Source organism: Lichenostomus cassidix, chromosome 10, assembly GCF_008360975.1.
Source record: "Lichenostomus cassidix isolate B80296 chromosome 10, HeHo_3.0, whole genome shotgun sequence".
NCBI lineage: Eukaryota > Metazoa > Chordata > Aves > Passeriformes > Meliphagidae > Lichenostomus > Lichenostomus cassidix.
In genome coordinates, this window is record NC_139491.1 from 5,264,731 (window position 1) to 5,553,088 (window position 288,358).

Genomic DNA, 288,358 nt, shown 5'->3' on the forward strand with positions numbered 1-288,358 from the left:
CTGCAGTCTGTTCCTACACATTCCCCCTTGTGCAGCTCTAGGAAATGGGGGATGAACTCAGCGACTCAAATCAGCTTCCACCTGCAGCCCCTCCTGAGTGGGGATCTCCTCAGATCCCCACCCCAGTCTGAATTTCTTCTTCTGTGCAATGCCTCTCCTCCCCAGAGAATTGCTCTTTTATTGAGCTGATTTTCAGACTCCAAAGGTGCTGTCAGGAAAGGCAGAGAGGAGAGCTCTCTTTGATGCAAACTGGGTAATCCAACTGCACTTGCTGGCGTGTTGTACCGACAGGAGTGTGGGGAATGCATCTGAGGGGATGTTTGATCTTCCATGGTATCTCTGACAAACCCCTTTTTTATATGGTTTATACACACACCACGTGTGTCCAAGCACTGCAGCACCAAGGACTGATCTCAAACACAGCATGGCTGTGTTTAAACTGGTCAGCATTATCCTTCAGCCCTCAAAAAATGCACGGGGCCACACCTTACAGGGCCTAAAGGAAAGAAACAAGGGAAAACAAAACAAAAAGCCCAGCGACTATGAATGGGCAGAAACTTCAGCTCCATTATCACTCCCCTTCATCTGCTCAAAAACCCTCGCTGCAGGGGTTGTCATGGTGATGCAGGTTTGACCTCTCACTTTTTACTCTTCCAGGAGCTAAAAAGGTAAAAATGAGCCATTCTGTCTCGAATGAAAATCAACCTTCCTCAGTCAAAGGACGCCGAATTGCTTTTTCCCTTTGTCAAAGCCGAATGTTTCCATAGGCGACATGGAAATATATAAATAACCAGCAGCAGCATCGAGGAGTAGCCATAGGCTAGTGGGATCTGTCTGTGGCCACAGAGGATGGGGCTCAGCAGGAATGGTCCATCCCCAAGTTTCCTAGAAGTCACAAGATGCCACATCCTGCATTCCCTCTTCGCTGTCTTGTTCCGTCTCTGCAGCCAACTCCTTACTCAGCCACTTCAGCGTGGGGTTCATGCTTGTGGCAGCTCTAGGGCAGAAAAATCAAACTATTGATTGAACTGTGTGGCAGCCTCATAAGGCATTATTAGCAGCCTGCTATAAGCAGGACCAGAAAGGGTAAAATCATTTATTTTTATTAATATTCTTGAGAGTTGGGCTTTAGCTAACCTGCCGTTTCTCTGGGTTGGCAGAAAAGTCACTGCACCATCTCCTTGTCCCTGGATGAGGCTGGTAATGCCCTGGAGGTCCTGTTTGTGTGAGGGGGTGGCCTGATGTGTTGGGATAGAGCCCTTGTCTGAACTAGGAGCCAAAATAATCTCCTTCTGTCGATTACTATTGAATCTAAGTCCTCTGCTTTGATAACCAAATCCTTCCCTACTTGCTCATTCCCCCCATCCAGCCTCTCCTCCCACCACTTTCACACAGTGCCAGGGTAGCTTGACATGTGAAACCAGCATGACTTCAAATCAAAAATTCAGGTTAACGACAAGCTGGCCTTGAATGAAACATTTGAAGAACCTCTGATGCAAATTCCCTGATGCTTAACACGGCTCCATCAAATAGCTTCCTGCACGAGAGATTCTACCAGTTCTACCTTAAACAAGAGCTACTGAATTTATTTGACAAAATCAAAACAACCTAAGGTATATATATAAATACACACACACACATATATATATATTTTGCATGTGTGTGTGTATTTATATATGTCATATATATATATAAAGCGCCAGCCTTAAAATCCTACTAAACTGCAACTGAAGTCTGGAGTCACCCAAAGTTCAAATATTTCCCACGATTTTGGTATGGAAGTTTCTGAGAACAAGAGTTTCTGGATGGTGCATCAATGTAAAAGGTCCTGACAGCACCAGACAACAGGAGTTCAGCTCCACTCCAAACACCATTTTCCTCAAACCAGGGACAATCCTTCTGGAGATCCTTCACTCGTACATCCTTGCTTCCACTTACAGAGAAGTCTTTAGTGAAACAGGTTCAAGTTTCTGGTGGTCCTTCCTGCCACCCCATGTGCACTCACCAACCCCCAGACAAACTCCAGTTCCTGGGCCATCGCCCTCAAAGGTTTTGTGCATGAACTCCTGAGGTGTTTCAGCAGAGTGAAGGCATTTCTGCCTCCCCTCTGCTCCAGAAGCAGAGCTGTGCTGAACACCAAGTTCCTCCAGACCCAAGACTATCACTCAGACCCAGCCATGGGACACTCTTAGACCTTCCCTTTTGCTCCTTTGCAAATCAGCAAAATTCATTGAGGCACTAGGGCCTCCTCCTTGCCCACCGCTGTCTCAATTAGTAACTTCAAGTATTTTGAGGGCTGAAACATACGGGCAGCCCCTGCCAGAGCCACCTTTCTCCTTGGCCAGCCTCCCTGGAGAGTGCAGCTCTTCCTCTCCTCATCACCCACAGCAGCAGCTTGGGCTGTCCTTGTCACAGGGATGATGCTGCACCTCTTGCTCATTTCTGGAAATTTCCCTTCAAAGCCACAACCTCCCCCAACTCCAGCAGTGACCATGATCACTACCAGAGTCAGCATGACCTCCTGATTCATTCAGAGGAGACACGTCACGAAGGGACACCGGATTGCTTCTTGTTCTCCCCCACATGACCATGATGCCCTGAGTTATGAAGACAGACAGTGTTAGTGAAAATACGTCGGGAATATCTCATGGAAGGTCATTCCATGTGTTAATTTCATCTGTGAAACTTTTCCTTTACAGCAGAACAGCCCAGTGAGTCTGATTTGACTCTATAAAAGGTGGTTGTCATATTCCACACGAGCCATTTCTCTAACACAAAAAGGTGTTTTCTGAGGTTAAGCTTTACAGGGGAAAAAGAAATATTTTCTCAGACATACCTTTTGTCTTAATTTCACTTATACCAAAAGCAAACCCACCTGTATTTATACTTACATTGGGGTGAGAGGAATTGAAGTAAATATGTCCTAATCCCATTGTTTTCATATTGTAACACTCTGGAAATAAGTTAATGAGGGAGGTGCTAACTTCTGTATATTTATCCTCTAAAGTTCAGCCCTGAAATGCAAATGAAAAAGAACTTACCACCAATTTTCCTTTCTCTCTTTTATCCTGCATTTTCCACAGCCTAAAAGATATAAGTCATTAGATAAATGACTGCGTGTGGAATGCTATAGCTGCAATGTAAACTATGAAGACAAAATCCATAAAAACAAAAAAACACCTCCCTCAGAGAAAAAAGTTCTGCTTTTCACATTTAAATGTACTAGTTATCAGTTATTCCTGTTCACAGGGCATTAAAATACATGCTGTTTCCTAAGCACTGGTGCAGTTCTAACTAGACTCGAGCTTGGAGCTAAAATAGAACATTTTTTACCAAGCACTATAATGTAAAACTGTTGTCTAAACATCTCTGTTCCTTACTAGGTCTCTCTACAGTTTTCTCCAGAGAACTCTGCTTTTTCTTTATAGCATCATCATTTCTGTCTTTGTTTATTAGTGGAATGAACTTGTCAGTAATTCTCTTCCCACCAGCCAACCTTTGTCCCAGCTCCCTACGTGCTCATCTCTCCAGCTTGGATCAGACACAATGGGAAGTGCTCCTGCCAAAGTCATTTCAACATCAGCTGCTCAGCCTGCTGCAGGGCCAGGAGGTCACCCCTGGATCCTCGCCGGTGGCCTCTGCAGCCCAGAGGTCACTGTGGGACCAGAGAACACTGACCAGGGCTGCAGTGGTCACACTCAGTGGCTCTGGTGTCCAGAAGTGGTTCTCAAATTCCAGGGCTCATCTTCTGATTCCACCACTCTAAGTCACCAGTTTAACCCACACACTGCCTGGGCACATCCTGCAGATGTTCCATCCTTCAAAAGGACAAAGTTTATCTCCTCCCCATATTTTGCTTTTAACTCACAGATTCTGCTTTCACTGCTGCAAGGATACTCCAGACTGACTTCGAGTCCTGCCAGAGATTTCCTTTTATGATTTTTAGGTAAATCAGCTGGGGAAATTAGTGACTAATGAACTCTTTCCTAAAGTTGGTGCAGATTAGCTTCTCAGCACAGCCCCATGAACAGCTCTTCTCCAACAGATGATTCTCAGTGCAAGTGGCTCACTGCGGGTTGAGAAGTTGCTGCGTGTCAGCTGATCCATGGTAACTGTCTGTCCATGGCAAATGTGAGATAATTTAAGGCAGTTTAATCCTTTTTCTTTGCCAGTCCACATGATGAGTTCGTGCAAGGTGGTTGGTACACAGTAAATTCACACCGTAATTTACTGTGTACTAATTTCCCCAAGCTTTTAATTTCACAGTGTCTCAGTTTCCTCATCTGTAAAAGAGAGATAATAAATACTTTCCTTTCTGGCAGGAGTGCTCGAGATCCTTCAGCAGCAAACATAAAAGCAAACATTTTAAAATAGTTACTTACAGAAACTTAATTTTTGGTGTAAACAGTTATTTGTGTCTGATCTTATACTACAACAGCATGAGACTAGAGGTAGAAGTAAATAAAATTTGAAAAGTAAATAACTGCTAATGTTAAAAACAACTAGGATGCTGACCACAATATTGTTTATACACAACCGGAGTTGCAAATATTTTTTTTAAGCTTTCTGTTTCAATCCATCTGTGATTCCTCATAAAGGGAATAAAACTAAAATGATGTATTTTCCATAAAGATGCACTAAACTGTTTTCTTTAAAAAGAAGCAACATGTGTCAGGAAGGCCTAAACCTTGTATTTCTCAGGAGGCCCTAAACTTCTTTTTGAGCGAGTGATGCATGATCAGACCCAGAAAAGAGTGTGGTTTTATTTCAGATTTTTCTAGACTGTAATAGCCCAAGGGTATGTGCTATAAACTGGAGGAGTTGGAGGAGACCCGTTTTTAAGAGGAACATGGTTAGGTTTCTGTTTCTGATTGGAATGTTTGTTTTAAACTTTTCTTTTAGGGGAACAGTTCAAAACTAGTCACAGTTTCAACGATGACTAAATTCACATCGCAATCCCAGTCCCTGGGAATTGTCCTACTCTTTCTGGTACAGCTGAGACTTCAAGAAAAGAAAATTTGCCTTTAAAAATTATTCTTCGTGCTGAAATTATGAGTATAGTATTAAAACCTAAAGACTGCAGAGGTCAGGAAGCAAAATGAAAATCAGGAACTTTTCTTCATTAGCATCCATATACTGAAAATTCAGATTAACATATAAAAAGGAAACACTTGAAACTTGTGTATATGGATTTAAGGCTCTCTTTTCCCCCCTCAGCTGCTGAAGCAAAACTTTTAGATCTGCTCCTGCTCTACTAACAAAGCCGTTTAAATTGAAAAGCTTTCCATTTCTTCCTTTTCTAATTCTTCAGGTATTTTCTGAGTGATATTTCACACAGGCAAAGAGCAGCTAATTCCAATCAGCGGTTGCCTCCTTGAGAGAGTTACAACGAGGTGCAAGTCAGCTCTGCTCTGTTCCGTGGAACTCAACTGCCATCCACTGGAGGAGAGAGGCAGAGGCAGGGGCTCTTCTCAGCTATTAAAGTCACAGCAAAAATAAAAAAGAAAGAAAGAAGTTGGGTCGTACTTTAACTATTTATCTGTTCCCTTGCGTCTCCCTAACACGAAGCACAATTGAAGTTAATAACTCTGAGAAAATCCAACTGAAGAGAAAATCCTTTCACTTTCTTGACCAAGCAACTGCAATAGTGACTGTACTTAACCACTGTGTATAAATTCAGTGATTCTTAACAGCCATAAGAGGAGAAAGAAAAGGAAAGGAAAGAAGGAAAACTACGGTTTTAAGATAACACTGTTTAATCCAGTTTAGGGCAAGTTAGAATTCTTAGAGCACAGTCTTTTACACCAGAAAGCACACAGGAATTGCCTTTAGACTGCTTATGTAAAGGTTAAATTCTCAAAATTTCCCTGATCAAATAAAAAGCAATTATAATAAAAGTCTCCAAGTTTTGGCTGCAGTAAGAGTAACAGCAGAAAACAGGCTGGCTGCAGCCAGAGATCTTGTCCATCTGCCCGACATTTTGATGCCTCAGCTGACTTGAATTAGGAGAGAATAACTTGGAAGATTTTTGAGTGCATCCAGCCCCGAGTTAAGAGAGTCCTCTGAAGCAGTGACTTATATTGCTCAAATCCATGCAGGGAGCTCCCGGTTTTGCTCTTGATGGCTTTATTAGAAACACAGTGGTGGATCTGTGCGATATAAAAACAAACCTTCAACACCTGACCCTCCATCTTCGCAAGGAACAGAAATATTTGGGTGCAAGTAGGGGAAAAACAAATCTGTGAGTGCTTCAGCATTGCTGGTACCTCCTGTCAGCGTGGCCTTTCCCCCCAGAGATGCACCTCCCATGCAACACAAGTTAGAGTGAACTTTTGCTCCTCAGAAAATGGGATGCCACACTTCCCCGTGCAGGAGGGTGAGGATATTTCCCTGGGATTGCTGCAGCTCCGTGCTGAAGGAAGCTGTGTTCCTCAAGGCTGAGATCTCCGGTACCCTGAAATCGAGATTTTCGTTTGGGGTGAGGCCCTCGGCAGCAGAGATGTGCAGCTCTCATTTGATTGTCGCTCTCCATCACACTCAGGGAAAGCAGGGCTGGAAAGTTCAGCAGAAATATCCTTCCATGCCTTGCCTTCTGCGGGAGTCTGACTTGTGCTTGACTCGTGTTCTGCAAACGCCGCAGTCCTCGCGTAGACAAAATCCTACCAACTCAGAGGTTTAGTTTGCCTGGCTAAAGACTGCAGGATTTGACCTCTGCAAGCTCATGCTAAGTCCTCGCAGCTCTGATTTTGAGTTTAAGCTTTGGCCTGGAATAACAATGACTGTGAGGGAAGCGATAGGTTATGAGCTGGGTTAAATGATACCTGCTTCTTGCCAGAAAGACTGACTGCATTCAAGCAACTTCTGTCCTCATTTTCCTTTAAATAAATATATAAAGATGCTCAAACTTCCTATCTGAGCTGCAATAATGAAAATCATGTGCGCATTAATTTGTACAGGGGTCACTGAGTCTCCCCAGCTCAACGGTTTTCAAACAGAGTGCGTAGTAAGCCCATAAAACATTTATTTTTCATAATTTATGAAGCATTACATATTGTGAGTCCACAATGCCAGCTGACGTAATACGTGATAAATTTGAAATAACAAAACATTTCTCATGTATTTTCCTCCTGATGTGACAATGTGGGACATAAATTTAAAAGAAAGTTCCCCTAGAAGACAAAAGCAAGGCAAAAGAAAAGACTGCTCTTAAATCAATAAATACTTATATTCCACCAATTTATTGAGCCATTCCCCACTCCGAGGCTGTGGCTCCCAGCTTTTTGAAGCCTCTTGCTACCCCTGCTTCAAAGCTGGAATGAAAGGCTGCTGGGGTGGGTCACTGGTGCCCCCCACGAGTCGCAGGGGTGGCAGTGATGCCACAGCTGCCAGCACTGCCCTGTCCCTCCATGGCCACCAGCGAGGGCTCTCGGCACAGCTGCTCCCTGTCCTGAGCCTGGAAAAACCTCCCCAGCAACGATGACAGGCAGCAGGGCACAAAATCAATACCGTGTAAAGGTAATTTTCCTCCGTAACAATTATCATCCCTGTATTCCCAGGAAGAGCAGCAGCGAAAGGCTTTGCACTTTTGAAGATAACTTTCTAGTGCTAATTCAGTAGGCATGCAAATATGTAATTGCAGGATTATAATACAGAGCACAGAGCACTGCAGAAAACACTTAAAACTCACCTATGTGGCTCTGAAAGCCAGCTGATAAATTCTCATATTACAGGAAACACCTTACAGGCTGAAGGTTGAGACTCTCAGCATCTGTAAAATTGCCAAGTGACTCCTACCAAGCAGTGAGTACCTGGTGCTCAGCACTATTTGGTTTCATTTTGTCTTGTTTTGTTCAATTCAGTGCACCGAAGCAATATCTGCTTCAAGAAAATGCTGCAGTGCAAGGAAGGGAAAAAATGTGGAAGTTATTTGAAGGCATGATGCAGAGCAGGAGTGAAGGACAGAGCAGGGTAAAGCGGTTCAGGGACTTTGTCTGATGTCAGTGCTGTTTATAAATAAACACCATAATATTTAAAGGTTGTGAAAAGGCTGCTTTGCAATAGAATAACAATCTTTCCTTTTAATTTCAGCTTTTGTATTTGAGGAGATTGATTAAACTTTACACCAGAAGCCCAAATGAGAGGAAGAAAAATTAAAATCCATATGAACAATACCCAGCAGGAATGATGTGAAGTTCAGTGTGTTGGAAGTCAGTTTTCCCAGGAAAAGACACAGCACATCCACGGCAGCCAGGTGAGCAGGGACATCTACTGGCAGAGCAGGCAGAGCTGGCCTTGATGAGTACAAAAAGTCTCGTTTTACACAAAAAACCCATCAGTTTTAGTGACAGCAGAAGGTTTTGGCTGATCTAGTAAGAGGAATGTGTACAGAAGAGGGAGAAAAAGACACTGGCTCATCCCAAGGGTGAAATGAAGCTTTTGCACAACACATCTCAGGGTGGAGTGTCCTTAGCTCAGCAGCCCTGGCTGCAAACCATGCCCATGGTGGGGATGCTGGGCACACAGTCAGTCTCACCCTTCCCAACATTAATCCTGCACCCCTCTCCTGCAGATTTGGCCCCAGGGGAGGCAAGGCTCAGGTCTCACACAGAGTGCACAGGGGAGGAAAGGCTCAGCTTTCACACAGATTTCTCCTGCGTTAGCCTCAGGGACAGCAGCGAGGTTTGGCTGCTCTTCCCTCCCTCTCCCAGATACCCCAGGCAGCCTTCTAGGAAGTAAAAGGCTCCTTGCCTCCTCTCTGCCCTTTAATATAACCGCAGGAGACAAGACACATTTAATCCCTCCCGGAAAGATATGTACACCAGACTGATGAGCTAGAGCAGGAACCATTCTGACCCCAGCATTTGAAACGCTGCCCACCCTTCTCGAGACAGGGTGAGGATCACAAGCCAGGCAGCCTCACTGTAAAAAGATAAGAAGTGTTTGTTTTTCTCATCTCCAGATCAAGACAAATTTCTCAACTCCTTGTAGGAGTCCTGATTCTATAACTCATAAATGGAAATAAGTGTCTTTCTCCCCACCCCCACCCATGGCGTCTTCTCCACATACTGTTTTCTGCCCTCAGGGTATCTGTTCTATACTTCCAAAAAAAGTCCATCTGGTTATTTTACTGTAACACACTTACCAGAACTGTAAGATCACGGAAAAAAAACATTTGAAAAGGACCTCTGGAGGTTTCTAGGCCAGCCTCCTGCTTCTTGGAGCTTCGTTAATATCACCACCAGATCAGACTGGGGATGCTTATGTGTAGGTGATCCCTGAAAGTCACCAAGGAGAGAAATCCCACCACTGCCCTGAAAGACATGCCCTAGTGTGGTACTGCACTCCAGGCAAAGAAGTTTAATTCTAGTTTTAGACATGAGACATTAAAGCAGTCTTGAAGTGAAGCACTCGTCCAAACATGGTTCAGCAATATTGAAATTCCAGTTTGGACCTGGGTTTCAAAACCACCCATTGGACCACTTACATTTCAGTTTTAGTTCAAACCATCTTTCTCTCCAGCACTGGCCCTGGGAAAGGCCATGACTGGGCTAAGTCCAGACTTCTAACACACCTCCACCAAGCAATGGGGAGTAAAAAGTTTGGGAGGGGCTGGCAGGTCAGGCAGAAGCGATGGGAAGCAAGGGACCATGGTGATGTTCAGTGACAATGACACAGAAACCTAGGATGGGATTCCTGTAAATAACATGGACATGTGCTGCCTTCAAGTCCTATTTCATCCTTTACTCACCTTTACTTTGATTACACAGGGCTTTCAGCATTTCTAGGGTCTCCCCAAAAGCAGCTGCTAAAATCCAGCTGTTTCTTTAGAAGTAAAGCACCTCCAAAATCTTCCATTTAGCTGACATCATGAAAATCAGAAAATGATACATACAATTGTATTCCTTACAGTTATATACTTCATTTGATACACTTCACCTGCTTTTATATTTTTTCTTTCTTTTTTTCCCAGTCATTACACAACATCTGAAAGATAAGAGAGGGAAATCATTTTGTTACTTTAAATACTTATCCCAAGCTCTCATTTTGAGTACATCGAATACATGCACTGTGCTAAAAAATGCACAAGGGGAAAAAATTCCAAGGATACAGCTAAGAGATTGTGAGAAGAAAAAAAACAGAAAACAACAGCAGATCATAGAAGAAGAAGTGTCTGAAAAATGAGAAACAACAAAAAAAGGGACAGAGCTATAGCATGGTAGAAGAAAAAAATAAATATACCACATAATTTATTGCAGGGAGAGTTCTGAAGAAAATGTCTTGTGAAATAAATATAATGCTCATGAGGACAAGAGATCTCATTCATATCCAATCTGTCTTGTGTAAAGAACTAGGCAATAATGTTCAAGTAAGTGAGTCACTGCGAGATCTCCCAGTTCGGCTGAAGATTGCTCAATAGAAATAATAACAAGCCTCAGAAAAAAGACAGTGTAAGTACAGGTGGGAAAGGGAGACAAACTCAGAGCAATAAGTACACACAAAATATCGAGATTGCTGCACAAAGTAAAGGCATGAAATGTGTCTTTCTCTGTCTTCCAGACTATTCCTTCTGTGCCAGTGCAGATCTGTGCCCAGGCTGACAGCTTCCCTCTGCCCATGCTTGAGACAGCACAGATGTGATCTATTTTAAAAGGTGATTTATTTATGGATCCAGAGCCAGGGCTTTATCAGTGAAGGATCTTCAACTCCATACTCTGCTCCTCACAGTGAGCCATGGATGTCCAAGTCCCAAAAAATGTCAATTGCCCGTTTTGATGCCACCACTGTCCTGTTGGCAGAGGATCTAGGGAGGATCAGGAAGATGGTAGCTCAGGATGAAGGTGCTTTGGTGAATGAGGAAGATATACATTTACCATGAATTAGCTACATTTAACCTTTGTAAAGGTTAAATGTATGGGCACCTTGTGCAGGCAGAGGAGAAGAAACAGGCATCCTCAGCGAGTGATTCATCGTGCTCTAAAAATCTGAGCCTTGTGCGAAAGCTTCAAAACACACAAGTTCATTTCCTCCCAAAATGCAGCAAAACTGGATTTTATTTTGGTTTTTTCCTCTTAACTGCTTCTCTCCTCACAGGTCTCTCAGAAACGCTTATGAAAAAAAAAAGGATAGGATTGGATACTTCTGATGCAAACCTGCTTTGGCAGGTGTGAGATGGGAAGGGAGAGGGGATTAACAGGATGGCAGAAAGATCCACTGATGACTGCATCTGAATAGGGCTTTCTCCAGCCCAGGATTACAGGTCCAGAGGAGGAATCTCCTTGTGACTGCTGTTTTTAGCTGCTACAAATGTTTGTATAGCCAGGCTAAAATGCAGCAGGAAAATTGTTTTGTCTGTTGTTGCTTCCACTTCTTCCTCAGTTATGGTATGTGAGGCAGCAAGGAGAGAGAACCAAGTGAAAACCTGCTGTGGGGAGAAGCAGGGAGGATGCAGGGGATGTGACAGGACCAAGAGGGAAAGGCCATCAGTGTCCAGATATTAGACATCTGCAGTGAAACCATCCTCACCCTTGGCAAAGCAAAAACACCACTGAAATACAACTCTGCCTGCTGGGTGGTCCAGCATGTCCAAGGAGCTCCCAGCAGGAGCCTGAGTTGCAAATTTAAATACTAAAAAAATTTCTGATAGCCCAAACTATCTAGAGAGAAAAAGGCTATCTACTCACATTTGGAAAAAATGTCCTCTTGTCTGCACAGCTCTACATTTTTCAATCTAAATTTGGAGTTTTGGCTACTGTGATTTTTCAGGGTATGAGACGTGGGTGGGTATTTTTGTACGAGATAATGTATATCTAAAATGATACAGACTGTTGCTAGAGCCAGAAAGATGTTACAATGTCAGAATTGTGAGGAGAACAAAATATGCATTTTAAAGACTAAGAAACAGAGAAAACAACACCATCTAAGTGACCTGACCAAGGTTAGAGCATGAGTCACCGACGGAGGCAGGCAGGGAACTTGCTGCTGTGATCCAAGTCAGAAGCACTTGGAATTCTGTAAAAAAACTCAGCAAAAAGGGTCCTGGGGGTTAAAAAAAAGCAGAATGGAAAAAGTTTGCCATGGTTTATAGGTGCAAACAGTGGCATAAATGGACACCCTGATGTCTCTGAAGCACTTGTTAGCACGACAATGCATTTACAGCAAACAGAGCTACAGAAGCACGAGATTTTAAAATACAATTAATGCATCATTTTTCCTTCTATAACTGTGTAAGATATCTCATCCTGATCTCCAGTCATTGCAAATGTTTTCCTGGCAGGAGATACATTGCTGTGCTCTGCACACACACTTTGGCTGGTCTTATTCTTACAAATTCCAGCTATTAGGGGAACCACAGAGAGTAACATCTCAGTCGAAGTCAATGGAACTACGAAACTACACAATAGTTAAGGAATTACCTGAAGACATTAAAATTATCAGCCTGACTCTTGATATCATGGAATTAAATGAAAGAGAGAATGAGTATTTGTGAGGTCTAGTTATAAAAGTATATCCCAACCCCACCTTACACCAGTGACGTGAATGCAGACTGAAGAACCAAAAAACACAGCAGAAAAGGAAAAAATAGCATTCATTTTAAACATTCTGATTCTTTCAGCCCGACTTCATGCTTTTAGAGAGCTCTGTGATGACAATACAAACAGTAGCTCATTTCTCAATCAAATTCCACCCACATCAGTGTGTCACACTTGTGCCTGATGAGCAGGAAAGGGGTAGTGGTTGGGTGCCATATACCCAGGGGCACGTAGATACACAGAAATACAGACACTGCAAGTCTGTTTTTAAGCTTTTTGGTGCCTGCTCTAGCCCTAGATACAGGGCTGGGCTGGCAGCAAAGCAGGTTACCAACATTCTTCATACCAACACCACAACCTTTTGAAACTTCAGAGGCAAATGTTTACAACTCACACAGTTAATTATGCTTCCTGATTCATCTCTGAAACAAATCCAGTGACTGTGATGACTTCTGTCCTGACAGCAAGGCAAACTGAGGCTGACTGACCCGATGTGCCCCCAGCCACCCCTGTGGGACTGTGGGACTGAGCTCCAAGTCCTCCTCCCCTCACACAGCCACATCACTGCTCTTTTTGGGGAGTAATTGCCACATCAGTAACGATGAGATGATTTTATTTGACTGAAAGGCTGCTCTAAGTGCCCAGCTTGCAGGTTGCATCTCACCTGCAGGAACTTAGGGGCTATACAGACACTCGATTTCATGATTCATTTAAAGCGATATGAAATGTTGCTTTGAAGCTTCCCCCCCCCTTCTTCTCCCTCTTCACATCCGGTGACTGCACAGTGAGTGGAATTATACTCAGCATGTCACACTCCAGTGGACAGAGATGGTTTGTAAAAGCTGATAAGCCTCGTTAGGGTTTGCAACTTTGTGTGAACTTCGGTGATAAATACTGTGCTCGTGAAATGCCAAATAGTGCTGGAATGTTGGCGTGAGCACGACAGAGATTACAGCTAATGTGGGAGCGCGTAGGTACACTGTGCAGCAAATTACAGGCATGATATGCAGCCACTTTCTGTGAAAAGTGGTGTGGATTGAGCCAGGGGTGTTTCCTACAGCACGGTGCGCAGGGATCTGATAGAGCTAACAGCTCGGAGTGGAATTAATGAAGTGGGAATGATATGATGAGGATCCTGCATGGATGTGGAGGGAAGTGACAATATTTGTTCAATATTTGTTCATTGCTCTTAGTCATGGGTTACCTGCTGGAGTGAGGATGTGAGTTTATGAACACACCCAGCCCATGGCTAATGACTAGAGAGACTCCTTTTCCCTTGATTTTAACAAAGAAATTACAACTCCCGTCAAGAGCAAACTTTCAAATTGTCTTCCTTTCTTTTTTTTTTCCTACATGATCAAAAGGAATTTCAGAATGATGTCCCGCACTCAGATGAAAGCAAAGTTTGATGTTCTGAAGTGCTAAACTTTTCCGCTTTGACCTGCACGATTGAGATGAAGGAGAAATTTGTCTGTAGTAATTAACATGACAAATAACTGTGAATGGGAACTTGCTGTTCTGAATGACAGCGTTGTCTTCTGCTTCAGGGTGAGAAACCCAGGGCCAGGATCCTGGGGATCTATCCCTTGCTTCCATCTGACTCTTAACAGGTTTGAAAATCTGTCTCTCACCTGATGGAGACAAGGATGGAGGGTGGTCTCCCGCAAGAGCACAGCACCTTAGGATGCATCCTGCTACATCCTGCAAGATATTGCAGGGGAGGGGAAGAGCTGATTGCCCAGAAAAAGAATAATCACCAGGGATTAAAGGTATTTCATGAGCCCTGCCTTTCATGCTGACAGTTCTGCTATAATCATTCCCAGCGTATTCATCTGTTGCCAATTGCCTTGTAGTTACTTTGTGAGCGTGTTAGTTGGGGACTCTTCTCTTGTTCTTTGTTTTTACAGCCCTCAAACACAAGGCATCCTATGACCAGGATCCTGGATGCTTTGAGGCACCTAATAAATAATTGTTAGCTTTCCAATAGCCAAGCTATGCTTTGCAGTATCAGGAAGCCTGTACAGCAAGAAGATAACTGGTATTAGCTAATTGCTATTGAGTGGCTTTCAGGCAATAGATCACGGAGGTTTTTCTTTGTTTTCTGGTGAGTTGATTTTTGCTGGTTTTTTTTTTTTAATTACAGTATGGAAATGCAATGCATTTTATCACCAACTTGATAGTAGATGGCTCCAGCAGAGAATCCTAAAACTTTCCAAGTCACAGAAAGAGACTGAATTGTGTTAAGCTGTATTATCAGTGCAGAGGGGGACTGGTGCTGCTGTCTATGCTACATCCATTCTGCACAAGGCATTTGTATCGTCAGACATATCATTTTGGCTTTGCTCATCAGATCAGCATTATCTACAGGAGACACTCCTCACGAGTGCAGCAATCCCCACCTCATTCATTTCTCCTTTCTGCTGCCTCGTGCCTCGTGGGGAGCGAGCAGCTCCTGAAATCCTGCCCCAAGCTGCTGGTAGGAGCAGCATCTGTAGAGCCGTGTGGGAGGAGAGCAGAATCATCCTCACCCTTCCCAATTAAAACTTCATCACCAGCACCAAGATAACAATGCAACAGAAAAACACTGAATGCTGCTCTCGCTGGTAACCGACATGACCTCCGAGCTCAAAAAAACCCAGTGGGCTGTTCTTCTCTCGCCATTCCCCTCCAGCCTCACCCACGGCGCCCATCAAACAATCACTCACAGACCCCATCTGTCAGCACGGGGTCTGCAGTTCATGGAATCTGCCCGACCGTGGTGTTCTATTACTGAGGCTCTCTGTAAACAGAGGTGCTTTGAATGACTTGTCGTCTCTTACAAATTGCACGGGGAGAATGAAGGCTACAGGACTGAGTGACATAATTGTAAGACAAAAATTACAAAGGCTCTTCTTTCACTTACCCTGGCAGTCTTAGAACTGAGCTAGACTTTCACACACAGTGCCAGGGCCGATCAAAGCTGCCTTGTAAAGTTTTTTTCTTGCTTTTATTTTTTTCTTTTTTTTCTTCTTCTTTTTTTTTTTTTGCTAAGGATCCTGGATGCTAAGTAAATTTGCATCAGGGTTGCTTTGTGCATCACAGTCCTGTGTATTGTGATGGCCAAGTGCTCCCCCTCCAATGGCAGTTACTGATCTTGATATTTAGTGTGAAGCTTGACGAAACATAGACTCTTAACATTATATTCTGTGGTTTGTTTTTGTTTTGTGTTTATATCTTCTCACTTACATGTTTTCCACCCCTTTCTTCATCTCATCCTCTAAACAAAATTCACAGTACCTTGAGGCTCACATGTCTGAAGATCCTGGGGAAATCTCTGCTCTCATATTCAGTCAAACCAGTCACATCCTCTTGAAGAAGCTCTTCTGTATCCCAGTCCTGTCCCTGGGAAGCAAAGGTCATGGTTAGACTAAGTGTCCAGATGTCAGAACAAAGGGACCACATTTGTTTAATGGATTATGGAGTCTGGAGAGATATTTGGGATCTAGTGATACTTCCAATGGGTCATGTGTTCCATGTATTTATCATGTTTTCCATCTAAATAACACAGAGTCTAGCTAGATGTCATTGTGATGGGTGGCTGATAGCTGTGTGTAATAAATAATAAAAAAATCCAAGCAGAAATCAGTTACATTGCCAAAATATTAGTCTGGTTTCAAGGATGCTTTTTGTGTCCTTATGTCTAATACCATAAAAACTTTTTTTGCACACATGGAAAAGATATGAGACTTTTGTAAAGTAGAAATCAGCACCACCAAAGGCTTAATTATATAATGAAACATTCTCGAAGCCCTCACATTAGCTCACTGATGCTTAGTGGAAAAGGCATTACCTAGCAACAGTCACTTACAAATCACAGGAAAAGTAATGGAGATTATATGCTACACCACTCTGTAGAGTCAAAATTGGTAGCAGGATGTGCTTGCCCTCTCATTTCATGTGGAAAAATCCATTGTTTACAGGTGTGAGGGTGTAAGGGATGCTCTTCAGGGGGAAAACAGGCCTGTTTATCCTTCATTAAAGAGCAGTCTTTAAAAGAAGCCCAAAGACAGAGTGAGACATATTAACATGGCCAGAGAGAGCAAACTACAACACAGATATTAGAAAAATTACCTCTACTTTTTTCCCCTCAAAGAAATTGTTTTTCATATGTCATTCATTCTCACATGCTTAACTAAAAGGATTAACCCATTTTTAAGTGCTGACAGGCTTGAGCTCCCCAGCACCAATGTCCTGTGTGTGACTCAGACAAGTTACTCACGTCAAGGTGTTCAGCAGTACCTTGACCACCAAGATCTGGTGAACATTGCCTCTGTGTTTTGTTTCCATCCCAGTTCTGTGCACCACAGTGGCAAAAACTCTTAGAAACTGCAGGAGAAATACATTGGTATTTAAGAGACAGAGTTATTAGAACCAGCTCCATATTGCAAATGCAGCTAGCAAAGAGAGAGCTGGGTTTTATTCCGAATTATGCTTTGTTAACAAGTTGTTAACTAAGTTCTCACTCCAGAATATTTAGAGCCAGCTAAATAATATGTGTCAAATCATTGATCTGACAAGTTTCACAACTTTTTTTTTTCCACTTTAAATTTCAAATATCTATTCAAAAAATAGCATGTTCAGTCTTTTCGCTCAGTTTTAATTACTGGCGACAGCAGGGGAGGGAGAAAGAACAAAGCTGAATGCACAGATCCCAGAGGGAGTTTGCCATCTCTGACCATTAGGGGAAAAGAGAAAAAACAGGATCTTTTCACTTGGAAACTGAGCCCACTTAGCGTGGAGGTCCTGGGAAGAGAGGAAATGCAGAGTCCTCCCAGTGGAAGAATTCTCTTTTGCTGTTGCTTTGCTGATCATTCCTGTAGGCGGCTGCTCTGGCAGAAAACCTGGTACAACAGCACTGTTGGACTGAGGCAGAAGTTCTGCAAGGGTGCAATGTTTGTTGGGTTGGGAATTATACAGCTGGCACTGGGGACAAAGGGAAAAGTTACAGCACAGAGCTCTGCTCATTATACAGAAAACTGTTCAGAGACAGGTGGCTTCAAAGGATTGAGATTCTGAGGGATGAATCTTTGCCTTTTGCGTGTGTGTGAGTGTGTGTGTGTGTCAGGCACACGTGCACACATCGATAAAGATTTGTCTCAAAAAGCAATGGAAGTGTTTCTGGTTTCCCTGGGCAGTGCTCAGGCAGTCAGCTGTGGCTCGGGGCAGGCATGTGTGAAGAGAGTCCCCCATCTCCCCTCATCTCACTCATCAGTGCAGGACTTTGATGATGATGTTAAAAGCAATGTCCGTGAGACTGCACTCGAGATTCTGCCTTGGGACTCCCCCATATCACAGAGCAGGATTTCTGTGTGGACCTGAGAAATAAAGATGTATTTTCTAAGTGAAATTCCTCAATCCAGCTTGCTTAATACAACTGAAAGCCCCTCGGCGGGCACAGACCATTAGCAGATCCAGCTGGAGTGAAGTTTTGGGAAGGCCATAACTTGCTCATCAGTGAAGATTTGTGCTCTGTGACAATCTTCTCTCCACTTTTGGAGATCTCAGCCCAAGCAGGGCTGCTGTGGATACGATGCTGTGTTCAAGCAGCACAACTGGATTCCTACCAGCCCCAGTAATTATCAGGTACACACGAAAGAGCCAATCAAGCACCCAAAAGGACAGGCTGCCCTCTGCTCCCCCCGGGTGCAGCTGGCTCCTTATTTCAAGCGCAATCTTAAATTACAAGGAAAAAGGATTTGCTGCAGAAGCAATGTTGTTTGGTATCAAAAAAGATTCCTCCTTCCTTCTGCCACCTCCCCCCATCTGCTTTTCATGTTTTATACAAAACTTGCTGCTCTGAACACTCCTGGATTTTCTCCCCTTCTAATAATAAAGAAGCGAATCTGATGTCTCCCACTGATGGCTTTCTAACCTTCAAAAGCATGTGTTTATCATGAGTTTCAGCTATCCAAAATAGTTTTGACCCGAGGTTACCATGCAGGCTCAGCCTGCTCCGAAGCAGGTTAAATGGATGATAAGCAAACATTTCATTACAGACCTTTAGTTGTTGTAAGGATGTGCAAATCCCTGAGAAAGATTTTCAGCATATCCTCCTGAGCAGAGTGGGGCTTTGGACCTGGGAGGTTCACTCAATCAGAGCCCTGCTGTCACTTTGCAAATATCTCCGCTGACTGTGCCCTGCATCATCACTTTGTGGGGCCCTGGGTGAGCTGCTGGGCTGGGGAGAGATTCCTCCCACCTGATGCACTGTGAGGGATGAGATTTTTAAGTCTTAATTGAAAACACTCTTTTTGTGCTATCCTGTCCCTTCTCTGGTTTCTGTCTGAGCAGAGCAGTGCAGAGAGGAGCTGATGGAGTGCTGGGTGGCCCTGGGGGAGAGCAGTCCTCCTCCCAGCCCCTGCCTGCTGGTCCATGTCTCAGAGCCACATGCATCCAGCTTGCTCCAAACCTCCTGCCAAAACCAATTTTGAGCACCACTAAGCCAAGTCCACTGATCTGTTGCTGGGCTACCCATGTCCAGTGGAAATGGTCCAGTGTGGACATCACACAGCCTCACCCCACCTAAAGGCAAACAGGCACTGCCCAGAAAGCACTGTTAATTCTGCGTCTTCCTCACAATAAAAAAAGCAAAGAGATGACAACCCCAGTGGCTAAACACACCCCAGTCCCAGAAAGGCACATCTGTGCAGTACCAGGTACTTTGTCTCTCAGTGTCTCCTTCCTAATTTAATCCACACAACAGCAGCATTTTATGGGTCACCACTTGCATTAATCCTGAGCAGGATTCCCAGCCCCAGCTGTCCAGCCAAGGACCATGTCCCATTTTCTTTATTCCTACCTCTCTTCAATACCCATCCAGCTGAAATGTTCTCGGTGCAAGAGCTTGAGCTAATTAAGGACAGAAAAATGTGAAGCCTGAGAGAGAATTCACAGTGTACAGCCAAGATGGGCACCTCTTGTGTCTCTGGCTGCAGCAGCACAGGGGATGGATAGATGGATGCAGGGCACCCTGTGCTTGCTCCATGTGCTCCAGGTTCAGTATCCAGCCAGTGGATTGTTGTTCTCAGTCAAGTTTTGGATAAAAACATGAAGAATATTGTACTGCTGGGAATGAAGCTTCCCAAATCCCTAATTCCAGCTGCACCAAGGAAATCAGTACTTCTGCTCTGAAACTGCCTGACTGACACACTGACATAGCTGTGCTATCCTGCTTAGTTTCATCTGTCCTCAACAACTACTGGTCTCCAGAATTATTTTTCTTTGGTCCACATCATTCCTGGTGTTGGCCTGTACATAGTAGTGTTCACTACAGCCCCTTATTCCCATGGTATCACTGGGATTAGCATGGATTTACCTATTTTTTTATAGAAAAGTGTGCAGGAATACATCTAATTATGCTTTGCTAAGTATGAAATGTCCTTCTATTTAGCAGATGCTTGGGCCCTACTTTGACCTAACACTGAGTGTTTCAAGTAAACTGCCAGCAGCCCCGTCAAACTGTTGTGGGTAATTTGGAGTATGAAATGTGTTAAATTATTCAAAGAGCTGAATAAGCATAAACAGGCAGTACAACAGGAGAGATATGCATACCCAGCGATGCTGGTGTGACATTTAATACATCATATTAGCACTCCTGTTAGTACAAAGAGCTGGATGCCTAGCACAGCAGCCTGCAAATTCACAGGCAGAGCACAGCCTAGCTGCATTTTGTCCCCCATAAAGCCTTCCTCCAGCTGCTTTCCTTTGAAAAACTAAATACTGCTTGCCTATCACCAAAGGTGAAAGTTGGGAAGCAAAATTTGTTTCCTTCCTGAAATGCAAGTGCATGAGGTTCACCTAACCCACCTCTGCTTCATGCTGATATCAATCATCCTGCTGAGAGCAACTGTCTGATTTAGAAGAGAGGTGTAAAAAAAAAATCAGAATCAGGCTCAAAATTCTCTGGTGCTGTAAAGTGGACCCCAAGACAGGCAGACTCTGCTTAGTGACAGAGCTGAAGCAGCAGAGAACACACACAGGATCATAACACATGTCTAGCTCAGAATTACATATAAAACCCCATGTCCTAGTAAAAGCTGACACTAATTCAAGACAAACCCCTGCCTTTTACCTACTGTGGAAGCAGTCCATTATTTCTTATCCTTCAAAACAAAGAGTGTTTTCAGGTTATGGAGTATTTCTGAGTTCTCAAGAGATTACACTTCAGGGGATGAATGAGATGCTTCTGTAGTCAGGGTTTCGTGATGGTGAGCAGCAAGGGGGAGGTGATTCCACTTTGAAAGCTTTTTCCCATTCTCAGAAAAGAAAAAAAAAATCCAACCTGTACTGTGGAGAAGTTTGGGCTTGGCAACCCAATCTTTACTGCTTGGTTTGTCAATGAAAATAAAAATAAAACTTAAAAAAAAAAAATCCATACAGTCAACTCATAACAAATAAATGGAATGATCTCTCCTGAGAACAGATGGAAGCCCTGGTGATGGAGGTAAAGTAGCCTGGACAAAGCACTCATGGATGTGAAAATGCTGTCAGCAGCATGCCTGGATCAGCAAGGGATGGTCTTGCTGACCTCAAAGGCTTTTCCTTTTCTTTTAATTTCCCCCCTTTTTCTTTTTTTCATTTTCCTCCCTACAGTTTTGAATTATGGGCTGTGGGGCAGCAGAATTCCTTTGTGCCGGGGGGAAGTCTGATTTTAAGTGGTTCTGGAGCTAGTTTGCTGGCTAGCATAGAGCCACTAGTTTTGTCCCATTCGGTTTTTGTTAAAATTTGATTTTTACATTGTCTTAGTAGGTGAGAAGAGACATTGCTACATTTTTTTCACACTCCTTTGGGACAAATACATTGCAGGGCATTTGTCCCTCTTGGCTCTCCTTTTCCTTGCTTCTAAACTCCATTTAGTGATAACATGGGATTGATGAGTCTAACTTCATGAAAAATGTTTACTAGCTTTGTTATCACGAGAGTTTAGCTACACTAAAAGGAGCACAGCTCAATTTTCAGATGTTGAAGGGGAACTTGTAATATAGGCGCACTTGGAAAAACTCCACTTGAATTCATAATCTGAGCCAATTTTTGTTCCTTTTGGAGTGAACTACAGAAAAAATATTAAATGTCAGCTTGCCAAAAGCAGAACCTCTGCCTATGAACACAATGGAGATGGACAAACATTGTGTGGGGAAATGTCGATTCACATTCAAATCTTAATATAAATTTGGGGGTTGCAAATACTTTGAGACATACAAGTTGGCTGTTTCCCTAGGAAAACGTATCAATTATTTAGGAGTGTTTGTGAGGAGCCAGCTTAAATTCATAGCAAGACTATCAGTTCAAGAAATACAAATCTAAACATCAGGTTCATTTAGCGAGGGAACAAAATCAAATCATCCAATCTCTCCATCCAAACTGAACCAAGTAGCCAACATCCAGAACCACCTACTGAAATTATGTGAAAACTATTTGGAATTATGAGTTGAAACAAAGAGCTTTTTGCCATCTCATAAATATCTCGAAGACAGAAAGGAGGAAAAAATCCTCCTATTCTCCATTTCCCCTGTTGCTTACACCAGTCTTTCTGATTTAGGGAGGATCTCTTCTCTGAGCCAGCTCCTCTTCCTCATAAGGCAGCTGGGAAGAGGGAAACGTAGGCTGAGTCTATATTTGTATATCTGTTTGGATTAGAAATGTGCTTTTATCTCCCAGTCACCCCCACAGTCTGCACTGTGGTGAGTGTTACGCAAGGTCAGATAAAAATAACAAAACTTGAGCCCAAACTGTTGAAGGAAATTCATTTTATGGGACCACAGAGGAGGAAGCAAAAAACAAATCATCCCCCAAATATGTACAGCACAGAAATGAGGCCCAGAGCATCAGCTATTCCCTCCTTGGAGCTCCCACAAGGTGATGGACGACTTATTGATATCAGTGTGTCACACTGGAGGTAAAACCATCTAGAGAAAAACTGGGAAAGGCAGTGAGCCCATCGAGGGCTATTTGACATAGCTTGGGAGCCAACGTGAACTCCAAGGTTCATCCACTTCCCAGCACCTCAGCAACAAAAATAAATCCTATTAACTTCCATCACAATTGAATTCTCGTTCAACTCTGCCACAGTAGCCAGCTCTAATAAGAGAGAGGGCATGTCAAGAGCCTTAATCCCTGCTCCCAACTCTGCATGGCACCAGCCGGCATCCTCTGGTAGTGAGAGACTCAACAGGGTTCTGAGATCCTGGAAATTCATTCAAGGAGGGTGGAAAACACTTCTAGGAATCTAGCTAGCTGCACACAGGAGCTGAGTCCCTTTTCCTCACTGACTTTACATGCGACAAATACACTGCATGAAGCACAAAGCGTTTATTAAGAAATAAGTAAGTGCGGGTTAGTTCCTTTTAAGCATTTTTAAGCTGCCTGCTGAAACAGAGCAGGTAATAAAAGCTAAAGCCAAAAGTCTTGCAAAATTTCATTAAAAGAGAAAAATAATTTTAATGGTCATTGCTATGGTTTTAATTAGAGGAATTGGGAGGGTGAGGAGGGATTGCTTTGAAGTGCATTCATCCTCCAAGGAATATGACCATTGCTAGAGTTTTTTGCTGATGTTCATTCTCACAAGCCCAACTATTTTGTGAGTCACCTGGAACTGGTTTCAAATGTTAAGTGTTACAATCTAGAAGTCTTATTCCATCTAACCTCAGTGGACCTTTCTTAGTTCTTCTAAGTGACTTCTACAACTCTGCAGGGTTTTGTTTTGGATGTGAGTGTTATTTCTTAAACAAGTTCTTCCTGCAAAGCAGCCCTTCAAAGCAAAAGCCCTCACCCTTCCTTTTTTTCTCTCATAGAAATCAAACTATTTGTGGCATTCTTGTGCTTGCTACATGAAATATGATCAAAGAGAAGTCACAGAGCTAAAAAAAAATCATTAACTTTCTCTTTTCTTCCTGCTTTACTTATAGAGTAGATGTTTGCGCAGTTTCTCTGCAATAACCAAGCTGCACTTACTGTTTTCTTTACTTTCCAATAGCTGATGTCAGTGATGCCTTCATACACACTTCATCTAGCCTAGAAGAGTGCAAGAGGAGCCAAAGCTGAAAAAAGAAATTGAAAGCTTTCATAACAGCTTTTATCCAGCAAGTTTCAAAGAGGGCTCATTTTGCACTTTCCCTATATTTAACAAAAACAATTTCAAAGTTGAATTGTCCTCAAGCACTTTCAGTTTTGTTTTCTTCTTCTCATTCTCCTTTCTTGTTCCCCATCAGTGAATGGACTCAATAGCAGTAGAAAGCCAAAATACTCAATCATTGTGCCCTTTCAATGGAACATAATGATACTAAGGCTGCATGGAGTATTAGGCAATACAGTATGAATAAACCTCTCCTTTTACACAATAATCTGGATTTCACAGTCCATTCCTGGGAAAACTGTACCCACATCTGTGCATGTATTCCATAGGAGAAGGCAGAGCTGTTATCATTTGCCAGAACTTTCTCATTTTAACCCTAGAACTGTCATAGTCAAACCAATCCTGTGTTTCTTATTGACTGAGAGGTATTATGAATCCATACTGAAAGCTCTCCAGGGCCTTTAAAAGGTTTTTGTGTCTGTAACAGCACATCTATCTAATCTGCAATGCTCTGTTCACTTAAGAACACTAACTGGTAGAGGTAAGCACAGGTTTGCAGTTTCTTACCTGCAGGGCAGTGGTTAGGTGGTTTATAGGCAAGATGACCTGGGGTTGTCACCAACTTTATCCTGTTATTCTGGGTGCTCAAATAAATGTCTGAAGCGGTACTTGTCATATTCACAGCCACCTGAAGGCTGGATGTGCTATCCATGCTCCTCCTTCACAGGAATGGGGGAGAAGGCAATGGGAATGCATCCAGTGATTTCAGCAGGAACTGAAGGGGAATGAAGAGAACAAAGTGAGCAGCACAGTGACTTCATTAATAGGTTTTCATGCACTAAATCAGTTTGCCCTCAAGAATCAAGAATAGAAAATCTGAATCCATGACCATCATAGAGAAAAAGACAGTGACCAGGTAATTTGAAGGGTTTCCTGGTAATTTTAAATATATTTCACACAGTCTATTTTGATTATTTAGGAATTTTCACCAAAGCAAATCATCTGCTTTACCTGATGTGTGACGTTTCCAGATTCTTCACTGTTCCTCTGTCCATGCATCCCATCTTTCATGGCAGTGTGGCTGTCTCAGATCACTTTTTAATCCAAAGGAAAGTTTCTGAATACAGAAAAAAAATACACAATCAGGATGATCAGGGTACACTGGGATCCCTGAATCCAGCAGCTGGGGGATTTTGAGTTGCTTTCAAGCCTGGGGCAGAGTTTTGTTGGGTTGTTTTTTTTTTTTCTGTTAAAATCTGGCCTGGGTCACATCAGGCTCTGGTGGCATTCAGCAGCATCACAGCACAAATGGGTGACCCTGAGGTGACACAGCCTCATGCCTGGGTGCAAGGAAAAGAGTGGATATGATTTTGGGGTTCTGCAGCTTTGACACTTTGATCAACCCCTACTCCATTAATAAATGGAAGTTCACCTACAAGAAGACACATCCGACACTTAGCATACCCAGCTCTCTGCTTTGCTAATCAAAATAAATAAAGTACTTGCAATTAATTTGGAAAAGTAGCATCAGGCAGGTGAATATGGACTCTGCTTGACATCTTTCCCATTCCTTTTCCATCACATGATGAAGACTCTCTGTACTAGTAAAGCAAGGTATTATAAATTCAATATCCAAATTTTCCCCCACGCCAGCAATTGTTTTAAGCCTGCTTCTTGTGCCTTTTATCTCTCTTACAAATCTTGAAGGGAATCGGATTCATCATTACATGGCCTTTATTTCTGGCTGTTAAAAACCTGATGATGAGCAACATTTCCAAGGAAGAAAAAGCAGTCAATTTCCGAAGCATGTGCAGAGTTAATGTCTGCAGTAATTGCGACTAAGTACGGTAGAGCAGAGATGCTCTGCCAGCTGGAGCCAGAGATTAAAAAGGAAACATCTGTGCTGAGATTATAGGAACAGAGGAAGCTGTGGGAAGGAAGGAAGCAAGAATGCCCATGTAGGTCCACCTACCTCATTTGAACTTCTCCTTTTCCCCATGGTTTTGTTTTCCCCTTGTTAAATTCTACGTATTTACCACCACGAGTGCAAAGAAGAGCCTGTCTGATTTCTGTGCTGTTTGACCTTTTCCCTCAGACCATCCTCATGGCCACACGTCCTCCAAATGAGTCCTAAGAGCAGGACTTGGGCACATGCTTAAAACTGAGCGTGTTTTATAGTTATTTGCTGAGCAAGGACACCTTTGAGCATAGTGACTTGAGATAAAACTTTGGGCCTCAACCAACAAACTACTTACAAGGAAACTAACTTTAGACAGACAAGAAACTCCCTTATTCTCAGTGGGACTATACCCAAATTTACATGAGTTTAATTATTCAGCTAGACTAGGAGCTAAACAAGCAGGAAGACTACAATCCAATAGCACATTAGTATTGCACATTATATCAGAACCGGAATGCATCATTGTAGATGTTCAATTCTGACTGTATTCTTAATTCTGCATTCAATAAAACATCCTGAATGTAATGACAATTACGTTTTTCTCAGGTATCAAAATTTTAAAACCTGTCTTTGCTTTAGGATATTTTTTTCCCTTCCTTTTCACTTAAATAGGGAATGAAAGCTACAGGAGATGCATTCCAATAAAATAATAAAAATCTCTGGTGGTTAGGTAACCTCTTTAGAAAGATAAGACATACTTAAAACAATTTTAAAAACATAGCAAGGAGAAATTTCTATACATGCACAAACACACATTTAGCTATTCAGCTCAAATTCTAATGACATAGAGGACATATTAATGAAATATACGTTGCTTTTATCTCTCCCAGTACTGAAGATTTACAAGTTTGCAGTAGATTTGCAGAAATTGCCCTTTGTGCAGGAAGGTCAAAAAGAGATCAGAGAACTCTTCGCATTTGCAATATTTTGTTTTTATTTTTATTTCTACTCCAATTGCCTTTGAACTCGTGTTCCTCTGGTGAGGTGAAAACTCAGGGGTGAAGCAATTGAAGGTGGGGAGAAGGAGGGAGGAGAGGAGGAAGAAAAGCTAGAAGGGAATTACTCCTTTCAAAAATAAATCAATCAATAGAAAAAAGCACAGAAATATTACCTTAAAAAAAAAAAAAAATTCCCAGAGCCAGCACACACACTCCATTTCTACTAATTGGATTGTGATGTGTTTGCCTTTAATATGTGCAGCCAGCCCCTATGCCCTGCCTTGTGCACATGTCATGTCCTTTTAACATCAGCAGCCACTGGCCTGATTCTCAGTCCTTGCTAACATGTTCCCAAGTAGGATCGTGTGACGAGGGGGAACGGAGAGGGAGAGGTGGGGGAGAGCAGCCAACGCTGGCACCAGCAATTGGTGGCTTTGTGGAAATGCTGCAGACAATTCTCTCCTAATCGCTGACCCTTGTGTTTGATTTCAATTCTTTGTTTCTTGTTGATGTGTCGAGGAAAGGCTGCGTTGGCCATAAAACAAAAGAGCAGGGTTTTTCCTTAATCCTCTCTTCTCCTCTCGCTCTCACCCTGCTTTCAGCAGATTTTTAATATCGTTGGTTTCTCAGAGTGTCTGCGTTTTTCTGTTCTTGTTTAGAAAGGGAGGAGCTGTCAGACACCACAAAAACTGTGATGGGTTCAAACCACAGAAGGTTGAAATGCTGCAATAGCATCCATGAAATCCTAAAAGAAGATGGGGAAGCCAGGGAAGAACACAGTGAGCAAGAAGAGGACACCCTCTTGCTCCATCCTCTCTCAGACCAAGTTTCCTTTTTCTACTACACCTTTAGACTCGATATTTTATCTATTTATTTTAAGCAATTTGCTGAAATAACTTGCAAAGGTCCCCTTAGCCTACCTGGTGGGACAACACATTCTCCATTGAGGTGCCCTCTGGCTTACATGGCTGCCAGAAAAATCAGAAGAAATTTATGAGCTGCACGTCCATAATATTTTCCTTTCTTTTCAGTCAATAACTGAGTAAAAAACATCATATAAAGCTTTAGATGCAAGTATTTTACTAGTTCCTTGAGGAGAGAAACAGGTCAGCCATTTAACTGTACTAGTCTTTTGGTGAGATTGCCCAGACAGGACATTTAAAATAAAGGATTTTGAAAATAATTCACTTCTGCCACCACTAAGAGTGAAATACACTTGAATAACATTGACTTTCTTTTAAAGTGTCTAGATGCTTCTGCACAGGTTAAATGTCAGATTAAAACCTACATGGACTTTTTGAGTGGCATGTGAGCAGAAATCAGACAAGACCCAGACACCACAAAACAGGCTTTGCTCTCATTCTGGGACCACATCTGAGTGCTTGATCATTTTGCCTGATTTTTTCCATCTGATTTATAAAAAGAGAGCGGTGAAGTTGGGCTGGGATACATCAGACCACAAATTACACTGGACTTTGAGGTCTCCCTGGTTGACTCTCCAGGGCTTAGCTGAACTAAGTGCACGTTGGGTTTGCTCAGTGGAACCTCCTCCTAAATGTAGTTTCTTCCCAGGTTCCTGGTGTGTCCATAGTGGTGTGAATAAGAGATACCTTCTGGTTCAGTGAAGATGCAAGTTTGCCTGCAAAGTTACTCAGTCAACATCTCCAATGTTTATTTTCCTGCTTTAAAGTGAACTAAAGGACTTTTTGGGCTTTGTTATGTCAGAACCACCAAACTCACCTACAGTGGCTTTTCTAGGAATCTGAGACCCCAAGTGGTGTCTGCTTAGAGATCTGCCCTTGAATATTCTGAAAAAGAGTTAATAGAAGTAAAATTTCATCCAGCAGGGACCAAAAGTGAAATCAGATTCCCAAATCCAAACTGGAAAAGTGAGCCTACTGCCTTCGTTATTTAAGTAATAACAAATACCAAACTCTGTATATTCCATCTCCTTATAAAAGGATTTATAGCACTGTTCTTGGTCACTCAGGTGGTGAGGTGCAGTGGGTAACAGAGATCAGCCTGTCTTTCCAATTTTTGATCATCAGCCACCCCAGATCACCAGCTAGGTGTCTTTAGCATTTCTCACTGTGTTACCTGTAAAAAACAAAGGTGCAGAAGCAGCAGCTTTAAAATTTCATGAAAAGACATCTTATGGCTCTATGTATCAAAACAGACCTAGAATTTTAACCTGCACAGCTTTTATCACTTTACACAGCTGAGCCATTTGTTTTCTTAAACTGCTCTGACCATCTCTTGGCGCAAGACAAGGTAATCTAAAGCTTGCAACTAAGGACAGACACTACAGAGAATAAAAGAGCACCAGCATGGACCATTTCAAAGAAAACCCATTAATGCAAACTTAGAATATCCTTGGAAAGGGGGAAACAAGCTAGCACATGCAACTCAGCACTTAATTCACTTTCCTCAAGGAAATACTAATATTGATAAAAAAAGCCAAATCATTGAGAGCTCCAGAAAAAAAAATAATTAAAAGACCCACCAAAATCCTTAAAACAGTAAGGATCACAGCAGATGCAGCTTGAAACATCAATTAGATCCCCTTTTTGACCTGTTTGATTAGCAGATTTGCACATCCTGAACTCTGAGACCTCTCCTCCACCCTGACTGTGTAGTACTCCATGCTCCATCCCAGTCCTGCTGCACTGGTTTGGTGGCACTGATTTGGTGGCACTGGTTTGGTGGCACCGATTTGGTGGCACTGGCACAAGCTGCTGGCAGTCCCTGTACCTGCAAGCTGAGCCTGTGCAGTGCCATGCACTAGTCAGATGTGCAGCTTACCAGTGTGTTACTGTGAGCAAAACCCTGTAATGTAGCAGCTTGGCAAGGGAATAGTTTTCCTTTTATCTCTTATTAAAGGGGATCAGGTGTTTGCCCATGAGAACTGCACTCTAAGCTACATGAGTCTTTTTTTTTTTTTCCTGGAATATGCCCATAAACTAGATATGTGTCTGTTTAAATAAGCATAAAATTATGAGTATCCTGCAGCAAAAATGAGACAGCAGCGTTCAGGAGTGATGTGGATAAAAAAGCTCGTTCTTTTCTCCTTCCATGACTTTGGTGGTGAACTTTGAGCCGATGGAGAATTTTCAAGGACACAGAAGAAGGGTCCCTACAGCTGACAAAGCCTTTTTAGAATAAGCCTTTCAATGCATTTGATTGAGAAGTAGCAGTATAAAAGCTGTGATGTGTATTTATGTGCACATTTAATCCTCACTACGCTGGCAGCTCGTTGTGTTAAGGAGCAGCTTCTCCCTCAGGTTTGCCACACACCCTCCACTTTTCCAGACAACAGAGAGGACTTTACTGTTCTCTGAGTTGAGGCCAGAGAGCTTTATTAGCTGCACTGACTGCAGGATTCTCACGTTCTCAAGGCTTCTTATTTTAAACCTTTCCTTTCCCAAGACAGCTGCAAGGTGTCCCTTCAAGGATTTTGCTATTTTTGATTTATACTTTTACACACTCGAATCTCAGTCCAGACATCCCAGCCTCATTCCATCCCTGACCTTCCCCTATCAAGCTGGACTGACCCTCCATCTCTCAGGACTGGGCTGGATTCCAGCCCAGGTTGTGGAAGCACTGGGGCAAAGCTGCCAAGCAACCCATCAGGCAAATCCCAGGGAGATGCTTCACCCAGAGCTGCTGTGGCCATGCAAGCCTGCTCACCTCTCCACCCTCTGAACTTCTGACTCCAGCCTTGTTTTTAACCAAGGGTTCGTTCTGGGTTCACGTTGTTTTTCTGAGAAAATCCTGAGCACAGCGATCCTGCAGGTGGGAGTGGATGACATGGGGCTGAGAACTGCAGACAATACTGAGAATTGTCATATTTTTCTTTTTTAAAAAAAAAACAAACCAGCAATTTCAGCTTGGAGTGAGCTTGTTGGCAGTGAGTTGGAGTTCCTGAGAGCCCTGGCACCTGCTTCTGGTCATTGTTCTCCATCTACCACACCTGTAGGCGTGAGGATATCCAGGTATTTGATGAGCTCCAACCTCAGCCAGGAAGATCCAGCCCTCAGCAAGGCAACACCCAGGGGTTGACACTTTTGTGTCACAAATCTGCAAGGGAAACACACCCAGATGAAATAAATACCTTCTCATTATATCATCACGCTTTTTTTAGCTTTAAAAGAAAGGGTGAAAAAAAGAGGTGCTTTACTGGAATAGCCTTACTGTCAGAATCAGACAGTATTTGGAAAAATGCAGCTGCTGCATAAACCTCTTGCTGAAAATCCTTTCACTGTCAAAAAGCCCCTGTTCTGCACAATATATTTCTCTTAAATTAATACCTTTGAAAAAAATCGGTAGAAGTAAGAGAAAAGCAGCTCTTATTCAGGAGAAACTGAGGCAATTTGAGCCAGTATAGGCTGGATTAGCTTCCAGCATGGAAGCCATTTAAATAAACCTCTAAACAGTCCTTAGTACTTGCTTAAATAATAAAGAGGGGAAAAATAGAGGTTTTAAAGCTGGAGGTCTATAAAATCTCTATTCCTGCCCTATTCAAGAGCCACCCTTAGCTGCTGCTGATGAGAGCAAAATTGGGAGCAAATAATACTACCATCCTGCTTCCTCAATAATGCCTTTAAAACATATAAGTGCCAGTTGAATTAGCCTATTTATAAGACTTCTTTTCTCCCCCTGACTGTAAACTCCTAATGACTCTCCGTTACACAATGCAATTCAATATGACTCAAGCTTCCAGGGGTCTTGATCCCCTCTAGATAGTGTACCACAAAAGTGATTTATAAACTACAGTCTGAGAAAGTCACAGAGACTGAAGTGATTTGAGAAAATAGTTCAGGCTTGTAAGTGAATACAAGTGCTATGAATTCCAATGACAGAATAATACCCCCTCCCCAAATCTTTTTTTAGCTCATTTCATACAACAGAGAGGAAGGTAGTGTTGAAGGAAAGAGAGGAAAGGAATAAAAAGCCCAAAGGGGATAAGAAAATTGAGAGCTGTGTGGTGTGGGCTAATCAGGCGCACACGAAAGTGAGATTTTTTTTCTTTTTTTTTTTTTTTTTTTTTTAGTATGAAAAAGTGTAATGAGAGCCTGTTTGCATTGCAGATCATATCTCTGAAACCAAGCAATTTTGAATGGAGCACTCTGGCTGGAGGAGGCAGGGAAAGAGCTAATAAAAGCAGAGACCACTGATAAGCTGAACTTGGATATCAGGTGTATCATTGGAGGAGAAAAACACATATTTGTCATCCTTCCTTCCCCCCAAACAAGTGGGCAGCAAAGCTAGCTTCTTGTATTTTCTTTCCTTGAGAAGGACTCTATATCTCAGAAGTTATTTTGGATTGAACAGGGGGGAAAAAACAGAAAGAATCCCAAAGCAAGCCGTTCCTTCTCACAACACAGATTTTCCTATCCGAATTTCAAAAGGGGCTGTTATTTTGGAGTCTGTTCCCTTCCCCCTCCCCTTATCGCCTCTCCCTGTCTTTCATATTGAGGCGTTTGGTCTAAAGACAACCAGGGAGCTAAATATATATTAATTAGAACTCTTGAGGCTGCCATCAATGAGATACAATTATCCCAAACTGTTGCTATTACAGGCTCTGATAGCTTCATTTAAATTCCTGAATAAAACATGAAATATCTTTAATGAGAAATGAATATAGTTGTCAGGAGGGAGTAGTTGTGATATTGTTACTAGTTGAGATATAGAAGATGAAGACATAAGATGAATACCTCCGACTTTATATAAAAATGATGGCTGTTAGCAAAAGACAGATACTCCTTCAGAGACTTCATTTGGGCTGCATATCAAAAAACATAGAAAATAGCAACACATCTCTTGCAAGGAAACTCTGCTATCCAAGAGGCAGCTGGGACTGCTGTTGTGCTGCAAACCATATCTGCTACAAGGTGTAGCAGTGGTCTAAAAAATTCTCTGCCATTAAGGGGAATGTAAACAAATCATGTGAAGCCCAGTGAAATATTCCTTTTGTCTTGTTGCTCAGCTGCTGACCAGGGGGTTCAGTGTGGAAAACCCACACACAACCACACAGTCCCTTGTTTTTCTTTCTTTTATTTTTTTTATTTTATTATTTTTAAGACAAATGCCAACGAGGAAGCAGAGACACAGTTCTCTCCCTTTCAAGGCAACCAAAAGGCACAAGGCCAGGCTAGCAAAGAGCAGTTCTTTAAATCACACTGTCAGGGAGAGAGGAGCTGCAGCACCTCTTCATTCCTCCACAGCTGCTTGATGGGCTGCACCAGTGGCACTAAAAATTCACCCCTGAGCTGCAGCAGAGGTTTCCTCACCTGCTGTTATCCGACTGCATGTAATTATTCTCTCCTGCTTTCCACACTCACGTATTTGTCCCTTTTTTCCCTTTAAAGTGAGATCTCCCATGCATTTTAGACTTTTCATCCAGGCTAATTTATGAAATAGCTTACAGAAAAGGGGCAGCTCTGACTCCACCACAGCCCTGGAATTCTTCACTTTCCTGGTTCCACCACACAACAAAGCTCTCCCACTCTGGCATCACTCCTGGAAAACAGTGGATTTTGGGGTGGAGCACAGCAGCTATTTAACAGCATGTACCATCACTAACACTTCAGTGTAGGTCACAAAGTGGAGATGATTACCATACTAATTGAAAGAGCATGGGAAACATTAAGGAAGCAGAACATAATTATCCAAACTGGAAATTGCCAGGTCGTTCCCATCCTTGAAGGATCCTCTAGTGACCACAGAGAATGGTCAGGACCTCAATTTAAAGTCTCAGCACAAGTTTGCATCAAGCTTTTTTACATTAAATCAATTAATATGTATGTCCTGACTATTATTTTTGAGAGACTTGTAGTGTAGTGTCTCTATTTCTTCTCCAAGCATTGGTGTTGCCCATATTCTCCAGACACAGAGACAGAAAATTATCTCAGGGATACAATTCAATTTCTCTTAATCAACACCTCTTTGCTTCACCGACTAAAGCATGTTTAATCCATTTAGAGTTAGTTGTCAAGGAATACACACTAATTAATATTTTCCTGAAGATGTTTATACATGACAGTGTAATAAATTAAACAAAGAAAGTGAAGGATTGAAGAGGTCCTAAGTCTCTCTGTCAGACTGGACCAGAAGGGAGACCTGCATGAATTCTGTTTCTCTTCCATACAAGATAACACCTTAAAAGAGGTAAAGGAAATTAATATATCTAATATGTCTTCTATTCTTGGAAGGCTCTCAAGCTGAAATATATGTATTTATATCCCACAATATCAAAATGGTCATGATTCAACCCTCCAAAACTGGCCACAAAATACCTTGGAAGTAGAGATATGCAGTCACAGGACCAAGAGTACAATGCAACCTCAACTGCAATACAACCAAAAGTAAAATACAAATACCTGAATGTCAACCTGAATATTTATGCCACATTCACATGCGTTAGATTTATACGAATAATAACCATTCCTGGGATCAAAAGCCAGCTTTGAGGTGAAATATTACAACCCAAAAGCAAATAGGTTGTATTAACAAGCGAGTCCTTTTCCTTTACAGCAATTTTGGGATCCCCTTGAGATAGTCAAACTTGCTGAAACAAACACTCACCCCTGACTGCATAAGTCATCCTTAAGGAACAGAATTAAGGACCTCAGAGCTTGACACTGTGAACATCAAGTGCAATTTACAGCCCCAGAATCAATGGAACCAGAGCGATATCCAATTATACTCATTTTATTTATGTAGTTTATTTCCTCCAAAAATTAATTTTATGTTCCAAAAAATTGCTGGATTAATAGCCCCAGTAACTGAGCCCATCCATCAACACAAAATACACAGGGCAAGCAGTGACTCTGCAGATTTTACCATTTGTTTTAAAGCAGGACTCAGCAATAGCACATTTGGAGAGTGACATGAACCTCCAGAGACCCATTCAATATTTTTACCCTTTTCTGAGATGACATCTGTGGTGTCAGCCAGCTATGGCCAGCTGCAGTGGTGTTATTTCTGATGGGAACAGGCGTTTTTTCCAGGTGGCAGCTGACAGAAATGACTTTTTGACTGGCCCCTTCCAGTTGCTCAAATCTTAAACTGTGGTGAAATGACAAAAAAAGGAAGAAAAAGAATTAGTGCTACCCAAAAGATGGATGTTTACTTCAAAATCTCAAGTTGTTTTCTCCCTTCTCTAGATTTAACACGAACTCCTTTTTTTTCCCCTCATCCCAGCACTGCTGTATTTTAGCCTCCGGTAGTTTTTGATTCTATTCCTGCTATACCCTGGGCAAGGCAGGGATGTTTTCCAGGAGAAAACTTCAACTGTGAACATGAGGAAGAAGAGGAGCCAGAGAAGCCAGGCTGTGGCACTGTGACCTCAAGGGTGGTGACAGATAAAAAATCAAAGATACATGAGCTGTATGCACAGCAGCAAATCTGAGAGTTTACCATTGGGTGTGGTGACAGTAATTAGAGTGTGCTATTTGTACCAAAACCTTGGCTTCAGATATCCTCCAAATTCCAATTTCCCCTTCTCCTTGGGCTCACTGGCACCCATGGGAGGGGGCAGAGCAGCCAGCAGGGCTCAGATAATAGACCAACCTTTGGCCTCATCTCAGCAAGGTGTTGCTTTTCTCTTTTCTTCCATTGTTCTCCTAATTCTGAAAATAAAATCCCTTCTGAGTGATGGTACCTGTTTGTTCCTATATCCTGAGAAGCCTAACAACAAAGCACTTGGAATTACTTATTGTTATGGCTTGGGGACAAGATTACATCTCTAAGTTTATAAAGCAGCGGCTACATTTGCCACTAAATACAAATGATTTTAATAATCAGCATTATATTTGCTTCCTTCAGCAGGGTGCCTTGTCATTACTTTAACGATAATAATACTCGCTTTTCATTTGCTAAGTGTTATTATGATTATTATTCAGAAGCTTTACTATAATTAACTAACTGAGCCTCACAACACCCCTGTGAGTCAGGTAAAGAATTAGACCTCCTTGCTTTTTTACCTGGAATTGCTGCAACAGGGAAGCTGAGGATTGGAGCACAGAGGAGGCTTGGATTAAAACCAGCACTTCTTACCTCAAAATCCCATAAAAAAACCCCACACCTTGAATTCCCTGCCTGCAGTTCACCATCTAGCGCTGCTGTCAATTCAAATTCTCCGAGATGACATTTTGAAGAGGCAAGAAAAGGAAAAGAAGAAGGAAGAAGAGACGTGGCAATCCCTAACAATGCTGAGACACTTTGCTCTCTGCAGCTTAACAACCTCCTCTGGCAGCTCCCGGCTGGTGTCAGTTCCCAAATCCTGAGCACTCATGTTCAGTGCGTGCGTTACACACATCTGTATCTATACTGGCGACAGCTTCTGTCTATAATAGCCACCTGTGAGACCAGGGGAGGGGCATTAAAAATTAAAGAACTGCAGAGTAGATTGGAAGCCAATCTTGGGTTTTATAGACGGGGAAGTGTTTGACAGGTGGTCTCTGCAAAAGAAGTGGCCTTAGAGACACATTTCTCTTGATTTTATTTTTTAATTAACTTTTATTCTCGGTATTATCGTGTCCTCCTCACACACACACACTTCCTTCCCTCCTCTTTTTCAGCCTGGAATGCTGATTAACTCACCAGACTCTCACCACAGAGCAATTACAGGTACCTTCAGTGTTGAAACCCAGCAGGAATGTTTTAAATATCTTTTCCTCCATCTACACCCTAACGCTATCCATCCACCCAACAAGCCCAAAGACCCTGACAACCACACATAGTCAAACTGCTGTGCTTATCATCAAATTAAGGCAAGTGGCTCATCCTGTAACTCGCTACAGTGACTGTCCAGCAAAGCCTGTAATTACAGGGCTGCTTGGTGATGAGCAATCCAAACCCTGGGTCAAGCATGTGCCTGTTAAGCTCTTCCACATGTGCCATTCAGACCCTTCCTGTTTGGGTTTCATGCACTGGCTTTGCACCTCTTGCCCCACATAAAACCAGATGACCTCAGAGGGACCAGCAGGGCCATCTCCATCACTGTCTGCAGCTTTGGCTTCACCTCCTGCCATAAAAACGCTTCCTCACCTTCCCTCCTGCTCACCCCTCACATTCCCGCTTTCAAGTTAATTGGAATAACACATCTGCAGCCAAACAACAGAACCCAGTGCATCCCCTCCAGGCCCCCCCTGCCCTCCCCAGTCCTGCTGTGCTTCATTGACTCCTCCAAACCCACCGCATTTAGACAGGAGCACTTAACCTTCTGCAGAATATCTTTATGCTCCATTTTCCTTTCCATTAGGAAGGAGATGAAAGCAAGCAGAGGGTGCTTTTGTACAGCTGCTGCTGCTGCCACCAGATGTGCTCTTCCAAGCTTATATGTGTTTTAAGCATATTTTGGAGTGTGAGGGGTTTTGGTGGGATGTTTGGAGGAAGCTTAAGCAATGCTGAGTTTAAGCCAAATGTAATGATTTACACTCAAGTCAGAGTAATTTGTATTTGTGCCATCCTCCATGTTCTTACCAGAGACTCTGCTCACCAAAACTGCTGCACTTGCAGTATTTTGAGTTTGATTTTCCAATTTCTCTCTAAGTCTGTAAAGTCAAGACTCAAACTGAGCCTAACCATAGGCCGTTACCACCTAAGGAAAAGATCTTTTATGAACCTGCTAAGCTGTACTGTGGTACTTCTTTACCTCAAAATTGAAAATCGCTTCTGGGATTTCTTCATAAAAATTAATTCATGGCAATAGTGGGAAAATATATAAATATACAAATTTTGAAAACCACGTCCTAAATAATTTTTAGAAAGATAAAAACAAGTATTAGGAGCTTCTACACTGACAGCAAAATATCCTGCCCAAGTGACTGATGAGCACCAGCAACTTTCTGTTCATATGTGTTCCTCAAAGACCACATTGCATCCCACTGGGAGCCAGCTCTGAGTCAAAGCTTGGGAAGCTCCAAGTGCAGGAAAACTAGCTCTAATAAAACTGTCTCGATTGTGTCCTCCCAGGAGGCATTTCACTCACCAAAGATTCAAACACCTCTGGGGTAGGCAACAGCTGAGTATAAATATAATATAGAGGGAAGTGATGAGTCTTTTCTGCACCTGAACTGCCGGATGTATTTTAGGTAGGAAGATCCTGTTTGGAAGTTGTTCAGTCCCATGTCTACTCTTGATTATTTGCCATGCTTTAAAGCATGCCTGCTCGTGACCTCTCTTTTCCATCTCAGGTTGGAGGAAGGAGGATGGAGTGGGAATGGGCAGGGGTTAGCTCAGGATCTAAGTTTCCCCAGTTCAGTCCTTTGGATGTCTTGGGGCAAGTCAAACTCAATTTCCCACCTCTAAACTCACAGGATTATCCCAAATGCAAGCACTGCTGGGGCAGGGAGGAACTGGAAGGAGCCAAGTCAGAGAAGCAGCAAACACCACTGTGATAATGGACTGCAGGAAAGTGTCCCCCATTCCCTGATACCCAACCCAAGCCAGCCTGAGGTGGTGTTAATGAAGCTGTAGCACACCCAGGCTTTGGGAAGGACATGTTCTGGATGTATATTTCAGGCAGAAGCTGTCTTGCAGTTGGGCATGGGGGGACTGCTGCTAGCAGGGCAGTCAGAGACCCCTCAAAAACCACTTTGGTGGCTTGCCCAGCTCCAACAGCAACAATCACTCTTCCCTCCTTAGTGCCATCAGGACCAAATCAAAGCCACATGAATCTCTGTCATTCTGTCCCTTCCCTTATTGCACCAGAGGCTCAGAGAGCCTGCCTCTGCCTTACCAGTCTCATTGTATTAGCTTGATAAACCATCCGTTTACCTATAATTCAACAGACTGTAAAAATCCTCGTGGCTATTGCACAATAAGGAGAATAAATAATAATATGCCTTAACAAGCACCAGTCGAAATAACCAGGATTTGATGGGCCCGGCGATAAACAGCAGATTTACTTTCCTGGGAATGCAGACAAACTAATCAGATTTAGTTGGCAGCTATGAAAACACAACTGATGGGAGGCTCAGCTCAGCTCACACAATCCCCTCCGTCCCTGCGAACGCAGAGGGGCATGAAAGGAATGGACATTAAAAAGATATCGTATCGTCATGTCCCCGTGCTGCATGCAATGCCCTGGCATGCTGACAGCTGGCTGGCAGCTTTCCATCCCTGGGAAGGGGGATAGTGGTCTGCACAGCCCAGACAGCAGTTTAACCCCAGGGTCAGAGGGCAGTCAGGCGTTATCTACCGACTGGGCGCATTTCCTCCGCATCTGTGGCTTCAATATTCCCGAAAAAGACACTGACAGGAGGATGAAAGCTAATGGGAGCTCCTCTGGTATTTAGAAATTTAAAGGCCTACATTCATTTTTAATGACCTTGGAAACTCACTTTAAAAAAAAATAAATACCTAAACAAAAGCAAACAGTCAAAAGCAATTTATGTTCTGTGAGAGGAAGGAAATTACTCCCAGCCTGCCTTCTCTACCTGGTTTTTTAGGATTTCTAGCTGTTGGACAAGAGGAGAATCACTGTGTGCTTTGTTAACTAAAACATAATTTTCTGGATAACATTCTGACTATGAGATGAACTGTACAGTTGTGCCTTGCATGTACACAATTAAGCTTTTATTGCACAGAATGAAAATAATTCCTACCTTAGCAAGGTAAAAACCATCATTATCTGCTCCCCATTCTTCTGCACAGGTAGAGTTTGAGGGACTCTTGTCAGTCTGCATGAGGCACAGGGCTAGATTTTGACCTAAGCACTGATTTGATGCATCCTTGTGATGCTTTAAAGCCACTCTTGTTTTCCAGCTGTCTTGGAGGTGCCAATGTTGTACAGATCAGAGCAGCCCCTAAATCTGATCACATTTATGGTGCCCGCAGAAGCAACAGGGAGCTTCTCCAACATCCTCACTGCCAGGCAGGCAGATGGGGTCTGATTGTGTCCCATCTGCTGGACACCAGGATGGAGAGGGCAGAGATGTCCTTAGGGCCTCTTGCTCTGCCAGACACCTTCTGCTGGTGGTGTCCCACCCAGCTTGGTGACAGCAAGGGCTACCAAGATGCTATACAAACCACAGGGCCCAGGTCTGCCACAAGAGATAAAATAAAACCCTTTGCCATTACCCAGTTAGAGAGGAGCTCCTTTTATTGATTATGCTATAACATTAGTTCCAGAGGAATGCAGCTGTGGATGGAGCCAAGATGACTGTCTCCAGTGGACCACACTCCAATGTTTTTAGGTGTACTTCAATTTAATCTTTTTTTCTTTTGTTATCTTCTGAGATGGTGAAATCCAAACACTACCTGACTGGGCACTGTTAATGCACCAAATAGCTTTTCCCATGTGCTCAGCTGATTGTTATACAGAGCTCACCACAAAAATAGTGAGCAGAAGACACGTCAGAAGGACCTTTTTCCATATGAGTCACTGATATTTACTGTCTCCTTCCCACCCATATCACAAAACCATCTCTACGATTAATATCTTTACTGGCATCCTCTGTGGAGTGGTAGCCAACACCAACATAGCCTCTGCATTTTAAAGGTGACAGAGATGGATGAGGTCATTTTCCCATCCCTCATGTCATTTCCCTCCTTGTCTACAAGGGTGCTCCTTAGGAGAATATCCTAATGGAGAGTTTGTCTAGACTAGCCTTTAATTGACTCTAGCCACAGGACTTCCTCCATTTCTCCAGGGACATCATTGCACTGCCCGACAGACCTCACTGCCAGGAAATGCTTCCTGATATTCACCCTACCAGCTCCTTCCTCAGTGTTATCCCTGGAGCTGTGCTCAGAAAATATTATATACAACCAGAGCTATAGATCCTTCCCCTCTCACCAGGGTACTCAGACATGGACCACTTTTCCAACAGGCCTAATAACTTCTGCTTGTGAACTTTTTTTCCTTTCAAAGCCCTAGATCAACATAATAATTTTAATTCTCTCCCTTGGCTGCACATTAATTTGGTTAGTTTATGGAAAGGGGTTTTGATAGCGGTGGCAGAGGAAATACCACCTTTTGGGTAGCCATTAAAAATAATCATATGTTTCTAATTTACTACAGGGAAAAAAGGTGTTTACATGTTTTCTTAAAAAAATTCCAAATTCAGAATGAAGAATGACTTTTCAAAATGATTGTTGAAAAAGAAATCAGCTTAGATTAATTTACTGCCAGAGCAATCACATAAATAGTGAACAACACATTAATAAGGTAGTAATAGATATATTAATAATGAGTAAATTGATTGCTATGGGTTGTTCAATACTGTGCTTATTAGCTAGGTTTATATTCATCTGCACTACTAGAACTGATGAGCTTTAAATAATCTATAACATGTTATTCATGTCTTGAGTATTCTTCTCTATTAATAATTTACTCACAGTTTATAAACTATTCATAATTGCATTCTTCATATCAAAATATGATCTTTGATCTAAAAGTGAATTATAACTTAGGACAGTCTCCACTGGTCTGACCTGATCACACACAGGGAACCACCATGGGGTTGCTGAAGCACCACCTCAGCAATTCCCACAGTCCCCACAATTTGCTTCCACTCATGTTGTGGCTCTTAGGAAACCTGGTAGGCAACACAAATTTGATTTGTAATTTTGCAAAACTCGGCACCAAAAGACACTCAGAGCATGGCTAATGCTCTTACTGTGTTTGAAAATCCCTTTTCATCTGCTGATTTGGAAACACATGAGGAAGACAGGCTAAGAGTGGTTCACCTAGACTATCATGCAGGTATTATTACAATTATTATTATCATCATAGAATTGCAATTTGTATTCGTCTTACCAGTTCTGTTGAAGCACAAAATCAAACCCTGCTCTACTTTGAGCAGAAAATGGCTGAAGAGATGCCAAGAAGAAATGGAGTATTAAGATTTCATCAAGCAACAAGTAAAGGTCAACAACCAAAGCTGTGGCTTCCTCAAACTGGAATTGTCACATCTGTACTCTTCCAAAGATTCACCAAGTCCTGGAAAGAGAAATGTCAAAGCCTTGGGAAAAGGTAATCCAGTGAGTGCCACAAAGAAAAGAAAGAATCTGTTCTATTGGTCAGTCTGGAAATGGCTAGACTGTGTTAGGGGAGGTGGTTTTGATATAAACCTATCAATGCTCAAAGCTCTGATAAAAACTCGTGGAAATATTTTATCTGGTAACTGCATTTAAGAACAGACACCTTCCTGGAACAAGTGCAGAGGGGATAGAAATATTTGACAGAAATGTGTTGGCTTCCTCATGAAGAGGTTAAAGGACTCTGTCTTATTTAAACACCTAAAGATTGAAAAGAGGTTATGATGACACTTCTTAAATGCATTCAGGGTCCAGGATGATGAGACAAGGGGAACAGTAAAGAAATATTTTGTAACTTGAAGGACACTATTGGAACTAGATCAGATAATTATAGATCAACCATGAATAATCTCACTATGAAAATAAAATGAGTATTTATTATTTGAGTATTGAAACTCTGTTATCATTTTCTAAAATTAAACAGAAGGGAATCTGAACTGAAATTTGATAAGCCTTTGAAAGGGACTATATTGCCAAGGAGACATGAATCCTGCATGTCAGTATAACCCCAAAGGGCTGAAAGGAGACTGGATTCCCCTTCATTTGCATTGTAGTTATCTTATGCATCAGGTTTCTGTGGTTACTTCTGGAGAGCAAAAAGGATTTATCCCCTCCTCACCCTTTTTTTCTTCTGACAGGCCCGTGGGGTTTGTCTAGGTCCAGTTTGTGCATTTCTTTGAGCACAAATTGCTCATCAGCCATCATAAGAACAGGATGTAGAAAGATGCAGTGATATACTTACATATCCTCATGTCCCCAGCCTTGAACTGATGGATGAACTCTTGAGAGAGGAATAAAGTTTGCTGAATATACCTAGATGACATAAACATGCTTTATTTCTTTAGATAACTCAATAGTACAATATATGAGTGATGGGGCAAAATAGAAAATGGAAAGAAAATTCTTCAGGGTGTTTGTAGTACCTAGATTTGATTTCGAACTCAATCCCCGCATGCTTGCTAGATGGTCTGTCTTAGTTTGTGTCTGAATGACCTTTGAAGGCTTGAATATCCTGGACCCTTCAGAATCAAGTTTGGAGCTGCAATCCTCTCCCTCTGGAGGAAAAATAATTTCAGAAGGAGCTGGAACAGAAGAAAGATTTGTTATGGCTTGTAGATTGGGTGATTTATCCAGTTTGGAAACAGCGACAAAAGCGCTATCTCCTGTTTCCCCAGAATAAGTCTGAATGGTGGAGAAAATTAGCCAACTTTTTTCAATCTTTTTTCCCCCTTAATTATTATTATTGCCAGCTCAGCCCCATCATTCGACTGCACTTAGGAGATTAATTTTTTTTTCCCCCTGCAAAGTACTTTCTAACAATACTTATTAATTTTGCTGGAGGAGTGGCCCAAGGAACTGGAGTATTCTCCTGTTCTGTCCTCCCACACACAACTCAATCTTCCCCCATGCTCGTGGAGGAGCAGCAGCCTCCTCTTTCATGCGTCTGTGCTATAAGTGGAAAGAGGATTTGACTTAAAGGCACACTGACAACTGGTTTAAAACCGTGAGTTAATTTGGTGTCAAAGTAATTTTTTTTTTATATAATTTGGAGGTTTCTTTAGAGAGTGAGAGATCTGTTAAATTAAAAGAGAATTAATTATTCCCAGCCATTACTAAAAATACAAACACAACCAGGTTGGGTTAGAGCAAATGGGATTGATTTTAAACAAAAGTGCACCTGGCTATTTGTGTTTCATCACCGACAGCAACCCTTCTCCAAGGTAGGCTGGCTTCTCCAAACTTCACTTCTTGCTCGACAGAATTAAGGATTAGTCTGGCCACTTTTGGAGAAAGCTGCAGGATAACCCTGTTTGCTCAGGCTGTCTCAGCTGATTAAGTCTTGTTTCCCAGCTGATTGGGAAGACATATGAGGGTGACAAGCTTTTGTCTTGCAGGGATCTTCACATCTGAAGTCTGTGAATTCTCATCTCTTACCACTCGTGTTTCTCCATTTAAGCAGACACAAACCTAAACAACCAACCTGAAATTTAGGAACTGAACAGAAAGATCTAACTTTCTTCTTCCCCAAAGCCTTTCTAAATATTTCCGGCATGTTTCTCTTAATCTGCCACTTGACGTTATTCCTTTCCTGCTAAAAGATGTTAGAACACAGGTTTTGTTGCTGTTTGTTTTTCATGAAAAACACACTATTAGCTCCATTTGCATAGTAAACCAACACAGCAGTAAAGACAGGGTAGGGGGTTGCTAAATGCTGATGAGAGCTGAGGCATATTAACCAGGTATAAATATGCTGCTCTACTCTGTGGCTCTGAAATCATTGCTAACAGGCTTCAAACCTGTTCTCTCACGGCCTGTAACACAGACAGAGAGGTGCAGAGGAAGGTAATTAACTCTTCCTTGGCTCTTGCTTGCCTCTGTAGCTGCAATAAGGAAGGATGGCATGAGACTGATTCAGTTATAATGTTAACAACAAAAAAAGACAGCAAAATAAAACCTCTCCTGGCACATGTTTCCAGTGCTTCTTCAGACCACACAGGGACAGGAGTTCTGCTCAGGGGATGCTGTGAGGTGGCCAAGGCAGCAGTGAGGGAAGTGGAGTGGCACAAGCCAGCAGCAAAGTGGGGCACAGGGGACATGCAGGACAAACCCAGCAGCACATCATCCATCTCTGCTCAGTCTCCTCCTGCATAAAAAGAGATGGTCAAGAGATGCTATCCAAAGCCACAGAAAGAGCAGTCAGAGCTCTTCAGAGGAACTCTGAGGATGGCTTGGTTTGAGCTCACGGCACACTGCTGGCATAACCCCAAATTCAGTGGCCATCACATCAAAAGGGCTTCAAGACATCTCAGAACCTGCACCAAGGCCAGGTTTGTCCCTGACAGGAATGAGAGCTACATTCCCCACCTGTGACACCTCTCACAAGCAGATATAATCACTCCTGATAGGCTATTTCACAAAACATCTTCCATCGGGTGCCAACACCTTTTTAAATATTAACCAGTGAGATCTGCTGGCTTCCTCTCTGGAATTGCTGTCTCTGACTCTGGTGATCCCAGCGTGGCAGCAGAACTCAGCAGCCAAACCCTGGCTCTCAGCAAGCGGCTTGCAGATGTGGATTTTAATTAAAAATGTTTCATTTTCAGCTCTGAGCTCCATTTGCTCTACCTGGCATTACAGTTTGGTGCTCATCACACAGACCACTGCAGTGCTGCTCTGTGCAAAGCTCAAGCCTATGGCTGCTCCACCAAATGGCCCTGCTGAGCCCTGTTTTGTGCTCAGCAATAACAACCAAAACAGAACTGAAAGAAATGAAAATCATTTGTGGCTTAGAACCTACCTTAGACTAGAGCAATTACCCCAGAGATCAGCAATATGGAAAAAGCACCTTTCTAGTCCCACCAAGACACATCCCTGTAGAACCTCTTTATTGTTTTTCATCTGCAGAAGACTGAAAACTCCAGGCATTGCTCACTTCTCGGGGAAAAAAGTTAAATTTAAATTGGCATCTCAGGCTTGTATCACATCTACAACTATCTCCAAAGCCCACCTCATCCTGTGGCCATTTTTCCTTGAGATGAGATGCTGCATTCCCAGAGCTCCTGCAGCTTTCCGGGATGGACCTGGCATGGTCCAGTGGGACTTTACATTGTTCCTTCATTGTCCTATTTTCCTTGTTAAAAAAATGTTAGGACAGTTGTTCCGTGAAATTTGCTGTTTCACTTTTTATTAATCACCACTTAATTTATCTTTTTCAAGTCATTCAGTGAGCAGCTTTAACATAATATAAATTTTGACTAGTAGGTTTCTATATTTGCAGACTGAGTGCATCACTGAATCCTTAATCAAACGTTGTGAAACAGGCTTTAGTGCAGGTCCTACACGTAAAAAAGGTTCTACCTTTGTCCTCTGACTGCCTCCTGCAAACAACACACAGAGCATTCTTCCGTAGACAAACACTTCTTCAGAATTCAGCAGGGAATTTTCAGCATTTTGAAAGTTCCACATTACGGTTGATAAATATCTGAAAACCTATTTTTAGATGATCATTTAGGTCCCAGGTTTTCAGGGAATGTGAAAGATGTATGTGGAAAAAAAGGGCAAAAAGCAAGAAAACAAGTCCAGGGCAAGTAAGCTTCCCTATATTAAATATCCAAATCACTGGATTTTGAGGTGTTGCTAATTATTATGAATCCTGATTATGGAAAATATTTTGAAATGTTTTTCTGCTTTTTATGCCCCATTTTACCTCCAGTTAGGAGGTTCATAAGTGAAATAAGGAGTCCTACACCCTCTAAAGAAACTCCTGTTAAAGGGCATGTACCAGTCAGTGCCTGCAGTGCCAGTGAGAGCTCAACCCCAGAGAAAGACTTTGAGAACTGTTTGGGGGAAGGACAGGACAGGGTTGTGTGGCACCTGATGCAAGGGAGGCACGACATATGACCCTTGCTGCAAAGGGAAAAATAAACATCAACAAGACAGATTGAAGAACACATCAGAAACAGTAAAAACAAAGTTAAAAATAATCGCTGATAACATTTAGCCCGGAGTGCTTTTCGCTTTGTTATTCTATATTGACAATCCCACCTACAAACGGGTCTCTAAGACTTTTTGACTTGCAGACAGCCTGGTTTGCTCTACAGACCCCAATGTATCCATTGTCACCCATGGGAGAGCCCCAGGGCCTCTCCTCTGCTGCATTTTTGGGGACGGATCAAATGGCTCCCAGACGAGAACAGAACCAGACATTTTCCAACCAAATACCTCTCAGGTCACTGAGCAATGCTCTGGTGGCTCTGCCTCGCCAGCAAATGCCCACGCTGAGGCACGTCAGTGAGGAGCTTTGCCTGGGGAACCTTGCTGCCTCCTCCAGGGTTTTTGTGCTGATGGCAGGAGGGATGTGTGTCCCTGCTCCATCCCTGCTCCATCCCTGCTCCATCCCTGCTCCATCCCTGCTCCATCCAGCACCAGCGTGGGACAGAGAGCTGGCACCAACCACTGCTGAGATCCCAGTCTGGGAACTGGGGCACTGGCAGCATGCACAGAGGTTTGGATCAACCAGAACCACTGCTGAGGGTGCAGCTGGCTGAGGGAGAGCAGAGGAGGAGGACAAAAGCTCCCCTAATTGCCACAGCTCCACAGTCACTGCTGATGAGCTCTACCAGCCATGGCAGGGCATGAACACAGGACTGAAGGAGTTTCAAACCAGGCTCAGGGGTGAATTGCACCAGCCTGCTGCTGCTCTGAAGTCCCAGACACCAGAGCCCCCTTGCCAAATGTTGTAAAGCCAAAACAAAGCCCAGCCCCTGATTACAACAACTTACAGCCTTGGGACATGCAATTATTCATTCAGATGAAGCTTTATGTCAAGAGCTACTGCTTTACAAGACAATTGGGTACTGCTGCAGATGACTGCCACAGCAAGGACATTCAGGAAATCTCTCAAAATCACCCTGTGAGCGCTGCCATAGGATCCAGAGCACAGCTGCTTCATCACTCTGTTCCAGGCTGTCATGTCGAAGGATAGCAAAATAATGTCAGGTAGTTGTTTCTGCTCTGTGGAAATGAGCTTTGCTACCTCTGCAGGGGGACAAATCTTTTGTATAGCTAAACCAGGCAGGTTTTACAGGACACCAAACCCTCATCCCCAGCCATCTCATGTGACAGGCTGGACACTGGGAATCATGCCATGCCCTGTGCTCCACACTTCAGGATCCCAGGGAGACCCTCTGACAACCACTGCTGGCTTTTCTTTCTTCATGACTCAAAGAGTCCCCCAAGAGTGATGGATTGGGTGGGCAAAGCTGTTCAAAGGACACTTTGGATGTTTCCTATCCCTTCTAAGTATCTCCAGGACATGAGCAGAGATGAACTGCCCAAGTCCCTCTACATTAAATTCCCCAGGCTGATTTTCAAAGCCCCTTGAAGCAGTGAAAGAGAAGTGCACCAAGGTGTCAGACACAGAAAAACATCTCAGCACAAGAACTTTCCCTTGCCCCTTCATCTTCTGCTTGCCTTATCACAGCCAGTGGTTCCAACATTTGTTTCCTTCCTCCCCACCATGGCACGAGGAACAGAGCCTGTACCCAGGAAACCCAGAAAAGGGCAGCTCCTGTCCAAATCCAAGCACTTTCTCCTTCCCCAGTCAGAAATGCCATGAGTTTATGGTAATGATGCTCTGCATGAACTTGTTCTCCAAACAAGGACCATCTTGTCATCTGACAGAAATGGAAAAGGGTCAACCTTTCCTGCCCTTTCTGCACATAACAATTCCTCCTTTCAGGGGGGAATGGCTTGAAAGCTCCAGTTATCGAAGTCTGTTTTCCACCAAGAGTGACACCTCCAGACCCAGACTCCTCCTCTCCCTTTTTTAGGCTATGAACAAGTCCTTGGTTTTTGGCCAGGCCACTTCTCCAATACAGCTTCTGTCTTTAGGAAAAGAAAAGCAAAAAAAAAAAAAAAAAAAAAGGCTGATGGGGGAATTAAAAAAGAAAAATCTGTGCTTTTTCCTTTGGAAAGTTCTGCAAATATTTTATGCCTCCTCTTTCTTTTTTTGCTTCTATTTTTTATATTTTTTCCCCTTCTTACATTCACACAAGCAAAACAACAAGGGGGTCCTCTGATGAATGTGGCGGATCGCCATGGTTACGGTTCAGAGATGCAGCAAAAAGCAATTATGGTGGGACAGAGTAGAGGAAAAAAGAAACAAAAAAAAAAAAGAAGAGAGAAATGCACCTCTTTGTCAGAATTTCAGAACAGCTGTAATAACACTTCTGCACCCCAACCAGTGCAAAGTAACTGAAATATTGTGGCATGCTAAATGCCAACGCATTAAATACCAGGATTTCAATGTCACATTATTTAAAAAGACAGGAAGCATTAATTTCCAGCTGCACTTTCAGCTTGTTAAGTCATCTAGGGGGAATAGGGAAAAAGGAGCAAGTCCATGGCACAGGGCCTCACATTTTGAGGTGTGAAATAAAACACTGTTCAGCGAGGCAGTGGAATGCACTTGTAACAGATTTAATCTGACAGCAGCTGCGGTTTCCTATTTAAGCTTTGTGTGATTTATTTTTCCCCTTGGTGTTGGAGCTCCTGAAAGAGACAGTGATGCTCTCCTGACCTTTCTCAGTCGGAGGCTCTCAGAACTCTTTACCCCCATGCACCCAGTGCTCTCCCTGTCCTCACACAGAGGGTGAGACCTGCTCAGGTCTGATCTACCAAGGGTCACAGGTGGTTTGTCTTGGTTTGGGCTTCTGCAGTGACTGCAAGAAGCAGGAAATTCTCCTTTTGCATGTCATTGTTTTAGGGTTATATTGAAAATCAAAGCTGCATGTCACAGGTTGGGATTACCTGTGAAGAACATGTATGTCCCCAGCATTTATTTCCCTGCACTTAACAAAAGATTAAGATTCACCTCTGCTCTCTCTTATTTGTGTTTAATCTTGATTATTTCCATCATTGGTCTTACATATCTATTTTGGGTGATAGCAGCAACATAAAATATCTCCTTTCTTTTTCATACCTGTTGCACACTGCAGCCTCCAGCTGTGTTCTTCTCTTCCTGGCTATGAATCCCACCAGACATGAGATCCTGCTGGATTTTAGACCATGGAAAGAGGCATAAGGTGAGAAATTACTCAAATGGATCTGTCTCTCATCCTGTTCACCATGAGGTTCTGCAAACTGTGGTGACAAAGAGTAGAGGGAATCATGAAAGGGACAAATGGTGCTGTGTTTGGTACACTTTGGGTGCAACAAAAACAAAGGATGGACAGAATGATACAACAATGAATAGATAAAACAGCCCAAACAGACAAAGACTGAGCACTTCACAGGTTATTTACCTCTTTTCTGAATATTTCCTTCCAGTTATGTTTCTTGTCTCTTCACAGCAAAACCTCTCAGGTTACACATCCCAATTACAGCTTTCCTCCATCTGATCACAAGAGCAAGCTTCTCCATCCAGACAGCATTGATTCATCGAAAAACTGAGATAAAAATTAGGTTTTCCCATCACAGCAGAAGTCCACTGTTCTTCTCTTCTTCTTTCTATATTATGCCTAGCAAAATTGAAGCTCCAGACTTGCTGCCTCACAAAAGAAATCTGAGAAAACCTGTGCATGAGAAGAAGACACTAAATTTGAAGGAAAATGAAGTATTGCCAAGTCTTGTGGTTATATATCACAAGTCTATTGATATTTTGACTTTTTTTTAATTGCTTTTTTTAGCACTGTCTTCTAAAATCAAAAATCATCATGAACCTCTTATGAGAACAGCGGAGAAATCATGAATAATAGAGAGAAGGGACTGCTAAAGGTTTAGCAGTGAGAGGGAGCCTAAAAAAACCCACAGCTTGAAAGTCTTTCGCTTTTTAAAAGCAATTCATGATTTAAACAAACCTGTTGCAACTTCTGAACACTGGGATACATATGTTAGATAATGTACTTAGGAAGGACTTAGTACTGGGGTTTCAGAAAAAATTTGTCATAGGAGAGAAGCTCTGTGGGGTGAATCTGAGACCTAATATTGCAGGTCATGTCTTTACTGGCATCTGCAACAGCAGAAGTCTCAGGAGTTAAACCAAACCCCAAAATGAATGCTCCTCTAAATCCAATATTTGGATGCATGGGGAAGCTGTTTTGTCTCAGAGCACTCTTCTGCCAATGCATCTTCAAGGTTTTTGTTCTCTTAGCCCTGGAAATGTAAATCTGAAAATAAACATTACAATTTATGTCCAGTCTATTTTGTATTGAGAAAAAATTGACAGGCAGCCTCAGTTTCCCATAGCAACTCAAAAATAATGTGGTGTTTAAACCCTTTAAAGCATTGTCCTATACTATAAATTGAAAAGAAAAACTAAAGGCCATTGGAAACTCTTTTCCAATTAAAATCAATTTTGGTCCAGAACTACTCATTTTGTTAAACTCTCAGAGGAATTATCAGCAACCCACAGTCCAGGAAGGTGGGATTAATCTTTCCCTTGATAATTCACACCTTTGGAGATTTGGCTTCCACTTCTCCTTTCTCAGAGCAGTTCCCAAATCAGAGGTAACCAGCCTGAGCAATGGGGCAGGCTGGATGTTTTTCACCCTCCTTGGGACTTCAATAGTATGGGTTTTTTGACAAGAGCAAAAAATGGCAAAGACATGAGCAGCAAGTATCAGAGCCAAAGTGATGAGATACCAAGCAGGAAGGGTGGCAAGGCAGGTGAAAGAAGGTTGGTTTCTATGTGAGAATTAAGGTGAAAGCAGAGACTATTTGGAAAAATATGTCAAGTGATGAGGAAAAAAAAAGGCTAGGGGAAGGAAAAAAGACTGGAAGTGTAAAATGTTTTTAGGAGTTTCAAACTCTACTTCTCTTTCAAAGAGAGGTAAGAGAGCAAAGACTGGAAACCTGAAAAGTGAGCAATTTAGGAAGCTCTTGTTTTGAACATGGTGATGCTTCTGCTCAGCCCCTGAACCAACCATGGAGAGCTCCAAGAGGGAAGGATTCATCACTGAGGTGAATGAATACCAAGCTGCTGCAGACAGAGCCCTGCAAGGGGCTGAAATCCCCCAAACCAGCAGGATCTACAAACACACAGAGTCATTTCCATCAAACACCCTGTGTCCAAACAGGAAAACCCCTAGAGATGGAACCTCCCTAGAGGTCAGAACAAGCAGCAGTGCCCCAACCCTCTGCAGCAGTGAGTGCCATTGCCAAGGGAACCCTTGTGCTATCTGCACTTGACATTTATAGGAGAGAGAGATAAAAGAAGGAAATTTCAAACAAAGGTTTCATTGCGGATTGCTACTTTCTCATTGCTTTATTATTTGTTCTGTGCACATGTCAGATAAGTGGACTTGCAAATAGACTAAATTAGAAATGCAGATTACACTGGGCCAGAACACAGTGGACACTTTCACTCCAGGAATCCTGCTGGGAAAACACATGACTGGCTTGCTAAGAACCAAACTGAAAGTCAAAGTTAGCTTCATTTTTAGACTCTGTCCAGTTCAGCAGCTGTGAATAATTCTTCATTCTTAAAGAATTTAAAGGAAGAACTGTGTTTCTCATAGAAACTCCCTCTAAAATAGATCTGCAGCTCCTTGTAGGGGTTTTATGTGTTGAGGTAGAATCAGATAGGATCAATCCTGAACTGGAGAGCTGCTACCAGGAAACCAGCATGTTGTCTCAGACCTGACAACAGGCTTCAATACTTGGAAGCTTGTCTCCCTGCCCACAGCTGAGATTAGTGTGTCAAATAAAAGATATTAGCTTTCCTCACATCCCTTGGCTTCCTTGGTTTACTAACACTCCTCCTACGAGTGGGACTTCTCCCTCTGAACATGATGATATATCTAAGTATGGTTACACAAAAGCAGGGCTACCAGTTCTTGGAATAAATAGCCATTAAAAATCCTACTGGCCATTTGTTGTTTTGAGGGTGATTCTTTTTGAGATTGGCCCTTTGCTGCTTTTGATTTTGGCAATGCTTAAAATCCTCCATCCATTACTCATGTTAAGTGTTGTGACTTTGTTGTGTTCACTGAAAAAAATGCAAATATTTCACTAAAGAGAAAGATAAAAAGTATACAACTGGTTTCAAATAAACCATTAAATGTGCACCTGAAGGGAGATATGGATGTTCGTCAAAAAAAATCTGGTGTGAAGATCAAGTCCTTTTGGACAGACTCACATTTATACAGGAATCCTCATCTCCACTGGTAATGTTTTATGGGTTTGTGAGTGCCAAAAAAAAGTCAGCAACTGGTCAGAAAGATGCTATCATGTCTACAGAAGGCCACAACTTGATCCCTAGACATGCTACAGCTGTTTTGTGTGACCTGGGCAATCTGGTCAGATCCATTTCAGGAGGAGTTACCAGCTCCAGCTCCTCAGACAGATATTGCAGCCCACACTGAGTTCTCACAGCAGAAGTGTAGGTAATGATTTGATGCTCTCAAGTAGGGCTGAAATTCAGGTGAGAACTGGTATCCTGAGTTTATCTAATTTGCACTTCAGTTGATATAATTTTGCAGTCATAAATCAGAGTTTTAAGTGTAATGGACTGAATTTCAGACCTGAGCCTGGTCAATCACACCTTGTAAATGTGTCATTTAATGCAGCAGCTGTGGGAAGAATTGGCAGGTGGACAGAGGATGAGAAGAGTGTTAGCAAATATTTCAGAAAAAGAAAAGGTACAAGCCTTTCAGCATGGAAAAGAGAGCTGTGACAGAGAGCTCAAGGATCCAGAGTGGCCTTCACACTCCAAAATATACCTCCTCCCACAAGGCTTTGAAGGTGATTTCTGACTTTGAAACTTTCCTAGTTTATTAATTTTCTACATTTGTTTGTCCAGGAAGGTCTGTTGAGAGGATGTGCTTGCTCCAGAGGGGTTTGGAAAGGGGAGAACAGAGTGGGAGAAGGGAATGCAATGAGCACTGGAAATGCAGACACATCATGGAAATCCTGACCTTTCTGACAGCTCCTGGATTCCCATCAGCATCGTGTCAGAGCAGGACTGTCACATTTCAGCCTCTGCATTGCCTGCAGCAGAGCAGCAACTCCTTTACAATCAGTGGATTATTATTTCTCATTGCATCACAATGGCACCTGAGCAGATATTTTCAGATTGGGGTGCAAGCAGAGGATGAGAACCTCAGCTGAGGGGAACTGGGAGCTGCTCAATTCCACTTAAATGGATCTGGGCTTATTTATTGTAACTACATTTCAATCCTAAATCCACCAACAACTTAACTACTCCTCTCTGCTAATGCAAAAATTAAGGGGTTAAATATTTCTTCCCTTCAAGTCAATGAAAAAAATCTTTTTGCCAACAGTGGGAGTAAAATGCCATTAAAGTTTTCTAATACTGCTTCTAAGAAAAGGTTTGGGTGGGAAGGATAATTGTTGAGAATTTTTTTTCTGTGATATCTTACATTGACTTACTGTCAGAACTATTGCACTGTTACAAAATATTTTCCAAAGTCTTGCAATAAAATATAGCTGGAGATGTAAATAAAACATATAACAAAGTTTGTGACTTTCCAATTTAGAAATGGCAAGAAGGTCTCAGCATTTCAAAGCAATTTATAAATTTGTATCACACTACTTACTATCAGGTTATGAACTGATTTTCTCCTTATAAGTATCTCAAATGCATCTTCTCCACTACATTTCACAAAGTATTAGGTCTAGGTGAGGGTTTTAAAGAATGTTTTTCAGATATTTGGATTCACTTAAATTGCTTCAGTGGTGCTGATGCATCTTGGGTGTTTTATAGGGTCAATTTGACAGGAAGAGAATTTTATGTGAAGTAAGGAAATTTTAGACACTTGGAAAATGTGAGCAGCCCCAATTTATCATCAGTATCAGAAACATGACTTCAAAAATGTACTCAAGAAGCCAAAAATCTCCACAAGGGTCCAATGGAAATTACACAAAATGCAAGTGGAACTGGCTATGGACTGTGGAAGAACTCCTTTACCTCAGAGCCCAGGACCAGGACATTTCAGGCTGGTCATGAAAATCCACCAGGACGAGGTCTCCATGTGACATCAGTTTGCATTTCCAAACGTGCACTTGAAAAATTCCTGAAAAATACTTTCCAAGCTTAATCAACAGAATCTGTAGAAGAAAAATCTCAATTATACTCCAAAAACTATTCATGTCGATGGACTGTGCCAGCAAACCTGCACAGTTCTCTCTCTCTGGACAGGACCACAACCTCTGCCCTGCCTGATGCTCAGTAATTCTCTTGTCCCTCTATCTGTGAGCTTCCAGACCCATTTCTTTTCAAGGAGCTGCTCAGATCCCTGAAGTCTCCCTCTGCCACCACCACCCTGCAAATGAGCCTCGGCAAGAGCTCAAGTACACAACTCACACAGGCAGACAACACCCACCTGGGGAGAAACTCTCTAATTCCAAGGGATTGTTGAATTTCTCACAGCAGGAGATGCAAAATTTCTTCTCTCAGCTACCAGAAACATTAATCCTGTCTCACTAGAAAATCATCCATTAGGTTCTATAAATAAGAGTTAGCCAACACTAAACTATCATATCCCTACCTGTTGATAATTTCTTTAAAATTCACAAATTTTTTTATATCTTCCTGTCTCTAACCTTTTATTTACTTCTAATCTGTGATTGCAGTGTTTTAATATTTCATGAGGAAAGCTATAGTAAATCTGAGGTTTCAAACAAACTGTATTATTGCATTAATGACCTCAGTAAAAGCTTGTTTTGAGCAAGACAAAAAAACCAAACATTTTTTCCCCAAGTCTCCTGTACAAAATAGGAAAGAAACTGAGTTTACAATAATGAAGCATTTCTACTTCAGTGTGGCTTTTGTCACTTTTCCAAAACTCCAACACCTGATATAAGGCACCTGGCCCTGGATTGCCCAAGGCATCCAAGTTCTACTTCTAAAAATGAACATTAAACTTCAAAGTCATTTGATCAGGCAGCTTTCTCGAATTTCCACTTTATTCTAAAACTCTGTGATTAAGGTGGCACACTTGCACAAATTTGGTCCCTAAATATTAGAACCATAGCAGGTATGCAGTACTTTTTTCAGAAAATTGACCTCACTTGGATGAATGTTCAAAGTGTACATTCAAGCTTGTAATTCAGATATTCATGGACTTGGTCTAGTGGTTGAAGTGGGCAGAATAACTCTTAAACAGTAAAGGCCAGTGGAAAAAAAAACCAAAATAAACCAAAACCCAAAGACACAAGATTCAAACAACCAGTTCTGTTATCAAGCAGAAAATATTTTTTTCTAACCATTTCACACAAGGCCAGATGTGAACATATTATGGATTTTGAGCAAGGGGTACTGGGTGAAAACCATCCTTAACTACCTTGGACTTGAAAAACCGCAGCAGAAAAATGGACTGAATCTATTTTTGGCAGCCCTTTGGGACTGTGTCTCCCCAAGATTTTCTGTCCCTAGCTCTGTCTGTCTCAGATGTTTCCATCCCTTTGGAAAGCACAGATAAAGCAAGTTCTCAGCGCTGAATTTGCAGCACAGAACGTTGGTGATGTTTTAGCTCACCAGGCTGCACTTTGGTGGCTGTGATGGTTGGGGAGGGAACTGCTGGAGCTCTCCAAAGGTGAGTCAATCTCAGCTCCAAAGGACGCAAATTCATCTATCAGCAGCAATGATAGAAAAGACAGAAAAACTTTGCCCCATGAGGTCACTCAGCCATTGGATTTTCGGACAACAGGCTCCCACCCGGGAGGGCAGCTGCTCTCAGCACTGGTATTTCAACTTGGGGAGGATGGAAAACACGCTAGCAGAGAGTTTGTTTTGGCCCCACAATACAGGGATGGCTGAGATCTGCATCCAGCAGAAGATTGTTGTTCCAACAATGGAAAACGGAAGGGGGGAAGAGATGAACTCAGAGCAGGCAGAGCACCAAAGCCAAAACACACATTGCAGGCATTTCTGCTGTGGTGGGACACACAGGTTAAGCCAAGTCAAGGCTAAAAACTCACACTCCAGCAAGCACCAGCCCTCGGCATACCTGGACAGAGCAAAGGCTTTGACTCTGGCAAAGCAACCAGTTGAGGGGAAGTGTGAGGTTTTTACCAGGTTGCTCCTGAGAAGATTTAATATCCTATCTCCTCCTCTGCTGCATTCCCCTCTCACAGCCTTCCCCTCGCAGGAGGCTGTGCAGAATTAAGTCATTTGGCTGCGAGACAAAGGAAGAGGAGGGTAAAGAGCAACTGAGGGAGCAAAAGATGAGAGAGGTGGGAAGGCAAGAGAGAGGCGAAGGGAAATGCCTTCGCAGGGATTAGAGGGAGCTGCTGAGGGCAAAATGGGAGAGACATCACACAAGAGAAGCCACTGGATAAGCAGGTTGTCCTCCCCAGCTCCACACATCAGTCACAACACGAGGATGTCGGGAGCAAGTCCCTCTGGAAAACACAGGCAGCCAAATTCCTCCTCTGGCAAAAGCAGAGGAGCTGCTGGGCTGTGGCTCAGCCAGCCCTGTCAGGGGCAGCAGACACGGGTGTGTGCAGCCCTGCCTCATGGCAGGGGCTGTGAATGGCCAGGGGCTGTGTCCCGCTCAGCAGCAGGCAGGGAGGTTTGTCAGAGCATCCCCACGGAGCAGGGCAGCACACCTGAGCATCTGCCTGCCCTGCTCCCCCAGCACAGAGCCAGCAGTGCCCTTGGACCACAGCATCCCAACCTCTCCCTTGCCCAGGTGAAGCTGGAGAGAGATAATTAAAGCAGAACACTGTTTTTCCCTTCTTCGTCCTCTAAACAAAGGATGTGAGTTAAGCCTTAGAAATATAAATCTCTTCGCCCCAAGCACAGAGGACAGGTCTGTGTGCTTTAGCACTGCACATACCCTGGATTTTATACCACACTTCCTTCTTTGCCTTTGCTCCCTCTCTCTTCTTTCATCCTTTCCACTGGCACAGGCTGAAATCAGCTCTCCTTCTCCCCCATCCTCTCCCAAAATTTTTTTCTCCTCCGTTCTCCTTTACTCCTTTACTTTGTCCTCCATTCTCTTCCCAAACCTGATGCAACACCCCAGCATCAGCTGAGCTCAAGCTAAAGCACTCAGATATACTACTGTGAATTGGATGCAAACTCAAGCCTGGGAATTCTGCATATCCTCCATGTATTTAGCTTGTATAAACAGCAGTAGATATTTCTGTCCCTTCTACACAGGCACACACATGCTCCTGCTGCTCCCAACCCTACAGGCATTCCCCAAAAGCCATCTAAAATTGTTGCAAATGCAACACCATGTTATGCCTTCTAAAATTTTTTTTTTAAAAAAGGAGTAAATAGAATACTAATAAAAATAAAATAATAACATATATAAAATAAAATAAAAAATAAAATAAAACCATAAAATAAACAAAATAAAATAAATAAAATAAAATAGCCCTGGCCTACATCCAGAGAGGAAAGCATCAGATCTCAGCTGGTAAATAAGATGTTACTGTGAAGCTTGTAAAGCCAACGTTATTTCTCCTTTGTAAAGGCTCTACCTGCATAACATGAAGGGGGCTCAGTGACAGACACATTAAAACACCATTAAACTGTGAAATAGAACACAGTGTGAAAATAGATTTAACCTTCACAGCATATTGATCTCTACCCCGCGCCGTGCCTAAGTTCTTGGACAACTGTTTTATAATAGGTTTTACTTATTTTCCTGTTGCTATTCTGACTTCCTCAGAGGAGGGTGTTATTTCTAAAAGCTCCTGACAGCTAAGGGAAAAGTGGGCTTGTTTCTTAGTCATCGCTCAGTGCTCAAGCCTTGCTGCTGCCAGCTGCTCCATAAACAGAAATCAGTTTTGTGCAAGTGAAGGATGGGTCTGGGCAGCAGTGATTGCAGTGGGATGGGAGGAGGAGGAAGGGGAAGCGGAAAGGGAAGAGGAGATGGGCTGTTTGCAAGGACTCTGCTGAACAAAACTCTGCAGGATGCAGGCAACCAGGCTGAACCCCAAATGCCTCCCGGAAAGGACAGTGCCAAGATTTATTTAAGCGTGCAGAGCCACGGGCTCTGTTTGTGAAGCTAGGTAAAATAATTGTGCACACATCTGCATATTCAGACGGGAAATCCTTCTGATGAATTGGCTGCCACAGGTCACGCTGCTGCCAGCCAGCTCTTAGACTTTCACTGGGAGATAGGGATTTCTCACAGTGATGAGTTATGCCACAGGACCTCTGACCCGCCCGTCACCTCCCTCTGACCATTCATCCATCTCCCAGAGCCTTTTGCTAAGAGTTCAAACCCTTTCCAATGGCCAGGTATTTTTCTTTTTCACATCAGTTCAACAAAAATGTTCCACCCGCCTCTCCACTAGGATTTCCTTTCTGACCACCCCAAAATAAATCCAGCCGGAACAGGGGACAGATAAATGTCCAGCCACGTCCTGTAGCCCTGAACGAGGGTTTTGTAACATCCATGAACAAACTAGATAAATTTTCAGGGGTGTGGAGGGGTTATATTTACGGAAATACTTCTGATGCCTTCCTCACCATGGTCATCTGGCAAATTCTGGCCTGGCTGGAGATCTCTGAACACACGTGAAAGAGAGGCTGAGCCCATCCATCAGATATCCCTGACGTGCTGCATAGAAATCAAACCTCTACAGTGGCTGCTGGGCATGGCTGAAGCTCCCCTGGAGCAGAGAGCTGGATCTGTGCACCCAGACCTTGCCAGTAAATTAGCACCATACCAGACATGCTTGCACACATGGTTCATCGGCAATTTGCAAATTATCTATGAGGTGACCATGCAATGCCTCAGAGGTCACCACCCAGCAAGGCTGTCCAGGACTAATTTCAGAACAATGACAGAGTTGCTCTGATTTCAGCAGGACTGGGATGATGCTCACTGGATTTATGGCAACTGACCACTGGAAATCTCAATATTCTTCCCCCTCTGGTTAAGCAATCCAGTTTTCTATAACTTTATGCATTTCAGTGTGGCATGGATTCCAACCATTCCCCAAAAATTTGCAGTCAACCAAAATGTATGGCAATGTCAAATTTATCTTATACATCTGAACTCTAATAATAATAGTAAAAAAATGTTCAAACTGACCTTACAGTCTGGCAATAGGAAGAATTATTTCTTGTAAAAATTTCTGAGGCTTTTGCAGGAGTCTCCTGTTCTGAATTACCTTAATCCAAGTCACACTGTGATGATGGAAATGACTGAACACATGAGAAAACAGAAAATACCTTTGGAAAGAGATTCCCTGTAAAGAATCCTAACACTCTGCATGTGCAATAGAAAAGTTGCCAAATTCTGAGCACATTCATACTTTGCACCTCTGGGCACTGCCTCTGGTGAGCAGCAGCCCTGCAGAGCTTCAGGGGACAAACAAAGTCCCCCAGAGCCCCTTTCCTCTGGGGAAGGAGGGAGTTGTCAAGTGGAAAAGAGGTAAGACTGAATTTTCTGTTGCATGGGGTAAGGCAGTGCTGAGTTGATCAAGGCTCTGCTGGCACAAGCAGGAATGATGGTGCTTTCTACTCTTAGTGCTCAGGGCTGAAATGGAGAACAAGCCTCTGCTGCAGAGTGTGACCTGTGCAGGAGCTTTCTCCTGACTGATCCTATGGAAAGAGGTTCATTCTCAGCAAGCTTTTAGGATGTTCAGAGGCTGCCAGATCTTCTGTGCTGCCCCATGCCAACCCCAGGCAGATGGGTTTTGGCTGCCTGACAGGAGCTGCATCACACCATGCTCTGGGCACAGGCAACTTCTGCTGGTTTGTGATGCAGTAAACTCACATAGCTTGGGTCTTAATGGGTCGAAATTAAAGTATTTCATCTCTCCTGCAGTGGATCTGGGCATGGGGTCTCCTAATCCTAACACCAGGAGGAGACTAATTTCCACAGAACACTGTGTTACCGTGAGGAATCCTCTTTCAGGGCATCACCATCCTCTCAGCATTAAGTGCACCTAGTTTCTCAGCAGCAAATTTGGCCGCTGTTTATCCCTGTCACAGAGTTTTGAAGACTGATCCAAAACCTTTGAGCTCCACAGGCATTTGATTTCGGTGTATTTCAGGTGCAGCCCATGAAGAACACCACTTTAGTACAGCAATGCAAGTGCAAAACACCCAACTGTTCATTGCTTTTTCATGTAGAGAAGTGGTTCTATTTCCCTACAGGTATCCTAACATTGCTTCTGTTCCCTGAAAGGAATTTTCTTTTTCCCTGTGCTTTAGAGAGGGCAAACACACTCTCAGCAGCACAGCTGAAGAAGTCATTTCCATTTTTGATGATGCTGGATCAGGAGGACAAGGCACTCAGCTGTTTGGCTGAAGGGCAGTGGAGAAGAAGACTTTCACATTCCCTACGCCTCATCCATTCATGGACATTCCCACTCTGTTTATAGAAACTCTCCGGAAGCTTCTGTCTCACCACAGTGCTGTACATAGACATCTCCCATGGATCCTGGTCCAGGAAGGGTGGGACAACCAGTTTGCAGCACAAGCAGGACAAAATATAAAAACAATGCAAAGGAGAGTGGTGAGCTGAGACTAGGAAAGCCTAAATCAAAATAATCCAAGGTGCTTTTTCTGTCACATACTCTGTGACCATGGACAAATGCCTCCTCAGGAAATGGCTGAAGTTTCTCCACTCTCCCTCTGGCCTTCTGATCAAATTACCAAAATCTTCAGGGTGGAACCTGAAGGTTACTCATTGTGTTTGGATCTCAAAGTTCAATCGTTTAATAAACCCATTTAACTGTAATCTCAAGTGCAAAGCCTGAGATGCAAATACCTCATTCAAAAACATATTTTGAAGAAAAAGCCACACCTGGCTATGGGAACATGATGATAATTGTGACTGCTTACATCAAATGGTGTTGCCCAAATTGGTATCATATCCTACTCAAAAGGTCTGAACAGCAGCATCTGGGCCATCGTGGCAGAGTTAAAAAACAAGCCCATCGAAAATGGATAAACAATTAAAAATGTATTGAAAGAAAAAAGAAAAAGAGAAATCATTCCTAATTAATTCTAGTGCCCTGTACAACCCCAGACTATTTGTAATCCTACAGGGAACATCTTTATTGATCTGGGGGACGCTGCAGCAGACTTCTGATGCTTATCTCAGCATAAAAATAGGCTCTTGTGATGAGCAGTGATTTAATTACATGACAATCACTGCTAACAATGCATGGCGAATACCAAAAATATGCAGAGCAAGAGTGGCAGTGATAAATGCAAGGGAATGGCATTGACTTTCAGTAAAGTCGTCTATTGCTGGAGATGGAGGGAGACTTCTCCCCCCTCCCAGCCTTTCTGCTAAGGTTGTAGCTGCTGTGTGGTTTGAGATACTCACTCTGACCACAGGCAGGCAGAAGATGGAGGGAGAAAGCAGACAGCCATGATCAAAGCAAAATTTAGCACACAAGTCACTGCATCTAGCAGGCTTTTTTTGTCTGTAGGAACATATGCTCTTTCCACTGTGCATCTCCTCTTGAAAATGAGGATGAGAGATTTTCTTTACTTTGGGAGGTGGCAGTACTGAGCAAGTGAAAAATACGTGGTTTTGCTGTGCATAGATTCAGGCCTGTAGAAACAGTTGCCCTATGTGATAGTGAGAGATCAAAGACCAATCAGATCCCAAATTCCACATACAGTGTCTAGAAGTGGCAGCATTTGCTCAAGAAATCAAAATAATTAGTTTTGGTTTTTTTCATGTGATCTTGTAAAAAATACCCAGGGTAGGAATAAAGAGTAGTGTCACTAAGACACTCCCCCTTATATTCACTTACCAGTATTGAGTGTGAAATTGCAGTATCCACCAGCATCTTTGAAGGCACTGAATCATTACTGGTGAGCAGATTTTGCACTATCCTGAAGGCATTTGGATCCTTTGGCACTGAAGGAGAATCTAGGCTGTCCCTGCATCTGGAAGTGTCAGACTCAAATCCTTAGGTTTTATCACTTTGTAAATCACAGTTCAACATTTTAATGTTTTATCCCACTGTAAACGTAACTTACCAAAAGGCAGAGATCAAGAGCAAAAAATTTATTCTTTCATCTGCTAGAAGTCTGACCACAACAAATCCAGTGTAGAGGAGAGATCCCCAGCTCAGCCATCCCTAGGTTCCCTGGGGAACATTCCCTAGCACAGGTTCCCTACCCATTCCCATCTACCTATCCCCCAAACCACTGAAGGCCAGTGCCTTATGCTTCCTCCTTGGGCTGAAAGCCACTCTCTAAATGTGCTGCCTGAGCCATTCTAGCAGGCAATAATTAAGAGTGAGAGGCAAAATCTGCTGACCATCCAAACCTGGCCCTGTATGACTCAGAACCAGATGCATGTGCCCACTCCATGAGCCTGTCCTACCTTTCTTCTGCAAGAACATCCTCAAAGATGGATCCTCAAAGATGGTTTAGAAGGCTAATTCCAGTAGGACATCACAAATTTTACACCAGAAAGTCTTCCAGCTCTTACTTTCTTCCCCTGCAAGAGGCACATCATCTTGTTCAGCCAAGAGGGAGTTTGCAGGTGTTCAATCCAATGCACAGGAACTGACTGGCAGAGCTTGTTCACGTAAAATTTAACAAGAATCACCAGCCCTGGGGTTAAAGCCACACTGAGAATTTGAACTCATGCCTGCCCAGGTGCTGCTGCTGCTGCTGCAAACACTGAGACCTGAATGCCACCTTCTGCTTCCCCGTGCTCAGTTTCATGATTTATGTCAGAAGAACACATCTTTTATGCAAAACAAAATGACCCCCTAAATTCTCTTGAAATGCTGCATTGTTTTCAGTCAAAGCATCACAGAGAAAAGTAGATTAAAAATGCTATACTCTCAAGAGGCTTTTTTTTTTTCGCTCCAACACTATTTCTAGATGCTTGTGAATATTTACACTAAACATAAATATATCCTTTGCTCACGTCTTCCTTGAATTACACAATTATTGCTGAGGGTCTTTCCCCGATAAACTCTCACTCAGATACTTTGTCCCAAAATCACATTTCACCTGGCTTAACTTACCCAAATTTGAGAATGATTAAACCACTCCATCTTCAACAAACCAACAACCACGTGGAGTATCTCAGCTTCTCAGTTGGAAATTTTTAGGATATTATATTTCAATATTCTCATCAAGCCTGATTTTCAGGGGTAGAGGCACCAAGGTCCTGACACGTGGAGTTTTACAGATAAACCACCACACAATATTAAATCAGAACAGGGTTCACTACTAACATATGCCATAGTCTCTAAAGCCAAAGCTAACATTTCCAAAAACAGTCTATCAGCTTAGTTAAAGGATGGAAAATCCAAAGGTTAAGGTTTGGTAAGAATGTATTTTGTCAATTTTTTAATTAAGGTATCAGAGAAGCCAAATTCCTTCCTGGTGTGAACCTACTGGTCTGGTGGGAAAATAACTCGAGTTCCACTTGTGGTAACGCCTGGAGAATCAGGTCCTCAAATTAAAAATATAAAATAAAGCATAGCCCCATATAGAGCACAGGAAATTAAATGGCAAGTCTCTGTTTTCTAGGACAGCCCAATCCAGGGAGCTCTTGTACTCTTACCCCAGGCAGGGAATTAGCAGCAGCCAATAATTTAATTTCTAGGGGACAAGCAGTTTCCCTTTCCATGCACAGGGGTGCTGGGCAGAGCTCTCCAGTGGGGTCCCTGGGCAGCAGGACAAACCCTGGACTCTCCTCTGCTCTGTGGCTGCTCAGGAGGTAACTGAAAGGGAAGCAGAGGTGTGGCTGAAGGTTAAAATCAGAGATTTTTCAAGCAGACAGAAAGGAAAGGTGTGTGGCATTTCCAGCTGTGCTTTACTCCGTTGTTTGCTCGCTTCCCACAAGGTGTGTTTCAGTGACTGACTTATTACTGACAATGATTCATAGGGAAGCCAAGTCCTCAGTCCTATTCATGAATATTTAAAAAAACCAACCTTCAGCAGCACCTTATGTTTGGGCAAATGTGAGTACATATTGCATTTGCCCATATATGAATAACCCAAATTAGAGGACATCCTTCATATTTCAATATCTCCACAATTCTACAATCCAAAAGACCCAAATCTAGACTGAAATTTCTGAATTGCTTCTGGTCTTAGAGACTTTAGACTGCAAACGCCCTGAAATGACTACCTTAAATCAAAAATATAAGTTTTCAATTTCTGTGCTATGCATTGAATAGATTAAAAATGTAAGAACTGATAATTTGCACAGGGAAATGGATGCACAGAGATATTCTCACTTTAAGAATCACATGACAAATGTGAATAGAGAGTTTGACAAGTGGACTGTGCAGTAAGTGCACATAACCCTCCTTTCCCTTAAGCAGAGCATAGGAAATCCCACTAAAGAGTTGTAGGCAGGTGGGACAAAGAATTGAGAACATATCTCCTAATCCAGATAAATTAAAAGCATCGTCTTAACCTCAAATGTTTATTGCATTTCAAACAGCATTTATCAAAACAAAGAGCTCGTTACAACATATATAGGTACTGGACCATCCAAACCCCTTCATTTGGTATGTCTCCAGCATAACAATTAACACAAATTACTCTGAAATCCAACATATCTACACAAAATTTAAAAAAAGGAAAAAAAAAAAGGAAAAAGAAAAAAGAAAAAAATAAAATCACCGTCTCCTGTACAGAAGTCAGTTCCATGAGGAAAAATCTATAGGAAAAAAACCCCAAGCTACTAAAGTATCAATCCGAATTTCTGAATAAATAAACAGTTTTTCCTGCAGTTGAATGTTTTCACTCAAATCAACGATCAGATCCCACACGCCTGCTTAAATATGTCTGACTTTGGTCCTTACAAAATGACAAGATTACAGTATGATAAACCAGATGATAGTTTTAAGCGAGACAATGAGGCATTGTTTACAGAGAAGATTGAGAAACTGGTTTAACAAAAGGGTTCCGTGGACATCTATTGTATGTACAAGAAGGAGATTTACTGGAGATTTTGTAATTTCTACAAGGCTCTTTCCAACCAGCTTCATTAAGTTGAAGTAAATCAAATCATGCAGAGATCTGGCTCAGCCAGAGAGACATGCCGGGAAAGATACAAAATGAAGAAGAACAGACGCAAGATGATAAGCTTTAGAATCTTTGGCATTTTTCATAAACATTTTCAAGGCTTTTAGATCTGTATATTCACCCATTTTCCCCCACACACTCGCCTATAAATACATTATACATGCACTCTTTATACACAACTCTGTATATGCATGGTACACAAGCACACGTGCAAACAAAGAGGCATTTTTGTGGCTTTTTAAACCAGGATAATCTTTCCCCCAATCCTTCCATTTGCAGCTACACACAGCTTTGCATGAGCAAAAGACATTCTTTAGCCAATCAAGTAGATGAAAATGTGCCTGTCCTTATTCAAGAGCACAGTGGGACTTCGAAAAATAAACTTATGAAAAATTACTGAATCTGGCTAATAACCCAGTGGAAGATAGTCTGCTGTTAGTTTTCCTTCTTCAGATTCCTGCAACAGGCCAACAGGACTGTGCTGTGGGACCACACACAACTCCATCTGGATCACCAATCCATAAGCAAGGTTTTAACTGTTTTACCTTTTATTAGATGACTTTCAAAGCCTTTTTTTTGTTTTTTTGGGTTTTTTTTTTCAAAAAGAATCCTATCTCTCAGGTTTCTTTATTTTTTTGCACTGTGAACTACCCCAGGGGATGCTGCTGGTAATCCCTGCCTGGGAATCACAAGGAACACCTCCAGCTCTTGTGCTCCCAATGATTTGTGGTGACAATCACAATGTCCCACAGCACCTAAAGGACCGAGGGCTACAGCATCATCAAAATTAAGCAGGTTTCATAGATGATTATGTGTTTTAGTTTCCCCAGTCAAACAACCTGGATAATGCTGTTTTTCTGAAATATATAAAGCACATGCACAACTGCTAGAAGATCGGCAAGCAAGCAAGAGATCACATTCTCCTCAGAACACAAAACGGGGTCCTTTCTTCTGCCTTTGCATTGCTCACTTTCCACATGACTTCACTTTCGGATCCTCTCCTTGTGAACCACCAGGAAAGGCTGCAAGACATCAGTGGTGGACCAAAGCCTGCACACTATTGCACAACCACTTCTTTGGGCACGTGCTCTCTTTCTGCACAAGCACTTGTTTCTTTAAGGCTGTAAAGTGTTTTTCTCCTCTTGGATCTGTAGTGTTGACCCCTTTGGATTTAGACAGGAAAACAACAGCTATGCTGAAAATATCTGATGAGATGGAATTATAAAAGGCAAGGCAACAGAGTCTTTTCAGGTCACTGAGTTAGCCTTTTCTCTTAATCCTTTCATGGCATAAGGTTTTCATGCATCCATTGCCAGCAATGGATCTCCAATGATTCCGGTATACAAAGAGTTAACCACAGGCTGGGCTTTAAAAAAAAAAAAAAAAAGAAGAAAAAAAAAGGAAGAAAAAAAAAGGAAAAAGAAAAACCCACAAGTGCTGGATGAAATATTGAGATACTGTTGGAGCTCCTAGCTCTTTCTGCTAATTATGATAAAAAACTTTTTAAAATGTACACTGCTTGAACAGAAGATGGGTATCAAAGACTCGTTAATTCAGAGCTTAAACCTTTCTAGGCACAGTGATTTAACTCAGAAAAGAATAGCTTTCATATCTTAATGTAAATCTGTTGGATATGTTAAAAACTGGTTCAGAGCATCTCCTCACATCAGCTCAGCTGATCTGCTACACTAAGCAGAATTATCTCTTCCTACATAACACAGGGAGTGCTGCCACATCCAGCCTTGTCTCTGCAATCAAAGGGGAGGAAAAAAAAAAGAAAAATAAAAGGTGCAGTTGCACCATCCTCTCCCATTCTCCTCCCCGCCCCACAAGCTAGTTCACATGTTTCACCTTGCTCTTTTTTGGGATTCCGTGCCAAAAAGACAACCCAGAAAAGAAACCCAAGATAGGTGTTTATCAAAAACCACGTCTTCCAAGACAGAGAAAGTCTGTGGTGGTGATTCTAGTGTTGTTCTGAAGCAAGAGGGAGGGGAGGGGTGCTGTGTGTGCACGGAGGGAGATGCTGCATTCCCAAATCCTGCGGCGTCCTAGAGAGCACTCCGCTTCCTCCTGATGGGGCTGGAGCTGCTGGATGGTTTCAATTCAGCGTGCTGCACCTGTAAAAACAAACACACATGACGTTTGCACTTAGGTAACTCTAGCTCACTGCAGTGTGTGCTAATGGCTCCCCCAGGACAAAGCCAGGGAAACCAAGGAAGGTTCAAAAGTAATGAATCATTTTCTAAACACAGGAACATGGGGGATTAATTGCAGGAAGGATTTGAGGAGTCATGCATCATTTCTTGAAACAAAAAATATTAAAAGCAGATTTTTCTAATGAGATACATGGGGTTCTACCTGATTTCAGCAATGTAGGGTAGATCTTTTGGGTTTGTTTTGGTTTGGGAGTTGTTTTTCTTATCTTTCTGGCATTAACCTGTAAGTTTAATAAACTTCTCTCAGGAGTCTCAATTCAAGTGGATCCCAATAGACAGTAGGATGACAGTTGTCAAAACCATACACAGACCTTGGGATGCTGACATACTTAATCATTTCAAAAAAGGAAAACTGTTCTCCCAAATAGAACCTGGACAAAGCTACCTCCACTTTTCAAAACAAATTCATATACAATATAATGGTTAAAACATGAGTGGTAAACTGTCAAGGATGGTGTAATCTCCAAATTGTCTGTTGTGCTAGACAAAAGTATTCCCACTGAAATCATGGGGGAAATTTGGCTGAACACACCATCTTCTTCACTCCTCCCCTCTCTTTTGTCCAACATGTGGTTGTAAATGGGTAATGTACAGACAGGAGTGATTCCTAACTCACTTGCAGCACCCCAGTGAAATGCTGATGCATTGATAGCACGTAAAACAAAGCAGACAGAGGGGCTTTGGAGCTGCCATAGATGACTTGTCCCTGAAGTGAGTGGCTGTAAGTGTTTTCAGCACTAGTGGAAAACCCCAAGGTTTGTCCCATCTGAGGAACTTTCATCATTCCTCCCATAGAAAATGGTTATCATTTTCCCTGGAGAGCTCAAAGGATCCCAATATGACAGAAACCACTCAAGGAAATGTTGTAAGTGTAAATGTTAAATAAAGCATAAATAGAAAAGCAGCTTATCTTTAAACATAAACACTTAAAGGGCATATGCAAACCATCACTGCAAATCCAGTGGCCTCCACAAGAGCAATGACAACAAATAAAAATACACTGAAGTTTAATGGCTCTATGACTGTTCCTGCTTAGCATTTTTCCTCCCACCAGTCCATGGTGAGATTTCTTTCCAGTTATTAGTGCTACCACCAACCAGTCTGGTGGTATCTGGAGATAAATGCCACCAGAAGCTTTTTCCAGCCCTGTTTCTACCAGATGCCTCAACACTGTGTGTGAGGAATTCAATTTCTGTCTCCAACAGCATAAAGTCACTACAGGTGAGGCTGTGATTCCCTTATTCCCAGGGAGCAGCACCTCACAGGGAAAGTGCCACAATTCACAGAGAAAAGTACAATGTCAGAGGGATCCTGGGCATCAGGATCAGAGCCCGAGGACACAGATTCCAGTCGATTAAAACAAAAGAAAGAATCCTTTATGTGGTGTGGCTTCATCACCCAGCAAGACAGTTTTCCCTCCTCCAAGAGAAATAAACAGATCTTGACATTCTAAAGGACTTATTGTTCAAATAATTTCCAGGAAGATAGGCGAGATTGCTGAAAACAGTGTTGTTGTTTCAAAGAAATGGGAGAAGAGACAAGACTTGACTGAAACTGAGGGAGGATACATTCTGGTTAGATTAAAACTTATAATTCCATAATGGTGGAAGATTGATCTGATCAACTGTAGAGTATTTTATACACATTTCAAGGTTTTCTTTAAAGAAAAAGATGAGCGGGGCATTGTCCAAAGGAGGCCTGGAGCTCAAGCACAATGTCACAGAAATAATTCCCCCCATTCCTCCCCCTACCATGAGAGAAAGGAGAATTCAGCAAATCCTTTTGGATGGTTATCTCTATCAAAGAGACTATTTTTCTCCTCCCTCTGTACAAATACCGGAGCAGAAAGGTGACGAAAACCATAGCTCAGTAACCACGCTGAGTGATTTTCCAGATCATTTTTAAGTAGGTCTTTTCAGGATAATTTTTCTGCAATCATTTTATCCTTCTGACAAAGGATTTTGGCTCCCCTCTCTTCTAACACTCTCTCCCCCTCCCTTTGTGGATTTTCCCCCTATTCCTTATCTCGGTTATTCAAAAGTCATTGGCATTGTATTCCCAAACGGAGCACCCAGCAGCTCTCAGTGTCACTCCTTGCCTCTGTTGGCTCTGGCCATTCATTACTTACCTTTTGAACATCAGATGGTACCCTGGAGAGGAAATCTAGTAGCTCATTATTGTCGATGGCATAGGGATTTCTAAGCTTCTTAGTAAATTTATTTATGCCTAGGATGAAAAAAATAAAAAAAAATAAAAATAAAGGCAAACAAAATAACACAACCCTTTTCTACTCCCTCCCTCTAAATTTGTTCAGGCAAGGTGAAAAAGGGAAGGGGAATTCACAAGTTAAAATTAGTGTGAAAACAGTGCCTCAGACTTAAAGCCACACACATGTTCCCTGCCACGTGGAATCACTCACAAGTGCCTCCTGGAGGAAGCAGAGGACATTATTGATAAAGGGATTTCTCTGCTTTTGGGATCATGTGTTGCCAACAACGTGGCAAAAAGAGATTGCAGCATGAATTCATTCTGGGGGATACTCTGGGGAGAAAATACACATTGAAAACCAAGACTGCTGTTACATCTGCTAACCTAATGACCAAAGACATCCCCTCTCCTCTTGCCCAGGCAACTGGAAGGCTGCAAAAATAATTGGGGAAAAGGCTTTTTTCCCTTCCATTTCTTCTGAAAATGAAAGCTTTACCTCCCCATCCTGTCTCATAGCTTATCCCCTCTCTGCAGAGCTACATTTGCCAAACTGCCCACATTATGATGCTTTGGAACACTGCAAAACTTTATCACAAGGTTTACTTTATTTTGATCTTTGCGTGAAATATTTGGTTTATTAACTGCAGCAACAGCAGTCCACCTCCACAGACTTATTTAAGCTTCAGCTGACAGAGGTTGTCCCTAGTCTGGAGAGAAGATCCATGGGAGTATAATTTTCATATTATTGTGGAGTTCTTAAGGTCTTCTCTTGCCTCGCATGAGGTCATCTAGGTGAAGAGAATCAGCTAACCCATTTTAAAGAATAGCAAAAAATTCAAATGTTGGTTGCCTCTGAGGATCATAATACAGCATTCAATTCCATCATGCCCCTGTCCAAAATCTCATAGTGGTTTCCCTGGAAGTGATTTCAAACGTGATGGCTGCTCCAGCTTTCTCCTCTCCCTGAAATGTACCTGCCTCACATCTGAGATTCAGCTTTTAAGCCATATACTTGTAGCAAAATGACAACACAATTTTCTGTGTACCTGATTTTTAAAAAACAGAAAATACCATAAGGTCTTTTGAGGCCTTGCCACAGGGTAGTTGTTTAACATGTATCATATTTGAAGGCCCTGTCACTCTAGATGATGTTGAATGGATGTATAGTTTTCATGTACTCACCATGTCTTCCACACGAGAACAACAATATTTTGTTACTGAACTTTTTACTCCCAGCAGTTTCTCCCCTTTCCTTTTGCCCTTTCTTTTGTTGGATTTAATCCTTTATTTCTTTGTTGCTGTTTCCCAAGAATGGCCTTTTTTTTACTGCCACTTTCTCATTCCCTCCCTTTTCTACATCCAGGAGAGCCAAGAGAGCAGCTGATGGCTCAGCCCAGGGGTTATAGGGATTCCTACAACCCAGAGCCACACCAGGACTGAGCTCCTGCAGGTCAGAGAGGATTTACCTGCACTGTGCTCTCCACACCTTCCTACCTCAAGGCTGAGATAGACATTAACACCCTAAAAAAGACAGGAGGCCGTTTGGAAACGCAGAAAGTCTTCAGCAGCTGGAATCACAGAGTGGTTTGGATTGGAAGGGGTCTTGAAGACCATCTCAATCCAAGCCCCTGTCATGGCCAGGAACACCTTCCACTCTCCCAGGTTGCTCCAAACCCCATCCAACCTGGCCTTGGACACTTCCAGGGATGGAGCACCCACAGCTTCTCCAGAAAAACTGTGCCAGGATCTCACCACCCTCCCAGGGAAGAATTTCTCCCTAATATCTAATCTAAACCTGCCCTTTTTCCATTTAAAGCCATTCCCTTTTGTCCTATGCCCTTGAATGCCATCTCCTTTCATGAAAGATGATCCTACATTTCTTCATAACACCACCAGAAAAGTTTTAATTTTTAAAAGCTCCTCTTTTAGTTCGTGATGTATCTTCACACAAATACTTTCTAGCCCATGATAAAAGCAGAGGCTCAGTGTGTCCTGCTGGGCACTGGGCACAGCCTCTCCTGACTGCCAGGATATTCAGATCCAAGAGGCTCCCAGGGTCCAAATCTACATGGTCCAGCTCTGCAAACACAACTTGTCCACTTCCTACCATTTCCCAGCTGGAGGGCTCCAGCACCAGGAAGCTAATTACTTTCCTGCAGAAGAATAATAACACTGAAAGTAGCTTATCTAGGCTAATGCTCTTCTTGTGGTGCTGTTGGAAACATACAAAGAACCCTAGGAAAAGCAAATTATCGGATAACCCAGGGGGGAGAAATGGTAATTTTAAGAAGTTCATAACATCTTTATTCACCTCTAAGCAACAGCACTTGTTTGTCTGTGTAACAGGTCGTTTAAAGCTTGTTTGATTTCATTCTGTAGACATATATTGCATTTATCTCATACAAACGAGACACAGCGGAGTACTTACCCCAGATTAAAACAATGTACCTCAGTGGTATAAAATACAAAATAACTGTTGCTGCTACCAGGACCAAGCAGGCCAGGACAGAGAGGAAAGGCACCGTCCAGTTGAATGTGCTGTAAGGAAAAAACACAATTCTTCTCAACATTCCTGTTCTTGGGCACTGTTTGTGCTTTGCTACCCAATAATAATTTAATGACCTCTTTGCAGCGCTCAGTGCAGTCAGAAACGCTGTAAATTGCAGACCCTTTGGAAGGTGGATAAGCAGATTCCTACATCTGGATGCTATAATGGATTGAGGGAGAGGCAGATATCACGATAAGGAAAGAGAAAAGGAGCCCTGGGGAGCTCAGTGAAGTTGTTAGGCATGTAAGTGAGTTGTTTTTGTTTCTTCTCCTGCGTGTCGCACTTGTTACACATCCCTGCTCGCCAGCCAGCTCTCCATTATTCATGAGCAGATTATCTGATCTGGAGATGGGGCTGAGCTGTCAGATCAGCTCTGCTGGGCCACGCTGGAGATGACACCAGATGTGTGTCAGTGCAGGGCTCAGGGGTGGCAGGTAGCCAGAGTCACCCCCAGAAAAGAACTGGCATTGGGTTAATTATGATGCCAAACTGTGAAAGAGCAGCTCGAGGAATTTCTCTGTGCAACATTAGGGCCACAATATTCTATATAATCTCTCTACATTTATATAGCTGCTTCTGTTTCTTTACATTTCCTACAATTCTTTACTACACTCTACACAGGAGATTGGCTTGGATAAGCTGTAGTAAGGTAGCAGAAGTCCAAGCTTCTCCATTCCAACAATCTCCATTAGATTTTTCCCAAGAGAAGCTCTCTTGAGAAGCTCAGTTACTACAGCATTTCACCCTTTGGCCACACTGTAGTGAAAAGCAGGATTTTATTTCACTCAGACCTCTCATCTGCAAGTCAATGATGGACTTAAGGTGAGAAGCCATTGCTTACAGATCTTTGAAATTACTTTGTTTCCCTGTGCCCTTGTAGGACATAACCCTATGGCCTGCACCAAATGTTGAGATGCCTGGCCTACAAGGATGCCAGTTAGTCCATAGGTGGATTTATGGATCTGGGCATCTCTGTTTCATGCAATCTGCCTGCTAACTTCACCATATCACGATGATGGGGAGTAGGAAGAAGAGAGAATGAATCCAGACCACTTATCAGGCTATAAAATAAGACAAACTTCCCTTGACAGATAAAATTAATAGGACGCTTCAAGAATTACATTTAAGCTTCAATAGACGTATTAAATATTAAGTAAAAATAGGTGGGAGAGGACCCATCATTATCAATCAATGTAGCTTAAGTTAAAGTAAAAAAAAAATAGCAAAACAGCTCAATTCAGTTAAACTATGAAAACTCCCTATGATTGTGTAACTGGAGTGACAGACGGAAACTGTAGCACAATTCAGTCTGTCACTTACAAAAAAAAACTTTGATAGCAATTTTTTAATGGCACATCACTGCCGAGCTACAACAGAATTCTTCTGAAATTACATCGGGCGTCCACATTAGTACCCAATGTGTTCTTTAAGGCCATTGTTACCAAAATGAATACAAGAAATTAATAGTGTTTAAGTGCTTTGAGTCTTCCTGCCGTGCAGCTGGGCAGAACAGTGCCCTGTTCATAGCCTGGAATACATCTTTGGGCCACTTCCACCCCAGCTGGGGTGTCCAGTGTGGAGCCACAGCACATGTGGTTGCTGTATTTTTAGCTTGAACCCAGCTCCTCATTAAAGTGGGGCTCGGTCACAAACCATCACTTTGTGTTCAAAACAGACAACAATATGGATCAATTAAGCTCCAATAAAGATTGAGTTATAAAAGGTTTGTGTGTGTTTGTGTGTGGGATTTTTTTTTTTGCTTTTTTTTAGGCTCTTCATCTCCCTCCTTTGCAAGGTCAGGAATACCCTCTGTGCCTCCCCCCTTGCCATGAGACCCTGAAAATCCCCTTCAGGCTTCCTTGTGGCACAAGCAGGAAGCAGACAGCTCAAAATGGTAAAGACAGAGGAAGATCAATGTGCTGGCCAGGGACACAAGGGACTGGTAACCCCTGCAGCCAGGTCAGGATGGGAGGGCGTGGGAAAGGCAACACTGACCAGCATTTCCTGCTTTCTGTGATGGAAAGATGAAAAGAAATGCCTGATACTTCTGTACCCACGTCTTTAAGCAAGATCTGTGCCATCCATGACTCTCCACTCCATCACAAACAAGCAAGACCAGAAATTTAGGCAAACATGAAAGCCACATCAGTAAAGCATGTGGCTTCTCCTCTTCCCTACACTTTGCAAAGGTTATTTTTGGAATAAAAGACTGTAAGAGAAGAAGCAGTGGTGGGACTAGCCAGGTTATTCTGCTGCACCTTGCTGCCATTTTTTGGAACATTTACTCCATTTTAATCCCCCAGGCTCTGCTTCACTGCAAATCAAGGCTTAGCAAGAAAAATGTATTACTTACTTTTTAATCCTCTCTCCAAACGATGCTATTTCTTCTAGGATGCTTTGAACAGCTATGATGATCTCTTGGACCATGTGGATTCTTTCAATTAGCCCCTTTTTCTCAGATTCCTAATCAAAAGAAACCAGAAAATAAAAATTTTTAACATACAGTATTTGCTAGGGTGTTCTCAGATATGTGGTGAAAGTAACATTTCCAGCACTGCTGATCCATCCATGAATTCAAGTATTTCACTGAAGGAAGGAGAGAATAAACACCCTGGGTTTATGACACAGAACTCACATTATTTGTACAAATCCCTATATTTTCTTCTTTTTCCTCAAGACATGGGCAGAGGTTTCTCCATCTCCTAACCCGACTGCAGGATCTCAACAGGGATTTCACTGAAGAACCCAAAGGGATGACAAAAGCTCAAGAGAGGCTGAGCACCCCTGATGTGGAGTGCTGGCTGCTCAGGGCTCCTCAAGAACAAAAATATTCTTTTGCAGAACTTCTAAATATCACTTTTCTGAGCTTTGTAGGCTCCCCACAGCCATGCTGTTTTCTGTATATAAATTAGCAGCAAGATAGCAAATGCAATATTTTTTGAATATTCTGTATACAGAGACTTATTCTTTTGCTGGGAAAAAAAATCAAAGGGAAAAATGTCATTTTCCCTTTACAGAGGCCATCTCAACTTCATTTCTTACTGTTTATTTTAGGCAACAACATTACAGGACATTACTACACATGTGCAGAAATAAAAAGGAAGCAGAGAATGAATTAAAAATCAAAATTACTTAAATCAGGCTTGAAAACTAGTATACAATTATCAGCATTCAGCATTTCTTTGCCAGCAATCTAACACACATACAGGCATGCAAATTGGTGTGGTTGCAGATATTCTAGCAAGAAATCAGCAAAACATTCACTTATTACAAAATGCAGAGCCCTGGACACTGATTTTACATCACATTTAGACACTTAAAAATCAGTCCAATTTAGCAAAAGAAAAAAAAAAGGAAAAAAAAGGGGGAAAAAAAGGGAAAAAAACCAAACCAACAAACAAAACATTTTAAGCTGTGTTTTAACCAATCTGTTCCCACAGAGGGGAGATGATGATAAAGAGCATTTTGTATCCCTGCTCCCCATGGCCCACACCATTCAAGGTATAGGAAAGGGAGGGTGGGAATGAGCCAGGGCCACAGAAATGTGCATCAGCACTGCTGCAGTTCTGCCTCTGTGTTGTCATCCACATCATTTCTCCATGCAGGACAGGGTCAGAGGTTCTTTAAAGTAACCCAGAGCCACAGAGGTGAGGACTCTTGCCCCAGTCCTTTGGCACTACCATGCTGGGAAGGGTCTGTGTGTTCCTAAGACAGAGCAGCACTCTGGAGAGTGTGCTGGAATAACCTGTGACCCATCCTTGCATGCCAAGAGGCAAGCATGGGAATACAGCCCTGAGACCACTTTGAATTACTTACTGCCCATTTCTCTTCCCAGCAACTTTTGAGTTTGAAAAGCCAGCCAAAACCACCACGGAGTTATCAAGCTCCAGACATTTGAATATTTGCCTTTAGGTTGCAAGTCAGTGCACAATGAATAGAAGCAGCATTTTAAATAATCACACATTTGGGTGTGAAAATGAGTATTTTTACATTAATAAAACAACCAACAAAAATGAAACCCTTGGGGTGTGAAATAACCCCGGAACAAAATAAATAAATAAATAGTCAGTTTATGTGAAAATAGCACCAAAAAGTCATTTTCACACAGCTCCAGTTATAATCTCGTTAGGCTCAAATGTAAATGACACATTGAAATTATATTTAACTATTTGCTCACTGGAATGGTACACCAGTCCTTTAGCCACAGTTGGCTTTTTTCCCACCAAACTTAGAAGTCGGGGAGCAGCTCATGGAAAACGAGACAGTGGGAATTTCATTCTGTCCAAATTCAGGCAGAGGGGTAAAGAATAAATAATATTAAATAAAGTGCTATTGCAGGGCAAGCCTACTCTTGCTGCCCAGAGCTGCAAGGCAGATCATCTGCCAGCTCTATCTGCATCATGCTGACTTCATTTGCACGTCCTCGATGGAGCTCAGAGATGTGGTGATAACGCAGTTTAACCAACACAACACAACACAACACAACTTCTGCTATCATGAAGCAGAGCCAGGAAATAAACCAGAAACTAACAGTCCCTAAGTCAGGACAACTGCATGCCCATGCTCACCTGGCTGCATGCTAAAATCACCCCTGGACAACTGTGCTTTTAATTTGTGATACAAAAATATGGTGAGAAAATATGGCCAACCAATGTAAAGGCAGAGACAAACTGGGATTAGAAAGCCTTGTAAATAAAATCAGTTATTTGAGAGCAAAATAAGCTGCAACTCTCCTTGCAGTATGCATAGTGTGCATAGTTGTTTGAAAATCCTGGGAATTTGTCAACGTTGTTTCTTTGCTATTGTTGTTTTGTTCTGGAAACCTGCAGTCTAAACACATTGACAGGATTGTTAGGGCACTGGTTAAGCAAGAGAGAAGGAGACAAGTGAAGTACAACAAATGGGATTTTTCAAATTACTTAGGTTTTGGAGTGCTGTTTATGCTTTGTGAACCAGCACCTCACAAAACACTGTTGGAAGCAGTCAGAGTCCGTCAGGATGAAAGTCACTGGATGCTGTTGACTAGTAAATGGGCAACTGTCATAGGAAAAGCTATATTTGAACACTACCATGCTCGTGGAAAATGCAAAAAGTAATCCAAAAATACATCTTCCACTAAGCTTCACCATCAGAGCAAGGTCCCACCACCCAGAAAATTTTCCTCCATCCTCTTCAGGTATCATTCCTTTCTGATTTCCTTTGGACCCAATATATAACACTGCTTGAAAAACAGACTTGGATACCTGTGCTTCAAAAATCACAGCTCAGAATCTTTTGCATGAATTGAAAATGAAATATCCTGCCTGTTTCAGGCATTATTTCCCTAAAACCAGTCATGAAGCTTCCATTCCTTCAAGGCCTTTTTCTTCTTTATTTCTTAGCTGATTACAGCACTGTGGGTGGACCAAAACCAGTCTTGAGCCTTTGGGAAAGAATTAACTCCATCAGAATGAATTTACAACTGAGAATTAATTATATAATCAGTGTGTTACTTCAAATCTTCCTTGCATATCCTGATTTAAGAAACCTTCATTTCTACATTAATTGCCTGAACAAAACCACAAAAGGGGGTTTACAAAAGATTAAGCATGTCAGGGGAGGGGAAAAAAACAACACCAACCAAGGCCCAGCAATTTCAGAAATTAAGTCTTTTGTCTCCAGCTAACAAATGTCAACTTGAGCTCGGAAATGAAGACACCAAATCTCTGCCGTACTGGAAGATGCTCCTGGATTTTTCTATTTCTGAAATATGTAACAGTCAAACAGGAGACATAAACACACTTTAAGGGTTACCACAGCTCTCTGAGCTCCCTTCCCTTATGCTGCTCTGAGATATTCAGGGTCAGCTGCAAAAGAAATCTTCACACAACCACAACATTGAGGGGCTTCCAACGCCAAAGACTTTAAAAGAGTGGGAATGTGGGTCAGGCCAGGAAAGGACATCCCCAGCATCAACACAGCAATTCACAACGGGGGAGCTACAGCAGTCAGAGCTGGTCTTGAGGGGGAAAATCCTAAGAGTTATGGGGGGAAGACACTGAAGGCAAAATTCTTCAATCGTCTGCTCTGGAACAAAGACGAAATGCCACCCATTAGTGCTTCTTCTCTAGCCAAGCATCCATTACTGAATTCAAAGCTTGGATGGTGGAGATCCCCTAACTTCTTTTGATCATTTGTTTCAATGATTAATAGCTTTCATCTTTACAGAAAGCTGTTTCCTATTTTTTAAAATCTATCCTTCAAATATTTTTCCTCTGGATACATCCAAACCAGCGAGCAACGCTCCAAATGCACAGACAATTTTTGCTGTTGTTCCCCGAGTGTATTTCTGATGTATACTGCAAATATCATATGCACACAACGAAAAGTTAGGCTTGAAGCCACGGGTAAGTTCTACATAATGGTTGCTCACTTGGATTTCATGGAAAACACTTGCAGGGAGAAATCTTGCATGCAACTCTCAAACAAGTGGTATTCATCAGCAGATTTCTGGCGTGCCAAGGGAAACTCAATATATAAAGCTGAGGAACACTTGGGGCCAAAGATGAGGAAAAGGGGAGGAGGAAACATAAATAGGGATTAATGCAAAAGGAGGAAGAAAACGGGACACGGGCAACCCAGTCAGGAATGAAAATCCTGAATATCTTCAGGGATTGGAAGAATTAGTCTGCCTAGCCCTGGGCTGGCCTAACTTTCAGGATTAGCTTTCTTACAGTAGCTGTCTCATTATGCTACTGCTGCTACAAGCACATTAGGGCAATGTTTTACCAGGATTTATCTAACGTACCAGTTATTAATTCTTCAGCGTATTAGCAACAAACAAGATTGATGGAAAGAGAAAAGAAAGGAAAATAGCTCAGGCATGCATTCTTTTTTGCTCCACTATTATTCTGCTTTAAAAAAAAAAACAAAAAAAACCAACAAAACATGCTGTAGTTATTTAGAGAAAAGCAGAGTTAGCCAAAGTTGGATTTAATTTGCGACTTGCTCTTTGCTAGACTACAAAACTCTGACCTTACCGGTGTCCAGCAAAACCTGTGCCAAACAACATCTTAGGGCCAAAATACTCGTCCATGAAGAACTTCTGAAACCAAAAGGATTTTATTGGGTATAAACAGCAGACCACTGGCCTCTATTGTCTGCAGGCAACACTTCACTAGCAGCTCCAGTCTAGCAGCAGAATGAAGCTCTTGTGGGAGGTGGTAGCCATGGAGTGACAGACAGTCTCTTGGTAGCTAAAATGAATTCCAGGCAGAGCTTTGAAAACAGTCACCACAGCAACCTTGAACTGGATCCTGCCTTCGGTGGGAGCCAAAGGAGGCTGAGAGAAGCCCAACAATCTGCCTTGCTGAGTCACTGCCCTGCCCTGCAAAGTCTGCTGAGTGTCAGGAGAGCTCCTCAGCACTTCCAGGAGGATGGGCACCCGCAGAGGACGGCTGCCAAGCTCTGAGCAATTGCCTCGTGCAGCCCTGAAACTGTGCATCACAGGATCTTTTTGTTTATTAACACCATGCTGCAAATGTGCCTGCCTGTGGAAATTTAGCGAATCTGAGTGTACTTGAAATAATTACCAAATAGAGGAAATGCAACACATACAGGTCAATTTATGCTCTCAGTTAAAAAGGTGTGAAATCTGGAATAATTCCACCAGAGCCAATAGAATCACTTCAGACTGGTATGAAGGAGAGCAGCATCGGTCTTAAAAGGACACATTTGGAAAGCAATAGCACATCATCCTACCGCATTTGAGAGTTTGGGAACACTGCCTGAGGAGCAGAAGATGACCACTCCATGCCTTGTTCAGCCATGCCAACACTTTCTCTGCCTACATTAGATGAATTTCATCCGTGCACAGGGGACCAGCAGAAGTCTCCTAAGCCAAACCCAAGAAAAGTCCTATGTGAAAAACCCCAGGTCATAATTCTGTTTCTTTCTCTATGCACAGGCATGAAATTCAGGAGGTTTAAGAAGCATTTTCTGTACTTGCTCACGTTTTCACAGACACATAAAGTAGCCCAAAATCCACTGGCATTGCCACAAGTTTTCAAGCAATAGCTGCAGTCACACGGACTAAAACATAATTTAGGTGAGGAACATGTGCGTAAGAAGCAACAAGAATCAATCCTGAATGGACATAAGTCATCTCTGATTTAAAAAAGGGAAAGGGAAGGAAAACAGGTTTTGTCAAAATAAGTGCTTTCTCCTGGAAATACATGAGAGTTAAGAACAATCACATGGTGATTAGACTCAAACTACTGGTTCATCATCTATAATCTAGGTAATGATCTTTAGCAATTTGGGGTATGGGAAAAAGAGAGATCTATTCATATATCTGCCCAATTCAAAATAAAATTTAACAACATTTTAAACCATCGCAATTTTTAAGGGGTGAGAACTCCCTGAGGTTCATGTGCTGGGTCCTGTGACCTGCCTGGTGCCACCTAATATTTCTCCAGAGATTCAGAGCAGTAACAGTGTTGGCTTCACTACTTCTAGGCAGGTAATTCTCTCTAAGAGGGAGAATTTGGGAGTGCCGTGTGGCTGCTAAGGTTTCTTTGAGAGAAGAGTCATACCACAGTGCCCAGGATATCTCTGAGTCCTCTGCAAGTCCCTCCTTTCAACTCCTCTCCCCATCAGCCCCAAACCCATGAATGGGTGGCTTATGTCACTGATATAAGGAACGTGCCAGTTTATGGGATGCATATGGGTAAAACCAGTCCTGGACAATGCTGCAGTGCAAGACATAAAAAGAGAATATTTAACTTCCAGTTTCTTGTACACAGGAGGCTCCCAGCAAAAGAGCAAAGCACAACCACAACAAGCCCTGCATTGAGTCTTTTTATGAAACAATCTTGTCCATAATTTTATAGAGGACATGGATGCTCCTCCTCAGTCAGGACATGTGTATCATGGGGCATTTTCAAGTCCTTACCATCATTTGTCTTCAGTAATCTTAATGGGGGATGTTGAAATATTATATTGCAATTGTTGTATTGAAGAGAAAAAGAAAAACTAATGAAATTATTTATACTTCCAGGGAAGAAAACAATGAGATGATATTGTCTTGAATGACCTTTCCTAAGTATGGGGATATAGCATCTTACACAATAGACTCTTGGTTCATGTTTCAATTACTGACCTTTACTGCGGAGAAAATTAATGCAATTTTCATCGTAATCCACCCGTACAAATAAGATCCATACGGAAGGTTTCCACATGCTGAATCTAACTCAAATGGAAAATGTCAGCTGTTTGCTACTGGATGAATTTGACTTTAATTTGTTCGGCTGGAGTCCTTTTGAATTGTGTTCAGAAAACTTTGGATATCTTTGGTACCTATTTTTGACAGAGAATTTCCTACATCAGAGACACTGAATTTTTATTCTTTGGTGATTTCATTCCACTTCTGGTTTTTTCCAATACATAAGATACTAAACATTTCTTGGAAGTTGCCAAATAACTTGGCTTAAAGCCACAGTATCATTTGACCCTTCCCTGTTACATTACATTTAGCCAAGCAGGGCTATATTGGCTCACCACAGGATAGAAATTCCCAAAAATCCCCAAAAAACCAACAAAAGCCTCACACAGGAATTGTTGTTGATTTAATTTTGCCTCTGATTTTCTTTTGAATCAGTTACCAGACCTGAAAATAGTAGCAACTTAAGTTTGATCTGTTGTGGAGGAGATGTAAGCCTTTATTCAGACAACTGAGAAGACTCAAGACTCCTTCCAGTCAGGTGCTATGAAACAATCATTCACAGGCTGTCTGCTCTTGAAACTCTACAGTCATTATCAGAAACAAGAAAAAAAATAAATAAAATAAATAGAACTGTTTAACAATCAGACAGCTTAAACTAAATTGCATGTAACATGTCTACACCTTCTTAGCAGCAGCCAAAAGATGCTTCAGTGATGTCACTTTAAAACAATCCTTACTCTGCCTGACAGAGCCCAGAGTTGAAAGGACACAGCCTGAACTCAGTGTCCAAGGTGGCACAAATCCCAGAAGGCATTTATCCCTGGAACAGCTTGTGCCAAAGGGACAGAGCACTGCTGTCTTTTCCAGCCCTCCACACTGCTCTGTGGGGAGGGCAGAGGGGGAAAGGATGGGGGAGTTGGCAATTAAGCCCTGTCATTTAAGACAGATAGTCTAGGTGGAGGGAGTTAATCTGCTCTTGGGTTTTTGAACTAAGTGTCTGTGTATTTATAATTTGTAAACAGTTCATCTCTTGGAGGGTGTGTTACAATTCCCAGAAGCACGGTCTGTTATGTCTAACAGGCAGCAGAACCCAGAAGGGCTCTGTGTGTGAGTATTTTGATACAGCAGGATGACAGGAAACAGAAACAGTGACCTCGTACACCACAGCCCAACTAGCAGATTTCAACTTTGGGAGCTCTTGTATTAGGGAGGAAAAAAAAATACACAGACCTCTTTTTAAAGTAGAGTTGTCTGTTTAAATGTTGACATTGCCATGAGATAGTGTCATAAAATTACATTTTTCTTACACTCCCCAGAGAGCATTGGCCACCCTCAGACTTGGAAAAGCGACTTAGAATAACCTAATGTACTTAAGGATGCAAGTCATGGGGGTGTCAGTGTGGTCCATGGCTGCTGCATGTACACACAGGGCACAAAAAAGACATTAATGCAATTCTGCACAGCACTGGATATGGAACAAATGCAGGGGCTGGCTATTGTCTCTCCTGGCAAACCTGTGCAAGAATTCCGTAACAATCAAAATGAATTATGAATTATTACTGGAATGTCGGGATGTAAAGCTCTATCTTCAGGAGAAAGCCTGCTGGAGGTGTCTGCTGAGAGAGACTCTGCCCAGTGCCACCAGCTCTCTGTGTCACAGAGTCATGCAGTGTGTGTGGAATGGGGACAGAAGCAGCTCCCACCACAAAATGGTAGAGCCAAATCATCAGCAGCTCAACACTGACTCCCAGGAGTTTTCCCAAACCTGCACATTTAGTTAAAATAAACCAAGGAACAGAATGACAGTGAAGCTGTTTGGGGGGAGGCAAAAACCCTAAGTCATTAAATCCGTATTTAAGTGACATGGTGGTATTTATAGAGAGAACCAAAGTCACTGGAGTTAAGTGTAGGGTAAATGTAACCTAGAGTATTTTAACATTGCTGCAATGAATTGCACAGCACAGGAAACAGAGGATTTGATACCTATTGAATACATTCTTCCTTCTCTTCTCCCACCTCAGCACTTGCAAAGGGGAAAAGAGGAATATTAATATAGAAAAAAGTAAACGGGATTGTTCCAGTGAATAAGTTACACCTTCAGGCATCACAAAAATAACATGCAGAGGGTCAATATTTATGGGTGTCTAGAACCAGGAACTCACTAAACAGAAATTATTGCCTTTTAGAGATAGACACTATTCCTTTGAAAAAGATGCAACTTTCATTTAGCAACTTCTGATGAGTTTCAGATATTGGTGCATTCACTTGACAAATTTTACGATGCAAAGAGCAAATTATAAATGAGAACATTTAAACAACCATTGTGTGTTGCAAGAAACCTGTAATTCAGCTGGATTGCCTAAACTTCACTTTATAACTTTGACGGATTTCTGGTTGCTCATTAAAATATAACCACCAAAGAAGAGCAAGTTAAATTTAAATAACTATTCCCACCAATTAGTCTGCTGAGCTTCAATCCCAGGGTCTGTGACTGAGAAGAGTTAAGGTGCACTTGCTAGCTGTGGTATTGATTTACTTCTTAATGATCAACAATTTCACTGTAGCACTTTTAAAACATAGAATATTCAAGAAGAGTCTTATTAACTTAGTATGCAATTTGAAAGTTTCACATCCCCTCGTGAACATTTTCTTCCTAACAGCTAATGTTCCTTTGCATGCTGTTGCTCGTTAAATAATTCCTCACCTTTTAGCTTTAAAGTATTTATAGATTATCAGATCCTCCTTCACTTACTTATGTTTTCTCAAGCTGTATACATTAAGTTCTCTTAATCTTTCTTCATATGTCATGCCCTCTAATCCTTTTATCATTTGTCACTGTGGTTTGATAAACTTGGAAAAAAATCCAATGAATTTTTCACAGTGAGAAGAATGAGTAAGTATGTTCCAGTAAAATAAAAAACAGGCCTTGCCAATTCCAATTCTTTCCACATTTCAGCCGCTGAACTAAAACTGGTTTTTTTCCCAGGCTCTGAAAGAAATGTTGAGAAAATTCTAACCAGCCCTCCACAAATCACACCAATTCTGGCCTACTGAAGTGGAAATGCCAAACTATGTGGGGAAAGCCATTAGTACAGAATGTCACCCAGCATTTGGAAAGGCAGTGAGGGGGAATTGTCCATCCTTGGGTAGTTTTTGCACTTCCTCCACCCCCACACACCCCTGTAGGTGCACATTTAGGAATGTGTGCCCTCTGCGAGGTCAGGCACAGTTTTTTGGGGCTGCTCAGACTCAGCTGATGTTCAGGTCTCACACAGGTTCCTCCACTGGGGAAAGTCACACAAACCAAACCCTTCCTGCTTGCAAATCTGCTGAGCAGCAAACTGCTGACAACAGTTTCTCGGATAACACAGATAATAGCTGAAGATTTATGGAGAGAAGGTTTGTTTGTGTTCTCCCACCTTCCCTCTGATTCTAGCCAACACACTGGTGAGATATGCTTACCTTATCATCTTCATCCTCATCTTCATCCAAGCCCATAAGCTCCTGCAGAAGCAGATGTCCATATTACAAAACATAACACTTATTTTTTAGTGACAGGCAATGTTCAAAAAGCTTATGATACTCCCACAACATTTCACTACACAATTTTCTCCCACTTCTATTGAAAGTCATTAAAAAACCCCACCACTTTCTCCTTGCCAAAACAGTGTTTTGTATTCAAGGACCTTTTTTTTTTTTTTTGATGGTATTCTGAACAAAGCATGCAATACCCTATACAAATTTTAAGTCTAAATAAAGCATTAGTGGCCATGTCCAGTAATCTGAAGGCAACAGGCTTTCAAATCCATTGCCAGCTTTTACTATCTGTAAACAGCTTTGTTCTCAGTCTTGCAAATGAACCAACTGCTATGTCAAGGCTGAGGACTCTATACTCAACTTGTTCCATCCCCACTGCCACAATGACTGCTCCCTCCCTTTAGGGCCATTACTGAAACATTAGACTTTAGAAAACACATTAGTATGAACATAATCAATCTCACATAGAATCCCAGTCAGATTTCTATGCAGCATTATTTCCTCCCTTTAAGTTCTGTGCTGACAGGTAGGACAGAAAACAAAAGACTTGGCTAAGGCTTGGAATTAGGAGCACTTGGCTTTCAATTCAGGTATTTAATAAACTGAGCTTTTAACAGGGTCCTCCGGTTTTTTTTCTTGGTTATTTAATAGCTACATTTGAATCTGTGTACTACAAGTTTAAATACAGCAAACATGCAAAGAATGTGAAGAATCACAATAAAAAGATGGTTTGGATTTAGGGTTTCTTGGGGGGGTTGGGTGTTTCTGTTTTGGGGTTTTTTAATTTCTTTCTTTTTTTCTCTGAAAAGCAGTTGCATCTAGGATGTACAAGGTACTGGGAGTTCAGATACCCAGATTTATTCTTTGGCTCCCTGGAATACCCTGAGCAGCTGAATTAACACTGATCATGGTTTAAATTTCTATAGAAGCTCCCCATCTGTAAATCATAAAACATTTTACCAATATTCACAAATTTAGCCTCCTGGCAAGTGGATCAGGAGTACAAGGTTAATACTGTTATTCACATTTTATAGCACAGAAATCAGAGAGAATTTGAGGTTCACTTTTGCAAAGACTCTTGCTTGCATTCCTCTGTATACACAAAATGTGTGTGCTGGCACACAAAAACCAAAGGCAGTGAATATCCAGCCAAGGCCTGAAGAAGCAAAAAATAAATAAATGACTGTGTAAAAAGCACTGGTATTTTGAAGAAAACCTTTTCTCATCTGCAGGACAGATGTGACTGGGGCTAGCACCTGATTGTCTATTTTTGACCTACAGATGGTTAGAATCATAGCCACACATAAAAAAGGAATCAGGTAATATTAAAGGCACTTTGACTACTTGTTCCATATGATCCCAATCCTGCAAAGCACTTTGGCAGATGTGTGATTCTGCTTATGCAAAATGCACCCCTGAATTTCATGGCACGGCATTGCTGACAGAATGTGTGACAGGAGAAGAGCCAAATTCCTGATGGACCTTTCTTTAGTATTGCCACAATTAGCTGTATTTTTAGAAATAGCCTTTTTGCAGTGTCCACCCAAATGATCCTCTGCTCAGTTTTTCTGTCTCATGTGACACTGTCCTCACCTGAACATGCAACAAACTCACCACAGGAGGAGGGAAGGGGCTGGAAGGCATTCTCTGTGTATTTTTTTTTTCTGGGTAAGTTATTATTGTTATTTTTTACTGCCTTTTGTATTAAAAACAAAAACATCTGTTTGCCTGGGATTCTCCTACATGGGAAGTTCTGCTTTTCTTGATGAAATCAAGTAGTCACTGAAGACAACACAGTCTCTTTCTGCATTATTCTGGACTTGGCTGAAACTGGAGAAAAGCATTTCTTTTACCATGTTTTCAAATTAAGCCTCCCCTGGTCTGGATAATGCAATTTCCCGTTTTCTAAGAATCTTTCCACTTGGATGAAAACTGAACTAGGAGCAACTTTTCACACTAAAACTAATAAACCAGCTATTGACTATTTTAATTCTAGGATATTAAGCTTCTGTATAAAATCCACTTGACTCATTTAGGTAAAAATATTCTTTCTTCATGGCTACCAACATCAATCATCTTTTTATCAAAAGTAAGAAGGAAGCTATCCTTTGGCTTACACTTCATTACTGCATTTGTTTCACTTCTAAGAAGAGAATATTATGGACATTCATGAATTTACTGTCCTTTTTAGCTGTAATTACCATTGTTATGGGAGTAAGGACAGTGGTCAACATCAAACAGCATTTCACACCCTAACATTAGCACTTTGTCACACTTGGTGATTATTTCTCCATTTAAATCTTTCTGTCTCCCAAGTTAAAAACTAAAGGCTACATTTCTGGGAGGGGGAGGGAAACATTTGTCTTTCAAGAGTTGGGGATGGGAAGGAGGAATAAAAGCTTCTTGAAACCTCAGATCACAGGACAAGGTTTAAAAGAACCACATTCTCTTTTGGATTCTATTGACTTTCCTCTTCTGTGAAACATGAATCATTAGTGTGTTGCAAAGTGCAATGGCAGGAGGGCAATGGCTTTTAGGAACTTGTTGCTTCGCAAGCCTTTCTTATTTCAACTTTAAAACCTTTGTAGTTATTTAGTAAGTTAAATCCTCCTCCTACACACTCTCATCATCTTCTCCTACTGCTCTGAATGGTTTATTGCTCTAATTGAATAATGAAAATTGAGAGGGTTGAGGTTTCTTTTCAGTAACTTTGAAACAGAAGTGCTGTTTAACTACACCACCAGCTTAATGCCATTAATATCCATGATGCTTTGCTCGGGGGAAAACTGGGGCTGCCAGAAATGCTCCTGCCACTCTACTTGCCTGGGCATCCTGGGTGTTATTGACCTTCCCTGTCTTGACGAGGGAGAAATTGTAGGCAAAGAGCACCAGCAAAGCCAGGGGCACCATGTACAGCTCCACAGTCCAGACAGTGACCACGAATACCTGGGAGAAACAGAACAGCAGAAGGGAATACATTACTAGAGTTTCAAGAGAAAGACATGTAAGGAAGGCTGTCAGTCATTATCACTCTGCACATTCATCCCTGAATCTCTGCTAACCTCATTCAGGTTATTATTTTGGCAACACAATCTGCTCTCTGTTCTGTGTGAGTTCATTAGGCTGCTGCTTGTTGGCTTTTCTGCTCCTCTGTACCTGGGGAAGGAGAAGGCCATGAACATAAGGTCATTCCAAAAGCTTGATTCACTCCTTCTTGGGATCCCCTCGAGCATGAAAGCCTTTTGTCCTCAGTGCTAGTGTACAACAGCTGCACTCAGAAAGGTAAACCTGCTCCACTTCATCAAACCCTAATTGCCAGGGGGTCTTTCCCAGACTAGAGAAGAGCATTTTCCTCTTGTGCAACAGGAACCACGGAGCTCCCTTGTTCCTCCACAGGGGATGATCAGCAAATGCATCTTCACCATTAATCCACCCATATTCTTGGCACAGCAGCACAGAGAAAGGTCTGTCAGCTTGCAGGAGGCAAGGCTTTAGGTTGCACATGATGCACTATTTTGGAAAGGGATCCAGTCAGCCTAGTCTCCATCCTTACACTCTTGCCATTTTTCAGCACAATACATTCTGATTTCACTGCTTGCTTAGAGTATCTTTGATTAAAAGCAGTATGGGTTTGTGTGTTTGGATTGGTATCTCACAAACCCCACTAATAGCAAGCCCAGAAGCCAAATTCTGAAGTTCTGTCCTGCAAATTGGAGCAGCAAAACACACAAATTACATGATGAGGATTTTAAAAGCATTGGATTTTTTTTTTAAAAACTCTATCACGCCAAACTGCAATCCTGTCTTACAACTAGCAACAGTACCTGAACAGACTGCAAACTTGGAGGGGTTGGCAATGCAAAGTTAATAAACTAAATCCAGAACTGCCATAAAATGTATGTTGTGATCCCATTTCCTTTTCTACTCATACATAGTGTTTCCAGAAGAACTGCCTAATGCTGGTAGCAACTTGCAGCTATTTTAAGCAATCTCCTTCAAAGACAAGGCACAAACACATTTTTCTGATTTTTCTTCCCCCAAAAGAAGCTGGTTTGCTCAGAAACAACAACTGCCTTTTTAGAATAATACAGGTAAGTGAAAACTAGTCAGATCCAGTAAAAGTATCTCAAACAACAAAGGGAAAACTCTATGGGTGATGAGGAAGCTAAAGCTCTACCTCCCCTCATCCTTGGCCTGCCAGATACTACACACAAAGACAATGCTGGCAGTTGTAGAATGGGATATTTATGGCAATGTATTTTGTGTTATAGACCTGAAAGTGCAACCACACTGTACCAAAGAAACACTTCCCTTTGCATTCAGCAGGGTGAGAATTTATACCCCTAAAAAACAGCAGCTGCTGTTTCATTTCAAACAAAAAGACTTGTCTGACATCAGACAAATGGCCAGTTAATACCCACCATGGGCCAAAAACAAACCAAGAAACAATACCTGTATCCATAACCTCGCCCAAACAGCACTTGCATTTTCTAGAGTGCACCTGATTTCATGTTAGCTGTTGCTATGCAAGGAATTAGACTGTCATCCTGTTCTTGGCATTTGTCGGCCAGTAAAGCAATCTTTGAGATATATTCATTTACAAAATGGGCTGACATCCAGGCAATATATCCCCATGCTATTGATTTGCAGCACAGGAATGTGGAAGACAATTTGGTTTTGATTTTTTTTTTGCCTTTTTGATCCTGTTTTTCAACATACTAAAAAATTAGAAGTGATAATGATTCACACAGCCACATTTCATATGTAAGCAAGGCAACAGAAACACATGAATCCAGGCCAAGAATTGGTACTTGATTTGTCTTACAGGAGTCTTGCATAACTTTAGCTAATAAAAATCTCCAAAAATTGTGATATTCCCAGCTAAAGCCTGTCCCATAAATGAAAAGTTCTAACCTAAACAAGTTCCTCTGAAGATATTCCAACTCCCTTGGATGAATATATATAATTTAAGACAAAGTAAGATGACACCAGCTTCTGTCCTACCCTAAATGTCACTCCAAAGAACAAGCATCTGTTATTGTACATCTCTCCACAGGTATCTTTCTCAGGTACACACAGACATATAAAAACAGACACATACATATAAATCTACATCTGATCCTTCTGTAAATTCCCTTCATGGAAATTCCTAATTACAAACCTTTGCTTCAGCCTGCAGGAGGGGTTGCATCAACACCACCTCCCTGGGCTATGAGCAAACTCATCCTTCTCTTGATGCAGCAAAAAGACCCCACAAGCAGCCAGCCAGGCAAAGTCCTACAAGGACTCAATGAAACTCTTGAAGAACCTCTCTTCATTCACTCAATTGCAGGACTTGACCCAATTTTAGTGCATCTGTCACCATCCTATGTGAACATCACCCTGCTCGGCTGCAAGTGCAAGACAACCTCGCAATCACAGGTCATTTCGGCAAGATAGGAAATCAAGACCTTGGTGATTTTAGATCTTGCAGTACATTCTGTGTATTATTAAGTTTCAGACCTCAAATAAAACTTCAAACTTAATTACAGAATCGCACTGTGGGCTCAATGGGTAGCTGAGGCATGCTGTCTCTTCCTTCTAATGCTGACTGGTTAATCAGCTGCTGAGTTATAACTCAGACAGTGAAGCTTTGATGGAGTTCCCACATCTCCTTAACAAGAGCTGCTTTGCTGCCACTGCCACAGTACAGGGAACTTTCATTACTGTGACACGACACAGACATGAGATAAATTGATTTAGCTATTCAGAAATTATTTAGCCTCGGAGGTATGGGAAATGATTGCTGTGAACATACAGTGCATAATAAAAGTTCAGAGTGTGTTTACAGAGCGAATAGAAATATTTCTGTGTTCTAACAGCCTTTTGAGCAGTTCTGCAGCATCAGTTTTGAAAGCAGATCCCAAGCAGGCCCATGTCCTGTTTAATCAGCTTTCAGGCTGATGCTGAGCACAGCACAGCAGCCCTGTGACACATATCCTCACTCCCCAGATTACAAGGTCCTCAACCATGCATGTTTTTAATCTCTCCTCAGTGATACTTTATGCCTGGGAGAAGGTCCTGAATTATGCACCTTAAAGTACTGTCTTATCAATAATTTTTTGGCAAAACTCAAGAATGCTTCAGCTGCTGATGTAAATAATGGTTGATGCAAGGAACAGTATCTTTATTTCTTGTCATCCCCAGTCTGCCTCTTGCCTAACACATAAACTAGTAAGGGAATGCATTAACTGGTTCAGAACACTTTCCCAATACCACAGAAGTCAGGGAAACAAACCAAGACTCTGTTTCAAACAACCCAGTCTCAACAAACCATTTCTTCTTTCGATGTTTCACATTGTTGTTAGACCAAGATCTGTCAGACATAATCCATTACATCACTGATAGTTTTTTTCTGCTGGGCTTCACACTGTGCACGAGAGAAGTTAAAAGCACAGCAGCCAATTTCTAAACTAAGAAGTTAAAAAGTGGAAGCGAGTTTTCTGCAGCACTCCTTTTTAATGCAATCTGAGAGTATAAAAGCCTATTATAGAAGTGAGCACTTTAATTCACAGCGTTCTAAAACAATGATCAAAATAGCAACAGAAATGGGATAGACCTATCTAAAGGGAAAGGGGAAAAAAAAGAGCTCTTGAAACTAATATTTAGACTAGAGCTCTACCTAAAATACAACAGCAATATCACAGCCTTGGAGAAAGCACCACTTGATTTCAGCTGATTAATGTGTTGCTATTTCAAAGGGCCTAATAACTACAAGTTAAAGCTCTGGAGGTTTGGAAGCTGTTTCATCTGAAAATCATTGAAGAGGGGTCCAACTGTTCCTGTCAAGAAGCATGGAGTTTGAACAACCATGAGAGTGGCCCTTTTGACAGCAGTACAAAAGATGAGAGAAGGCAGCCTCAACTGAAAGTAAAAACAAACCCTTAGAAAACACGTTTCAAATCTGGTTTTTCTGCCGCTCTGGTTCCAATTTAGCATCTGACTATTAAGACCAGATTTTAGACGGGTGTCTACTAAAATATGCCCATAAAACATTTGTCACCAGCAAACCCACAGTCAGGGGATAGAACAGTTTTAAGAGGTTTAGAAACTTAGCATAAGATAGGATTTTTTGTGTGATTTTTCTACACAGCAATTACGATTTTTCTAAGTGCAAAATAAACAGGCTCTTTCTGAGCTGGTAAGCCTTTGTGGAGAAGTGAAAGATGCTGTGCTAGGTGACAGGATAACTCTTGGACAACAACAGCAATGGGAGGAGAGTGATACATTCCATCAGATGGAAGAAATAAAAGTGAAAGGAGATTAAATGCATGCGAGGAACCTATGGTAAAAAGTTATTTTCTCAGCCAGTGCAGGCTCCAATGCTAATGAAATGCCTCATCAGCAGGGCTGTGAAAAATATTATTTGAAACCCCAAGTTTCAAAACCCACAATTTAACTGAACTCTAAACTTCTAACAGCTTCATCAAAAGTTTCCTTGCTATTTGTAAACATGCTCTATTCACTTCTTGAAGGCAGGAGAAAAACTTGAGCTGATACTGCTGTGAATGTCCAAGTTTGGTTTTGACCTAAACCAAATCACCAATTTTGAGACAGAAAGATGTGCTCCCTTGTATTTACAGGGAAGAGGAGTTCTATATTTTTAATTTATCCCTGGGCTACACAGTTTCAAGTTGCCACATATGCACAAATGACCTCTATAAATAAGGAGAAATTTCTGAGAATAAATATTCAGGGATAAATTCTTTAATTTTTGGGGGGTTTTAAGCTTTCAGTCCCTCTGCTCCAAACAATATACAGGGTATTAGCCAATGACATAGGATACTGGCTCCCCAAAAGGGCACTCGAATCCCTTGGAGGCAATAAGCCTGTCAACAACAAATTATTTCTGACAGTTACTTATTCCTGCCCTTAGAAAGGGAGAGTACAAGAGGAGAGGAGAGAAGGAACACACAGAGCAGTACATTTGTGCATATATAGCTGTGCATATGGAGGCATCTCTTCCAGATATGGGCAATATGGATGCAGGAGCACAGCAGGGCTGAGTCCTCTCTGACAAAAATCAGGGTGCCTGATGGGAGTGCAGCAATGAGGCTTGTGCTCCTGGGCTGTCTTGTGCATTAAAAAAAGAAGCCCCTAAAAAGAATGGAAATTGGATTAATACAGCCCCATCTCAAAAAGGGCAAAAAAAGGTTGAGGAAACCATGTAGGATGTATTTCCCACTAAAGATCCTCTTGCAAAGATGCATTCCAGAGTTGTTCTGGCTGATACTCTCCTTCCCACATCCACCTGATGCTCCCTCACCTCAGAGTGTGTGCTTATTGCACTTCATTCACAGCTGCCAAACTGGAGCTCAAGGAGGGTCGGTTCTGAGCAGAGTCACTCCCTCATTGCAATGCAACAACGGAGAACGTGGCAGGAAGAGAAATTATACTTAAATAAACCAGCACTGGCAGAAGAAACCTATTTACTTTAGATTCAATTTGTTTTTTGTGTCCCTGGAAGAAGAACGTGGAGCATCTCAACGGCGGCGTGAAACGTGCTCTGTATCGAACGGCAACGACCAAAATCAAAAATGCCTGAAGGAATAGAGGGCTTTAAATATTAATGCCACATCTCAAATTATCTCTGCATTGCTCCACACACCAGCGTACAACTTACTAATTTTTTCAGGGCGTGCCACAAGGCAAAAAGCTCTTTGAAGCAAGTGTAAGCACAACCGGAATCTAAAAACCAAGACACAAAAAAATCCATTTCAATGCCCCAAAAGCCAAACCAAAGAATCCAACTGCACCCCGAAAAATTTCAGTCTGCCCAACGTGTGACTGCACAGAAGCAGGAAGCACAAATAAAGGATATGTTTTTATAATTTGTTACCATGTACATCTGCCAAATGTTGGTTTGGGTTTTTTTTAGGCAATGCTCTGGTAACAAACAACATGGACATATTTGCCCAGCTCAGTTGTCTGCATAGACTGAATGACATAACTGCAAAGCCATGTCCTGCTGCCATATCCACATCCCATCTCTTCTTTTTCCTCACTGAGGAAATGGCCCAGGATGAGCTCAAGGTGTAAAGGTGTTCCCCAGCTTGTTGGGAGATACCCAACTTGTGCTTGACAATTTCCACCACACTTCAGGATGCAACAAGAAAAAGGAGTAATAGAATAAAGCCTGGGGAGAGTGGGAGCTCTGGTCAGCATGGTCACAATTTTACCAAACATTCAAAAGCAAAAGGAAAAAAGAAAAACCGATGTTCCCCACTCCCAACAAAAATAAAGAGATGCAAACCCAACAAAAATAGTCCCAAAAACAAGTGAAAAAAACTCCTACTGTTTAAGGCAATATGTGTTAGGGCCTTTTTTGTCACTGCCTGATTTAGACTCTTCAGGGGGATCTCATTTTCTTTGCTGCTGGTAGGAAGTAGAGACTCATTTGTGTTTTAAATGAAAGCTGTGATTCATGTGCAATCACAGGACTCTTAAGAAACGGTGCTTTAAGAAGAAGCATGTTCTGCAAAAGTCGCAGAGGAATCAGAAGAGCTGACAATATTGCAATCTGTTCTCCACCATCCTCTTGGGACACTGCCGTCGGAAACTCCATCAGGGAAGGTTGGGATGCTGCACTCAAGACTGCAAACACTTACAAAATGTCCCCACTCAGAGCCTGAATTACTGTTGTCATTAACATGTTCAATGGATTTATCTTTGTTCGTAACAATGCCTGGAATCAGAAAGTGATAACAACAAAACAGAAAGGAAACTAATTAAAAAGTGACGGCTTTCTTTTATTCTGAATATTTTTGTTATGTTAATGAGATTACCCTGCCTAGAAAAGTAGAAACAAGCCTTAGATGTGTATCTGCAATGAGGAGGTGGGTGAAGAGGCACTCAGTCCATGTTTACTTCTGAACTTATCACCCATTAATTCTATGTGTAAGTTAAGATTTCTGCATTGTATTCCAGCTCCTTTTCAACTGCCTGGCACATTGGTCAGCGTGGATGGTAATTTCCAGCACCAAGGGCTGCATGTCTGGGGGTGTCACCTCTGCCCTCCAAAATATGTGCATTTAGCCCCCAAAGCCAATGCCCACGAGTCTAGTGGGTGCCTCTGTTCAATTTCCTTGTGGCTGCTACTTTATCCCTAACCTCAAAAGAGGTTAAAACCAAATCAGCTACACAACACGAGTTTTGGGTTCTATATTTATGTACGTACAACAGTTTTAGAGTAAAAGATTTCAAATCCTTTTAGGCGGCAGACACTGAAGAAATAGCTGTTTGCCAACATGCTGACTGGTCTAATTTTTCCCTCATGCTTTTATCTAACGTATTTTACATTTCCTGTGCCAAGTAAAATACAGTCAAGACCCTCAAGCAATAAAGCTTAAAATTAGAATTTAAAAAAAAAGAGGAAAAAAAAATTACAACAGTTTTCTATGTTTTGGGGTAATACTCTGGGAACAGGCCAGGGGAATAAATCTGCATGCTATTTCTAAAGGGGTAGCTATCACATACCAAGGTAACTCCCAAAACAAAGAGGAGGTGACATGGAAGAAAAAAAATTCTGATTTTTCATATAGTACATAAAGTAAATGGTCATTCTTAACTCTAGTGTTTTGGTTTGTTTATCAGCAGGGTCATAGCTTTGGAATTATTCTCATACACAGTTATAATCTATTTGCAGGGAAGACAGGCATTATGCAAGTTAAAAGCCTGAGCTTATAGCAAATAACTCTTCCAAAAAGCATCAGAAAAAAAAGTATTTGTGCTATTTAAAAGAAGGCAAAAATGTGGGAAAATTTTATTTATTCTGGATAAGGTGAACACCTTAAAAGGGTCATGAAAAAAAATTATCATTAGCTGAGCTGATCAATGTCCATTTATTTGGAGATGTATTTGTTATTTTGAGAAACGTTAGCAGCCAGGGAGAGATGGTGACGTAATTGTACAGCAGTGGAAGGAGTGTTGGTGGAAATGCTCTTAAATTTGGGCTCTCAATTGGGTTCCAAGTGGTAACAAATGGGAGTTTTAAATGATATGTTTAAGCTACTTTAATGACTCCTCCTTCACATTCACAGTGTAAATTAGAGCTGAATGAGTAAAGGAAAAAGGGTTCTCTAATAAAGGAAATACATTAAATTAGACTTAGTTCAGTGTTTGGTGAGAATCACACATAAGGATACTTCCCTGGCATCTCCAGCTATGGCACAGGGGGAAAAGAAAAGTCAACAATCAGGTTTGTAGAACCTAGCAATAAAACCCAGTTAAATGAGAAATAGATGACTGTAACACTCTAGGTGCAAAACTGTCTGGTACCCTATTTTCCAAAACCTCCAGTCCTAAAAAATATTTCCATTTTGCTCTGTTTCCAATATTTGGAAACAGAGCAAAGGAACAAAAAAAAAAAAAAATTTTAAAAACCCCAAACCGGCAAAGAAGAATCACAAACACAGAAATCGACAAACACTTCTAAAGCACATACAAAGCAGCAAGATTATATCCTTTCAGGCAAAGAATTTTGGATTATTCTCTGTCCTTAAACTGCACCTGGGATTCCCCAGCACAACCCAGAAGGTCTGTTCATCTGCCTGGGAGAGATTTCCAAAGTGAAGAGGAAAAATGCAGTTCCTAACTGAACCCCAGCCCTCCCCACACCTGACACACACCCAGGACACCAGGAGCAGTGTGATTACACAACACTTAAACAATTTCAGCAGGTTCATAATCTGCAGTGTGAGAAAATCGGTGCATTACAGAACAAATGCACGAAGCTGACTGAGGCTCACTGTAATTATACCCTGGATATGTTACCATTGTAAGCTAAAAGCAGTGACAAGCCAAAAAAAAAAAAAAATCCAAACTATGTATTGAAAACATGACTATGTAATAGAGATTTTCCACCAGCAGACCTGTAGCATCTTGTTTCCCAAAACACAGAATAATCTCAAAAGAAAAGGGAAAAAAAAAAAAGAATTGCAAGACTCCTGCAATTTCAGGCAGCTGTTCAGGTAAAACTAAAGCCAGAAGATTGTTTATTTTAATAAAGCTATTATATGTGCAACTCCAAATTAGGAATGGCAGGAGACTGGGGGATGCCTAAACCATCACCACCTGTTTGCCCTGAAAATCAATTAAAGTCACACTATCACAGCAATCCCTTCCTAGCTAATAAAAGTTATACAGCTTCAACATGCAGCTTTAGGTGCTTTGTGGGAATGTGCCTGAAATCTAAATCCTGAGTCTCACATTACTTCGATACTAAACACAACTCTGAACCACTGTAAAACTTGCTTTTTTGGGGTTAGGGAAGGTGTTAAGAGAAAAGAGATCCCGAAACGCTGTTTTGATGCAGTGGATTGAACTAATAATCAGTAAATTCTAACTATTCAGCCAAGAACATTATATAGAGTTTGAAGCAGGAGAAAACTGAAGTCCTTTATGACACATGCCTGTTCAACATATTCTGTGCTGCAGAACAGATCCAACTTTACAAGTTGAAAGCAAGGGCAGTAGAGACATCCCAAGTGTTTTAGTAATTAAACGAATATGCATAATGAACCATATGCCCAAAGGGCCTGTTCTTCATGTGGGCCAGATTTTTGTTTGAATTTTTAATTTTTATATACAGATGAAACATTTCATGTAATATAGCAACAGTGCAAAGGAACATGCTATGCAGGAAGGGAAGGAGGAACTACCCATGTGAGAACGATCAGAATACACTTGATGAATTCTGCTCCTCAATTTCCGATTCAGAGCCAAGAGGGCTTTAAAAAAAAAAAAGAAAAAGAAAGAAAGAAAAAATCCTTTTCTCCTTTGAACAGCTGTATTAGTCATCTGCTCAGAGTCTAGAAAGGAGGCATTGAATACATGTATATTTATATAGGTCATATTTATACATTTATGTGTGAAATGGATTCGATACACCAACACATTTAGATGCTGCAAGACTAGCAAAAACACAGACACTATCAAATTGAAAAGCTCCTGATCCACCAGGAAAAATAACTACAGGATGGCTCTGTGGCTGGCAGGACCTGTCATGTCGTGTGAGCTGCAGTGAAACAGGACACACTCACGTCTGTCTGTGAAACAGGAACGGGCAGTTTTAAAAAGATGGGTCAAATTCCACTCTTGTTACAGTAACGTTAGCCTGCTGTGAATGTGAGGATACCACGGCCTTGTTACAGAAATATTAAATCTCCTAAGTTCTCCTGGGGAGGAGCCGAGCTTCTCCTTCCTCAGTAACATTTACCTTTTTTACATCCTTTTCCCTTAAAGTACTGTCCGAGCAAAAGTAGCATCCTTTGCAAACATAAGCTATTTCATTAATATAAGCAATTTCAAATAGCTAGACTGCCAAATAATAAACTGCTTCTTTTAAGTGGTTCTGATCCACTGGGCAAATTTCTATTTGGCTTCAAAAAAACAGTGGCAGGGGTCAGGTACTTGTCAGTGTGGACATTCTGGTTCAGAAGCAGAAAAAAATCTCCTGCCTTGAGCTTTACCAGCTTTCGGATTAAATTTTTGCATATATGTTTCAGGCTTTATGAACCAAGAGAACTCAAATCCTAATCAGATTTACTGAGGGAGAGGAAAATTGGGGAGTGAGGTGTGGCACTGCTCTGGGATAAACAAGCTGTGGCTGTGTGTGATTTGACTCAGTTCTACAGAGATGGAAGAACCAGCCCAGCAATGAGCGATGGAGACCACAACGTGGTCACTTCTGAATTAAAAGGGTGACTTTTCATCCCATTCAGGAGTTAAACTTTCCATGGGACTTCAGGAACTGCTGTCACCAAAAGTGAGTGGCATGGCATGCAGGAGCAACTCTGGCCGCAGGACTTAGAGCATTTAAAAGCTGAAATGAGTTGTAAATAGCAGCATTCCTTGCTCTCAGCCCTAATTCAGGGTCTGTGCTTTTGCCACTGCTCGCTTTGCATGATCTAGTGGTCTCCGTGGAAAGACAGATAAACTTCAACAGCTGTCAGAAGACAAAAATTGACAAGGAGCATCACCTTTCCTGACTGTTTAAATCCTTTAAGGAAGTGTTGGAGCAATTAGAGAGGGAGCCTAATCTTTGCAGAGTGCATTAACACTCTCCGACCTCCCAGACAATAGATCAGACCTCAGACACATAATGCTTCCCTAAGGCTTTTTAAGCAGAGCATTTGATCTCATCGTGGCTCGGTGTGTCTTACTGCAGGTATTGGTGTGAGGCAGGATTCACTGGGCACCAAAGGACCACTGGCTCTGCCAATATTCATACAACTTTCCAAAAAAAAATCAGAGATTGCTTTCCTTGCAATGCACGCTGCTGCAGAAGTACTACTTCCCAGAAGAAGGAAAAAAAAAAAAAGAAAGAAAAAGAAACAAAACAAGATTAAAACCATCCAGGGTAGCTCTGCAAAATGTCTTCATTTTTATTAATCTCATATTTCCTTTCCACTGCCACTGTTTATTTCCCAGCTTTGGAATATAAATCTATTTTTCTTAAAAAAAAAAAAAAAAAGCTTAGATTAGTTTTTTTATTCATAGAAACAGTTATCTGATAATAATTTCAAAATACTTCATTTCTTAACCCCTGCAGAGGGACTTAAGGGAAAGGGAATTAGGAAGACAGGTCTAGTTTATTAAGGAAATTGAAATATATCATTGCAAATAATTTTCCCAAATGTGTACATGGAAGTATCTGGGGAAGTTTTCTTAACTGCTAGAACAAGTCATCATCTCATTCCTGATGGGCATGTTCAGTTAAAAAAAAAAAAAAAGCTAATATCCCTGTATCAATTATGCATTTCCCATTTAATATTCTAAACATTTTAAGAAAATTTGCTTAGTGCAATTTTTTAATGGAATTAGACTGTCTTGCCGTCATGTTCTGACAGAGGCCACATCTCATATGGCCAACACATAATGGGAGGAAAAAAGCAGCTGACTGGATTCCCACCCCCTGCTAAAAAATGGGTGCTGCAGCCTCCCTGAGCACTGGGAGTTCTCCCCCCATGAAATGCATTTGAGGCACAGTTATGGCTAAAAACATTTAGATGAGCCTATTCATGCTTTTCATTAGCAGCAGGATTTTGTTTTACTGTTTGTTTTACTTTTCCAGACCTACAAAAAGTGCCTTTTGTGAAGTACCTGTGCTACAAAAAGGTTTGGCTGCTGTTTAAATGGGTACCTCAAATTTGCCAAGCCAAGTGCTCCACGAATGACAAAAAGGTCACATATACCCAGTATATTTAAAAACAAGCAAGCCTTCAAAGTCAAAGTGTAATGCAGTTATTTCCAATCTGAACAAACAATAGAATGCATCTAATGAAAGCTGACAATTGGCTTTGATACAGAGATGTGCTGCTCTTCTCTTCCATTAAAAGATGAAAGCTGAAGGAGAGTACAGAAGACAGCGACTTCTCCCAAAAAAAAAAAAAAAAAGTTGAAAGTTCTGAACCTGAGCTAGCAGAGTAGTTAAAGGCCATTTTAGTGAGGACTTTTGCTCACCTTTGGCACTCATCTCTCAGTAAACATGCTGACTTTACATGGGTGATGCTAAAGGTAAAATAAATCAGCATGTTAGACTGGTACAAAACACTACATGTTTTACATATTTATTACACTTCTCAAAATCGCAGCAATACCTTAAAAAAAAACAAACCAAAAATAATAACAAAAACACAGAAAAACACCAAAAGAAACCAGCTAAGCTTGACTACAATGTGGATGCCACAATTAAGAATAACAACTTAATTTTCATGAAGTTGTGGGAGAAGAGATCAAAACTCTATTGATGTTATTGGTAGCAGTGCAACCCTTTACTGTGGAAGCAGCCAAATTTATTCATAATTAAGAGTAAAGATTTTTTTTTATCTAATTTCTGGGATTTTGCAGTCATCCCATTGCTCCAGGTTTATTTCCAATTGAATATTAAAAAAACCATAATAAATAAAGTGACATATTCTGATTTAAGGTATTTTTACTATTACTGCTATCCTCAAACAACCCAAGAACTTTCTGGTTATTTAAGAATTACCTCCAAGTTAAAGCACATCTCAGCTGCTAATGAAGAAAAATAAAGTGAAATGAGAACAGGCTTTTTAAAAAGTGTGTTTGCTCTGCAGCTTCTCTACTTATCTCTTTTTATTTCAGAACTTGTAAAGGATCCAACTCTTTCTTATTTAAAACAAAAAAAAAAGAAAAAGAACCCCGACAAGCAGAACATCTTAAGAGAAATCCCTCAAGGTGTATCTGTCTCCATCATAAAACCAAAATGTTGCATTACCTTCAAATAGGAAATTTCTTCCAGTTGTCACGATTTCTGCAACTAGTGTTACATTAGCACTGAGGGAAAGGGTGAATTAAATTAAAAATAAAATAGTTCAAGCAAGAAAAGGAAAACCTGCCAGAAAAATCTGACAAAAGCCTGAATGCCAGAGCTGCCTCATTCCTGAGGGTCCATCGCCATCTACAGGCTTTTCCTCCTCCCAGAAAACCTGATACTTCTATTCACACAGGATTTTTGCCCAAAACGAGGATGCAGCTTTTTAACTGATGTTAAGTAACACAGGCTTGCTGAAGTTAATGGAGTTGCAGTGATTTAAACCACCTACAGACATGTCTCTACTGATTCCCTCCTTTTGGAAGAATAAAAACATCCTCTGGGTTTCAATGGAATGCAGTGCTGTTTCAAGCTCACATCTGTATTAAAAAAAAATGAATCTGCCTTTTTAAAATTAAAAGAAAAAATAAAAAAGAGAAAAAAAAAATAATACTGATAGGGCTGTTCCACCAATGACATGGGAGATCATAGTCAATGTCTACAATTTTCCTGTAAAACTGAGTGCTTTAAAATACTTTCTAAGAGGTGCCAGGTCAAAGGAATGTGAATAATGAGAGAAACCCAAGCAGATGCTGACTGAAAGAAAATCAATACACCTGTGGCTTTGGAGGGGGGAAAAGAACACACTAAGTAAAAGAACTTTTAATTTTAATGGCATTTTTGCCTCCTAATATGTACCTTTTTCATCCTACATGCCATGGGTTTCCTGCCTTTTCTGTTTGTTTGTTTGGGCTGAGCCGTATGTTTTTTCCATACAGCTTGCAGAGTCAAAATCCATGCCAACTTTGGGAATTTTACAAATAAGCTTCTCGAATTCTGGTATTTCCAATAGTGGTGGGTAAGTAGCTTCTGTCTCACACTCCTGTTTAATGAGTCTCACACAGATGCAACATTCATTCAACTTAGAATACTAATTTCATCTTTGTTTATGCGATTTCTAGCCTATGAATAAAGTGAACTCTCAGAAAAAGCAACAGACAACTTGGGAAAATGAAAATTACTGGATATCCTGATGTGGAAAATCATCTCTTTAGGATCAGATAAGATGCCAAATGGTCACAAATAAATTTCTCTTGGTTTTCAACCTACCATTCAATTCAGAAGAATTACAAGCCAGAATCCTGCAACAGGAATCAAAAATTCAGAAGATGCCCAAGAGTTTTAATCTGAAGTTCCTCTAAAGAATTCAAGACTGCAAAAAGAAATGCAGCACAAGAGAAAAGCCAGCTTTTCAGGCAGTGGGTACATCAGCCTTGTCCACATTTTTTTGTGGCAAATTCCTAAACTCAGACTGAACGTTTGTAAGATAACAGTAAAAATCATGAGCTAAATTCACCTTTTATATAATCCAAGTTTTGCAATTTTGTTGGGAGTAAAGGAACCAGTGCTGCCTTCCTGGATAGAGAATTTCACCTTTTCTAAATCAGTTAAATAATGGTCAAAGGTAAAAAAAAAATAATAATTAAATGCTAATGTGTGATTACTCTCACAGTTGGCAGAACAGAGTGTCTGCTAGCGAGGTGTTAGATACAGGAGTTCAGCAATGTTAAATACACAAATAAACCCAGCAACAGGCAGGAGTATTATTTTACTGTGCTGAGCAAAGCAAAATAAATACAACACATGCAAAAATAAATAGAAAAATGCACAAAATAGCATAAAATCAACAACAATCTTACATAAAACTTCAGGACGTTGAAAGACACAAGATGTTACATATTAATGGAAAATAAAAAAAAATAAAAAAAAAAAAAATTTAAACCGGGCTTCATAAATCAAACGGCTAAAGCACAACACAATATAGCAAACTCCAGCCAGACCACAAGGAGGGTTTGCTCTTCACAAACATCAGATCAGGCAGCTAAAATTATTACCAAAGCGCTCTTGTAACTGTCACCTGTGGTGGGTATAATTACAGGCTACTGCTGCAAGCACGCCCACGTCATATGGCAATAAAAGGACCTGCAGCTTGCCAAGACCAGGCAGACAATGGAGAACACACACCACCTGACGAGAGCCCAAAAAGATCAGCCAGGGAGACTAATAAAAATGACAGCTCCGAAACAAATGACAGAGCTTCAACCACCCAAAAAAAAAAAAAAAAAACAAATGAAATGAAATAAATAAAAGGCAGTATCAAATTAGCTGGGAATGCAAGCACTGAGCAGAGTTCTCCAACAGGTTGCAACTCGAGCACAAAGGCAGGCAGAAGGATTTGTGGATGCAGTTGGTTCAGGTTTTAGCTAGAAAAAACCCTTTTTCACTTGCTTTTTTTTTTTTTTAGATAAAATGTTTCCACATTTGATCTTGGCTTTGTGTGTTGTCATTAAATAGCCAAAGAGATGAAAACTGTATTTCCAGTCTGGTTCAGGAGACTGACAGATACACATATCTATTTAGTTATCTCAGCACCAACACCTTCTAGGGCTAAATCCACTTACTATAACAAAGCTGAATTTCTTTCTCCTCGCCTTAATTCTCGACTGGATGCCTGCACACACATTCCTGCTGACCAGCTGCACAGAGGCTTATCCTACAACAGGACTGTTCTTTTACCCAAACACACGGACCACGGAGTTTAACACGCACAGCCAAGGTATTAAAAGGCTTTATCATCAATTAAAACCAACAAAATGCAATGAAGGAGTGAGAGGCAGTGATTTAGGTCTCTCTCATTACCAGGGCTGAGGGAATCATTCCGATGTGATGCATTCCAGTTTGGAGTGCATGACACAGAAAGCCTCGAAAATATCAGCACAGCATAATTTAAGAGGAGGATCCCCAACCCCAAAATCAAGGGAATTGCTATATAGGGTAAATGCCTTGTCGAGCACACCCAGAGGAAATGACTCCTCAGATGCAAAACACAGTTTTGCTTTTATTTTTATTTTGGAACATCTCACTGTTAAAAAGCAAATCCCCAAAACTCGTGAGCTGGAAACACGAGGCCATCCATCTTTTGCAAAGTTAAAAGGGATATTTGTACTGGTCTCTGCTCAGCCCCATCTCACCCTGACTCCAAGAGCTCCAAACTTTGCTTTTTAAATCTTGTTTATCGTGTTGTCAAGGCTCTAAGTGGTTATTTCCCTATTAACTTTGTCCTTGTTTGTTCTTGCATTTTTGAAAGAGCTGGAAATAACATGTGTTTACTTTGCTGCGTGTCTCTCAGCATCATCAATATCACTGTTGCCATTCCAGGAATTTTAACTGCTGCAGCAAAGCAAAGTCTGGGATCTCGAGCTTAAACTGAGAAACCACGGGAAAAATAATAGTGGAAACGTAAAAATTGCTGGGGAAAGGGTGAAACCATCTCCTTTAATTGTCTGGAGGAGCCTGTTTCTCATCTGAGCAGCCACTTGTGTCAGGTAACGTGCTCCTGACAGCTTTGCAGGCAGACCTGGTGCGTTTGCAGAGGCACTGCCACGAGCAGCCAGGAGGAAGCAGGATGTAAACGTTTCCTCCATCATTAGGAAAATACTTTTACCGGGATGTAACAGCTCGAAATAAAAACACACCTTCAGCCCAGCCTGTTCACTGGAGCTCGGGACAACGATTTTTAAGATGTGCCTTTGCTAGAGGTTTGCAGAGGGAAAGAAGGGAGGAAATGTTGGGGGCTCTGAAGAATTACTTACTAGGTTCAATTCCTGAAACCTGCCTCTCGCTGCTCCTCCAGCACCAGCTCTAGCCTTAGCATGAACGAATTTCTCTAGCAGAGTGTTATTTTACAGCTCCCCTATTTAAATAGAAACTGCCTTCGTTCCTTTGCCGACTGCTTCTTTAAAACTGTAGCAAAACACAAGCTGCAAATGGGCTGAGAACAGCCCTTAGCAAAAGCTCTACAGTAAAGCGGATGTAAAGACCATCTCTTTTGCATTAATACTTTTTTCTTCTCTTTTTTTTAAAGTTTTTTCTTCTTCCAAGTCCCCCATTCAGTGTTTGAAGAATGCTCATTCTTCTCTCTTTAGGATTACATCTATTCATTTTATTTAGCTTTTTAATGTGGAGACATTTTAATCTACCATTACTTTAATGCTGTTCCCGAATAGTTTGGGAACAATGATTTAAATTTCGTCTTCAGCTGTGAGGATGAAAAGAAAAAAAGGGAGAAAAAAGACTATACCCTTCTCATCAGTTGCACATGTAGTCATGGCAGGGTGGTTTGTGCTTTGTATCAGGGAACTACTGGCTCAAAATTAGCAGAAAATCCATGGGGAAAAGAAGAAATATTTTAGGGGAGCTCATGTGAGAGCAGATCTTCCTTCCCCACCCTATAGAAGAGTGATTCCCATCTACTGGTAAATAGTTAAATTAAAAATCTGTGCTGTGCTTGGCTAGCCAGAGGTACAGAGATGTTTGGTGACTTAGTCTCTGTCTTAAGCTGGTTGGATTTCATAGCTGCTACTAGTCTCCCTTCTCCATAGATTTCTCATGTTTCCTGTGAAACTTTCATCCCAAGAATTTCCTCTTATTGATCTATAACTCCCCTTCCATCAAGGGAAAAATAATAAAATAAATCACTGCATTGCAAAACAAAGCAGGAGTTAAATTGGATGTTTTACCCGTATATTGTTGTCATGTCCAGGGTTGAATTATGCTCAGAACAAACAGGGCTGGAACATTTTGTTCTTTGCTAGTAAACCCACATCATAACATGCAGGAGACACTTGTCCACATACAGAATGAGAGATTTACCCCAAGTAAACTCCAGAAAGCTTAGACTTTGAGTTAACCAATATCCTTCCTGAGGGAATAAAGAACATTTCCCTCTTTCTGATAGGCAATTAGCAATTTTAGAGGATGCTGTTAACAAACAAATGGCCTTTTGCCCATAGTTCACCACTATAAATATAGCCCAGCTCAACAGGGATCAAAAATTGTCCATGTCTAATAAGATGATTGGTATCTTCTCTCTGAGATGAGTTGAGCTGGGCTCAGATCCAGCTGCAGCATCACGAGCTGAAGGGGCAGCATGTTTAATCACACTCAGGAGAGATCTCCAAAAGTTCATGCAGGCTCTGACCTCTCTCTCTGCTTCTACCCCAGGTGAGACATGAAGCAAACTGGCAGAGCAATGCACAAACCTGCAGCCTCACCCAGCCTGGGACTGCTCAGACTTCCCAGTTCCCACAGCCCAAGGGGCCTCTGCCAATAACCCCAGCTGCCTCGAGCTCTCTCCAGATTTAAAGAGCTTTGGAGATCTCAATGGAGAAGAGTGACAAAACCCCACCTCTGCAGCAAGGAGCACAAAAGCTTAACTTTGGGTTTGCTACTGCATCTAAAACCTCCAGAGCCTCCCTTCTCTTGTATCATCCAGCTTTTTGGGAAGCCCAAATGCTCCAAAATGATCCCACACCAGTCATTTTCCCAGCCACCCACCATTAAATAACTGCAGTGAGTTTGACCAGAAGCCCCACAATTCCAACACATTATGCTGCATCACCACATATTCCTCCCCTTCCTCCCAGTACTAAGCCATCATAAAACAATTAGTAGACACAGGGCAATGTCACTGCAAAATAAATAAATACTGCCTGTGCCTGCTGCATTCCTTGTCTGGCTGGACCTGGCTGCCAGAGAGGGCTGAGCAGGAAAAATCATTCCCACCTGTACCCACCCTGGCAGCAGCCTGGATCATCAAAAAACTAAACCTGAAATAGAGGGAAATGCTGCCAGTAAAAATGAACTGTTCTGGCATGGGTGATGTGCAGGGACCCTGAAGGAATTCAGCAGCAGCACTGCCAGTCACACCAGAGGTGCACTGGTGGCTGAATTCCCATCATTTGCCTGATCCTGTCAATGTCTTTTGCAACTATCATACCAACTTTAAAAAATATAGATATATATGATAGCAAAAATTCCAGTCAATATATCCTTTTAATTCTCACCAGATTATATTTTTTAAATGCAATTACTGTAATTTCATTAAATGGCATAATTACCATTAATGCAGAGAAAACTGTCAATAGAAGGTGTAATTATGTTGTATAAAAATCACAAGAACAATGTGCAATGATGCATAATTCCTCATGAAAATCATTGTGACTAAAATTAACTTTTAAAATATTTTTAAAATACATACAGTACAGTGAGAGTGATTTGGTTATTACAGACTTCACTTCCACAATCAGCAAAGGAGAAGCAGAGTGGGCAGGGAGTGCTTGCATACAGAAGGAAAGTTCAAAAATTTGGTTTCAGTGTACAACAGGAAGGTAAGAAAACAAGTTTTTGTATGCATGAGTGGGAAAAACAAACAGGTTATAATCAGACATAAGCTGAGTTGTGAGCAGACATTCCCCCAGGCACATTACACCACACAGCTCCAGCTTTTTGAATACCAGCAATGCTGTGTGGAAGTGATGTCTCAATGGAGAAAAGTGTGATGATGAAGGAGTGAAGAGGACCAGGCTAAAACTGGAACATTCAGACTGGAAACTGGTGGAGAATTGTCTGATTTGAAGCATGTCAGGCACACAAGAAGGACCATACAGGGATGTGCTGGACTATGTGTCTAGGTATCCTCAAAATGAAGACATTTCTGAGAGGTATGCTTCAATCAAAACACAACAAATTGTGTTGAATACAGAGATAGCGACACCAAAATTAAACAGAAAGGAATGTCTGAAGCTCTTTTTGGTCTTAGAAATCTACAAATCCCCCAAATCTTGAACTGATGGAGAAGAATACAGAAAATGCTTACAGGCATCTCTTGGTATGTGAACACTGTCAACTCTACAGGCAACATTTTTCACATGTGGGAATATTCCTGATATTCAGTATTCCTGATATTCCCAGGCACACACAACCATGTGTGTCCATTTTTCTCACCAGAGCAGCAATGGGAGGTACACTGTGAAGAACCCTGAAATCCTGTGTGTGATTATCTCCTCTGACCCAGGGTGTTTTCTCTAGAAGTTGTGCAACACAATTTACACCAAGCCCCTTATGCACAGGGCAAACACTGCCAAAACTGAAATTTTGCTCTTTGTCTCACTTCCCTTTCAGCCTTCTTTCCTAAACCTCTAAACTTGAAAAGATTCTGATTTTACCTATGCTTCAGCAGAGCCCAGTGTCCTCTGTGCCCATACAATTAACTCAGATGAAAAATCATCAGATTAAAAAGCACAAGAACGCTGATGAAAAATGTGATTACATTTTTACAGCACAAAAAAAAATTCATCTACTCCCAGGTTTTCTTGGATTGTCTCCTCTCACCACTACATCCTAATAAAGAAATTCAGCTTGGGATGACGTATCTTATAAATGAGGGAACAGGGTGAGAGCATTTTTCTCATTCACTTGTGCCCTGCCTGTGCTGTCCTCTGTTTCCTCCCTCTTCACCTGTCCCTCTTTTTCTCTTACACCCCCAAAAGCAGTTGATGTCCTTGTCACACACTAGAGCTGTCGCACTAATGGGGAGGAAGGACTAGAACAGGAAGGTGAAAGATGCCATGTCCTCAGCTATTTCTGTCCTCTGACAACCTCACAAATATTTTATCTGTCTGGCAATGGGTTTTGTCTGATTGCTTAAGAAAACAAGGCTGCCAAAGTTATGCTGTCTGCTTGTCTTCCTCCTCCTCCCTCACTTTATTCCCCCTTGGAGGAAGGGGCATGGGTTACCTGTAGAGGGAAACCAAGGGAAATGAGAGATCAAAATGGTTATTGCCAAGGGCCCAAGGGACATCATCTGTAAGGAAAAATAATTTTTTTTTTAATTATTTTCTGGTTTGAGGGTCTGGCTGGCATTGAAGCTACCAGTGAGGGTTTCATGAACTGAAAAATGGGTAGACAAGCTTTGTGCATCCTCCTGCCCTCACCTTTTCACCAGCAAGCTAGGAGTGGATTTTCCACACAGACTGGGCAGGGAGGGATGCTGCACCTACCCTGCTGTGTGCGTATTTTCAATACTATGAACACTCATGCTAGAAATAGTGAGAGAGAGATATATAATTAGCATTTCATTTTTAGTGCCAGAGCTGAATTATTTCCATGTGAGAAAAACCAGATAGACTTAAATTTTGGGTTGTAAAAGAAGCCTGTGGTAATTATTCTTAGAGTTGAGTATTTTTATTCCTTTCCCATTACCCACTTCCTTTCAGGAAACCAGGAGTATTATGGCATCCAGTAAGGATGTTATCAACCTGTAACTTGTAACCTGCTCATACTCCTTTTCAGTAGGAATAAATTCCTTTTCCTGTAGACCCATTTTCCCACCCTCTTATTTTTCCGCCTCTCCATCCCTTACAAACTTTTCCTAGGTTTGGAAAACTGAACTTGACAGCTGCAACTTCACAAGTATTTTGGTGCAAAAACAGCAACCCTTTTAAAAATGTGCTTAGAGCCTGCTGTAGAAGGATGGTTGGACAAGGACACTGGGATTTTACCCTCCCTTTCCAGCCCCAGCATGAATGGCCATCTGATTCCCTTGGACACAAGCACAGAGCTCTTTTGCACAGTCACACTTCAGTGAGGTAGCAACTACTCTGCTTTCCACCAGCTCTCCAGCCATTAATTACGTATGATGTATACAATATAATATGTTCTATAAGAACTTCAAGCAACAGGAAGACAAAATATTAGAGAGAAAAGACCCTCTCATCCTACCCACTCCTCTGTGTGAGCCATCCCTCTGACCTACAGGGTGAAGACAGCTCCTCTGTCTTTGCTCTGAAGCTTCTTTCACCCAGGAATGGTCTACTTCACTCATCTGTGGCAAATACACTGAAGTGTTTTCCTTAAAAAAGCCTTTAACCATCGTACTGCTCACAGACAGTAAACGTGGGAGAAAATCTTGGAGATGTGGATGTTGTACTGCTTAATAAACACTCAACTCAAAAACTTTCTTTCTGCATGCTGGACCACCACAAAATGATTTCTGCAACCTTTAATGGCATGCCAAACATTTCAAGCATGAAGAAAATGTCACACCGCAGAATAAAGAGCAGGCAAAATCTTTTTGTGCTTGAGTGGGTTATGAGAAAACTGCAAATGGGGATTTACTACCACGAGGAAAAAGGAGAGAGATGAAAAGTGGGATAGGCAGGTGGAGAACTTGGCTTTTTGTTTGCAGAGTGCTGTGCAACTCGCTGACCAGCCTTCTCCTTTTTTTTTTTTTCTTTTAAACAATGTATTATTACAGTCAGGAGAATAAATTTGCAACAGGCAATGTCAACACAGGCAGAGCAGGAATCGATAACCTGCAGTGAAACGATGCCTCATTGCCATGGAAGATGGAAGGGACAAAACCCACCAGCTCACACTGCATCACCCAGACCAAAAGCATCTCCCTGCATCACCTCCTTCCTTTCCTACCCCCAGCTGCCACGTTTCTAATTAAAAATAATTAAAATTTCCAGAGTCTCCACAGAATTACACCCTGCCCATGGGCACCCTCAGAGCTCGGTGCAGGTGGTGAATATCTCCACTCCAAGCGAGGAAAGACTATTCCTGAAGGTCTAATTTCCATCCCCATCAGGCCCAGTGTGGCCCAAGCTGCCTTGAAATCCACAGCCCTGCAGCCCCAGGGCCACAAAGCACCAATAACAAACGAAAACCAGCTTCGCACTCCTGGGGAGGAAGGCACAGGAACACTCCAGATCTTACATCACTTAGCCTCATGCAACAAAAGAAGAAATCCACTTACCACAAACGCTATCAGGCTCTTCACCGTGGACTCCCAGAGAAAGCAGCTCCAAAGGAATTGTATTGTATTCCATATTGCCATGGTGATTTTTTTCACGCGATCAACATTTCTTGATAAGATCTGATAAATATTGAGTGGGAGGAGGGGTGGAGAAGAGGAGTTTAATCAAACACTAATATCCTACTATTGCTTCAGAAACAGGGATAATTTAAGCTACAAATGCACGCCAGGGCACATATTGCAAATAAAGCCTCTATTTCAGATACATTCGCCAGCTCCTGTCTGCTTTCTGATCACACCCAAACCTTCCAGATTTTCCTCATTCCTTACAGAAAAAAAAAAAAAAAAGAAAACAGGCTCATCTCGATGCCAAAACTAAATAAAACTGTCACACAAACCTACCTTTATAGTCTTTCAATTCTTAAAATACATCAATGTCTCAGGGAAAGGGACAGACAGAATGTAGTCTGAACCTCTTTTCTATGTGTTTTGGACTAGTCCACAGAAATAAATAGGGATTTTTAGACTTATTGTAGGGCTTCTTGATTTTAAAAAGAATAATGGCCCCTGTTTTAAAATCCTATGGACTTTTTACATAAGGAATTTAGCCCTGGTTTCTTTCTTCCTGAAGAAGGGAATAAGGCTCTCGTTGAGCTTTAAGTGCTGCGAACTGTGCAAAATCCACAGCTATCATTTTCCCCTCTCTGAAGCAGAAAGCAGAACTACTGATGCAAGCTAGATCAGAAAGCAATTTCATGTTAACACAAACAAACCTTTTAATACATACAGAAATACACTAAATTTACATGTGTTCAGCATTTTATGCATAAATAGGTTTTGTTCTCACAACCATGCTACAGCAATACAAATCTTCCCCAAACAGATGCAGAAGCTTAGCCCAGACACAATTTTCACCTTTTTAGAAAATTTGCGGTTCTCCTCAGTAAAGCGCTTTTCTCGGGGCTTAAATGTTCTAATACTTGCTTTTATCTAGAAAAAAAAAAATAGAAATAACCATGTAGTTTTCAATTACTTATTTCAGTTTCGTATCACCAGCGCTGCTCAGGAAGATCAGGAATTTCAGCATCTCTCACTCTTTTCAGGCTCTGTGTGACTTAGGAGTTGCTTTTAATACATATTTCCTACAGTGAGGATGGTGAGGCACTGGCACAGTCCCACCCCTGGAAATGTTCAGGTGGACAGGATTCAAACCTGGCACAGGGGAAGGTGCCCCTGCCCATGGCAGGGTGGTTGGAATGAGATGAGCTTTAGGCTCCCTTGGAACCCAAACCATTCTATGGTTCTGGGCTAAGGAAAATGCAGACAAGTTAAATTGGGCAAGGCTGGACTCAGTTGAGCAGCAGCAGAGCTGTGGCCTTAATAAATAGGAGTTAAGCTCAGTAAAAGGCTGTAGGGCATAAAGGATTGAGACTGACTCGGCCACCTAAAAACCAAGCAGCACTGTGTCCATGCCTCATTAATTTTCCTGTCAACACCCTGGGAAGAGAACATGGTGGGTCAGCTTTTTGGGGAAGAAGTAGGTGTTAAAAGTAATGTGTAATAAGATGAACGTGAAGCCGTTTTTCACGTGTTACAATTGGAGCTTTGGCCACAGCAATCAGCACCTCCTTCCTCAGGCTCTTGTTGTTATTTGTCCCTCCAGAAATGCCCCTTCTCTGTCCCACCTGGAGGGGACACAGCTGTGATAGCCCAAATCTTCTTCACTCGCATCAAACATGCCTCCACCACCAGATGCAGTAGGGACAGGACTTTTCTGCCTTGGCTCCTGGTTTTAAAAGCATCACCCCCACCCTCATCCTTGCACATTTGGACTTTTCTTACACCAGCAATAAGCAAAAGGAAAATACTTCAACTTACAGGATTAAATAGGACATCCAGCTCCAAGTAAATTACTCCTTTTGAAGCACGTTCCAAGTCTTTATTCTTCAGTGTGTAACAACTTTGTTTACCGTTTCTAATCTATAGTTTGGGGTGGGGAGGGGAGAAAAAGCATCAATATTTTCCTGGCTGTAATCCTCGATATAATTTAAAGACACTGCAAACAAATAAATAAATATAACTCAAGCACAAAAAAAAAAATAAAATAAACTTCCCCCAAACCCTGATAATATACTTGGAGCCTGAAATACAAAACAACCATTGGATTAGAGACCTATAAAATTGCAGATTAAATCTCTCATGGTCCAACTTTAATTTTCAGACCTTGTACTTTATAGTAGAGCAGTGCATGCAATAACCAGCCTGAAAATTCTGCCCTGGAAGCCAGTCACTTGATGGGAAGTAATCAGCCTCCGTTATTACAAGTTTAAAATGGGATTTTTCTTCCAAAGTTTAGGAAAAGAGCCACAAACAACAACTTTACCTACCTATTCCACACTCCAGCACACGAAAACACTTCTTAATGCTTAGTTTATTGCAATGTTATCAAATTATTACCCAGCAAACAAATGCAATCCAAAGAAATGGATCAATCCAAAGAAATGAAGTGGAGTGAATGCTAATGTAACAAATGTTCAAAATTAACTAATTCATGTAAAAGACTTCTCCCCCCACTCGAACCCTGAATTTCAATACCATTTCTCTGCTCTGATCCACCGGTTGGCCCTATCTCATTAAGTATCTATTTAAAAAAAAACAAAAAAAACCCCAAAAAAACCAAAAAAACAACCAGCCCAACAATAAAAAAACCTTCCTTGCCATTTTGTAAACTATTTGGCTCAAAGCATAAGCATTCTCTCTTCAAAAGTGATGGCAGAAATGTATTTATTATACACAGTAGGATATGTATTGATTAAACATTTGGCTTTTTAGGAAGCAGACCAGTTAATTCTAAACAGCAGTAACATAAAAAACTGCAGCTTACCAAAAAGCTACATTGAGGGACTGTAATGATCAAAGATTAAAGATAACGGAGGAAATTTGGGGGCATGAAATTGCAACCATATTTAAAATGGCTATTGCTGTTCTGGCATTTAGAAGAGGCACTCACATAAACCATGGCAGAAATGAGTAAAGAAAAAACAAGGTATAAAGGGAACCAAGTGATTTCACAAGACAAGGGAAAGGTCACTTTCTTTCCCAATGTTGCTCCACCTTTTCTATACCAAAACAGTCAAAGGGTAGATGGTTTTTCTGCCTAAGGGTTGAAAGGGAAAAGGGTTCTCAAAAGGACCAACTCTGCATCCTCAGTGCTGTATGACCAGGAACCCCACCTATTATCTATTTTCTCATCCAAAGCTTTACCAGTTATGGATACCTGTATGGAACTCATTTAATACTGATAAATAATAACAATAATAGGCACTGAACTAAACTGATCACAAAGCACCTCTGCTTTCACCACGAGAGAGTACACACAGTGCTGGAGCTGGCAGCAAAGGATGCTGCAGCTCCCAGGAAAGGGGCAGGGAAAGAAACATTTTGCAGACCTCCAGCCTCAAAACAGAAGAGCTGCCAAAGTGATTAGACCCTTTTCTAGGGCCAAATGGACTGGCATCAGAAGGTCCTCAGGCCAACTGTCACAGCATTGTCAACCCATCATAAAGGTTTCTGCTATTTCACCAGTTTGCCTTTGCCCCTTCAAAAAAAGGCAAAAAAAATTTAAAATTTACTGAATGAAAGTAAAGTTTTATTTGGAAATGAAAGCTTTTGTTCAATTTCCCAAATTAAAATATAGACAGTTTGACTGATGGCAGGGACACTGAGACAGAAGGATTTGGTTTGAGGTTGTTGGTCCAAGAGGATGCCCCAGCAACAGGTTTAGCCTGAGCTTTGATTCATGGCTTCTTCTGCGACAGGATAGAATGAACTTTACTGCCAGTGTGTCTGCAGAGATGTAGATGTCCAGTATATATCACAATATCCTAATTCTGGATCCTCCATAGTTATTAATTTTGAAGCTGAATTTCCACGTATTGCAGGTACACATTTCTCATCACATTTCATCCAGTTACACCAGAAGCAACAGATAGTGGGAAGGCCTCTTCATGTTCCTTGGGATATATTTCTTTCTTACATCTTTCAAGAGCATAACACACAAGGAAAAAAAAAGTAACACAGAGCTAAATTGATAGAAAAAAGAAAAGAAATGTTTCTGAGTATTTGAGCCTGATATTGTGGGATTCTGCACTAAAAAAAATGCTTTGGGGAAAAGAGTCTTCATTTTAAGAGCTGGAGCTGAATCAAACATTCTGGGTGTGTCTGCAGGTTTTTCACACAGCATGTTTTAAATCAGCAACAAATAATTTCCACCTCTGCTTGTATTTGTAAATAGAGGTTGCTTGGGAAACTTCTTGAATAGTGTCATTATTATTGTTGCTGCTATTCTTAAATTGAGCAGGGCAGGAAGTAATGCAGTGCAAATAAAGTTTGAGAGTCAGATTTATTTGGCATATTTAATTCTAAGTGTTCAAACTGTCTGGAAAATGATGTGCAATTATAACTCAGCCCAAGACTAAACATTCATACAGATATTTTAGCTTTTGACTTTCTTCAGAGGGAAAAAAAACCACAAGAGGAGAAAGAGAGAGTATGAAATGGCCAGAATCCATTGCATTTTCATTTGGATAAAAAGAAAAAAAAATGAAAAAGAGGTCAAACAACAGACTCTCTTACAGTTTTGGCACCATGCTAAAGCAGTGTGGTTCAACAAAAGGTACAGGGTAGGTAACTCTAAGGCCCACGACTGCATGGAGATTACATTGGTGGCATATCTCAACTGTGCCCACAAGAGAACATGCAAAAGAGTCTGAAATACTCTACATTTTCCCTGCACCCTGCTCTTGGACCACAGTTCAGATTCTGTTCAGCTTCTCCCCCAAGCTCGAGAGACACACAGTCATATAAATTTCATTTTGCATCTATTTCTTTCTCCCCTCTGGGTACTTTGCCCCAGGCTCTGCTACTCCCAAAGTTTGCTTAAATGCTCCCTCCAGCTGTGGAAAAGTGAGCAGCCAAGGCTGGGGTTGTAGAAGGAACCTCAGTGCCAGAAAGATCAGGTTTCTTCTGTCACCCAAACACCTTTTGCTACAAACCTGATGATCTCACATGGGTTTGAATCCATGAAGAGTTCTGATAGTTGTGTCTAAAACAGGTTATCTTCCCTAAGAATGTTAACATCTACTTATGGAAAAAGGGAAGGAAAGAGATATTCAAATTAAATGTGAAAATATCTGCAGGTAAGCACCTTAAAGAGACATGATCAATATTATTCCTTTATTGATGATGCTTTATATCCTCGCTGAATACTAATGCCTGCATTCTCTGAAAGCTTCTTAATAGCTTACTGGGGCTCAACCACTGAGCAAGACTGCCCATAACCCTGGGATCAACAAGAAGACAGCAGTGGCTGCCACACCCACATTGCTGCAAGGTCACCATCAGAAAAATACTCTAGATTTTCATCCCATGGGCATTTCTGATATCTGGGGCATTTCCTTCTTCTGAGTCGACACAGAAAGTCAAAACCACATCCATATTTTCCCAGAATGAGCTGTACATTCTATATCACATCCCTTCCCCATGCAGGAACCACGCAAAGAAAATTATCAGCTGGAAGAAAACTGAAATTCTTTTCGCAATAAATATTTCAACCTACAGAGACACTTCAGGCAAAACACTCCCTGGAGTTACCTCATAACTGAAGGAAATGTTGAGGTACACAAGACCACCATCCAGTCAAGGTCCAAAGTGCACCAGGTTCCTCTCAAATGAATGAATATATTTGCTAAACTCTTTGCACAGATGTCCCCAGTAAAACAAATGTGACTAAACACAGTATTGATGTAGCCAGCCAATGCTAAATCTATTAAGCAACAACCTTCTGACCGCTTGGGAATTTTAATGAAATAGCAAAAGCCAAGATTGATATGACACAAAACACGGAGAAGACAGGACCCTTACGCAGCAAAGCGTGTTTTTTCATTGCTCTTGTCTCAAAGAAATATGGTTTAGTGGCTTTTTTTTTCCACATTGATTTTAAGAAAACTTCCCTGTGTATCCAGCTTTGATGCAGATTCAATGTCATATATTGATGACCTGACAGAAGAACGCTGGGTTAAACCTCTGTACATCAACACCCGTGACGTGTGGAGAGGGTAATGGCTACTCTCCAAGGGTAATTCATCTAAAGCATTTGGGACCTCTGATATTCCTGCTTGAGCTCATTGCTGATGCACAATGTCATCCCATTTGCCCTGCATAACATAAAGCTGTCTTGTAATAGACACACACCTCCCCTTATCAAAGGATGTATTTCCCCAGGAAAAGATGAAAGAAAGTCACATATTTGATCCACCTGTATGCGAATAAAGAGTGTTTTGTTTCTCCCCAGTCTTGCCATATGCACTGAACCAATTCTGTACAAAATGCCTGCTTCTTCGCTGTTCTTTCACCCCAAAACTCTTTACCCCAAACACTTCACTTTGAACAACCTTCTGTGGGATCCAAAGTGGAATGGAGATTTGGGTTCTTGGCAGAGGATTGCTACCCAAAGACCAAAGAGATACAGAGCTGGTGGAGTGAAATAAAGCAGGCAGGGCTTTCATACAAGGGCTTTGAGCCAGTCTGAGGAGGAGCTGAAAACCCTGGGAGTTCAAGGATCCTAGGTGATACTTGAGCCAACATCCCTGTTGGTACCTTTTCAGTGAGCAGTGCATGGCTGGGGGAAAATTTAATGTCAGAAACAAGACATTGTTTTTCCTGGAAGAGACATGGGGGATTTTTCCCCATTCCAAAAATCCTGGTTCACGATCAGGATAAATAGTCAGAACAGACAGCACACTTCACAGCTGCCTCCATTGCATAAACACAGCAATTTCACTTTTCTCAAACTCTAAAACTTTCTCCTGGAAAGGACCCCACACTTCTGGTCAAGTGCTAAGTAAGTGCAATCATCAGGTGTCTGCTCTCTGAATCCAGGCCATGCTTTAGACAACTCAGCTTGCCAAAGGCACACTCCTTGTTTTCAGTGTATCACTGGCTACTGACCTTGCTTGGCACTTGAAAATATTTCATAGACCTCTTCCTGTTTGCTGGGAAAAAAGGGTGCAGCTGAGGACTACTCTGAGCTGATAATCCAGCAGATAAAAAACATTCCATTCTGTGCTACAACTCTTCACTCAAAGGCCTTTCTACATGAGGATATTTGATATACTCTGCTTTCAAATTCATTGAAGCACACTATATGCTCCCATGTCTCTAATAACTTGCAGCCTTCCAGGAGATAGGAGTCTCTTGAAGCAGAAGAAAAAAGACAGACCCTCACAAAGAGACACACGGTTGCCTTTACTAAGATCTAGGACACAAAGGAACACAGAGATAGAAAGGACTTCTTTGATAATTAGTTCAAGTCCCCCAGAACCTACAAAACTTCTAAAAACCTATCAAACTTCTTTCTTGAAGTAATAAAGTTTTTGCCCTACTTCTCTGTTCCCCAGGTTCTTCTTCAGTTTCTGGCACAAAAGCCTGCTCTGTTCAGTGTCCATGGGCTTCTCTTTCACTCCCCAAGCTCCAAGATCTCCCTGCCAGCCCAAGGGTTGGCCAAGCCATACTCCATGGGTCACCTCTTGCAAGAGAGGAATCCATTTTGATAAATATCCTGGGAGCACTGATTTGTGTCCTTTCTAGTTTAAACCGTGCTTCTGTGAACGTGGCTGACCAGAGCAGTGCTTGAGATGAGGTCCCACACATGGTTTTTAGAAGGACAGTAATTTGACAAAAAGGACAGGAGGAAAAAAAGGAAAATAGGTTGATCAACATGGAAAAGTTAAAGCTAAACCACTGAGAAATTCTCTCCTTCCACACCCAAATTCAGTTTATTGCCACTATTTATCCGGTACTGCTTCATCACATCTACCAGAACATGAAGTTTGCAGCTCTATTCATTGTTTGACTCCTTAACACTCTACTCATGCTGTCCAGCTTTTTGCTTTTCTTATTTGGTTCCTGCAATAATCCTAGATCACAGTCAAGGATGAATGGAAAGAACACATAATTTCACTATCCCTGAATTTTTGTGCAGTAAGATTATTCCAGTGTTAATGTGATGATGAGGGTGTAGTCATGTTTGCAAAATGCCAGTGTGGGACCACTGAACACATTTAACCCAAAATTCATTGTCAAATTAATTAAACATTTTATATCCCTCCAACATATACTTTAGTCAAGGCAATTTTTCATTAAGAAAAGAATCTAGTCATCCATGAACAATTCCTGAAGTAAACTTACTTCATGTGCTGACAGCTCACAAGTCAAACTTGTACATTTTTAACAGGAAAAAAAAATGGCAAATGCTCATCTATTTTCAAAAGACAATTCAATGCCAGGCAAATATTAGGGCTGATTACATAGAGAAATTAAATCTACATGATTGTGAGGCTTCCTTGAGTCTTCAACGTTTATTCTCTTTTAGTATATTTATCTAAATGGTTCAAAGGATACATTCAAAGTTAGAGTCAAAATGACAACATCCATTGAAATTCCCATTTCAAGAAAAAGAGCTTAGAAAATTACAGTTCTCTATCTGAGCAGCCCAAGTTAATAGGTGCAAAATGTTTTTAATCAGAAGCAGAGATGAGTATATTTACACTAGATTTGACTGAAATAGGAGGCAGAGAAGTTTGGATGAGAAGGAAGAAGATCAGTTGGCAAAGGAAAGCATAAACAATTTTTATTTTATTTTTTTTGTCTCAAACCTTGGACACAAAAAAACCTACACTGAATAGTTTGGACATTACCACACACATGCACTCCCCTCCTCTGCCTTGTTACATGCTTCCTAAGGGATACTTGACAAATGCCTATAAAATCAACAGAAAATCCAAATCTAACATCTTCTCAATGTGAGCCCACACAGCCTGCTGCCGATCATGCAGGCCATTTGGCAAGCTCTGGGTCTGCAGGAGAGCAGCTGCTCCAGCCACTCTCTTCCAGTAACATCAGAGCTACGAGGACTTGGGGAAAAATTAACAAAGCGATCAAAAATGGAATAAAAGATGTTAAGAGGTTTTTTCCTCCCTGTAAACATCAAATAATCCTCCATGCCCAACTGACTCGAATATTGTTCTAAAATAGGAGATACTGACAACTCAAGCTACAAAAATAGATGAACAGTCTAAAATATCCCCAAAAAGATCACGCAGTCGGAGCCACGGAGGGAACAGCATTGCAAAGCTCACAACAGCCTGTGGGCCACCAAGAGCTCAGTATTTACTCCTCACATCCTGTACCTTAGGCTCTTTATATCCCCAAATTGCTGGGGTTCCCCTGTTTCAGACTCCAGTGTGAACTGGAAAAATGAAAGCAAACACACTTTTGTGAAGGAATTCAGAAGCCACATTGCTTTTAATTCACATAGGCAAGAAATACATTTATTTAGACAAAATCACAACAAAACTGCAACATGCAGACCTATTTCTTTACCACTATAAAGCATTCCTTACTTTGGGATTATATCCTCTAAGTCAGTTCAAGGGTTTTCTGGGCAGCTCATTATTTATTTGGAAATACCAAACGTTTCAGTCTCCCTCTCTGATCTTGACTGGTTCCTTACCTAAACTATGCCAATGCTGTGAGGTTTATACGACCTGCCTTGATCAGATGGGACCTTTGCTTTCCCTCTAGAAATCTCCCTTTTCTCTATTCTCTGCTAGTACAGAGTCCCACAAATACATCACTGCCTCTCCTGCAGCAGCCAGCCTCTAAAACTCAAAGACAAATTCATGCCTTACCCCTGGAAGATGTGTGCCAGCCTTTCTGCAGAGGTGAATATGCTTTCACAGGGATGTTTCAAAACAAGACTGCAATTTTGCACTCTGTAATTTCAATCAGGATCCACCATCTGCCTATTTGAGAGCACTATTACCCACAGCATCACACCAAGCATTACCCAAAGCAGCTCACCCCAGCCTGTGTGGCTGGAATCAGGTTATACATGGAAAGCAGAAAAGTCATCATGGAATATCCTAACTTAGAAGAGACTCAAGGATCCTTGAGTCCAACTCCCACTCAGGACAGCCCCAAGAATCACACCACAATGTGTGTACAACAAATCATCAGCCCAAAGGTTTGGACAGGGTTCAATCATGAAAATACCTGAAAATACCTGTAACAGCTTCCCCCTGCACAGGAAACCTCCTGCAAAGCATCACTGCCTCACAGCTCACAGGAACCCTTGTGCTTACAGTTACACATGTTTACACAACTTGACTAATATGACACAAGAGTCCCATGATGTTTCAAGCCTCATCTACTAATTGATTTAATAAGTCACAGCCTAGAAAGTTCTTTCTACACGTTACTGTAAAAGCGACCAGAACCTTCTGTGACACTGTGTGTACACATGGAGCTGTTTACGTCCTCTTGATCTGGTTTGCTCACTATTGCTACCAGTCTTGTTTCAAAATTAAATCAGTCTTACCAAACACAAAGCTGCTTTCCCCCCATTTCTCTATTAAAGTCTTTTAATGACCCTTTCATGTTCCGCTCTCTTTAGCTTGGCCTTTTTTGGCTATTTCTGAAAAAGCTTCAACTCTCCTTAATCTCCAGAGCAACCACTTTCCCCCCGAGCTCGCTTTGTTTCCAGTTTTGATTTTATACTCCCATGGTAGCACTCACTCCTCACATATTTGTTTACAGAACAAAAGCCACCAGTCTTTAAAAGCACTATGGAGTGGAAAACACCCCTTTTAGGTAATTTTATTCAGCTGTGCCAATAACAACAGCTATCTCTAGTCAATCCTACCGTGATGTGCAATTACTTTCTCGGAGTAAAAAGAAGCAAGACGGAACAAAGACACGCTTAAAACGTTACCTTCAGAAGATGATGTGGAAACACACAGAACAACTCAATTATGTTTTCAGACCTCCACGGCACTGATGAAGTACAGACATTTCTGCAATTTGCTTTCCAATCAACCAAATTTGTACTAAAATGGGTTGACAATGCTCGTTACACTAAGGAGAACTATAAACACTGCCAACTAAGGCATGTACAGATCACAAAACCTGTTTAAAATGGTGGAGTTTTGTGCTATAGGGGGGAAAAAAAAAATGCAACTTGTTCCCTGCCAGCTATGAGTAAAGGTAACTTACAGACAGCAAAGGGATGGCAACTTTTCCAAGGAAATCAGGGGGTTTATCTCCATCTTCATCAAACACTGTCACTTCCAGGACATCGTGAATATCTTTAATAGGGCTGGAACAAAAAAGTGCAGACACACAAAAAATAGTACTCAGTACACATGCACACAGCCTCCTCCACAAAGATCTGAGAATACTGTTTTACTAATTAAGTTTGTATTACCTTGGAGTATATAACTAGCATTTAATTAAATTCCGCCCCAAAATGAATCAAGTGATGGGTATTCCCCAAGCTTTCCCCTCATGTTTCAATTGCATAACTAGGTGAAGAAACTACCAGACATTGATTTTTTTTTTTTTAATTGGTGATGCTATCAATGTAAAACTCAGCTCTCCAACAGAGAAATCTGGTGACTGGGAGAGGTCAAGGGCTGAATTCAAACCCAAGCCTCATTGCATTAAAACTGCACAGTGACACACACAGCTGAGTGTGTTGCACAAAACCTGGATATAATGGGGAGGGCTTTCTGGTGGTAGTGAAAGCTCCAGCTGAAATGGACTCATCCACTCAAAACAATCCACACTGCTCCAAAATAAATCTAAAACATCAATAGCTTTCAAAGAGCTTACTTCAAGGTTTTTTTTAATGGACAAAAATCTAAAAAGATATGTGAGTGCCTGACTAGCTCTGCAGATTTGGTGCTTGGATTAGCCAGGCAACATTAGTAAGAAAGTTAGAGATAGTCCATGGCTGACATTTCTGAGACCCACAGGAAGTATAGACACAAACTCTCTCTTTAAATAAAATAAATTTGGATTGTTATTGGATTTATTTTTCTGGCTGAACATCCGACAAGACTCATCTGCTGGCACAATCTCAGAAAAAACAGTGATGAGTGGAAGTTTCTTGAGAACAAAGCATGAGAAAGGACTCTAAGAGCCAAGCATTCAGCTGCACCCCTGAACTAAACAGAAACCCAGCAAAGTATTTCTATAAGAGAAATCAGATAGTTTTTCTTGTGTTCTCATCCAGCCTAGTATTTATGAATGTTGATTCAACAAAAAGTTCATAAATTTCAAACTTCTTCCAGTGGACAGATGCAAATGTCATAAATGCTCATTGCCAGCCCTTGCAGTTGCCTTCCTTGCACAGACCTCAGCCTTGGGAGACTTTTATCTCACTCATTTATTCACAAAAATCTTTGTCAGCATAAAGCAAGATTTAAAAATTGGGCTGCCTAAAAGCAATACCAAAATTATGACCTTTTTTTTCTTAATAAAGTGGCAAATAAAAAAATACCTTGATTTCCATAAAAATTGAAGCATCTAATTTGAAGCATGTTTGACTGCTTTAAATTCAGAATATATACCAAAAAACAACATGAGCTCTAATTCTCTGCTTACTTCAAATTAAACATGGATTCTACCAAGGTTCAATGAAACATATTTTATTTTAAGTTACGGAAAATGTAGGCGTGAGTATCTGGTCTCAACTTTCTGTTACATTATCTCTTGGATCAAGCTATGACTCCATTATGTCTAGTCATGATTCTTCCTATAAATATCACAGTAATTTTTCTTTTAATGACTTCTATTAATAAACTCCATGCAAGAACTAGTAAAAGGCAAAAGGCTTTAATTAAGTTATATTTGAGATCTCTCCAACATCCTCTCTGACTATGAAAAAATGACATATCTTAAACTTGACCTTTGTATTTTCCCAAAGTCAATAGCTTTTCTGGTTGAGCTGCTGACTGGAGTTGCTGCATGGTTTCCAAAGCAATCCACTTACAATGTGAAAACTTTGTTCCACTCTGGATTGAGGTTCTTGTAAACGGTGTGTGTTTGAAGCATGTCATTTCCCAGCTCTAAGACACAGAAAGGATCGCTTTTGCCTAGGAAAAAAACAAAAAATTAAGTGGACTAGTTATGGTATTTAGTAGGCTGAGTTTCTTTGCAGTAAGGCTGAGGAAATAATTGGTTAAATAAAATTATATCCATTAAAACAACTGCAAAGTGCCCAATTCTGTTGGAATGACTTGCTAGAAAACCAGTATCTCCAACTCATCCCCAGCTCTGGAAACTCCAACACTTACCTTAGAGCTCACTCAGGGGGCTTCACTCCAACACCTGAAATTTGAGCCTTTCAGTGGATCATCTCTCAGTCTTTACAGCAAGAAAGATGTGTTCATGTTGCCAATTAGTTACTCAGATGCCCTTAGGAAAGCAGCACCACTGTTGTGACCCAGGAAAGCAGCAGTGTGCAGTCACACTCCCTATTTTATCCCCTGCTTAGAGCCTGTGGTCGTCCCCAGTTGATTACAGGATTAAATATCCACATCATGAGAGAACAAGCATAGCACTGACTGAAACAGCAGCATTTCTTCAATTAGCTCCATGTGAGCAAATCCTCAAAGCTATGAAGGCTCCACACCTTGCCACAGTTTAAACAAAACCCAACATCAACTGGAGAATCCATGCATGATCCAGGTATTGTGCTGAGAGCAAACAAACGGAGCAAACACCCCATAACAAATCAGAAAACAAACAAACAAAAAAAAAAATTAGGAAAGAAACCACCTCCTCTCTAGGGAGGGATGTCAACATGGAATCTATTAGGTGAAGACACATTGGCTAATGTATTTTTTGATCACTCACATTCCATGAATTTGTAGCTCTCCCAGCTCTTTGCAGCTCAGCAGTTTCCTTTGTGAGCAGTGGTCCCTTATCAGCATGTCTGGCTCAGAAGCTGATTTAATCTCATCTCCAGTACTCGTGGACAACTCAGCCACAGACACCCCAGCCTAACTTCTATGTAGGCAACTAAGTATGTCAGCAATGCAGGGATTTAGATACCAGACAAACAAGATATTTAAGCAAAAGCTGCCCTTTTCTTAATCCTTATTTTCTGTATTATTAATGCAGAGCTTTTAAGGGTCTTACTCTGAGAAGTTTATAAACTAAACAGGAATCTTTTCAGAATGTAAACAATGGGTATTAACTAGTCAATATTGGTAAAGTTTAAAGACCATGTGTATTACTGCAATCTATTTGTCTTCTCCTTTTCAGCTTACATGCCCATTCCCTGATAAGCGTGGAAAATGCATGTAGCCTTTCAGAGAAACTGCTTGAAATGCAAACTGGTATATGCCAAAAACAATCCCACTGTATAATTTGGTATTCTGAATGCTATTTTTTGGTCAGTGAGCAAATGCAGTGTTTGAGAAGAACTCTCATGCGTACACAGAAAACATCCAACAAAGCAGAAAAAGTCATTTCCACGTCAACAAAACTATTATCTAGGAATATAAAAGTATGGAAGGCTCAAACTGGGCTAGCTGTGGCTGAAGAGCCACATATATGATACAGCTGTCTGGAAACCAGCCCAAAATTTATGTCTAACAGTAAAATATGGATTTTCAAAGCACTGCTTGAAACCAAAGCAGATACTGTGTGTTTTCTGATCACTATTATTACAGCAGGCTAAAAACTTGCAATTAAAATCTACGATGACAACATACAAGCAACTGACAAAAATGCCAATCACACCAAAGTCCAATCTTTACTGTGGGAATAAGATATAAGGTGGCATTACACCACTGCTCTGCAGGAGTTTATGGATTTAAGACTTGTGACTGCTATGGGAAGGGACAGGGAGGGAACAGTACCTGCTCACCCTGCTCCTCTATTAACCCTTGAAAATCTTTGTACCTCTGATTCCCTCTGCGATTTTCCCTTTATTAGATTTTTAGCTGGGACTTTGAATTTACTTTTATCAATAACAATAAATCTGAGCAGTCTCCTTGGCAATGCAGGAAATATGGCACTGCTCTAGGAGGGCTCTATTATGGAAGCCCATAATTGCTGCACTAATCATTTATGAATGGCTCAGAACAGATAATTAATCTTTATGTCTCTCATTTCATGATCAGAAATTATGCTATTTTTACCTAAAATGGCTGCATCCTTTTGCAATTTGGTGGGTCTATTACAGCATAATACTAGGATATTTTCAGCACTGCCATTGAAAAACAATTTGTCATTTGCTTCATGAATCAGGCTCAAAGCCTGGGTTATTTTGAATATAATGACAGACTGAGTAACCTTTTACTTAAGCAGAATTTCATTCTGTGCTATGCACAAGGAATGTGTGTCACATACTCTGTATGAAAAGTCTTTGAATTGCAGAATCAAGAACCTGCGTGTCTCTTCCAATGTTCATTATCCACCCACATGCTCCTGTTTGAGTACTGAGGGAAAGGGAGCCAAATCCATCACTGATGCAACTGCTTTAGCATCAGCAAAGTTTTCCAGAGGGTAAATAACCTCCCGGACTCAGCTCTTTGCACGAACACTGTCTATATTAAAACGTCACATATTTCTAGATGGAACCTTTGGCACATGGCAAGGCTGGGGCTGCTTTGCTGTGCTAAACTTATTAAATTACTCAGCAAGGTGCACTTACCCTCCTAATTCCACATGGACACATGGATTATGTCAATGTAGATATGGATTTCTTTACAAGTTTCCTTTCGTTATTGACAGGTTTTGTTTTGTATTTTTTTTTTCAAATTAAGTTATTCAGTTCCTTAAAGTACAGCTCTCTGCACTAACCTTTTTTTCCACTTCAGGGTTAAGCACTGAACTTAATACAGCCCTAAAATAGTACCATGATTAATCATGGGCTTTCTCCTTTGCTCCTTTTTTTAGGAGCAACATTCTCTTATGTAACAATGCCCTCACAAATATCAGGGAATTGGGCACGAGAGTTTTCCCTCTAGCATCTTTCCTGCCTTTATCAACAAGTTATCCTAAAAAAATGGCTATGTCAGCAAATACACACAATGCTGTGCCTGTGAATTATGAGCTGCTGTGAGATAGAGAGGGGAATTAAAAGGTCTCCAGAATCCTGGAGAAGATGATAATAAAAATAATAATATCCAGGCAGTCGCTACAGAGAAGCACCAACCTCCTAGACTTTCCCTAGAGGTACAATATAAAGTTGTGGTTTTAAAAGGTGTTAGTGTCCACTGCTGTCAGGACTGAGCACAACTTGAGGTACAGCTCAGTGGAAAATCCATACTTTTCATGGAGTGAGAGCACCCAAAAGGTCATCCCAAATTGAAGCCTCAAATAAGCTCTCAGGGAAAGCATCACACTGGCAACCCTGCTGCTGACAAGTTTCTCTTTCAGGTGACAGCCTGCAAACCCCAAACACACACACAGCACCATGTCAGACACCCCAAAATCTTTCAATTTTCCTCCAAACTCACAAGACACCTGATGGAAGATGGAGAGGCTTTGTTTTGCAGGTGCTTTGCAGGCACCATCACTTGATATCAACCCTTATTTTACATATTCCTGGTGGAAAAAACACTTAGCGTGATATGCTGTTGTAAAGTTGTCTGTCAGATTGCTCAGGTCTAAAGGGAAATTAAGATCTCCATCCACTGGACTGTCCCACATGCTTTTGGCAGTCAAAGCCATTTGGTATCTCAGTTCCCCCAGGCAGGTTTCAGTGCTGGAGAGATGATGGGATGATTTACTATTCCTTGATCAACTGACAGCACTGCACAAAGTCTATCATTTGCAATGTATTATAGCATCCCATGCTGCAGAATGGAAATAAAATACCTGAAAAATCTGCTGCCATCAGGTCCACTGCCTTTAAAACTTTGACTTGTAAGAAGCCAATGTCCTTCATGTCCCGAAAGGAATTCTTTATACACTGCAAGAAGAAAAGCGCAAAGATATATTTTGTTTGCAATTCAGTAAGAAACAAACTATTGGCCTACTAAATAACATATTACAGAGTCAGTTAGGCTGGAAATAACCTCTAAGATCATCAAGTCCAACAATTAACGGAGCACTGCCAAGCCCACCACTACACCATGTCCCTAAAAACTACATTTACTTGCCTTTTAAATACCTCCAGCACTGATGACTCAACCACTTCCCTGGGCAGAGTGTTCCAGGGCTTGACAACCCCTTTGGTGAAGAAATGTTTCCTAATGTCCAATTTAAACCTCCCCTGGCACAACCTGAGATACACTTATTCCTTCTTGCCCAGCTTTTGAGGACCTGGAAGTCATCACATAGCTTTATCCCCCAACATTTGAAAGTCCAGAAAATAACCTCCCCAAAGGAGGAAATAAAGCTAAGTATTTTATAATCTCTTCATGATATTCAGTGCCTCATTCCCCATGATAATCTCTTAATACAATTCAAGTTTGCAAAGAACAGCATTAGTTTAAAACTCAACAAACACAAGCAGCCAAATTGCTTTGGTCTATCTGCCCTGCCAATCTCCTTGTCCTTCTAAATTTAACAACTCCTCCATTTAAAAGTTTTCCTTGGTAGGGGACATTTTATTAAGACTGGAGAAATCTTCTGCCCCGCAATTTTGACTATTTCAAAACTAAAGGAGCAAAAGAAAAAAAATAAATAAATAAATAAATAAATAAATAAATGAGCTCACATAACGCTTAGCAATCTGCTGCCGTTCACTGGGGTCTCCCAAAGGACAGACACACAGATCAGAGATAGACACTCCTGTACATGGGGCAACAGCAATCAGCATCAGCAGGGACCCTGGGTGTTTTTCCAGAGGCAGCTCCAAGCAATTGGTCTGCTTTGTTGGCAGGGCAGTAATGTCAACGTGGCACCTGCAACGACATTGCCAAGGGTTAATGAGAAAATGGAGATGGTAAAAAAAAAAATAAAAATATATCAACATTTGTATTGATTTCAGTAGCAAGCAGGCAGGCACCAAAATTTAGCTTCTTCAAGATGGAAAGAATTAAAAAAAAAAAATCATTTCAAAATTAAACACAGAAAACCAATGAGGCAATTTCTATTGCACTTACTGTCAAGTCTTGCTTTCTGGTCTGTCTACTGCTAAGGGGAGGTAAAAGGTTTGGGCTGCAAGTACAGGAGGAAAACTTAACTCTGGCCTGCCTCACTTCCCCTCTAAAATCCCCCAGTGTTTCGTGATGGATTTGAAACACAATTTTATTTCACCTGGGGGAGAAGAAAAGGGGCAAATGCAAAATTTAAAACATTAGCCTAAAATAGATTAGTTTCTTTAAAGTCACATACTCCATTTTATGCTACATTATACTGTATGCCCCAATCTCTTTTACAAGCCTTGCAAGAGCTACATTTTCAGTGTACTGTTATATTTCCCAAAGGGAAGGATTGTCTTAAAAGTCCCCCCACCCACTCCTCACACATATGTATCATTAACCTGATACTTCCCCCAAAAATAAAAATAAAGAGGATAAGAAAGAAATATTCATGAAAAGACAATAATAAAATATGAGTATGGGCTAAAGCAGAGAGATCACCAGGCAGTCACACACGAAGGGAGTGGTTAAATGCAACAAAAAGCCTAATCACTTGGCTCAGCTAAATGCCTTCTATTTAGAAGTCCAGTAAATGGAGTGGAAATTTCTTGAGCCTCCGTGGGGCTTGACTTTTAAGAATAGGCTGAACAAAAGTTAGAGATGAAAAAAGGGTAAAAAAAAAAACCAAAACAAAACAAAAAACCAACAAAAAATAAGAGAAGCTTTTCTGCCACACTGCAGGAGGAGGAACATTTCTCAAAGGGACAGGCAGTGGATGATGGAGAGTGAGCGCTTTTGCTTCGCTTAATGCCTGCCGACAAGTTTTTATTTAAACTAAACTTGTTAAGGTGTTGTCTTAATAGGCTAAAATTCCACAGGGTTCCCCCAGGTGGGTTTCTTCTGGGTAAATGGTGCATGTAGTGTTCCTGATTGATCCCATTCCAGTAGTAGAGCTGGAGCAGTTTATGCCCATCTGCTATAAATTGCATGCTTTCCGCTTCTTAACAGCCTATTTTCTGTGAATGCTAAAGGGGGTGAAAAAAAGAGAGAAAAAAAAAAAATCTCAAAACATTCCAGCCTGAGAACCCAAGAAACTATGTTATGAAGTAAAAGCCAGTGCTCTGATGAGTTTCTAAGTTGTCCAGCAGCTCCACGTGTTAAAACACAACTCCTTAAGCTTCCTCTGACCACAATCAACGGGAATGACTTTGCCTTAAGTGTGCTCTTTTCTCTCCCCTGCTCTGGAGGTGCAACAGGTTTCAAGTTTACTCTTATTAACTGCTTTCAAGTGCTTTGAAAGAGAAGGAAAATAAACCAGGCAGAGTACCAAGACGGCTGGGCGCGTAGGCTGCCTCTCAACACCATTTCCAAGTGTGAGAGGTTGCATTTAAAGCTCATTGTTACGCCTAGACTCTTCAGAAAGATATGACAGGAAAAGTTACAGCAGAGAGGAAAACAAAACAACAACAAAGAGAGAGAAAAAGACCTTATTTCTTTCTGAGAAAAAGCCCTTATCACTTCCACTCTGGAGGTCAACATCACCTTGGCTGTATTAACACCGTGGCAACTCAGGCTGTAGGATTTTCACTGATACTCTGGGCATCAGCACAAAAGGGGGGATGTATCCTTATCTTGGAGTTTAATTCTGATTTTTTTTTTTTCCCCAGATGAAGAAACTGAAGGAAGGAGAGGGGAAATCTGAAGGTCACCCAGCTGGTGTGTGGTTCAGCTGGCGATAGAGGCCATGTGTCCCACATCAGCATTTCATACACCACCCACTCAATGCAGACCACAACTGGGAAAAGCTGCAGTTGTTTTTTGTGTTAAAAAACTTTCCACGGAGCAAGACAGAAAACACAACTTGTTTGGACAACAGGGCATCTCCCACCAATAGATAACCTCAGAGCTCCATCATGTGTCAAAGGCAAAGTTAAATATAATTCTATCTTGTTTTGGCAAATTGGAATTTCTTCTCTTCTTAAAAGAATTTGATTCGCATAAGGTCAAGGAAAAGATGGAATATAAGGGTGTGGGGGTAGGAGGGATGCACATGTGGAGGGGAAAACAGCAGGAGGTGGAGTGTAAGTATTTCTTCCTCAAATCATGTCTGATTTCTGTGCAAACTAACTTCCCTTAAAACATCTGTGTTCACTCAAGGTATGCCTCTATTTTCTTGCAAGGAACTGAAAAGAAAATCCACATTTGCACTGGCAAAAGGCTTAAGAAAAAACAAAAAAGAATCTGTTTCATTTAGGTTACACAACCTAATTGATCAGACTGCAAAGACTGCAGCTTGGTAAAACAATTAGACATTCAATTTACTATATAAATTCAGCAATTTCCACACAAACACTTCTACACTATTAAAACGAGTCTAATGATTTCCAAACTACTTCCCTCATTCTCTGGAAACAGAAACTCTTCCTTTCCTTCTTTCTCAGCCTTCTATCTGCAAGATCTTATTACAGATAATTATTTCACAGGAAAGTGGTAAGAGACTATTGTGATGGGCACAGACTCAAACTAATGGAGGTAATCCACTTTTGTTTAAAAATTGCCTGATCTGAATGCAAAGGGCAAAAAACTCTCAGAATATTTGTATTTTAGGTGATGCGAATGATATCCTGAGTTAAATTCTTGGCAGCAATCCTATCACAGGATAGAACAGTTCTGCTTGTTGTCATCTTTTGCTATGTCAAATTCAGACATAATCTTTCACACAAAAAGCTAAATGCACAGTCTGTAGGGGCTGAAACTATAAGTTAAGTGCACTGTGCACACAACTGTATCACTTTTCATTCTTTTACCCACAATTAATTAAATGCTTTCCTTCCTCCTCCTGATCAATATTGAGATCTACACCTCTGTATTAGTCTCTAGTCCCATAGAGGCCTTCACCAAAGCTTTAGTTTTCATTTAGAACTGTTGTTTTGACTTAAAGCCCTCACCTGTAGCTTCTTTTTTTCCTTTTTTATTCCGTTTTGCAGAGAAATAGTACTTGAGAACAGTACACAGTAAACTCGGGATTAAAATATTTGTTTATCAGGGAATCACATGTTAAAATTTCACTCTAATGTGCTGAGCTTAGCTTTTTACTAGCCATGGAGTTGTATTTTGTTTTCCCATTCACAGATAATCAAATTATGACAGGAATCTTTAAATATATATAAATATATTTGAAAAAATCTGTACACAATATTACCATTTTTTCCCCTGCAGACATCTTGAAAGCCCTTCACAAAAGAGATCAGAATCATTATCACAGATCAGGATCATTATCACAGAGTACAGAAAGAGGTATCTGTGATTAATATTTGAAATTTCAAATGCCACAGGTATCAGGAAAACAATTAATAAGGCCTTATTCTGACTTATTGGATGGATAAATTTTGGTTTTCTGATCCATCCTAGAGCCTGGTGGAATTTAAGTGAAGCTTTTGGTTGCAGCCATAGATGGGGATTTTACTGCTCCAACCCAACAGCAGAGCCTTTAAAACATGGGTTGTTTCTTATTGCAAAGACAGTTTCCTGGAGGCATTCATCATAAAGATATTGGAGGCACTCCAGTCTCAGAGCTCATGGTCTTAAGTTTAGCAATTTTTGTAAAATCTCTTTCTTGAGGTAAATATGGGAAGGAAAACCCTTCAATGTTCTGCAGCATCTCTTTTTCAGGACTTATCCCCCAGTGCAGAAACACTCTCTAACAACCTGGCATAAACAATTTAACTCTGCCTGGACAAATTCTGCACACGTTAACACCTTTGTTTATTCATATACATTAACATCGTCTCCTGTTTATAGCATGCCTCTTGTCCCAAAGGACCCAAAAAGCACTCAATAAACGTTACTAACAGCCCTGTGCAGACTAAATAGAGGGATTATTTCATCCAGCACCAAAATGCAGCCAGCCCTCAGTGTCAGAGCCTGCAGCTGAACCGCTCAAGGCTGCAGGATTTTAAGTGAGGAAGAGAAATTGGACCCAGCTGAAACTCTACGGAGACTGCAGGTAGGCTGAATGTAATAATTTAGCTTGTGATGTGCACTGACAGTGAGGGTTTGTTTTGTGATAGAAGGGTGACATGAAATGTTTCCTCTCTGATTCAGGAGCAGGCAAACACCCCAGGTGTTTGTGTTCAGCACCAGAGGTCCAAGGCATTCCTTATTCTGCATGTTCCATGCTCTCCACAGACACTTCAGGTCCTATTTCAGGAACAATATTTTAACTTGAAACCAAATTATGCCTGGGAGAGGAACCAGGTTCCAGAGGCTTAAGGCATCCACACTATCTAAAATCCTGGGTCTAAAGGAATTGACAGAAATCTTTGTGCCACAAAAGTTTTGCAGTCTGGATTATCAGACTTGACTCTGCTATGAGCACCTCTGACTTCATTTAAATACAAAAAAAAATCCATATATTAAAACATTTAACCAACACAGAGGTTGAACTGGCTGGAAGGGAGCATAATGAATTCTAACTCTCAATTCATAAACTGACCACAAAATTATTAAGTCAGATCCAGAAAATTTTGCTTTCCCCTTAAAACCATGCAAATTATTTGAGGGCAATTGGCTGTACTGCTGTGTGTAATGACCGAATATAACCCACAAACATTTTACTAAAGAATATTTCTTACAATGATGTTGTGAAATCCAGAAATCTCAAACTCAATTTGGAAATCATGGAGACAATAAACATGGCACCTCATAATGCTGTTTTTCCAACAGAACCCTTTTCCAGATTAGACTGCATTTGAACCCTTCATAAAATATTATTTATAAGGTGTCAAAAAGTTTCTGCATTGTAAAAACAATACTTATTATACATTTGGTGTTTACCTATTCTTGCAACTGCTCTTCAAAAACTAGTATCTTTTTTCCTGTTTTGATGCTACAGCCAATTTGCTGTGCTTAAGACAACAAAAGCAAAAAAAAATTCTCTCCACATAGACTTCAAAAATAAAATTAAACATAGAATCATGGAATTGTTTGGGTTGGAAGGGATCTTAAAGATCATCTTGTTCCAACCCCCTGCCACAGGCAGGGACACCTTCCACTATCCCAGGCTGCTCAGGGCTCCATCCAACCTGGCCTTGAACACTTCCAGGGATTTACCCTGGAAGATTTACTTCAAAGTAAAGGTAAATCTACCACACACAGACCTCACCAGTGCTGAATAGAGTAAGAATTTTGCTGATAGTTTCTGCCACACTAAACACCACCTGCCAGAAACCAGTAGAAAAAAAAGAAAAAAGAAAGGGAGGAGGGGGAACTGAGGAAAAAAATTAAAATAGAGGGAAAAAAAAACCTAAGCAAGAATTGCTCCAGCATCAGGGAGACTGACCTGAGGCAAGCTGCAAACACTGCTTTATTTCTTAACTCTAAACAGAATATCAGAAGTAATGGAAGTAACTGTGAGAATGGAAGGAACAGATTCATCTTCAGCCCCTTCTCCATGTGATGAGCAACAGCACTCAGCCAGAAAGAATTTCCTGCTCTGCAAAACCACAAACATTTGTAGAGCCAAAGGGCATTGTTCTTCTCAGTGAATAGTTTCAAACTATTTGAATGCTTAAAGTAAGAGAATGTTCTTATGAGTTACTGTTATTTAGTCAGCAAGTTGTGAAAGCCTGCCCAGGTGAGAGCAGCAAACAACTGCAGGCTTTAAACAGCCTCAGGAAATTCAGAGTTGTGGCAATGATGCTGCCAGCAGATGGGCATGGACAGACACAGGAGGGTCTCCAGTGAGGGGAATGGTTCTGGTGCTGCTGCCTGTGGCCAACAGGGCCAGGGGTGGTTTGGGGAAATGAGTTCACAGGACAGTGCTGAAAGCCAAAGGAAGGAGGAGCAAGGTACTGCTAAGAAAACAATGCTTTAGAAATTAAGATAGAGTGAAATGGAATTAAAGAATCATGGAAGAGCACAAGAAGAAAACAACATCAAAGTGCAAGGGGGAAAAAAGGGACATTAGTGGCACTGTCAAAAGGAGCACAAAGATCCCTGGGCTGGCATCAGCAGGGCACATCAGGATGTGGAGCAATATCAGCACAAAAATACAGAAAAATCCTGCCTCCTTAATGCCACTGAGCTCCCACAATATTTCATGTTTTAGAGGCAGTTTGGGTGTCTCTGCATTCAGATTTTGGCTAATGAATTACCCATTAATAAGTTTTAATAAACATAATGTAAACATCACCTGGACATGACTGGAATAAGGAGAGAAAAATACATTATGATGCTGGTAATGAAAACAAATTGATCAGTTTAAAAAAAGTAACAATTAAAATCACATTCTTTTTTGTACTTACCCCATTTCCACCCCCCCCAGAAAAAAAATCTAACTCAGACCCAACTTACGTTCCCAAAAGCTCGTCATGCTTTTTGTTATCCTTTCTCCACACCTCAATGTCCAACATATCCTTCCTGTCAGAGAAGTAGTGAAAATCAAACTGTTCCCTCCACTGAGGATTTGCACTCTTACACAGTCTCTAGAAAACATGCAGTTATAGTATTTACTTTTCTTAAACAGTATTATTTTCACAGTAAAGCAAAAGAAAAAAAAAATCAATTCTACAGAACAAGGCCAGTTGTTAGAGCATCAAGTACTAATGTCATTCCAACCAAAGCTCCCCAGCCCATCACATATAGTCTCATCTTCCTAAATGTTCCCTTTCCTCCCTCTCAATATACAATAAATACACAGTTGTTATCTGAATGAGTGGCTGGAGAAATTCTGAAATACAAGGTGGACCCACTAGCTCCACTTCCAGTGGATTGTGGTCATCATTTAATATCACACACTAGAAAAAAATCAAGAATAACCCTTTTGAGGAAAATCACCTGGAAACAGGTTTGAATTAATTAAGGAACCCAAAGCAGTATTTTTTTACCCTTATGTGTTAAAAAAACAGCTCAGCCTTGCAGATTCACAACACATCTATGCACCATTAGAGAGACACATAAAAAGGGATTGTAACAGGAGTAACATCTATTTATCCAAAAGTAACTAAACCATTTGTTATTTTTCAAAACTACTCTTCTAAATAAAAACCATATCATGACCTTGGTTTGAGGTCTGATGAGAGGGACAGAGTGCAGGTTTCAGATGCGCCTACATCCAAATGCTGTGTTCTGTGAACTTGCTCTGTACATTTTGTACAGGAGGAGGTTTGTTTTCTCCTCCTCTGCACTTCCAGTTCATGACATGCAGAGCTTTTGCTCTCTCAACAGAGTATTACTTTAATTATAGCCTTTCTTCTTATTAGACTTTGCAGACAAAATGTGTATCTTTGGGAACCCCATTTATTTCCTAGAATATTATGAAACTGAACTGCATACAAATAAACACAGCCTAGAAGAATAAAAATTAATATCAAAACCATGGAACATTTTGTCTGCTTGGGGGGCAGGTTCTGCAATATGTAACATATTTTTCAAGAAAGGTACTTTAAAAGAAAAATAATTCCCCCACACTGGAAACCATTTCAGGTCTACTTTTTCAGCAGACTTAACACTGCAAACCCAACTTCTGTCTTGGCAGAGAACAAAACACATGTGAGATGCATGTAGCTTTATTTCATTTCATATTAATGTCAAACATCCATCAACATGATGAGTGTCTTAAATGCACAAAACACAGATAACACACAATATTCCTAACTTTCTCTACTGGCATAAAAACAGAGCAAAAAAATGTTAATGCTTCTGGTCTGGTATCCAGGTTTTGAACTCACTTATCTAAAGGAGTATCAAGAACAGTTCCATCTGACGTAACACCAGTAAAAGAAACACCAAGTACCTGATTGACTTCAGACAACTTAAGGAAATCCTTAATACTTACCTTGCTCTTGTATCTTTGATCCCCCAGTTTGAGGAGAATAAAAATCTCCGCCAAGCCCCCCCTGGGCATGTTCTTCCCCTCCAGGAGGGTGATGGTGACCAGCCCGTTCCACAGCTGGTTCTTGCGCAGAGACTCGGAGAGCCGCATGTTCCGCGTGAAACTCGGCTGAAAAGCAAGGCAGCAACACAGAATGTTTAAACAACCCAAACACATTTTCATGCTCACGTTAAACTGTGATGTGAAAGCGCACCAGGAGGGAGAGAGACACCATGCTCCCCCAGGAGGGAGCAGGCAATGGGGGACAGTAGGATGGTATGGATTTTCTGCCTGGATACAGTACAGCTGGCCCTGTGAAGGGATGGTGCTCAATGCCACAGCAAAATCAGCAGGGTTTGCTTTAACCACCAGAGAAATCACCTTCAGCTCCCCCGGCTGATCTCTGGCAAGAGCAGACCTCAAACACTGAGAGCAATCTGTCACCTTGGCTTGGGGAAAAGCATGGCAGAGCGATGGGGAACGGAACAAGGGAGAAACTAAAGTAAACTCTTAAAACGTCCATAAAACGCAGGTCTGTCCTTTCTGGGGAGGCAGCCCAGGATCATAAAGCCCATGGCCAGGTGAAAGGCTGAGCAGCATCTCCCACCTCCTCCATCACTCAGCCTCCACCACCAGCATTAGCTCTTTACCCGCTGCCTTTGCTGCTCCTGCGGGCAGAAACAGAGCCCACGAATCAAAAATACTGATGCCTGCTGAAAAAACACTGACACCACCAGGCTCTTTATCTGGAGTTATGGTTACCTGGTAGCCACATTTGTTACCTCCGCAGCTTCATCTCGCACAGCACGGCTGCGCTAACAGTTTGCTAACTGGCAATATTTTATTGGACAGAGGATGATTAAATAGGCCTTTATTTGGGGGGGAGTGAGCTGGAAACATTAAAACTCAAGGCTATACTTTTCTTCCCGCAGTAAAAATCCTGCCATATTTTATTCTCCTGAAGCAACTTTTAACTCGCCACACTTTGGAGCTTCAATCATGTCATGTACAGGTGGGAGCAAGACGGAGGAGAAGATTTCACAAGTCACTTTAAAACAGGACGTGTTAGCTTTAAAAGCAAGTAAGAAATGTTGTTGCTAAATAAAACGATTGCAAAAGCACCTGATGTCTGAAGATTACTTTTTATGGATCAATTACCCGGCAACAAAATTCTTAAATCATAGGTGGTGAACTCACAAATTTTTTTACTTGCTTTTTACTGGTTAAAATACCAAATTCTGAATCCCACAAGCATATTAGTACACTTCTATTTAAACACCCCGTTTGGCTTTCCTGGCACAGTGGGTAAAAATTCCTACCTTTAAAAAGAAAACGAGATTTTGATTCATAAATCCAGCTGCAATGTAATTTCTTTTCTCTCTTTTTTTTTTTTAAGTTCGTCTTTTGGGCCAAAAAACTAAAGCATGACTGTTCCCATGGACATACTTCAAAGTCCCAGCAGATATATTCCTCCCTAAACACTGCAACTATTTCAAAATCCTTTTTATAAAAAAGGGAGTAATGTCCACAAGGGATCAAAGGGCATTCTACAGTCTGGCAATCGCCTTAGAAAAATGGCAGTGCTTCCATGAAATATGCCCTAAAATAATTTTGCAGCTTGGTATGTCCTAATTTCGAATTGGATGTTTATCTTGGAAAGGCTTCTATCTAACTTGTCCATAAAACAGCTCCACTTAGCTCTATGAGCCCTGTGAAAATGGAATCCAAAGCTGGCTATTAAGGGGGCCTGGAGATTGCTTCCATATGGCGTAACAGCATGGGAGTGGAGGGCTAAGGCCTACAGCAGGCGCTGCTTGGCTTGAGCTCCCCATCTATCCATGGACACTCATTGCATTACACCATAACATCTGGATTATTGCTTGTAATGTCCCTGGGAAATATCCACTTCCCATCAAAGCCTTTATCTATCTCGCTTGTACTTTGAACATTTTAGTATTTAACATAGTCATGTTTGATGTGATGTACTCGCTGCTTTAGGAGCAAGGATTTTCCCTCCCCCTCCTGCTCCTTCCTCGGAGGAGGAAGAGGTATTTGATGTTAGTTCGCAAAGAAAAAGAGGGGAAAAAAAAAAAGCCCAAAAAAACAGATGAAGTTTATTATCCACGTTACAATTTCTTTTAAAAACAAGGCATCCAGCTCCCTTCAAAGCTTCCAGGCTGAACACAAAAGACAGTTGTTATCACTCAGTTTTCAAATCAAACTTGGATTCTTTTCTCTTTTCATCCAGGCCAGTATTTTAGGGAGTCACTCAGCGTCGGGGACCTTCCTACCCCAGCTCTACAGCACACACAACCCCACCCTCGTGGCTGCTGACTTTGACAGTTCAAAGGACTGTTGGGAGGTGCCCAAACCAGCCTGGATCCCACACAGTCCCAGGAAAAATCAGCACCTGCACTCAGCATTACCAGAACACTCTGCAATGCATCAACCTCGACCTCCCAAAACAGGTGGAGGAGCAAAGAGCTTTGAGCACCTCCTCGTGTGGCTGTGCAGCTGCAAGGGCACCCTGTGCTCCTGTCCAGAGGGGTTTGGGGTCTCCAGCTGCCAGGACCTGTGTGAGATCCAGCATCACTCGAGAGCATCCCACTGCAGAGTGGAGCCAAGATGTTCACGACTGGTTCAGGACACAGTGCTGCCCTGCAGCAGCTCCACACTGCCTCTGTGACTCTCCCAGCTCCCCCAGCCCTGCCCTGCCACCACCCCTGCCCCTCTTCTCATACTAGGAATGCTCTGGATTTCCTGGACATGCCCAGGTCGCCCCCACAGTCTGCTCAGCAGGTCTGGCACATTTCCTGTGCCTTGCAGCACCAAAGAGCCCCTCTGTACTTGCTCTGTGGCCACCTCTCCAGCCTCCCCAGGTATTTGGCAGGCTGTTCCTCTGACCACCCTGATGGAAATCCCGGTGAAACAGGCAGTGTCTCAGATTGCACTCACAGTTTCTGGAAGGAAGCACGTCTGGGGAAAATCAGATGTGTGGTAGACCCACAGACCCAGACCTTCAATGAGTCAACTTTAGTGCTGCCCAGGGAAGCCTGCACGATGGAAAATGCCTCCCAGGTGACAAGAAAATGATATTGCATTGTTTATTTTAGAAGCCTTACCTCCTCTCTGATACCCCACACCTACTCATTTCAAACTGATTTACACAGAGCTAATTGATTAAACTTCACAGCCTCCCTCTGAGTTGGCAAAACTATTGCAGAGCAGAGCACAGAGGAGCACAGCCATTAATCCAACAAAGTTACTCGGGCAAAACCAGCACTGAAAAAACCACCCCAAACACCCTCCCTGTCTGCAGCCACCACTGCCCTAACCTGCCTTCACAATGAGACCAGAAAAGTCAAAGCCCCTGTCCATACTGGCCAGAAAATGAGGATGTAAATACTTCATCAGTGACAATTTTGAAGTGTTTTATCTCTTCAGCTCTTCCCTTTGCTGTTACCTTCCAGGCTACTGACTATATACTGACTAGTTCCTCCCTGCTATATTTTCCTGTAAGCTCTCTGCTCACAGTCTGGCTACATCCCAGACCAAAGTAAAGGTACCTTGTCAAGGTACAGAAGAGTTGGCTGAAGCTGGGATCAGGCTACAGGACTGGAAATTAAGAAACACATGATTTATGATTGAAGCTGGAACATGTCCCAAGCACAAGATATTGGACAAGGTTGCTTATTCCTTCCCCTCATCATTTCTGAAAGCAAGGTAGCCTCGAGACCAGAATTTGAGGGTTGTCTCTAGATAGAGCTCTGATTTTGGCTGGGCTCTGTGTGCAAGTAAGAAGTAATACCATAAAGGTCACCTTTATGAGCAGTTTACTGCTGTAAAATGGATAACAACTGGAACTAAAGACATCCCTCAAGCAAGCCAGCCAGGGAAAAAAAAAAACCAAACCCCAAACAATAAGCACAAAAATATTCAGAGATCCTCATTCCTTAAAACAAACTAGATGTTTTTTAAGTCTAAGAACCCATGTCTACTGCAGATTTAGGGACTATTGCTCATCAGGTAAGCAATGAGTAATCTCTGAAGCAAAAGTATGGCCTGGTCATAGGGCAGGACCCTGCTACAAGAGGACCAGAAGATGGTTCTTCTCCCGACTGCTTAGAAATGAAATTTGCCCAAAAAACATTCCACAGCTCTGAATACAAAAATTAAAAATCAGTGCTCACATCACCATTCTCAAAATCTTATTCCTGGTTTCAAAATAAGTACAAAAGGTTGTCACATCAACTTTCAATTTTCTATTTCTTTCTGGCTTTGGTTTAAAGAAGAGTGAGCAGGTGGGCTACATTCTGCCTTCACAAAGCCAAATACAGGAGATGAACAGGAATGACAGAGCTTTGGAGGGGAAAGAACCAGCTCATTGACCCAGCTTCACAAAATCCTTTAGGAGCTCCAGTCTCCCTGATAACTCCATTTGGATATAATCTCCCTCCATAGGCACCCAGCAAATCCCCTCTGGTGCATCAGGGCTGCTTTCAAATCTGTCTCTTTTCCTGACACACACATACATGCCCCAAGTTCAAACTTGTTTTTGAAGCAATAAAGAGATGCAGAAAAATTGTACATTTAAATGACACGGCGAGGTGGCCAAGTGTGAAGTGAGCCCATCTCTCCCATCTTTCATTTAAAAGGATGAGACAGGACAACAGAAAGCCTGCCGCAATCCCCGCGAAGAGGTCAACGTCAAAACTGGGCCGCGTAATTCGCCATTTGAGAAAACAACAACACACAAATAGGAGGACTCTTCGGACCTCTCCTCATTAGGCACAAAAAACCATTTCTGCAGAGGCAGTTTTCCCCTGGGAAAGAGGAGAGGGCAGCGGGAAAGGCAAGTGAACCAACACGAGATTGCCACCACGACGCGTGACCCTGTGGCGAGCGAGTCCCTGCGCTCTGCTGCCCACGGGGGATTGGGGAGAGAGCCAAACACAATGAGGCAGACAAAAATGAAACCTAACAGCCCACACTGGGAAAAAAATGAAAGGAGAGTGAGGGATTTTCCTCTGCGATGAGATGCTTGAGGAGCACTTGGGGCCGGTCAGCCTTTCAGCCAATTTATTCAATCAGCTTAGGCTATCAAGGTGGCAATTCCGTCGCTTTTGTTTCAGGACTGAGCTGCTGCAGGTCAATCCACCCCAATCTAACCTGCTTATTTGCCTCATGGATGTTCAACACTTAAAGGTTATTCAGCTGTACAAATGCTGGAAATAGCGTGCAGGGCACTCAGGGTGAGACTCAAGCCACCCGGGACAAACAAGGGTACTGAGCATCAGAGTGTTGGGCTCCAGCAGAGAGAGCTGCCAACTCCCTCTGTGCCCCACAAGGGAGAACAGAACAGAGGGGAGAGCTTGTCAATGCACAGATATGAGTGAGGATATTAATACTGCTTAATAGCATCCTCTTCCCTTTGCAATGCCACCCTCCATGAGGAGGAGAAGAAAGGCACACTCTTCAAAACAGCTCCCACGGAGGACAATGCTTTTCTCAGCTCCCATGAAAAATGAGGGATCTGGATGTGCTGCCCTTGTCTTGGGAATCTGCCCAAATATGCAATGATTCCCGTCCAGCAGCACTGAAAAATATATACTGCATAATAATCAACACATACCTAAATCATCCAGTTCGACAGCTCTTGCTCCAAAATGATTTAAAAGACCATATTGAGTTGCTGGAATCCTTCCTGAATCCTCCCTGTAATGACCATGAGGCTACTGGAGCAGGGCTGGAGATTTTGTACTGACACAGTTTTTGCTGTTGTCTGAAATGCAGCTTTTTCTTCAAAAAGCAAGGGAGCTCAGAGAACACACATGAAGAGCAAAATATCCACAACAGCCCACATCAGCCCCTTTGCCAGTCTGACATGGAGCTGCAACAGGTATCAATGCCATCAACATTTGGGGTAAATGTGGGAAGTCAGCAAGAATCTCGTGATTAATGTGAAAAGACTCATTTAGGACACTGATGTGCCAAATCTGCATTAAGACAACACAAAATGGTCAAATTAGAGGATAATCAGATTTCTTTCATGTAGGCAATACAGATTAAAAAACAGCTGTGAAAGTTATATTCATTTTGTCCATCCTTAAAATAAGTCATTTTCCCTGTATTTATAGAAGAGGAAAAGCTAAATATTACAATAGGGGTCAGCTGCAGTTCAGCACATAAAAAAAAAATCCAAAGAAAGCTATTTCAAATAGAAAACTTTTATCTGCCTAAACCTGGAGAGAGGAAATTTAGATGTCTCAGTTCAGCTGCTCAAATGGAAAGTATATTGTGTTTTCCTCCTGCAACATCCAGAGTCAGCTCAGGAGCCAAAAAACAGAAGTTTGTGCATCCATTACAGAGCTCCCTCCATTTCCCCTGCCCTCCTTATTCCTGTATCTTTATCTCGTCCAGCAACATTGTTTTCTACCCCATCATACTCTCTGGCTATTCTTCCATAACCTCTTGTGCCTTCCCTAGACACCTATATTCCCCATGCACACAATTTTTCTTCCCAGCCTTTATGTTCTGCCACAAACTGCTAGTACTGCTTCCACAGACCAGAGTTTCCTAACTAAAGATGGTTATTGATGTACAGTACTAGTGTTTTAGTGCAGTAGCAGAATCAATAAACCAGGAAATACTGCTTTGTCAGATTTTTTCCGGCGCATGCTGGGAAATATTTTTTACTGCCTTTGGATGGTCACAGAGGTTTTCTTTAGAGATCACACTGGAGCATGAACTGTGTCTTCCCTAGGAAGAGCTGAAGCTCTCCTACCCTCTAGTGACTGGAACAGAACAGAGCACAGAGTTAAAGCTTTTTTTTTTTCCTTTCAAACAATACTTTCATGTCTCGTAAATCAGCACCAAGCATTTCTTGATTTTACTTTGAAAGGTGTTAAGGCACAAGACAGAATGTCGAGAGCTTGATGGCTAAGGGTCCAAAAACATGGATGTAAGAAAATCATACAAAATGCAATGAGATATTGCCTAAAAACAAAAAGAAAAAACCAAACAAAAAACCCTAAGCAAACAACAAATAAAAACACCCCCAAAACTTGCAGCACCAGCAAGCAAGACAGAATTTTGGCTATTTTTAAGAAAAAATACCTGAGTTTAAAAACCTGACCCCCTTTCCCAGGTCCCAAAGCCAACCTTCATCCAGAGACAGCTATGTGAGAAACAGAGGGATCAAGCAACACTGACCAAGCGAGGGCACAGTAATTTCCAGAGTTTTAGTTAAAAACTAAAGGGATGAGCTCTTCAATTATTCCATCACTTTCTATCATGTGACATTCAGGGATTCCTGGCAGCTCTCTGCTCCAAGCACTGCAATATCCCTGCAATCAGAGCTCCAGAGACTGTACTTTGCACTTCTTCTATTGACAAAAACATCCTTGCTGGCACAGTACCTGAGCTGGTTGGCTCCTCTACACGGCACACCATGGTTGTAATGAATAAAACAAGAGGAGGTTAATGATTCAATTTATTTAGGCACAAACCGATAGTTACAGAGGGAAAATATCACGAGAACACATGCATCTTAAGAGCCAAATTCTGCTTTTCAGAGAGTGAGACTGTACAGCTCTCAAGCTGGGTACTGGGGCTTGCAGTGTCTGTATCATTGTTATTTACTCAATAGCAAATTAAAGCTTTACAGAACACATAAAAAGCCACAATCTGTTTTCTGAACAAGTCAAAATCTAATGCAAAAATGATATGGGAATATAAAAGTAATGGAAGCCTGCAGGGATCCTACAGGAGACCAAGGGAAGCAAGTTATATGGACATGTGGCAAGACACAAATCTTGGCAATCCTGTTACAATGGAGGCAATGAAAACTCCCTGCTCAGCCTCCATCCCAAGAACAAAAGGAATTTCTAAACCCTCAGAAGAAATACTGCCTCACAGAATTCCTCCCGCGGTGAGAGGAAGCCCCAAAGGTAGACTGGGATCCAGGAGATCCTCACTCAGCTCCAGCCACCTTCTGGGTGTTCTGAAACAACTCTAATCCTCCACAGCTCCTTTCATTCTGGTTGAATTTATGCCCATTTCCTCAGTACAGAAAGTTTTTCTCTCTTTCTACATCTCTTTGTGAATGGGGTCTTATTTTCTCTTGCCACTGGACACTACCACAGCACCTACAACTTGAAAACAGCAGAAATTTCCCATCACAATGAACAGAAAAATCAAAAATGCAAAGGCTATCACAGCCATCACATTATGACAGGTTGCATCTGTGCTTCCCGGTTTTCCTTTGTTTAGCCTGTTTCAGAGGGGGGCACAGATTTTGGGAAGGGACATTTCTTTTCATTAAGTGAAAAAAAAAAAAAGGATTACCTTGGATGAAGTTCGTTTCTTTCGACTTGACCATCTCTGTTCATGAGTCCCCATTATGGTACCAATGAGAATCCAGGGAAAGGAAACAGATAAGGAGTAAAATGGGCAAAGTGTTTAGTAAAAAAATTCAAATAGCAGTTTGTCAAATGAGTTAGAAAAGTCTGTTACAAAGTAGGGGGATATATCTACAACTGCATCTCCATCTACCTTCCCTGCCTCATGGAACATAACAATCAACAAACTCAAAACACCTGCATTGCACCAAAAAAAGAGGCAATAAAAAAAAAGTAATTGAGAATAAAAAGTGGAAGGACCCAGAGCCATTAGTAAGAAACATGGCTTATACTTTTGGTGCCATCTGGTTCTACAGTAAGCTAATTTAAAAAGGGGAAAAAAAAATCATCTTGCTGTTAAGTGCTAATGTGGACAGAGCTATTTCACTATTCTGACTCCATTGGAAATGGCTGAGCAATCTGCATTTGAAATATGAGGGCTTAAAACATTGTCTTTAAAAAAAATTACAGTGTGCACCAGCTCTTCTATCATCTGCACTCTGAATGTTAACTAGGCACCCAAGAGTACCAAAAGCTGCTATTTAAACCAATAAGCTTTGTTTCACTGGCTGGGTCTACTTTAGCCCAGGACTTCCTAAAAATCCAAGAATTCCTGAGGTTCTTCTGACTAAACTTTTCTGCTGAAGTAACTTTACATCTTTGCTTCACCCCTGCCTGCAATCCAGTGACACATGCCAACAATGCTCTCTTGTACAATTCAGAGGGGAGCTCACATTCCAGATCCAAGCCATCTCATAATGTAGATATTTAAATACAATGTTATTTTAAAATTGCCATTAAGCTTCTAAAAAATGACACAGTGAGGTAAAAATAACTTTATAATTACCTAATTATTAATTAAGATTTTACAATTCTCAAAAAGGCATCCATTTGAATAATAAATAATGAACAGCAGATATCCCACATTAGCTTCTTCTCGTTATGATTTCCAACCCCTTAAAACATTCATGTTTCTATAAATAATCCCATTCAGGCTGGAATTCCATACCTATAATTCAATACTGTGCTGTAAACAGCAAGTTTCATGCTAGACTCTGCAGAAAACTTGTAGAAATATTTTCTCTTTAATATGTATTACACATATTTAAAATCAGGTCTGGTTTTTAAGACTGTCCAAGTAATTGCCTGATGTTGGGTTTTCTCCACCTCTTGCTGGCCAGGAGTAGGATTAGTTCACCAATATTTGAGTGCTTCACACTGTGTATAAAACACTAGGAGAAATCTTGAAAAACAGAAGCAAAAAAGCCATGCACAGGACTTGAAATTTAAAAACTATCAGCTTTGTTGTTAAAATTTGAAAAAAAAGAATTTTAAAAAGGAAATATAATAGCTTTTCTTCAACCTGCCCATTGCAGTGCTGGACACAAGCCCAGTGCACATCACAGGCACGAGACAGAAGCATCCAGCTGCAAATGTCTACACAACTTTAACCCAGCTAAATATGGGGCTTTTTTTTTTTTTAAAGTTATGCTCTATCTCGATTTCAATATTGAGTCTCAGAGGATGAAAATAAAGGTGGCATTTCCTAGTAAATCAGATTATGCCAGCTCTTCTTTTCTCCCCCCTACAAATTCCAGCTATAAATTTGATTTCCTAAGCCACTTACATTTCTCTTGAAGTCTCCTTGCTTGACTGCTAGACTCAAGTTTAATACAATCACTCCCATGTCATCTTCTAAACTGTTGGGATCTTCCAGTTTTAAAACCTGTTCAGTAGTTCTACAAGCAAAAAAAAAAAAAAAGAAAAAAAGAAAAAGTTGTGCATTTATTGACTCCAGTTAACTCGAGTTGATTATTAAAGGTCAGGCTGAGCTGTGCAAATTTCAGCCTCTTGTCTGAAATTCCCAATATTGAGTTTAAATGTTAATATGGGAAATCTGGAGAGTTCCTTCTTGGTTCTGACAAAATACACCCCTCTTTTAATAATGCAGCACAGTGCTCCTACAGCACTGCTCACTACTCATAACTCCCCATATCCAGGTCCACACTGAATTAAGTTACTACTACCTCCTCACTTCACAGAGAAGAGTGACAGGGAAACTCATCCAAGTGAATTTTCTAATATCAATGGCTTGTATTTGACTCCAGAGATATTTATTCTACCTGCTTTCAATCCCCTTCCATGACTCTGTTCCCTTGCTAAAAACAGGAATGCTGCCATTTAGCTGGTGGCACTACCTCATGGCTAAATTAATATTTCTAGAAATTCAGATACAACAGCCACAGGAGCTACAACACCCCCGGCACAGGGAGAACCCATTCTCCCCAAAAAAAAGCCATCACACAGCAAGGGAGAATAAAAGAAAGAACTAAAACTTGAATTCCTGGCTCCCAGCTCCACATTGAGCCCAAGCAGCAGCAGACAAAAGGCACAGGGCTTGCCTCGGCACTAAATCAGGGCCAGATGCAGCTGCTGCAGGCAGGAATGGATACGGGGGGAGGCTGGAAAAGAGGAGCTGGCAGCAGCTAAATGCTCCCCAGCCCCCCAAAAAAGCACCCTGAGGGGCTGAGAACAGGTCCCAAACCTTCTCCCCCTCTTCCTTCTCCCCCCTCCATGAATTATCTTGGTGTGGCTCTCCCCAAACAATGCTTCATGCAGAAACTCTTAGTCGCAGAAATGGGCTCCATCCAGGTCGATTTGAACCCAGTGCGTAACGCTGGATAAAAATGCCTGCAGAATATTTATTTAAAGTGATTTCTCTTGATATCCCCACTCTTCTATCAAAAAAAAAAGTTTTCACGAATACACAAATTCCATGCCGGAATAAAAAGCATTTCATTACTTCCCTCTGTTTCCCAATTAAGCTGCATTAATAACCTTTAATTAAATAAACTGTTACCTATTGAGTTCAAGTTCAGTGAGCGCTACAGACGCCGAACCCATGAAGTCTGAAGAGGTTAAATCACGATCGTACACCTGGTGGCAAAATAAGACAAATATTTCCAATTTTCACATCATAAGCCAGTTTTATCCCAGGCGATGAAAGAACAGATATTTTAAGCCCTTTCAGTTCAATTTTGTATTTGAAAGATCAAAGCTTAGATATAATTCAGGGATCACTTTCCATCTCCCTGCTTTAATTTGTATTTTTAGCTAAATATTTAACCAGCATTTTGAAAGTATCTCCTTAATATTATGTAAACAGAGACATGTGTGCTGCTATGGATTGTGCCTGCTCCTTTATACTCCACACGACAGCATAATGAAACGCTGCACAAAAATCAGGTACTTCTGCTTACAGATGTTTTAGCAATTAGTGCTCACAACTGGTAGCTCGCGGTTCTGGTAACTCGAACGTTACTCGTAACGAGGAAAGGCTTTGCTACTTGTCACGGCTGCATCCCAGGTAATAATTCTGCACAGCCCAGCCAAATTACACTCCTAAAATGTGCTCCTGAAACTGCTCCTGCTTTCCCTGAGTTTGCACAAGCACCGGGAGAGAGAGAGCAGAATTCAGCTCCACGGCTTTAAACAGATCCAGTCAAGGAGTTTTATTTCAAACCTGGGTTTTTGCAGACGGGAAGCAAAACATGCAAGTAAAATCTGGGGAAGACATATGTGCGTTTTAATTTGAAATTGCTGAAGCTCTTAAACTGGGTTGTGTTTTATTCCGTGCTGCTACAGCGAATAAAAATCAATATGTTTTTTCTGAAGTTGGAAATAATTGCTTAAAAAAAATGTTGGCCGGTCTTTCAAAAATCTGAGACCAAAACTTACCTTGATCCAGAGTTTTTGATTGAGGGTCTGTATGGGCAGCACGACAGTTTCATCCCAAACTGGGTTGAGGTTCTTGTAGACTACTTTACTTTTGTAGAGGGTTTTCCCATTCAGTTTAAACTTCACATACGGGTCGCTTGTACCTGTGATAATTAATAACAAAAAATATTAGCATGCCCCTGTACAACTCCACAACCTTAAACTGTATTTTCATAAAGTAATAAAAAATAATTAAAGGCAATTACTTATTTTATATATACATGCATATACTTAATTACCTAAATAAAAATTGCTCATTCATACAGAAAATCTATAGGCAGAACCAGAAAGTTTTCTGAAAGCAGGCAACCAAAAAAAAAAATCTTCATAGTTTCCTTGATCTCTGTTGTTTTATCCTCAAAGAATATTAATTATATTTTAGTACCTCTGCTAAAATTTTAATTTGGTAAAAGAGCAAACAGAAACAGCACTGAAGGACTATTTACAGGCCAACTAACGACACAGTGGAAGAGAGAAAATGTGATCCTGTGACTATGAATATATTCAAAGGACCAAAACTCCAAAGCATCAGAACTGGGATAGGAGCTCCAAGGAAACCAGCAACAATAGCTAAAATACCCGTCAGGATTTCATCACTGGTGTCACTTTGCCAATTTACTTAATACCCAATTTGAGGTTTCAGTGAAAAAAAATACCGACGTTACTCGCCAGCTCGGGATAAAAACCACACTGAGAATAGACTTTGTGAAAACAAGCACTGTCCAGGTAACACGTTTTTTAATCCAAGTGGCACAATTTGCCAGGGCAATAATGTCCTGTATTTTTATGGAGCAGATGTCCATGGACAGAGCGTGGGGCTTGTGCCACTCGGCAGCAATAGAAAGACTTGCATCTGTCAAAGGAAAACAGAAGAGGGAATCAACTTTTTATTATTGTTATTAAACTGGTGGCATCTGCACTAACACCAACCACCGTGCAGGACATCAGATAAAAGGGGGAGCAAGGTACAGGGAGGATTTAAATAAATGATGTTTGATTTAGTTATTCATACAGACTTCGCAAAAAATCCCACAAACTGAAGATAAGGGGGAAAAAAAAAAATCAAACTGAGATGTAGCAGAATCTACAATTAACTGAGCCTAGGTGCCATTCACCTGTCATACCCAGTATTTTCTGTATTGTACATTATATTTGGAATTAAATTTCCCTCCTAACAGCTCAATTTCATCAGAAGGGTAACAGCTAAGGTGATGGTCCTGGCTGCCTCCCAGCCTGCAGCAAGGGCTGCCAGTGCAAAAGACTGATTTCTACAGCAGAATCAGAAATAATCTGAACCTGTCCTCCCTGGTTCCCACTGAGATATTGGCCAAAAAACACATGGACAACCCAGCAATACTCAGTCTTGTCAATGGTTTGGTGCACCTGTGACGATGTGAAAAATCCATATTTAAACATCCAAAACTCTGCTCAGTGTTATGTGAAGACAGACTTAAACTCAGAAAGAAAACAATTATGTGTTAGCACCTATTTGGAATTACACAGCACCATAAAGAACTGTCCTCCTGAGAGATAGACATATTTCTGAGAATTATAGAAATCTTTTATTCTGCTTTCATTTCAAAAGGGAAGAGTTGTAACCTGGTCCATTCTGCACATAAAATGTGTTTCATTCACAGAAGGAAAATATCAGTTGGTTTTCAAATAATGTCTGCAGCTGATCCTTTTCCTGAATAATAATTGTTGAAAAAAAACCTTTTTTTTTTTTGGCTCAAAAAAAACCCAAAAACTGCAGACTTAAATAGAACTTTCTTTTTCTTCTTCTCCAAGAGAGAATAATAATAAGGGCCTGATCCAAAGCCAGGGAAGTCGGAGGGCAGCCTCTCATTGTTCCCAATGGGTTAGGACTAGACCTTTCCCCAAAAATTTCTCAGAACTACGATTATACTCTTATACAAAGCATCCAGCTCAAAACCAGCACAATTTCCAGGAGTGGAACACACAGATAGATCACAACCCCACAGTGTGGGGGGCAGCAGTCCTCAGAAGATGCAGAATTGAGAAATAACAGCACTGGGTTCTTTGGTGTCACTTCAAAAAGATATAAAAAGACAAAAAAAAAAAAAAAGGCAAAATATCCCCTGACTTTTGTTTACAGGGTAAGCTGGACAAAGCTGCATAATTTAAAATAAGAGTAATAATAATGTCCACAGCCTCTTCTGTGCATGAAATAGCAACTGGCCAAGACAAGGAAAGCAACTGTTGAAATTGAAAGCACGAAGAGGCAATGGAGACAGGTGGTCTATGGCCATAACTCATCTGCTTTTGGCACAGAAAACCCATGAAAAAGGGCAAAACCTGAAAAGAGAGAGAAAAATAGGAGATATAGAATAAAAGCAAACAGCCAGCAACTTCGATACCCACAAGCAGAAAACTCCAAGCCCTTTCTCTGAGGATGGGAAGCAGGAAGACTATAGCTAAGTAAGCATCCCAACTGCATTATTGCTCTGAAAAGCTTTCCGGGTTGTTATATAGAAAAGGAAAATAAAAGCGAGGGGTGGGGGGACCTCCTAGCACTGCTCATGTGGGCCAGGCTTTAGTGATCACTCTTACATATTTATTTTTAATGAACTCTTCGTTTATATTTACTCATATTTGTATATAGAAACATATATATATTAAAGGAATATATAATAAAGGAATATCTATAAAAGGAAAGGAATATATCTGTGCATGAAAGGAATATATATTTTATTTATATAAAAATATATATTGTAAATAAATTTTTTAAAAAAACAGCAAGGTGGGGGTAAAAGCTCTAATAAAAAGAGGCCTTTAATTAAATAAGATTGCCACTCTGGGATCAGGCCTTCATGCTTGTCAGCTTACTCTCAAAATAAACATCTCAAAGCAGGGCCTCAGTGGTGTCACTTACTCCAGCAAGGCAGCCTGGGTAATCCCTCGCTATCTTGACAGCTCCATAATGTTCCAGCGGCGTCACGGGTGAGCGGCGACACCCGCGCCGGCAAAATATTAATGCCGCGAATGAATCGCGAGAGGGGGACGGCGCCGTACAAAAGCCAGACAAGGGAAAGGTGGCGAGTTAGCGCCGGTGTTAATTGTGAGGGAAAATAATCGTGGCGGGGCCTGGGGGGTCCTGCGGCGCTGGCCTGTTGGGCTGTCACAGGGGTGACATCTCAACTAGGCGGGTGGGGGACAGGGGTCAGCGCGGCTCCCGCGTCCGACAAACGACGGGGTGGCACCTCTGTGTCACCCAGCAGCTGGACGGCAGCACCTGGGGGGTGGTGGTCACTGGGTGGTCAGCAGAGCGATGGCCGCGGTGGGCGTGGGAGCTCCGTCGTGTCTGGGCCTGGTGTCCTTCAAGCCACCCCAGATGGCATCCAGGTGACCAAAACACTTGGCAGGGAATGAGGAATAAGCCTCTCCTGATGGGATGAGCAGCACAGACTGCAAATTACTGACTGCATTTGAATTCAGGGCTTGAAGCCTTCTGGATTGGAGCTCAGAAAGACGTCTGGGTCTATTAAAAGCTATTTATTAGAGACAATCTACAATCTAGGCAGAAAAACATAACTTTTTTTGAAAAGAGCCTGGTGATGTTAGAGATGAACCAGTCTAAAAAAAGGATTTTTTGTTTATAATCTTCTTTTAACTGTGACAGAAATGGATAATTTTCTGAAGAAGCCAGACCAATTAAAAAAAAAAAAAAGCTTTTTAGCATCCATTTCCTAGTGAAGGCAACTGAATGAACAACTTTTAAGCACGTGCATGCAGGCTCTTCTGAAAGCAAGGTCTCACATCAGCTGTAGCAGCACCAACAGAGGAATGGGTTATTGTTAAAGTAAACTGGGAATTTTGCCCCAAAAAATATTCCTCTGGTGTGAAAAGCAAGGTGCTTCAAGCGTAATTTGATTATGCAGTGAGACAAATAGGTCCTTACAGAGTAAAATATATGGGCAAAATATATATATATATATTAAAACTCAAGATAATCTACTTATCAGCCTAAAACAAACCAAGTAAGAGTAAAAAGAAAGGTTGACCTCTAAAAAAAGTAATCATTCCATCAACTAGGCCTGTTTACCCGTTAGAGAAAGGACATTCATCTCAACAGTGTTGCTCCCTGGAATTCCTTTGCATAATAGCAATTTCACTTCTATTTTCCTCCAATAACCCTAAAAAGCAATGAGTGCAGGCAGACCAGACATTACCCAAAACCTGAGAAAGCTTCAGGGAGCAAAAAGTTGCTGGGACAGAGCAGCAGGAGAGGGTTTAGCAGCCCAAGAAACTGTTAATGGTGTTTTAAAATGGATACTGCTGCCCTCTAGCAGCTACCGAGAGATGAATCACATCCACTGCTTCAGAGTGAGGGAAAAAATAACCCAACCAACCCAGAAGACCCAATATAATTTCAAGCCACACACTATTTTATGGGAGCAAACTTACTGGAAATGTAGCATATGAAACAAGTCTCGTTCCATAAATAAATAAATAAAAGTGACCACCAAGTTGCCTTAAAATCCTGAAAAAATCAAAGAGCAGCGAGAAATATAACCTAGACCATCTTAAGTTTTGGTTAAAAAACTAAATTTTAATCTGAAGAAGGAAATTAAGGATTTATTTTATAGGCATGTAAAGAATAAATATCTGAAAATCTTCCTAGAAATAGAATTACTGGAGTTATTTACGACAAGGAGTAAAAGGCTTTCTAAAATGGAACACACATTTTTCCTTTTAAGTGGAAAACCACTACATCCTTGTAGTGAAATAGCCGAGATCAAGGCTTTAAGGGGAAACCAGAAAAAAAAAAAGTATTCTGCTGGCAGGAAATTCAGGTGATTTTGGAAAGTTTTGTGCCCAGCTAGTTTTACGTGGCCACATGGAAATGAAACTTTGCTTGGAAACAAGCAGCCCCAATAGGTTCCAGCAGGAAATAAAACCAGCCAGAAAATAAACTGAAAAGTCCAGAGAAGTGTGAAGAAAGTGTGCAAACCCACAGTTGATGCGAGGATGAACAAGGTGAAAAATACCTGAACTTCACATTCATAGAATGAAAGATGCAGACATAGCACTTTCTATTCAATATGCTTCAGAAAAAGCACCAAAAAGTAATAAAGGAACTGAGACAATCCTACCAAAATGCCATGTGACATACATTAGGGACATGTGACATAAAGAATTGTCTTTGGTAAGAATTAGTCCAGTTGAGCACTGCTTTAGGCACTGGCAGAGGCTCTAATGTCTCCCTGGAGCTTTTTCTTCTCCATGCTCAACAACCCCAACTCAGTGCTGTTTCTTGTGTTCTGAGTCTCCAGAAAATAATTAAATCTCCTTGCAGGGTCCCAGAAAGATGCAGTGTGAGCTGTTAATGCAGGCAGGTACCCCCCAAGACCCAGCCCTGGCAACTGATGGGGCTAGAAAAATTTAAGAAACCTGTTTTCTAAAGTATAATTCTGACCAAAAAGAGTCACAGGGTGTTCTCAGGGCCCTACATATTCTCTTCCTATGCTGCCATTCCTGCATTTCCTAATGTAACACTGTAAGGGTGGAAAAATGCATAAATTGCTTTTGTATGAACTCCTCCAGACATATAAATTGCTTTTGTTTGCGCTCCTCCTGTTTTTCTGAGGTTCCTATCCCAGTGCATTCCTTTCCCCCATCCAGTGCAGGCAGGATGCTCACAGGGATCACTGTGCATCAGGGCAAAGTTTCACTCTGCACTTCCAGAAACTGAGCTAGCTCGGCACAGACAGACACTCTCAGCACCACAGACCCCCCACAGCATCCAGAAAACATCCAAATAAATGCCCGGCACCATTCAAATCCTCTGCAGTTGTAAATTAGCCATGATTACGCCTTTCAAAAAAGAAGTGCGAAAAGTTGCCTAATACATCTCAATAATTAATAAATCTGAAGGCCTAATGATCTAATTGCAGATACCCTGAAAACAGAGAAAGTCTAAATTAATCAGCATGTTTGCAGAGAGCGATTCAGCCTAATTGCTCTGAGCATTTGCTTTCCAAACAATTACTTGCTCTAAGCTGACAAATACCCAGCACAGCACACACACATCCCTTCCTCTGGCACTCTGGTATCAGCACAGGCCCAGGCAGTGAATCACAGAATCATAAAATATCCTGAGCTGGCAAAGCCCACCAGGATCAGCAAGGTTTAACTTCTGGAATGCCCAGAGCGATGAGGGGTTGGTTCGTGAAGGTTCACTACTGCTGAAAGTTAGAAGTGTGTGCTATTCTATAACCTTTTTTCCCTTTTATTTTGTCCTTGGGAGACTGATCTCTGGCACAGCTCACAGGGAGCCCCCCAGGGCCCTCTGGTTGTGAGATGTGAGAGCAGAGGGTGATGTGCTGTGGGTAGAAAAAACAGGATTCACCCATCGAGGTGACTGCAGTTTCTGTATTACTGCAGCTCACCTTGGCTCCCTTTGCACATGCATTTGCCTCTACCATGAGAGGAAAGAAAGCAGAGGAAAACCAAAGTGCAGCAACAGGAAAACAAATGAAACCTGAAAGAAAGATGGGGCACAAAGGTCCTGTGAAAAAATCTACAAAACACAAAACCAGGTAGAGAAAAGACACACAAAAAGTTCAGGCTGAACAATGTGGTTAAAGGGGAAACAGAAAGGAAAAAGATATCGACCACAGCCACTCATCAGGTGACATCACATCCGAGAACTGTGCTTCTTGTAACCACACTGTTTTACGGATGAAAAATACACTCAAACATTAAAAGCACATGGTTTGGAAACGGGAGGGACTTCTCACCCTTCCAGGCGCTCAAAGCCCAGTTTCTGTTTGCTCTCCCAGCAGCAGAGCTGGGTTTGTCACCTGAGGGAAGGGTGACATGTGGCACCTTCCTTCCAGCTGTGGCATGGCTTTGCTCTGTGCTGGGCAAAGGTGACTTGTCCAGGAGCAATGCCCAGTCAGAGCATCTCATGCCAAAAAGGAGCAGGACCTTTGAGATGTCATCAGACTCAAACAATGGTGAGGCATCACCCTGCCCTGTGAGGGTGAACCAGCAGGTGGGAACAGCTCCAGCCTCTCCCAGTTCAAGGCATGAAGCTGTGAGCTTCACAAAACAAGGATCAACAAGGCCATAAAACTACTAAGGGTGTGACAAGATTGCAACACTCACAACATCAGTGATTTCTTTAAAAGCCAAATGAGATGTAGAATAATCACCTCCCTGTTCTGCCAAACTGCTGCAGTGCTCCACAGATTTTTAATCAATAAAATACATTTCTGCTTTCTAACTACTTACAGTATGAAAACTACATAGACACAAACTCCTCACCATCACTGAGACACATCACGTCATCTAGTAACAGTAATACTATAAAAAATACGTAAAAATCAAACTTCTGGTGCTGTGTCCACACACACAGAGACCCATACACTTCAGTGCTTGGCTCACCCCCTACAAGAATTATAAATGTAGGACCCAAGCACTGCCTAGCACTGACCCCAAAGGTGCACACAGGTAACATGACAAATTTACCATCTGCTTAGGCAGTTTCTAATGTGGGACTGGGTGAGACTAAGCAAGTAAATCAGACTCCAAGCAACCTGATAACCCACAGGTAACACCTCTCTCATTCTGCATCCCTAGAGGGGACACTAATTTTGACCCAAAGAGGGATTTTTTGGAGCTTCTCCACTTTCCACCAGAGCCAAGATCCTGCTTTAGCAGCACTTGGATTCATTGGCTGGGGCACATAAATTGGGTGTTGCTGTACAGAGGCTTTCTCTTTCACTTACACTTCAAAAAATAGATAAAAAAGGGGAAGGAAGCACTGAAACTCTGATTTATTTTTCTTTTCTGAATTTTTGTGCAATTTAGAGGAAGCACCAGGGAGCACATGCATCTGAACAAGTCTCCTGGGCTGATGCACCTTCTCCAAAGAGAAGTACAAGGAGAGGAACTGCAGAAAGTCAGGGACTGGAGAGACACAAGAGACAGATAAAAAGCAATGCAAGAAACAAAAAGTAAAGAGAAAAATAGGAAAGAGCAGGTGTTAACAGGATTAATACCATGAAGAGGAAAAAAAGGTGTAATAAAAATCTGGTAAAGTGAAGGAGGAATTTATATCACACCAAAGGGAGCATATCCTGGAAAGAGCAGTACCTAGTGAGGCAAAGAGTCTGAAAAAAATAGTGGGACAGTTGGAAAAAAGTGAGGTTGTGGTGATATTACAGCCTGCAGCTCTAAGTGGAATTCTTGCTCACCTTTACTCAGCCAAGCATAATTATTTCCTAATTAATAACTGTTAAGCATATAATGAGTAAATTCATGGAGAACCCTGTGAATTTGCTGAGTAGCACCAGGATTTTTTTAGCAACAGCTGTTTCCAATGGCAGAAATATTTCTCCTTGGTCACACAGTTTAGATTTATTTTTACATATACACAGAAATAAATACTTCTTACATTGGGACAAAAGAGGCAGAAACAGACTGAACATGAGTACAAGAGACTTTACTCAGCTGCCAGGAGAGGGCATCACCCACCCACAACTGCAGCCCCTAAGCCTCAGCTATTTAAACTGTTGTAAAATAAAATTAAGGGGGAAAGCAAACATGAGAAGAAGGCTGGACACCACATTTAAGTACAGTTTTCTTTAAGCAAATAAAGAAACCACACTAAAAAATGTAGACTTATGGGTTTGATGACTGCTTTGAGACTTTTTTTCCAGATAAACCACTGATAACGTAATAACTGAACAATAAAATTTAGGAAAATTACAAAACTTGTTATATCTTATTTAGGCTAAAAATGCTGGCATAAACTCTTCACTCAGAAAAATATTGACCACAGACTATTTAAAATACAGAATACTCCACACAGTATTTGGGGTTAGTTTCCATCAATGACTGCAAGGTATGATCACTTAATTTGAATAAAAACAGGAGTAGAATTGTCTTACCTAAAAACTCCAACTCTGCACCACTCCCACCTAACCAGAGCAATTCTGAAGCTGCTCACACCAGCCTGACCAGAGGAGGGTTCAAAACAGAGGACCAGCCAGTCAGCTTTCATAAAACCTTAAAATATCCTAAGTTGGAAGAGCTCCACAAGGATTATCAAGGCTGTACACACAAAGGGGCTCTGGCACCTCTTTGCCAATGGAAGAAGCTCTGATTCCTCCCCCAGCTGTGTCAGGGAGCACTGCTGGCTTAGCCCTAGGGTTTGCTGTTCCCAAAATGTGAATGAGGATGACTTGGCCTTCATCCCAAGCACAGTCTGACTCACAGGATGCATGGGACAACGTTGTGCTCCTAAATTCAAATTATCCAGAGTACACTGATCCCCCCAGCACAGCAGCTCTAACCAGCCCGGGGTGGGGGCAGAGGAGGGAAGTCACACACTCCCAGCCCACAAATTATCTCTGAGGTTTCCTCACACTGAAGAGATGAGCAGAGCTGACAACATTTCTAAGGAGCCACCACTGCAGCATGGTGGGGACTGATGAATAATCATTAAGTCGCTGTTTTCTCCCCTCCTGCTGCCTGTGCAATAAAAAGCAGCAGTTTTGCTCAAGGATGCATCACCTCACATACTCAGTTTACTAAATGAGAGGTCATTTGCCACAAAGCAACAGAGACTCATCAAAAGGGATTTTTTTCCCCCTTATGTTGTTTCACTCTGTTGTCCAATCCTTCACTAAGACAAGCATTTGCTTTCTTACACAACAAAACACAGCCTAGAGCAAAGTATGCTCTGTCTTCTCTAGAAATACTTCTCTGCTGGAATTGCTCATTTCTAGCATCTTTTTCATAGGAACAGTTGGATGTGTCCTGGCTTGTGCAGCCTGCTAGTAAAATCTGATGAACTGCTACGCTGTTAGGAAATACAGGCTTCTGTGTAACCAGTAAAGATCTTAATCTAAGTACTTGCTCACCCCTTCTGAAAACTGGTAGGAAAAACAAGGCTACACTCGGCCAAAAGTTACTGTTCAGTGAAGCCATGAAAAACCAGCATGGAAAAAGTTAACTGAGATAACAGAAATCCCAACGAGCACCCCATGTGAGAACATTTCTACATCAGACAGGTCCCTCCAGGTGCAAACCTTCACAGGCTTTTAGGCTGTGCAGGCGTATTTTGTTTAAAACTGTGTGAATAAACCCCATAGCTTCACCTCAAAAGAAGCTGCTCGGACGTTTTGCAACACAGGAGTACCAGAACTGTTTCCACATTCAGAAAAAAAATATGAAATAAAGACTGGACAATGGAAGAGCTCTCTGACAGGCTCAGATCGAAGGCCCTGAAGCAGCTGCTGCTGCAGAGTCCTACAGGCTGCACAGAGCCTCTGGCAGGACAGCTCTTCCCTCCACAGCAAGTGGCTGCTGCTTGGAAATGTTTTCACTCCCTGTTTCAACAGCCTGAGGAAAAGCCAGGCTAACTGCAGGCATTTTCAAACCATTTTTCCAGGAATTCCCCAAATATTTTACCATTTATTTGATACATCATGTGGGGGTGGGTTTTGGGGTTTTTGCATGGTGTCATTGCTCAGTCACATCCCAGATTAGAGAGGATTGCTGGCTCACAGCCCTGCTCCTGTGGTTTCCATTTTATTAACATCTTTGCAGATAACCCCAAAAGCACTGCTAAGAGCAGATCCATCATTTAATAAACCTCCAAATATTCTTTGTTTGGTTTTGGGGTTTTTTTTAAGCTCAAATATAATTTCTTGCAGTTCCTGACCAGGTACAGGTGCTAAGTGCAGCCAAAGGAGTTTTACAGCTGCACAATCAGGCAGGAGTAGCAGGAAGTAAAGATCAGCTCCCTCCCCTGTATATGCAAGGATAAACCAAATCAGTTTGGTTTATCTGAGCTGGACAAAGACACACAAATCCATGACTTGCTGCACGGGAGGTAAGCAGCCAGCTGGCTGCCAAACTGCAGTCAGTGAAAGGAGAGCTGTGGGAATTGTGAAGGAAGGCAGAGGAAAGGTGAGGCTCACCACAGCGATCCCTGATCACCAGGTTCCGACCTTCCTTCAGGTGGATGGTCAACAGGTAGGCAAATGGGCTGGGCAGGTCACTCAAGCAGTCGTTGGCTTCCTCCAGAGCCTGAGGAGAACAAAGGAATCAGTCACACACCTCTAGCAGCAGAGCACAGGTGAGGCAGGTGTGCTCCCAGTATTGCAAAGTTCTACTCTTTCCTTAGGGCAATCTTTTACAGAAAGGAGGAAAAAAAAATTAAAAAGAGGGAGAAGAAGAAAAGATTTCTTTCCCTGGCTTTACTTAACTATGCAAGTTGCTAAATATCAGCATCAAGTATGTTCAGCAAAGGAAGGGTTACACCTAAAAATGACACATCAATCACAAATGCACAGGTTTTCCAAATCCTATCAGCTTATCAGCATATTTTTTCCAGCTGTTTCTTGTGCTTTCATAGAATCTCTCAAGTTGGAAGAGACCCCTAAAGACCATCATTTTCACCCATCTGATACCCTCAAAATGAAGAACATATTTCACACAGATACTGAGATGAGAGGACAGCATTTCTTTATGCAGTTCCAAAAAAGAGAAGCCCAGTGGGAGGCAGTGCTGCTTGTAAGGTTTAACAGCAGCAAACTCGAGAGGATTTTTGCTCACCAGAGGTGCTGCCAGGGTTACACACCTCAGCATCATCCTCCAGCTGGAGCACTCAGTTAAAACAGCTCTGGACAGAACTCGAGGGGATATCAGAGGGCAAAGGTGGAGAAGTTCATCCACAACAGGTAAACATGCTTTGCATGAGAATAACCTGTCAAAACTGTCAATGCCTTTTCCAACTGCCTTTAAACTGATTTTGCTGTCTGTCAAAGCCTACAGCTGTGTTATTTGTGGTATTTATTTTAATCCAGTTTGTTCCTACACTGTTATTTGAGTATTTATGCTGATGCTTTCATCAGTTACCAGTACGATACAGATATTATGAAATACTTCCAAAAATCAAGAACAGTTGGGTCTATTTCAAACATTAGCAAGGGCTTTGGACTACTAAATAAAACAAACAACAAAACCACAAAACCACCATTAAACAAACAAAATCCCCACAAACAAAAAAAAACCTACACTGGGCAAATCTCTAGATGGCTTCTTCACCTGATGGGCTTTTAAATTTGTAAGAAGCAAAGAACCCAGAGCTAAAACAAACCATGCTTCTGATCAAGTTTCAAAATGCTTTAAAATGACAGAACTTACCATTTGGTCATCAAAATTTTGAGATGATAGGGAAGAGTCAAAATCCATTTCTCCACATGGGTACTACAAAACAAAAGATACAATGAAATAGACAACAATACCACAAAGAAAATACTCCTAGCACCAGGCAAGAAATTACTCATATATATGCATAATGAGAGAAATGCTTTTACTTCTGCTTGCAGAAAATTTAAATACACGTTTCTTTTTCCTGTTTCACAGTAACTGCACTCAGTCTCTTGAGTTTAATCCAGGAAAATAAGTGCCTGCTTCCAGCTGGGAATAAATTTCTTCCTCTCCTCCCCAGCACTGAGTGCTGAAGGTTCTTATCACAAAGTCTCCTGCTGTCTGAAGGTTGTTTTGTCTGGCGGCTGGCTGCTCTCACTTGACCACAGTTTCTCCTTTACCATCCAAAAGGCAAGTTCCAGGTTTTTTTAATAGTTTTTTTTTTTTTAATTTGGTTTGGATTTTAAAAAACCAAAATGCTCAGAGAAAAAGTTAAAAATAAATGCTCAAAGGGGAAACTGTCCTGGTTTTGGACAGAATTAATTTTTTTCCTAGTAGTTGGTCCAGCGCTGTGTTTTGGATTTAGGGTGAGAACAGTGTTGATAACACACTGATGTTTTAGTTGTTGCTGGACAGGGAGTGTCTCACAGCTCAGGAACTGTCTGGGCATCCTTTGGAAGGTGATAAACAATTGCACTGTGCATCATTTGTTTGAATATTTTTACTATTGTACCATTTTAATTAAAATATTAATTTAAAAACTATTATATTGAATATATAATTAATGCAATTATTTTCTTTATAATTTTATATTTTAATATGTGTATATTATAATATATAAAATATTATTTAAACTACTACCTCTTCAGTCTTTTCTTGTCTTTATCTCAACCCACAGATTTTACCTTTTTTTTTCTGATTCTCTCCCCCATACTCTGGTATGGAGGACAACATCTCCCACTGAGCAGGGAGTAAAAGAGAAGCTGTGTCATACTTAGCTGCCTGTTGGGTTAAACCATAACAGAAGAAAAAAAAAAAAATACAAGTACATGGACTTTCCCCACCTTTCTGCAGTAAGTGGAAGATCCAAAGGATTTTTATCAAGTGCCCAGCACAGGAGAAGAAGTCAAATATCTCTTCCTACATACTGACTCATCCAAACACTTGAGGCTACAGTGGCCAAGCCTCGAGTCTGTCTGGACACCCAGAAGGGATTCATCAGCCAACACACCTCTGATGCTCTTTTGGCTGCAAGAACAACCCATGAGCATCACTCAAGCTGCAGAGCACCAACGTGCCTGGGCAGCTCTTCTGGGCTAAAGCAGGGCAATCACAGCCCATTCAAACACAAAGATTTATGCTGAGGATAATCTCAGTCTGCAGAAATGCACACAAGGTGGAATTCGAGCCTCCTGTGAAAGTGTTTTCATGTGCAGTGTGATGACATCCCAACCTCTCAGAGGAGAGCAGCATTGTGTGGAGCACTACAGAAACACTGAAAGTGAACCAACTCCTGCACCAAAGTACATAAATCTTAGCTCTATTGACATGCTGAAATAAACACAAATACCCTTTGTGTCATTCTTTTCCTCCTCCTCCCACAAATACATATATTACATATCAGGAAGAAAGTAATCCAGCACTGCGAGTAAAATTTCCCTTGCACGGCAGACAAAATTTAACTTTATGGTTCCCACAGTAATCATAACTTGGCCACCTTGCAAAAGCACATTAAAAGTGGAAAAATTATCATCCTAAAGAGCAGCAGAAGAATTTTCTCACACAACGGAGCTGAGTTACAGCTGCTAGGGGAACCCTAACTTTGAATTTTCTGACTAGTATGCATAAAATCTCACTGGTGTGCATTAAACTTAGTGTTTCTTGGAGTCTCTGGCTTCACAGGAATCTCATTCAGGCACCATCACTGGCTCTGGTAATGCTTTCCCTTTACAGCTTGTTTTACATGGCACAAACATGGGATCAAAGAACTGCACTGAAAGAGTAAGAATTTTATAGTAGTGTCTTGGCTGGCTTGATATCATTTATAATAAAAAAATTACCCTCAAAATTATGATTTTGTCTTTATTCCGCATTCTGTTTACTTGCATTACCTCCACAGATATTGAACAATTACAATTTTAACTAGAAAAGCTTGTTTTTTTTCATTTTGGCTCCACATAATGTAAATTACTATTATTCTAATTGCAATGAGACCACTGAATACAGGTAAAAGTCTTGGTGAAAACTTTTACTGAAATCTGAAATCTTGATTTTTGTCAAACTGCGGTGACACTTCTCAACTTTAAACAAGAGTGGGCACATCCAGGAGCATAGTCCCAAATGAATCTGCATGAAAACACATCAAGCAAGAGTAGATGTATGAATATACATAAATTGAAAGTTCTTCTTGACAAGCTTTACCACCTCTGCCTCCTCTTGCTGTCTGCAGAAGAATGACTTGAAATCCATGGGGAAATGGGTGCATCAGCAATGGGACAGGGCTTTGGACTGCCAGTGATTCACTGCAAAGTGCTGGCAAGGAGATAAAGAGGTGTCAGAGCACTTCAGCAATGACACGTGGCAAAAAAAATGGCATTACAGGAACCCTTTACAACCTGAATCATGCAGGGAGGGATGCAGTGCAACTTCACTTGCTTCTTCTGCCTTCAGGCTTGCCTAGCTGGGTGCAATGGGGAACAGAAAGTAAATCTCTTGACAAATGGAAAAATCATAGCTGTGGGCAGAGCCCTTGGTGAAGATGGGGTGTGCTGAGCACCCACAGCTCTGCTCTGAGAGCTCAGACAAATGTGAAAACCACAAGCGCACGCTGATCTCACCCGTGAGGCTCGCAGAGAATCTCACGATATTGGGTGGCCAAAGACAACCAGGAAACGAGTAGGAGGCATGTGACAAGCAATTCAGGGGGAAAAGGAGCTCAACCTACATTTTTGCTTTTTTTAGTTTGTTTTGTTCCAGGGATCTGCCTTCCTTCTGATTTACCTCCCCAGGCAGGGAGTGATGCTCACGCAAGAACAATGCGAACACTTGTCGTGCTCCTCTCAGCAGCCCCACCCAGCACTCAGAGACCAAAAAACCTCTGAAACAAACTGTTCCCATCCAAGGCACACACAGCACAAATCCTGTAGCTGTTTAATTAAGTACGAGTGAAGCTCAATATTGAATTTTTCATAAAATCATGGAATATTGAGGTTTGGGTTGGAAGGGATCTTAAAAGCCATCTAGTTCCAACCTCCCTGCCATTGACACCTTCCAGTATTGAATCTGGTTTTGACCAGATTCAGTATAATTGAATTAGCTCAATATTCCTTATTCATTTCTACTTTCTGTCACTCTCTCCTATTACTTTTGAAGAAGAAAATCTTTAAAAGTTGCATTGGAGGCAGATTACAGTAAGGAAGCATATTCACATACTGAGATGAATCGCCATGAAAGTAAAAACTAAATTATTTACACACACTGGCAAATGTAGAAATTCACATTTAGGGAAATACATAAATGTTGCAAAAAATAAGCCAGATTCGGATTTTGCAGGAAACCTGTCTAGAGGTTTAGCTATTTTATCACTATACAGGTACTTCATTCTCCTAGAACACTCAGTTTGCCCAAAATCAAAGCAGGATTCAATGTCAACTTTGGTGTGTTGTGGTAGATTTTAGATTCAGGTTTCTGCCACACAACAGCAGGAAAAAACTGCTGCTGTCCTTAAAACAACCTGGAAAAACTTCCAGAATGAGAATCCATATATTTACCATATGCCAAGGGAGGTGCTACAACTTCTGTGTAAAGTTTGAGCACAGAAACAAAGCACTACACCATTTCAGTCACTTTTAAGTACCCCTCGAAATAATGAACACTCCAGCAAGATGCAAACAATTTGTGAGCAATTAAGCAACACTAAAATGCAAGTGATGGTCAGTCACCACCAGTCTGACACTTTGCACCACAACAGGATGGGAGCCAACATGATCTGGTAGGAATACAATCTGCCCTTGAGACACAGAACAGTTTATATCAGAAAGGACCATTTTCCCCAGAGCAGCACTAACAGTCCTTTTGAACATGCAGTTAAAAAACAATTAACCTGTGAAATCGCCATTCCCTGGGGAGGACTTGAAACCAGAATGCCTGGTTCCCATTTTTGCATCTTGGATGACTGCAGAAGGAGTTCCCATAACTGCAACAATCAGGTAATGAGAAAAAGGCCTCCAAAAGTTCAAAATCTAACCTTCCCAGTGAGAACTCAACAGGAGGAGACACACTTCCACAAAATATAAATACAACAAATTTTGCCTGAAATGTTTCATGCAGCCCCAATCTTTACCTGCTGTCTGTGTAATGAAACCATCCTGCAGCTCCTCAGGATTCCCAATTTGCTCAGACCAGGCAGGAATTAGTTTCATGTCAGTATTGGTCTCTGATCCTCCTGTGCATGGGACATTATGTCCAGACACTAATACTGACCACAGAGGCAGGGGGGAAGGAAAGGAGGACAAGACAGGGAGTGCAGAGAAAACATTTTGTTTTTTCATCTCCTTAAATCACCGCCACAAAACCCAAAGGACAGTCCTGAGAGTGATGCTGTATGTTCTGTTCTCCATTGTGTGCTTGTTTTGGTTAATTCCAGGTACAGGCAGAGTTCACCTTGCTCACAGCCATCTTTCACCTATTGCTTTCATCAGAGTCCTGAGTGGGTGGATGGCAAATTGATTTTGCTACATAGCAATCCTGGTAAACTATATTAACTAGAAAGCAAATGTATCAGCACCTCATTTCAGAGCTCAGAGGACTGCAACAACTTTTGATTTGAACAAGCAATTCCAACAAATCTGAAAAATCTGAAGTATCATTACGAATAACAGAATAATAATAAAAGAATAAAAAATTGGAGCAGGGTTATTTGCAGCCCCAGACTGACAGGAAGGATAGCTGGATTAGTCTTGAATAATGTGTATATCATGGAAAGCTTAGACTTATTTTATTCCCCATTCACTTCTTGAACAGAGCACTCTCCTCACAGAATGGTTTGTTTTGGAAAGGATCCTAAAGCCCATCTCATTCCAACACCCTGCCATGGGCAGGGAACCTTCCACTTCACCAGGCTGCTCAGAGCCCCATCCAACCTGACCTGGGTTGGATCCTCCATCCCTTTCCAACCCAGACAATGAAGGAGAAGCCCAAGGAGCCCACAGGAGGTGTCCCTGGGCTGACCTCAAACACCCACCTCTGTCCCCTCGTCGCTCAGCGCGGCGCTCAGCCGGGAGCTCTGCAGCAGCTCAAAGAGGTCCTCGCTGGATCTCCTCTTCCCCTCGGCCCCAGGGCTGCCCACAGCCTCAGCTCCTCGAGAGGACAGCAGGTGAACACCCACATCCTGTGCATCTGGGGGGGTGACAGTCACCTCCATCCTTGTCCCCTGCTGCGATGCCCACAGCCAGTCCTCTCCCACTGCCTTCACAGAAGTGCTTCTGCTTTTCAGGGACACCACAGACCTGGAGAAGCTCTTGGGGGAGCAGCTCGACAACACCTGAGCACTCGAGTAAGTTGTTTCTTCTTCTTCTTCTTCCATGAGAGTTTCCACCTCCAGCATGTCAGGCACTGACACACTCAGACAGCGGTCCAAGGAGTGGCCTTTCCTCTCCAGCATTTTTCCAGACCTCTTCTTCGTCTTCCTCACGCTCAGGTTTCGCAGGAACGGCCTGGTTTTCTGTTTCAGGGATCCCCAGACGGATTGTTTATCCAAGTCCATCGCTGCAAGGGGAATCTCAGCAGTGCCTCCTGCACCAAACAGCCTCAGCGATTCCCAGGGTGACTAAAAGGAACGTAGGAAGAAGGCAAGTCAATCACAAAAGGGAACAGCCGCTCAAGACTATGATTCATGTTGCCTCATCTTAAAACTTTCAGTCATTTCTCTGAACACTTAAAACGGAACGTGTCACATTAGTAAGTGCTTCCAAATACAATCTGGTGGGTAGGTTTGATTATTTAGGAGGAAAACAGCCAGAGCAAGTATTTATTCCTACACAAAAATGCAGTGTCTGCCCACTACTCCACGATTGCTAAGAGGGGACATTACATTCCTTCTTCTGTCAAGTCTTGATTTGTGAAAACTTGAGATTTATCCAATTTAAAACCGTTTCTGTACAAAGCCTACTGATGGGAGTCAAATCGTGATAACGCAAGCACACAAAACATGCTGGCAAAGCTGGCACTGACATTTCTGCTGCCACTTTTCCAGCCCATGTAGGGCTTTGTTGGCTATTTCCAAGGCCACATGGATTCCTGCAGGATGTGTTGTTGGCACATATGAGAAACAGCTCCACAAACTAAGCAGCAGAGGCTGAAAAGAGAACATTGAACTTCAAGAATCCCAACTGGGACCCCGAAAAACTTCCTTACATTAGCCCACTGTCAGTGAAAACTGTAGAATTAGTTTTTCTTGTAAAGAAGGCAATTGAGAGAAAAATAGGACAAAAACAGTTGGGTGGATAGCTTTTGAAAACCTACTGGTGGACTCTGAGTTGATTCATACTGAGCATTTACACAGCATTTATACAGGAAGAAAAGAGCTAAAAGAAAATCACTCACTGTATGTGCATGGTAAGGGAGCAGGGACACCTCTGTGCACAGGAATATCCTCACAGGCAGACTCTTCCCTGGTTAACAGCTGAGCAATCATCCTTATTCTGTGAAAAGAGGTAGTCAAATCATCATCAAAACTCAGTGAGGAAAGAGCTGGTGAAGCCTGCAGATTTACTGCTTTACAGTCACACACACCAAGGTTATAGGATATACCCATGTCCTCAGAAATCCATCCCCATTAGCTACATGATGGCTGCTTCCAAAACTCACAGCATATTTACCTTCTAACTGTTGCACAGCTGACAAAAAATTACTTCCCACTGATTACTAGGAAAAACACCAGGACAGGCAACAGAAACACAATTGTTGGATTAATCCACACAGAGAAATTACTGCCTGCTTTCAAAGAAATCTACTCTTGCATTCATTACTTTGAATGAGGCTGTATAACCAGTTACTTAATAACTTATTTAAATAACTTCATGACTAACCTCGCCACACTTGCAGAGTGTTCAGGAGTCTACAAAAAAATCTCTAACTCCATTACTGTGTAACTAAAGCTGCACAATCCTCCCCACCCCCATTTACATTGGGAAATCAATAATACCAGCATTGTTTTATTCCATACAAAAAAATAATAATCTTAATGGCATTACATACATTCACAAGGCAATAACACCTTTTGCCCAAATTGGAAGGTGTGTTAGTATAGATATATCAGCTTAACACAGCCACAGTATCAAAGTTCACATGGACGAACTGAAATTGTTTTTTTCTCCTCATAGCACCACTGAGAAGTAAAAAAAAATTTCTGAACCTCACAGATGAGAATTCAACGTACAGAAAGTCATGGTGGGTCTTTTTTTCTCACTGAACTCAGGCTGAAGCACAAGATGAACAGATTTTTGGAGGGAAGAGAAAAGACATCAATGCCAATCCAGTTTGACTGGGGATGCAGGGATGCTCTGCACAAGCTCTCAAGACATGGCTGGATTTGCTCACATCAGCTGAGAGCTTTCACTTCGGCTCTTCCCTCTTCCCATAAAATCCCAACAAGGCAGCCACAGCTCTTTCTTTGCAGTGTTACATCATGTGCCAGAAACAGAAATTATTAGGCTAAACACATTTGCACAAAACCTTATGAAACACACTGTTGGGAGTTATTTAAACAACTCATCTGCTGCTGGAGCTCTCTGCATTGCTCGCCTACATCAACTGGAACCTGCTGGAGCCAAGATGCTGCAAATAATGGCAGAGTCCAGCTCAGTATCCACTTCCTAAGGCACTAAGTGCTTCCTATTCCTTTCCTGTTATTCTCCACCCTTCTCACTCTGAGGACCCACTGCCGCTGTTTTTGTTTTGTTTGCTTTCAGATCTTGTTTCCAAGGAGCAGGCTCGTTCCTGTAGGTTTCTCCAGTTGCTTTCCTCAATGCAAATGTTCTTTGCCCAATTTACATTGCCTCAGCTGCTGAATAGAAATGCCCATTCAGCAAGGGACCATACTGTGTCTCTAAGACCCACCTGGCATTTAATCCAGAGTGAGCAGAGTCTTCCTCAAGCCCAGCAGAAACAGAGTGGAATAAAAAAAAAATAAAAATAAAAAAGGGAAAAAAGTTGGGGAAAAGTTTCTGTCAAGACAGCAGGGATGGCTCCACTGAGCTGCCACCTCACAGCTTCCACACTGGGACAACACATCAGTGATATTTGCTGCACAGGGAGAAGCAGCTCAGCTGAACTGAGGCCACAGAAGAAATAAACCCATCCCTGGTCACTGGATTGCCAAGAAAACTGGCCATATTCTGCCTCTGAACCTTTGCATTCACATTCCTGCTGCAGCTACAACTTCTCTTACATAAGTATTGTATTTACAAATAAATTAACCGAACTGATGGCTATGATACACAATCAACAATAAATACCCAGTGTGTTCTAACCTGAGAAAAGGGTAATACAGTCTGAAGGGCAAATGCAGTCTGACATCAGACATCTGCTGATGGCCCTTTTTTCACTTCCCCAATCCAAGCAGAAGACACACAGATCACCACCATGACCAGAACTCTGTTCCCTAGAGAGGTCACTGGAATTTTGGTAAAGGGAACCACCCTTATCCCCAGTGTGAGCTGGAGCCAGGGGTGCCAGGATTACAGGATTACCCCTGCCAGGCCAGCACATACTCACATCTACAATTCTTCTTTCTTCCTACATCAATTTTCTCTGCTTTTCTCTTCCATACGGAACAACATCAACAGAATCACCTAATTTTGAAGAGAGAGAAATTCCCTCTTGCATGTAGAAAGTGTGTTCTTGGTACCAACATGTTGTTCATGCAATCCTTATCCTCCACAGGCCAGAAGTTTTCCCTCTTCCTTCCTCAGCCTCAGAAGTTCATGGCCAACTGTATTGCCAAATATTCCCTAAGCAACCACAGGGAAAAAACATACTTTGCCAAATTCTTGGTCTAGGCTTGGCTTCTTTATTCTTCCCCTTTCAATGGCACATTGTAGCAAAAATCTGCAAACAGAAACCATTCAAAGAGACACACTTCCTGTTATCAATTTAACTCTGTTGTTTTTGATTTGATTGAATGGCTCCTTGTTCTTATATAACAAGGAAAAAATAATGTTTTCAGTCTATCTCCTTCAGCCTTCTCTTTAATACACTGCCAAATCTCAAATGCTCAGAAGAATCCATATACTTTAATCTCCTCCTTCAGAAAGACTGCTTTTGATTGCACCTGTCATTTTTATTATATCCTTTTATTTTGCCATCTCCTCCTCTTTTGGGGGAAATAGGGACAAGAAAGAAAGGATTAGTGACAAAAGTTGGTCCCAGCTCACTATGATTGAACAAATATTTCTAGCATTTTATCCTCCCTTACGTATCTTCTAATTATGGTCCCTGGGATTTTTTTTAAACTATAATGTGCTTTGGTTTTTTCACTAAAACACTCTGTATGCACCCCCTTAAACTGATATAATACTTAAAGCTAAATGATTTTTTTTAGATGTTCTAAGAGATATTTCAAATGCCACTGAAAGCCTAGAGAAATCATCCTGCAATTCTACTTCACTTACTGTCTTGACAGGAAGCCAGCAAAGCCACAAGTGAGAAACACTGCAAGACACTCTGAAAACATTATAAAAGTGCCCAATATAACCAAGCAAATAAACTGAGCAAACCCAAATTGATTTACTCACATATGGAATTATGGAATAAATTGTCTTTCTTCCCTCTGTAACCATTCCCTGCACACCCTGAAGTGCACCACACTCCCTGAAGCATCCTGAGATGCTCCCTGTTCATACTTTTAAAGTATCATCCTCAAAGTCAGTCAAGATGACAAAAACAGAGCTGAGCACCACACCACCACTATTAGCTTCCATAAATCTATTAATCCTTGTACTTATTTGCTCATCCAGTGAAGGTGAAAACCTTGGGTCTGTGCATGTCAGCCACCTCGGAGGTAGAAGTCAGTCAGCGTGTTTTCAGCTTCTGCTAAATGCTAATAAACATTTAAATCCACCACAGCTGGAATTACTGACAGAGGCTGGTGGGAAGATGCTCCTCACTTGAATGTATATCAACATCCATTCAAACTGGAAGGAACTGATGGAACTCCCTGGGTGTTAAACCTCTATTGATTTTGGCTCTTCTGGCACAGGATATTCACCCCAATCTCTGCCTGTCTGCCACATTCACTGACTTGAAACCTAATTCATGAGACATTGTACAAATTACACAAAAAGCTAATGACATTTCTGTGATTCAACACAATATTTGGCTATTCAAAGTTCTAATAGGAGTATAACCCCTTTAGGTTTGTAATTTCTGAATTCAGCGCTCTGAGAAACAAGGCTGACAACAAGGTGATAAGGGAGCAGGGGGATAAGGGACTGAGGTCTTTTTTTCATATTTTTCTTTTATCTTTTTGCTATAAATTGAGTCTTCTGGCTCTGGGAGACATAAATGAAACCATTCCTCCCTGAGAGAGAAATGAAAATATCAGGGAAATAGCTCTCTGCTGGCTGAACAACCACTGTATGTGCTGGGTGGTTATTTCCATAACAGAACATACCAAGTACCCCAGGTTTTCAACATCATTGTAGCTCAAACACAGCCAAATACAAACCATTGCTGGGAATGGAACTGCTTTTTCTAAAGAAACCAACACTTCCTTCTTTGCAATGGCTTATTTCAGTGCCTTCTCTGGAAATGCTTTATGCTAAGCACCAACAGCCACAGAGATAAGAAAATATCATCCAAATAAAGTAACCCTTTGTTCAGCATTACCAGTTTGCCTTGAAGCATTCCAAACCCAGCACCAGTTACACTGGTATATGATATTTAAAAGAAAAGGGAATACCTTACCAAAGGCAGGATGTTCCTTGGATTATCAACACCTTCAAGCAAGTATCGTGCTTCCTTTGCAGAAAAAAACAAGTCCAAAGTGAAAGGCTGAGGTAGGTGGCCCTGAGGCCATTCCTCCCTGGCTATGCAAGGGACACTGAAACCCATACAGCTCAATACAGAGAAACTGAGACAGCCTTTTCTCCCTGCAGCATATGGCAAATACTTGAACTTAAATTTGATAAGGCACCAGAAAAAAAAAAATAAAAAGTCAAATCTCAATCTGAATTCTGCACACGCTAATTACCCCAGGGAAAGCAGTGTTAGAATTATTTTTAGCACTAACAAGCATCACAGGGAGTGCAGTGATGCAGAGCAGGTAGAGTCTTCACCACACAGGTGATTTGCTGCTAAAGTAGGGTCATGGCTTGGACAGCTTCCAAATCTTCCCATTGAGCTTAAGCTTCCCTGTTGGGCTTCAAATGATGCCAGTCTGTGGACACAGATCCTGCTCTTCTGGTGCTCTGTGTAATAGACTCATTTGTAAAGTGTAGAGGGATGCTAAAGGTAAAGGTATAAAATAAAATAGAAACTTGACCTGTTGCTGTCAGCCAAATTAGTACAAGTGCTTCATAAGAGACTATGTTATATGCCTCAATGGAAACAAGATAAGCAAAAGAAACCAGCTTGATTTTCTTGATGTGGGGTGAAAGAAATCTACAATCCCTGCAGAAGATCACCAGGGTAAACACAAAGCTTGAAGAAAAGCCTGCTTGTTACATGCAGATCATAAAAGCATCTAAAGTAATATTTTCTGTTTTGGGTTTGTTGGTTTGGGTTGGGTTTGGGGTTTTTTCCACAGATTCGTCGGTTTTTAAGCTCTGGGCTTTTAGATCCCATAGTTGGCTTTTTGATTTTTAATTGGTTCAAACGTGATGAGTTTCATCTTTCACAAACCCATGAAACAAGTACACATCCTCCTCCACTTATCATGCAAGAGAGGAACAGGGACACTAACTCCTCAGAGGCTCTTTTGCACAATCTGGAGGGCTTTTTTCTCAACATTTATGAGCAGACAGTGACTACAAGAAGTAAGAGAACGACCAGCTGCTACAAGCATCCTAAAATAGCATCTGATAGTGAAAGCTACTGAGAAAATACCCTGCACCTGCCTCCAGCTTATGAAAGTATTGCTTTCATTTTGCTTCTGTCTTTCCTAAAACAGAAGAAAAATGATGAGTATGTACAGAGGAAATGAAGGAGGAAGTGTTTGGGTGCATTTTTACAAACAGATTTCACAAGTTCCTTCCACTCTCTCGGCTCCCTTCGAAATATTGTGCCTTGCAGTTGTACCTGTGCAAGCCAGAAGACCCTTTTTAACCTTTTCAGCCTAATTCATGGGATTTTACCAGAATGGTACCATCAAATGTGATCTTTACACTGCAAACACACCTGCTGAGAATCAAACCTCTCCAGGGACAGCTATTCACAAAGATCTGCTTCCAGCACCTCAGGGGATGATGTGCACCTCAAACCAGACCCCAGGAGAGATCCTGGAGGGACAGATCCTGCTCTTGGAAGGCACTGTGCCATGTGCTGAGATCCCACCAGCAACTGGGATGCTTCTTCACCCTTGACTAAATCTGTTTTATGATTTGCCTTGTTGCTCCAAATCACACCAGGTGAGCCCTGGGAATGGTGGCACCTGGAGCAGGAGGAGAGGGAAAGCTGATGAGCAGCAAGAGGAGAGGTGAAGGTACAAGCAGGGTAAGAATGAGGTAAGAAGAGTTCTAAAATAACAGATTTATCAGGGCTTATATAAGGGACAACACAAAAGCAGGAGAGAGGAAGGTACTCACATGCTGAAGGTGCTGATCCCTGTAGGAAAAGGTCCAGAGCAAATCCAGCCCTGCAGCCTCCCTCCTCCTCCTCCTCACTCTCTCCCTCAAGCCCCTGCTCACCTCCCTCATAACAAAAGGTTTATTTTTATAGCAAGAGGTGCACAGAAATAGATCCTCCCTTTCCATAGCTCTCAGGCCAAACAAACCTAGGAAGGAAATTGGAGACTCATTTCCACTGGAGGCCAAATCAACCAGTGCCTTTTACTAGCACTTAAATCATATATTTCAATAAAAGAAGCTTGGGACTATATGCAAATTACTTGTGCATGTGCCAGAATTGCTCCCTAAATAACTACTATTACTGTCACACTCCTTATCAAAATTCAGTGACTAGAGAGGAAAGATCTATTAAAAGCTCTGTGTGATTCTTTATTTAACAATTTACCAAAATAACCTAAACAGAACACTTTTGATTCATAAAAATGGCCTGATGACAACTTGAGCAGGACAAAAAAAGCTGCTGGTTTGCCTTTTTCTTGCTACATCATATTCCTCTTCCCAACAGCGACATGGCACAAGCCAGGCTCAGAGCTCCCCATGAGATTTGGGCACATAGGGGAGTTGAGATTGCTTCAAATCTGAATTGACCTGCATGATTAAATGTCCTCTCACATTTCACATCTCCACATGCCTTGGGTGTATCTGTAGAGGGAATGAACCAGTGTTTCTGCAGTCTTTTAATTCCCAAAGGCTGGAGGCTGAAGAGCCCTAAAGAGAAAAGTTCCAACTGTAAAGACTAAACATATGCCAGCACACATCTCTAAATGCCAGTTATTTTTCACAGGAAAGAGCCAGCCTTGATGTTTCTCTTTCCATTCATCTGAATTTTCAGCCTCCTGGCACTAGAAATCTGCACCTTGTCTCCAGGTTCTGTTACAGCATAATTTTCCCACTGAAAAGTTCAGGTGAAGTTGGTAAATTTAACTCATGTGCATTGGCAGTTACACTTTGGCACTTCCAAAGTCTTAACACTGGGGTTTCAGTTTGCTAAAGCTGAAGTCCTTAAATACTGGCATTACCATCATCAAGAAAACTACAAACTGTGATTCCAGTAGCTATTTTAAGCTTGACTAAAAGGGTCAAAAATTAAAATACAGGCATACTCTGCTGGGGTGAATAAAAAGTGAGCTGTTCAGGATTCTACCTGCACAAGTTCAGAGAACCTCAACTACAGCAAAGCCTGGTTTAGTTAATTCTGGTTCCTGGAAGTGATCTAATCAGAAAAGCTCCACAAAACAGGAATATTTGCATTGCTGAGCTGAGAAGACACCTGACGAAGCAATTTACAATTCACTTTCAGTTTTTCAATGATTCTGTAGGACAAACCTGCTCTGTGAAAACCTGCAGACACATCATGCAGTTCTTAAGAAACGATTTGGCCCTGATTCATCTGGGGCAAATTTGCCACAGGCAGGGTGGGGCAGTTTGCTAAACTTTAAATACCTTCCCTTAAGCATATTTACAGCTCTTGCTCACTCTGCCCAGCCACACTGGCTGCTGCTTTGTACACTGCTGCCACAGTGGGGTTTTTTGGTTTTAATCCTCCTTTCATGCATGCATAGCTCCAGGCAGGACAGCTTGGAACAGATCAAGCTGACCACTACACTTGTCATTATCATGCCCCATTCACATATTCTCAAAGCCAATGTTAAGTGCATAAATTATGACTACTTAGCCCTTAATTAACCAACAAAACACTGAGTTTATTAATCATGGGTGTTTAGTTCTGCTGAATGCTGACTAAAAGGTATTTTAATTCAGCTGTTATACAATTTCCTGGTTTGGCTCGTGGATAAAAATCACATAAAGCTCAAATCCAGAATTTTTCAGCAGGTGTCAATAAACCCTTTAAAGATGTAGTTATGGTTTTTAAGAGCTATTCATATATTAGTTCCCCTGTCTAGCAGATATGGACAGGAGTAACCAATCTGGCAAATGTCTTGAAATACAAACTGCTCAGTCAGCTAAACAGATTTGGAGGTTTTCTGGTTCAAACAACTTTTGCACCCAAGTAGGTGAATGTTTGATCTTCTTCAGGTTTCATTTTCTTGCTATCAAAGGCCAGACAGATTTTTTGCTAAATGCAACCATGAAGCATTTAGTGGAACCAGAAGCCTTCCTGAACTGAACACAAATGCTTGTAATGAGATTTGTAGCTTACAGTTTTACAGAGTTGAACAATATTCAGCCATTTATACAATAAAATAAATTAAAATCACACCCCAACCACAAAGGCACTGCTCTCACTATCTGAATTTGGGCAGGAAGTATTTATTCTAAAATAATTACAAGCAATCCCAAATAGCAGGACTTCTGCAAAATCCACTAGAATATATAACTGGAATTAGATGTTTGCATTCAAAAGGAAAAACAAGACAAAACAAAACTCTCCAGTTAATTGTTTCCAAGTCGAAGAAACTGGGAACAAAGCCTGCTATTGAATGAGCATTAATGATCTGCCATTTGGTTCTGCAGATGTTTCCCATGAGGGAAAGCAGCAAAAAAACATTCCTCTTGAAACCCAGGGAAGCAGCGACAAGGGGATGAGTTATGTTCATTCATTTGGGTATTTTTATTTGAAATTGTCTAAACCATTAGGTTCAATGAGATTTTACTTCAAGGGGAACCTGCATCCAGTAAAATTTCAACGAACTGAACTCTGTAATCCCTCCTGACTTAAACCCAAATGAGTCAGACTTCTAGAGAAAAACTTTCACAGCCATGATAAAGTGAGCTGAGGCAGAACTGCCCCATCCTTGCTGACAGCTCTGGATCAGCACCACCTCCACATCAATGGCAGCACTGACAAATGCCTGCTTAATTAAATTAGCTTGGTCCCCCTCATTTCCATTCACCCCCATTAAAAGATTATCAAACCATATAGGTTATATACCCTGTCCTGGCTAGCAACTTCTTTCTAGAGCAGGGTTGTCTGTTTGGGAGGAGAGAATGAAAGTGCACACTCATAAATCCTGAAAAGACAGAGCTGCTTCTGTGCCTTAATTTGTAGCATTACGCAAAAGCAGATTTGCTTTATTTCTAAGTTAGCTCTGATCTCAAGGCAGCAAAGCTATACAATTCCAAGAATTTCCAAAACAATTAAATTCCCCCAAACCTAAAGTTTCCAGTAAAGCAAAATTTACTCTTCAGACTACATCTGTAGTTCCTAGGAGTGGGCAACAGGAAGAATTGTCAAGGGTACAAGTACTTCCCAGAAAGGAAGGATATGAATAAGATCTCCCTTTATTTCTCCCCATCCCAAAAGGGCAACAAAACCAAACAAAGATCTCCAAACCTACATTAGTATTTAGCTTGCATCTTAGCAAGTTGTTTTTTGTGGGAAAGTGAAAACAAGCCAGAGAAGGAGCATCTGTGTAAATACATACAAAACAGGCACCCACCACAGCAGGAGGGAAAGTCACCCCCTGGGTCACTGTGCTCCAGCTCCCACCATGCACTGACCAAAACACCAGCAGCAAGCTGGAAAACTAATTTATTTTAACTAAAGACCACCAGAAATTGTTGCCAAGAGGCTCTCCTTTAAAGCCAAAGGTGGTCACACTGTGCATCCAACCTGCCCACAACAGATCAAACATTCTGGGTGCAGGGGAGGTTGGACACCTAAGTGATCAAATTGGAAGTTCCAGCTTCAATTCCACAAGCAGCCTTGCAGACTCCCAGCTCCAGGGACTGTTTTCCTCAGAAAAGCAGCAGTTGGAGTCAATAGGAAAGCACAGACACTCAATTTGTCCCCATCAGTCTCAACCCAGGGTTTGACAGGAGGCAGGGAAGAGCAAGGGTTAAAAAAAAGCCTAAAGGTCAGCAGGCTGCTTATGTGCAGAAAACACACAAAAAAAAGCCTTCTTAGAAAAGCAGCGTGCATTTAAGAAAACAAAACTAAAATTGTAACGTGCTCCAGATTATTTTCCCACAATAATCCAATTATTTCACAATGGAGCTTTGCAGCAATAGTGCAGCTTTGCAAAAGGTCAACTCCATCTGTGTTCTTAACAGATTATGAATAGCTAGTTAATCAAACTTGAGGAAACACTGCATTAAGCACATTATTTACTTCAGGTTTTTTCCCCAGCTGTGAAAATTGACGTTGCATCTGATGTTCACCTGCTTGAAACTATTCCAGAGAAAATAGCAGTGATCCCAGGAAAACCCATCCAAATTTCCATCACATACAGTTCACAAGGGGAACACATCACTCCAAATATCCACTTAGCCCAATAAGCTGCCTCTACCTCTGACCAAAAACAGATGCTCAGGGAAAGAGTGTTAGGTCAGGAAATCATACTGTGATTCTGCCTGCAAAACAATCTCCTGGTTTCCAGGAATCTCTGATTCAGGAGCTGCTTCAGCTAGAAATTGTATCTACATCTTTGTGATTAACAGCCCCAGTGTACTTTTCTCTCTTTATTTTCCAAACAACTTTTAAAATTCATTTTTATCTTTAACAACAGGAAGATATTGGAGTAATGAGTTCCATAGATAAATTATGCTTGCATGAAGCAGGGGCATAATTTAGCTATGGAAGGATTTATTTTAATTGAAAAGGACCTTAGGAAAAAAACCCAAAAACTATTGAGCCTTGCTCATTTATTCTCACCTCTTTAAAATCTTGAGTTATGTGAAATTATAACTAATTGTTGACTGTTTACCCCACATCACTCAGACTGTTCCCACTTCTGCATTCTCCTCTCTAATGATCTCTCTTAATTGAAGGAGAGGTTCATTCAAGGAACCTGGTCAATGTTACACCATCCAAACGTCTGAAATGGCAAACACCACAGGCTTGTTTTTCCCTACAAGATAATTGATTTGTCTGAATATGTAATGCAGTGCAGAACAACCTAAGTTCAAAACCATCTAGGAATGTTTCAAGAAAAGGTAATTAACATCTCATTTTCTACAGTCTTTACAAATATTTTACCAAGTAATTTCTAAGTTGAAAGAATAGTTTAAAGGGTTTCAAAATTACCTCTGGCTGTGTACTTTTTTAAAAGACTGAATATTTTGATTAAGAACAATTAGTTATTCCTAAATTTTTCCAAAAAATTATAGCAAGACCCTCCTTTTTATCACTCCAGAGCAGCTCTTTGATGAGTTAGTGTAAATACAATTATACTCCTGCAAGTGTTTACCCTGGCAGAGTGAGGCACGTGGCCACAGGGGTGCCAAAAGCCAAATTTCCTTTAGGAGGTGACATCCTCAGGGCAGGACAGACAGACAGCACATCCACGGTGCCTTGGTACTCACAAGATACCCAAAATCCAGGGGATGTGGAGAACATCTAACAGAAACAAAGCCTCCATCAGCAAGACTTCCCTACTACTGATCCCTAAATTGGACCAAAACCATCTGCCCACGCAGCAATCAACCCACTCCGTGGCTATGCTGGGAAACCTGTAGTTACACCCAAGCTAATTTCTCCAAGGCAGAAATTGCCAGGTGTATAAAAAGGTGATCAATCATTTAATCTAGCGTGGGAGACTTGGCCCAGTTTCTCTTCTCATTCTTGGTCTTCCTTAGGATCCTCACATGGAAGAAAATGGGGAGTTAATTCTTATGTGGATTCTAGAAAATCCTACATGGATTACAGCAGAATACAGAAAGAAAGCCTTGCTATTGAGACACATAAATTGTCTGAATATGAATATTCCAGCTGGTTCTGATGATTTGATTTTACAGCATTGAGAGCTTAGGAAATAGAGGTGCACTCAGCTGTTATGCTGATACAGAATTTAAAATCAGAGCTCAAAGCACTCATGGTTCCATCATCCCCTAAAAGTCTTAAGAAGCAGATCCTGTGTGCCCAGGGAACATTTAAATGCTTAAGTTGAATGGGGACAGATTGAAGAGAAAATGTTCTTTTTCTTATAAACAAGCTCCTATGCAAGCGTGTTATCTAATAACTACAACTGGAAGTAAAATGGGAATGCGGGAAGAGTGCCAATGTAAATCCTCCAAATCTGAGGAAATCGGGAGCAATTTTCCACTCAAGGGTGGAAACAACACAGAGGAAATGCAGAGCATACTTGGCATGTTTTGCTCTCCTCTGCTAAGGTACAGCTTCCCTCTCTGCCCTGCCCAGGGAGAGGGACCCCAGCCAAAAAAAAAGACAACGAGACCCCCACTTTCTGCACCTTGGGAGACTGGAATTCAAAGCCCCATATAAAAATTAATTCATGATGGAGGTGATGGTGAGCAAAACAGATAAAACTCCAAATTGTCACAACAAAGTGGCAGTACGAGTTGTTACATCCTGCCTGAATTTGACAGCCACTGGCAGAGGCCTCATGGCACCCTTCAGCTCTCTGTGAGAAATTAAAGATGAGATGAGCAAATCTGCACAGTGCAGGTTAAAGGTGCAAAAGCAGACACTTGTTTTCAGGAAATGTCAGTGGGAGGAACCAAGAAGCTTCTGGGGTGAGCTTTATCCCCAACCCCAGCTTTACCACAGCATGTCCCAAATCCCAAAGAACTTTAACATCCAAAGTGCAACCAATATTCTCCTCAGGAGTGTTTCCTACCTGAGCAGGTACACTTTTTAAATAATCACCTGTTCAAGTAAGAAATGCGGTTAGTCCAAAAGCAGCTGCTTACATTACCAAATGCAAAAGACACTGGGAAAGAAACCTGCAGTGAAATTGAGCGAATTATGGTTCTAATTACCTTGAATGCCATGATTAGCAACACTTCTAGCACTGTTACAGACTCATGCACTGTCCCAAGAGGGGATGGTTACAGGAATCCCTGGGCTGTTCAGACACCCCCCTTCCTGTCCCTGACATGCCCTTGTTTATAATTGACACCTTAAATCCATACATCTACAAATTATCACACGGCTTCTTTAATTATAATAAAAATTAAACTGTGTGACAAAATTAAGAGCTAAATTAAATTCAATTTTATGTCTTAACAGCACAAAATCTGCCATTCCTATTAAAAAAAAGTGTAAAAATTAAGAAATAAAATTAAAATTTCCTCTCTGCACCATTTTCTTCAAATTGGTCGCCCCACAGCTACAGCAAAGTGAAACTGCACACACTGAATCCAGCTTCAGGCTACAACACATGCAGGTTTATTTGCTTTATGATAAGCTGTTTTATGATGGCATTGAACAGCAGCAAGAAATCAAACAAGTAAGATTATTACTCAAATACGCCCATTCATCCTGACAGCTAAATCGACCCACTCCACAGTATCACCTTCTGAGAATTACTGCAAAAATACATGACAAATTCTACACTTTATTGGCAGTAAATTAATACTAAGATATCCAGGTGAGAACTTCTATTTTCTTAATGCCACAGCATTACGAGTAGCAATTCAGCTTCCAGTGTGCTTTGAGCAACTGACTGTCATAAAACTAAGGGCACCAACTGGATCCTTGCCAGTTTCCATAGTTGTGCTAGGCGAATATCAATGAAAATTCACACTACTTCTCACTACCGTCGTATGAACAGCTCTTAAAAAAAAAAAAAAAATTATATTCTATATTTCTTTTAAAAGTACCCTTAAAGCAACTTCCCTATGTCAATGCACTTGTGAGAATGTTTCACTTCGTTGTTTGTTTTTAGTTTAGGGATTGTTTTATTATTACTATTAAGTGGCTTATTTATTTAGTCAAAGTAAACAGCCGACCGAGTAAATTTCAGTCAGCAAGTGCGCATGGGGATGCATCAGTTCAGTCAGAGGCGGCTGAGGAAGGACAGACTTTCCCCAGCATCATTTTCTCACACCGACGGCAACAAAAAGAATCTCTCCCTCGCGGTGCTCCCCGGAGCAGCATCACTGCAGCCGCACAGCAAAAAGCCAAGTAACCCCGAGCCGCCCACGGCAAAGTTAGTTCTGCGGGGTGCCTGGCGGAGCACCAACAGCGACCGAGCTGGCGACACCCTCCAGACCTCCAAAAACAACCTAAAAAGCCCCAAAATGTATCAGCAGCCACCCCGAGCCCGCCGGGCTGCCCTGTCCGGGGGCAGGAGAGCTGCCGGGCAGCCCCAGCGCACAGCTCCCTTTCTTTACCTGCCGGCCCCGCATCGCCTCCGCCGCCCGGGACTCGCTCCGCCGCCCTTCCCCGGCCCGGCACGTGTGGCTGTGTCGCTGTCACCGCCGTTCGTCCCCGTCCCTCCCGCTCCCGGGGCGGTGCCGCCGCCGGCACCTCCCTGCGCGCTGCGCTGCCCGCAACCCGCCCCGAACCGCCGGGGCTGTCCGCAACCCGCAACCGGCCGGCATCCCTTCGGGACGGCTTCACAGGGCATCACCGTGGGGTATCCCCCTGGAGCATCCCCTAGGAGCATCCTTCTAGGGCATCCCCGCGCAGTATCCCCTGGAGCATCCCTCCGGAACATACCCTCGGACTATCCCCCTGGAGCATCCCCGTCCCCTCCCGGAGGTGCGTCCTGCCCGCCCACTCCCAAACCACTGAACTCCCACCGCCCACCCCTACCAAACCCGAAACACCCCAGGGACATCGGGGTGATGGTGGCAGAGGGCAGGGGACTGGCAGCACTGCCCTGGAGAGCCCTGGGTGAGGGTGGAGCTAGGAAGGAAACCGCGGGAATGACGACAGGCCAAGGGAAATATAATCAACAGCAGCGCTGCTGCCACGTAACACTTGTTCTTGGCTGCATCTCGCAACTCGTTTTGTTGGCAGCATCTCCAGGTGCCTGGCAAGGGAGCCAAGGGTTGCAGCCGCGTTCCAGGCGAGGAAACTGAGGCAGGATTGGGTAAGGTGCTGTGCTTACCTGGCGTGTCTGCAGCTGAAATATGGTCCCACGCGTGTTTCTTCATGAGTTCGCCACAGCGTGGAAAGGCAAACATCTCCCAGCAGTGCCAGGTTGTTTCTGGAGCAGCCTGGGTCACACACCTCCCCGAGAGCTCACAGAGTCACCACTCCCACCTTTGGTGTTTAACATCCCTTGAGTGTGGTGTCACTGCAGGAGGTGCAGGGAAATGACATGGGGAAAGACAAGCTTGGTGATGGACACATATTTACATTCCATACATATCACTCTGATCAGAAATCACACCTTCTCCACGAGTGTGGCTGACGTAGAGACACCCATCTCACCCCACCAGTGAAACTTGGTGATGCAACCATGCCGTGCCATTGCAAAACAGAAATTGTCACGGGCATGTGGTAAGGGTTTGTCACAGTGCAAAGAATCGTTTGCTAACCACTGAATAGAAATGTGGGGAAAACATAAAAGCCATTACTTCAATTATTCCAGCAAGATCTGGAGAGGAAGGATTCACACAGATGCATAGTCCCATTTGGATTCAAAAATTGAGGACCAGGAGCCATCAGCTCAGGAGCAAGGAGCTACACGTCAGTAAGATTATTGCTTGAACACGTGAGCAATTTTAGAGGAACAGGAAAAAAAAAACTGGCAATGCTTTATTTTGCCTCCTGACTTAAAGGTCATATTTCAATGGCCAGATCCTGATATTCCAGCACAACCTCAACAACACTGGTTACTGCAGACAGTGTTATAAAGTATACACCAACTCCTAAAGTTGCTGTAAAACTTCCCAAAGTTTGTTTAAATGCTGAATAGGATAGTTTTACTCAGGTCATGCAATCAAAAATGTAAGGGGAAGTTGGCTGAGAACAGAAAACTAATCAACGACCTGAGCTGAAAACAGAGAAGAAAGAAAACTTATGCCATTAATGTTTTTGTCTTCCTTTCATCTAAACCAAGAAAAATAGCTTCAGGTAATTAGATAAGTTTAGAACTAAAACAACAGTCTTTAAAATACTTTTCTCTTAGGTGTGTGATCCCACAAAATGTGTATCAAATATAGTTCTGTGCATGTTTTGTCAGAGGCTGCAGCCAAGAGAGAAAAAACTGTAAACATGCCTGAAGGCAATCTAATAAAGGTGGCTGCTGATTTCTGGAGTAGCAAAGGAAAGCAGCTTGTGAGTGTCTCTGCCAAAATGAAATGTAACAGTGCTCCTTGGATGCAACAATAGAAAGAGATACAGAAATTAAATTCTCATAGCCAATATCCACCCAAATGAGAAAAGCTTGCCACAACTTAGTGGCAATAAAGAGATAAATTGATTAACTGTTACAAGATTACCCAAATATGGGCTCTGCAAAACATTAGCTTGAGAAATTTTCTTGTCTTGGGCATCATGTAACTGTATTAAGCATGCTGATAAGGCCACAGAATGTTGAATATCAAGGTCTTTGTTACTTCACTGCTAACCAAGAAAAGAAAGGAAAGACAATACTGGGAAGATCCTTTGGAGAGAAAATTTACACCACTGACAGGCCAAGAGGAAGAAAGGAGGACATGTGAAACTTTGGAAATGTCACCAAAACACCAATGTGAGGATATTCTGGGAATGTATCCAATGTAATCTAAAGTCATCAAGAGCCAAGATATGCATTATTACAACAGTAAGTCATAAAGTATGACTTAAAGATGAGCACTAATTAAATCCCCCTGTAAAACACATTGTCAAAAAAACAATTACAGTTAATAATACAGCAAACAGAAGCATTTCAGCAGGAGGAATTTCAATGTGTATATCTAAACAAGATTTCTTATTAGCTTTCCATACTCACAAGAAGGAGCCACTGTACACCTGTTCTTGCACACAAATGTTTTTCTTCTGGATTTTATTAAGGATGTCATTATCAATTCCTGTGAGGGAAGAGAAAATATATAATTGAGAACCGTAGTTGGCGTTATCAAATCCTCCTCATCTTTTGTGTGAATATCTCATTTTCTCAGAAGGGAAAGAAGAGCTGCCTTCTCAGCAAAGGAAAAAAAACTGCAACTCTTCTTCTTTGCCCACATTTTCTCACCTTGTATTCTGACTGCTGAAAGAAAAAGTGACCTTATCAGCCTTTACCAAAACCTGGCCAACATGGAACAATGTGAGGCTGCTGAAAATAATGGGTTTAGCTCCTTTCCAAATCACAGGTTCAGCTGCAACCTTTCAGAGAGGCAGCAAGTGAAGCATTAATATCCAACCCACCGCCTCTGCACAGCCTGTTTGCAACAGCACTTCTCCAGGGTTATGAGGAAGAGACATGAGAGCACAAGGAGATCAAATCACAGAACAGGCATAGAATGGTCTGGGTTAAAAGGGACCTTAAAGCTCATCTAATTCCAGCCCCCTGCCTTGGGCAGGGACACCTCTCACTAGACCAGGCTGCTCAGTGCTCCATCCATCCACTCCAATACCAGCTTGGACACTTCCAGGGATGGGAAATCCACAACTTCTCTGGGCAGCCTGTGCCAGGGTCTCACCTTCCTCACTGGAAAGGATTTCTGATGTATATCTAACTTAAATTTCCCTCCCATCTAGGTTAAAACACCTTTTCCTGACCTTTTTTGTAGTGTCTCTGGTAACAACTCTTTGGAGCTCAATCAAGTTAAAAGCATTTCAGTAATTCCTCCTCTTATCTCACTTACTAGTAGAAGGTGTTCACTGGAAGCACCACCAGGAGCTCTGAACATTCTCTTATCACAATTTTGAGCTATTCTGTTTGCACCCACCTGTTCACCACCAACTTCACTGACATTTGCAGCACTTTCCTTGACAGATTGCTTGGGATGTTTGTGAGCCTGGGACACAACCCCTCAGATTGATAAAGGCTTTTCAAAACCCCAAAGGGAAATCTCCTGCTAGAGTTAAGTGTCAAGTTTTACTTCTTTTGGACAAGTGGGTCCCAGAGGCCTGGCGACCCCAAAACACAGAATTACAAGTCCCTAAGTTGCAGCTCATTTTCCCTGCAGCTGAGCTGGTTTACAGGCAGAATTTGGAGCAGGACCAAGGGTGTGCTTGCTCCCCATATCTTTTAGTATTAAGCCAGTCTCAGAACAAAAACTAAACCAACTGCAAGGTTTAAGTCATTCTGTGCAATTGCACAAATAAATGCACTCAAGGCTTTCGGAGGCTTAAGCATTTCAATAGTCTGGGATAAAAAAATGAGTAATGATAATTAGTTATGGCTTGTCTACTCACTTTCAGTTCCAACAGGTTACGTTGAAAAACCACATATTTTTAATCTTACTAAGCATCATTATGATTCACCTTATCAGCTAAATGTGTGATTATTTTTAGGGCTGAATTCTCTGCTCTGAAATGTCACTGACCATTTTTTTTGTCTGAACTGCGGAAATGCCACATGGGCAAACCTGAGCTGCAGCTTCAAAGAAATGAAACCATCCCAACCTCAGGCTTCCTCTTCTCTCTTTTTCAGTCCCCTGCCTGTGTTTGTGTGCAGCTTCAGCATTTGAACAGCACTGACAACATTTCCATCAGCTGTACCTGGTGAGAAAGAACAAAGATGTGAGACAATTGTTTCAGCCACTCAGGATTCATTATGAGCTTTTAAATGCCACTTAAACAGGCTGTATTTTGTGACAGAATTTGTAATTCAGGCTCTCTGCAGTCATTTTCCTGACAATCCACTGAGGAGCGATGTTGGAGACTATTTCTTGTGTAAACAATGAGCTTTTAGAACATTTAAAAATTCAGCTTCTGATTCATCCCAGGAGCAGTGGAGAACTGAGTCAGTGGGCTCCTGAGACCACCTGACAACTTCTACAGCAAAAGTGTTGTGAGGGATTTAAATAAGGAATTATATGCAGGAATCTCCAAGGGATTTACCAGCATTAATCAATGCATCCTCATACATCTCAGAGGTATTGTCAGAAAAAAAGGCTGATATGAGCAAAGTTTTTGTTTGATGGTTGACTCAGGGTTAGACAGGAAACCAGTGAGATTCAGGGATAAAATATGAAATTTTGATCCTTCCAGTAATATCAAAGTGTGGAGAAGGGAGGGAGATGAGGAGTGACTTATTTTGGCTTGGGTTTTCTGTTCATACTTCTTGAAAAGGGAAAACTGGACCCCAGAGTTTTCAGCTCCCAGCCCTGTGCTGTTACCAGAGCTGCAGTGAAACATTTGGCCCTTGAAATAGGTGAGGCTCACACCTCACAAGCTATGGAGAGTCTGAAAAATGTAAATAAGTTATGAGCACAGGGTTTGAAAAAATAAAAAACAAAACAAAACCAATCTTTCAACATTTTTGTAAAATTTCCCCTGGATATCCTCTCCCCATTCCTTCAAGTAAAGAGTTATTAAAGCAGATTATTGGTGTACCATCACCCCTGGTTTCTCACAAAGTGATCCTCATAGGAAGAACATGCAAACACAAACTGGAGATTAATTGTGTTCCAGACCTAGTCCTGGATGTAGAGAACAGAGCACGAGGCTGGGAGCTGAAGGCAAGAAAGAGTTTTACTCTACCCCAGACTCTACCAAGTCAGGTGTTTTTTCCTTTATGTCTATTTTCAGAAAAAAAATGCAAGTTCAAGAGGGTATTTTCCTACCTTGAACCATGCCTGTTGGAACTGGCATTTGCTCATAAATTGTGATCTGGGGCAGCTGAAGGAAGAAAGTTACACACACAGTTTTTAACACATGAGTTTTCAACTGTGTTTGCCAATAGTTGATAGCTAAACACCAAGCTTTGCATTCCTCACAACTGACTTGAATCAGGAAAAATTGCTACTTGCTTTTTTATTTTTGCTGCTGTTAATGTTTTGGGGGTTTTTATCACTTCATTGTAGTAGGAAACTCTCACTAAGCTCAAATCCACAGCCTAAAACTGGAGAACAGCAGGTGCTATCCCTGTTGGTAATACAAATTTCCAATACAGTGTTTAATCAGAATAACTGAGAATTACTGACACAAAGGGATATTAGTCTTGCACATACACCTGGACGTTGAATGAGTTATTCAGTGGTAAGGTTCCTGGATCAGAACAAGTGTTTACATGTTAGCTGCTTAGTCTTTCTCAATACTAAGTTATTTGCATCAACTGGAGACTTATACAGAAAATGAACAAGATGATGCTTGAACAACAAGAGGCCACAGATCTGCTTAGAGCCTCACCTACTGCTGCTCTCCAAGTGTCACACCATGAGCAAATAGAAAGACTTTGCTTTACAAAACACTGACCTGATATGGTATGGACTCTTCAGTCTTTTAATTCAATTGCTTTTTAATACGAAAGACCCAGAAATTACTGAAGGTGAGCTGAGAACTACCATAACTAAGCCCAACACAGTTTGAGAATGACAAGCTCAGTGTGCCAAGCGTGCAAAGCCAGGCCAAATGTCATATCCATCCTCAGAGCCACCCTGGATAGATCCCTCAGGATCCTGATGGGTTTGTTAAAGGCCATCATGCCTCCTATGCCAAGGACAGCTGCACTTGCCAAGGAGGTTACCAAGTCCATCTGCACTCTATCCTCTGTGCCAAACATTATCACACTCAGGCCTGTCAGCAGGGCTGCAGATGTGAGATCTCATTAATCCTCTTCTGTCAAAATAAATTGCACAAGCAGAACCCTCTTAATTAAACCCATTCACCTTCCTCCCTTGGCTGCTGCTGCCATGTCCTAACTACCTCGTTCAGGAGCATCTCTAGTCCCCACATCCCTCTCCTGGGCTGAGCTGCCCCAAGAAGGCTGGAGATGACTAAGTCTATAGGAAGGATAATAATAAACTCACCAAGCAGAGCACAGTTCCTATACTTTGGTGTGATATGATCAGAAATGTTAAAACCCAGCAGTGCCCACAAGCAGACCCTGTTTGGACACCTGCCAGGTGTGATCAAAGGCTGCTAGCACAGCACAGCAGAGCACAGCTCCTCAGCCTGCTCCCAGCCATTGTTCTCCAAACCTGCAATTCCTACCAGGAGAGGTGCTCTGCAGAGGGCTTTGACAGGCTTCAAAGCAGATCTGTCATCCAGGCCATCTTCAGAACAGCCTGAGAGGAGGGCAGGAAATTGTGTCAGAACAAGGAAATGATAAGAATAACTGCCTATTTTTGTAACTATGGATTTGTTGGTGCTGGATCATTCCACTGACCCATCAATTTCTCTCCCCTGTCAGGGACCAGTATTTGTCAGAGCTGAAGAAAGTGGAAACCCCAGAGAAGGCAAAGGGGCAATTGCACAATGCTGGAGGTTCAGGGAAATTGTCCCCAGCAGCTTCAGGAGTGGTTATGTTTGTCAATGAAAGCACAATACCCAGGAGCAATTATTGTAGCTGTGTTTTTCCTACTTCGTCAGCCTGCGTGCTCCAGAATATAAACAGGAATACTGAATTACAGTAACTGGTGACTCTCTGCTTCCCAACAAGGCCAGTGGGCTCTGTTTCTCATTCTCTTTGCTTGTTGTGAACCAGATCTGATGGTTTCCCAGCCTACCTAGGAAAACCTACATGAAAAAGCAGAGTTGTGTGAAAAGGTGAAGATCTGAGGTTATTATAGAGAGTGTTGGTGGAAGAGACACAGGGTGGAGCCTGAAGTGCTGGGGTAAGGCCTCAGCTGCTGTGATTTAAAACAGCCCCTGAGGCTGCTCTAATTTACTTTGGAGCCTTTCCTAGAACAAGGTTGAACATTTTACAGAGAGGACATGAAACACAAAAGTCTTTTGCACAGGCAAAACCAAACGAAACAATCCCTAGGCACAAGTTTTCTAAGCCCTCCTCTTTAAAAGCCCAGGTGTTTTGACTGGGAGTTCAAACCCTTGCATAAGTCAGGCCAGGTGGGAACCCCACCTCTGTGTACACAGATATGTTCCCTTTCCTCTGGGATTGACAGAGTCCAGCTTGAGTGTAGACAATTAGGGGGGTAAAAAGGACAGAGCAGCCTCTGTTATACAATAAAAATAAACTAATGGGTGAATCTGAGGTGTAGAAGCAAGAGGTAGTGCTGTTGCACTTAGCTTAGAGAACACTCATTAAAATTCATCTTCCACATGTCTGAGTTGTTTATGGAGGATCACCACAGCCACTCAGCCCCAATAAACTACAAGAGCCAGTCTAGAGATTTATGGCACTGCAGCCTGAAAAAAACCCACCTAATTCTTGTCTCAGCAATTTGAGGCTGATATAAAATAAATATGTATAACAAAAGGATTTTGGAGCTTGCTTTTTCCCTGCCTCCCTGATAAACCCCAAAAGGTTCCTGTTAAGGTTTTTTATATAAACTTGGGGACCAGGTGGGTGAAAGAGCACTAGAAGTTGAGTGATGTTTCTAGGTAACAGCCAGAGCTGACAGCCAGGTGCTTTACACATCCAGCTTCAGCACAGCTGATAAGAGATATGCAGGCATCAATAAGTTGGGAATAAAAGCATATTCTGCTTTGCATAGGGATATCAATTAAGGTTTTAGTACAGCATGACCAAACCCGATTATGTCTGTACATTTACCATCCTCAATACTTAGAATTAAGACACAGCAAAAGAAAACAGAGGAAACAAACAACCTATTGAGTGTGGGTGTTTTAAAGGGTTTTGTAATGCATAGCAAAATGTATGCATTTTTGTGGCATTTCTATAAATCACATGGCAAGATGTTCCAAAATTATGTGTTCTTTAAGCATCTTCTTGTTCATTTTCTTTGTAAATCTCCAGTTGATGCAAATAATTTAGTATTATGAAAGATTAAGCAGCCAAGTTGGGAGACATTTAGTTCTTCAAACCCCAGGATTTTTATCACTATTGCAGCAATTAAATGTCTTACTTTTACTAAATCCTGGAGGCAACTGATGCAATTCCATTGTTTGTCCAGCTCAGTAGAAACCAGGGCTCCAAATCCCTCATGGTTCTGGGGAAAGTATTCCCGGATGTTCACTTTTAAAAGTTTCTTTCAACACATTTCCATGTTGCAAGCTGTGATCCAGCAGCTGGTGAAGGAAGTTGTGACATAACTCCTCTTGCACCAGGGGGAAAACACCAGAGTATTTCACTTTCCTTTTAACCCTCACCTGCAGTTTTTCAGGCCACTTTTTGGGTGATGGGAGAGGAGGAGGAGGAGGAGGAAAGGGGGAGAATTGTCCAGCAGTAACACAACAGGTTAAGGGCTGACAGCAGGCAAGCAAATCACACCACATCTCCTCCTTGCTGGAATCACACTGCAATCAAGGCATTCCTGGCAGCCAGCTGCTGCTGCTCCAGCCTGCCTCCACCTATCTTTTATAAAGCACTAAAGAGAGCAATTCTGTGGGATCAAGGAAGAGGGGAACCAACCTAGACCATTTGCTGGAGAGAAGAAATCAAGGAAACAAGGAAAGTTCATGAGAAGCTTCAAAGTCTTTTTCACACAGCAAGACAAAAACTACACTGGTGTATATCTGTCTGAATTTGGTGCTAGAAAGAGTCAAATGATGCCTGTCAAACATCCCCATAAATGGCAATCAGCATGTACTATACTCAATATCCTTGAACTTCAAACAGTATAATTCACCAGGCACCAGCTGGTGAGTGCTTTTATTTGTTTTCCTATGAATATTCCTTTCTAAGAGATGAGACACTCTGTTCTGCTGAAGGCCAAATGTGAAATTATAATTGCAATGATGCCTAAGTGGAGCAAACTGGGAATCCTTCCAGACTCTTATTTTGAAAACACGCAAGTAAATTGGAGAGTTTGAGAGGGAAGCATGGGGAAAAAGAGAGGATGTACTAGGTAAAGGAAACAGATATTTATTGGCTTGTAAAGTACAAGTTCTTCTCCCTACCACCAGTAAACACGTTAAAATTTAGTTTAGGAAAGAAGGTTTGCAGTCAAAAGGAACCCTAGAATAGTTGATCAATCCAGAGGGATGTCCACAACTTTTACTTGCTACCCCACAACAACACCCCACAACACCCTTGGTACCTTAGGGCCAATCTACATCTATTTCACAGGAGATCCTGTGAAGGTATAGAAAACAGAGTTCTGCAGAAAAAAGTCAGATAAAAGCATCAAGAATATTTTCTCTTCTTCTAGATTCCTTTAGTAGGAAGATATTTTAAACATGAGGATGGTAACCTTGTAAAAATAGCAGTTAATCCCTGAAAGCAGACCCTCGTGCCACATTAGAATACAGACAGAAACTCTAAAGGTCCATAGCAATATTGGTACCAAACCCTCCAAAAATGAGCAATATTCTCTGGTAAGTCCCTGAATTATTCTCCATGCCCAGCCTGGCTCCCCTTACACAATTTATCTGCCTGTGGCCAATACTCCATAACTAGATGGGGAAGACACATTCCAAAATTGATATAATCCTGATAGAAAAGCAAAGATACTCTGAGGGGAAAAAAAAAAAAAACAACCTGAAATGAGCAGGAATTCAGCATCCAAACTCTTACCTGCTCTGCCTGGCAGAGGGGAGAGGACACAGCTCTGAGCATCCAGGGTGTCTCTCTCAGAGAGACATGCAGGAACAGAGAGCTCCAGTGCTCGGGGACAGCACCAGAGGATTTACTGCACAACATTGCAGTGCCTTTTCATACTGGTGCAGCTGAACTTCATTCATTAGGAGATGCCTTCGAGGTTACCCTGCCACTCCCTCTGAGCCTGAACTCAAACACCCAACACGGATCTTCCTCCCCCCTTCGCCACCTTTTGCTAAACAATTACATTTTCAGGAGACAAAAAACTATTCTAGAGCCTTTTCTTCTCCCAGAGTTCCCACAAAACTCTTTCCAAACAGCCTGGCCTTTGGGTTCTGCTCCTCATTCAGCTCTGGAAACCCTGAGTGTCAGCGAGATTCTCCCACTTTGCCTGGTTTTGCATCACTTGGAAAAGCCTGAACCGGTTGCATAAATCTGAGTGGCTATTTTGGCTGACACAAGCTGACAATCAGGTTTACCTGAAGCCTTCTCCTCTGTGGCTGGGAAAGAGAATTTGAGCTTCAGCAGCCTTTTAGACACTGGTGTGAGCAGAAGGGGACTGAGCCTTCAGATGCTCCTGCACTTTGCTCCTCTCTCAACTCATTCCAGCAGGGATCAGATCCTTCTGCCAGAGCCTGCAGTAGGGTAACCACTTCCAGTGAGATGTGACATGGATCACCTGGGAACAGGGATGTTTTCCAGCATCTTAGCTGAATAGAGAGGACCTCACTGCTCACACCACAGGGCTCATTATGGTTTCTTCAGATGACACCTTCTCAGTAAAGTTATTGGTCTTGCCCTGGTTCCCAAACACAGAGCAGATTAACCAGGTCAGGTGTGGATTCTTACAAAGCAAATCACTTCCCACCTGGAGAGAATTTCCTCTCCAAAAATTGTTTATTAATATTTGGGTTGAATTTGTCTGCCTAAAAGTGGTGCAAGATGAAAACATTTCCCCTTTTTGGTTCTCAGTGCATGGGAAACAAACCCACATGAGTGTGGGCTATTGCTACATTTGCCTTTATGAATATTTCACAGGGCTGTGTTTTACATACCTTTAAACCTTTGTGAGAAGGAGTGGGAATGCTGAGAAAGTCTGATACAGCATAAACCTTCTCAAGTCTTACAGATTGACTCTAATTTGTCCTCTCCAAAGAGCAGCTGTTGCACCACCAGCACCTTTTGTGCTTTTAGAAGAAATAGTGAAAATTTACACGGGTATCAAATTTAGTTCCATAATTTTTACATAAAAATGAAATCTAGGACTATTTTAAAGTATCAAAAATGTCACATTTTCAGAATGAAATAAACTTCCTTTAAGAGTCTGAACCTCAAAAAATAAAAAAATTGGAAAACCCAAGAGCAAAGGATGAAGTCTAATCTAGAAGTGAAGATTACTACAATGTTTTTCAAAATTACAACAAGAAGAATGAAGGAAAATGCTGCTTCTTTACATGTCTATCACTCTTCACAGCTGATACAGCAATGATGTACATTGACAATCTTGTTTCTCAGACTGGATTTAAACAGAAAATATCTTTAGGAATTTGCCAAATTTCATTACATAAACCAAAAATGATCTTTATGAGGACTCAATCAAAACTGGGAAAGTTATTTTTATACCACTAGAAGAACTACAAACATCCTGTACAGACTCCAACATTCATTTCCTCCAATAGCTGTAGCAAGTCAGAGACTTCAAGGATAAATCTTAAGTGCAGGGAAAACAGTTTCAGGAAAAGTGTGTGCCTAGCATTTAACTCTGCTTTCAGTAAGACAGATCGACTTTTGAGTCATGCTTTTCCTCCATGCTCTTCTTTATTCAGAGCCTGATGTTCCCATATGATTTAGTAAAGTTATAAAAAAGCATGAAATATTTCTCTCCAGTGTTGACAACACAAGACAGACTTGATGGAAGTCTCTCCTTCTTCTGCCCCTGAAATGAATATTTTCCCCCCTCTTCCTTTGCCTCCCTCTGACAGAGAGAAACCACATCACAGCCTTGTTATAGAAAATTATTTCCTTCTGGTAATTGGAGGCCATGGGTTCTATTGCATGTATAAGTGGATGTGTCAAATACATGTTTTCACCATTAACTCTATTTCCAGTTTGAAATTGTCAGAGCATCTGAATTCTACAGAAAAGAAATAGCTGCTCTTATGGAAAAGAAAGCTCAGATCCTCCACTTCTCTGTCCTGCATAGGAATTGCTATGTACCTGAATTAAATAAGGTTAAAAAGGTTTGTTAGCTGCAGGTTTTACCCTCAGATGAGCTAAATGGTCCAAACACCAGAGAGAGAAGTTCTGATGATAGAAGAGACCAAAGGTACAGTGGGTGAGGAAAGTGAAGTTGTGCAGCTCTGGTGCCTAATGGCCACTAAGTGTCAGCAATAGAAATGGAAAACACAAGAGGCAAAAGCAAAGAAATAATCTTCTGACTTGCTCAAGACACTTAGGATGATCAATTGACCCTCAGACAGATGGCTTGGAGGAAGAATTGTAGCCTGCAGGAAATCCACACTGAGCCTGAAAATCAGATGGATAACAAATGGATATACAGAAATATCAAAAGCTTGAGCTCAAAGTGCATTGGAGGCATTATTACTGTTCAGACTCCACAAATGATTCCATATCCTGAAAACTTGGCTTTCAAGACAGTCTCAGTTTACAGTTGCATGGTGAGAAGATGGATAAAGTTTAGAAACTTTTAAGAGGAGCTGAACTGGTCAATGTGGTGCCATGCACTTTCCCTCAGATCATCATCAGGAGCACATCTGGGAATGTTTTCTTTGCATAAGCTCCGAGTACAGTCATATTTGGGGTGGGGGAGAGGCCAGAAATTAAATCAAGCCACAAGGTGACTTTAGGTGAGACGAGGAGTGAGATCCTGCAGAGCATGAGAAGCACAAACCCACAGCTCTGAACACCAACTGCCCCCATGCAGAATTACTGCTCCTAAACAGATCCCAGGGCCACACTCCAGCCAGGAAATACACTCCTGGTTATGCAAACAGCTTGCAAAAGTTCAGAGAACGTGTGCAAGCAGGAATGACACCAAAGAACAGGATTTGGGCACATCCAGGGGAAAAACCCAACCACAGATGGACTGAGGTGACCCAGCTGGGCCCTGCAGAAAGGGAGGTGCATGGACAGCTCACCCAACCCCATTGTGCCCCAAAGCTGAGGGGCTGACACCAGCTGAGGGAGGGAAATACAAGATTTATCATGGAGGTTAATTGTACACTTAGAAGAGGAAGGAAAACAGTGAGATGGCATGGAAATGCAGCAGGTGAGGTATGGAGTGCTTGTTCCATCTCCTGTAGAGGCGTTTGCACCTTCCCAAGAACAGAAAGAGGGTGGCCAGAGGATTCATCAGGCTTGTCTAGGAGTGGGGCTGTAAGGATTATCTCTAATTCCTTTCTCCAGAAGGACAATATACCAACCTTCCAGGGTTATCCTCATGGTCAGACTAGCCCTCCAAGAGCTGTTTGCAGTGAAATGACTACAGATGTTGTGTTAGAACATTTCATTTGCTAAGTAGAATGGAAAATCATAAGGAATCTGCAGAAGCTGTGGCAGTGTTTCTAGTCTCGTGTTCAGCCTTGAAAACAGATAAGCATTAATTTTGATCTATAGCACCTAAAAAAAAATTCCTGCTTTTCTAGACAAGGAGAGAAACCCTAGAGATTTATGAGCCGGACCACAAAGATCCATTATGGGCAGTAGTATTTTTCTTATTTTATAAGCAGCAAAAGAAAATTTTAAAATTGCAATAGGCTCTTTATTGCATCCAACCCCTGTAAGCTGCAAGATAATTTATCTACACCTCAGCTGTAGAACCATGGAATTGTTAAGGGTGGAAAAGACCTCTAAGATCATTTAGCCCAACCATGGTGTTGAAGGCTTTACTGCAGCCTGGGCAGACAATTTTCTTTGTCTTTCCCTCATGCCCTGAGCAGGTCAGCTGGTCACAGGAGGAGATCAGGCTGGTCAAGCAGGACCTGCCCTTCACACCCTGCTTGTCCTGCAATCCCTCTTGAGATGACCTCTCCCCAAAATTCCTTGGCACCCATGTCACTCTGACAGGTCTGTGCCTCATTGCTGGCAAACTTGAAAAGACAAGGGAAGAAAAGTATGGAAAAGGCTCCTGGTGATTTGCAAGAGGTACAGCCAGATGTGGCAGCCTGTGCTCTGGGGGTGCAGCACAGCTGTGACTGCATCTCAAGACACCTTTCCTACAGGACAGGCATAAAGCAGAGGGCTGAATCAGCCCAACTCTGTTTGATGAGTCATTTAAACAAATTGTACTGCATTATTTCCTATTTAAACTAGTAAATTAATCCATCTACAGGAAATGGTGTTAATTGAGGAAGATATTCAGGTTGTCTATAATCCATTTACAAGGAAGGCAAAAAAAATTTCCTCACAGTTCACACAGCCAGTGGTGCTTTTCCCTGCTTTCCTGTATGACCACATTCCTTTGAGCAAGTGCTCTCCTGTGCTGCTCCCAGAGCCTCATATCTCACTTGGTGACTGCTTAGCAAACAGCTTCTCCTTTAACTTGTGTCCTATACTAATTATGGCTGCAAATAATGAACAAGCATTTCCCTTCTGCTGAGCTGGGCATGCTACAGACTCAACCAACATCTTTTTTCTGGTTGCAAAGAAATTCCTGTCCTTCTAGACAAGCAGAGAAGTTATGAAGATTTATGTGCCAGGAGGCAAAAATCCATTTTGAGCTGTGCTGTTTTTCTTTTATAATAAATGATTAATTGCCTTTCAGCCCTGTCTGTGCTTATTGGTTATGGCTCAGGCCATGGGGCAGCAAGTGGGTTTGGAACCAGGGCTGGTGTGGTGCTAGAGGGCTGTGATAAAACTTTGCTTTCCAGTCACCTCACAAGGCATTTCCAGTGTAGTTTTAGGCAAGAAGCATTGAAACACTTGAAGACTTAATCCCAAGGGAATTAGGCTCTTTAAAAAGATTTGGTTTCTTAGTTGTCCCCAGAGAAATCCTTAGCCACAAAAATGGAAGTTTTCCTTTGCCTCCATGCTTTTGTAACTTACCTGTAATGGAAGGGTCCTTTCCCTGTGGGTTTTTATTCAGGATTCAAGGACTGGTTTCATGCTGAGTTTGTAGAGCCTAACAGGACCCTGAAGCTGTAGATGACAATTTGACATGACTGAAGTAAAGCACATATGCTCCAAAGCGAGGGATATTTCCACTCTGCCTTTAATTCATCCTCAGAGAGATGCTAAAAAAAAAAAGTTTATCCATTTCCTGGAAAAATCATGCAATTCAACCAAAACTTACTGGAAGTGTCGAGAAAAGTTTGTGTCACTCCCACCCAGTCCAGTTCCTCCAGGAGCAAAGCACAAAAGGAATCAAGCACTGCTAGAAGGGAATCCCACCAGCCTTTCCCCACAGCAGGATTAATCTCAGTCAAGAATTACACTTCACTTGGGCTAAATTGCTCATGGATTCATTCCTGACCCTGCTTTAGGATGGGAAAACCTGTTTGGATTTTGCTGCCGCAGTGTGGCCATTGGGAGCAAAGAACTCAAGGCAAGCTGTGAAACTCAGACAACTCCATGGCTACAAATCACAGATTCCAGCCCCTGGATTTTCTCACACAAGTGGCTTGTGTCACTTATTTTCAGGCAAAATTGGATTCCTACAGGAATGACAGAATATATGAAATTCTGCATTCAGTAAAAGTCTCTAAACAAGGGGACACCCCCATCCAGTAAGGTGAGAGCAGTATTTTTTGCATATTGTCATCTCAAAAAAATGCATGCAGCCTATTATAATGTATGGTCTACAAATGCTTTTTACTGATAAATAATCTGTATTGATTTGCATCATTTTGATAAACATGACAGTGAACACAAGTACCAGTTTCCCCCAGCACAAAATCAGGTGTTGAAACTCAGAAAAGCAGATATACATATGTGCTGGACAGAGGAAAAAAACCCTCAAATTTAGCCACTTATTGACCCATGAGGGGGGAAAAAAATCCATTTCCACTACAAGGTTATGCTTCTGCTTTGGTATTATCTCTACTAGCAAAGGTCAGAAGATGGAGATTTTTTTTTTTTTTTTTACAATATTTCCTCAATTAAGAGAAAGAAATCTCTGGGAGATCTGTCCAGCAGGATTACTGGACTCACTTGGTAAAACTAAATTACTTCATTGATCCTCACAGTCATCCTCCTTCCTTTTAAAGTCCATGTGAGAGGGAGGCAGAAGGGCTGAAAAACTGAAGCCTAGATGTAGCTGAAAAACAGACTAGAAGGCTTGATTACATTTTCCATCAAGTTACCCTGGTTTATTGCATTGCAGCTCTGGAGAATTTGATTAGCAATTTCTCCTCTTCATTCATCCTCGTGGTAGTCTGGATTTCAAACCTCTGATCCATATTTGCAAGGATGCTAATACAGACCCCAGCTAGGTCTTGTCACTCCCCACTCCTGAAATACCAGAATTTAAGTGTCAGAAACTCCACTTTCTTTGTGGCTAACTGGTGCAAGTTCCTCATGGATAGAAATAAGGGAAGCCCAGGGCAAACCTGGACTGAAGTCAAAGCAATGTGCATGATGCAAGTTTACATATATATATATTATAATATTATATATATTGTAATATATATATAATATTATATATGTGTATATATATATATATGGTGGTTTTTACACAGAATTATATATTACCTGTAAAAAATGGAGGATTTAAAAGTGAATTAATGACTTGGCTTTGACACACATCCTGTCTTTAAGCTCTTGCAGTGCACATGGGCACAGTCAGGACTCTGACACACACCAAAATGTGCTTCCCAGCAGCAAGGAAAATAAAGAGATCAGTCCCCTTGCAGCACACACCATCCCAGAGCAGATGCTGGGATAGAGGTAGGGAAAAATGCAAAATTTAAAGTGCTAATTTAAAGCATAGAAACAGCTCTACCAGGTTATCTGGAGTGCTAACTGCAAAAGCCAAAGAATACACCAACTAACATTGTTATCACAGCTCATCTTTGCTTGCCACAAGTTCCTTTTATAATATAGAAAAAACATAAACTTTTCTATATCCCCTGTCACATGGATATTAATTTTGTGGGTTTTTTTTTTTTTCCTTTTTTCAGGCCATTTCAAAGATTTCTACAAAAATCAAGCTTCCATTGCTCCCCAAGCTTTCCAGCAGCATCTTTACAACCCCACCTCAGCAGAATTACTGGTATCACTCCACACCAAACACAAACCTGGTCCCTCAAAACCACAAGAATTTAAGAGTTTAGCCTGTTGGGTAACAAAAAGAGCTCCATCTGCAGTTCCCCGTGGATCTGGAGAAAGGGAGGTGGGGAAAGCCCAGGAGGCTCCCAGCTGAATTCAGCAAACTCCAGGAGGGACCAAAGCAGTTTTGCAGGTGCTTGGCTGCAGGGAGCATTTGCTTTGCAAAGCCCTAAAAATCACCCAGAAAGGGTGGTTTGGGGTAAAACCATCTGCAAAAAGCTGCAGCATCTGCTGAGGTAGAGAGGAGCTGGAGGGCTCTGTGCTGTACCAGCTCTGTGCTGTACCAGCGAGCTCAGTGCCAGCAGATGGCACCGGGAAACCATAAATCCATCTGCAGACTAGAGGAGGATCCCTGCTGCCCCTGCTGCCTCCAGCTCTGCAGCAAATCCCTCACTCATCGAGGCTGCACAGAGTTAGGTAAATACACTGAGAAGTGTAATAATTCCTCACTAGTCGTGCACAGGGGTTTTTTTTTGCTGCAGCTCTGTTTATTTATTCCCTGCCCTTGCTGTGGGAAGGCTGGTGATAGCTATGGACAGGGAGGGAAGAAAGGAAGTGGAAATTCAGTGATACATTTAAAAAGTGACATGAAAAGGGCAAATACTGTCCTCGGCCAAGCCAGCACTGCTCACTTGTCTCCCTTGCAGAAAACGTGAATTTGGTCTCAGTATACCTTCACCTACAGGCAGGTATGCTGAAATAAAATTACTGGTAAATATTGTGGTTGAATTTTAATTCAGTTGCTTTTTTTTTCTCTATTTGCACTGTATCTAGGCACTTCTTCATGAAAATTCCTCTCCTGTTTATCATATCACAGAGCACCTGAAACTCAGCTCACATTTCCTCAACCTTCTCAGAAAAATGACACCACTTACTGACAAAAGGTGGGAGGGAATCACTTGGCTAAGTACAACAAATATTTTGTTTCTGACTGCCGTCCCACAGCAAGAGGCCAGCAAAATCCCTAAAAACTGCTCCCAGCAATTGATTCACAGGCTGGGGTATGGGAAAATGCTGCCTTGGTGACAGCAAGGGGAAACACTGGGGAACAGAAGAGAGCAGCTGTGATTGCAGGGCTAAGCCTTGGCCAAGAGAAGCTCTGTATTTACAATATTCCCAAATTTCTGGACTTTATCCATTCCAGGTACTGCTCTGTAATCTTCACCACCAAATCGTGTAAAGCTTCCTCCAAATTTAAAGTCTTTTTCCTCACATTCCCATTTCCTTCTACAGATTACCCAGAGGGCTTCCAGTTTTAAGAACAGCAATATTTACATTTGCTGCTGCATACCTCCTTCCAGAGCCATGTCTTGGGGCTTTTAGGAGTGTGCCTGAGCAAACATGACTCTTTATATAGACTTCAAGAAGAGGTAACTCGAGTAAACACTGCGCGACTTAAAACCTTGAAAGCTAATATTTGGCAACCTCTTGTGTTCACAACTTTGGAAGGGCTCGCCTCTGGAAATAAAGCATGGATATCTTCTCCTTGTCAAAAAAAAGAAAAAAAAAAAAAAGAAAAAGAAAAAAAGAAAGAAAAAAGAAGTCAGGGTGGCAAATCCACGCCCAGGACTAACACTGGAATTCCTGACTTCATCCATTATCCTGTGCTGGGAACAACCATACCCAGATGCTGGTTTTATAGAGCCAGGTTTTCACAGATGCAGACCCCCAGGACAAGAGTTTCAAGAGGAGTCTTTGCACCTGCCTGATCTGTACAGGCAAGTTGCCCCAAGGCTTGTGAAAAAGCAGAATCTCAGCATAGTTAAAAGTGGGAGGAGTGGAAGCAGCCATGGACTGATTTTAAAAAAAAAACCAAAAACAAAACCAAAATAACCAAAAATAAAAATAAAAGAACCACACCAAAGAAAAGCCAAAAATTGAGCACTTGACTTGGTGGGGAAGTAGCTGCAAACACATTGTGGGCTGTAGAGAGTGCCCCAGCCCTAACACCTTGGCTCCCAAGAAGTTAATTCAGGTCTCTCACAGCTTCAGCAGATCCTCTGTGGAAGGCTGCATATCTAAAAGCAGTCCTGAGCTTTTTTGCAAACTCCTGTGATTTCACTGTTGTTCCTGTTAGCCCAATACTGCAACAAAGCCCTCAATTCCATATATTAGTTATAAGGAGGGAAGGGTCCCACATAGGCAACGTCCAAACATTTCTTTCCTCTTCCAGCCAAAGTAATTCAGAGATCAGCATCATCTCCCACATTTTAACATGAAAATTAAGGCCCAGAGCAGGGGATGTGCTGTGCCAAGCAGGCTGGCCAACAATTTGCTCAGCAGATCTTTCCAGGTTACCTTAGCTCTGCATTGTCTTGGCCCCACCGTAACTTGGAGAAGAAGCAAAGCCCAGTTACCATCCTTCTGCCACTGCTTCCAAACTCCTCAGCAGAAAAGGAACACAAAGATCATTTTCCCAGGAGGATACTGAGAGCAGGATAGAAATAACACAGTAAACACAATTCTCTTGAGCTATCTGGCTCAATGTAGAAACCAAAGGGGTCAATTTGCAAAACAGCTGCACTCAGCTCCATAGAGGTCCAGGGGATTAATTTCTCACACATGCTGGACTGGATATTTATCTCATTTTTTTCCTGCTCTTCAAGAGACTTTGAACACAGTTTCATCTTTCCCAGTGTCTGTTTAGGAGTTGCTCTCCAGTTGCAGGTGGTCCTTGCTGCAGTGCATGGCACTTCCACAGGGACTGGCCATTGCCTGTGAGCTTCCACAGCCAAAAGCACAGGGCACACTGTGGAGGTCTGTACCAGGGGACACAAATTATTGCAGTGCCACATCTTTGGCAGCCTTTCCAAGGACCTTTGCAGATGTTTTGGGAGCTATTTTGCAGCAACAGCTTCATTAGAAGGATTCAGCAGGAACTCTGAGCTCCCCTCTCCTTGCAACCACCTCGTGCCACATTATAACAATGATGAGTTTTAATTTTCTTTGTTCTATGACATCAAGAGATGATCATATTGAGGCACTGCTAAAAATCCCATGTTTTTAGCACTCACTCTCACTCCCCAGAGCCACCAGCTTTGGAAGGTGAGATGTGATCTCCCACATCACAAAAAACCCCACACCATTTTTATTTGGGCACTGGAGAGAATGGTAGCACAACCCTGCTCACGAGCAGAGGCTTTAATCCTTTCCAACGTGCAAGAAGGAAGCAGAGCAGCAATGAGAAAAAAAAATTTAAAAAAAGAAAAATTTCTATGCATGCAGGTATTTGGTTAAGCACAAAAAGGTCCTGGCATCTCTCCAGCCCAAATTGCTCTCTCCTTTGATGCTGGATTCCATCTAGCTCATGTAATGGCCCATTGGTTTGGCTGTCAGCAAGAACTGGACCTGAGGCACATACCTCTGGAGGTGGTTGACTAATCCAATTAAGTGGAAGCAACAGAAAGTTGAGATCCCTCTTGTGTTCCGGACAGGAGTGGGAAGGAGGCATAAACAGGGGAGTTTTATTTACCAAGAGAAGTTAAGTCAAGACTTTAATTTGGGAAACTTGCCACGGACAATCATGGAAGTGATTTTTCTAGTGTAATTAATAACTTTCCTTCAGCTTATCTCCACATGTTTTCATGGTAGCTGGTATCACTGCTTTGATTTTAGAGGAAATTAAAGACAGATGGAATATCTTCTCCAAATTTCTTCTTCCTTCCAGGCCAGTAGCAGAGCCTGGAACAAAGTATGGATCTCAAGAAATACCTGTAAATTTAGATCCTGCCAGGCTCACCTTCTAATCCTCTTTGAAGTTTGTGTTCAGACAAGCTCTTCAGAAACCATTAAATAAACCCAAAAGATTTCTGAATTACATCACTTAGCCACACTTGTTCCAATGCAATTCCTCTTTGCAGATCACTTTGGTATCTCTTTTTCCTCCATCTTTCTTTCTGCAATTATTGCAAAGACACCCAAGCGATGTCTGGTTTATGGTGAACTGGATTTTCTTAGCTGGCCTCATTCCTCTGGGCTCTGAAAATTCACAAACTTTCTATAGGATAACAAGAACAGCTCCTGTGTGTTTGTAGGCCTGGGTAGATGCTCCATGAAAAGATTTATCAAACTTAGTTTGGTAAGTCTTAATTCTCCACCGTGGGAAAAAAAAAACAAAACTTCATATCAGTAGAAGCTTCCTATCAGATCAACAAACAGTAACACAAGGCCTGAACAGGAAGTCCCTTTCAATAGGGACTTTTGATAAAAAATTCTCATAAATCAATCAGCATTTTTATGCCCACACACCTCTGATTCTGCCAGGGCAATCCCCAGCCATCACTGCAAATATTAGGCTTTAACAATCTGCTCCAAAGGATGGGGAGATAAGCAGCAACCACAACCAGCTGCTAACACACACAGGTAAACTGAGAACTAAACTGCCAGCTGATCTGCAAACCAAATTTTGCATTTTCCCCATGACCTACATTTTGACATAAACCCCAGAAATTTTGGAAGGATTCTTCCAGAGTGTTTCTGCAAAAATTCTGTAACTAATTATTCAATCATTCTTGGCCATAATCCTGACATTTCTGTTCAGAGTTTATGCACACATGGAAGAGCTGCACAGAGGGCAAATTTAAATTTCACATTTTGGACTCTAGGACAAAAGATTCTCAGGAGAATATCACAAGATTTCCATACCACCAGCCTTTTTCTCAATATTTCTAGCAGAAAAACTGGGCATAGGGTTGAATATAGCAGATGGATTTTCTGTGGACTTATCCTGCACTTACTCTTCCAAATGCAGCCACATTATTTGCCTCAAAACAATTAAAAATATAAGCCTTAGTTGGAGCAAAAGATTTGCTGTGCTTTTGTCTTGCTCTGACTCAGCTGGAATTTCTGGGGTCTAGGCAATCATCCCTTAATAGAAACTCTTCCAGGACATAGGGAATATTTGACATTTCAGTGTGAGGAGCAGCTACAACTGCATGGGGACACAGGGCACCTGACTTTGCAGGAATGTTCAAATTTCCCTGAAAAATAACACTGGAACCACCCAGCCATATCTCTGAGCTCACCTTTCAAAAATCCATGTTCTCCAGCAATCCCAGCTCCCTGAGAATGACCTGGCTCCTGGGTTGGTATTACCCTGTTTGACCAAAAGTAGTTGCCTTTTTCCTCAGCCTGTTTTGGGGATATTGCTCATTAAAGAATTTGTTTAGAGAGATGGGGGAAGAATCTCCCTTTGCTTTGTGTTTAAATGGATCCAACACACTGTAACCCCAAGCTCTTTGCTGTGGCTGAAACCAGCCAGCACAGGTAGCCAAGATGTGCTGGCAGGCAGATCACCACTCTAAATACACATTACTCACCCACAGCAGCCAAGCAACCCAACTCTTCATTTCACCTTTCAAGCATTAATTAATGGCAACAGCGTGAAAATGTAATCTATGATCCCTCTGTAAGCTGTCAAGTGTTTACAGAGGGGGAAAAGGAAAGTCTTAGCAGAGCTGGGCAAAGGCAGCTCCTGCTCCACACCCAAATTTCTGCTCTGCCTCACAGAAATCTGCTTTTATTTCATTTTTGTTATCACTGCTTACACCAGAAATGCCTTGGTGGGAAGTTAAGGACAGATAATAATGTATTTTAGCAATAGAACTGAGCTCCAAAACTTTCAGATTTTACAGTTCCCTTCCTTTGGATAAGCCAGCTCAATGCCTTTGTTTCTTCTCCCTGCACAGCCTGAAGGGGGGAAATCATTGAAAATTCAAGAGAGGAGGAAAAAGTAGCTCTGGCCTTGCCTTCCCCACCAACAGCTGTGCCAAAGCATCCCTGCCTGGTCCAATTCTCTGCAGACATGGATTTTCAGCAGACAAATCTCCTCCACACTGGCACTTCACTGGCAGCCTCAGCAGGACTCACAGCCCAAAGGCTGGAACAAGCCATCCCAATTAAGCCACTGTCACCCCTGGAGAGATTTCTTTCTTTGAAGGAAGAATCCAGGCTCCGATTCCACTGGCAGCAAAGCTGGCATCTCTGCCACAGATCAACAGCCAGCCTTTTTCTCCACAGATGCCAGCTTTGCCCCTGCACGCTGAAAATTCAGCTTTTTTTCCCTTGTTCTGTCACCACAACTCACTGCCAGTAGCTCTTTGTCTCATCCCATTTTATGGGTCACATGTGCAGCATTGTCTTGTGCAAATTATGAAGGCACAAACACCACCTGCCACTGGTTTGTGGGTTGTTAATCTGCCTTATCTGTGCTCAGGTAATCCATGTGCCATTTTCTAAGCACCAATATTCCATGATTTCTATTTGCTTTCCCCGAAACTCCATATTCCAAAATCCTGTGGTTATGAGAACCCTGGGTTTGATTTAAAATAACAGTAGGATCAGCAAATTACAGGAATTACTTTCAGTAATGTGAGTGACCCTGTGCTAAAACCAAAAGTAATGTGAGAAAGCAAGAGGCAAAAGGAAGAGATTGAGAGAAAATCCAGCACCACCAGTAAGAATATGTGCTGTAGTCCAAACTACAAGGGCAAAAATAAAATCCAGATACAAGGTACTTCAGCCTAAGGGTAATTCCCAGTGAAGTTCCCAAACCCTGCTAAGGATAAAGTTGCCTTGCACTCATATCAGCACAATTCCTCTCAAGGTTGGAATAGTATCAGTGAGGGTCTCAGGATCAGACCCTGCAGGAGAAATAAATAGTGTTTAACTGTTCAGAATTGCTCTTTTTTTCCTCTGCCTGGATTTCCTATGGCCTTTATCTGGGATCAGATACCCTGATTTCCAGAAGTGTACATTGGACACCCAACACATGCAATTTTCTTGAAGGATGTGGTAATACCTTGCCTAGGGATTTTGGTATCTAACCCTTTTCCTGCATGGATCCTCTCACACCCCCTGTGTTCACTTGACTAAATGTGCCCTCAGTTTTTTCAGACACCTTTACAGGAACCAGTCCTGCAGCTGAGCACGTTTCCAAAAAGGAACAAAGGCACGTTTACCCAAGCAAAAGAAATATTTGAAAATTCAGATGATTAAATACAGCCTGCTGTTCGTTTTACCTCTGTGGTCTCCACTAAGTACCATAAATCCTGGTTTCCCTTTGAGACAAATTGTCACATTATAGCCTTGCTATACAGGCAAACACACATTCCTTGCTATAAAGAGAAGGAGAGAAATTCATGCCAGATTAGGACATATGGAATCTCTGTTTATGGATAAATCATTTTTAAAACCTCTCTCTCTCTCTCCCCCTCCATGAGTCATGTGTGAATTGCTTAAAGTGTCCTGTCAACAATAGTTTATTTACATACAGAACTAATTAGCATTATTATGGCAGATTGGAGAAGCAGGGTTATAGCTGGGAGACATCAGCAAATGAGTGATGCCATTTTAGGAAGGTTGGGGAGTGGAGGTTTGCAGATCTTTAGCCCAGAATTTCTTACATTGGCTGCTTTCCAAGGATGTCAAGATGAAACTCATTTCTAACATTTCTTCCGTTACCAATAATCTCACTTCACAATTAAAAGGCTGAGCCCTAATTTGTATTATCTTTATGGTTTTTTGCAACATGCATTTCAGAGTGGAGCCTGGTCAGCTTCTCTTGCTTGTAGTCCACTTTCTCAGTTCCATATCTTAGCACCACAAAATTAAGTTTAGATTTCCAGCCCTACTGAGCCATTAATAATTTTTAAAAGCTTTAAATGCCCTAAAACATTTATACTCTCTATTTGATGATTATTTAAAGTCATCAAGTAAATTTTAAACTAAATTAAATTTATATAGCCTCTTTAGGTTACTGAGCATAGTACATACATCTACTCTGGGACTTGCAAAGACCTTTCATCATTAATAAGTGGAACAAGATAATTACATGCTCCAGTAGCTCTTAGGGGTCTAGAAGTTATCACCACATAGGCTGCTTTATAATGCAGGAAGAAATCATCTGTGCTAGAGCTGGGGGTATAATTCAAAGACATTTCCATAAATATATAAACACTGTGAAATGAATTCATGTGATGTGCAGGCGTTTCATTTCCAGAGCTGCTAATGTGTTTGCCCATTAATTTGTCAGGAATGCTCACTTTGATTTGCTCCATTTACCTTAGGAGTTTGTTCAACAGCAAAACACTCAAAACTGTGAAATTAGCATAAGGAAGGGCATCTCAGGTAAGTGAATTTGCTCTAAAAGGTCCATTCACTGATGTCTTCCCATCAAGAATAGCCAACAGCAGAGAGAGCGAGGGCCAGAAGCTGCTCTGAGCTCTGGAGAGGATCTCTGACTCTACACACACTCCTGACCAGTGGAGATGCTTCCTCCTTTGCTCCAAAAAGAGAGGATTCCCTCTTCCATACTCCCCTTTGAAAGGATCACTCCCCTGCTCCCAGCTCCTGCCTCCCTTCTGGGAATTCACCTCCACACCTGCTGTGACAAAGGACATCAGCACTCAGGAGGCTCTGGAAAAACTTCCACATTATTTGGAATTTTAGTCAAAAAGTGCTTTCTGGCAGGTTCCAGATTTCCCCAGGATTATTTCCAGCGACATTCAGACTGCAATGGACAAGCTTTCCTTGCAGAGCTTCCCAAAGCTCCCTTCCCAGGCAGAGGGGCTCAGGGGGCTTGCAGGATGCCCTGCCTGGTCCCAGCCTGAGCAGGCAGCTTCACACAGCTGAGCTGGGAGCATCACCCAACCTGGCACAGGACCAGGGGCTGGGAGAGCACAAAGTGTGGCCAAGCTTAGGAACAAGCGAGTGGAAACCTGCACAGCCTTGGGCTCCTAGAAATGGTCTGAAGAGGTATTAGATAAGCACAGAGTAGTTTTGGCATCTGAAAAACTTCTCTGTTTCTGTTTGGTGAAGCTGTTTACAGTTTGGGGTGTTTTGTTTGGTGGTTTGAGAGTGGGGGGCTTTTTTTTGCAAGCATGTTCTAATATTTCCCCTTTTCTTGATTTTTCTAGTTTCTGACCGTTTCTAATGGTTAACAATAGCTGAGCAATTAAAAGATTTGGACTTGGAGAAGTTGCATTGCTCAGAAGCCAAAAGAGAAATCTTTTGGAACTGAATTTTATAGAAGTGAGGGACAGAGCCTTTTCCAGCACCATGAGCATTTCAGTGGGCATTACAGAATTACACTGCTTCTTCCTCAGTGAAGGAGGGCTGACACACAAGCCCTGGGCTGGAGGCAAGAGGAAATAATGCTGGGAAGAGCTCTGCCAGTCCTTGCTCACCAGCTTTGGGATCTAGAGGGTGATCCTGCCATTGGGAATGGGTGGGAAGAAAATGGAAACAAATACTGGGAACCTGAAGAAAGTGTTTCCTAAGTGAGGCTTGGCAAAGCCTGCCAGGTGAGATAAGCATTTCCACACAAGCTGGCAGAAGCAGATGCTCTTAAAAGGTGCTTCCTTCCCAGCACCACCCCACAGATCCATTTGGAATGGTGACTCCCTCAGATTCTGCCTCCCAAAAGGGGATGCCAGCACTGCCCAGCAGGTATGAGGCAGATGGGCTGGGCTGGGCTGAGCTTCCAGCAAGCACACTGCTGTTTGCCTTGCACACTCCCCAAGCTGCTATTTGAAACTTCAGCTTCCACTTAGTCACATCTTCAGAGAGATATCTTTGTTCCTTTGCTCTTGGCATTTTGATCTCCAAGCACTTGAATGGGCAGGGTTGTGACTGTGTTGGGGTGAGGGCAGCAGGGATACTCTCCTGTCACTACAGCACATGCACTGAGTACACAAGAGGCTCTCAGCGAGTCAGGTTTCACTCCTGACATTGGGTTTTCTGTGTGAACCATTTATTCTGCTGAGTTGGCATTTATACACCCTCCCCCTTTCACGATTTGAAATCTGAGACAAATATAAGCTTGAAGTCCCAACTTCTTTTTTTTTCCCCCCAGAAAGCTAAGCTGGTGTTTACATGTGGCCACCCAAATTCCAGACCAAGCTGCTGAAGCCCTGTTTCACTGTTCATAAAGCGTGTAGGGTCTGGCTGGTGCTGGTTCCCACATTCCTGATCCAGGCAAGCTGGATTAGAGTTCCTCCCTCACAGCCTGCACCTCTCCTCCATGCATCTAAACTTACAGGGATGAATCGACACAAAGGAAAGCCTGGACAAGTGCAAACTAATTTTTCTGCAAATTTAAGAGCAGGATAACCTCCTCTTGCTGGCTTCTCTCCCCACCATCCAGCTGTGCCCATAAACCAGAGTCTGACAAACCAATGCAGCAGTTGAAGGCAGCTATTAAATCTGCTCCCTGGAGCTCTAACACTTGGAGCAATTTGTAGTGGAATTATTCTCCCAGCTCAGCTTGCAAAGCACCTCCACACAGGGTTCAGTGCTGGGGTTGAACCCTCTGCCAATCCTTCCCCTGCACAGGAGGGGCTCAGATGGGCACACATCCCCACACTGCCATTCCAGCTGGCCAGAGAGGCCAAGCTCAGCCTCTTCTCCTTCTTGAAACAAGTTATTGTTAGTGTTAGCTAATCTGTGAGATATGCCAACTGTCTGGCAAGCAACCCCAGGCAGCATTGTTTGTTTAGGATAGGACTGGGCTCTATGAATCCAAATTAGACATGGGGTTTTTTTATTGAATAACTACCTCAGCCAGGAATGTCTGAAGGTGTGTTGGGCTTGAGGAGGCAGGGAAACAGCAAAACAGGCCACAAGCCTAGAGCTTTATAAGGGTTGGCGTGTGTTTCTTTTTATAGTTATTACCTGGCCTCTGCTTTAGATTCTTTGGGAAACCAGAAACCAGAGTGTATCTCTGTACCAAATCCTCCTTATCTCCACAGAAGAGAGGCACTGATTTGTTTTTCAGCAGAGGACTACAGAAACCAGATTGTTTGTTGTTTGGGTTCTCCTGATTGTGTTTTTTTCTCCCTCTCCTCTGGAGGGCTCTCAAACCCTTTACTGGGGAGCACTGGGAAAGTGAACAGAAGAGACCATCAGCGTTCCAGCTCCTCCTTCATTGCCAAATGCAGCCCCCTAAATCTCATCTGTGATCAGAGGATGAGCTGTCTGGTTCCTTAGCAGAGCACCGAGCTGTTCTGGACCTGGACCTCACCCACTTCCACAGCTTTTAGATGTTCACACTCAGATACCTACAGGATCCCACCAGCTTCCCCTTGGCACATGGGAGCTCACAAAAAGCCCAGGTAGCTGAGGAGCTGTTGCTATTTCTCTCTTGTCCCAGTATTGCCAAGGAAGGGGAATAAATTGGGAATTAGTTGAAATGAGCTGGAGCACTTCACTGCTCCATCCCCATGCAAAGCAGCCAACCTGGAAAACCTCTAGCAGACAAAAAACCTAGACCAGGCTTCAACTCAAGGACTAGGAAGTGGCTCTATCATAGCTATAGAAGATGAGCATAATACTTATGCCTCAAAATTACTCACCTTTAAAAATAAGTAGCCATTCTTAGCTCCTTTCTGAGCAGCTGCCCTTGGGATGGAGTAGGAGAGCTGATGGTCCAAGCCCAGCAGCTCTCCAAGCTTTCCTGCAGGGAGCACAGCCTAAAATTCCCTCCTTCAGGCACACCAAACCTCCTTTTAGCCACAGCCCTGCTGGGCTAATCCCTCTGGCCAGCTCTGCCTCTCAGCTGCTTGATAGCAGATTAATTGGTGCTCTTTGCCCCTTCCCAGGCTGGTGCCATGGGTGTGGGAATCATCAGCACATCCCTGCAGCCCACAGGTGGGCAGACCCAGCCATTCTCCATATCAGCAAAGTGTTTTAATCAATTCATGGTCTCATTTCCGCTAATTCAGCCTCAGCTTTTTTGCATTCACATCATTCTCAGGCCTGGGCCAAGGCAGTAAAAATACACCTAAAATTGCTTCCTTCACAATCCAGAGCATCACTGTAGGTTTTTCTCTTAACCCAAGGACATCTCTTTACAAGAAAGCTGTGTGGGATTGTTAAAGGGCTTTTTTCAGCAAAACTAGCATCATAAAATACAAAGCACCAGGCAGTCTCTGAGCAGCCCAATGCTGTACATCGAAAAAGCGAAGCAGAAACTCACTCAAACCTTGAGTGAGCCCACAGCACGGAAATCTGCCTGAAATTACCCTCTAGGATCTGCCTGTTGGGACAGGGTGAAGGTTTTGTGCAAAATGAACTTGCATTTATTTGGAAACAAATGACAAATGGCTCCATTTATCTTTTATTCTCCCGCTAACGCTTGAACCTGGGGATTATTATCCCTGCAGTGCCTAAGGCTTGCAGATGAAGTGACCTCTTCATCTGGACAGGATTTCCTTCATTTGGGGAATACCTTTCATCAGCCCATTCAGCCTTTTCACCTGTACCTTTGACCGAATTCTTACTTTTTCAAGCAATTTTGAAGAGTTTGCCAATTTAGTTCCATCGCTACACAGCTCTGGGGCAATGAGGACTCCTGTGAATGGTGCTCGACAAACAAGATCCACAATATCATAATTAATTCCATAAGCATGAGCTGGGGCATGAGCTCCATAAAGAGACAGTCTGAGCCATCATTATATTTTTTGCATGAGCTATTTCTAGCCACCTCCAGCCATTTATCTGATGTCTCTGTTTGCCCTCCTCCCTGGAAGAGGAAATGACTGGCAGGATGAACAACTAAAACAACCCAATGTGATAAGAGTATGAAAATGTGATTTTATCATGTTATGGATTATCAGTGATATTTGTCATAGATTTGGAGTTTTCATTCCATTTTTATAAAATCTGGATTTTTTAACTCTCATCACACGTATCTGGAGGAAGAGCAGGGAATGAAGATTCTCTAGGTTGTAAATTATGTGAAATATCAAGATCTCAAGTAAAAATGGAGAAGGAAATTATGCTGAATAAAAATTCCAAGGCCCTGTCAACAAGAACATATTCAAAGAATACAAGTTCATGCTCTTCTCCTTGTTATCTCTGCAGCAAATATGGTTATGTGTATTTTTCCATTTAATTTCCTCACACTTCTCTCTTTTCATTACCCACTCCAGCTGTTAATTTTCTCTCCCTCCTCTTACATCTAGCTTATGTTTATAATTAATTGTTTCTGTAGTGGATTGTAAGTAAAAAGAAACAGAGACTGCTTTCATATATTTGACCCTCACCAGCAAATATCACATATCAGTGGAATAATTAATATGCTTAATCCTAAAAATTCTGTTCTCATGTTTAAATCAGAAGGTTAAGACGTTGTTCTGTCCCATTTTTAACAATGTATTCACGGCTTTATTTTCCAGTGAGGAACAATATATTTCCACACTGGCCCTGGGGAAAAAGGGAAAGTTGCTGCTTGGATGGGAATATATTTGTTTCTGTTCTTTTCATTGTCCCAGTCATTAACTCCAAAATCCTGTCATTTAACCGAAAAATTAGCTCTGTTTCTTGTGGATTTTTTTGCCATGCACCTCTCATCCCCAGCCCAAGGTCTTTGCAGTGAAGATGTGTAACACCCAGGAAGGGTTGTGTCTCTACTTACCCAGTTTCACACCAGTATTTCTCCAGTGCTGAACCTCCACCCCACCTAGACCTGATTTATCCTACAATCAGCAGTGGGAAAAGCTCCAGGTACAGCAGAGAAAGGAGTGAGAGGCAAGAATAAGCTCAGGAAATGTGCTGAGTCATCCAAAATGTTGCAGATAATGATTTAGCCTTCTCTGAAATGGGATATTCATTTCTCAGTGTTGTGTTCATTCCTTCCTACAGATTGCCTTAACCTTAGACACAGACAGAATTTCTTCCCTTCTCTGCAGTTTCCTTTCTGTCAGAGAAGGAGCAAAACCTCAAAAATGCTCCTTGGAAGAATCATCTGAATAAATGGACATTTATAGTAGTTCTGTTTTAATATATGTGGCTGCCTACTAAAAGGTTTGCTCTACCCAGAAAATACTCTCAGACTGGCAGTTTCTTTTCTTCTCCCAAAAGAAAGCCCAAGATGTTGGATTTGGTTGCTTTCAACAACTCCAGGAAAGACACACCTGTCAAAAAGGAGCTTGTATTGCAAAAAATGTAAATATCAATCTTTATTTTGTTTCAGGAAACACATTGTGGATTTTTTTTCACCCAGTGCAAAGAACCACAAGCACCAAGACCTGTTTTGTTTTCTTCCATTTTCAGTCCTCGGTTTTTGTTTTCACTTTTTCATTCTGTTGAGAAGCAAAGTGCAGGCGGACAGAAAACCTGGAGAAAAAGATGGGGAAATATGGATTGAGAAAACTTTAAAAATTACACTTGAAGTGAGTCATGTTTCTGAAGTTCAGTTTTGATTCTTGCGGGGCTTTTTCACTGGAATATCAAAATATATGAGGACAGTAAGTTAATAATATTTGGACTGTAATAGAATATTGACCTATTTTACCTCTGAGAGAGGGGAGGAATAAATCTAGGAATAAATCCAACTCACAGTACATCCTGTTGCAGTCAGCTCTTTTCCTGCAGCAAAGAGGTGGGGAACAGTGTTCATCATTATCATCATCATCATCATTATGATACATAGAAATGTTGATCGTAATTATAGTACATGCCAGAGAGAGCTGTGAAGTGCATTTTATTTCTCACAAAATGTCCTGGAGGTGCAAATTAGACAAAAATAGGATTAATTAAGTCCCTTTTGTCTGCACATTTCCATGCTGATTTTAGGCACTTTTAAATGTGTTAGAGAAAAATCATCAGCGACAGCAAGATATGTTTGTGACATAAAAATATAATTTTTAATTATGTTGCTTCCAGGAATGCCTTTCATGCTTGGTCTAGAGGATGTTCTAGGTGGTCCAGAAGAACTCTGGACCTGAGGAGTGCTCTGCAAGGCTTTGTGCTCTGAGGAACAAACATTGAACCAGGAGAAACTGATTCTTAAATGAACACAAACATCTGTTAATTGTTTTCTGTGATCTAAGGGTGATGGATGTATTAGCAACTGCAGATCCCATAAAAGGGGAGAGATAAGCTCCTCTTGTTGACAACAGCCTGATTGATGCACACAGAGGATACAGAGGAACAACAGGTAAACTGAATTTCTGGGTATCAGAGTGTGGCAATCAGGGGGTGAGAAAAGCCTTACAAAGGTGAGGAGATGCCATTGCTTCTTGCCATGGTCATAAATACAACTATCATATCACTGACAGGCAAATATTTTACATCAACGCAGTGATGAAGGGTTTTCTTGTGAAAATGAGTAGAGGGGAGATCAGAACAATAGGAGTCTGGAAACAAAGACACTTCCATGATCTGGTAGCCCTCTCTGAGAGAAGAGGAACAAGTATCCAAAATTTTGTCATGGGCAGGGTTTATTGGGACAGAACTGCTCGAAATGCTGCCTGAGAAAAGGCATTCTATTGATTTGGGGCTGAAATGGGTGAGTGCCCAAGCTGCTCCCTCGTTTTGCTCTCTAGAGTCAACAGTAATGTCTTGTAACATGAAGAGACACTGAGAGCTAAATGTGTGGCTGACAATGCCCAGATGTGCCCCCCTAGCACATCTGCTGCATCTGCTCTGCCACTCTGTACTGACAGCAAATAACCTTTTCTTCCCCTCCCATCCCTGAACCCATTTCCCATTCCTTGGCATTCTCTTTCCTTTGTTGAAACTCTGAGTTCAAGCCTGGGGAAGTTCACACCACATCTTGTCTCGGACTTTCCATCCAGTATCATCACATTCAGGGTTTTCTTGTCCACTGGGGTGTTTGTGATGATTGAATGAACTTACCCTCAGTCAGCTTTGATTTGATGTCAGCAAAAAGACCCAGCAGGCCTTCATGAACCAGACTTCCTTCTTCTCCTCCACTTCTTTCGAAGTCCCTTCTGACAAAACCAAGGACCCTTGGGCCATATTTCCTATTTATTTCACTGTCTGAAGCTAATTTGAACAGATGCGCTCAGAATGACAGTTAAACAGGCTGAAAAATAGGTTTTCAACCCCTGAGGCAAAAGTTTAAACTATTCTCTTTTTTTAATTTTTTTTTTCCCTCTATCAAAACAGCCTGAGAAAACCCTGCTGCTGAGCTAATGGCTAGTTTAGAAATTGCTGCATTCTCTTATTTTACTCTTTAACCAGGTTTAAAGTGAAGGCTTTGTGTTTCAGATACAAAAAAAGAACTACAACAAGAAGTAATTGTACATCACCATAGGGTATCACCAGTCAAAGAAGATGAAACCATTTGTGAAATTCATCTGTTTTCCAGGGCTGATGTAGCTTGTAAGCTGTTTTATTTCTTCATTACTGCTCTCCTTAAAACTCACTCATGCAGTTCAGGCAATTCACAAGAATAGGAACTCTAATCCTGCTGCCTTCTTTAAGATCTCATGGTACTTTCCAAAGAGATCCCTCACAAATCAAATTTTCCCCTTCATCCAATTCTCTTCTCTGGATTTTCCCTTTTTGTCTAAGAAACAGATCTGATTTGCTTCTGGGCTGAAGTTCACCAGAAGTGTTTAATCCCAGAGACATTTGCATTACAGCAAGGGACCACTTTGTTCTTATGAAAATCACCTGAAGAAGAAATGAGAAAAGGTAAAATAGCCTTGAACACAGATTATGTCATTCAAAGTGAACTACCTCAGAATTTGGAAAAAAAAAAGCAGAAATATAAGAAATTTTAAACCACCTTAATACTAAAATAACACTGGGTCATGCTGTCCACTCTTGCATCCTTCTAACAATTTAGGCAAGTGCTTATGTGATCACCTAGGAATCTCTGATTTTTCACCCTCTGTTTTATAGTGTTTTCAGCTCTCCAAGTATAAACATATACTTGGATGCTGAATGTCACACAAATGCCTTTAACAGCCCTGGATACAGCTAAAAACTACTTTACTACCAGGGTGTTGAAACACATTTATACAAAATATGTACACAAAATTTCAAAGAATATAAATTTGTGCAAAAAATGCATAAAAAATCATTGCAGGATACCGAGAAAAACTAGAAAAGTCTGAAATAAAATATTTTCAACGAATATTTACCCAGTTCTGCTCCTAACCACCAGCAAGTAGATGGGTAAACAGACTCCATCAACTCCCTTGTTTTCTTTTGATTGCTTTGTTTGGCTTTTATTCTAATTAAAGACATCCATAAAACTTCAGGGGGCTGTTAGTCTTCAGAATATAACCAGGGATCAGATCTAACATCGTTGTTTATTTGTGGAGGTAAGAAGAGAGAGCTGTTAAAGACCCACAACCATTCAGGAAATGCAGAGATAAATAAACATATTCATGTTACAAGTGTGTGGTACCCACACACATACATAAGTGAGAATGAGAACATCTGAATATTAAAATAAATAATTCTCTGTGCTGAATCAGCATCTGTCACCTCAATAGGTTGCATTAGATCTGACAGGAGATCCTAAAACATTCCTTCTAGTGAACACTACAGACCAACCCATGCAGTCTGCTCTTGATTTGCTCCATTTCTTATTCTCTTCATTCCTCCTGCTCTCCACACATCTTGTAGCTGCACTCCTCTTCCACTGCAAGTCAAGAATATACATGTTCAGTAGAAAAAAGACCTGTTCTGTTGGTTAGGTACTGTCTGTGACAGGGTAGTTTAGAATATTTCAGTTCCTTCCTCGTGCCTGAGCTTGTGCCCCTGTAGCTTAAAATCTGACAGCATCACAGGAGAAGCACTGAGGCCACCGAGTCTCAAATCACTCCAGAAAGAAGCTGTGCCTGAGCCAGATGGCTGGAGCTGGTGGAGTGAAATCCAGGGCCTTGGAACAAATCCTGAAGCATTATTTCATCAGAACCCAGCACACCTGGTAGTCCCTGTGACTGGGGAAATGCCTTTCAATCTAAAGCAGCGCAGCGAATTCAAACACGTCACCTCTGTGATAGGAAATCGATGCCTACTTTTAGTATTCAGCTTCCAGATTAGATTTTCCCTTTCCCCTTTTCACTGCCAAGTCCCTGTCCTTCCTGTGGCTGCCTTCTGCTCTCCCAGGAGAGTTTAAGGAAGGGCTGATGTGGAGGAAAATGACCATTGACATTTATGTCACAGCGAGGAGATGCAGGTTTGTGACAGATTGGTGACAGCCCTCAGGTGACAGTCCTGCACTGGCACACTGTGAAGAGAATGCTGTTTATGGCACTCACTGGTCAGCTTTGCAACCTGAAACACTTTGTGATGCTGTTCTCGAGATCTTGGTGCTCAGAGCCAACAAAAAGAAAGCAGGGACTCGAACACTCAGTGTCTGCAAGGCTCATGACAGCAGTGTCTGTGCCAAAGAAATCTGGCATGTCTGGACTCCTCATCCTGAGAAGGCTGGTTTTTTTCCTCTTTCTCCCCCACTCTCTATCTCTCTTTTCTTCTTGGTTTCCCACCACATCCTGAGGTTTGAGTCACCGTGGGTTGTACTTTTATCAACAATGAAACACAGAGACACCTTTCACAGCTGCTGAGCTCATTACTTGCTTGGAATTTGGCTTTCTAAAGGTGAGTTGTTTGCTTTTGGAGAGCTCACACATGTGTACACAGCCTCAGACTTGCACACAAAGAAAGCTCCGTTTGCTGTAGGAAAACAACAGCTGTACACAGCTGGATCTGTCACTGGGGGCAGTGGCTGCTGCCCTGTTACCCTGAGGCAATAATGGAATGCCAGATAAAAACTGCCATCCTAATTAGAGCCCTGCAAAATAACAAAATAAAAAATTATTAAAAAAAAAAAAAAACAATGGATGACAAGCCTTTCCAAGATGCCAGATACACTGGGAAGTGACAACAGCATCAAGATTAATGTTACTGGTTTGGGATTTTCACATGGAAAAATCATTTTAGAACTGCATTTGCAGCTTCTCATTTCAAAGAGTCTCCCATCCTGCTGCATTCTCCAGTCACAGGGGAATGTTATTACCTGGGCTGAGTTGCTGTTCCAGAAGCACATCCTGCAGCAGCATCCCATTCCCACCAAGGTGTGCTGATACCCTTCAAAACTTCTGTGGCATTAGAAAACTTGATTAACTTTCCTCCTCAATATCCCTTCTTCCCCCCTCATCCCACCCCCAGCACTCTGCTTTACATTCTAGCTCTGCCTCTGCACTTTCTGATTCTCTCTCCTACCAGAAATTATGAGCTCCAGTGAGAAAGGCTCATTGGCTTGTATTTCCTGCCTGTCAAACAACAGGAAGCAGCAGCAGCAGCATTGTAAGAAACCCATTTCTCATGACACCACGAGGTGGATGAGCCAGGCCTGGATGGCTGGGAGAACTTTGGAGAGTATCCACGTTAGTATCTAAGTGTTAGGATGTTTATCTGAGCTTTTGATCCTGTATCTCTTTCACATTCCCTGTAAACTCTCTGTCTGCCATGCTTTCTCTGGCCAAATGCACTCCATGAGGAGAGTTATTTATACCTCCTGATCAGCTCAGGGTGTGCCCAGTGCTTCAAACTGCTCTGGTTGCATAAAGGTACCTCCTGGTGGTGTTGCTTCTTTTAGTTTGCTCCAACTTGTGGGGTTTTAGCTCACACATATCGTGTCAACTGGGGATCTGTGTATGTTGATAAACCCCTTGGCTAATCCCTTTGACATGAGCTAAAACTCTTCCATGTAAAGAAAAATTTATCCTTCATTGTGTTTCAGTCATCTAAAACTGGGGAAAATAATTATATTGTGTGGTTCAGTTCACTCACCATGTGAATTGAATAGGAAACAACTGATTCAAAGAGTACACACCGTCCAAGTTTGTTAATGAAAATTTTGGGAGAAAAGACTTGAAAGAGTGTAGGTTCACTTCCCAAATAATTTATGAAACAGAAAAGGAGCTGCTGTGGTCCTGCTTGGAAAAGCAGTGGGTCCTTGTTGGATTAAACATCTACCCTTAACAATAAACACATGCTTAAATCCACGTAAGACAAGTGAGACTGAAGAGTGCTGAGCTGGGACTCCATTGTAGAACATTTTCAGCTGTTTTCAACCCTGGAATTTTTCCCCCACATCCTGCAGGCGCTGCTGGAAATCCCCAAGACAGCTGAGGGTATTTGGGTATTCACTTCTGCATGTCAAAATTTCCCCTGTAGGCTTTGCAAAACTTCAACCAGCTCTGCTTTTTGTTTGTCTGCATGACAGTGTGAGCTACTGATTTCTGCTGGAGAGGGTATTGTTCCAAAAATCAAAGGTTCAATTCTGCTGTGGTGGTAAATGGAAATAAAAAGCAAGCAAATTACCAATTTCCTGCCTGAAATGAAAGTAGCTACCAAGATGCAGTAAAAAAAGTCAAAGATTCAAGCTGTGTTATTGAACAGTTTCTCAGGACATACCTGAAAGTGACTCTTCACTTTATTTTTCTCATCTATTCCCAGGTAGAACAGTCTTTCTTTACTGCAATATGTTGGCAGCAAATAACATTTCATGAGACAGATACAGCCTGCAATGTCCTGTCTGCAGTTCTTATTAACAATTTTTCCTGCTCATCTATGTCTGTGTCATCTGAAACAGAGTCTACATGTCAGATGTTCATTATATTGATGATGTCCCAATGACAACCAATTTATTTTCCTGCCTGCACCTCAAAGAATTGTATTAGTAATGATGTCTATGTGCTCTAGAGATGCTTTGTTAAAACTGATGGTCTGCCATGAGGATACTTAATTATATCTTCTTAAAGGAACACAATTAAGTTTGCAGGTAAAAGATGGCTCTAGAGTTAAAATGTATTTTCAAATTAGTTTTCCTGGTGGATAGGATGTTTAATTTTCATTTTGGTAGTCAAACTGGAGAATTGATCAGAGCGGTCTGGTAAGATGGATGCTCTCAAAAGCAGAGCTGACACTCATCAGAATTCTCTTTTAACCTTCAGCCAGTGCGATATTTGGTGGTAAAACCAGGGAAACAACAGATACACATATAGTGCACAGAGCAGTGAGAGACACACTGTGCTGTGGGGACAGGGCAGGTGTCCCCCAGGCCTGTGAATTATACAGGAGTCTGCTGAAACTGCAGCTCTTGATTTGCATTTCTCTCCAGGCTTCCTCAGACAGCAACAAGGAAACTTCACTCCCAGCTGAGATTTCAAATCCTACTCCTCCTGTAACAAGCAGCTCATCCTGCACACAAGTCTGTGTTTGGCACTGAAACTGTAAGAATTCCCTGCTTGCACAAACCTCTGTGGGACACTTGGCCATCCCATAATGGGGCACAAGGCTTGGGGCATCACCCACACCTGGATCCTTTGCCCTGAAAGGGTCAATGTGAGGATAGGTTGGCCAAGAACCAACTCATTCACCAAAACCAGCAGAAAGTCTCCTGTCCTCCCAAACCCTTCGTGAGAAGCAGAGGTCTTTCATCTGAGGTTTCCAAACTGTCCTGACACTGGAAGAAGTAGGACTTTCTGTAACAGCTTCATTTGATTCCTTTTGGGGATCATTTATCCTTTCAGTTCAGTCTGCTCCAGAGTTTTCCACATCACCTCTGACATACTGAGTTTCCACATTAGCTATAACATATTCATTATTTTCAGCTGAGCAATTCCTTTCTGAAAGCAAATCACTTTTTTTTTTTTCATAGCATTTTGGAAACAACCCCAAAAAGATGCCTGAAAGGAATGTCACGAAAATACACATAGCAATACTTTCCTGCAATACAAAACATAACTAATTTAACATGCAGATCTCTGCAAATGTTGGAAACCACCTGCTTCCCAAGGCACACAATTCCATAGTCCAAAACAGGAAATAAATAAAGTATCTACATGTACACACACACATCTATGGATCCTTATCCAAGTCTATTTTAGCACAGCAGAAACCAGAAACTGTGGATGTAAAAAAAGGACATAAAGAAGAAAGTCCTTTGTGCACTACTAATTTAAAAATAGTCTATCATAATTATTTCCAGAATATGCTAACATATAATTTAAAACAAATGTTTTGGATGGAAAAGGAGCTTTTCAAATTACTGGTGGCAAGTGATATTTATCATAATATTGATTTTATTTGTGGTCTTTTCTCTCTTGCTTTCTGGTAAGCCACTCATTACTGGAGCATATTTACTATACAGTTTGGACAAGAAGTTGCCAATCTGTTGTCTTTTGCAAATTGTACATTATGATATTTTGTTAGTTGTTTTTAACAATGATGATACCAGCTGGCTCAATCACATGCTAATATTTCTGTTTATTAACTGGGGAGACAGAAAAGCTTAAAACTAAAAGCAATTATTACTAAATCTAATTAATTAATACTAAGAATGGTTTGTGTTGGAAGGGACCTTAAAGATCCTCTTGTTCAATGGTCAGGGACATTTTCCACTATTCCAGGTTACTCCAAGCCCCATCCAACCTGGCCTTGGACACTTCCAGGGATGGGGCAGCTACAGCTTCTCTGGGAATCTGTGCCAGTGCCTCACCACCCTCACAGGAAAAAATTTCTTCTGCATATCTAATCTAAATTTCCTCTCTTTCAGTTTGAACCCATTACTCCTTGTCCTATCACTGCAGTTCCTGATGGAAAGTCCCTCTCCAGTAATGAATGATAATAAATGCACTTCCAGGTGCAAACATCTGGTTGAAATCAATGAGTTTAATTAGTTTAATGACTTGCAACTCATTTAAAAAAAAAAAAAACCTGCAGAAAGCTGGCAAGTATTAATCACAATGTGACCAAAGCCTTCATGCTGATTAAACTTTCCACATTATCCATTAGTCGATTTTTGAATCGGGTTTTAAGTACTATACCTGCTCCAGCTGACAAAATAAAATAAAAAGAATAAAAAAAAAAAATTTAAATAAGTAAATAAAAACTAATAAAGAACCTGTTCTGAAAAAAAAAACCAAATACGACATTTGAGTTGGGCTGTGTTCAGGAACACTGGGAATATTTTTTTCTCTCCTGGTTCCCATGGCTGGAGATCCCTCTCCCTTGCAGACATTGCTGAGGCTGTTTAAGGCACTCTCTTCCCAGGTTAAAAGTTTCCCCAAATCACCCCAGAGCACCAAATCCAGCAGATCTTATCGACTGAGGAAACACTGTACTCCAGCACTATGGATTTTCCATGCAAGTACAAGAGATTAAATCAAACCTCCAGATACATTGAAAAAAAAAAATTAAAAAAAAATAAAACCCTCCTGTTCTTTAGCAAAGCTTGGATTGAGGTTTAGATCCAAACTTCATGGCTCAGGATGGTTGCCAATTCAGTCGTGTCTTTCCATTCCTCTTTCTGGACACGATCAATAGCAGCCCTGCCAGTAGACATGAGAGTTGGAGGCTGTTTTTAGAACTCTGGTGATTTGTGCGAAAGCAAAAGAGGAGCAGGACTCCAACTGAAGCCTCACTTCATGAAATTTCCATCTCCATCCTTGCAGACTCTGGGTTTGGATGAGGTTCAGTTTCGAGGTGCTTTGCACACAACTCAGCACCTAATGAGGATTGTGCTGGCCAAGAGCTGGTTCTGCTCTGTTTCAACACAGCTTCAACTCATCACCAAAACCAATGGATGGGCTTGAGATTTCACCATAGTAACACACAAGGAAAATTTAAGGGCCCTGGGAATTTGCTCCTTTTGAGTGTTTTAATCTAATTTTTTTCTACAATGCACTGACCCTGGAGTAAACCTCTTGAGATCAATGCATGGAGCAGCTTTGACAAGCTCTGCATTCAGCTTGTTCTGAGAGAAACATCAGCCCTTCATATTACAAGAGGAATGAAATTGTGTGGGTAGGTGTACCTGTGAGAAAAATGTTAAAATTGTTTTTGTTCTCCTCACATTTCAAACACCAATCACGGAATTCATGTACTCTTTAAAATCAAGCCCTCTATGAGACTTCCACATAAATATTGCATTCAGTCAGGTTCCTGACACATTATTAATAGGTTTTCTGTTTTCACCCAACAGATTTGATAGAAAACATTGTCTGCTCTGTGAGGAATACACAAGAACTAGTTGGCATCCACACAATATATGCTGCCTGATGTAAATTGCTTCAGAGCTAGACTTACAAAATGTTTATTCAAGGCCTTGCAGCAATCTGTTTGGATACACAGCAGCTAGGGAACATGTCACCTACAATGCTGCTGGGCAGAGACTCCATTTAAATCATTTTAATGGTAATAAAAGCCATGCTGCACAGAGCTCTGTGCAGAGACTGCAAGCCAAGGCATGTTTAAGAAAAGTTGATTTTTTATTTATCTTTATGGGGGGGCTGATAAACTGAGGCTTTTGCTGCATACCCTCAGGAGAAGCACACAGGGCCTTTTGGTGACAGTGAAAAGCTGGGTGTGACACCCCCAGTCACCTCCCCATGGTAGTGCCTTCAACACTTTACCACTTTTTCTACAAATTCATTTTAAAGGTCTTTCAGAATAAAAAAAAAAATTTAAATACCATTGTATGATACTAAATCATCTGCTTAAGATTTTCAGATCAAAAGGTTTTGTGGGGCATCAGGACTAGAAAATCACCTTCATATATACAGCAACAGGCTGAACATCCTATAAGGAATATCCCACAGGTAAGCTAAAATTTAGGGCATCCTATTTATTTGTTTCCTCAGAGGATCTGATCCAACAGCCCAGTGGAATCTGCATGTCAGGAAGAGATCCTGACTGCAGAGCTGCCCAGGGCACAACCAGGTGACACAGAGCCATGGTGACAGGAGCACGATGTCCCCACCAGGCTGTGCTGAGAGGTTTAATGGGTGTGTGGCTGTCCAAGCTCTGGTGAGATGCAAAGGGAAAAATCTCTGCTCTGTCACAAGCCCTGGCTACACCGTGAGAGACACCACAGGGGCTTTGCTTTGCTCCTCAGCTTGACTCAGCACTCAGCCGGTGCAGAGCTGGCAGCCAGGAGCAGCAAAGCCTAGGAAATGTTGAGCTGAGCAAGGAGGAAGTGATGGTGACCCTCCATATAATTGCTCTGTGGATAATCTTTCCTCCCCAAAGGCCCTGCAGGGCTGTCTGCAGGCAAACTCTCACTTCAGTCACTCACACACCGAGTTCACAGCATCAGAGAGGCTTTTGCAAATCAGTTTTAGGGTTTTTTGCAAATTACTGTTTTAGGTAACAGTATTACCTCTGGTGGTCCTACCCCACTCTGGGCAGCTGTCAGATGTGTGGTTGTACAAAGCTAGAGCCACATCTATCTACTCATCTGTTTTTTGTTCAGATCTCTGGATTTTTCTATTCCCCACTGCTTTTAACTCATTGTCTCCTGTTAAATTGATGGACAGGCTTGGCAACCATGCCCTCTTAAAAAAAAAAAAAAAAAAGAGAAAGCAAAGTCTTGCCAGACAGAGTTTAGAGACGGTTCTGCATACATCTGGAATGCAGCAAACCATGAAAAGTGTCCTCTTAAAGCTCCCCTTTAAGCAGCCAGAGGTTGCATAAAGACAGTGCTGTGAAGGTCCAACCCTGCTGGCCTGTAGGTAATGGACCAATGTTGAAGGAAGAACATTTTAAAAAGACTGGATCACTCTGCTCCTTAAGCTCCCTTGTATTCTCCCTGTAAATCTGGCCACACTCACCATGACTGATCTAAAATATTCCATTTTTAATTAGTTCCAGGCTCACAAATGTGATTGCTACATCTGCACGACATAGCAGTGCCAAATCAAAGTCTGAGGCTGATGAACAAGTACTGCACAGTTTAAAGACCTGTTGAAGGAGAAAATAGGGCTACTCTACTATTGGAAATACCTTTTGGAAAGTTTGGAACAGCCAGGTCTCCACCTCAATCTCACAGGCCCACTAAAAATGAGAAACTGGGAGATACTCTTTAACTTCTCCCAGATTGAAAGAAAATAGCACTCAGAAATAATGAAAATGTATAAATGCTGTGCTGTTCTGAAGATATCTCTCTGCAGAAGTACCACCAGGAATTGTATCTGGGGGCTAGGGAATACCTTGACTCACTGACCTCATGTTTTAAAGCTGTCACTGCCAGTGTCTGGGTTACTTTCTCACTGGGGCATCCCACAGCACACGGGTGGAGCAAACATCCCAGGTACTCCCAGGTGACACAACAAACTTCCTCTGCTCTGGATCTCTACTTTCAGTGTCCTCTTTTGGAAGTGTCAAACTCAATGCTGCTGATTCTCTGTCCTCTGTCAGAGACACAGAGGTGAATAAGGATGAGACTTAAATGCTGATGTTGTCCCAATAGCCAGAAACAACCTTTTTTCCATAAATAAAAGTCCCTCTGCTGTGGAGCTCTGCTGAGCAGCTACTTGAAATGCAAGGCACTTCGGGGAGAAGTCAAAGAATTCCTTGTGGAATTATCTCATAAGGGAAGACAATAACATGAGAAGGAATGCATCACTAATAATAAAGCATATGAGCATGGCTGATAGACAGAGAGACAGATAGGCTGAGAGATAGTCCCAAGTATTACCCTGTGGAATTTTATGCCAACTGAAGCTAACATTTCTGTGGTTCACAGAAATCATTGCTGTCCCTAATTAGATGTCATGACTAAGCCACCCTAAGTCTGTGCATATGGTTTTTTCTTTTCTTTTTGTAAATGTTCTGTGTTCCTTTTTCACTCTCTTGAGAGCAAGGCTGAAACTCTCACAAGGACTAGGAGGTGAAATCTAAACCATTACAAACTGTGGCTTACATAAATCTAACCATATGCACTTTTGGAATGCCTCTTATATTTTAAACTGGAGGTCTGTGGGTAACTGTTCTGGCTTTCAATTCCCAAACCCAGGAAAATTGATGTCTCTGGGCTCTAATAAGACCTCTTGTGCAAGGATACCAGCAGCTGGCTTCCCACTGCAGGGTAAAAAAAGGGATTTCCCCCTCTTCTCTGCCTTTGTGGGACCCCATCTGGAGTACCCCACCTGAGGAGATGAGACTGGAGGGTGAGCTCCTGAGGCTAAGAACTGTCTAGAGGCAAAATGCCTTTGCTTCCTGAAGGTTTGAATCTCTGACTAGCTGGAACACAAGCCTGTCTGTTTCTGCCTTGCCTTGTCAGGATTAGCAGTACCTACCTGGGATCTGCAGTGTTGACCGTGGCTGTCAATTAAAACTAAACACATTTCAGTGTGGCTGCCAGCCAAAAACACAGAACCTGCCAAATGGTAAACACACAGGATCTGCCTAGTTTCAAAACAATTGTGCCACCGCTGTGAGAAGAGAGTGCACATAACTCCTCTGTAATCCAAGGGCTGCCAGTGCCAATTCCCAAATGATGGATGAGGTCTTCAAAAGGAGCCCTCCAGAGCTGACTGACTGCTGTCTTTATTCGGTGTGAGATTTTTTTTGTTTTGTCATAACCTTTCTTAAAATATTCCTGATTCATAGCAGAGCTTTTGCTCAGTAAGCAGTGGGGACACTAAAATGCATCAGACACAAAAAAAAACCCACAGCACTTGATCAAAAGAACACAACATGTAATGGGTAACTATTTGTGATGTTCCGTTAAAGAATTCATTGAGTTTGTGTACTTAAATAATAAGGGAAATTATTTTGGTAAAATTGTTGCTGTGGGTGAAGCTTTCCCACAAACTGTCTTCTGAAGGGCACATGTCAATCATCAAATGTTTCAAACTAACAAAAAGGAGTATCACCTATAAAAAAGTCATCTGCATCTTCTAAACTGAAAATGGATACTCACCGAAAGAAATATATTTGAAATTACAGTGATGATTGAAAAAGACATCAGAAGAAAGGAACAAATTGATCTGTGCCTGGAAGCTTTGGACATCCTGACCTCTCAAAGAAAGTGCCTCAAAGGTGCTTGTGGCAGCAGGGGAGAAATGGGAATCCTCTCATCCCACCTCCATGGACCTCCAGTCCAAAACTTGGCTCTAATCCTGCAGAATTTGGAAGCAAACAGTTTCTATTTCCTGAACTATTTCAGAGCGATAGGAAATACATGAGAAGATGATGAGGAATGGTGACAACTCTACACGTTGCCCATAAGGTGATGTGTAAGGCAGTGTGCACAAAGCCTTGTGGAGATGATACTGTGGAGATGAGGAGAGACTTATTTCCTGGCATCTCAAGGGCCAGACCTTGGAATGCTGTAGAGTTCTTTTTTTTTTAGGTTTGTAAATCATCCTTAAAACCTCCAACAGATGAAATATGTTTTTAATTTTACATTTAAAATGGAAACCAAACAAAGATGCCAGAGCACATTCTACTCTGTTTAACTGAACTTGGTAAAGCCTATGACAGCCACGTTTTCTTTTGCCAGAGAAACCCACTTGCCTTTTCAATTAGGCACAGATCCACTCCAGAAATATGATGGTGCTGGGCTTAAATGGGGCTCACATGTTCCAGCTTTCACCATTATTGCCTCAAACCTCAACCGTGAAGATCTGACAACGCGATGGGACAGGTAGATCAAGGGAAAGAAATATGGAGACACTAATAACCAAATACTCCACTTCAATCCCTGCCTTTCATTCTGAAAGCCCCTAAAGCACATTACAAATTGGGCTCTTTATCTCCCAAAACAATTTAATTCAGCCATGAAATAAAACCATCTCGGGAGGTGGGGTCTGAAGGAGGGCAGAGAAAGAGGCAGATGGTTAACGTCAGCCCAACAAAAGAATTATCAGTTTAAAAGAAAAAAAATAAAAGAAAACTAGCAAACCCAAAGATTTATTTATGCAAACACCAGATACTGTGTCTCTCACCTCTTTACTCCGAGTTTTCTATAATGCAGGTAATGGAGCCAATACTCAAAATTTACAAAGTTCTTAAAATGTTTTGGCAGCCCATGGGGAGTTAAATATTGCATATAACTGAATGCCCTTCTGCCCGCCCAGGACAGATAAGTTCTCACTTGCTGCTACAGCTTTTCTCCAGGGAAGTACTGCAATGTAAGCCCTAAATCCAGACTTCATCAAAGCAATGCCTTGGTCACCCTGATTTCCCTAATTTTCTGGGTGTAAATACCTTCACTGAGAAGGCAATAGCAGCAGAATCACCAGTGTATGGTTTTTTTCTGTCTGTCCATACGTGTAAACAAATAATTACTTTATTATGAGGGTGCTCACTGTCTCTCCTTCTATCTGAGCATGATGGGCAGCAGTGGTGAGGAATTTCTGGCAACAAACAGAAAAACAGGTTTGCTGTCTCTGGACTTGCCCACCTTCCCTCAGCAGCAGCCTCAAACGCTGTTTTGTTTTGACACGTGTTTCCAATAAAAACACAAGGTTTGTATTGACAAGAGGAATGCTGGAGCAGACCACTAGCATTTCAGAGCAGCCACAAACCCTTCTTTCTCTGAGCCCCCAAGGGTCAATTCCACGCAGCAAGAATCCCACTCTCTAATTATTCACGTTCCTCCACCACCAGCCTCATTATCTAGTGAACTACTGTCAGCTGAAGCTGACTTTTTCAATTATTTAAAGAGACATTGTCAACTCAGCTATGCTCTATTTACATATATAAAATCAATAATCTCTTTCTCATTACCTCTGCCATGTCTGCTTTAAATACTCCTGAAGTTTGGGGAGGGGCAGTAGAGGTTTTCTCCTTTAAAATAAATACCCCAGAGAGATGTTCTGCTGACCCATGTTAGGTCTGGGCTACTAAGACATGTAAATGAAAATTAAATGTTGCCACTGGGATAGGCTGCTGGAATGTCCTTAGTTTCATGGCTTTGCTAGAAGGTCCGAGAATACAGATTTTTTTTTTTTTTTCCCTCAGAGTTGCCAGCTAAGAGTTTGTGATCTAGAGGATATTTTGCTCCTGACTTAGAAAAAGGGCTCTTCTTGAGAGAGGAGCAGGAAAAGCTCTGAGGGTCCCTTGCTGTTCATCCCCTTGGAGGTCCACATGGTCTGGGAAGGCATCAGGACCTTTAGCATCCTCAGGCTGGATAAAGGACAATCCCAGCTTGCACCTCTTCAGGTACACAAAAATTCACCTCACAACCCTCCAGCAAGAATTGCAATACCATGTGGTGGGTTTTTTGGTTTTTTGTGTTTTTGTGTTTGGTGTTGTTGGGTGTGTTGGGTGGGTGGTGGTGGGGGGGTTTGTGTTGGGTGTTTTGGTTTTGTGTGTTGGTTTTTTTGTGGTGGTGTTTTTTTGTGTGTGGCAATACCATGACCTGGATTTTCCTGCACATGTCTGCAGACCATCATCAAATAGATCAAGAAGAAATGCAGCCTGTGTGAGCTAAACATCTCCAGGAATCCCCCACAATCCTAGCAGAATAACTGGGAAAAGGGCATTGGCTCCTTCTCATCTCCTTTAGGGGCAAGAGGGGAATTTTTAGTGAGTCTCTTTTATTTATCAAAGACATGATCCATATGTTAAGAATCCTGTCTACATAGGGAACAAGGAGTATAGCCAAAACCATTGATGCCATGGGATTTTCCTTTTGCCTCCCAAACAAGTAAAATAAGTACAGTGTGACTTTTTCTCTTGTTTTTAATAAATTCTACTCAGATTTCCAAAAACAACCAAAGGAAAACAATCACAAAGAACACAGAAAAAAAAAAAAAAGCCAATCCTGAGACACATTGCTATTACACGCCACGAATTGCCATGTCGTCCCATTTCACCTCACACTGGTACAAATAATAATGGAAGCCTGAACAAATTTCTTGAACCAGCAAGTCAGGCTCTCAGGAGAACAATTCAGAACATTTGCTGTCTTTCTGCTTTGATGTGCTCTACAATCTCACACGAAATCAGGGCTCAGTGGGAGCAGCCAGGCTCCATGTACCAAAGGCAATGGGCTCCCCTCCTAGGGAGCTAATCAAAACCATCCAGTGTCAGCAGAGGCAAGGCAAAGAACCAGCAAATAACTAAATAAATACAATTGCTACCCCTTAAATAACCTTGTCACCGAAACACAGAAGTACACTGATAGCTCCATCCTTCTTCTGAGCAAACACACTGTGAGTATTTAACTTGACAGGTTTTCAAGACTCATATTCCATAGCTTTCCATATTGTCCTCAGCAGGACACAGCCAACAGTCTGGAAAATAATATCTTCTCTAACTCCACTATTCCCTCCCCCACTTTTTTTTTTTCTTGTAATCATCCATATTATTAATAGGAGGCAGCTGGTTCCCATTAATGTTGGGAAAAGTGGTCTATCTCAGGAATTATGGTTTAAATTGGCTTGTAGTCTGGGGGAATTAGCCATCTGCACCTGGCCTAACATGGATATTTTCAGCCATACTAATCATAAACAGGGCTTTGTTCTAGTTATGTCCACTTGGGTCTCTCACTCTGTCTTTTTTTTTTTCCTACGTAGAGAGTGGGAGGGGAAAAAAAAAAGAAGAAAAAAAAAATAATCCTATTAACCCTTTCACAGAATTAATCAAAACTTAACTACTTTATTAGTGTTCTGCATTTTATTTTGCATTTGTAACTGAGCACATCATTTGAGAGGGGCCCAGCACAAGCCCTGCTTCAGAGGCTGAACAAAATTGGCAAGAGGAAGAGGCAGTTGTTTGGCAAGACAGCTGTGATTTAGCAATAACTTCATGACGTCTACATGAAGCTGAATACCACGTGGGCAGGAAAGGCTGAGCACCAGGGTGAAGCTGCAGAGAGGCAGCGTTGCAGAATGGAAAGCAAAAAAAAACCAGAACATTGCAAAATACTCCAAAGAATGAACCATAATGTAAAGGGAATGTAGGTTTTGGGATAGTTTTTCCTGCACCTCCCACTTTACCTCCATGTTTGGCAAAATGGTTGTGTTTTCCACTGGTTTGGGGCTGGGAAAAGAGTGGATTCAAAGGTGAGTGAAAATAGATGACATCATCAGGCCAGGGGACTTCTCTCTCTGTCTCACAGATTTGGCAGTGCAGGTGTGAGCTCTATCCCACCTCCAAACTCTGTAGGGAATCCATCCACAACTGCAGTTAGAGGAAGAAGTAGTTATTCTACAGAGCCTATCCAGAAGTTTAACCTTTTTTTTTTTTAACAGCTGAATCTTTACAGAGATTTGTAAAAGACAGGATTTTTCTCTCTCTCCCCATCAATCTCCCTGACTTAGTGATTATAAATGGACAGTGCTAATGTGTTTAAAAACTGTATAGACAAAGTCTGGGAGAATAGGTTCATCAGTGGCTGCTAATGATCTGGACAAGAGTTTTGGCTTGAAAGCCACTGAACTACTGCACGCTGGAGCTGCTGAGGCTCTGCCAAGGAGCTGCTCAGTCTGATCACATCCAAATCTCCTACTCTCCCTGCAGACAGGATATTGCATTAGCCATGACATTGGAGCTGTTTGTGCACACACCGTTATGAGGAGTTGTAGTGCAAGCAAAAACTCACTCTTTGATCTGTCAGTCAGCTTCATCTGTAGTTCTGGGGGTTTGTCTGAACAAAGCCAGCTCCAGTGGCCACTTTTTGTGGTGCAGCATCCCTTCTCCACCCAGACCTACCCCTGGGCTTCTGCTCTGAGGTGCCAAACCCAATGTTGTGCCAATACAGAGTCACTCCATCCCCCACTCTGTCAAATTCCAGCATGTCCTGGCAATGCACATCTCAAATATAAGGAATCAGAGAGCTCCTTACAGCTCCCTCATGTTCCCACCTGGTTGATGGGACCACCTAGCTCTAAATGGGCTTATTTGCTTGCTCACTCCTTTTTCAGGATCCAGCTAAAACAAGCAGCCAAAATGCTGACCTCTGATGAAAAAGCCTCCAGCCATGCTATCTGCAGCTTCCCTGGGATCAGGAAGTGCCAAAAGCTCGGCAAACAGCCTGGCTCTTCCAGGCCAGCTTGGAGTCTCAAGAGGCCCAGACAGTTTGGATAACCTACAGTCGAGCATTACAATTTATGGGAGCCCATCCAAACCAAACTCTGAACCAAGTCGCTCACCCATCAGTAACTGAAACACCTCTCAGAACAAGGTGTGCTGCCAACAGCTGTGAGGTAGGGCCAGGCAGCAAGGAGAAGGACAGGGTCAGCTGGGGATGGACTGCTGAAGCCAGGCTTTGGAGGGCAGAGAAGGTGCAATCACCCTTCTGTTCAAACACGGGCAAACAGCTGGCAGCAGAAGGAAACAGAGCTTAAGGGAGGTAGTTTTTAATAAGCAACTTTGAAAAACCCGTTCAGCTGCCCCCAGGAGATGTAAATCAGGAGGAACTGGTTTGTGAGAGTAGGGAGCCACAAAGGGGAAAGATGGAAACTACATCCATGGTGAAGATCAGTGTAGGTCCCAGGGGACTGCAGCTGAATAGGAGCACCTTGTCTGCCCAAATGCAGGGTACAGTAAAAGGGAAATAAAGGAAGGAGGTAAAGGCAGAAAGACATCCTTAATCTTGGAGAGCTCTTAAGTTTACTGAGGCAGCCACAAATTCCTGGAAATGAGAGTTCCCACCTCTTCAGGGAGGAGGATTTAGGCACAGAAGCCAGAATAATGAATCTTGCACAAGAAAGGTATATTAAAAACAAAATAATAGAAACTACGCAATGTAATAACTGAGAGAAAAGGCACCTGCAATTCCCAGATGTCGTGTTGGAGGTGTGCACAGTATCCACGATTCAGACACAGCAATAAAGAGAAATAGAATCCAAAAGCCAAGACTCCCCTGTGACTTGCTCTTTTGCCTGACTGCACCAGCAGCAAACCAGTCCATGACTTCCACCTGCTCTGACTCTCCTCCTCCTACTAATTGAGGTCCTCAGGGCTTATCTTTGGAGTAATTGGTGCAGTGTCTGGTACACTGCAAACCTGCTCTCCATCTCTGCACTGGCTGGACCATTAAACTTATTTCTTCATCATGACAGCGAAGATCACAAAGTCCAGAACAAAAAGTGCAAAAGCCAGAGACAAAATCTCCTGGCTGGAGATGCAGCTGTGGAACAAACTTGCAGAGGAAATGAGACAAATCCAGTTAGAGCACCTTTGGGACACAATGGAAAATGTTTTCCATCACATGCAGGATGATATTCACAGCATCACCATCCCTTCACGTCTGAGGAGAGAGATATTTTTAACCATAAAAAATATGAGAACCAGAGATATCCCAACCTTGCTTTTGCTGACCTTTCTTTTCTCATGAGCAACAGTCATGTATTAAATCGCTGTGATAACCAGAAGGATAAATCATCAGGAAGCTCAGTACAAGTGCAAGGAAAATACTGGTGAGAAATACTTCAGGAGGTTGTGGAGATGCACAGTTCCTTAAAACTGTATGGAAGATGAAGTGAGACTGAGGATCTTCCAGAGAGTGGAACTATTTGCAAAAATTAATTTCTGTAACCCAAGGGTGTATGGTACAGACCAAATGATGAAGCAGAGATTTTGAATTAGGTTTAGTGGAGATTGAGATGAAGATGAAGAAAGGAAGAAAGAGGAGTAAGAGAAAGGAAATCCACATACAGATGGTCTATCAGCATTTTGACCTTTGGTTTGTGTTTTGGGTTGTTTTCTTGGTTTTTTTCCATTTTGCTCCCCATTCAGGAAAATCTTGATGCAAATGGGTAATAAGCTGACAAAATCATGCAGCCCAACATTTATTTTCTGTTGTGACATGAATATCTGGGCTTCAAAGAAAAAGACAGACAGGTCACAGCACCACAGCAATCAGAGCTTTCCACAGAGAAATTAACCCACTGAAATTGGGGTGGAGAAATCAAGACCCAGAGGGTTGTTGACTCTTTAAGGTCTTGGAAGACTTCCTGAAATTTATTTCTGTATGTTGTGATGATCGAGCAGAATGGGGAAAGCCCTTATGTGTATTTAAGGATAGGGGGAATAAAAACAGCTGCAGGGACTGGGTACACCTTCTATAATTTCTGAGTGTTTCATCTCCTTCCAGATTTCCATACCTGCTGCTCTCAGACAGTCACTATCACCTCCCAGCTACACAGATTTTTTGGTAGCAAATAATCTACTGGTAAAAAATGCATTTATTTCAATCACATTCCTGAATTTCTGTGAACATCCCCCATCCCAAATAATCCCTATTGGTGTGTTTCAAAACCAAACTCCTTGGAACACCCTGGATGTTAGAGGCTGATACCCTAACCATAATTGGTCCTTCAAGAAGAGGGATTCATGTCACCAGCCTCATCATACAAGAGCCTGTGAAAATCCAAAGCTTAGCATGCTGCTGGACTCCAGCAAAAATGCAGTCTTGTAACAAAATAAACACAAGCAAAACCTCTTAATAGCACAAAGCCCTAATTCAGGGAGTAGATTTCATTATGGGAATAGCACGTGTCTGTCTTACAGACCTTAAAGTATCCCACATGCTTTGCTTCTTTCAGAACCTGACTCCATAAAACAAAACACTGCAGGATAATCATATTTACTTGTTTGGTTTTCCACTTTGTTCAGTTATCCCAGCTTAAATCTAAGCCAAATGTTACACTCCAAAAACCCCATGGATATACATGTTTTTTGATTTACTAACAGAAGTAACAAACTAGGTTACCAAAGCCAAGACCAGAGGTCCTCATTTGTAACCATTTATCCTCATGTAGTTAAAGGTCACCCACAAATTATAGACTGTGGGTTCTAGCACCATTTCATATATCTAAATATACATGTATATTTACAACTGCTGCATACTTATTTTCCACGGTGTGGTGCCCAGTGTTTCTGCTACAGCCTGAGATGGAGTTGCCTCACAGGAAGGCTGTGCCTGGTGCTATATTTAACACACAGGAACTGTTTTCATTTCTTACAAGTGGGAGGAGGAGAGGCAACACGGTAAAATCAGTTGTGCCCTAGACAAACAAAGGTGAGTGTTGTGGTTTGTGAGCTAAATGGCTGCTGGTGTCCCACATGGAATAGAGAAACAAACCTAGAAAACCATCTCCTTAAGAAGTGACTCACTAAAACAGAAAAAAAAAATTTGTTTGAAACGATTCCTACCTTTTTTTTAAATGGAGGAGAAATTGGAATGACTAGCTGAAGTTTTAAACATCAGAATGTCTAAATAACAATATGATTTGTGACGAAATATAAAGGAATAGTATTTACATTCCTATTTATGATTCTTTAGGCAGGAGCCTTTCAACATTTCTCTGCAGCTCCTGCCACTTGAAAAACTGAAAACCTGCATTCTCAGGGAAATACATGACTCAGGAAATCAACACTTTAAGAAAAACTGCAAACACTGTGGGAGCAGCACTAGAACTGTGAAAGTGGGCAGCAAGCCTGTGTAAATTGATTACCCAGCAAGTTTATAGGGCCAGTGAAATTATTAAGGAGTAATTTGTAGTCACCTACAAAAAAGAGATCTCAGGTTAAGCAGATGGTGTGTTAGCATGAAGGGAACACTTAAGCCAGTGAGATGGAGCTTCCAGGATATTTACAACTTGCCATTTAAATTAGACTTCAAAGATAACCAAACTTCTTCCAACCCAAAACATTCTGGGAGTTTAAGATTTTGGCATATATCTCCCTTCAGTGGGGGTGAGGAGGAAGGCTTTTCAAAATACAGAAAGGAGGCAGTCCTGGTTGAGAAGTCAGAGGTGAGAAAAATGAGGGGTTTATGCCTGGGCTTTAAAGAATGTCCTCCCTGCAAAATTTGTTCTGAAGTTTTGACATTTTCTAAGTGGTTCTTCAAGGAAATTATATAGATCTTTCAGTTCTGTGCTGCTGGGTGAGGTTTAGCACAGTGTTCTCACTGCTATAAGGGATTTCACACACTCTGCACTATTAGATGTGGTACACTATGTACAGACTGATGCTGTCTCCCTTTGTATTCCTCCAGCTCCTTCCTTTAGTCTCTAATTTCATTTCTGATCAGACTTCCCATGAAAAGTCACCACAAACTTCCTAAGTCCCTAAAGATAATTTAAATTTTCTTGCAGACTCAGCCCCACATATTCTCCACCTGGGAATAACACCTGGAAAAATTACCCAACCATGTGTTTCTTACAAAAGAATGAGATCTATCTCATTAAAAGCAATCCTTTATATTCCAGCTTTAAATGGACATTTCTCACTTTGTTCTCACCTTCCATTTGTGCAAGCACAACAGCCCCAGAAGCTGGAACCATAGAATGATTTGGGGTGGGAAAGAACATAAAGATCATGGAGTTCTAACACCTTGCCATGGAAAAGGGCACCTGGCACTAGACCTGGTTGCTCAGAGCCCCCAGGACAGTCCCCAAGAACAGAGATGGGACAATCCCCACTGACTCATGCTGCTGCCTGTGCCCCATGCTCTGCCTCACGTGGGCAAAGAGGTAAATACATGAAACTGCACCCCAAAAATGAGAAATCAAAGCATGGCACACAGAGGGCAAAAGGAGAAGAAACCAAGCCCTGCTTCTCCCAGCTTTCTGCTCCCTTAGAGAATCACACAAGTACAAAACCATGAAAACAATAACCCCAGCTGCAAAGGCAATGAAGCAATTTGTTAGGGAGATGACATTTTTAATGAGAAACACTTGCTGGAGGAGAACAAAAGGCCCTGTTTGGTCAGAGAGATGCTCTTGATACTCTTCTGAAGTGCATGAAAAAGTAATTTCATTTAAGCGTCATACACAGAGCAGCTGAATTTCCTGGGGCTCCAGATGTTGTCCCGTGCAGATGCTGAACAAATGGAACTCTGTCTTGATGAAATGAAAAGAAAAAAGCAAGCCTTCCTAAAGCAAAACCCATGTACCAGAGTATTTCCCATCTTAAAAGAAGAAAAAGAAAAAAAAAGAGAGAGAAGACCATGCAAACTGGGGGGAAAGGAAGTTCTTGAATGTGGCAGTGCTGCCCATAGAATTGACTGTTCTTAATCACCCAACAGATAATTGAAGGAGACGAGAATCTGGATTTGCAAAATACCCAAGATCTGGCTCTGTCGCCTCTTTTTCTTGGCTTTGCTCTGTTTCTCTTTGACAGTTATCTGGCTGTGGTTACACTGAGTTTGTTCCCTAAGAAAGGACAGATTCTGCAAGCTTTTATTAAGCCAGAAGTTGCTGGAACATTCTGGGGTGAGCGACAGATTCAGAATCAGCAACTGCAAAATTACAATCAATATTTCACTGTATTGATAAAGGGTAGATGTGCAAGCCTGATTGCTAATTGAAATTACTCGTTTGTTTCTTGAATTTTGGGGAGGCCAAGGGGTTTGGTGCCTCACTAGTAAAAGCTTTTGAAATAAGAGATCAGACCAATATCAGCTCTCACTTTAATGAAGACTAATGAAGTATAATGACCTTGATATGCAGATATTTCATTCCTGAACTTTGGGGTGGGTGACAGAAGTAGATGTAGATAATTCCTAGGCTTTCCTAAGCCACACAGGACCTATAGGGATCCTGATGTAAATCAGAATAGCCTTAGGTCTGCTGGCTTATGCTCTCTTTTTTTTTTTTCCCCCTGCCTTTTTAGGCTCTGAAAAAATGGACACTATTCACTCTTTCTCCTAAGGCACAAGTCTCCTTCTGACACAACATTATCCTTCTGCTAAGTGGTAGCAGATGACAGAGTCTAAAGCACTGCACAAACATGAGAGCATTCCTGCCTCTTACCCAGGGCCCCTTCCCAAGAAGGCAATGCTGTCACAGACAACTCTGCCTTTGAGGAAAAAAAAAAAAAAAAACCAGTAATAAAAGCCAGGTTTGTGATGCTGGTCCATCAGCAGGTGGTACTGTGTAGTCAGTTTATAGTGAACAAAGTGAGAACGACATTGTTTTAAATTGGGATTTGGAAAGGGTGGTTAGCATCACGTCTGACACCTCCCCGAAGGGCAAAGCTAAGGAGTGACACACCAGAGTACACCCCAAACGAGGGGGGAGCAGCCAGTGGGTGTGTTAAGCACATCTGAATAAGAATAGAGCTAAAAAAAATTGAAAAAGAAAACAATGCAGTGCATGCAAGTTATGAGAAACTGGGGGCTGACCTTTTGTTTCTCTCTGTCGAGAGGTAGAAACAGGCTGGGAGCACATGCTCTCCTGCTCAGAAGAGAAGCTGCTTCCAGTAAGCCTCACCAGCCAGAGAGAAGTGATCTCAGAGCTCAGGCAAGAAGCAGATAAGAGGGTTGAGAGAGAACATTCCTTGTTATTTTTTAAAAGCAATGCATCATAGGTCAAATGAGCTAGTTTTGTCCAAACCCAGTCCAACCTAACTCTTCGATGACCTAATGTAAACATCAGCAAACCACGGTGCTGGTGGCTCACAGAGGAGCATTGTGCTTCGGAGAAACCTGCTTGAAGCAATGCAATAAAAAGGAATTGAGCTTGGGATGGAAAAATCAGTTTTTACAGAATTATTGGGTGTGATCTAATGACTGCACTGAATAACCCAAATTCCAACAATAGGTAATGCTTTTAAGCACGTTACCAGGTTTTGTTTCGTGCACATGTTGCCAAAGTAATCCCTTTGCACACATAGAAAGTACTCAGTGAAACTTAACTTCTGGTGAGCACTTCTGAGAGCCTTCTACAAGCAAGCAATCTCTTTATATTCTAAAAAGGTTTGCCTTAAGGCCTGCCCCCAGCAGCAATCAGCAGCACACTGACAGCCTCCAAGCCTTGATTGCTAATGAGGAGGGGAAAAAAAAATCACTGGGGAAGAGGGAAATTAAAGATAAATAAGATATTTTGCCCTCGTTTTTTTCTCTGAGCACACCCTACAGCAGAGCGTGCTTGAGCCATGTGGGATGCAGGTTTAATTCCACAGAATTTTTGGGGTAGGGAGCACTTTGGAATTTCCAGAGCAAAAGCAAATGCTGCCACATGAGCCAGCATAAAAGTGACAAACAGGGAGTGGTGCTGAGGGACTGGGGACTTCAGGGAAGGGAGAGAACCAGATGAAAAAGGCAGAGGATTTTTTGGGGTGAGTTCTTATTGAGGATAACACCATTCCATGTCTGAGTAGACAACCCAGAATGTCACTGCAACCCCATGTTGCTTCTCTCCTGTGTCATTTTCCCCAGAAATCCAAGGATCATCTGCATGGCAGATGCTAGGTCTGCATCCAACTCAGAATCATGGAATTATCTCTCCTTGTGCATCTCCAGGCAATGGACAGCCAGACAAATCTTGGGTAGTGTAGCAGCATCCAGGGTATCATTAAAAACGACCTGGATTCAAAATCCAAATTGTCCATATCCATCTATTCAGGGACTTCTTGGCCTTCTCTGTATTTCTTTTGATATTTTAAAATAATTTAAAAATTCCCCTCGGCATAAATACAAAATAATTCCTTAAAATCATCTGGAATACCCAGCTTCCTCACAGATTGCTAAGTGAACACACTTATCCCCTCAAAAACACCAGGGAATGATGATTTCCTCATTCAGGAATCGAATGCTCATTTTCATGGATCATTAGAGATGGATAGCTCTAAAGGTAGTCTAAACCTTTAAACTCCCCTGTCTTTTAGTAAGGGGAGAAAACCAGGAGAAAGACAAAGAGAAAGGAAATAATGAACATTTGCAAAGCCACTAATGAGCTATTGAGGGTCATTACTTTTATTTCCAATAGGAATTTAAATTACAAACTGTTTTGAGAATCAGTTGCATTAGGCATTTACTTCATAATGAATGTGACTGCAATTTTAAAAAGCTGGTGTGCAGGATGGTAGAGAGGCCATAAAAAACCCAAGTTACATATTGAATTCAGTGTTCACATAATGACCATATTATTTCTAGGGAATTAACTATTTTCCCCCCTAACTTTCCAGACTCTGAATCATTTTCTAATAGGATCTCAACAGGCAATAGTATTAAAAATGTGTTAGATGTTAGCATTTGAGCCAGGAAAAGCATGACAATCTAATATAGAGAATCTAACCAGGGTATTCATCCAAACCTGCCATCCATCTTTCCATTCTCTGTGGTGTGTCTCCCACTTCAGGGTACATAGATTGAGCAAATCCTTGGAATAATGGCATTTAAATGAGGCAAAACCTACCTGACAACGTTTCCTTTCCAGGCAGGTTGCAGCTCCCAGAGAATTAGTACCCAAACTACAGTTATCTTCCTCTCTGTAATGCCAGTTTGAATACAGGAGTTGTTCCAGCACATGGAAGAAGATTAAAACCAGCAATCTCATTCCATTAAAGGGAGAAGAGAACCCCAAACCCGCAGCTGTCATGGTCTTGACACTTGATTTTCATTCCACAGTGGAACAGAAATGAAACCTTTCAACAATTCTCGTGAAAACTTTCAGGAGACAGAGACAGAATAATGAACTTGTTGGGTGGGTAAGATCAGCAAACTGGAGCAGCCACGATGGGGGAATTTGAAAAAAGGGGCTGATGCCATGTTTTTGCACTCAAGACAGAAGATCCAGTTTAAAGATCCTCCTTTAAATTAAACAAATCTCATAATAGCTATAAAGCAGTCTGATCTGCAAAACTTATTCTTTTCCAGTTTTTGGTAAAATGGCTACTTTAATAGAAATATTTTTAGCGCTTTCTTTAGCTTTTTTTTTTTTTTTTTAAATGATCCTAATCCTTAAGACTGTAGGAAAAAAAAAAACCAAAATCTTGTTTTGACTAGCATGAAATTCACTGTCTAGATTTAGGATGTCCATTTACCCTCTTCCTATTCATCACAGTAGAACAAAACGAGGTCACGCTGGGAAAAGAACAGTAAATACCTAAATGAAAAATACCTGCATCTTTCCAGTGTGCCCACTTTTTCTGAGGTATCCAGGGAGGCTAAAATATTAATCAATCAGCTTCACAGTGTACAGCTGCACATCATATTTGGATGTTAGGGAGCTTGATTAAAGTCTTACTTCAGTAGTGCAGACTGCTAAGAAACCGTAGCTGTCTTTGAAGGCTTAAAATTGCCAAAGGCAATATAAAGAGAAAGAAGAAAAGGCATTTTCAACAAATTAGCCCATTCAGGTGTTTTAGCTTAGGAATCTTTGCAGAGAATAAAGGAAAGCAAATTACTGCAGTGCATTGCCAGTGGGTTCTGAATGCAATGGTTACGTTCACTCCCTTTGGGACAGATATGAATAAAGGAGTTATTAACTCAAATTTTGTTCAAAACTTAAAACTAAAGCTTCAGGGTTTAGAGATATTTTGTTTTCCTACCCAACTACACAGAATGTGGTCAGAACAATGGACAGGACCTGTTTGGACACTGTGCCCAATCCCTTATACCACAGGTACATATCATTTTATAGAATCATTCAGAAACCATCATTTCTTTGAAAAGCCACTTTAAAAAAGTCAATATTATGTCAAGATTCTGTCTCTTTTTCTAACATGGACATTCCACTTTATGCCATTCAACCTGCCTACATTAAAAAGCAAGTCTCTTACAATCATTAAGCTATAGGCAGACACAGAGAAATGTGTGAATTTGGAAAATACATCTCTTCCAGTTGCTGGGCTTCACTTATAATTTGCATGTCTTCTTATAATTCACTTATAATTTGCATGTCCCCATGAATAAATTAATCCAGTAGGGTTGGGGTGCTCTAAAGGCAAAATCCATTTAACTGAGTACATTTTGTGTCCTCAATACCCCACTCTAGATGCCCCTAGAAGAGGAACATCTCTGTGTTTCTAATAACTCCATGGCCAATAGAAAGTAATTTCTGTGTTTAGTTTAGTACTGACTCGGGAAATGCCTAAACAAGACAGAATGGTTTATATTATCATTATTATTGTTTTTAAGCAGAAGACAAAACAAGAGGGAACAAAAGTTGAAGCTGTTGTGACTGAATGGTGTTTATTTTAATTCCAAAGGAAAAAGATTTACTTTCAAGGCTTGAGTACTTGCAATGTCCTTATTAGTTAGAGTGCATAAAAACAACAGGGAGGGGAAACAACATCTGAAATGGACAAAAGGGCTACTCAGATGTTACAGGACTTTCACTGAATTCCTACCTGAGTGTGGTTATTACAAACACTAAGGTATAAAGCCCAGCAGTGCTCATTTTTACTGCAAGAGAGACTACATGAAAGCATGTGCATAATGCTCTAGCGTGTTCCATCCATTATTCACTGATATTTTTGATGTGCAACCTTGCTTTTGGCCATGAATATTTACCTCAAAACAACTTGTGAAGAAGCTGCTGCATAAAGTACTCAAGTTACTGGGAATTCCAAGATACATCAAACATTTGGTTCTGCATTTTGTTAAAAATATTTTCAGAAAAACTCCAGTTTTAGCCTGGTATTTTCATTTGAAAATATTCAGGCTCATAATATTTCATGAGAACATTTACACAGAGCCGCTTTGAGGGAAAAAAAACTGAAAATGAGCAATAGAAACTTCATTTTGGCTTTAATTACAGTTATTATTGCAGATCAAGGGATATTAAAAAAGTCCACTGCAGATGGACTCACACATTTATTGAATCAGAGATTTGAAGTGAAATATTTCATTGGCAAGTTGCTCATAACTCCTTATTGCTGCACCACAGGGCAAGCCAGTCAGTAAGACAAAAATCTATTAAAAACACTTCCCAGAGTTTTCACTTCTGTAAAGAAAAGCACTGATTTTCTTGTATTAATGTTGCTTTAGTGCAGACTGAAGACTTCTCCCTAGATACTTGTTAAGGTGGAGGAAAGTCTTAACAGGACATCTTGGGAGTGTGATGTGTTCACACTTCTGACAAGGAGAGGAGGAAAGGGGAAAAAAAATGGGTTTGAACAACTTTTTGCATCCTCCAGAACATAAACTATGCAGGACTTGCACAACTGGAAAGTAGAAAAGATCATCTCGTGGGGATCTCTGTACTAAACATCTCTTATGGGAGGAAAATGCTCATTCTCAGAGATTCCCCGGGGGTGATTTATGGGGTTTATCTCCCAGCTGAGAAATCCCATAGCAGAATAAAGCATTGCTTGATCAAGTTCTTTGATCAACTGGTTGAGAATCAAAGATTTGGCTCTTAGAATCACTCTCAAACTGAGATTTCATTACCAATGCAGAAGACTTAAGACAGCAAGCACAGGCTTTGCTAACACATTTTTCTATAATTTGGTTACCTGGCCCCAAAAAGAGATCCTCGCACAGTGAACATTTGTGGAAAGACACAGATGAACAATGGAAACCACTGGCATACCCAGAGAATGGCATATCTCACCTTAAATTGGCCATTAAAAACTTCAGTACAGGAGCAGTGCATGAGAGTTAAGGGAGTAAATTTGGGATAAGGGGATGAGTCGCTGAGATATATGAGGAAATATGAGGATCTAAAGGAATGATTGAGAGGTTTGTTCTGCAGGGAGGATCCAAAGATAGGACCAGAGCAAGAAGTTTAGAAGGTGGTTTTAGCAGTAATTTCAGCAGATTAAAATACCCAAACCAAGTCCTTCAGCCAGCAGAACAGTCAGAGGGAGCAATCTGAGAAAGCAAAAAGAAAAAGAAATTTTTACATTTTCTCTCCTTCTGTGACTGGCTTGCTGATGCAATTTTGCACATTCACTGTCATGCCCAAGCACATGTGGAGTGCAGTCAGAGGCAAAGAGGAGGAGGGAGAGGCAGTAGGAAGTCAAACAAAAGTCCTATGAAAAGAAAGTCTGGAGTAAAAATAGCATGAAAGCCCCATTCTCTTATCACAGGGCCAGATGTGGCAAGGCAACCTATCTAGAAACAGTGTGGGTCTCAGATGGTGTTTTCGTGTCCATCTCTGTTCATTCTGGTGATATATTACCATTATTACTGCATTCATGTGCATGCACTGCACTCACAGTGCAGTCTCTGAGCTATAGTGCAAACCTGAGTAATTACATTAATTTATCACACACCCCTTTGGCTCCCTCACCACCTCCTCCCTCCTGAATTCCCTCAGCCTTCCAAACAACACTTTATGGTAGAAAATTTGCAAGTGTTTAAGAGGGAGGAAACCAGTAGGGTTCTATAAAATGGGAATAAGGCATTACAAAATATACCCTGAAAATGTGTTGGCTCCATCCTTCTTCTCTAGCAGTGCAAATCAAGAATAACAGCAGTGTAGCTACACTACTGCTCTCTTAGAGGAAGACACCACAGGTCAGATCCAAGAACCACAGGGTGAAATTGCCTCCAGCACTAATAAAGCTTAATATCTCTTGTAAAATTATTAACCCTAATTAGGGTCATTATAGCTCCTTAGCCCTAGTCCCTCACTCATTTACCTATGTTTTAAAAGCAGTCCAGTTTTTGTCACCACTGTTGGTGTTCAGAGGTCACTGCAGAACATTTCTGTTGATGAAGAACTCCCTTAATTTTTGCAGCCTAAATGAATCACTGGTTTCTCTGTTGCCCACAATGAGATGAAAAAGTGAGCTAATAAAACTCTCACAATAAAAAATCCCACTCCAAGCAGATCAGCCCCTAAACTTGCAACATCTAAGGAGAGACAGCAAATAGCAGCGCTGAGTTTTTACTTTGATAGAGTTTAGGCAGTGGAAGCCACAAGTAACTAGGACACAACAGGAAGGACAGATAATATTTGGTATTTTCAAGAGTCTCTCCTCCCTGCCCCCCCTCTTTTGTGTGGCTGCTGATACTCACAGCCTCTCCAAGGGACAGGACAATGAAAGAGATTTTGCTATTAATTTCACATCTGCACCACAGAGGCTTCCTGGACACTGGCAGCAAGACAGCAGCTTCTTTTGGGTGGGGTATCCTCATCTTCTGTGGCTTTCCTTCCACATCCATCGGGTGAATTAGATTTTTTAATCATCCCCCATCTCACCCAGACACCAGAACACCTGCAGAATCATGGTTTTTACCTCTGTAAATAACTGATTCTGGTGTTTCAGGTTGTTCAAAGCAATTCTGTGAATAAGTAGCATTGAGTTAATACATCTACACAGATCCTCCAAAGTGGAAGGAGGACCATTCTGTTTCTTTGAATGCAAAATTACCCAGAGACTCTTAGATCTGCTTTAGACATTCAGGCCACCTTCCAAATGGGCACATCCTAAATTTCATTTTCCTCTGAATCAATATAAATTCCCAAGAATCCATAATTCTGCCTGTAGCATTCCCTCACTGACCATCTTAATATTCTACACTCCAAAAATCAAATAAGAAACTTCCCAGATATCATTATCATTTTCCTCACATGACATCTCTCCTTCATCCCTTTCTGAAAGTCCTTTTATCTCTTTTTAACAGTCATGAATGCAAACACAGAGAGAAGATGATTCAACTCTCTGTGCTCATGCCAGTCGAATTCAGCCCACTTTTAAAGAAGTTTAATTCCACTTTCAAAGAAGTTTAATCCTACTTTTAAAGAAGTTATTTCCACTGGTCTCTATCTGCTTCAAGGTTACGTGAGTGAAATCCTGAGATTAGAACCAGACAGAGAGCAGCTTACTCAGCAAAGCAAGTGAACTATTTTAATATAAATCAAATCTAACAGAGAGCATGATTAGGTATCTAGTTTTATATCACACAGGAGGAAAGATTGAACAGTAAGGATTTTGCATGTGAAATACAATGATAATTCAAAAGTCTTTGGGATCTGATGGCTTGGCATGTTAGTGTATAATTTGCCTTAGTTTGGCAGTTCCAGTATAAGCTGAAATTAAAGAAGACAGCCTATAAGAAACTAAGATTTTGTGATTTCCAGCATCTTAAAGGGGAGATAAGGGCTCTTCAAGCTGCTGGTGACAACTTGACAGCTCAGAGACAAGCAGACACTTGGGTTGACATCAGTGCACAGAGGTCTGCCTCAGCTGGTGGTCAGGGTCACCCCCACAGCACTGCCCAGCCAGGAGACTCCTCCTGTCTGAATCTCTTTGGGGATATTTAAAAGATGAGTACAGCAGCCAGCTCAGCTGTCAGGGGGACAATGCCCACATGGGAGAAGCAGACACAGCAGAGCTGTCAACCTCAGAGCCCTGCACAGTGACTGAGTTATTCTTTGGGTACCACATGGAAACACAGGTTCATGAAAATGGAAATACAGGTTCTTGAAAACAGGAGGGTTGATTCAATAGTGGCCATACAGGATCTCACTGCTAACTACAACAGGTTTTTTTAAAGCAGAAACTTTCAGTGTCTAAAAATCTTTTAATCTTAAACTATAACTTTCAAAGCTGATCAGACAGAGCCAAGGAGTGGTTTGATGCCTGAAACACCTGGAAGAAATCACTGCACCCCCATTTGGTCATCATATTCAAGATGTTTCTCCCCTTTTCTGACTCACAAGTGAAATGCCCTTCAGTGATGCCATCACACAGTCCCACCGTGCTGCTGACCTGCAGTGCCACGTGGATAAAACCTGGCCACACAAATTCTAATAAATCAATTCTGCACACATGAATCCTGTCCCCTTTGATATGCAGAATTTGTACATAGCAGGGGGGAAGTCTGGCACTGAATTTCTATTGCTTAAGATCTGATCTCAATGCACAAAGCAAAGGCTTGAGATTAGAAAAACGCATTTGCTTCTGGGAAATATTCTACAAGCACGGACGTGCTCAGAAGACAGTTTTTCCTAGAACAGGATTGTGATCTCTATCTGCAGCCCTTTGTTCAGAAGCAGAAAAAGGAGGGAAGAGTGGAGAGATCTGGGTAAGAGGCTTCAAACTCACTGATATAGCTCCAAAGCTTTCATAACTTGCTCCCACTCCTGCACAGGCAGGAGACCCACACAGGCAGTTCTCCAAATAAACCTCAGAAATCATTTCTTCATTTAATTAACATCTCTTATGATCCACGTAACCCAAGAATAGCAGATGACAGAGCATTGCTGTCCACCTGTTTTAGCATATAAGCAAAAGTGGAGCAAAAGTCAGTTCAAGTGAAAATTTCGAAATAGAGATTTGTGCCAAGGTTCTACCAGATGATTCCCACAGGTTGATTTAATCGGGGCTGACAACTTTTAAGGGCCCAGTCAACCTCTCTTAAGTGATACCAAATAAATGGGGGCAAAACTCTCACATTAATCTGAAACTGAACTCATAGGCTTTATGAAAGCTGACATCTGCATATGAGAAAATTACACATGGGTGATCAAAGTTTCTCTCTGACATGATCTATTTCCATCCTTATAGATTTGAGGATTTTCTGTTTGCCATACACTCTGGGCACATTCCTCAAGGCTCATCCTGGAAACCTGCTCTGCAGACTCCAGGGCTGTGTCTCCAGCTGTTGCATGGATTGGGAAGCAGGATTTGGTGAGGGAAGTGCTCACTTTGGCTTCATGGCTATGTCCATCCAAGTGTCCATGCAGATCAGAGCCATTCTGATGGTTGCTCAAGGGGCAAGTGCAGCATTTTCCTCCTCCAGGGTGATAGCAGCAAGCTCTGACTGCTGCCTGCAGAGCTTTATATTCACCAAACAGTGGGCAACAACTCTGAACTGATGTGAGCCTCCCAGTGCCAATGATGATATCTAAGCAACCAAATCCCTGCAGCCAGGAACAACAGCTGATTTCCTTGCCCTGGAGACAATGAACTCCCATTAGCTGAGCAGGAAACAGGCAAGCAGAAAGGGAAGTTGGGAAAGGTTGTCCTGTGCTGATGGGATTGATCTCTTAGGGCATGAGGTGCCACCAGTAAGACACACAGAGCTCAGCCCAAGTTCCCTGAGTACCAGAGACAAAGCAAAGCACCTGTATCTATCCAGATCCTCCTGAGCAGACAGCAAAAGTCCTTCCAGCATCTTGATCCTATACTCTGAACAGCCTCAGGAAGCATGCACAGTATCTAAGATATCTCCCAATATCCGGCCATCCGCAGGCACGAGACAGAAGCATCCTGATGAAACACACTGAAACTGGCCTTTCCAAAGTGTGCACAAGCACAGATGTTTTGATAAATATGTGCTGCAACTGGCAAAGCTGTTTCATCTGTCTCCAGCATCACCGGATTCGGAATTACTTCCATATTATTTTCTTAGCCCAAGACCTTGAGGGAGAAATAGAAGGGAAGAAGCGAGGGGAGCATAACAATTTCTTGTGTTAAATCCCCTTCATGTGTGAGCACATGAAGCCAGAGGAGTTTGCTGCCTCATGCTGTGAGTGTGTGTCTCCAGTTTTGGCAGTAGAACAAAACCCTGGGAGCAGTCTGGAGGCATTCATGTGTTTTGCTGCTTGCTTTGGCTACTGTCAGAGAGCCTAAGCCCTGTGTACTCTTTACAGAAATATGTTTGCAAGGCATTTTTCTGAAAAGGGTCACAATGAAAATACCTGCCATTTAGACTCCTCCACCTCCTCCTTAAAAAAAAAATGTTATTAAAAAAGCTGATTTTCACATTTTTCAAATAACACTGGCAGCCTTATCTATAAGAAAAATCAAAACTGGTTAAAATGTGGGGTTTTTTTAGACTACCCTCTGCATGACTCATTTTTTATTCATCACAGCACATATCCTCCTCTGTGAGATCTTACTAGGATATAAAATATATTCAGAATTTGACTGCTGCCTAAGGAAGGTCTGAAAGCCTTCAGAGCTCTTCTAAGGCCATGCATTTGACACGGGAGGAGAGCAGCACACCTGAACCAGCAGGAAGGAGACAATTCTTCCAGAAGTTCCAAGGCAGCAGCAGATGACTGTGGGGCATCCACCCAACACTTACCCTGCTCCTGAAGCTAATTTAGCAGCTTGCCCTAATTCCTCTCCTGCCTTGGCTGGGCAGCCCCTGGTGTACTTTGAAATTTTACTTTGCCTTTTGGGTGCCACACAGAACACATTTCATTCTGGCTTTCCAAAGTCCTGGATTGGAGATGGAGCTGTGATCAGCTGCTGAATTACCCTCAATACCTGCCAATTGCAGCTCCAGACTTTGTCATGGCAATTCAGGGTTAGGAATGGTCACCAGTTTTCTGTGTTAGATTCCCTCTGGAATGAGGGCTGAGGGCAGTGAGAGCACATGAGAGAGGGAGGACTTTAATCACAAACCAAATTACAGCCTGGACCATGAGCCAGTTGCTCTGATGAGCTGTGCCAAGAGGGCCAGAAGAAAGGAAGCAAATCAAAAGTTCCTCACTTTGGAAATTTCCATCATCACTAAAATCCCTTTCCACCTGAAGTGACAGGAATTAAATTATCCTTCTGCTATCCCCCACAGGAGATCAGAAAGAGCTGTTAAAATTTCCCCATGAGTCCAAATCCAGTTTCTCTCAGACCCATTCATTGCTGCAACACTCCAAGTTTGCTCCACTGGCTCCAACTTTCTCCTAGTGCTGTAAGAAGAAGTGAAGCAAGGCACAAAGGGCAAAGGAACTCAGTTTGATTGTTCTGGGTCCTTGCTCCTGGTCTGATTGAAATATGAGGCATTATCTACTTTTCCTTCACATCAGCTCCAACCACTGGCTCTGAAATGAACCCCTTTGAGGCTCTCTGATAATGCACTTCAGCAAGTATTTCACAATCAAAATGAGTCTTGGTATTTCTGAAAGGCGCCAGAATCATGCCAGCACATCTGCTGAGGCTGAACAACTGACTCATTTGGCCAAGTCCTGCTGCCTCTGTTTCCCTTTCCTAATAAAATAAGGATAAAAATTAAACCCTCAGTAAACTGAAGTTCTCATCCCAGTTCCAAATATTTTTTCCTTTTTTTTTTAATGGCCTTCAAGAGAGGAGGATGCTCGGGTTTTTTTTCACTGCTGTCATTCTCATCTGTTGTTGATCACAAAACAGATTGAGGGATTTTATTGATACTGATATATGTCTGATCGTTACATGTCAAAAACCAAGGCAGAAGAGCATTTTGGAATGTGAAAAATACAGAAAATACAAGGATGGAATGGAATGGAATGGAATGGAATGGAATGGAATGGAATGGAATGGAATGGAATGGAATGGGATGGGATGGGATGGGATGGGATGGAGAAAATGCTACATGGAATACAGTTCATTAAGAAAAATGCTGAGAGAACTCATCCCAAGCTTGAGCTAACAATATGAATCAAATAAAATTAAGTGGCCTTTGCAAGTGGAATGCAATGAGGAACATTCTAGGACCTTTCCTAAGTTATCAGCTATTTAGGAAAAGAACTGGAAGATATCCCTCAATGAAACAGATAGGAGATTATATTAAAGGGACTTGTGACAGAGTTTTAATTTAATTAGATCATGGCCTGATGATAGGCACTGGCCCTCCATCTGCATGGGGCCTTGGTTTTAACTCTCCCTGGAAGGCAGAGAGTAGGTCAGCAAGAGAAAATGGATTGGATAGGTCATCTTTAAGGCACAGAGCAGAAAGAGCAATGTCATCTGCAAAAAATATCAGAAGTGCAACAACCGCAAGACTGTCTTTGTTTCCCCAAATCTGTTGAAGCTGTGGTGTGTTTTACACATTAACCTCTCCACCCCATGAGCAGCACAGGGCCAGATGATGCTGAGGTGATAGGTCACTGAGGCAATAAAGCTATGCCTTATTAATGTCTGTGCTCCTAAAAATGCACCCCCAAATTCCTTCCAGATATTCCACCGCCTGGTGGAAGTTTTATTTGTGGGTTAAACCATAGAGCAAGCTGCAACCCTCCTGCCCTCTTAAATCATGCAGCCTCCTTGGAATGACTAAAATTCCCTCTGAGTTGCATTACCCAGAGTTTGTAAATGTCTGGAAGGCATAAACCACTAATGCATGTAATTTTTCTTTTCTCTCCCGCCATTTCTCCAGCTTTCCCACACAGATCGCTGCTTTTTCCCAACCACTTCAAGAATGGGATATATTTCTGCCTCAAACCCCATGCACTATCTCCCCTGCTCCAGGGAGTCAGATTACACTGAGATTCAAAACATCCTCACTGAACAAATTGGACCAAATTCCTTTTTCCCCTGCAAGGAGCTGTCTCCTCACAAACCAGGTGTGATTTGGAGTGTGCACTCCCAGGATTTCCTTCAGGGATGCTTGGAAGGCCTTGGAGAAAAGTTATTGAGTACAGCCAAGGGCAAATATCTTGATGCACAGCACTGGATCACTTCCCCTGTCCCTTTGGATGCCATCCTTGGATGAGGTGTTCCCACACAAAGCTGGCTCTGCCTCTTCCCACAGAAGATCCTCTGCAGGGTTTTTTCTGCCCAGCACGGGAGGTTTCCTCCTGCAGCAGACACGTGTTAAGCCACAACAAACCTGTTTAGCAGTTCTGCTCTGCTCCCCATCATTTCTGCCAGGTTCACTTTGCATAATGTCTAGCACTCGTTCCCAAGGATATTTTTCATATACTCCAAATTATTAGCATATTCAGGAGGCACTTATTTCTATACCTTTTTTTTAAAGTAAGGTACTCAAAAGCCTCAAACACCAGAGACAAGGTGATCTGGGCCACGTCACCTTTAATTCTGTGTCTCTGCAGCTCACTGAGGTGATGTGCACTGTGTCAAAAGTGGATTACTTGGATTTGAGCATTTGGATTAATTTTTATGCATAAGCTTTACCTGGATCTCTCTCAAAAATAATTTTACAGTCATCCTGTGGAGGAGCTTAGCATGAGCTCAGGCATTGCTTCTCATCTTTGCTTAATGCAAACCCCAATATATCTCAGACCTGGGTGCATCTGAGCTCTTCTCTGTTGGTCACCAAATCCCTGCTCCATGCAAGAATTCTTCACACTCAAGTCACTCTCTCCTTTGAATAACTAAGGATATTGGTATAAAATACCTGTGGTAAAAAGCAAAGGGAGAAGAGAGTCTTCTTCCACTCTGTTTTATACTCTAATAAACTTACAGGTTTTTTTATACATCTGTGTAACACTACAGCTGTCTCAGCTGCTTATCGTCACAATTTAAAACTCCACTTATATTCTGTTCCAGGCTTAACCTCCAGAAATTTTTATAACATGAAATGGATTTTTTTCTTGACTTCTCATGGTGTTTACACCTCTGCGAGGTGATGACTGTTAAGCTGGCAGCATCTCCAAGAGTCAAAAACAGACTAATCACTTAACATACACAGACAGGCTGAATTCAGATAAGGATATGAAAATCAACTTGCTTTTCAAAACTCACACTGGCAAGTCATAATGTCTTCCATTTATGAAACTAATTCATAAATGTTAAAACAACAGGGGTGTTCAGTCTGCTTCTGGTTGGGACAGAAATACACAAATTTGGCACTGCCTTCCAAAAAAGACAAAGATGATACTGAAGGTGGGTAAGGGAGGAAAATAAATTCAACCCAAGGTCTCTGGTGCTGAAGTAGTTTGATATAAATAAAGCTCTGTGAATCTTGCAGGAGGTTGTTTTCAGCACGTTTCTTTGCTCCTGAATCTTTTTTCCCATCTTCCCAAAGTCAGGGATTTGTAACCACACATTACAGTGTTGGCTGTGAACCTCAAACCCCCACCTTTGGGATTTTTGTTCTTGTTTGCTCCAAAGGCAGGAACTGTATACAGCACTGCAGCTCCTGCCTGAGATCTCACATGTCTCTCGTGCCAGATGACAAATACCTGTGTGCCAAGAAGTTTCTGTGTCTGTTTTCATATCTGGGACTCCTGCAGAGGATAAATAAACACTGAAGTGGCACAACTAGTTCTGCATGAAATCAGTGAATAGGTCTGATTTAGTATACACTTACAAATCTCTGCTCCCTTCACTGCCTCTTTCTTCTTTCTATTAAGAGGATTCCTCTCTCCCTGAGCACTTTTATTAAACTATTATCCTTCCTTTTTAAACAAGTGAGGGTACTTCTCAGCACTGTGCATTTCCTAGAACCTCTCATCACTGCAGCTAATCACTTAATTGTGGGCTGGTAGGAGATACCAGGCATTCCAAATGAGCTTTTCCAGGTACCAGGCAATCAAACCTTGCCAGATTTCCCAACTGCACCGAGCTGGGTGGAGTGAGCCCCAGTGGGTTTGGCAACTCAGCTGCTCCCACCACCCACACCTGCACACACCTATTGGTGCTTTATTCCCCTTTCTTCTCCCCCTCGTCCCACCCACTGCAGCAGCTGGGCCAGGAGGGGAATTTGTAGTTCAGCAGTTCAAAAGAAAAGCTCATCCCTCCTGCACTGAAAACTGTGTCAGGGGCATGGCTGCCCTGTTCTGACTTGCCTGGAGTGAGCAAGATGCACACATGTGGAAGTCCTCCTGCTGTCACACCAGGCAGGGTCTGGCATTCCAGGGCTCTAGCTGGCTCTTTTGCCTGCAGAGGAGCAGAATTCTCTGCTGACATCTGAAGGAACTTTGTGCTGCAAGGCAGCTGGGAGCAGAAATTTTTTTTAAAAAATCCACCCTCGCAGCTTTTCCAAAGCACCACAATAATACCATGCAGGCTCCATGGCTACATAAAGCTCCAGTGAATGTGGCATGAGAAACAAAATAAAAGCAAAGGCTTTCGGCTTTAAAAGCACCTCAAACAATGTAAGGACTTATTTTTCCTGTTTTATTATTTTTATGACTGTTTTTATTCTCCTTACAAAATGCTCAGCATTCAAGCAATATTAAAAGCACCTGAACATTAAATTTTCAAAAGGACACAGCCAACCCTCAAAACTTTGTTTTCTTTTCATCCCTTTTATCTACACCTATGAAAAAAAAAAACCAGAATGAAAACACGAGTTAATATTCCTGGAAAACTGGAAAGAAAGAAAAAAAAAAATAGAAGCCTTTCTGCCTCCAGACTCCCAGCTGCCTTTCCACAGGAATCAGCTACAAAAATGCACTCCCTGAAGTTCTACTGACACTATTTGTTGATTATGGGTTTTCCCCTCCTAGTGGGGCAGTGCTCATTTCAGGATGCAACCAGAGCTTTTCAAAAGAAGCACAGCCAAGGTGAGAAAAAAATTTTGAATGCTATATTCCTTTATGGATTGTGGGAAATAAAGAAGATATATAGGTGGAAACTCATTCCTTCCTTCTATTTCCTTGCAGATCATCTCTATCTGTTGCAAACTCAGCATTTCAGCTGGCAAGCAGTCAAAAAGCTGCCCAAGAAAATGTGATGCCCTGATCCCAAAGTCACTTCTACCATTTTCCTCACGAGGTTCAGGCATTAATCTAAGGTCAGCCACGTCCTGCGTGAAACAAATACAGGAAAACTGGAGTCTTGCCTACTTCCACCTCACTAACCATAGTTTAGAAATAAATATAATCAAAACTAAGGGAAGAAGCTAATTTATCTTCAGTGTTAGATGTGTTTAGTGCTCTGCACTGTGCTGATCCAGTGCTGCTCCTTGCGAAGGAAACTCTCCCTCCATCTCTACAAGCCCATGGGTTTGAGGCCCTGGGATGGTGACAAATCAGACTGAATCAAGCTTGTGTTCATTATGTCCTCATTTTACCTCCTGCCTTATCTGTAATTAATATCTGTAAAATGTTTTGAACTTTCTTTTTCTCTTATCTCAGCCACGGCGCAGCCCCTGGATGTGATGAGTTGAAACAGCCTCCTGGAGGGATTTAGGCTGGCAAAAGGGAGGAATTCTCTACCTGCTTATCATTTTTGTTTGGCAGCGTTAAAAATGGTCATAGCCAAGCACTGCTTGCAAAATTTAATATTAATGTGGTTTATTTTGGTCAGCAGGGTGAGTCTATTCAGTTGTGGTTCAGACCAAGCTGTGATTTTCCAAAGTGCCTGACCAAGTTTCTCTCAGCAGTTTGCTTCTGCAATGATAAGTCCATGCCTGTGTAACCCGAGGAGCTTTAGGGAGGTGTGAGGAAGGATTCATGAACCAAACCAATCCGAGGCACTGCTGCTCTTGGCAGTGTCAAAATATGACCCATGGGGCTGGTTTGACTCCTTGGTGTGTCCACAAATTCCCTCCCGTGAGGACTATAAAGCACAAACCAACATTTTAATTTGTGACAAACAGTTGCACAAAGTAATTGGCTATGAAAAGATTTAAAGTAACTCAGCACCAGCCCTCTTCTGAATTTTTTTTTGTATTTCTACTATCTGTAATTACAGGCATGAAATCCAGGTAATAAGTGGGTTACATTTTCTGCTAAGAAAATGATGTCTATAATTACAGGCACATGTTCAACTGAGATACTGTGGTATCCAGTGCTTCCACAAAGATGATAATTGTCAACCTTTGCACTGTAATTAAGTCTAAATGGGAATCCTAATCGTTTTCCAAATGAGCAAACAGTAAGCCTATCTTGATTGGCTCCGTTGTGGCAATGAATGAAACTGATTTACTCTATGAGTTAATTAAGTTTTATGAAATCCCATACCCCCCTCTCCTCAAAACCCACGTTGTCAGCAAATATTTGAGCTAATTAGTCCGTATTGTTTTAGTGCTGTGTGATAGTATTACCTGCTTTATCCCATTAGGAGAGCCTTGGTTCTCTGCAACCTTGATTTCAAATTTTCTCCCTCGGAGCAACTACTCTGCCTTTGATTCACTTGTTCCTTGGGTTCATGGCCTTCCCTTGCCTTTGAGGCTCATGATTTCAGCAGGGCTCACCAACAAAAGAGGATGCTCTGTATTTTGGTGCTCAGCTTTCCTTACAAACTCCCTTTATGCCTCTAACCACGACCTGACAGGCTCAGTGTAAGTGACACATCTCACAAGGTTTCTGTTCACTGCTATTCCTGTAGGATGGTTTTTTCCCATCAAATGCCAGTGCAGGCAGCCCAGCAGGACTCTGCTTGGCATGGACTCCACGGGGAGGGAGTGTGGATTGCTGGAGGCAATGCATCATCCTAGGTAAACTGCAATGCCACACGAGCCAGCCAGAACCAATGGAACCTGCCTCACCTTCTGTTCCCACATTAAACAGAAAGTAATTGTGTTTGGAAGTGTTCAGAACTCGTGTGGATGTGGCACTTGGGGATATGGTTTAGTGGTGCTGGGTTAATAGTTGGACCTGATGATCTCAGAGGTGTTTTCCAGCCGTAAAGATTCTATCATTCCATATCATTAAATCAACCACAGTTAAAGAGGTCATTTGATGTCTCAGGTTGATTTGCTCCACTCTTAGCAATTAGCATGTAACTGTGCAGAACAGTCCAGAAACTCTTCCACATCACATCCTCAGTGAAAGAAAGCCACAGATAGATATGGGTTCAAGTAGAGGTTGGTAGGAGCTGCCACAGCTGGGGATGGAGAAGAGGGGGAATTTTGGATCCTCTCATCAGCCAATACCCTTCAGCCCAGGTACACTAAGGCAGTACAGATACACTGATTTACTATCTGTGAAGACAAGGTTTTGCTTCCACCGTCTCTGCTCTCTTTGCTTTCTCACCCCAGTTCTCCCAGAAAAACATATTTATTCTTCCCTTCATGAAGGACTTGAACTGCAAAAATACACGCAGAGTCAAAATGTTTCCAATGCACTTGCTCAAATATAAAGATTTGTGCAATTTAGTGGAAAAAGTCACAGAGCTGAAAAAATATATGTGCTTCCTGTGGCGAGAGCACCTGAAAGGCAATGAAATTCCATTACCTGAAACAAGCCCATAAACAGCATTACATAGCAGCCACTTGTCAGTGCTGGATGCTATTTGTGGGAAGCCACTAATTGCAGCTTTCATAAAACGGTTTGACTCCCTTCCAGGCTGATGCACAGAGCATTCCAAGTGGGTGATTTAGGAGCTGCAGGAAGCCAAATGCCCCAGCCACAGGGGAAAGCTGCCACTTTTGGCCTCCCTAGGGAGAGCTCCCCAGCTGAGCAAGGTGTTGGCCACTTCCTGACCAGCCTTCCATGCTCTCAGGGTCTCCTCCTCCATCAGGGCCACCATAAAAACCAGGGATCTGAGAGAGCAGGAATGGTAGCAACACACTAAAGGGCAGCTTGTGCATCCAGCAGGTTCCTGGGAGTTAATAGTTTGGGAGAATTAGGCAGAAATACTAAGATTGCCATCTTTTTGCCTAAACAGAGATAGTTAATGTCTCCTAAGATGTGATTCTCATGACTTTGTCTCCTAGCATGGAGAATACTGGACCTACAGGAGACATCCTCCTTCCTGGACAGACAGCTGGAGGTCAGTGGGGCATGCTGAGCATCCCAAGAACTTTGGGATGGTTAGGCAACACTCATGGCACAAATTATTTTCCCATACAACCAGCCTGCAGCAGAAGTTGCTTTTCCAGTCTAATGCTTTAGCAAAAGACCTTTCTTCCTAATTACCTTTTTCTTATGTAACCTGGGCTCCCTCTGAGAACAAACACGGGAAATGAAATTGAAGTCAAAGGCATTATCTTCATTCTGAATCCAAAACACACAGGCCTCACCTCTGACCCCAGGATTGCTTCATATCTTGCCCCCTGAATCTATAGGGATGACACAACAGGACATGTTTGACTGGCAGGTGGGAAAACTGGCATGCAGCAGTGTGATTCATCCATCCTGTCAGAGCACACACCAAAGACAATCTGCTGATGTTTGGATAGTTTGCATGTTCTTATCTCAGTGGAACTTGTTCACACAAGCAAGGTTTGATTATTATGTTATCTTAAGCCTTGCCCTATACTTGTCCTAGTAGCTGAAAACAAGTTATTTTAGCCAAAGGCTCCAAAATCCTCACTTTTTTTTTTAAAGTAAAAATAAACTGATCAGTGAATTTTAAAAAAGGAGGGGAGAGAAAAAAAAGAGGCAAAAAACAAGAAATAAAAAGGAAGAGGAAAAAACAGAACAGTATTTTCAGTGGCTCATGAGCTGGAAAAACAACATTTTTTAATGAGGGGAAAAAAAAATTAAGGCCACTCAGCAGCTGAAAAAGCAAGCACTTATTAAACCAAAATATTTAATGTTCACAGCCGTTCAATAGTTGGAAAAGCATGTTCTAATGACCATGTTTAATAATGTTTAGAGCCACCCAGGGCCTTGAAAAGCAACTTCTTGCCTAACTTTGCAGAGCTGCTGATCCTAATAAATAACATGCATGTTGAACCCATGTCTAGTAAATCAGATTCCCTGGCACTTCTGGGGGGAAAAGAGTTAAAAACCTGAAGCTGAAGGTACCCTCTAGTTTAGGGTACCTGGCAGAGAGAGGAGGGGAAGGAAGCAAGTGCTGCAGAAGGGAGCAGGGATCTCTGCTATTCTTCAAGGGGGAATATCCAGCATCCAGAGGGTCACCACATTATCTCCATGTGAGAAACTGGAGAACAAATACAGGTTTTCTGTTGCCAGGTTTGTGGTTCTGCAGACACCCCCTGCATCTTCACAAACTGGGAGCACAGGGGATTGTAACTGGGCAAGAGAAGCCAGGGACAGATTTTTATCTGTGTCTCCAGAGGCCAGGGACAGATTTTTATCTGTGTCTCCAATCAACCTATAATATAAAATTCTTCTTCAGTTTGATAATTTAATGGCTTGTCCTGAGGCAGGGTCACAGATTAATTCAAATTTCATCATATTGGCCCAGAGGATATTTTCTGGGAAACAGTCCTGCTTTAGCTATTTCTTATTTAGTAACAGCTTGTGCATATTGAAAATGGTCTTAGTTTTGCTGTTCTTAAAAAATACTCAGGGTTTGGTCCTAGGAGAGACGAGGTGTTGTGAACTTCTGAGCCTTTCAGCAGTGTGGCTGCCTTGATTTTGAAACAGTGCAGCAATTTGCTGTCAATATTTCACACTCCCCTAATTTTCATATGTGGAAAATAAACGCTTGGAGTCATCTCGCCTTGTTGATGGGGATGCAGGGAGTCATTGGAATCCCTCTGGGCATCTGGAGCCTTTCCAGCAGCTCAGCATGGTACCTGCAGAGCAATTTGTCTTTGCAAAAAATATTTTGCCATTTAAAGCCACTAAGTGGCAGGGGAAAGCAAGGCCTGAAATATATGTTGTGCTTAGCTCCGGTTCATGCTGAGGGTTTTAAATGAAATGCAGAAAACCCTCCTGGAGACATCAGGCTGCTGCTCTGTCAGAGCACCTTTCCACTGATGCCTTACGAATTTTTAGCTTTTATTCTTCATGTATCTGTAGCTTTGGTGTAGTTCAGAGCTTCACATAAATTGCTAAAACCTCTGTTCCCAGCACCTGTAGCCAAAACAATTCCTCTGAGTGGAAATCCAAGGACACTTTGCTGCCTCAGAGCCCCAGAATTTGCAAACAGTGAATTGGGGGGAGCAGGCTTGGGGTGGTTGACATCATTGCCTGAGGGTGTGACTGCAGAAATAAGGCCTAATATGCTAAACAGACAGAATTTATAAAATGTGAAGACCTCATGACTCAGTGTCCATTTTTGGGTGTAGCCTCCCGAAGGGGCTTTCTTTGCCCTGGATGTACCTAAAGGCCTTTAAAAAAATCTGTCTGCTTTTTACTCTCCTAACTTTGTCTTGGCCTCTGTTTCAGGTAACCCTGCTTTAGGCATCACTACCACCAGAAAGAGGAGAGATCAATGTGGCCTTTCCTCCCTCTTCTTCCCCCAATAAATTATTATTAATTGGAGCTGAAATGGAAGTTAGACTGATGTTGAAACACCAGGCCGAGAGGGCTGCAAAAGGCAAATGTGGGGAAGGTATTGATTGCTGTGTACCAGCCCAAAAGAAGGATCCTGGAGGGGTAAAAAAAAACCCCAAGACAAAGGACTGAAGGTAGCAGCTCAACAGTACACATCTGCTGCTGCTCCCAGCAACATTCAAGCATCCTGTAAGAAATTCATTCTCACTTCTCATGGGACTTTTTCTCATTTTCTGCAAACATCCTGACAAAATCCTCCAGCTTAGCTTCCCCAGCAGCTCCCACCACCTGCTCTCTCCAGCCTCCAGCCCCAGGCTTGTCCAAGCTCTCCCAGATCCTGTGCAGATGAGAACAGCCTGCAGGAATCCTGCGGAGGAAGCACATGTCTGTCTGTACATCGAAATGAAAAATGCCCCGGATCCAGTTTCCTCCTGTTAAGATCGTACAAAACCCTCGTGCTGTCCTCTCCTGAGAAGCTGTGCAGAGCCACCTTAAGCCCTGTGACAGTTTTGACAACAGCTGCAGCAAGATTAATGTTTTAACTACATTAGTATCCTTAGTGGTACTAAGTGGTTTTTCATATATTTGCTCTTCCACCGTGGTGCTACAGGATATTTACCCACTGGGAATGCTCCACTTTAAACAATAAAAGGATGTGAAGCTGGTTTTCTCCCATACCAAATTTTCAGTCACAATTCACAGGGAATTTTTTGGGATTCATTGTGAATTTAAAGTAACGCAAACAAAGCAGAGGAGAAATAAAACTCCAGATCTGGGGAGTAAGGATGTTCAAGTTCAGCAAGGAATGCCCTGCTGTAAAAGGATGCCCCAGCATCCCCCCAAATTTCTCCTGCTCCAGGAAATTTTATAGGGTGAGAGCTGATGAGTAAACTGTATGGAGCAAGTTGAAAATCTCATGTCAAGAGAAGCCAAATACAGTAAACTGAACTGGCATGGTTAAGAGAAATGGAAGGAAATGGAGGATAAATGGGGCTGTTGGTGTGAAAGCTGCACTTGTGTTGAGGTCCAGTGATAATTAATAAGGGAATAAGTCTGGCTGTTGTGAAATATGAATCGAAACAAGTGGGATACATGTTTTCCTGAGGAACAAGAAAATAGCTTTAGAATCTGCAAGTGTCATTACAGTGCTACAGGGGTTCATGAGAATCCAAGGAGTTAAATCTTCCTTTCAGTTGACAGGACATTTTTTTCCTTCTCTCTGAGAAATAACCTGGTTAGACTCCTTGGAACAGCTGTTTTCTACCATCCTTGTCATCTGTTTTTCAAATTACCCAGATATTAAGTGATTATTTCTTATGATTTCAGCTCGAGAGCGTCTGGATTTCTTGAAAGCTCCCATCACTTCAGGTTTCCCTTCCACCTCCTTTACATCCTGTCTTCCTCTCTTTGGTCTCAAAATTAATTTTTCCCCTAACATGCTGATATTCTTGAACTCAGAGAACTGGCTGGGTCTCAATTGCAAGGGTACAGGCATGCACAGGGAGGAAAGTGGGTTAATTATTCTTCATGAATCCTGACTATTTCAAAATTTTGTTGTTACAGTTCCAAGGGAAAGGACTGAGTCAATTGTAAAATGTCTGCTGTTGGAAGATCATTCCTCAGCAGTTTTTAGGGGACAAAAAACTGTGCAGTCAGTGCTCAGACTTGTGCTGAAATGAGGAAACCACTCTCCTTCTCCATCACAATGGTCAAATCCATGACTTTCCTCACAAACCTGAGATATATTCCAAAAGTGACTCAGTGACTAAGATGCAGAGCACAGCCCTGAAGAGCTCTGTGGTGGAACATTTACCAGTAAGTGTGTGACCTGAAATCTAACATCAAACAGCAGGATGGGCAGCATCAGGGAGGCTGTAAAGGATTGAATGACTGTATACATTAAAGAAATGAAACATGATCTCCCAGTTCACAGCTTGATGCACTTTACAGGTTTGTGACAACATGGCATCTTGAGACTTTAAGTGCAGCAAATCTATTTTGCTAGCTTTGTTACAAGATATTGCATCTTTAGTTTGCCACCTGCTGCCCATGCTACTCCATGTGCATCCTAAATCAGTATCCCTCACTGCAACTGCACGTTTTCCCTCTCCCCAAATCCCCAAACACCTCTGCTCCCCCAGCACAAAGCTAAACTCACCAGGGCTCAGTGCCACCTTCTCCTCTGCAGCACAGCATTAAAAAAGGACTTGGGATTTCTCATTTGGTTTTCCTATACAGATTCCTCGATGGAACATACCAGGGACTCGAAATGAGTTTTATTTGTCTGCCTGCAGGTCATTTGTGGTGATTGCTTCCTCTCTGCAGAGGTTGAGCTGTCAGCACAGTGCTGCTGGGATGGAGCAGCAGAGATGTTTGCAGTCCCTCTGCCTGTCACTTCTCACCCTCATCATATCACCAGGGCTTTGCAGGACCTTATCTTGTCCTTCTTCCCGGGAACAAACAGTGCAAGGCACACAGCAGCCCCAGTGTGGGTCCTGTTGGGACAGAGCTGAGTTGCTGGGCTGCTGAGGAACTAGGAGGTTTTGAATCTGAGCATGACTGAGAGGGGAATGTGTTGGTGATGTGCAGGGTCTGGGAGTGCTGCTGTGTCACTCACACTCACACAAAAGTCTTCACTAGAAGCACAATCATTAAAGCTGGGAAAGACCTTTAAGATCATAAAGTTCAATCATTAGCCAAGCACTGCCAGGTCCACCACCAAAACACCTCCCTAAGCACCATGTCTACACATTTTTTAAATGCTTCCAGGGATGGTGACTCCACCATTTCCCTGGGCAGCCTGTTTCAATGCTCCACCACCCTTTCAGTAAATAAATTTTTCCTAATATCCAACATAAACCTCCCCTAGCACAACTGGAGGCCATTTCCTTTTGTCCTGTCACTTGTTATTTGGGAGAAGAACCCAACTCCCACCTGGCCCCACCCTCCTGTCAGGTAGACACAGGGAGGAAGAAGGTCTCCCCTGAGCCTCCTTTTCTCCAGGCTGAGCCTCCCCAGCTCCCTCAGCTGCTTCTCATCACACTTGTGCTCCACACCCTTCCCAGCCCCATTGTCCTTCTCTGGACACATTCCAGCACCTCTATGGCTTTCTTGTAGCAAGGCACCCAAAACTGAACCCAGAGTCTGAGGTGTACACTCTACACCCTCACCACACTGGGCCTATAAAGCCATCAGGGGCAGAAAATGTGGGCAAAAAGCTGCACCAGAGCATCCACACACCTTTTAGAGTCTCAGGTGGGCTGGCTTGCTGGAAATGAAGCTCAGCACCTGTAGCACATCACTGCAGACAGCCCTGCATGGGAAAGCCCAGGATCAGCAGGCAGAGGATGACCTTAGACCCAGGATCACCGTGGACTATTGACTCATGAGCAACTACAATGAAATACCCAGCAAGGAGCACAGGCTGGAGAAAGATCTTGAGAAGAATCTATTGACCTGACTGATGCAGATTGGACTGTGCTAAACTCGGGAAATAAACTGAGGACTGAAGCTGTGCTGCTTTCCTCAGCTACCTCACCCATTGCTGCTGAATTGGCACCACTGAGGGCAGTGAAGGGTGGGTTGGATTTTTGTCCCACCTGCATTTTGACCACTCTGCAGCTCCCAGGCACCAAGGCCCTTCCTCACAAGCACATCCATCACAGGTGGCATTGATGGATTAGCTAAAGGGTGACTGGACATGAACTAATGAGTACTGCTGGAGTGAGGCAGACATGTGCTAAAAGGACAGCATAATGGGAGCTTTCAGCCCACAGGATACATCTGCACTACTCAAGACTAAAAGCAAACAGCCTCTAGCATGATGGTGTCTGTCTGGAAGGAGAGGTTGCTCCTACAGCCTAGGGTAGCCATTCCCTGAGGTTATGCCCTGGGACCAAGCTCCCAGCTACCATTCTCAGATTTGCTCCAGTCCTGCCTCATTCCTTCCCTACACTGTCTTCTTGTCCTCTCTTCCAGGTCTGCAGCCATGGATGAACAATCTCCACATGCTATGGCAGAAATCTCCCTTTTCAAAGATTTCCCTGAGCTAGGATTACCTAGAAACCTCAGAAACACCCACTTTTATCTGTGAAAAGCAAAATTTTCCCTCTCCACAAGATGCTTTTACAGAATATTTCACTTAACACCCTGGAGCCTGCAGTGAGTGTTTCCCATTTGCAGCATCTTTTATTTTCCACATGTCACGTGTGACCAAAACCCTGATGTAAATACTGTGGCACTGCATATCTAGATGAGTACATGCTGACACATTCCCTTTTGAAGATAACTGGCAACATGCTGGATGCAAAGAGCAGCTGGAAGTGGGGAAGTAGGAGGGAGATCAGATGGAGCTGTGAGTAAATACCATAGGGATTGTGTAGTGTGGGTGTGAGCAGGGAGATTCCTAGAAAAGAGCAATAAAATAACAGCCCTTGGCTTTAAACGTTGTTTACTTACTCATCTAGACCCGAATTTCAATTGGTAGGGAAGAGCTAGGAGCAAATAAGGATATAGCCAATGCAGTTTTGATGGTTGATTTGTCATAAAAGTCCATTTCACACCCATCAAGTATTTAATTACCCCCACAGCTTTAGGAATCCACCACAGGGTTTCTCTACCCAGAACTTCAAACTGGGAGAGGCACATGACAGCACAGATCTTCCTCAGTGCAACATCCAGCAACAGAATGGTAATTGATGTTGTATAAAAAAATGGATCATCTGCCTGCGATTTTCCACCCTTCTCAGGAGGGAACCTTTTAATTGGCTGATAATATCCCCCCTTTAGTCTTGTCCTCTGAGAGGATTATATAAATCAGGCATATAAAAGGTCAGGGGATTCCCAGGGGAGGATCCATAAAGAACAGAAAGTTAATGTTGCAGCCATCCTACTGCCTCCCCCCAAGGTTCACAGAGGAACCACAGAGGTCCAAATCCACCCCTCATGTGCCCACGAAGCTCCTGTTGAGCAAAAATGGATTAATGTCTTCCACTAATGAACATTTGCTTCTGTCTCAGTAGGAAGATCCCAGTGAGTGGTACCAGTGGCAGCAAGTTCCAATTCCCAGTGGGTTAATGACAGAACCCACAACTCAGATCAATTCGTGGGTTTTGGCATCAAAAGGGAAATTTAAAAAAAATAAATAAATAAAAAGAGCATCTATTTGCCTTCATTCGCCACATTGATGAAGTTGCTTCCAATGCTTGCAATTATTCCCTTCTTGAGAAAGGAATTAATTAGCATCATAATATATCTTCAAAGTTCCAAGAAGAATAAAGGAATCTGGCACAAAGCAGGATTCCTGGCATAGAAATCAGCCCCTCATCTAAGCAGCAGGGGTGATTGTACAGGCATATTAGTGTGAAACAGGGGGATGCACTTCTATTTGCTGCTGGAAAAATTTTGATGAATAAATCAAAATCTTTATCATGTCTGAATGCACTAATAAGGCCTCTGGTGCTGGAGGAGGATCAGCAACTGCTGTGTGATAAGGACTTGATTCAGCTCCGTGGAAAGCTACAGGAATGTTGTCCCAGAGCTCATGATGACAGAGATGAGGTAGAGAACTTCAGAAAATGCTGCCTTCTCCCAAGGACTAACTCAGCAGCCTTCAGGCAAAACATGCATCTCCTTTCAGAGCCACCAAAGTAAAACTTGTTTTTAAGTTGGGCAAAAAAACATTCATTTATAACCTCAGACAATTTCAGCTACTGGCACGATGGCTGAAATATAATGTTCCTTATGCCTTATTTATTGAGGCATTTTGATAACATATCTGGAGACACATTAAAAAAAGGCATCTCTGTGTCAGACAACACAGGCCACAGAAATGAAAGATGATGTAACAACAGATGAAGGCACTTCATCACGGATCTGCTGCTTGCAAAATTCAGAAGAGTAATAAGGTGGTGGGCAGCAGGACTCACACCCTGCCACACATCCAGCTGCCAGTGCAGGAACAGGAGTTCATTGTAAATCACAGCAGCAGATGACTTGGAGCTGCTGCTGAAGGACAAATAGCCATTGCTTCATGGGCCACTGACACCAAGGCAAGCCACGGCCGTGGTGAGCTGTGTTACTCAAAAAAATGATGGGCCAGATAATGCCAGGCATGAAATATAATCCTCACAGTCCTACCTGACCTGAATGGGAAACTCTGAAATAAAGATGTTGGAAAGAAAGGATGATTTTATGTATTCTTGAAAAAATAGTGACTGGCACCTGTCAGTGCACCTCACATTCTTCCCTGAAGGTTTTCCCTGACATTAAACAAGAGTGTAAATAATTCTAATCTCATGCCTAGCACAAAGGAGGGTGGGAACAAAAGAGGTGAGGTGAAATGCAATTAGGTTGTGCAGGGAGGATGAGCAGGCAGGTGCAAGCAGCCCATGAGCAGCCAGAGCCATTCGAGATGGCTGCACTTGTTATCTTCAATCTGTTTACAGAGGAGTAATTGAAAGTAGAGATGTCTGTCAGGCCAAGTGTAACAGTTTGTTCATGCTTTCCTGCCCTTTCAGTGTAGCTGAAACGATGGCAGGAGTGATAAAGGACGAGGATCCACGAGGTGTGAAACCTATCTGATTGGCACCAGGAGAGGCTGTGATGTGTGTCAAGTTCACCTCCACAGTGATGTTGTTTTTACAGCTTGTGACTCGTTTGGGTTTGTGCAACTGCTACAAAGCTGTTTCTGGCCACTGGGACATGCATTTGACCAGAGCAGGATTGAGGAAAGATTCTGTGCAGCTCACTGTGTCTGTGTTTTAAAAAGAGAGTGCTGGGAGCAGAGCCCTAGAGCTGCTGGTGCAGGACATGCCCAGGAAAAGGGGGATTCTAACTCCATTTTGCTACTTCACTTACTCCATTTTACAATTTCACCTACTGTTTTCTTAGTGCTGTAACAGGAAAACTCTGTATTAGGCACTTTTAAACAAAATTTGGTGGTGAGTGAAACATGCAAGTTGCTTTTTTTTTTCCCCCCCAATTTCAGACCTGTGAAAGAGCTGTGCACTGGGCAGACTTCCTAGAGTGTGCTGCAGATCCCCAGAGTGAGACCTATGGCAAACATTCCTGCAGAAAACGTGTGCTGACACCACAAATTTGATACTGATACATGCAAAAATGTGTGATAAGAAGAATATTTTTGAGGTATGCTTTTTTTTGAAAATTCAGGAGCTTTCCTACCTGGAATATTCCTTGAAGCCAGTGAAAATACAGTGTCAAAAGGAGAGTGTAAGGAAGCAGACTGTGGTTAAGCCCAGCTCAAGACAATAGCAAAAGTCTCTCCACAGGGAGCTCTATCAACACTTCTCACTGCAGACAGGAAAAATATTCTCTATTCTTATTGTGTTTCACTACACCCCATGTGCATAAATTACTTACAGCATAACCTACCGTGGAGAAGAAACAGGCAAAACCCAAAATGCTCAGTGTTCTCCTGTTTGATGCTAGTCAAGGGCAACAAAGGTGTGAAGAAATCAGTGGAAAGGCTTTTGTGTGTATATGGGAACAGGAGCATCACAGGGCAGTGGCAGCAACAGCCAGGTAGAAGAATAAAATCACCACTTCTCACCTAATGGGAAGTGCCAGACATGTAGCAGGGAAGCAAAGGAACATTTGGGAAGAGGTGACAGAGGGAGGAGGATAAAACTACTGCTCTGGCTGAAGACTGATAAATACCAGGTGTTGGGAGCATCGCTCAAAGGAAAAACTAGAAAGTAGCTGAATGCTGGAAGACAAGGAAAATTAGACTATTCCACATCCTCAAAAGATTTAGAAGAAAAAAGTCAGGCATGGGAAACTTCAGTCTTCTTTGCACTGTTTAACCCATGGCTAAAAGAGTCTTTATAAGGTTATTTGTTGCTTAGAAGAATAAGAGCTGGCACAGAGGAAAAAGGAGAAAAGCTCACAGTGGTCCTGCCTGGGCCAAAAGAAATAAATCCAACAACACTTTATGAAGAAAGCAGGTGAAGTTTAGACTAAGCTCCAAGTATCTCTTTGCTTTTGGCACGATCTTGCCGTATTTGATTCTGGGCTTGTTTGGTAGAAAACACCTTAAAAGTGAGAAAACATCATCCTATGTCTCAGATCTTCTAAGTAAAGTTTGTTAGCGATTCAGACATTCCCAACATACACACATGTAAAACAAAAACCTCCAGCTGTTCTACCCCCAAATCCCATTTCCTCCTTTTCATGCTCTGCTGTCCTTGAGCTCCAGCTGGCACCAGCAGTGGCCATAGCAAGTGGCAGGGAGAGTCCCTTTGCCTCAGCAGCTCTGCAGGAAGGGTTGGGAGAAATCTCAGTAGGAAGCCTGCACAGCAAAGATTTTTCAGCCCTTTTTGAAGGCACAATGTGACTGAAGAACTTAGATAAGGCTCCAAATGCATCTGTCCCTTGGGGTGAGGACTTGCAGCCAGAGCCTGTTTTACAGACCGAGGCTGAAGGTTCCTCCTGTCACAGATAGGAACTGGATTAGGAAGCCTAATAAAATTTCTTCCCTCTCTTTTCCCTAACTAAGAAGCAGTTCCAGCTGCAGGGTTGTGTTCTCTGCTGGCACAGCTGATTGTTGCTGCACTGGATTGCCCCACAGTCAGCTTACTGGAGAAGGGAAAGTGAAGAGAGCCCCTGGAGTTTTTAACTGATTTAAATAAAAACCAGAATGTGACTCCTTGTGTCCCAATAAACAAACAATACAAAACACTGCCAAACCTACCAGGGGCTTGAATCTAGGGCTGAGATTTGTGGCTAGCCAGAACCCAAATCCAAACCCAGACCTGGCTTCCTCCCAAGCCAGTCTGAATTTCACGTCTAGTTTTTCTAACGCTATTGCTTATGCAAAGCCTGAAGTTAGTCAACATCTTCATGGTGAGTTTGGTTTCCCTCATGCTCTGAGGGCCAGGGAATGGCAGAGCAGAGCACAGAGGGCTTTTTGTCTTTTGCAACCTGTCTTCATCCCCATAGATCAATTGGCCAAATTAAATTCAGGGCGTGAATAGCCCTGCTGCCCAACCGCTCCGGGATCGATTCAGCCCTGTTTGCACCCTCCAGAATATTTATGCCAAAGAGCATTAAAAATAAATAATAAAAAGCTGCTTCTTCAATACACTCTGCCATTCAGCAGAAAGAGAAATGAAGGTGGGGAGGGGAGGGGGAAGCACTCAGTTCCCAGAATGAAAAGCACAGGCACGTGTGTCAAACGGTTTTGTCTGGAATAGCAGGACAAGTGGCAGGAGGATGCTGCAGAGGGGAAAACACTCTGCTTGCCTTCCTAGCAGGCAGATCTGCATAACTGCAATTCAGGCAGGATTGGTCCCCCACAAGATTTACTGAGGCAAAACTCCCTCAGAGGTTAAATTATTTAGCACGGCAGAAATGAAGAGAAGAAAATCAGGTTCAAAGTTACCTGCTGGAGGGTATTTTAGTAGAGGGGAGTCAATAGGTAGGGAAATAAGAATAAATAAAGCACACGCCCAAATTTTTTCTCGAGGTCTGGATGCTAATCTCACATTGCAGGGATTGCAGGGATAATTTGAGCAGGCAGATCCCAGCTGACTGTAACCAGGCTGCTCTTCACAGCGATTTCATGAGCTGGGATCTGCATGAAACCCAGAGCCAGTGGGCAAAGAGCTGTGTTAGCACGCAGAAACCAAACCTCACAACACTGACCTGCAGGATCTTTGCAGGATTTGCTCTAAGGTTGTAGTTCTGAGCCAATATCCACCAGGATATCCAGCATAACAAGGAAATACTGGTAATTTTCTCATTTACCCACCCACAACTCATCAGCTGATTTTACCAGGGAAAAGAAACATCAAAGCAGCTCCTTCCCCAGCCCAGGCAAGGGCTGAACAGATCCACTCATAAGCTTGGTGGCACTGTTATCTTTATTTTCCCTCCTGCCCTCTATTTGCTGTCTGGGATATTCCAATTCACTCCAATCTTTCAACCACTTCCCCTTTGTTCACCTCCCTTTTGTGCTTCCTTTTCTGCAAATACTCCAGCAAATGAGGTCCCTGAAGGAACAAAGGCATTTAAGGGTAATGTTGCTATCCTGCAGGAAAATGGTTTTCAAATTTATCATCATGTACAGAGCTAGGAAATATTTTACAGACTTGACTTTTCTTTTCTTTTTTCCTTTTTTTTTTTCCCATCCAAAACGGTTCACAAGTTTGGGCTGATTAATGTGAAATTACTTTGTCAGGGAAATGGCTAGTAGTGGTGGGGAATAACAATGTTTGGTTTTGGTATTTAGAGAATAAAAGACTGGCTTTCAGCTGCACTTAGAGGGTTTTTTTGCTTCAATTTTATATACCAGATCTTTTAAAGCCTCAGAAATTAAAAAGAAATCAATTTTGGTTAAAAAAAAGAATCTCTTTTTTTTATCTGACTTCCATTTTTCTTAAATAATGCAAAAATTATTTCCAGTTGAAAGGAGTTCTTCCTATTCTCATAATAGTTATATATCATTAATGCCTTGTAAGAGCTACATTTATCCAATGAGCTAATACAAATAAACCATGTGATTGGCAAAGACAACTCTAATTAGAAGGACTTCCAACAAATTGACCACAGATGAGATAAAGGGCAGGATAAGTAAAAGTGCTATATAAATTACTTGCCATGAATTATCTATCAGCTCAAGACAACTGACAGTAATAGAGCTGGGCAGCACATTGTGTCACCTTTCATTTCAGATCCCAATTTTTCCAGTGAAATCAGGAGCAAAAATCCTGCTCTGCTCACTAGGGAAACACACGAGACATAAATTACAGCAGGGTATTTTTTGTGTCAGGGATGTCTCCACCTGCAATTGTGCTCCCCCTGCCTTGTGCCTGGAATTCTGAACTCCTCAGGATTTTTGGTGTGAGTCCTAGTGGAGGCAGATTTGGGTTCTGAGCAGGAGGGGAGGACAGGAAGCATTTCATCAGGGATGGGGGTAAGAGAGAGAAAAGCATCATCCCCAGGAGATGTGTCCATCCAGGGAGACAAAGACCTGCTCTCCACTGAAAGCACGGCTGGTGTGCAGGAAAAGATCCCTAAGGTCAGTTTCCAAGTCTTTGGTTTTCACGTTGCCAAGAACATTTTCTGCACTGGACAGGGTGTGTACAGCATTTTAAACAAAACCTCGTAACATCTCTCTGCAGGGATTGATTCAGATGGCACGATAAATCATTTCAAATAAAGGTATGGGATGATATCCAGAGACTTCAGGCTTCAATCTAATTAGGAGCCTGGGAGCAGCACAGAGCTGCTGCATGAGCAGGGCTTGTGCACAGATCCACAGCCCCATGGCACCTGCATTTAAGGCACATCCAGACCTCCCACCCCATATAGGTGTGCTGCTCCCAATTCCCACATTGCATCCAGGTTCCCAGCAGAATTAGTGCTCCTGGTGGTCTCAGTGGGGAGGAATGAATGGGATAATTGCACTGTCTACCCTTAAATCAGCTCACAGGGAACAAAAATCACCTTGTGATACAGTTCCCAGCAAGGCCCATGACATCATGCCTCGGTGTCATGGCCCCACATCATTCCATCATGAGGTAATCAGGTCAGCACTGGAGTAAGGACTCTCTAAATCAAGCGACGAGAGTCACAGGCTGTTTCTGATCCAAGGGCAGCCACGGGGAGAAGGTGCCATTCACAGCCTCAGAATGGTCTGGCCTGCAGCTGCACGGCTCAGGAGGGAGTGAGGGGAGAAAGAAAACCCCAACAACCCAGGTGTCTGTGGCTTGTCCTTGCTTGGAGGCAGCCAGATGCTTTAGCATTTCAGAGAATAGGTGGAGGGAGGGAGGGGAAGGGAAAGAAATACCCTTTGCTTCTCACAAGGAGACAGGAAGAATGAGAGTCCATTAGATGTTAATAAATTATCCTGAATACGCTGGGCAGACAAGGCCAGCTCCTTAGCTCCAGAGCTGGCAGAGCTGGGCAGAGATGCCAATTTATCCATGTCTGCAGTATTTTGCAATAACATGCCAGACTGTGTGATACTTTCCCCTCCTGCACCAAATGCTTCCTCAGGGCCCAGCTGTGGCAGCACCGTGATTTAAGAGCAGGGTGAGTGTGTGACCTGCAGGGCCACTTAAAGCACTAAAATAAATTGCCAGAGGAGGCTATGGAACCAGCAGCAGCAGCAATTTCCAGCAGCAGGTTCGACATCCTGCCTGCAGCCAGAGGGATGGAGCAAAACACCCTTGCAAAGTCCTTTCCAATGGAGCTTTTATGACTTCACAGGTTACAGAAGCAGCTCTGAGAGCTCTGAGCCCTGTTCCACATTTGCTGCTGCCTGACCAGAAAAAAAATCCTTAAATATTATCAAATCCTTTGCATTTATTTATTCTTAGTCTTGGTTTATTAAATGGCCTTCAAATCCAATTTTAGAGGTTCTTCCTTTATCAAGAGAGATGTTTCCAATTGCAAAGGTTATATCAGACCCACAGTTTATTGCCTTTTCTAGAGGAAATACCCTGGCAAAGGTCTCAGTGCACTCTCTGCTCCACAGACCTGCAGAAGTATCTCAGCCCCAGGCTGCAGTCCGAGGCTGCCCTCTTTCAAATCTACCAGATACAGAGCTAAATCCTGAAAAGGACTCTTGCTGCTTCACACAAAGTTTGATGGAGTTGAGAGCCTAGGTAACAACCTGAACTGATAAATTAAAAATAGTTTTAATTGTTATCAGAACATCCCTCCAGGCTTCAGAGCTAGAAGGCGAACTGCAAGCCAATACATGGTTTATTCTTTAATCATCTCAGAACTTTAAAGTTCAGCACCTGAGTTCTGCAGGGTGGATGTCTGAGATTTGAAGGTCTGAGTAGGGCAGAATTGAAACAGAGCCAGAGCAGAGCCCAAAAGGTGAGGTACCAAGTATTTCCCTCACCTTGGCTCCCTGGCAGGAGCTTGCCCTGTCCCTGGGTGCACTCAGAGCCTCACAGCACTGAGTTGAAAGTGCATCAGTTACACCATTTACCCAAATGAAGATAATGACATGACAAGTAAAATCAATTTTCATATGGTTTCTAAGCTGAGATTTGCTTCCAGAGGTTAAAGACACCAGGCAATACCCTTCAGTGAAGCTAAACAATTTATAGCAGCTGAGGATCTATCCTTCAAAGCTTAACTGCTAAGAGCAGGGAGAAATTAATTTCTGAATCCAGTGCATGTTCAGCCAAGATTAAAATAAATGGGGATTATTATTCTTTTCAGGTGAAAAGCAGATTATAAAAATAAATATACATTGTAAGTTTAAAAGCAAGACTCCAGGGAGACAGCTGGAATCAGAAAGAAATTAATCAGAAAGCAACTTCTGAAAGCACTGAATATTCTTTGCCATTTCCCAATCGATTCTTAACTCAGAAAGCAAGAAAACAGCCGACACTCCTAATAGCTGCTTTTGGAAGTGCAGTCTGCCCAGCAGCATGATTTGTGGGGCTTGCATGAGTTCCTGGCAGTCACTGCAGATGAATCAGTGGTTTCTTTTTTAACATCATCTGTGATAATAGATAGTCTGGCAGCGAGGAGAAGTGTTGCTTTCCTGCAGTGCAGCTTTGCAGGATGCTATGGTCTTTGGTAAAGCAGACATTAAGATTCAAAACCTGAGAAGACCCTAATGTAGAGAATATGAGCTAAATATATCCACTCTGCAGATCGATTTTCCCCTTGCCAACATGTTAACATGTTTTTTTTTTTATTTTCCTTTCCTTTTTTAATTTTTTTTTTTTACCTGAGATCAGTGCCACATTCTCAAGCACTTGGCCAAATTAATAAATACCCATTCGTTATTTCAGGTTCCTGCAGGTTTAACTCCCTGGTCTGCCTTCTCAAAGTACATGCAGAGAGGCTGCACAAGCACAGGCTGCCTCTGGGGTAGGAGAGAATTTGGGAATCAGACCAATTGCCTCCCTCACTTCAGCTTCATCAGGGAATTTTCAATCCAAACCCTGTTTTTTTCCCCCACCCGAAATGGGTAATCTGGGTCTTGCCACTGAGAAAAAATAAAAGTCAGTCCAGGTAAATAAATAAGTAAATACTTCTGTGACATCACTTCTCACCAGCAATCTTTCTGTCAGCCATCCTTCCTTGCTCAGGCTTCTCATTAATTAGTAGCTGCACAGTTTGGAGCACTGAGGCAAACCACAGTGTAACACCCAAAATATTACCCTGGGAATAGCTTGTGAAATCTCCCACTAATCTCTGGGGAAAGGGCTCAGAGCAGCCCAAGCAATCAAGCCTCAGTGATTCCTCGACAACTAATGAAATCTGGCAAGGCAAAAAAAAAAAAAAAAAAAAAAAAAAAGGGAAAAAAAAGAAACCAAAACAAAACCCTTGCCAGCGTGCAGGGAAGTTTTTTGAGGTCTCTGCATTAGGAGACAAAAGCCTCTCACGCTCAGCTCAGCTTGACGCTATTGAGAGCTCAACCTTTGCTGCAGATTTCCCTCAGCATGAGTCCCTGTCCCTGAAATGTGCTTTATCCCCTTGGAACAGCAAACAACAAAACAACAGAGCACAGGAGTCACTTCAGTTCTTGGAGATCCAACATTGACTGCAGGCTTTACCTTCCACCTCTGCACAAACACCAGGCAAGCCCTGCACAAACAAATCAACTGGAGAATGGACTGGGGGGAAAGAAATCCTGGCAAAACACTAAACACAGCTTTCTTTTCACCTCTTTCAGCACTCAGCCAATGGATGTTTCCCTAGGGTAGAGTAAGGAGGGTTGAGTTAGTGCTCTGTAAACAGGTGAAGTACATATCCAAACCTGCAATTTCTCAGGTTAAGGGTAAAAAGTAAGTAACACAGCAGTACATATCCCCAGTATTGCTCAGGAACAACCAAGCATGTGCAAAACAGCATCTCTTAACTATTAATATTTTCAAATGCTTCAGTGTTTGACTCTTTCTGCATCAGCCACATTCAGAGCTCCTTGAAACATAATCTTGCTGCCCTCCTTCCCTCTGTTGTTGCTGTATTAACTCTCCACTTTGCTATTTTTATGCCTTGAAGCACAAGGAGTGAGAAGAAGGGACTTTCAGGCACACAGCACTGTGTCTTAGGGTGTGCCCTTAGTTTACAGCACAGCAAACATTATCTGTGTGGGCTAACAAAGACAGGGACAAGGATTAAAATGCTGTGCCCTTCTCCTGGTGGGCACACACTGACCCAGAGCCACAGGGATCAGGACAGCCCAGATATTGCCTCCCTTCACAGACACATTTCTCCCAGATGCTCACATATCCTCCAGCCCTTGCTCCATCCCTTGTGCCCAAGAGTTTTTGGAAGACAGTCCTTTTATAGAGGTTTGTGGAGCACCTGCTTATGGTCCTGGACCTAAGTGAGGGCACAGCTCCCTGGAAAGGAGGTTCAGAGATGGAAAGGACAGGAAGAAACATGACCTACATCTCAAGCAACAAGCCCAGCCAGGAAAAGCCACAGTAAAGCCAGTAACTCTCACTCAGCAGAGAATAAACCAATCCTTCCTTAAGTCATGTCTTTCCTTGACTTTGCCAACAGCAAAACAACTTGTGTGCATTAATGCTGCCCCTCCTGATCTCAAACATCCTCCTTTTCCAGCAGTACCTGGGTTTTCAGCTGACACCAAGGGAAAGACTCCCCTGAAAAAGAAAGTGCCAGCTACAGGTATGAGGAGCCAAGGCATTTATTCTGTGCCTTTCAACTAAGTAAAGACTAAGTCCCAGTCCTAATCCTGAAATCACTCTACATTTACTCCTAATCTGAATCTCTAATTTCTACCCCAAAGAGTTGTTAGCTGTTATGAGCATTAGAAAAATCCAGTTCCCAATGAGCCAGCTCAAGGATTTTCTCCTCAACCAGGGTAGAGAATAAAGATGGAAAACCCAGAGTTCAAACAGAACCAAGAATGGCTGTTGTTCAGTCATCTGCTTTGGATTTTTTCAATGCCTTATTAGGAGCTGATTGACAAAAAAGAAAAGGAATAAAAGGAATAACAAATCCATAGCCTGTCTAGCAGGCAGAAGGGAAGAATGCAACAATTTTACAAGCCTGATAAATTGAAATGAGCACAAACTCCACAGCCATGACCTTTTAAAGTGTCACTTTTACTGAGAGCATTGGCACGGAACGGCGCTTTTGATTTGTGCTGTGAGCAGAAACATTCCCAAAATCCAATCTGCACTTTGACATCGGCTGAGGCAGATCAGCCTTTGCCAGTTCATTTAGAAAAGCCCAGCATGTTCTGTGCTGCAAGGTAAGACTGAACATCTGCCTGCCTTCCCCTTGATTGCCCACTGAATCCACAAGACCTCTTTAGGGGCTACAGAACTTGGATGTGACTTTTCCAACCACTCCCCAGCCTAAAGCTGATTTCCCTGAGTGTGTAGGGATACCATGGGGGTCATTGCCAGCACTGCTGCCTTCTGTCAAACTGCTCCCAGAAATATCTGTCAGCTTGGCAGCCTCTCCATCAGAAAGATGTTTTCTCTTACCATTGCCCACCTGGCTGCCCTAAAACAAGGGGACCCAGCAGGGCAGGTAATGTCCAACCAGCCAGCAAAGCTTCCCTGTGCTGGACACCACAGCTCGTTTGTGAGGTTTGGAAATGGTTTTGTGCTGCCTAAACTCTGAGATGAGATCACTTCCCTGCAAAGACATCTTCCTGCAAGACAGGCAGGTTTTGAATTAACATTGGTGTATATTCTTGACCAAGCCTGAACCTGTGTGGTTACATTTCATCCACAACGGAAATCCAGCCTCTCACAGCTCTGCCTTTCAGACAGAGATGCAGAGTCCTACCAAGGATGAAAACATGAGTATAGACATGTGCCAGAAGTGTTAGGGGGGAGGTAATGTGAACCACAGACTCCTTGAAGAGCCTGTCTGTCATACCTGCTAAAAAGCAAAACATTTCCTATATTAGGTTTTACACGGATTCAGGAAGTGAGCAGGCAATGGAAGGGAAGCACCATCACAAAACACAAATTCAGACCCAATAGCTCATTTACTCCTGTACTTTTACCCAGCTGTTAACCAGAGATGGGACTCTGATTAATGAACATTTAAACTATCAGTTTATTCTAACCCAGTATGTCTGCTTTCAGCTGACAGCAGTTTGTGTCCCTCCCTTGCATAAGGCCAGAAGCTGTTAAAATAAAATAAAAACTGGTATTTCTAACCACACCAACAATCAATATGCCTCAGAAAAACACAATGGGCATATCTGCAGCCTGACTTTATAAAAGTCTTTGCTCAACTGGGGAAGCTCTTATAGGCTGAAGAGCAGCTCCACACCTTGGGAAGTTACAGCACGATTCTCTCTGCTAATGAAGAAATAGAAAACTGAAGAGCACGTGTCACCAAGTAAATTGAGTAATCAGGTTGCTTTCTATTAATGATCTCAGTGTGGGAGAGAGGGCAGGAGGGAAGAAGCACTGGCAAAGGAAAAGGGCTTTAAACTAACAGAAAAATCTGGTGCAACAGCACAGGAGACACAACTGGCCACAAACCAGTGGAGCAGAAGGTAGTCTCCAAAGTTCCTCATGATTAAAACACATGGTTCTGGAAGGGCCATTTCCTCAGGCCACATGGGACCTTTGGGCCCTCAGTTCCCAATATGTTAAAGATTATTTGCAGAGGATTAAACTACAGTTCTGCCATGGATGAGTTTGGCTCCATGGGCATAGCAAGCAGCTGGGAAGGGTAGAGAGAGTTTTTGCAGAAATCCCATTGCACTGGGGATTATTTTAGCAAGAACATGGAAATTAATTTTTTGCCCTCTTCCCTTACAGCCAACTCTGTCTTGGTCAGCACAAATCTTCCCCTCTCATCCACATTAAGATGTTGCAAGGATACTAAACAATCAATTGATTTCTCAGAGGACTTTTTACATTTATCAGCCTGGAAGACTAAGATTAATTCAACTCCAAATTAAAGCAAAGGCACTGGCAATGCCTGGAAAGCCCTGCAAATGTATCTTTCAGAACCCTTTTTCAGCTCTTTGTGGACTTGATGAAGCTGCACATGATTTAAAAATGTTTGGAAAATTGTGGGGATATTTTTCAATTACCAGACATTTGTCTTTTTCACAGAGATTTCCTCTACCCTATTTCAGATTGCCTAAAAATATGGAATGAAAGTCTGTCGTGACTCAAGACCTCATCCTGCAAACCCTTGCCATTGTGTCCAGATGACTTTGCCCACAGCACTACAATACCTTTCTAAATTAAAAGGCAAGTGTGATACAAGTTTTTCTCTCTTCTTTTTGGGGTTTTTTTTTTTTTTGGCTGCTCCTGACCTATGAATAAAGAGAAAATTCCTGAGCCCAAGTAGATAATCCATGAATAATTCATCACCCCGTGTTCTCTTCCAGATGTAGAGACCCATGTGCAGATTCCTGTGCCTTTGAGTCTCCTGAGGGGCTTGGATACAACTGAGAGACAGGTTTCTCTCATGCTAAATCTTATTTCATCTCCTAGACCTGTGCTAGCAGCTCTCTCAGGCTGCAAGCAAACTCCCTGGTGAATTCCCTCACCTCCTCCTCCTCTTTGTTTGCTCTTCCTTTCTTTTGCTTTGTCCCAGTTGCTTACACACAATCACACCCTGCTTTGCAACTCCTCAGAAAAGGAATAAAATGCAGAAAAATGTTTTACATTCACCCCCAGAAGCAAAGCTCAGAGTTACCACATTCAGCTTTGCATCAGATAGGTCAGAAAAAGCCCAGAGCCCTTTGCTGGCCAATTTGCTTTTTCACTTTGCAAAAGGAGGTTAGCTTGCATTAAAGGAAAGGCAGAAGAACATTGATAAAGTATTCCTTCAGTTTTTAAGCTGCCTAATGTAATAGAGAATATAAATCAAAGCACGAAAGAAAATCATATGCTTCCCCAGTCACAAATGTCATTAGAATAACTTTCCAGCTTTAGAAAGTTCTTTCCAAGTTGCATCTTGAGTGGCAGTTACTAAATTAGGCTGAAAGTCATCCATCTATTCTATTTTCTCCCCAGAAAACACATTATTTTAAATTTATCTCATAATGGGTTTTTTTTAATCTCTTTTTAATAATGATAGGGAAAGAAAGGGAGGGAGGGCTTTTTTTGGTCTTGATTTTGGTTTTATCCAACAGTATTCAGATTTGAATCTTTTTTCACAGTGCACACAACTGGATATTCTAGAGGTCTGCTTTTTCAATGAGAAATGCAGTTTTTCTCTTAAAAAGGAAAAGTTACGTGTGTTTCAACCATCTCAAGGAAGAAAACATGTACTGAAAGATTGAATATTAGACCCAGCCACTGCTCACTGACAAGGGGTCAGCTAAAGATGTCCCTTTGCCACAGAAGTCACATAACCAAGCAAGTTACAAAACAGCAATGAGAATTCCACAAGAAGGCCAATTATGGTGAGAAAAATACAACACAACTCAGAGTTCTTAGCTGAGCCCTTCTCCAAAGTGTAACCTCACAGCTTAGAGTCAATCCCAAACCAGGATTGATAACATTTGCTTCCAGCTTTTTTCTTTGTTTCTATGGTATTGACTGAAAAGATGGTGTTGGCCTGGGTCACACCATCATGAAAACTTGGAAGCTAGAAGGAGCACCTCACTGCTTGCTCTTCCTTGAATTTTGTCCTTGTTTCTCAGGGACTTGTCTAAAAACACCCTCACACAGCCATCCCAGAGAACAGCAGGACTGTAGAGACAGAAAACAGAACTGGCCATGCAAAAGGGCTGTCAGCTGCAGAAAGAAAAATTGAGAACAGATACAGAAAAGCATTGCTCTTCATGCTCATTTATAGCCATCTTTAGACAGCACAAGGAAAGCCAGCTTGCAGGCAAAGAGTCCTTTCCACGTCTGTGTTCTGCATGGACTTTGTCTTGCTCAGTGCTCACAGAACCACCAAATATTCAGAGGGTTTTAGCACTCCCCTAACTCCATTTGGAGGGCTTGTGAGGTCATCATCAAAAAAAAAATAAAAAAAAAATCTGAATTCAGCATGAGGGAGTTTTACAATTGAGCTCATTTGGGAGCATGCCAGCTGAGGGAAGGGAGATAGATCTTGTTTTAAGATGTGTTTATTTGCAATCCTTTCACCTACACACACACATTTGATTATTAATGTGGGTATCATAAACAGGGCTCTGTGCATGCCTGGTTCTCTGGGAAGAAGCTGAGTGGAAAGGAAATGACAAAACATTTTCTAGAGTCCCTACTATGCTTATAAAATGACTATTCCAAGTGTGAAATAATGCTGCATACCACAAATAAAAATTGTGGGTGTCGATGTACTACCAGAATGTGTCTGAGTGTTAATTTCTGTATAACATTAACACCCACAGATTTCCTTTAGGCAGACTGAGTCAGAGCCACTGGGCACAAGCAGAGCCACACTTGGTGCTCAGCCTGGCTGTCCACGTTGCCATGGGCAAGGGCAGCAGTTAACACTTGGCACCTGGTTATTGGTGTTTATTGGTGGAAATGCTCTGTGCTGGCTGAGTCAGCCCTGCTGAGAGCGTGGGGATGTTTAGGTGTATTACAGCAAGGCTGCCTGGATCAAGGCTCTGTGGCTGCTTGTGGAGCTGCAGAGGTTGGGGTTGGGCACAGGGGCTCTGGGTGACCCTCAGGAACAAGAATTCCTCACTGCCAGCCTGGCACATAACTCTTTCAGCACATTACAAGTTTTGCAGGGGAGGGGAGAAGTGTTATTTGAGAAAATCAGCAGGACATCAACAAGTACTCAGGGTCTGAACTCCCTGGGCACCTCTGAGACCCTCAGGAGATCCCCCAGCTGCAATTTAAGGCGTTCAATTACTGTAGACACTCCTGGGTGATTCTGTGAGAACCAAGATGTATTTCCCTTTCCTCCATGGACTAAAAACAAAACCAACACCTGATCAGCTCAGTCAGAACAATCACTCGAAACATTTTCCAAGGGTCTCCTTTAAAACCCCTTACATCTTCCAATAAATAAATAAATACCACCTTATGCCCTGCAGTTTTTATAACTTTCCACTATGTTTTGATAATCAAATTATCAAATGTTTGCCATGGGATTTAAAGCAAGAGAATTAAAACACAGAGGGGCAGGTAGGAGGGAAAGGAAAACACTGGAGCCAGCTAGTACATCAACAGAATGACACCCTAGAGGAAGAACCTGAGATATCCATCTATTTTTCATCATCAAACTAGTGATACATCATTTGGCAATTAACTGAGAGCTAAAAACATTAAGTATCGATTCCAATTAGCTCTGAGGTGTAATTAATTGTTTTCTTTCCTTAAGATCTCCAATGCAAAATAGCAGTTTGTAAGGCTTTGCCATGTGAAAAAAAACACACAGCAGCTGATAAGAGCAGGGAGACTTTGGACACTAAAGGACAATCCAATGCATTTAGTCTGGTTGGGAAACTTTCCCTGCTTGTTATTTAATTATGTGCAAAAGAAATCTACATTTTATTTGATTTTTGGCAATATTAAATCTGCTCTCAGGGAAAAGCCAAACAGTTCTGAAAACTTTCTGATGAGCCTATTGACACAGAGAGAAAAACTGTATTTTTATAATTGCACACCCAGAAGGTCTGCCCAATGTTTGGGGTGTTAGTTCAGATCCCAGGACCAGAAAACACTTTGCTATCCAGAGTCATCTATTGCTTCCCTCTCCTTTATTGCTTCATTCTTCAATTTAAGGCCCAGAAACACATGGGTGGTGACTAAAGCAATGTCTGCTTCTGAAAGTATGCCAGGGCAGGTGTGTAATTCAAGCTACAAATGGGAACCTTGTGCACTGCAATTTGAGCAGTCTTGGGCCAAGCCACAGGTGCTGTAAATCCCCAGAACTTCTCTGCCTCCTACCCCTTAGAAGTCTCCTGCATCTATTTGCTGCTCACCACAACTACCCCAAATTATCCAGCAAGCCCTGGCAACAGTTGAATAATTATATCATTAGGTATGATTTAGACAGCTGGATTTTGCACATAGAGGGATGTTTAACAAGAGATTGCTCTGGAGCAAAGGGGGCTGATTTGAATTCAGCCTTCTTCTGCTATTCCACAAGGCAAATCCCACCTCTGCAGCAGCATTCCCATGGATTTCCATTTTGGGGACAGCAGGGAAGTGAAGCAGGTGAAGAAACCCAGCAGAAATTTCCACATGAGTGGCTCAAGCCCTCGGCTGCTCTGTCTCCTGGTTGCAGTTTTCCCAAGACCATTGTTCTCATTACAAACAGTTGACTCAGAAACACTGTAAAAGATTTCAAATAAAGCAATCCCACCCCATCCCCTGCTGCTCTCTTCCCAATACACAGAGATGCTTAAAACAAACCAGATGTGCCACATCAGGCTGTTTTGTGATCAAATCCTCAGAGGGCTCTTGCTCTCCCAGCCTGTCCTCAAGCATCAGAAGTGGCCAGTTCATTTCCATAAGTTATTATGCAAAATAGCCTGACAAGCCATGGTGCTGGGGAGATGATTTCCCCTCTCTAATGTGACTTTCACACTCTCCTGATGATATACAACTTTAATAAAAAGCATAGAGGGAAAGTTCAGCTGAGCTGGGCATGTGGTGCACGACTCAATCCCATTCCCCCCTCAGGCACTAATTTAAAACACATCCCAGGATACTGATAGGAGTCCAGCATGCTGAGAGCCTGGTGAGAATGCACACAAGTTCTGTGCTGCAAGGTCATAAACTGGCAATGTCATTTTGCATAAGGATTCCCAGGTGATCTTCATTTCCAGGACAAAGGTGGGACACATCTGACACAGCTGATAAAAAGGACACGAGGTAATGCTAATTGGTTCTGTAGTAGCACTTTTAATCCCTTCAACTTTTAGATAAGAATTTCTCCTGCTGCATTTTGGAACTGGAGGATCCTGAGTGGCCTGGGAGATCACCAACACAGGGCAGAGCCAGACTCTGAATCTCAGGGTGTTATCAGGTAGCACCAGATTCAAAACACCACTGCCAGCCTACCACGAGCTCTCCTGGGGCTTGACCAACCTTCAGCAGAAGGTAAAACTACCTTTCAAAAGCCTGGAAAGCACAGATATCACATTGCAACTATACCCTAACTACCCCTGTCAGCCTAAGTATCCCAGGTGCATGAGATAGGTACAAGGCAGGGAAGGAGGCAATAGAAAAGGAGAGGGAAAGGGGAGAAGGGAGAAAAATTAATCCATTATCTGCTTGTAATTGCTCAAATTATCTGAATTTCCCTTTGCTGAATGCTACTATTCCCTGTAGTACTCCCCTCCATCATCCAAACTGAATATATTGCTAAATCCTTCATGCATGTGTCTGCTCAGGTATAAAGGCCTTCAGGACACAGAAAGACCTTCAGGACAAAGCACAGGCCAGGCTGAATGAGAGCTTTCTCATCCCTCACCTCTAGAACCAGCCATGCAGAAGGTTCCCATTTGTCAGAGTGATTCAAATCCCTCATCAAAATTCAGCCAAATGGTGTTTGCAAAGTGATGACCCTCCTCTGGGTCATTATTATGTAAGGAAATAAATTGGAAGGAGAGAATGGAGAGACCCAGGTGGATGGGCACACAATGGGAAGGCTGCAGTGATCCCAGCACTGCCACGTGCTGTGTGTTCATCCTCACTGCTTTAAGGGACCATGTTCTCCCTTTTCCAAAAAACACAGCCCCCTTTAATAGAAGAAAAGCTTATGAGCTTCCCCATAGAGACAAAAGAAGGAAATTGTTTCATTAGAGTGAGGTTGATTTTCACTCTAGCTCCAGTAACACTGGGAATTGATAATTTCTATATCAGCAAATGCAGGGGTTATACTGAAGAAATTACGCTGAGGAAAGGCTACTGTCTCAAATTTCATTTTGGATTTCTGTTGGGCTTTTTCTAGCACTGCAATTCTGGCACCATGAACAGCACCACACTGCACTGGGCATTATATAAATGCACGTGGAAATGAGGATCCTTGTCCTCAGCCCCAGACAAGTGATACCAAGAGGACACACTTGATGGGGGAAAAGAAAAGGTGAAATCAGCACAGGCTGCCATCAGGGCACAGCGATGAGGATGTTCCCTGCTTCTCAGGTAATAGAAAGCATGTCTGTTTTAATACATAATCTTTTTAATGAATCACAGTGGGTGAAGCCACAGATGCTCCATCTGAAGGGTACAGGGGGTTAAGATCACAAAGCAATCTCATGCTGTTCCTAGTGACAGTATTTGTCTTTGCTTCACATCACATTGGATTGAGCAGTGGAATCAGCAACTAAAATGATTTCCAAGAAACAATTACTTCTTTGTTGGATTGTGTTTGGATTTTCTCTCCCCCAATTTAAAAAAAAAACCTATTTCTTTTGAAATTAAGAGTCTGGAGAGGGAAAAAAAAATCCACAAACAGCAAAAACACCAAGTTTGGCTACAGTTGACTTATATCTCCAAAAATCAGAATTTGTTTTCCCTACTCCCTGTTGAAAGGGCATCTTGACATTTGTAAGAGAAAGTCTTTAGATATGTGAATGCCATTACTTGCTGTCTCCAAATCTGAGATCTCCCATTTGTGAGAAATGGCAGTAGATGCTGTGAAAAACACAGAAAGAGAATGGGCAGCCTCTATCCCAGGGGTTGTAGCAGAGGCTGGAAAGGAGAGGATAGAGGAAAACCAGTCCAGGGGAGAGAGAAGGGAAAGGTTTGGGGTTTCAGGCACCATGGGCTCTTATGGCTGCTCACCAGCACTGCCCAGCTCCAAATGTCATGATTCCCAGTTTGTCAGGACTGGCATGACCTTTGGTATTCCAAAGAGCCAGGCAGCTAAATAAGGATGAAAAATTCACAAGGCGAGAGAAAGAAGTGATGAGCCAAGTGCTGTTAACTGTTTGATGTGTTTTGGTCTCTCTCATGGCACAGAGGGCACAAGGGTGACCAAGCTGGGCAAGCTGTGTTTCAAACCTTGGGGGTTTTCCCCCCACAAAGGGGAAGACATGAGAAAATGGGCTGACAGCAAAGCTCTCTTATCACTCACTCTTCACCCCTCTCCTTCCCCTGCCCCCCATCCCGAGGCTATCTGGGGACATTCGTATCCAAAAATACACAGGCACATTGAATAAAAAAATAACAAATCCTGAGGATCCAATATCATTCATCAAAGAGACATGCCTGGCTCTTTCTGATGACAATGGTGCTAATCTTATCCCCTGGCTGCTGCCCAGAAGCGACATAATGCTTAAAAATGTGTGTTTGTTTTAGAGGCTCTTTATGACAAGAGGGGAGAGGGGGAGAGATGGGAAGGCAGGAAAAGAGCAGGATTTGTGAGCATCCCAGACAGGATCCTGGGTCTGTCACACCCCATTTGCACAGCTCTGTGTCACTTTTAGATCCATCAATGCAGAGGTGAGCAAAAGAATCCTCATGCAAAGGACTTTAAGCTCTTTGGGATCCCTTTGGGAGCTGAATATGCATGAGCAAAAGAGTGACACAAACATTAAGGAAAGGACCAGCTGATCACAATTCCCACAATTCCCTCTTCAATATCTGGACTGAGGTGACCCCGTTTAGCAGCAAACAGAGATCACCTCTTTTAGTCATCTTTCATTTCAAGGCTGATTTTATTTCTTCAGCGTGAACTCTGGAGTGATTTAAAAGCAACAGGACCTGCTCTTTCAGCATCAGTCTGATAAAAATAAGTGGTTAACTGAAGAGACATCGATCTGCATGAGCTTTTGGTCTAAATTAAGAACACTCCCATCAGAAACCCCAACTGCAGACGTGCTGTACTCATGCAAAGCAAAGCCAGATTCCTAATAGGAAAATTACTTCAGCATCTTACCAGGTTAAACCATGCCACTATAAAGCCTTTCTGCCAAATATAGGCCCCTCATCCAGATCTGTTGGAGGCACTGTTGTTAAAATCACAGCCAGCTCCCAAAACGCTGCTCAAAAGCTCATTTTGGAGCACCCAGGTCCCTCCTGGCCCCAAGATGGGGCTTCCCAAGATGCTCATCTTGGAGAGAATGAGAAAATTCAGTCTCTTTAGAAGCAGATCTGAATTTTACATATATTGATAATGTAAAATTATCAATATAAATACACCCATAAATACACACTCATAGTGTTACCATCCGACACAGCACTATGGGTAGTCTGAATTTTCAGGAGCCATTGAACAAGAAATGAGGTTTGCAGTATTTATCCTGAAACAGATATGTAGGGACTGAGAAACCAAGTGAAACATTTTAAAAGCATGGTTCTAAGCACACATTTCATGCAGATTTTACTAATCCACTCTTTCCTAATTAGTGCCACGTGAAAACAGAGGAGGCTATTTTGAACTTTCACGATATAGTAGATTAATCACCATTACAGAATGATTTAAACTCCCAATACATTTGCAAACAATAAATATTCAGAAAGCATAAAGTGACAGCCTGATTAGATCTAAAGTAAATATATTTCATTTAGCACTTCAGTGTCTTGATAGGAGAAAAAAGAGACCCCACACAGAGCTGCACCAAAGCACGTTGGCAAGGCAAATCCACCAATTCTTGCATTTCCCTTTATTCATCAGAGGAACAACCACCAAGGTGTGATGTGTCATCCTTTACAATGGGATGCTGGACATGGTGCTCGTGGGACAAGGAGTATCTGGGTGGAAAACCCGACCTGCAGAAAGCCTGAGACTGAATCTGATCTGGGTGATGAAGTGCTGGGAGTGCAAAGGCAAGGAGAGCAGGACATAACAGCACCAAAACCAGAACCCATTCCCTGACTCTAGGATTCACCAGCCCCCTGCTCAGCATCTCCATCAGTACCTGACACATCAGGGTGCAAATGAACACAAAAAAACTTTATCCTGAATATATATATATATATATATATAAAATACCTGACTTCTAATCACAAAGGACCAATGTGCTGGGTTTTATCCATTCAAGAGGGATATTTGTCACTAGGAGGAGGGTTTTCCACTATGAAATTAATTGGAAAAGCAGAATGAAAGGCTGTAAGTGAGTGAGCCAAATTCTCCAGTTACAATCTTAGCAAAACTGACAACCAGCCTCTTTGTCCTAGGCTCCATAAAGAAAAACAGGCTGGGTAAATCCTGACTTATTGCCTGATCCTCCCATTGCTTTTCAGAATGGTTTTGCCAGGCATTGTCCAAATAGACTGATATGACATGTAAGAATTACTTTTTTTATTCTTTGAAAGCTTCGTGTAAGACTCTGCAAATCTGGCTTAAAAGTAGGACAGAAGCAAAAAAGAATAATCCATCCTTCAAAGAATGTAAGTCAATTCCTGAATTCAGCCACTTTTGGGTACTCAGGCCCTGGAAGGTTACAGGAGGCCAGCTTAACACACAAAATCTCCCTAGAACACTAAGCAGTGCCTAGCAATTCGACAAGATAAAAATTTGATAACGCATTGGGCTGGCTGTGATTGCCCAGGGAAAAACATCTCCTTCATAATAATCTTATTATAGGCGAGCAGCGCTATTTTTTGAGCCGATCCTCTAGCGGAGCAATTTATTTTTATGGCTGGCGAAAGGAAATAAATTCCTCAGGAATGGCTCCTCGGTGGATCGGGGTCTGCGTAGCTCATTTGACGTTTATAGATAAGCAAAAGGTCAATTGAATGTTATGTCTTTTAGGGCACAGTTTGCTAAGTCTTCGTGTAACAGGAAGGGATAATGCAACTGCTATAATGTTCTCCTGCAGGAGAGAGAGGGGAGACTTCTGTTTCTTGAGGTTGGAGCAAGACATGGAAGACTGGTCACTTGTCACAGGGTATTTGTCTTGCTGGTGAGGTTTAATAGAGTGCACAGGATTAGATAGAGTAGGTATTGCTGATGGGAAGGTGAGGAATGTGCTGAGAGCCTGCAGTGTTTCACCATTTCTCATCAAGCACACCCAGAAACATTAACTTATTAGAGAGTGTTTTCTGTGGAATTTCCATCCCTGACCAGAAGAAGCTGGAAGTATATTTCCTCTTGGATACATTTGGTTTAAAGCTTGGATCCTCCCAGCACTACCTGGCTCCAGTTGTACCTGCTGAGAGTCACCCTGCTGAATTCCATCTCACCCTTTTCCTACTCTGCCTTTTCTTGAGCTGCACTTGGCAGAGCAGGGGTTATGATCTCACTGACCTTTAAAAGCAAAGATTAAGGTGTAATTGGTTAATGCATGGCTGCAAAACCTCACAGCATGTTACTGTACTTGCTGGGGAAAAAATACCCTCAACAACCAGCTGCTGGTAAAAAAGGCTCCTGTGAACACCCAGCAGCACGTTCCTGACATTTTGAGTGTGTTCACAGGCACAGAGGGCAGGGAGTGCCAGAGCCTGCTATTTCCAGGCTGTACTGTTTTCTTTGAGGATACAAAACAAAAATACACGCTGAACAGATCTCAACAGCTGCTCATTACACCTGCACAGCTCTCATTCTGCTTTCATCCTATTTTCCTTTTAGGAATCCTTGCTATGAGCTCTCTCCTCTGCCCTCAAGTTCTCTTCTCTTTAGAGGTGCCTCATCCCCTTTACTCACCCCCAGGGTCTACAGAGAAGGGCATGGGCTATTAGTGCAACCAAATCCTCTGATCCACTGTTTGTCCAAGCCCTGCTGGAGAAACAGAGCAGACAAAAACCTCTCATATGTTTCTGGGGAGTTAATAAACACATCAGTGCATATTTTCTGTATGATCTTGCTGCAGTGCTGGAAAAGCAAGTCCCAGCTATCTCTTTCAGAAGTTCTGCCAGTTTGATAAACACAATGATTCTCATGATAATAAAACTGTTTGAGGAAGACAAGCCTTGTGCTTCCACCTTTGCTCTGATGGATTTGACCTGTGTGCTCCTGAGCCTACAGAGACACAGGGAGAGCAAATGACCTCGGGCTGAACCCCCATTTCTGAACAAATAACACTCTAAGCTCACTTTTGATGCAGTTAAATATCTTTACCAGACATTTAAAGCTAATCAGAGAGAGCATTACTCAGATTTTGAGCTGTCCTAGAAGTTCTATTGCATTTTTGTGCATAGTGTCCACGGGGCTCAGCATCTGCACTCTGCACCCTTCCTGCTTTCCTTTCCCATTTATTGTTTGATATCTGAATTACGGTCCAGCTACGCCGCTCAAACGAGCTCTTGGAAATAACCTTTTCCTCATCCACTGAAGCAGTTACAATTCCCCGACATAACTCATCTAATCACCACCTCAATGAGCACGGCTTAATCTAAATGCATGTACT

The 288,358-nt window shown here is 42.0% G+C and overlaps 1 protein-coding gene and 3 long non-coding RNA genes across 8 annotated transcripts; 1 reads left to right on the forward strand and 3 right to left on the reverse strand.

The window, feature by feature from the left end:
• Positions 1-5,755: 5,755 nt before the first annotated feature.
• Positions 5,756-24,855, reverse strand: LOC146432608 (uncharacterized). Of its 3 annotated transcripts, none has more exons than XR_014854252.1 (5): positions 24,652-24,855; positions 24,208-24,415; positions 15,807-15,911; positions 9,749-9,984; positions 5,756-7,891 (listed from the first exon to the last, which is right to left on the reverse strand). It is a non-coding gene; the product is annotated as an uncharacterized LOC146432608 (long non-coding RNA). The 3 variants fall into 3 exon arrangements; XR_014854253.1 differs by having other exon boundaries at positions 5,756-6,779; positions 7,688-9,984; XR_014854251.1 differs by having other exon boundaries at positions 5,756-9,984.
• Positions 24,856-64,425: 39,570 nt separating this feature from the next.
• On the reverse strand, positions 64,426-186,065 carry MCTP2 (multiple C2 and transmembrane domain containing 2). 3 transcript variants are annotated; one of them, XM_085070388.1, is made up of 27 exons: positions 185,968-186,065; positions 184,349-184,427; positions 182,991-183,096; positions 182,519-182,707; positions 167,518-167,615; positions 166,157-166,741; positions 160,909-160,971; positions 159,681-159,789; positions 148,687-148,829; positions 147,809-147,885; positions 146,576-146,687; positions 144,896-144,931; positions 136,514-136,678; positions 135,031-135,161; positions 128,310-128,496; positions 127,466-127,559; positions 123,624-123,726; positions 121,844-121,946; positions 112,610-112,711; positions 111,647-111,721; positions 110,732-110,851; positions 87,579-87,701; positions 84,681-84,722; positions 74,370-74,479; positions 71,897-72,006; positions 69,389-69,486; positions 64,426-67,161 (listed from the first exon to the last, which is right to left on the reverse strand). In XM_085070388.1, exons 6-27 carry the CDS (start codon positions 166,676-166,678, stop codon positions 67,093-67,095), a joined length of 2,694 nt encoding a protein of 897 aa, XP_084926514.1. In that variant the 5' UTR covers positions 166,679-166,741; positions 167,518-167,615; positions 182,519-182,707; positions 182,991-183,096; positions 184,349-184,427; positions 185,968-186,065; the 3' UTR covers positions 64,426-67,092. The 3 variants fall into 3 exon arrangements, with proteins under 3 accessions (XP_084926514.1, XP_084926515.1, XP_084926517.1); XM_085070389.1 differs by lacking the exons at positions 182,519-182,707; positions 182,991-183,096; positions 184,349-184,427; positions 185,968-186,065 and adding an exon at positions 181,797-181,910; XM_085070391.1 differs by lacking the exons at positions 166,157-166,741; positions 167,518-167,615; positions 182,519-182,707; ... (1 more) ...; positions 184,349-184,427; positions 185,968-186,065 and adding an exon at positions 161,109-161,199.
• Positions 159,630-162,939, forward strand: LOC146432610 (uncharacterized). The gene is made up of 3 exons (XR_014854254.1): positions 159,630-159,735; positions 160,118-160,442; positions 161,131-162,939. It is a non-coding gene; the product is annotated as an uncharacterized LOC146432610 (long non-coding RNA).
• A 27,115-nt stretch (positions 186,066-213,180) lies between the features above and the next one.
• On the reverse strand, positions 213,181-233,577 carry LOC146432611 (uncharacterized). The gene is made up of 2 exons (XR_014854255.1): positions 233,440-233,577; positions 213,181-213,367 (listed from the first exon to the last, which is right to left on the reverse strand). It is a non-coding gene; the product is annotated as an uncharacterized LOC146432611 (long non-coding RNA).
• Positions 233,578-288,358: the final 54,781 nt, after the last annotated feature.

Coding starts and splice junctions, on each gene's coding strand:
- MCTP2 (XM_085070388.1), bottom strand. CDS start 166,678: ATGGACTTGGATAAACAATCCGTCTGGGGATCCCTGAAACAGAAAACC. Junction 144,932..146,575: donor AAGGAGACTTCAAGAGAAAT/GTAAGTGGCTTA, acceptor ACTCATGAACAG/AGATGGTCAAGTCGAAAGAA. Junction 128,497..135,030: donor CATGACGAGCTTTTGGGAAC/GTAAGTTGGGTC, acceptor ATGTCGTTGCAG/GTGCCACGTTGACATTACTG.